We start from the raw sequence: 236,725 nt of genomic DNA, 5'->3' as shown, positions 1-236,725 counted from the left end.
CTGTGTCCTAGAACCTAGAACCTGAGACAAGAGAGGGTGGGGTAGAGGAAAAGTACTGACTTTAGAGTCAAGGGCCCAGTGGGTCTCACCCAGAACATTCTCATTCTTTGGCCCAGTCACTACCTTCCTTCTGGCTGCATATCCTGTGATCATTTGGGAGTTCAAAAGTGTGGGCCAGCTAGAAGAAACAAAGCTTCTCCTGGGGGGACTGGTCCTGCCTGTGAAGGTCCTTCCAGAGAGTTTTCAGCAAAAGCAGCGCAACAGGGCATCACTTGCTTAGGTCCTAGGCCATTCGCTTTCCTTGCTAGGCCTTGACTCCCTCATCAATTGAGGAAGAAAGGATTGAAATGGATGATCTCTAAGGCCCCTTCCAGGTTAAAGGATCCCTCAGCCTGAGAATCCATGATGGAAAATTGAGACTGTAGAGTTTTAGTTTTTGCAAACCCAACAAAGAATTCAGTATTGGGTCTGGTCACAGCATGAAGGAACTGTAGGAGAAGCACAGATTCTCCATACCAGAAACAAGACTCATCTGAGATGTGAGAAGTGATCAGTGGGAGTCCTAGACTAGATCCAGGGAGTTTATGCTATTCCAATCCCTGGGATTCAGCCTAAATACCAATAACAGGCCTGGACTCCAAGAAAGGGACTGGGAAGAACATGAGCTCCCTGAAAGCCAGCATTCCTTAGGCCTCATCAGGTGCCCTTTGAGCTGAGCTGAAGGCTCCCATGGAAGCCATAGTGTTGCGCCAGGGTGGGAAGAGCTAGGGAAGAGCATGGTGCTCCCCCATGTAGGCTCCAACAAAGACTATGGAACAGGTAAAGTAATGCCAAGGAAGCAATTCCCCAGTGCCCCCACTCTTGGTAAGGGATTCCTTGACTGAGAAGAGGGATGACAAGCGGTGTTGGTCCTCTCACTCCAGGAAATATGGTGGAAATTGTGGAGCATCCAAGCCCTGCACTCAAGGCAGTGGTCAGCAGGGTGCCAAAGTTCTAGGGGAGAATCAAGTGGCAGGTGGGCCAAGGATAAGGTTCAGTGACTGACCTTTATTTAGAGAGTCATGGCAAGGTCAGCACCCCCAACAAAGCGGGACTGTACACAGGTCACCTGGGGCAGCTGGGCTTGGAAGCGCTCCACAGCCGCCATGCTGATGCCCTGGCACATGGACACATCCAGGACCTTCAGCTGCTGGCATGCCTTTTTGATGGTGACCAGAGTCCTGGGGAAGATGGGAAGGAGTCAATGCTGCTCCCTTTCCCTCCCTGCTAAGTCTGGGGCCAAGCCCCTGCATGCCTTCCACCCTCAAGAGGGGAACTCACTGCTCTGAGAGCTGATTGCAGCTGGAGAGGTTCAGGTGTTGGAGCCTCCTCCAGAAGTTGGCTGCCCGAGTCCAGCCCATGTCGCTCAAATGGCCACAGTGACTCAAGGACAGGTGCTCCAAGCAGGGACATCCCTTGGCCACAGCTACCAGCCCTGCATCTGTGAGCTCCAGGATCAGGCTCAGGGAAAGCTGCTTCAGATGAGGAAATTTCAGGACCTGCAGGGAGGGTCACTGGGTTCATCTATGGGGTCCTGGACCAGTGTAGCTTAGGCTTGTGTTCCTCCAAGCCAAGGGAGCCCAGAATCAGGCCCCTTCCAGTCTGAAAGCTTAGGCCTTTCTCTCTCCACTGGGTTCCAGACAGGGAGAGTTGGGTCAGAGACCCTGTAGTGGATCCTGCTTCTGTTCTTTATAGAACCTCAAGACTTAGCCAGTTCATCTTGAATGATATCTAAGCATCCAAGAGATCATCTCGTCTGACCCATATTACAGAAGAGAAGAGGGAGGCCAGTCATTGGTAGAATCCAGTTCTTTTGTGTGACCTTGGGAAAGCCAATTCCTTTTTTTCTGGTTCTATTTTCTGTGTACAATTGGGGTTTAGCCAATCCTTAAGGCTCTTTGCAGCCTTATAAACCTATGATCTGTGCCCATGCTTCAGACCTTAGACCCATGCCCCCATCTCCCCACCGCTCCCCCATTCCACTCCGGGGCTCCTTGCACCTTGGCCAGGCTGGCATCTGTCAGCTTGCTGCAGGCAGTGAGGTCGAGCTCCTGTAGGGCCCTCAGCATGAGCAATGAGGGTGGGAGCTGCTTGGTGGGAGTCTCTTGGGTGTGGGACTCGAGGGAGGCCAAGGGCTCTGGAGGCAGCTGTGGGAGGAAGAAGCCCATGTCTCCAAAGTTCCTGTTTAACTTCTGCCCTTTGTCCTTCTGGTGAGAGGGATGGGAAGATGGTTAGAGGATTGCTGAGGCCTCAAGACCTACCTCCTCCCACATGAAGGAGATCCAGCTTGGGGTCTCCAGCAGGTTGAGGCCACTGCTCAGAAGTCTCAGCAGGCAAGACCAGGCCACAGGAAGAACAATAGCACTCACATTTCTTGAGCATTTTAGAGCTGACAAAATACTTTCCTTAGAGCTGCCCTGGGAGGCAAGGAATACGTTCGAGTCCCCATTATACAGATGAGAAAGTGGAGGCTCTAAGATGGGCCACAGTCTCCTGAGTGCTACCTGCTACACCACACTGCTCTCAGACACGGGGCTCAAGCCAGACCAGGACAAAATAGGGGGCTGAGGACACTCCCCCCTAGCTCCACTGCTCACTCACCTCCTCGCCTGAATTCGCCAGCCCCAGGAGCCCCGAGTCAGTGATTTCCTTACACCAAGCGAGGCGTAGGACAGTGAGCTGGGACAGCTTGGCAGAGATGACCAGCAGGCTGTTGTTGGTGAGGGACACACAGGAAGACAGGTCTAGAACCTTCAGGCTGGAGCCTAGCCCCTGGGCTAGGGAGATCACCGAAGAGTCCTGGGGTGGGAGGGGGAGGGGAGAGGAGGAAGCTGTCATGAGCAACTCATCATTTCTTAGGCCAGGAATTGCCCTCATCAGAAATTCTAATCAAAGGTCTTATATGTGTCTTACATTGCAGATAAAGAGGGATATAGATCCATGCCCCTCTGACTCACCCATTCCATTCTTCTGTTTGTCAGCTTTCATTGCTAAGAAGTTCTCACTGTAGTCTAACTTTGGATGAGGCTGGATGAAGTGTGGCTCTAGCACTTTGTGATGCTGGCTCCTAAATCATCTTCCTGCTCTAGTCTCTTTTTCTGTTTACTTCATCCAACCTGCCACCCCTAAACTGAACCCTCCCTGAGACAGCTTTCCTATGGCATTGTCCTGGTCATGCCACCATTCTGCTCCAAAGCCTTCAATGGCTGCCCATAGTCCCCCACATCAAGCTCAAATGGCTTTGTTTGATATCCAAGGGTCTGGGTGATTTGTCTAACCAATTTCTCCCCTCTGCTAGCTGGAAGCCTTTGTTTCCTCCAGTCAAACAGCACTATTTTTCATTTTCAGATGTTTCCTGATTCTTCCTGGTAGGGAGCAAGGGGAGGTGGATCCTGTGCTCCCTCTTTCTGACCTTTCCTTCAAAGCCCACTTCATCCAGGTAGCTTCTTGCCCCTTAAGTCACTAAGACCTTCCTATGATGTGGACCACTTGTGGGCACTTGGCTGATCCAAGTGGTCTTCTACCAAAGCCTCCTCTGCTGATGTTGGATGACTTGGACAGAGGAGACCCCAGGGAGCTTCTCACAGACGGAATAGCAGACTATGGTCCCAGCAGTGGTCTGTATGCCTGTCTCCTAAGGACTACTTTAAGAATGTCTAGAAAGGCTCCTCATTAGAGGGGAGGAAGCAGTTATTTTGGTCACAGCAACTCCTTAAACAGCCTGTCCTGACTTCCTAAGCTGAAGTTGATTCTTTCATAGCTGAGAGCTGGTCTCATAAATCTAGCTGGCATTTATGGAAGGGTTTAAGATCTGCAAAGTCCTCATTCGCCTTTCATCTAGTTGCATGACCATGGGTGAGTTTCATCTCACCTTTCTGAGGCACAATTTTCTGATCTGTAATATGAGGGTAGCATTTGTACCTACCTCATATATATTTTGGAAGAAGGTGCTTTGCAAATTTTAAAGAGATTCAAGCATGCGTGCTGTCATTGTGGCCATTGTGGTTGGGGTCAAGTGATGGTGGCTGACCCTCAAGCTGAGCTTGCAATCCACCTGCACTCTCTGGTAGGGCTCAGTGTTATGGCTGCATCCCAACAGGCATCAGAGGAGGAGTCAGCTCTTACTGTATCTGGTGTTCATCTAAACTCAATTTTAACTTTTACAGAAAATAATGGGATTTTGCTTGTGGTCCTGGATCCAGAAGCTCCAGGAGGATGGCCCTGTCTGAACTCATGCTTGGCCTCTTTCCTCCTTGAGCTTTAGGGAAGAAGGGAAGGCCCAGGAGAGCCTCACTCACCTTCAGTAAGGAGCAGTAGGCCAACCTAAGAGATGTGAGTTGGGCTGGGTGACCTCTGAGGAATTCCAGCTCCTTGGCCAGCTCCCTTCCATTCACAAGGCAGCACTCTGCTATGTCCAGGCTTCTCAGTTGCTGGAGCCTGTGCAGGTCTGAGAAGCCAGAGTCTGTCAATCGTTGCAGCTTCTTCATACGCAGATGCTGCAGGCCCTGCAGACCCCTGCACACAGCCAGGAGCGCCCTATCCCCTAGCTCGGAGCAGCCACTCAGGTCTAGGCTGGTCAGGCCTTGCTGCTGATGGCACAGGGCCACCACAGCCTCAGTGGAGACATCTCGGCAACCTTGCAAGGTCAGTTCCTGCAGATGAAGCCCCACCACCTGTACCAGGGCCTGCAGAGCCTGGGGGGATAGATTTGTGCCACTTAGGTCCAGGGCCACAAGCTGCCTGGCTCGTTCTTTCAGGAAGTGAAGTATGTTGTGGAAGGAGAGCATGGAAGAGTCTTGATGGGCAGATAATCTGTGGGGGGGATCAAAGGTGATATGGCAGCGGGCCAGGGAGAGGCGCTCCAGTTTGGGGGCACAACTGCTCAGGTGGTTAAAGCTGGTGTCTGCCAAAGAGCGCAGGTTAGACAGATTGAGCTCCCGGAGGTTAGCCAGGGCCTCCTGCATCTGCTTAACTGTTTCTGGCCGGTCCAGGAGTGTCCCTGATCTGAAGAGGCTATTGCAACCACTGAGGTCCAAGACCTGGAGCCCAGGGCAGCTTGTGATGAGTTCTATGAAAGAAGCTTCTAACAGGGTGCCCCCACTTAGGGAGAGGCTGTGCAGGTGTGGGCCCAGGTAGTAGGAGACCGACTGCAGCACATTATTGGCATCAAAAGAGCCATCCAAGTTGGTGAGACTGACACAAGATACACGCCTTCGACTCAAGCTCTTGATCGAGGTGATGGAGGCAGATGCCACAGGGATGTTATATCGAATGTCTATCTGGGGGGAACAGACAGAAAAGGCTATTGGGACATAGACTAAGGAGATGCTTAGCCTTTGCATTATACTGGTTTGGGGAGAAACTGAGAACCTGGATCTGTCCAGGTACGGAAAATGGGCCTGGAGGAGATGGGTGAGAGTGAGGTCCCAGGGTGATATGGATATCAGAAGAGCAGGTATTGGATGGAAAGAAAGATGGAGGACACCAGAGATATCAGTAAATGGGAAAAGCTGATACTGTGGAGAGGTATCAGCTTAGTCCCTAAAAAAAGGACATATGTGGCTAAACGGATTAAGTACTATGCAACAGGGAGAATGGTCTTGAGAGAAAGAATGCTTAGGTAGGATAACCAGGCAGAAAGCATAAGAGGAACCTCAAATCCCCAGTGGCAGCCCCCAAACCTAAGGGCAGCCAAGTGTCTCCAGCATTAGGAATAGATGAGTGAGCACATCAACTGCTAATGATTCCATCTGTTTCACATTGAGACCCTTGGATCTAAATCTACCTCCCCAAACCCGGAAGACTTGGAGCCACTGAGTATTCAGCAATATATTTATTATACATAAGTGAAAAATTCCAAGAATGCCCTTGGGCAAGAGTTACTAAGAAAAGGCTCAAGGCAATCTTCTTTGTCTGGGCACCTTGAAGCTGGTACAAGATGATCCTGGTTTATCAGCCCCAGAGAATGCTCATTTCAGTAGCCAATGAAGTCCTGAAAAAATGATCAGAACATCTACAGACATTCTTGGCTTCTCAGCCTATTGTTCAGGAGCACAGAGATCACTCCAGTGGGGAAAGAGGAAGGCAGATACTTGTAAAGGAAGCAATGGGTGAAAAAAAAACCTTGTCAGCAGACATGATGGTGTGGGAAGGCTACCTAAAAGAGAACAGAGCTGGGAGAGACTGGGTTCAGGGCATTGGAAACTCATCATTTAAGAAGGAATTGAGATGAGAATGGAAGAGAGGAGCATTTCTTGTACTATTTCCCTCATAGGCTTGTTATGCATAAAGTTATAGAAATGTAAATTATTAGTATTATTAGTCTAGTCCAGTTTCTACACAGTCAGTACTTAATGTTTATTCAATGACTCAAATGTGAAAAATTCAGAAGAATGGTGATCTTGTTTCTGTTAGATAAATTTGTTGTGATAGTCAATTAACTAAGAAATAAAGATGGAAATAAATAATTGGAGAAACAGTCATTGGTTATTAGTCAAGCCAATAAAATTTAAATGACAATACTACTTAATTAATTTGCTTATTCTGTTTTGCCAAATTCCAAAAAGATATTTTAAAGACCTAGAAAAAATAATAAAAATTTCAAGGGTAATAATGAAAACAAAGGTAAGAAAAAGGAGTCTGTCTGTTAATATTAAATCTCAAATTATACTCCAAAGCAGTAAATTTGGAACTGGCTTTAAAAATGAGAGGTCAATCAATGGAACTGATTAGGTATATATCATCAAGAAGCAAACAAAGGCAGGAGAATAGCATTTGATAAATCCAAAGGCCCTGGTACTGGGAGGAAAGAATACCAAAACTCATGGGAAAACTGGTCATAGTTTAGCAGTAATTAGGGGTAGACCAGTGTCTTTCAGCATATTCCAAGATAAACTCAAAATGGACACAGGCACTAAATGTAAAGGTCATATCATAAACAAATTAGAGGAGCAAGAAAGAAATTACCTTTTGGAACTATGACTAGGGAAAGAGCAAATGAAAGTATTATACAGAGAAAAATTAGTATATCCAATTATATAAATTTTAATTTTATCTGATTATATAAAATTTAAGAAATTTTGTGCAAATGAATCTAAAGTAGTAAAAATTAGAAGGGGAAAAAGTAATCAGAAAAAAAGAATCTTTGCCACAAGGTTCTTTGATAAGGAGGACATCAGTATACATGTCCAAGATATATAGGAAGCTGATTTAAGGTTGTAAGACTATGAACAATTCCCAGGTAGACAAATGGTCAAAGAATATAAATAGAATGTTCTCAAAGGAAGAAATTGAAGCTATCAACAATCACAGAAAAAAAATGCTTTATCACTAAATCTCTATAAATGAAAGAAATGCAAATTAATGCAAATTTGAGGTTCTACTTCATCCTTATCAGTCTGGCAAAGATGACAAAGAAAGAAAATAACAAATATTGGAGGGGCTGTAGAAAAGTAAATAGACTTAGTGTATTGTTGTTAGAGCTACGAATTGCCCAGTCACTCTGGAAAGCAATTTGGAAAGATGCCTAGAAAGTTACCAAACTGTGCATTACCTTTGACCCAGTTATACCACTATTAGGCTTATACCTAGTCAAAAAAAAAAAGAGGAAAAGGATTAAACACCCCCCACCCCCCCACACACAAAAAAAACTTATAGCAGCTCTTTGTAACAAAAATGAGAAATTAAGATGTTGTCCTTTTGGGGAATGATGGAACAATTTGTGGCATATAAATGTGATTAAATGGTAGTATACTATAAAAAAAATAATAAAATGGACAGTTTCAGAGAAAACAGGGAAGACCTACAAGGACTGATACAGAACAAAGTGAAGAGAACCAGGAGAGCAATTTCTATAAAGATAACTTTATGGGGGAAAAAAACCTTCTGAAAGAAGACTTTAAAACTATTAGGATAATGACAAATCAAGAAGAATGAAGGTGAAACACACCATTGTCCTCTTGACAGAAAAGTAATGGAACTTAAAATGCAAAATGATGCAGTTATATATTGAGGGCTTTAATTTTTTCATTAAAAAATTCTTTTTTTGTCAATAGTAAAGAAAGATGAATAAAATTAAGAAAAATTAATAGAAAAGATTTTTAAATCTTTTAAAAAAGCCTATTCTTTCCAGTTTCCACACATGAATTACCAAGTTTTAATCCCTGAATGGTTTTTCCATCCCTGAGCAGTGGTCAGGGAGGGAAACTCCTTTGAAATCAGAGAAGTAAACAGACAACAAAAATAATAATAGAACTAATTACAAAAGCCATATATTATATATGGTAAACCACTTTATAGGAATCCAACAAAAGAGAATCGAAAACTAGAATTATATAATTTAGGATTGTAAGTAAAAGGTTAAAGGTAAAGTCAACAATATGTTCCTTTGTGCTGGACTTAATAGAAACAAGAAGAAGAAGTCAACTTTACCCTATCCATTTCCATGAGGGATGGGGGAGTAGCCAATACAAATGGGGATAAGGTACTGAATGTGCCTCTCTGGTCATAGATGGGCTTATCATCCTTGGTCTGAATGAAGATGTAGAATAATTCCAGAAAAATAACAAAGCCTAAGAAGAATAAGAACTGCCCCAGAGGGGAATGAAATGGCTGTTCTCTATCTTAGTCCTGGTACTTACTATTTGGGAAGGTAGAATGGTGACTTCCAACTGCAGTGGGGAAAAGGAACAAGTGAAGAGGGGAGGGGAGGAGAAGGAATAAAAAGTACCCTAGAAAGTAGAATTTTAAAACTGGGATGGACTTTTAGTTACTCTAGTCCAAGTCACTTATTTACAAAGGGACCAACTAAGGCACAGAGAAGCTAAAAAAAATCCAGAAATAAAATCTCTTAGAGATGTTAAAACTGCTCATTTTGAAGAGGACAGACTAAATACCATATAGACAAGTTGCATAAATGTGCTGTACCTTGATGGAAACTATAGTATTAGATAAATATGTATATGTGTAGAATTATGACTCTAGAATAAGTGTTCTTGAGGAGCATCTGCCAACTCAGCCAGCAGCCCCTCTTGGTCTCTAGGAAGGTCTGAGCTCTTAACTTGTTCACTCTTCTTTCGTTCCCTCATTTAGCAGCAAGATTGGTCAGCACTATACTTACCTCTTCCCAGCTCTCAGAGAAAACAATTGAGTAAAAATACAAATGATAACAACATTAGATATCCCATAGGTTGGCATATCTGAAACCAGCAAACAGCCTGTGGCTATAAAACCTAATCATCAAAGGGTAGTACAATATAGCAAAGCTACCATCCAGGTGCCTAGACAGAACCTCCATTCTGCCTCTTTCTGGGTAGAGAGAGGACTCCTGGGTGCCATGGTAAGCCAAGTACCCAGGTGACCTGAGCTCACTCCCTAAGTAACAGCTGTGGACTAACTGACAGCCCACAGGTTTCTGCTCGGGGATTTTGGTTAGGGTATTTATAGACTGGGGCCCCAAGCAACAGGTGGGGAGACAGAATCCAGGAGTTCTATTTTCAGGTCTCCCATGGGCAAGTCTTTAAATATGAGCTCATGAGCAGAGAAGCCAATGAAGACCAAAAGGGTAGCCTCTAGAAGAAGCCTCTTCTTCCTGGTGAGGACTCCAAACCAAATCTAGTCAGGATGCTTAGCCTGGAGAAGATATGTCTTAGGGAAAAACACAACTATGTTGTCCACATAGCTGAAGGATTATCATTTAGAAGTAAACTTACAAGTGGCTTTAACAAGGATGAATGATTTCAGCTCAGTATAATGAGGAATTTCTTAATAATTAGAACTATTCTAAAAAAGAAAGGTCAGTGAAGCAAAAGGGCATAATGGGTAGAGCTCTAGATTTGAAACCAGATGACATGGCTCAACTACTATCTGTGTTATCTTGAGAACAAGTAATTTATCTTCTTGAGGTCTCAGTTTTTTAAATCAGTAAAATAAGGAAGTTGGTCTGCATCTGTAAATTTCCTTCTTCCTGGCTATGAAATGGCATAGACATTCTGGAAAGCAATGTGGAAATGTGTCCAAAAGGTTATTGAAATAACAAAGGTTATCACACTATGCATACTCGTTGACCTGATAATACCACCAGTATTTATACTTCAAATAACAAAGAAAAAAGAAAAGAACCCATATGTACAAAAATATTTATTGAAACTCTTTTTGTAAAGCTCTTTAGAAACAATACCATCAACTGGGGAATGGCTAAATATAGTATGGTATATTAATGTAATGAAATACTATTGTGCCACATGAAAAGGTTAAAAAAATGGTTTCAGAGAAACCTGGGAAGATGTATATGAAGTGATGCAGAGTAGTGAGCAGAACCAGGAGTAACAACATTGTAAAGACTAACTAGTTTGAAATACTCAAGAATTCTGATCAATGCAATGATTCCTAGAGGAGTAGTGATGAAGCATGTTTCTGTCAAAGTGATGAAAGGCTGAGGATGCCAAATGTGGCATTTTTTTGGGGGGGGGATCATTTCCAATGAGGAAATTTGTTTAGCTTGATTATGCATATCAGTTACAAGAGGTTTGTTTTTCTTTTTCAACAGGAGACTTATGAGGAAGAGAAAACATTTTTATTAGATGAAAAAAATTATAACATATTTTCTTCTATCATTCTATGCCACCTTGGGAATGGTGAGTTCCTTATCATTAGAGATGGATAACAACTTGGTAAGGATATTAATGAGGGGAGTTCTGCTTCAGACAAAGTTGGACTAAGTGATTTGTGAGATCCCTTTGAACTCTTAAGATTCCTTACCTCCCGAAGAGCACTCTGGGCTGCATAATACCAAGCTCGATTCACCAGGGAAGCCTCTTTCTGATCTGACAGAGGGAGGAAGCTCAATATATAAGAAAGCATCTAGGGGGAGAAAACAGTGGAAAGGAGTAGGTGTTTAAATTTTTGGACCTTTGGTAACAAATGATATACAAACCAATCAAACACAAATAACTACAACACTCATTATATGAGAAGTCCATTAGAGAATTATAAAACAAAGGGCTATGTGTTTTTTTGCATCACCCAGACAACCAGGTCAATTCCCACGATGTGTAGGCACAAGTCAGAGAGAGAGGGAGCAATGGTTCCAGCATCCCACATGATAAGAATTGTACTGTGACTACATACTGGTGGATATGAACATATGAACACATTGCAATAACTCTTTTTAAAATTTTTTTATTTTATTTGAGTTTAACAATTTTTCCCCTAATCTTCCCCCCCCCCCCCCACAGAAGGCAGTTTGTTAGTCTTCACAATGTTTCCATGGTATACACTGATCTGAGAGAGAAATCGTATCCTTATGGTGGAAAAATAAAGTATAAGAGATAGAAGAACTACATAGTAAGATAATGGGTCCCCCCCCCCAAATTAAAGGTAAGTCTTTGGTCTTTTCTCAAATTCCGTAATTTTTTCTCTGGATCCAGATGGTATTCTCCATCGCAGATACCCAAAAATTGTCCCTGATTGTTCCACTGATGGAATGAGGAAGTCCATCAAGGTTGGTCATCACCCCATGTTGCTGTTAGGGTATACAATGTTGTTCTGGTTCTGGTCATCTCACTCAGCATCAGTTCATGCAAATCCCTCCAGGCTGCCCTGAATTCCCATCTTTCCTGGTTTCTAATAGAACAATAGTGTTCCATGACATACATATACCACAGTTTGTCAAGCCATTCCTCAACTGAAGGACATTTACTTAATTTCCAATTCTTTGCCACCACAAACAGGGCTGCTATGAACATTTTTGTACAAGTGATGTTTTTATGATTTTTCATAATCTTTTCAGGGTAGAGACTCAGTTGTGGTATTGCTGGATCAAAGGGTATGCACATTTTTGTTGCCCTTTGGGCATAATTCCAAATTTCTATCCAGAAAGGTTGGACGAGTTCACAGCTCCACCAATGTATTAGTGTCCCAGATTTCCCACATCCCTTCCAACATTGATCATTGTCCTTTCTGGTCATATTGGCCAGTCTGAGAGGTGTGAGGTGGTATCTCAGAGATGCTTTAATTTACATTTCTCTAATAAGTAATGATTTAGAACATTGCAATAACTCTTGACCCATAGACTGGGAACCACTATTCTCTATCTCTACTCACAATCTTACCCCAGGAAAAAATCTGACCACTGAGAAATCATTGAATATGATCTTGGAACTTCTTCCAGGGTATGAACTAGTTGTGAACTTTATGTCAGTCTGGACACACCCACACTACCTAAAATATGGCCATTTCTCCCCAATCCTAGATAAAAAAAACCTCATTCCATCTGTTCATCCTCATTACCTTCCCATATCTCTTCCCCCTTTTGTGGCTAAACTCCTTGAGAAGGTTGTCTATAATCAATACCTCCACTTCTTTCCCCCTCCCTCTCCTTTTTTCTACAGTCTGACTCCTGATCTCATCATTTAATTGAAAGTGCTCTCTTCAAAGTTACTAATGGTGGTGCGGCTAGGTGGTGCCATGGATAAAGCACCAGGGCACAGGAGTCACCGGGTTCAAAAATCGGGTCTCAGACAATAATTACCTAGCTGTGTGGCCTTGGGCAAGCCACTTAACCCCATTTGCCTTGCAAAAACCTAAAAAAAAAGTTACTAATGACCTTTTAGTAGTCAAACTTATGGCATTTTCTCAGTCATCCTCCTTGATCTCTCTGCAACCTTTAACATTGTCAATCACCCTCTTCTCTCTAGGCTTCCATGTCACTACTCTTCTCAGTCTCCCTTGCTGGAGCTTCACCCATTAACTGCAGGTGTTCTCAGGGGCCCCTCTTTTCTTTTCCCCTCTATAGTATTTCACTTGCTGATCTCATCAGCTCCCATGGCTTCCAGTGTTATCTCTAGGCAGCCCTAACCTCCAGTCTCACATCTCCAAAAACCTATTACCACATCATAGACCAGATGTCTTATAGACATTTCATATATAGTCCAAAAACAGAATTCATTTTCTTTTCCTCTTCTGATCTTTCTTTCCTATTATTATCTTTACCATCCTCATCACCCAGGCTGTCAACCTAGGGGTCATTCTCCAACCTCACTCACTCTCATCACCCCCCTCCCCATATCCAATCTCTTGCCAACACCTGCTATTCTCACCCTTGTAATGTATCTCAAATTTGCCCCCTTCTCTCCTCTGACACTGCCACCACCCTGGTACAGACCCTTATCACCTCACACCTGGATTATTACAATAGCTTTGTTTTCCCTGTCTCAAGTTTCTATCTACTTCAGTCCATCTACTTAAGTGTCAAGTTAATTTTCTTAAAGTGAAGATTTGATTATGTTCTCCCCCCACCCCTGACCCTAAATAAATTTCTATGGCTATTACTTTTGGAATCAAATATAAAAACCTTCTGTCTGGCATTCAAAGACTTTCACAACCCGGTAGCCTCCTCTCAGGCTTCTTACACTTTACTCCCCTCCACACATACCTCCAATTAATCTGTGATCCAATGACACTGGCATGTTTGGACAAGACACTCCATCCTCAGTTCTGGACATTATTTCAGGCTGTCCTCCATGCTCGATACTCTTCCCCCTCATTTTGGCCTCTTGACTTCCCTAGATTCCTTCAAGTCCCAGCTAAAATTCCATTTTCTATAAGAAGCTTTTCCTGAACTCTGTTAAGGCTAGAATCTTCCCTGCCATTTTTCCTGACTATAGAGACTGTATGTATGTAATTGTTTACATGCTATCTCCCTTTTTGGACTCTGAGTTCCTTAAGGACAGGGACCATCTTTTGCATCTCAGCACTGAACCAAGTCAATATGTAATAAAGCTGGATGTCATAGGTTATTTAAAATTCAACATGTTCAAAATGGAGCCCATACGATCCCTAATACCAATTTTTCCTTCCCCGCTGTCTGTTGAGAGTACTAACTTTCTAATCACCTGGGTTCCTAATCTTGAAGTCAACTTTGACTCTTTCTTTTCCCATTCTCATATGCAACAGATTATCAAGTCCTGTTGATTCTCTCTGCTTCTATGGCTATCAACTTAGTTTAGGTCTTCATTACATATCTGGCTTAATACACAGCTTAGTTTCTCCAATTTCCTATTCTCCCCTCTCCAAACCATCTTCTGAGTAGTTACCAAATTGATATTTTTCTTTTTCTTTTTTTTTAAAGGTTTTTGCCAGGAAAATGGGGTTAAGTGGCTTTCCCAAGACCACACAGCCAGGTAATGATTAAGTGTCTGAGACCGGATTTGAACTCAGGTACTCCTGACTCCAGGGCTGGTACTTTATCCACTACACCACCTAGCCACCCCTAAATTGATATTTCTAATATGCTAATCTGAACATGCCAATCTCCAATAAAAAACAAATAACTTCAATGACTGTTGCTTCTAACATAAAATGTAAAATTTATAGTCTGACATTTAAGATACTTTGCAATCTAACTACTGCTCATTTCCTATTACCCTCCTTCACATAGTCTTCATTCCAGTCAAATTGGCCTGCTTTTTTCCATATGCAATATTTCATTTCTGGCTTCCATGTGGGACACACAGATCTCCTCAGCCATTAACACTCTTTCCAAATGGAAATGACTTTATGTTGACTTGCCTGTTTTCATCTTCTGTTCCCCTCCTAGTAGAAAGAAATTCTCTTGAAACCTATTTCTTTTTTGTGTGTTTTTGTATCCTCAGTTGACACAGCTCCTTACATAAGGCAAGCCCTTAATATTTGATAAATGGCAGAGAGGAGAGTTGATCATAAAATCACAAGCTGAGTCTGAGTCAGCAAAAAAACAGAATAGCATATTTAAGAGAGAAAAGGAAGAAGTGATGAATAAATTAGTTGAGGGGTCAAGGTCTATAAATTTTTCTTCCCATTCAAAGTCAATCAACAGGAAAGTCCTATAAAATACCCCAATGAAGTTAACTTCTGATGGCCTTGATGTTTGTCCTTCATTCTCAAAGGCAGAAGATGCCATGACAAACATATGAATTGGATTCTGAGTGGAAGGGGGAGGCTGTGCTAAGTCACCAACCTTACTTTCTCCTCCAGAGTCATCTGGGTTCAGTGGCCAGATATATATATATTTTTAGATTTTTCAAGGCAATAGGGTTAAGTGGCTTGCCCAAGGCCACAAGGCAGGTAATTATTAAGTGTCTGAGGTCGGATTTGAACCCAGGTACTCCTGACTCCAAGGCTGGTCCTCTATCCACTGCAAAGCCTAGCAGCCCCCCAGTGGCCAGATATTAATCAGGATGACTGGAGATGTCACTGGCTGTGAGGCAATCAGGCTCAAGTGACTTGCTCAAGATCACAGAGCCAGTAAGTGGCAAGTGTCTGAGCTTGAATTTGAACTCCTGTTCTCCTGGCTCCAAGGTCAGCACTCTACTGCATCTAAGAATCTTCCCAAATTTAAATCTAATCCTTTTACTTAGATATGGTCTTTCCCTCCTCAAAACTTTCTTTAACCCTTTTCTAAATCACTTACCATGTTACAGAACATGTTCTAGAATCTGTTTATGTTGTTTTATCTCTTTTACTGAGAGATTCCTTGAGGGTAGAGGTCTTGTCTTATTTAAATCCCTATTTCCAAAGTTTCGTAAAACCCTTTTTAGGTGGGAGGCATTATATTATGTTCATTTTTTTAAAAGCTGGAGAGAAGCTTTATTATTACTATTACTTTACTATTCCCTTCCTTGCAGAGGTGGGACACCACAATGTGGAACACTGAGGGCACTCTCATTTTTTCAGCATGCTACTAAGTTTTACTGATTTTTTTCCCCCTCTTTTTTTACTATACAGAATGACTTTCTGGAAGAAGATAGGTTACAGTGGGAAATGTGAATGATGTAAAAACAAGATATCAATAAAATTATATTGTATAAAACAAAACAAAAAAGTTAGAGCTACTACTGTAGCCTGGGAAAGAGAAGTATTCAGGGTACTGGAAAGGGTTGGGGAGATGACCAATTAATTAAGTTCTCAAGTCTCTGAAAGGTTATTATAAGAAACCTGATATGCAGTTCTTTTCTAATTCCTCTAAAGAAAAAAGAAAGAGGGATGATATTTACATACTGTTACACAAATATTAGGGTTAGTCATAAAAAGATACTTCCTAAAATAGAGCTCCTGTGGGAAATCACAGTACTGAAGGATATAGCTGGTATTGTCAGGAGTGTTGTTATAGAAGATATTTTTTTTTGGCAAGGCAATGGGGTTCAGTGACTTACCCAAGGTCACACAGCTAGGTAATTATTATATGTCTGAGATCAAATTTGAACTCAGGTCCTCCTGACCCCAGGGCCAGTGTTCTATCCACCACACCACCTAGCTGCCTCAGAAGCTATCTTTTCTCAAGCAAGGGCTCAGACTACCTGACTACTGAAATCTCTGCCAACTCTTGAGATTCTAGGATTCTAGAAATATAGGTCTTGCATGGAGTGACCTGGAAATGGAGTAGAAGGGAGAACAGGCTGTGTGCTAAGAGTAAGAATGCTGAGGGCCTGGCACTGCTCTGACACTTGATTAATTTAACAATGAAGATGGAACTCCTCTCTCTCCTGCTCTCTAGAGGAGGTCTTCTATTTTATCAGCAAATATCTCTTAAATAGTTGGCTGGTTCTTGTCTGCTGTTATCAAAGAAGACCAAAATGACATCACTATGTTAGATACAAGGTACAGTGAGTCCGACTGTAACTTGCTCAGGCCAATATGAGCTCAGAAGGTCCTACCACAGGTCAGGCACAAAGAGTTCATGTGAGCCCCTGGGGGAGGGTGGGGGGAGATTTTCCAAACTTATTGAATAATGTTTGTTTTTAATCCTGTATTTTCAAAGAGGACCATGATATCAGGGAGGTGCTGCCATGATAAGCACATGAATTGAATTTGAGTGAAGGGGGTGGTGCTAAGTCACCAACCTCACTTTTTCCTCCAAAGCTATCTAAGTCCAGTGACCAGAAAATCAGGATGACTGGAGATGGCCCTGGATGTGAGGCAATCAGGGTTAAGTGACTTTGTTCAAGGTCACATAGCTAGTAAGAGTTAAATGCCTGAGGCCAAATTTAAACTTCCATCCTTCTGACTTCAAAGACAGTGTTCTATCCACTGCACCACCTAGCTGCTTCACTTATTGAATAATAATGATGATTGTCCTTCATTTTCGAAGATCACAACATCAGATGTGACCTGAGTTCAAATCCAGCCTCAGACACTTAATAATTGTGTCCTAGTTGTGTGACTTTAGGCAAGTCACTTGATCCCATCACTTATTGAATAAAAGGTCTTTTGAATGCCTACCCTCATTGGTTTAAGATATGATCCACAGCTTTGGGGTTTGCAGCCTAGTTGGGGAAGCAAGACATACATAAAAAATAAGTAACACAAAGTAGAAGTAATACAAAGTAGCAGATATGAAATTTCTAAGTCCTAATTCTTTCCATATCCAAACACTGATACAATCTCTATATATATCCTATTCTGTAACTTTATTTCTTGTAACATTGTTGAGAATTCTCTTTTACCATATCAATTCTATTTTGTATCATACTTGTGTCCATCTTATTCCATTCACTTGTAAGCTTGAGGACAGAATTTTTTATTTTTGTAGTCCCAGTACTTAGTATAGTGCCTTACAAATAATAATGAAAATAAATTGTTTAGTCACTTCAGTTGTGTCCAACTTTTTGTGACCCAATTTGGGTTTTTCCTTGGCAAAGATACTGGAGTGGTTTGCCATTTCCTTCATCAGCTCATTTTACAGATAAGAAAACTTAGGCAAACTGAGTAAAGTGATTTGCTCTGAGTCACAATTGGTAAGTGTCTTGAGGCCTGATCTGAATTCAGTTGAGCCTTCCTGACTGGTGCCCTAGAACTCTTTCCTGCCACCTAGCTGCCCAACAACTAGATACAAACAAAATTTAGACAAAACAAACTGGTAATAATCTCAGAAGGAAGGCATTAACATTAAAGGTTATGGGAAAGGTTTCTTGGAGAATGTGTAGTTTTACTTGGGTCTTAAAGGAAGCCAGAGAGCAGAGACAAGGAGAGAAAGCATTCTGGGCATGGGGAAAACCAATGAAAATACCCAAGACTTGAAAATGGATTGTCTTGTGCAAAGAACAGCAAAAACACCAGTATCACTGGATTGTAGAATATATGGAGCTGAGATAGTCATAAGGAGAATGGAAAGGAAGGAGGGGTTTAAAAATAATAATAAAAAAAAGATTTTAAATTTGATACTTTAGGTAAAAAGAGAGTCAATTGAGTTTACTGAATGGGGGTAGAGTGACAGATTTTAGGAAATGACTGGCAACTGAGTGAAGAACAGATTGTAGAGGAGGAAAGACTTCAGGCAATAGCCCAGGAGTGAGGTGATGAGGGCCTTGGCCATGTAATCTCTTATTTGTAATGCATTAGTCACATCCTGCTCACATTCATCTTCTGCTCCTCCATTAACTCTGACACTCATATTTAGTTTTTGAAGAATAGTGTTCTATGATACATAACTATACAAAGATGGCAAGATATTGGTATTTGAAAGAGGGGGCCTTTGTTTAGGAGAGTTTAGGGTCTTTGAGGAATTTTACCTTTCCTAAAGGCAATCCTGAATATAATAAGTAATAAATTAATTTAGTGGAATGATTCCTAAGGTTTTCTCTAGCTACTCTCAACTACTCAAAATTTAAAAAGGTCTAAATATTCTAGGGTCCAATTTTTTTACATTCCTTCCAGCTCTAACATTCTTTGTGCTTGGGTCCCTTCCGATTCTAGTATGATCTATCATTTACTCCTAGGGATCTATCCCTTTTCTGAATTTCAGCACATAGTAGGTATTCTTCAAATACTTGTTCTCTTTTACTATCAAGTCAAACCTAGACCATTTAGGCCATAGTAGAAAGAGTGCTAGGACTGGAGTCAGTAAGACTCATCTTCACAAGTTCAAATCTGGCCTTAGACATTTAGCTTTGGGACCCTAGGCAAGTCACTTTACCCTGTTTGCCTCAATTTCCTCATCTGTAAAATGAACTGGATACTTTAGTATCATTGCCAAGAAAAACCCAAATGGCGTCATGAAGAGTTGGATATAACAACACTTTAGATTTTAGAGGAAGGTGGGAAAACAGGATGGGGATAGTGGAATCCTCTTCAAGCTATTTTAAAGCTAAATTATCACTTTTATGCAGATAACTCCCAAACTATTTATCTAGTTCTAAAGTCTCATCTGAATTCCAATCTGGCATTTCCAATTACTAGGTGAAAATTTCCATCTGGATGCCCAATAGCACTTCAAACTCAACATCTGTGTATTCCTAATGGCTCTACTGGACCAGCTAGTTGGGGAGGTTAACAGAGGAAGTAAGGGTAAGTTGGAAGCAGACACAAAGGGATCACTAAATGTCCGTTTTCTTTTTCTTTTCCCATGAAGGGATGACTGGTCCAACAATGTTTTCTTTTCCTTTCATATGGCTGGAAGTGGGGAGGTTTCTGAGACTGGGAACTCTTGGTGAGGAGCATTCAGTAGTCCAAGCTAGACACAACAACTGAAGAGCAAGGATAAGGCCTGGAAAACTGTGATGATTTTGGCAGAAATCTGGAGCAGTGCAGAATGGGATGAGATTTTGAAGTGGAAACTGGACTGGATCAAAACTGGATCAAAACTGAACTTGACAGAGAGCTGTTTCAGTAAGACTTCAGTAAGAAGAGGAGGCAGTTGTCTCTGCTTATCAAGCAACCTACACCAAATATACAATCCCTTGCCTTCCATCTTACTCTCCTTCTGAGAAGTGGAAAACAAAGGAAATTTCTAGGGCAAAGCAGCTGGATTTTTAAAAAGTTTTGCTAATGAAACACTTTTTTATCATTGTTTTCCTGTACTAGTATAAAGTTTTTATAGTCACTTTCCTCTGCTTTAATCATGTGGTCAATTAAGAGTCAATCCTTTAAGTGTTATGAAGTTGGTAGATTGAAAGATTTCCTAAAGGCAGGATGAGGGCCCTAGTGCAGAGATATTTCTCTTTTTAGAAATACTGGAGCAGTCTACATCAGATCTCCACTGAATCCAGGTTTAAGTGCCTCAGTGCCATGAGCTGTGTGAGCTATGCTGACTGGGCATGGGAGGAGTGGGTGGAAAGTGAAAAGGGCTGGGGAGAGGAAAGCAGATTGGATGAAATTGTGTAGACTGAGCACCCCCTAGTGAGCTGCAGATTGTTGCAGCCTTTGAGAAAGCTAGCCAACCTTGGCTCCTTGTTTGGTGACTGAAAGGCAGCACTGCCTAGTGTATAATATAGGTACTACACTCTCTCAAGTTCAATGAAAGCCTACCTTTTTGCAGAGACTGAGAGTAAGAACAAGGAGCCAGGTGTTCTTACACCATCAGTTTGTGGGCATGGTCCATATAATAGATTAAAATGTAATTGGGGGGCAGCTAGGTGGCACAGTGAATAGAGCATGGGCCCTGGAGTCAGGAGGACCTGAGTTCAAAGGCGATCTCAGACACTTAATAATTACCTAGCTGTGTAGCCTTCGGCAAGCCACTTAACCCCATTTGCCTTGCAAAAACCTAAAAAAAAAAATTAAGGATTCTTACATATAGATTTGTTGCCCCCTATTTCTGAGTATGACACCCCTGATTCTAGCCCACATTAACTCTCAGAGATGAAAAACTAAAATAATATTTTTTCCTCTTCCTCTAAGCCCATCCTTCTGACTTGCCAACTCTCCTGGCACAATGACACTCTCAGGCCTCAGGCTCAAAATTTCAACCATCTTTGACTCTTCTCTTTCTCTTACTCCAAACTGTGGAGGCTTAACAATTGTTTTTTCCACAATTTTCCTGTACCTGACCTCTAGTCTCTGCTCATACTACCAACACTTCTGTTCAGGCCCTCATCACCATTCACCTATACTATACTTCTACCCTGTGTCCTTCCTTTGGTTCCTGGTCCCCCAAGGCAATCCTTCTGATGACACCCAAAACAATCTTCCTAAGGCAATCCTGTTTGAGTCTCTCACACATACATATACATGCACACATACCTGGAAATACTGAAAAAAAACCCCCAGACATTTAGTGGCTCTGTTTTCTGGATAAATTGATCTGCTAATTTTAATTTGCTCTTGTCTTGGCCTCTCTCAGGATATTCATGAAGGGCTTTCCTTTGGCTTGAAATAGATTTCCTTCCTGTATGTGCCTCTTTGTTTTCCTGCCAGCTGAAATCCTTCTCTTCTTTCAAGACTCAGCTCAGATATCTTCTTTATAAAACACTCCTTGTATTCTCTGGTTGAAAGTATTTTTCTTTACTCAAGATTTTTTTTGCAATTCTTTGTCTAGCTCTCTCCTTTGCCCTTTTTTTTTAGGTTTTTTTGCAAGGCAAATGGGGTTAAGTGGCTTGCCCAAGGCCACACAGCTAGGTAATTATTAAGTGTCTGAGACTGGATTTGAACCCAGGTACTCCTGATTCCAAGGTCGGTGCTTTATCCACTATGCCACCTAGCCGCCCCTAACCCCATCACTTTTTTAGAAGGCATTTATTATGTGCCTACTGCATGCCAGACACTCTGTCCTTAGGGACATAAATACAGAACAAAGGCAGTCTCTGCTCTCAAGGAACTTATGGTCTCATGGGGGATGCCCAAACACAAAAGGAAGCAGAAGAGGGGGTAGGGGAAGAGGAAAGGAGAAGAGGAAGTGGGGGGGGGGAGCAGGATGGAGAAGTCCAAAAGCAGTGGAACTGCTACTTTACTTTTTGTACTATAATCCATCTAGTAACCAACCAAGGTGTTCACATGGACTCAATGCCCACCATTCTGAGGTCATATTGGTCTGATCAGCCACAGTTGGACACACTATAACTCATCTCTAACATAGTGATATCACTTTGGTCTTTTTTTTTCCTTTTTTTTCTTTTAAAGGTTTTTGCAAGGCAAATGGGGTTAAGTGGCTTGCCCAAGGCCACACAGCTAGGTTTTGGTCTTCTTTGGTAACAAAAGACAAGAACCAATCCACTTGTTATATTTTCCCAGTTGACTGTAAGCTCCTTGAGGGGAAGGTCAATGCCCTTTTTTCATCTTTGGATTCCAGTGCCTAGTGTAGGTAAGGTCTTGGTCATTGTAGATGCCTCATAAATGTGTTCTAGGTCTGCTTCCCGCCTCAGCACCTTTTTCACAGGCCTAGAAGATGTCCTTTTTCTTTTGACCCCTCAGGAAATCTGGCAGTGGTCAAGGTTCAGCTATGGGAAAGTCTTCCCTGCTCCTGCTCCTAAATGACCTAAATGACCTGTTGTAGAGAGGCACAGTAGATAGGAAAAGGTGGGTCTAGGGGACTTGGATTCAAGTCACCACTTTGACACATACTGTGTGACTCTAGGCAAATCCTCCTAAATCCTCATGGCTCTAATGACCAAGAGCAACATGGCAGCGAAAGTGCCCTTGTGCATTGGCAGAGCTTTCTCACCTGAGAGCTTCCTACAAGAATCAAAGGTCGGGTCCATTTCCTATCCCTTCATGAAGAGTGTTTCTCCTTAGTAGAAAGCAAATTTCCTGAGGGCAAGGGTTGTTTTTTATTATTTCAACAATAATTTCCATTTCCATTTGCTCTCTGAAAATGGAATTAAAGTGACAAGGCCTTCCGAGGTCCCCGCGCCCTGACTTTAAAGCAGGGTTCAGCGACCTGCTCAAGCCTCCATGGGCTGACAGCAGAGCAGGGCATCCAATCTGGCTTTGACTTCGAATCCGGCGCTCTTGCCAAGCAGTCTGGCATCCTTCATGAATCCAACAAAAAGCGCCGGGCTGTGCGGAGCCGCGCGAAGGCCCCCTGCATCTCACCAGCCTGCTCCGAGGCGGCGGAGTTCAGATCCAAGTTCAGATCCTGCTTCTGACGCTGACCTAGTCGGGCCGCCGCCTGCCTCCGTTTCCTTACCTGTGGAGCCAGGTCCATCCGGAGGGCCTTCCCCAGGCCCGGGGCCTCCTGCCCAGCGCCCTCTCTGGGCCTCCGAGCAGCCCTGGCTGAGTGGGTGGGGGGTGAGTTCTGGGGGGCTGCGACCCCTGGGGCCGGGCCCAGGCCAGCCGCCTTCACCCTCCGCCAGGACCACGCCGGGAGCGGGGTGGGCCCGGGGCGTGACTCTGCCTCACCTCGGGGGGAAGCGACGCGCCCATGGCCACTAGTCTCTCCCGGCTGCGGCCTCCGCCCGCCGCGCACGGCCTGCTGGGGGTCGTAGTCCAGCCGCGGCTCCGGGCGGAGACGTTAGGAGGAAGCGCTGAGGCCACTTCCGGCGCCCGCCCGTGACGTCATCGCTCTCCGACCCTTCCCCTCCCCCTCTCCCCCAGCCGGAGAGCTCTCCCCGCTGAGCCGGTGCCGCCTCGCTCTTCGCCGCCGGTCGTTCTCCTCTCCGCCCCGGAGTCGGTGGCTCGGGAGCAACATGGCGGTGAGAATGGGACGGGATGCGGGGAGGAGGACCAGGCCTGACGTCCGGGGAGGCTTGTCGAAAGCAATGCCCGGGAAGGAAGTGAAGGCGATCGGGACCGACCAAGGCAGGGGGCGGGGGTGGCAGACTGTACCAAGGGGGTCCCCCGGGGAGCCAGAGGCAGAGTGGAACGTACCAAGACGGGGGCCCGAAGGGAGCAGAGCGGAGTGTACCAAGGGGGGCCCACGGGGAGCGAGGGGCAGAGTGGAACGTACCAAGACGGGGGCCCGAAGGGAGCAGAGCGGAGTGTACCAAGGGGGGCCCACGGGGAGCCAAGGGCAGAGTGGAACGTGTCAAGATGCGGGGGGAGGGGCGCGAAGGGGAGCAAGAGGCATAGAGGAATGTACCAAAATAGAGGTCCAAGGGGAGCACAGTGGAGTGTACCAAGGTGGGAGCCCCAGGTAAGCAAGGGGCATCAAGGAACGTACCAAGGTAGAGGTCCAAGGGGAGCACAGTGGAGTGTACCAAGGTGGGAGCCCCAGGTAAGCAAGGGGCATCAAGGAACGTACCAAGGTAGAGGTCCAAGGGGAGCACAGTGGAGTGTACCAAGGTGGGAGCCCCAGGTAAGCAAGGGGCATCAAGGAACGTACCAAGGTAGAGGTCCAAGGGGAGCACAGTGGAGTGTACCAAGGTGGGAGCCCCAGGTAAGCAAGGGGCATCAAGGAACATACCAAGGTAGAGGTCCAAGAGGAGCACAGTGGAGTGTACCAAGGTGGGGGCCTAAGGGAACAGAGGCAAGATAAACTTTACCAAAGTGGGGGGGGCTCAAAGGGAGTGAATGTTCAAAGGTGGGGGCCCAAAGGGATGTAACATAGTAAGCAGCGGGTTAGATCTTACCAAGCTGGGGAGTGGAGCCAGCACGTTCTTGTTCAGTCCCTGCTCTCTCAAAGAAAGCAGTCAGGGAGCATTCTTAGGGACTGTGCTATGATCTACTTATCCAGCTACTGCTTGTCTACTGCTCTGGGATGCAAGGAGGCAGAATCAATAGCTCTGAAGGGCCTCTTATGGACCTGACCCAGTGCTAGGTGCAGGGTAAACAAAAAGAAGTAAAAGACAGTCCCTGCCCTCAAGAAGCCTGTAGTCTGAAGGGGGAGACAGTGTGCAAAAACTAATGTGCAAATGAGCCATCAGAGGATGATTGGAAATGAGCCCTTGCAGAAAAAGTGAGATTTTAGCAGGGACTTGAAGTATACAAGAGAGGGCCAGCCAGATCTTTTTCCTGGGGACAGAAAGGTGACCGGTGACACTGATCCATCGAGTCTGTGAAGTATAAGACTGGAATGGTTGGAGGAGGCTAGGTTTTTGAAGGACTTTGAACATCAAGCAGGGGATTTTATATTAGATCCCCACTGCAGTTTCTTTGATAGGGAAATGACATAGATGATCAGTTTGGGAGCTGAGTGGACAGAGATCTGAGGCAGAGGGGCCAACCCCCAACAAAAGATTTGAGATAAGAAAAGGGCTAATTTAGGAAAGTAAAATTGTCAGAGCCTGGAAACAGATTGAATGGGGGGGGCAGTAATAGAGAAAGAGGAAATGGATATATCATCTAGGTTTTGAGCTAAGAGGATGGTAGTGACCACAACCATAATAGGAAGGGGAGATGGTTTCAGTTTTGGACACATGGATTCCCCTAGACTGTCTACAGGACATCATGTTTGAGATGTCCAATAGCCAGTGGAGGTATGAGACTGATGCTCAGAAGACATCAGCATTCATAAAATAAGGAGACATGCCCCTTCCAGCCTCTAAACTGTGATCTTATGAACCTTGAAGAGTTGAGAGACCCACACATCCCATCCCATCCCATATGGGTGGGAATGGTCAGAACACACATCTAAGGGCAATTGGAGTTGGTGACTATGGATGGATTTCTTTAAATGAACAAGGCCACATGTTTTAAGGAGCAGGCGAGGGTGAAGAGAAGCTTCATGAAAAAGCTGGGGAGGCATGAAAGGTGCCTGGAGCTTGTTGGGGCAGGCACAGCCTGCTGAAGTGTCTCCTCTGAGTCTTCCGCTCTTGTTTTCTTGCCTGTAGCCCAAAGGGAAGGTGGGCACAAAGGGGAAGAAGCAGATCTTTGAAGAGAACAAGGAAACCCTGAAATTCTATTTTCGGATCATCCTGGGTGCCACTGTGAGTGCTTCCTATCATAACTGTGTTCTGTTTGAGGGCTATAGAAAGATCTCCTGTGCTTGGGGAATGGGGATGGGATTGGGTGGGAGGCAGGTATGTGTTGGGCCCTGAGTCCTGGGTGGGGATGAAGCCAGTTCTATAGCTGTTGGAGGCAGGAGCACTATGGGGTTCGTTGGAAGTTGGCAGACACTAGTAGAATGAAGGATTTCACAAGTGAAGGGTCAAACCTGTGAGCCATTGACATCCATTGAGTAATCTTTCTTTGTCCTTTGAAGTTTATCCTGGGCTTCTTTAGAAGCAAACAGAAAACCAGGTTAATCTCCAGCTAGAGTAGGCTGGGCCTTCCTCCTCCAGTCTTTCCACTACGATAGACTCTCAGGGACATCTAGCTGCTCAGTCTTCTACTGCTGGAGCTTTGTGTCCACAGAGCTTTGTAATCCCTTCTCTACTCCCATCTCCATCCCCAGCAGTTGGTTTCTGCCAGGAATGTCTGAAGCATGTGCATGTTAGCCCAACAAAGAACAGGGCCCATGATAGGGAATCCTATCCATTGTCTTGACTTGCTGCCCATGTCTCTGGTTCTAGGCAATTTACAGCATCGTGACCCTTGTGATCTTCTACTCTTCTGCATCTTTCTGGGCCTGGGTATGTTTTATGAAACCCCCTGGGAAGAGACAGCTTGGCAAGACCTCTGATTCCTCCCCCAGCTTCCTCATGTGGTGCTAACCTTCTCTCTTCTCTACAGACGGCCCTAGTGTTCAGCCTGGTTGTGTATGGGGCTAGCTACCGTTCCATGAGCTCCATGGCCAAGGCAGCCTTTTCAGAGGACGGGGCTCTGGCAGACAGTGGCATCGACCTCAATATGGAGCAGGGAATGGCAGAGTGAGTGTCCCCCGCCAGCCCAGGTGAGCGGGACCTGCTGCCAGCTCACTCCTTCCCCCCAGGGGCAAGCCAAGTGTGGGCACCCGTCTACCTCTGGCCTATGGAGAGCTGGGGGCAGACTCTCTGGCCTTTTGTGATCCATCATCCCCCATGGGCACCCTAAATTCCACTTACCTTCTGACTGTGTTCCTTCTCTCCCTCTACCTCCCTACAAGGCACCTGAAGGATGTGATCCTATTGACAGCCATTGTCCAAGTGCTCAGCTGTTTCTCCCTCTATGTGTGGTACTTCTGGCTCTTGGTAAGTAGGATTGAAGGGCTGGGGCGGGGGGGGGGGGGCCTCTGACACATCCACAGATTTTTTACTTGGTAGCTGAGTGGACAGAGATCTGAGGCAGAGGGACCAACCCAACAAAAGATTTGAGATAAGAAAAGGGCTGATTGTCAGGGCCTGGAAACAGGATGAATGGGGGGGGCAGTAATAGAGAAAGAGGAAATGGATATATTATCTAGGTTTTGAGCTAGAATGGTAGTGACTACAACTGTAAGAGGAAGGGGAGATGGTTTCAGTTTAGGACACATGGATTCCCCTAGACTGTCTACAGGACATCATGGGATACCCTTGGGAGGTTCTCCTCTGCCCCATTTCTGCACCTTCCCCTGGTGGCTGCTCTGTTATGAAGCTCTTAACTGAACTGAAATCTGGCTCTCTGCCCTAATTGCCCCTCAACACTTAGTTTGGCCTTCATGGGCTACATTCCTCTGAATCCTGAAGACCCAACTTTGACTTGTGTGTACGAGGCTGCCTGAGTCCTTCCCTGCTGTTTTCATGCAGGCTCCAGGGCGGGCACTCTACCTCCTGTGGGTAAACATCCTGAGCCCCTGGCTTACAGCTGAGTCAGCCAACTCCATTGTTGAGCCCAACGAGAAGCGCCAGAGGCGGCAGGAACGCCGGCAGATGAAACGATTGTAGCTAGGATGGTGGTGGAGGACTGGCCACTGCTACAGAACTGAGCAAGACTCTCCCCAGTCTGGGCAGGCCTTACCTGTCCAGTGCCTGAGTCTTGCACCTTGACCACCCAGGAGAAGAGACTGGCCACTAGAAGCTGGCCATCTAGATGAACTGGGTTGGGGTGGGTAGGGGAAGGAGGCTAGCTTGTTCTAATAAAGAGCCAAAGCTGGGAGCCCATGTGTCTGTGGGGGATTGCTGTTGGAGCTAACATGCCTAGAGGCCATGCTCTGGAGGCTTGGAGGAGGAGGTAGTGGGGGATGCCCCTCTCACACCTCTCAGGTGCCTCCCAAGGACCCTCTGCCAGGAAAGAGTACAGCTGGTTGGTTAAGGGCTATCTTTATTCCCCTGGTTACAAAAGGCTCTCCCACACATATACACACACACACACATATACACACAGACACACACACATCACATAGGCTCACACATAAGTAATACTGTTCAGGCCCCTGGGCTGCCAGGGCTCATGGAGTGATGAAAGGCTGGGCAGAGAGACTCACTCAGATTCTCCACCTCTTCTCCCCCACTGCCCTCGTCACCTCCATGGAGCCTAGAGGCCATGCTCTGGGAGGGAGTGTGGGATGCCCCCTCACACTTCCAAGCCTGACCCTTTGCTCAGTCCCAATGCCTGCACCAGGTCATCGCCAAGGCCACCCTTCAAGGTCCTTCTCACTGTAGGGAGGAAACAACATTGTTTGGCATGGGGGTAAGGGCTCCAGGCCCTGTGAGAATGGAGAGTAAAGGAGGTGGCAATAGATTGGCCCCTTGGTGAAGAGTATGAACCTAAGAATGGTATCCCTTCCCTCTGAGGGTCTCAGTTGGCTTTTTTGGTAAGGGTGCACATTGGGCTAATGAGCACTAACATTTCTTCCAGGGTTCGTATCTTTTCAGGGCTATTACTTACAGGACTTCCTGTTGCCCCGAGATCGCTTTCGTTCCCTGGTGGCCAGGGCCCTAGGGCTGCTCCGGGTCACGGACTGCACCAGTCTGTCCATGATCTCATCTGAAGGGTCAACAGGAGAGCCCGAGACCGGAGCCTCCTCTGGGGGTGTTGCTGGGGTTGCTGGGGTTGCTGGCGCCACTACTGCAGGGTTGTTCGGGGCCATACCTGGGGAGATTGGGGTTCAGGAGACAGAAGAGGAGGAAGCAGGGTCTGAAAGCCCCAACTCCCACCCTCTTACCTCGGCTCCTTCGTTTGTGGGTTGGGGCTTCAGACCCACTGATCAACAGGCTGCGCATGGTGACATCAGTGTCCTTGTCCCCCTGACCCGGGCCACTCCCTACAGCCACTGGTATGGGCAGAAGACTTGAGGCCTCCTCAGCAACTGATGAGAACTTCTCCGTCTGGGCAGGAGTGGGAAGGGTCAGCTTGGCCTCCCTGCCCAGTTCAGATGGATTGGGGGGGCATCAGAAAGGAGGTTACCTCTGTGATCATGCGCCCCCTGGTCTTGTTGCGCTCACGGTACGTAGCCCGCTTCTGCTGCTGCTGAAGAACACGCTCCCGGCATGTCCTATACTCCAGGGCAAATTCCCGAAGTGTTTGGCAGAACTGCATCACCCGTACCTCGCGGGCGGCTTCTGCTGGGTAGCCTAAGTATAGCAGAAAGGCGTGGAACCTAGAGGAGCATGGATGGCGGTCAGAAACCAGAGCCTTCTCCACCCACAAGTCACCGCCTCCCTGCCCCAGCAACCTTCCCACCTGTTACACACACGTCGATGGACCACTTTGAGCATGGTGATGCGCCTGGCACAGTGGCTTAGAAAGTGGGTAAGGCGGGCACGAAGGGCAGGCGTCAGGTCATGTTTAGTCAAGCTCCTCAGATTCTCCTCAGCTACCCGACTCCGCCGCTCCAGCTGTTCCAAGTTCTCCGCCAGCACTTCGAAGTCCACCTGGAAGCAGTGATGTAGTCCTTAGCCCAGCAGGTGGCTTCCCCTATCCCTGGCTGTCCCCCACAGCCCCTTCCCTCTCCCATGGAGGCACAGTAGGGCCTCAATTTCCCCCAGCTGACCTTGGCACACCGAGTGAGGGCTGGGATCTCTGAGTAGAGGTCAGAGGACTCTGGCTGACTCTGGAGCACTAGTGTGCAGAGATGGTACAGCAGAGACTGCCTGCGCACTGTGTCTTTCACCTCAGATACCTTCTCCAGGTAACTCAGCTCGAATCCACAGCTCTGAAATAGCCCCAGGCTCAGCCTTCAATGGCCAACTCCCTCCTCTCTCCCACCCTTCATCCTTCAGGATGTGTGCCCCTTTAGCAAGGGTAGCTAAGCTTCTCTCCCTTCTGAGTCCACTTACTTGGGTGTTATTGAGGAAGTTGCCCACAGCCAGCAGGGTGGCCAGGATGCAGCGGAAAGTAGGGTTCTGGGCCAACTGTTCCATTCCCAGTTTCAGGTCAAATAGTGGCTCTGCAATCTCCTAGGTGGTGGGGAGAGAATTCCTCAGTTACTATTCTTATATTCTCTGGTCCTGAGGCATATGAAAAAATTTGTCCCACCATTTGAAAAAAAGATTCTATTTTCATAAAATATTTTTATTGATAAACATTCTACAAAAATGAACCCTTCTATCATTTCTTTGCTATTGAACCTCAAAACACCACTCCCAACATTCCCTCTGATCCCTATTCCCAACCCAACTCGGTTTTATTTTAATAGGTCTAGTCATACCCGTTCCATGGTCTCATAATCTAGCTTAAAGGCCCATAGCTGTAGTCGGGCAGTCAACCCGCCAATGGAGGCGAGGGTCAACAGGAAGCTCTCAGCTGGACCCAGTGGGATGTCCGGGTTGGCCAACTGGGCCTCTTGAATCTTCTGTTTTTCCTCCTCTGTAGGCATCATTGTCAGCAACTTCTGTGGATACACCATGATCCCCCCAGCTTGTATGTTCCCTGATTTGTCACAGGACCAGACTTTGAATCATGGACCCCAGGCTTGAGAAGCCTCTAAGGTCACCTGAGTCAGAATTTGGGCCTTTGAGGCATGTATCACTTTATTTCTCTCAGGTAGGTTTCTCACAACTCTACCCCCCCACCCCCCATCTCTGCAGAGCTAACTCTTGTCCTTAACAAGGGGATGGCAAAATCTCTCTTGAGGCAGTGGCATCACTCCTAAGGATGCCCTTAAATAGCCCCTTTTGATTGGCAGGTAGGAGCTATAAGCATCTTCTATAGTATATGGCTACTTTAACCCTTAGTTGTATACATTATGTAGTGAGAGAGGTGTGTAATGACCACCTACTTATCCCTCTGGCAGACTATGTGGAATGGTAGGAACCTGGAAAACCCCAAGTGGAGGCCAGTTAATGTGTCAGCTTCATGGACCTTAACCTTCTGTTAGTGGGAAAACTAAGAGACAGTCTAGACAGCTAGACAACAGTCATAGATCACTGGAGCAAAAAAGACTTTAGAACACCCACCTCCCCCAATTTTGCAGAGAGGAGAGGTGACATCCTGAAACCAAAGGTACCCAATTAATGGGTAGTCTGGGAAGATGAGTCAGGTTTGGCCAGGAATGTGTATTGGTCATGCAGGAGTTGATTAAAGGGTCTTGGAATGGTATCCTTGGATTTTGTCAATCCTCCAAGCCTCAAGTCCTATGCTTTTACCTCTGTCCTAAATACAAACCAGAAAGTCGAAACCAGAGAGGTCTGAGTGAATCCTGAGCTCAGAAGCCCTTTCTCTGGGTCTCCTCAGTTTCCCTGCTTATAAAAGGAAAGATGTGGACCAAATGACCTCTATCCTTGGGAAAATCCACTTCTGGCTTTGGGGTAGCTGTGAGCAAATCTGGGTTGAGTTGTGTTGCTAGAAAGAGATGGGTGGGAACTGCCATCCAAAAACCTGGGAAATGGGGTGGGAAAAGGGGCAGCTGGCAATATCCAGATTATGGAGAAACTCCAAATGGCAGGTTCTGGGAAGAATACCAGCAGATATGCCTCAGCACTGATTTTCACTGGCTAGGTGACGTGGAGCAAGCCTCTTCCTAAAACAGTACTCCTATTGCATTACCTATCTCACAGGGTTTCTAACCTTTAAAGTGTAGTGTCAATGTGTAGTCAGACTGAACTCTACCCCCAAAAAGCCAAGTAGATGAAAAGTGTCTGTTGGCCAGATCATGATAGAAAGGTGGATGGATATCCCCTAGAGCTGGTCCTTGGCAGACAATGGGATGGCCAAGGAACTAAGTTTGGAGTAGAAGAAGAAGAAGAAGAAGAAGAAGAAGAAGAAAAGACTGGGCTGTATTTCATTTGGAAGTGTGTGGTTCTCTCAATAACCCCACAAGCTTCATGGTTTGTGTGAGTAGACACCAATATATGATCAATGTGGAATCCCAGAGAAGAGGCAGACAGAAAACCAGAGAGGAGTAGGAGGCTTGCTAGTCTTTGTAGTGAATCCCCAGGATAACTGATGGATAGCTTATTTGCATCATAGATTTCTTGATGTTTCTAAAAGAAAGTCCCAAATGAACCTTTTGTCAAGAGTCACATAGGATGAGAAGCCATAAGTGAGGTGCAATCTACCACAGTGGGTGTCCATATTGATGGGACAAAGGTTTGTAAAACACTGATAAATGCCTCAATTTATTCTCATATCAGCCCTATGAGGTAGGTTGTAAGGTATATTACAGATGGGGTAAACTGAGGTATTGTGAGGTAAAGCTACTTAATCTCAGACTGGATTTGAACTCAGGTCTTCCTGATTCTAGGTTCAGCTTTCTGACCTCCTGGCACCTGCTTCTCAAGATAACAGACTATTAGTTGGGCAATGAGTGAATTCTATTTGATTCCACTGACCCTTTGGTAAACCAAAGGCACATAATAGATCATATGATTCACTGAAATATCTAAGAGTAATGGTTTCCTTCTCAAACTCATCCATCCATTAGCCAGTCAATAAGCTCATTGTTCTACCTGGCTAAAGAGGCTTAGTCTCTTCCTTGAAGGGTATGACTCAGTAAGCAGATATGGAGGGAGGAATTTAGAGCTGAAAGAAATATCAGGGTCCAACAAATCCAGTTTCCTCATTTGGCAAAAGAGGAAACTGAATCTCTTGAGGGGAAGTGAGTATGTGGGAGCCTCAAATGGGATGATGTGAAGTGGGATACCCTGGGGTTGAAAGCAAGAGCTTTGTCTCCATTCTGAGCAGGAGGCCTCCTCCCTGGTTTCCCCAGGGAAGGTGGAGTCCCTTAACCAGTGCCTCTCAGATCCACTGGGGACAAGGCTTTCCCTGGCCCCATTTCTTTATCACTTCAAGGTTAAGAAAACATTTTCCTCCCAACTGGAAGTCCTGTGATGTAGGTTCATAAACCTTAAAACTGAAAGGGCCTAGATCATTTAAGTATCCTCATTGTATAAGTAAGACAACATGAAATGACTGATGGTCATCTATACATAGGAAGGAATTGAAGATAAGACCAACAAGGCCATGCTGGACTGAAAAAGAGAGGCAGGACACATGGAGAGTCTGGAGGAGAGCAGTGTAGCTAAATGGGAATGCTGGAAGAGGAGAGTCTCCATCCTACTGACAGAATCCTCTAGCTGGGGTGAACTACTACATGATACGAAATTGGTCTGGGAAGGTTTACAGTGTTTTTCTCAGCTCTGTGAAGTAGATCGTCTAAGAAGAAGCCTAGAGAGGTGTGTAGTGACCTGCCTAGGGTTCCGTAGGGGACAAGTGACAGGCCTAAGACTTGGCCTCAGGGGGCTCCTGACTTCACTGTTCCCTCCTCCCAGGCCCCTGCAATTTCATTTGGCAAACATCAATTAGGGTTACAATACAACTCTGAATTTGAAGATTCTACTCTGCAAACCTATATTATGTTGAAGGGTTTGTATGAACTTTTCCCACTTAGTTTCCCAGGAAAAGTTCCTAGTAAACTGATTTCAAAGAAAAAGAGACTTTGTTGATACCTGAGGCAAGAACTAGGATTGGTGTACCCCCAAGTGGCCGTTGGAGCTTGGGAAGGGATAGCATCAGTGCTGGGGCAGATAAGGGGGTGCTTCCATCCCTCTAGACTGGGCATCATCCTTTCTTCACAGCCTCTCTCGCTAACTCCCAACACTACCCCAACACACCTCAATGCCTTCTTTGCTGACAGCAAACTCATCAAAACCAAGCAGGGCCGCTTTGATGACATGGACGGGGGGCAGAGCTGTGAGACCGATGTTGATGGCATTGCTTCGTTTGGGGTCCAGCACTGTCGTCATTGTCCTTCGGCCTTCAGCAGCTTTCTGTAAAGGTCATTCAAGGCTGGGGAGGAAGCCGGCTTGGGAGCAGGGACGGGTGGGCAGGGTATAGCTCTAGAGCTAGGCCCAGGAGGAAGGCAGAGGTAGGAAAGCGTGGCCCATTACTTTTTCCCCTAGAGTTGAAGTTTCCAAGGATCAGGGAAGGGGCATGCTTTGCCCTGGTGAAACAGTGAGGTACAATCTTGGATCTAAAGAACTGGATTTTAGTCTCAGCTCTGCCACTGGACTCCGTGCCACTTGGGTTCTGTGACTGTCAGTAATGCCTACATTGTGGGGTTAAGGGAAGTACCTTGGTAGACATCACATCCTTGGCTCTTGTCTCAAACAGGTGCTCCAACCTCGCAGTGTCCAGGGTCACAGGCTCCAGTGAAGCCCATAAGGTTGGGCTTGGGCCAAACCGACCCATCCCTTTGACTCCCTTTCCAGGCTTCAGCTCCCTCCAAAACAGCTTCACAGTCTTCTTCTTAGGAGGGATGATGGGACCATCAGTGGCAGAAGGCCCTGGTGGAGGGGGAGGGAACCCAGGGAGTGGAGGAGGTGGGGGTGCCCCTCCAAGGGGGAGTGGGGGTGGAGGGGGTGGAGGGCATCCTGGGGGTAAAGGGGGTGGGGGTGGAGGATTCCCAGGGAGGGGTGGTGGTGCTGGGATATCTCCCCCAAGCACAGGTGACTCAGTAGCCAACAAGTCCTGGTCTTCATCTTCCCCTAGGTCGGAGAAGTCCAAGTCTCCAATTCGGAGAGAAGGTCGGGGTATGAGTGGTTCTGAGGTGACCTTAGCCTCTGGGGATAGGACTTCAGGCTCCAAGCTTAGCTGGGTTAGGATCAGGGGTCGGGGAAGGGGACTTCTTGGGGTGGTAGGGGGGTGGAGGGTGGGCTCTGGCTCTGGGGTACTCCACAGCTCTCGGGGGTCTGTGAAAATAGGCGAGAAAAGCATTACCATGGTGACCCTAAAGGGAAAGCTCCCCTCGTGGGCTTGTAAGGATACTACTACTACTACTACTACTACTACTACTACTACTGCCTCCTCCTTCTAGGGGAAAGGTGATTCAGAGAATCTCTAGTTTGGGGGAGAGGAATACCTTCAGAATGTGCCTCTTCAGCCTCCTCACCTGGGTGTCCATCAGACTCATCTGGCACGGCCCCAGCTAGGGCCTCGGCTCGTCCCTGGGCCAAGGCAGCCTGCTTCTCAGTTTCAGCTGCTGCCACATTCTCCAGGAAACGGGCTCTGTAGGAGAGCTCCCATTGGTACCCAATCCTTGGGTCCCCCTCCAACCTGCCTCCTTAGGGTTCTTGGGTCCACCCTTGCTGGCCAGCAACAAGCCTACTTTGCTCTAAAAACTGAGACTTGCTTCCCATGGGCCAGGACTGACAAATACCCTCCTCCCACTTACATCCATACACGGGCACACACAGCCCATGCAAATAGCAGCCCACACACTGAGCAGAGAGCATGGATTTGGGGCAGCTAGGTGGCACAGTGGATAGAGTACCAGCCCTGGAGTCAGGAGTACCTGAGTTCAAATCCGGCCTCAGACACTTAATTACCTAGCTGTGTGGCCTTGGGCAAGCCACTTAACCCCATTGCCTTGCAAAAACTAAAAAAAAAAAAAAAAAAAAAAAAGCATAGATTTGACCTGGGGGCCTGGGATCAAATCTTCTGCCTCTTGGTCACTTTGGATAAGTCACTTAGTTTGAGGTTTCCATTTCCTTATATTTTTGTAAAATGAGGGAATTAGGAAATCTTCATATTGGCTTTCTAAATAGAAAGCCCCCCCCCCCTTCTCATTTGCCAAGGACTCACAAGCCATCCTGTTCAACCCCTTGCTTCTGTCTGCAATAGCTCCCACACCTGCAATCCACTGACTCCTCTGGTCAGTGAAACAGTTTGACCAGATGGATAAACCCAGCCAGGATTTTTGGGATACTGTATTTAAAACATTTTAGTTTTTTTCTTTCAAAATGGTTCTGTATGATTAGTTTTGAGGTCTATAGTCTCTTGTTGGGTTTTAGAGAGCTAGAGGGCTAGCCCCTTCCTCAACACTTCAAATATATGTTTGCCACTCCCCTTCTGGGATAGCCCATCCTTAGCTCTTTTTCAGGCACTGCCTCCAAGCCATGAAGGCCTATTTTATGGTTCTTTCCAGTGTCCTCTTAAATTCTGGCCTTCCCTTTATCCCTAGGTCTCTTCTCTATCTGTAGCCCAGGCTATCCCAAATCTCTATTGGCCATTCAGCCAGAGAGCTGAGTAAGCCTTGAGGCCTGAACTAGTCTGAAGCTCTTCCCCACCATTCAGATTCTTCATCTCAGTATCAGTCTAGATCTCAATTGGAATATCACTGCTTCAGATTCAAAGGGTCTACTCTGATCCCAAGATCTTTTTCACCTGGGCTAGGGGGTATAGTTATGTTTTTGGGTCTTTTGAAGAGTGAGGAAAGGACCCAGATGTGGAATTGAGGGAGGAGGAATGACTTAGAGGAAAGGAGGGCTTCTACTTTCAGGGGGTAGGTACCCTGAGAATCCCTGTTGCACATGGAGAAGCAGTTCTGAAGCAGTGAGCACAAAGTCCTGAGCAGAGCCAGGCGAGGCCAGCCCTGCTCTGTACTTACTCAAACCTACTCAGCACAGGTGGGACCCCAGGGACAGGAGGGCTCTCAGGGGCCCTAGGGGAAGAGAAGTGTTCATCCTGCAGCACTCCTGGGGCCTCCCCTGATCATTCCCATCCCAAAATAGCTTAATGACTCATATACACACTGACCCAGGGAAGGACTCATCCCCATGAACCTCTCCTAAGCATCATCACTTCCACCTCCCCACACCTGGATCCCTGGTCCCCAGGAGACAAGGATGGGAGAGGGACAGACATGGGGAGGATGGGGAACAGATGGGTGAAGATGCTAGAACATGGAGAAAAGGGGGAACAGTAGAAATAGAGGTGAAAAGGAGAGGGGAGAGAGAAGGGAGAAGGGAGGGAAGGAAGCTAGAAGAGGAGAGTACAAGATGGATAGTTCAAGAGAGGCCAAAGGTTCTGGTCACTTACCAAAGAGGAACAGTTTGATGAAGTCTGGAAAAAGAGAGAAAAGTTGGGCAGGGGATGGCTTGAGGTGCCCAGGGAAGGGGGTGGGGTGTTCCAGAGAGGGCACAAAGCTGGGCTAGCAGAGGAAGAGAGCAAAAAGGAAAGGTAGAGAAGGGGGTCCAGGTCTGGGCAGCAGACCTTTAGGGACCAGCTTATACATTCCCAGAGGTTGAGAGGCTGGCAGTGCCAGTGGGCCAGGAGAAGGGGGAACCAAGGGAACAGGGGGTGCTGTCCCATCCCCAAGCACTTGACTTACTTATAGATGCTTCTTTCACCTGGTACATCTGGAGGGGGAACCACAGCGGGGCTGGGAAACAGAACCATTGATGAACTGAGGCAGGGGGCTGGGCCTATGGGGCTAGAATCAGGACTGTTGGTTATTATGGGTCCTGGTTTTTCTTCCTTCCTTCCCTTCTACCCTGTATCTGACCATTATTTACTGACTTTTCATCTCTCTTCACCTTCCCATCCCAAACTCCTCTTTGTCTACCTAATACTCCCTGTCTCTTGACTCTTCAGTTCTCTCTCAGGCTATTACCCTGGCACTAGCCACTCCCTCTTTTTTATTCCATCCCAACCCTTTGGTGAACAAGTTCAAATCTACACTGCTCTTTTCTTGAATCCCTGGGTCTCTCATCATTTCACCTGCCACAGTGACTCAACCTTGGATCCTGCCCAGCATCAGCTGCCTTCCCTTTTACACACATGCTGACTAGCATCCTATGCTCTTTTGTGGCCAAACTCCTGAAGATCATCTGATCTCATCCTTCCATTGAAATTATCAACAATCTCCTAATTTCCAAATCCAATCATTTTTTTTTCTTAACTTTCATTCTTCCTGACCTCTCTGAAGCTCTGACATTATTGATCATTCTCTTCTCCTTTATACCCTTTTCCCTCTTGGTTTTCAGAACACCAATCTGGTTCTCTTCCTATCAGTCTAACCTCTCCTTGGACTCTTCTCCATCCATATTCCATCACTTGATGATCTCATCAGCTCCCATGGAGTTTATTATCACCTTTAGGAGGATGATGTTCAGATCCACTTCTCTACTGACCTCCAGTCTCACATCTCCAACTGCCTTTCAGCTTGCTTGAAGCAGCTGTCTACTGGATATCTTAAACTCATATCCAAGATTGAATATATTCTCTTTCCCTCTAAAGGCTCTGCCTTTTCCCAATGAGGGCACTCACTATACATCCTCCCAGTCCTTCAGGCTCACAAGTTTTCAGTCATCCTGAGCTCTTCACTATCCTCTCCCCCAATCCAAGCTGTGGTCAAGGCCTGACAATTTCATCTTCACACCGTCTCTCAAATGTCCCCTCCCCCAGTTAAGGCCCTCACCCCTTTATGTCTGAACTATTTGTACTAGCCTGTTGGGGTGGAGAGGAGTCTACCTGCCTCAAGTCTCTTCCCTACTTCTGTCCAGTCTCTAACATTATTGTTTTCAAGCAACAGTCCAACCATGTCACCCTCATACTCAATAAACTCCAGTGGCTCCTCAGTGAGTCCAGAATCAAATACAAAATCCTCTGACATTCAAAACTCTTCATAGACTACTGCTCCATCCCTTCCAGTCTCCTTATACCCCCCCGCCACACACACACACACACACAAACATCTCTCTCAGCTCTGGGCATTTTTTGACTAGAATGCTCCCCCTTCTCTTCTGTACCTACTGACTTCCTTTAAGTATCAACTAAAATTCCATCTTCTCTAGGAAGCCTTTCCCAACCCCTCCTAATTCTAGTGTCTTCCCTCTCTTAATTATTTTCGGTTTTTCTTGTTTGAACAGATTTATTTGCTCATTGTTTTCCCCATTAGATTGTGAACTCCTTGAAGGCAGGGACTCTCTTTTGCCCCTTTGATCCATGCAATCAAGACTAAAAGAAGCAAAAGGCATCTCTGTCCTCTGAAGAGCTCATAATAAGCAAACAAAATATGCACAAACAAGTTAAATACAAGGTAAAGAGAAAATATAGAGAGGGAAGGCTGTAGAATAAGGCTTCTTGTAGAAGATGAGGTTTGTGTTAGAAGCCAGGAGATGGAGATGAGTAGGGAAGAGTATTCCAGGCACACTGAGAGATGGAGTGTTTGACACATGGTAGGCTCTCAATAGATCATATTCATATTTACTGGCTGACAATGATGCTCACTTACTGAGGGGGAGCTTCTACAGGAGGTGTGGAGGGAGGCAGGACCGGGCAGCTTGTCCTGGCAGGAGAACTGATTCCAGGCCCTGTCCCCTCCAGGGAACGTCGGCTCCTCTTTCCCTCCTCTGATGCTGGTTTCCTGCGCTCCCGCCGCCCGCCTGGTACCCCTTCCTCAGGGTCATCATCCTCTAGCCTCAGAGCACTCTGGAGAAAAAGAACAGCAGAAGTGAGGAAGGAATCCTGGGAGTTTTGTTGCCCTTGATCCCGATTCCCCAGTTTGGGATCCTTACCTCATAGAGGACAAGCTGTGTTCTGAGATCAGCATCTGTACCCGGGCTACCCAGGTGCTTTTGCACAATGCCTTCCATGCCCTGCTGTTCCAACGCATCCGTCATATCATAGAATGAGTCTTGGTCAGGAAGGGCTGCCAGTGTCTGTGAACACCACACGGAAGGTGAGGTTGGGCTCTCAGGTACCATAGAATTCTAGAACTTGATAATGTGAGCACTAGAGGTGGGTACTGGCACAGGGATGTATAAAGAAAATGTGTGGGGGGTCCTAAGGGCCATGAGAAACTTCATCAACCAACCCTACAAGCTTCTGCTCTTCCCCCCACCCCAGGTACCTTGTTAATCAATGTCATGATGAACACCAGAAGCTCTGGGTCAGCTCCATTCTTCTCTTCCAGGATGGACATAAAGATGGCCCATGGGTAGGCACCTGTGGAGTAGGTGAGAAGAGAGATCTATGGGAAGGCAGAGAAGGCCCAAAGCAAGAGCATGGGGACAGCAGCAAGGAGAGGGAAGGGTATCTGACCAGTGGCGTTGGCAACAGCGTTGACAGCATGGATGAAGAGCCGGGCATTAGTCTCTGCATATTCCACAAACACCAGAAGGAGCTTCAGGGATGTCTTTACCACCAGGCGAGACTGGGGAGAAGGAGGTGTCCAGTAAGTAGGGTCATGTTATTTACTGGTAGCTTCTCTTAGGCAGGGAATTATGGAACAGGAGAGCTCAGGGGAGACTGGGCAGGTGTCTAGTGAGTAGGATCATGTTATTTACTGGTAGCATCCTTTAGGCGGGGTACTATATAACATGCTTTGGGGATTAAAGGGGCTTCTCATAGAAGCAGAGGATGGAGACAGGGAATGTTTTATAAGGCGTCTGAGAAGGGAGATGCTCTTCTCTGGGATGAGGTTTTTCTCTCCAGAGGGATCTTTCTTGAGGGATGTCTCTAGGTGGTGAAATGAGGAGAAATTCTTCTGTTCTTCACCCAAGGACAGGAAAGAGAATATCAGTGTTATGACATCACTGAGATAATAGTTATCAGAGCTCCATGTTTTCTTTTTCAGAATCTAAACCAGTCAGAGCCAAAAGGGAACAACTCTTAGAACAACTCCTGTTATCTATCTCTATCTCATCTCTGCCATTCACTGGAGGAATCATACCAATCAATCAACAAAGATTTATTAAGCTAAATGCCGGACCCTTTGTTAGGTACTAAGGCTATAAATGCAACAAATGAAATAGTCCCTACTCATAAGTTAAATTAACAAGCATTTTTTTGACTATTAGAATTTTTTTAACAAGAAAAATTTTAAGTTTAATTTTATTTTGTTTTCAGTTCCATATTTTCTCCCTGCTCCCACCCCCATCCCCAACTGAGAAAGCAACAAAAACAAAAACCCCTGTTAACAAACACTTATAGTCAAGCAAAACATATTTTTGTACTGGCCAACTCCATAAAAATATATTTCAGTCAGCATTCCACCAAAAGGTAGGCAGCCTGTTTCAACATTAGCATAGTTAGTATATATTTTTTTAGGTTTTTGCAAGGCAAATGGGGTTAAGTGGCTTGCCCAAGGCCACACAGCTAGGATTTGAACCCAGGTACTCCTGACTCCAAAGCTGGTGCTTTATCCACTGCGCCACCTAGCTGCCCCGTTGGTATTGTATTTAAAGCATTTGTGAAACCACTGGGCCAAGTTGGGAATAAAAAGGGTTCTAGCACAGGAGAATAAATGGAACATCAAGAGAATAGGTACAACAAAAATTGATGGGATCAAAAAAGCTGCTGGTAGAGGGGCACATCAGGCAGAGGGCAAAGTTAAGACAAGGGCTAGAAGCCAAGAAATAGAATGTCCCATGAGAGGGAAATGCAAAAAATTCTTTTGGTTGAACTGAAGAATGCAATAGGAAAACTAAACAATGGAGCTAGAGAGTTTAGGAACCGGTTGTGGAAGTCCCTAAGTGCAAAGCAGAGACTTTTTTTATATCTGATTATAGAAGCAATGAAAAGCCATGGAAGCTTTGGGAGTAGGGGTCAGATTTGCCCTTAATGAAAATCCTTTTGGCATCAGTGTGGAGAGACTTAAGACAAGGACCATATAGGTGAGAGGTGAGGAGGACATGAACTAAGATGAGGGTCATATGAGTGGAGAGAAGGATCAGATGAAAGATGTTATGGAAGATCAGATTTGTCCGTGATTGGATATGAGGAAAGGGAGAATGAAGACTATAGGATCAAGGCAGGGTTAAAAAGCTCAAAGACTAGAAAAACAATGGTGCCTTCAACAGAAATAGGGAAGTATGGAAGAGGGATAGGTATAGTTTAGGATTTTGGACATATTGGGTTTAGAATGTTTTGAGGACATCCATTTTTTTAAATTTTTTTTTATGTTTTTGCAAGGCAAATGGGGTTAAGTGGCTTGCCCAAGGCCACACAGCTAGGCAATTATCAAGTGTCTGGGACCAGATTTGAACCCAAGTACTCCTGAGTCCAGGGCCGGTGTTTTATCCACTATGCCACCTAGCCACCCCTGAGGATATCCATTTTGAAATGTTTAAGAGGCAGTTGGTTTTATTGGACTAATGCTTAGGAGAAAGACTGGGGCTGGTTAAGTAGATCCAGGAACCATGGGCATAAAGATGATAACCAGAATCCATGGGAAGTGCTGAGGTCACCAGGTCAAAAGACTAGAGGATTTAGGACTGAATTTCTATTGTGTGTGATCTGGACAATGAACTAATGAAGGAGACTGAGAGATAGAAAAGAAAGAACCAGGAGGAACCATGTAAGGAAAGTCAAGGGAAGAGTATTCAGAGTGGTCAACAGGGTCAAATGTAGCAGAATTAAGCATCTGAAACTATTATACCTCCCCAAATTTTGAATCCTGAAATTTCCCTCTGACCTATCATCTCTGCCTCACTCCTCCTGGTTTCATACAATCCCCTACATCCTTCAGTCCCACTTTCTCTGTATTCCCAAGCTACTGTTATGGATTCATTTTTCCTCCCTTTATACTTTTTGCTTTTAATAACTAGCTCAATAAAGTTCATGGTCCTCTCCTCTTGAACTCTCTAATGCTAGGTCCCACCACCACCATCTATCATCTACCTTTTCTATTTTTATTCCTAAACTATGTTTTTGATCTTGGGCAGGTAGGTGGCACAGTGGAATATTCTAATCTGGTCTCAGATACTTCCTAGTTATTTGACCCTGGATAACCTATTTAACCTGTTTGCCTCAATTTTTTCATCTTTAAAATGAGCTGGAAAAGAAAATGGAAAATCACTCCAATATATTTGACAAGAAAATCCCAAAGGCGGTCATGAAGATCATACAAAATTGAAATGACTAAACATTTTAAAATTTTAAACACTGGGGTGGCTAGGTGGTGTAGTGGATACAGCATCGGCCCTGGAGTCAGGAGTACCTGAGTTCAAATCCGGTCTCAGACACTTAATAATTACCTAGCTGTGTGGCCTTGGGCAAGCCACTTAAGCCCATTGCCTTGCAAAAAACTAAAAAAAAAAATTTAAATACTTAAAATGTTTATTAAAATGGATCACTTTTAGCATTTATACTTCATGCTGAGGGGAATTTTAAAAACTCACATACAAAAGTTACAATCAATTTGTGTCTGCTGCTGGTATCAGCCAGGAAGGACCTACTTAAATATTCCTGGAGGATACTGGAAGACAGTGCTGACAAGGTCTGCTACAAATTCCAGTTATTCGTCCTTAACTGTTCTTGGGGATGTAGGTATTCCTCAGTGACTGATTTTCTCTAATAGTTTTAGAGTTGGCAGAGAAGTGGAGAGAAGGAAACATTTGAGGGTTATTGTGAGAGGTAAAGTCATTTAAGACTTGGCAAATGGGGGCGGCTAGGTGGCGCAGTGGATAAAGTACCAGCCCTGGATTCAGGAGTACTTGGGTTCAAAATCTGGTCTCAGACACTTAATAATTACCTAGCTGTGTGGCCTTGGGCAAGCCACTTAACCCCATTTGCCTTGCAAAAAAAAAAAACCCTAAAAAAAATAGTTGAAGACTTGGCAAATGATTGGATGGAAGGAGAGGAAAGAATCAAGAATTATGTCAAGACCTTGAGGATGGGTGAATGAGAAGTGATGGTATCCTCAGTCTACATAGGGAAGTTGGAAGGAAAGGCAGGAAAATGTGATGAATTCCATTGTGGTCATGTTTGAGGTGCCATTGAGACCTGCAGCTAGAAATGTCTAATATATCATTGGGACAGTGCAACTTGGACTCAGTTATTTATTTCATACTATTCCCATTCTCATACTCCTTGAACCAATCATATTGGACCACTAGCTGTGCTTTGATCTTGTCTGGTCCTCAGTCATCTTTGTACCTCTACATATGGCTCTCCTCTTGCCAGAAAATTTTTTCTCCCCATCTCTGCCTGCTGAAATCCATTCCTTGCTCTGAGGCTCAGTCAGAAACCATTTCTTCCAACTTCCAGCTAAAAGTACTTTCCCTTTAGAGCACTTTGTTTAGATTTCTGCTTTTCTTCTACATTCCAACTTTTACACACAGGATTGGATTACACAACATGTTTCCCATGATAAGTTCCTTGAGGGCAGAGAACCTAATTTCACAGGATCTTCATTGCCTTGAATTGAAAAGCGATTTTGGGAAAGTCTTTGGAACTCCATTGAACACTGGTTGTTATAACTGGAAGGACCTGAGTTGGAGATGGGCCTTGTGAAGGGATGCAGGTTCTGCCTTGTGAGGATCCTTCTCTTCTTTGGAGTTTATTGAAGAGGAAGGAATGGCTCTCTGTTCTCCTGGCCACTTAGACCCTTCCACCTTCTAAGTCAGTGATGTTCATAGATGTGATTGTGGACTTCTTGGAGGAATGGCACATATTAGCTATTCTCAGAGAGAGCTGCAACATTGGAATGGATGCTTCCAAACCAGATAGTATCTATTACCTGACGTGAGGGCAAGTACCTTGGATGAAAGTAGGGGAGGTTCAAAGAAAAAACTGCTTTCTTCAGTACCATGTTCCTTTTTGCTACTTCCTCCTTCCCTTCACCTAGTTTCCTTCCCCCATCAGATTGTAAGCTCCTTGAGGGCAGGGACCTTCTTTTTTACTTGTGTTTGTATGCTTAAAACTTAGCAAAGTGCTTGGGATACAGTGAGTATTTAAGAGGAAACTGAGGCAAGGGTGGGAGGGGAGAGTGAGTTATTCAAAGTGGTTAGTCCTGAAAGCCGAATCAGAACCTGGATCTCCTGACAGCCCCCCACCGCAATTTTTCTTTTTTCTACACTGTAGTCACTTACACTGTTCAGTGTTGGCGGCCTTCAAAAGCAGAAAAGTGAGAGGGGGCACTTTACTCACCATGCTGGCGCAGAGGGTGTAGAGCCACTGTACAGTTTCACTGTGCTCCACCACACCCAGCATCCCATCCACAAACAGCATCACTTGGCCCAGGGCTGGAGGAGAGAGGGGGTCAGAAGTCAGTATGATAAGGGCCAGAGTCCTGGCAGTCAGCCGATCAGTCATCAACAAGGATTTATTAAATGTTTACTGTGCACTAAGCACAAAGGAAGGTTAAAATAGGGTTTCTGTCCTCCAGGAATCTAATGGGAGAAATAACATGCAAACAGCTATGTCCAAATATGATATATATATATATATATATATATATATATATATATATATATATATATACACATACATACAAGGTAAAGGAAGGAGGGGTGGGATGTGCAGGAAGGAATTAGGAAAGACCTCTTTCAGAAAGTGGGGTTTGAACTGAGTCTTAAAAGGAAGCCAGGAAGCAGAGAGTAGGAAGGACAGAATTACAGATGTGGGATACAGCCTGTGCAAAAGCCTGGAGGTGGGAGAGTGGAAGAATGTGTGTGAAGAACAGTCAGGAGGTCAGTGTCACTGGATCACAAGACTATGAGGGAAGAGTAAAGTGTAAGAAGACTAGAAAGGAGAAGAGACTAGGTTATTAAGGGCTTTAAAGACCAACCAGAGTGTGGCCAGGTGGGAGACAACAGCAGCCCTGGAATGAGGGCAGTGATGGGGCAGGCCAAACAAGAAAGGGCCAACTCGGGCCTTGACCAACCTCGGAGAATATAGCTCTGATAGTTGTGGTCTGCAGCAGCCCCTACTCGGATCAGACAGCTCAGGCCCTCTAAGTGCACAAACTCGGGTACCAGGTCCTTGTCCTCCTAGAGAGGCAATAGAGGAGGGGCTCAGGGGAGGGTACCCCAAGGTGCCCCCTCCCAGGCAGGCCTCCTAGTGACCCCCCTCACCTGGAAGATCTGCTTTAGGGAGAAGAGTGAGCGTCGCAGCTCAGGGCCACTGGATCTATAGAGCTTCTCTGCAGAAGACAGACATATAGTAAATTCCACTAGGTAGCCTTGGGCCCCTGCCCCACTCCACCCCCATAACCAGAACAGGATGTCAGATATAGACCTTCCCTTGCCCTCTTTGAGTACCCAGTGAACCTGGAATAGTCACTCAGACTTAGAACCTCCCACCCCGATCCTAGCTACACAGTAAGCTGACTGCAAATTCATCCTTACAGCCTTCAGAGGAAGGTCCCCCAGTCCTGCAATCATCCTCCCCACCTCCCCAAGACCTGCTGTCTTCATTCTCTTTGAGCAATTCCTGGGGTGACTCCCTTTTCCCAACTTGTAAGTTAGCCTTGCCCCAGGAAAGTCAGAGCCATATTTGGAGATCCGGATTCATACATCCTGCTTCTTATCTGCCTGGCCCAGGCTCCCTGTTACCCCCTTCCCCCTTCCAAGGAAATGGAGAAGACTCCTGGAGAATTGTGATGAGGGTAGGGACTCACCTAGGATGGCATGGACTCGAATGGAGAGTTGGGTGCGCAGGATGAGGGTGGGTTTCCTCCCTTTGCTAGGTGGAGAGCATAGATTTAGAGCAGAAAGGGCCCCTTAGTGATTACTTGGGCCAACCTCATTCTATAGATGGGGAAGCTGAGGTCCAGAGAGGTTATGTGACTTCCCTGGGATCACACAGCTAGTAAGTAATGACCAGAGGGATGTGAGCTAGGACCTCTGAATAAATCCAGTACTCTTCACTGTACCACAGATATTACCATTTTTCCTGGCCCTGCCTAACTAATCTCAGTCCTAAAAGTCCACCTCCCTCCAGACATCCTTAAATAAGGATTTCCACATTCCAGCCAAAAACTCCAAGGAGGAAAAAGTCCAATTCTTCTCTCTCTCTCTCTCTCCCTTTTCCCCTCCCTCTTTCTCTCTCTCCCTTTTTTTCTCTTTCTTTCTCTCTTTCCAGTTCTCCCCATCTCTCTTGCTCCTTCTCCCTCTCCCATTATGTTTTTCTGATCTTGGGGGAGAGGTGGGGCTGACAGACAAGGGCCCCTTAAGGGCAGAGAAAGTTTGAGGATTTGGGTAAACACAGGTATACCAAGCATTCCATTACCTATTTTCTCCCCAACAGGGGTCCCAGCTCATTAACTCTCCTCCACAGACTGGACCCTTCCTAAGGCACTGCAGGGTTGGTTCAAGGGGTACTTTGGGGGGAGAGCAATGGGGACACCCCAGTTCCCTGTGTCTAATTTCTTTCCTTCTGTCTAGTTTCTTTTCTTCCCTTCCCCCTCCACCCATCCATATGTCCAGAATGTCAGGAAGGGGGAGTGGGCAAAGAGAAGTGTTGGCCAGTTGAGAAATATCTAGGACTCAGGTGAGGGAGGAAGTATGAAGAGGATCCCTGCAGGAATGAATGAGGCTGCTCCACCTTGCCCAAGTCTCTCTGGGAAGGAATCTTAGGCCCTAGCGTATAATAAGAAAACAGGGGTGTCAGCAGCCCAGAATTGTACCTCTACATCTACCATTAACCAATCTGCTGAATGATCCATGGGCCTACTTTTCTTTGGGCCTATTTCTTCTTCTGTTAAAAGGAGGGATTTGGACTAGGTAACCTAATAGGCTCTTCCAATTCTAATCCTTGTTTTTATTTACTAGTTTTGTGACCCTGAGAAAGTCATTTAATCACTGAGTCTTTATTTCTTCATCTGTAAGATGGAATTGGAAATAATTCCACTGCTTCCTTGCTCTTTGAACCTCAAAGTACTAATGAGATATAAAGTTATTATTCTTTATCTATGTACTTGTGTTTTTGTCTAACCACTGTAGGAGGAGGGAGGAGATGAGGAAAGGAATGAGCCCCTCCCTGGCCAGTTCCCTGCCCTCCCTGGGCCTCAGGGGGGAGCAAGGGAGCAGGCATAGATGCCAGTAGAGATCACATGGCTAGCCTTCTGCTTTAGGGGTGTGTGTGTGTGTGTCTGTGTGTATGTGTGTGTGTCTGTGTGTGTAAATCAATGTAGGGAGGGAGGGAGTTTGGTAGTGCAGTAGATAGATAGAGCACCAGCCCTGGAGTCAGGAGACCTGAGTTCAAGTCTGGCTCAGGCACTTCATTGCCTAGTTGTGTGACCTTGGGCAAGTCACTTAATCCCATTGCCTTAAATACATTTTTTAAAAAAAGAAAGGATAGGGCATCTTGGAGGTAGCAAGTAGCAGAGATGGCATTGATATTCTCCCATAGCTTCTCATTCTCCGCCCCCCCAACCCAAAGGTGGAGATAAATACCAACCCAATCTCTTCATAGAAGTCATCCAACATCTCACGCTGCTCTTCAAGGGACAAATCCGGGTCCAGATAATATCCAGATGGGGACACTTGCAGGGCACAGTCTTCCAGCTGGAAGAGAAAAGGCTGTTCTTGGTGACTATTTCCTTTTTTACTGTCAAGGTTTCACATGGGAACTCCCTGAAGACTTTGGCTCTCTTCCTGTACTGATAGCCCACAGGCAGGAGCTCAGTAAATAGTGACAAAACATTTATATGGATTTTATAGCTTACAAAATACTATCTTCACCCTTCTTCTTCCTGCAGAGCTCAGCTCAAGGTTGCTTCTATCTGACACTTGGCCTGATTCCTCAATGGTTGGTATCTCCCACCCCACTGAACAACTTTATTGTATATGTGTTTTTGCATAATTTTGTATCAATGTATGTTGTTTCCCCTGATACAATATAAACTCTTTGAGGACGGAGAGGGCTACTGGAGATTGTGTCATTTTTGTCTCTGAACCCTCACTGACCAGGGTCTGATTCTGAGTACTGCTTAACAAATCTTTGTTGCTTGATAATTGTATGCATTTGATAGATTAGGAGGCTGAGGCCCAGAGAGCAACTTGCCCAGGACCCAAGAGCAAGCACCAGAATTGGATCCCAGTTGTGGCACCAGTGCTTTCTGCTATAGATACACTTCCTCTTTTTGATAAAAATAAAAACAGGATGAATCTTGCTTGCTTCAATAGCTACCATTAGCAACATGACAAATCATTTCTTTTCTCTAGGTCTCAGTTTACTCACCTGTAAAATTGGGAAGGGGGGCACTTGGGTTCCATGACTTTTTAGGTGTCTTTTAAATCTTGTGATTTTGAATCACTTAATTTTCTAACCTCAATTTCCCCATCTGTTTAGTGGGAATGACTTTCATCCTACCTAAACTGTGACAAAAGAGTTTTATAAAGATGAGTTATTATTGATACTATTATTGTGGTGGTGGTTATTATTAAGAAGAACCCAACTTCTCTAATTTGCCACCATTCTATAGGTTGAAGTTGGGCTTATTATAGGTTGAAGTTACTCTGCCAATTTAGTTCAGGAGGGGAATGGGAAACAAACTAAACTCGAGGGGATCTGAGTTAAAAGGGACTTCTGAGCTCACCTCCAAACCCCTCGGAACAGCCCAACCCACAGGACACTTAGCTGTTGATGGACTCGAGCCAGACTGTCTCATCTAGTCAGGATTCCTTCTCCTCTTCTGTAGTTATGTCCCTCCCCTTTCTGGCTCCTCATTTCTTCAGTTTCCATGCCTAAGCTCTGACAAGGTGGGGGGAGGGGGCAGGGATGACTGGCAAAAGGGAAGAAAGATGGGGCTGAGTGTTCCTTTTTCCTGACTCTCAAGAGGACCCATTGGGAGGTGCCCTAAGACCCCAGCTACATCACTCTAAGAGTGGTAACACCCTCCTTAAGAAGGAAACATAGCTCGTAGAGGGAGCTGGAGAAGGGCAGCCAAGTGAGTGAGTTTCTAGTTCTCAGTGCACGCTAAAACAAGGTAAGCCCAGTGGTATGCTGGATAGAGAACAACAGAGTCAGGAAGACCTTGAGTTCAAATCCCATAACAGAATAATACCAACTGTGTGTGACCTTATGGAAATCAACTAGCCTCAGTTTTCTTATCTATAAAATGGAGATAATCATAATGCCAGACTCCCAAAATAGTGAGGATAAGAAAGATAATATTTTGCAAATCCCTTGCAAACCTTAAAGTGCTATGTAAATAGCACTATTATAATTAAAAACAGAGCCACACAAGCAAGATGTTCTCAACAGAGCAGTGGCTATGGGGCAACAGAATGATGATGGGGAAGAGATAGAGTATAGTAGGGAATCCTGGACCTTAGGAAAGGAGATGCTGTAAAGGATAATTAAAGCCCTTCACTGGTATCTGGGTGAGGTGCATCTAGGTAAGGTGGATCAACTGTCTATTGATTCTAACTTTGTCCCCCTCTTTTGAAAAGTTTTTACTTCCAAGATGGTGTTATAAGTCTGGAATTATACTATAGGGGAATCACACTGGGGAAGGCAGATTCACCAAAAGAACCAGCTATTTGACTTCCTCACAACTTTAAATTATTTTCCTGTAGGAAGAAGTCTCAACCCCAGGATTGTACTCAGAGTGACTATGTAAGCCCTTGGAGGATGTGGGCCTCAAAAGAAGGAAACATTTTCTAGACTATCTAAAGACTAGAGTAGGCTTCCTTTCTGTGTGATAAACTTATTCTGTTTCATGGCTTGGGAGAACAATGCTTGCCTGGGAGCTGAGGGCCAGGGTAAATCTGAAAGTTTCCAATTCTGAGACATGGGTTATTAGAATAGTAAGATCCCACCAAATCCTAGGGTATAGATTTAGAACTAAAGAGGGCCTTAAAGGTTTTCTAATCTAATCTCATGTTTCATATGGGGAAAGTGAGACCCAGGAGTGTTGTTACTTGTCCAAAGTCATACAGGATTTGAAAGTAAGTCTTCTGGACTCCGGAAAATAGAAGTGACTTAGTCAAAGTCTCTTTTTCTGACCTCAGTTTTTTCATCGATAAAGAGAGGGGATTAGATTAATTAATCTCTGAGGTTCTTTCCAGCTCTGATAGTTTATGTGTTAAGGGGCACGGACGGATGGGGACACCCCCCCATATAGATGTTTATGTGTGACTCTTAACACATATATAATATACATACATATAAATATATATTCTATAATATGTGTAAGCATATATATATATATATATACACACACGTATTATATAAATATGTATGTAGGAAAAAGGGGTTATATTATTTCAATTGGAGCAATAAACTAGAGAGGGCTCTTTTGGAGGAGGCAGCCATGTCCATTCCCCCCAGAGGGTGGGGCTATGGGGTTATATGAGGTTAATGCACCTCCCCCCCTTGGGACAAACACTCAAAGCCCTGGTCCCACTTCCTGCCTGGCTTCTAGCCCTTAGCCCTCCCTTTTTAGGGGAAGGGAAGGGAAGGGAAGGGAATAGGAGCAGTCATCCTCTCGCTTGGGCTATTTTAGGAACAAACTCAAGAGAATGGCAGAGACCCTTCCTTACCCCCCATCCCCAAAGGAAAGCTGGTGGGAGGGGGAGAGGAGGAAGAGGGACAGAGTCAGAAGGGAAGGGAAGTAGAGAATTATGCTGTTTCCTGCCTAGGGACAGTTTGGACAGACCGCTATCTCCTTGGTGAAGCACTGGATTAGAATAAGAAACCCAGAGGAATTCCAGGCCCAGCTCTGCTACCTAAGAGATTTTAGGCAAGTCACTTAGCCTTTCAGGGTCTCAGTTCCCTTATCTGCAAAATGAAGAGATTGGATTAGATGATTTTGTAAGGTTTTGGCAGCTAGAAATCTTCTGATCCTTTGATAAAAGGCCTCCAGAGAATCCAGATTCATCTTTGGTAAACAGCAGAGTAGCCATAATATGGGTTGTCCCAAAAAGGTGGGATTAGCTTTGGTCTTCCTGATGCCTGAGGACAGAAGTTGGGGGAAGGGTAGCCTCCTTCCAAGAAGAGGTTAATTGGATGACCCACCTTTAAGAGTCTGGTTCTACTGGAGCCCTAGCCCTGCTATGAACCAGAATTATAAATAATAGTTGACATCTCTTTGTTACTTAAATTTGCAAAGTGAGTTCTTCAACATGCTTTGACATGAGGCATGGGTGCCTCAGTTTCCTTCTCTGTAAAATGAAAGAACTGGCCTCTATCTTTTATGGTTCTAGGATCACTTTCATGTTACAGATGAAAACACTGAGGCTCACAGATTGGCCCAGGGGTCAAAGCCAAGAATCTAATTCAGGTTTCTGAATTTCAGGCCTAATTCTCTTTCGACCACCCCAAAAGGAGAGTGGGCAAGTCACATTCCTCTGCAAAAGGAGGTTCTGCAGAATCTCTGAGGTTCTTTAGAGTTTTAACATCTGTAGATGACAGCAAGGGCATTGAGTAATTCCTACCAGGGCAAATCCATCCTCCTCCCTCATCCCTCCCCCTAAAAAGAGCAACCCTCGGGTGATCATTGTCATCTTATATCAGACAAAGCAGGTGCCCAGCATCTTAGACATTTGCCCCATCCCTTCTCTTGAGTTCCCCAGTAACTGATTTATAATAGGTTGTATCCTACCCCGGGTAGGTAGGTGGCATAGTGGTATGGTGAAGTTAGGAAGAGCTGAGTTCAAATTCAGCCAAAGATACTTCCTATCTGACACTTCACCCTCTGTCAAAAGAGCTGGAAAAGGAAATGACAAACCACTCTGTTATCTTTGCCAAGAAAATGAGGTCCTAAAAAGTCAGATGTGACTGAAAACAACTGAAGGAGAACCTCACCCGTCCTGATGCTGATCAATCCTGAGATTTTCCCTTCCCCCCTCCCACAATGACTCAGCCTGGTACACCAAACTCCCCTCCTCTCAACCAGAGCTGTACATTAAGAATGTCACAATATCTCACTTCCTAGACCTTCAAAGAACCATTTAGAGACACCAAAAATATCTCTCAGATTCAAAAATCTGAGTTCAGATCCTGATTCTTCTTAACAACCTTTGTGATTGAGCCACACTCCAGGTCACAAGTTTATCTACAAAATTTGATTAGATGATATAAATGCTAATCCTTTCTAATTTTAAATCCTAATTTCTATCCACAAATGCAAAATAAAGTGGGAAATTCTCTAATTACTCTTAATGGTGTCATCAGGCCTATTTTCAAATGACTGACATTTGGAGGGGTTAAAGTGATTTCACTGATAAGAATTGCTCACAGAGCTAACAACTATCTATCTTCCTGATAGAATATTGTATCTAGTACACCATGTTACTTCTTTCCAGTTTGACCCATCCTCCCAAGGACTAATCTCTGTCTGGGCCACATTGAGTTCTTAAAACTGGGAGAGAGAGAGAAACTAAAGAGTAGTGACTTAGTCTGATGAACCTCAAAATATCCATTTATACACTTAAAAAAAAGCATTTATTGGCCTCAGGCCCTTAATTATACAATTTAGAATTGGAAAAGACCAAAGGGGTTAAGCACTGGGGTCAGGAAAAATTAAGTTCAAATCCTTCCTCAGATACTTAGTAGCTGTATGACCCTGGGCAAGTCACTTAACCCCAGTTTCCTCATCTGTAAAGCAGAAAAATAACATCCACCTCCTGATGTTTTTGTAAGGATGAAATATCTATAAAGTGATCTATAAACTTTTATATAGTATAAAATTATAAATGTTAATTATTATCATGGTTACTATAACTATTAGCATATTGCTACCCCTTACCAGTTCCTCTTGTAGCTCCCACACAAATTCCCACTCCTTAATGGTTCCCCCTCAGATAGCCACCCCTGTGGTCTACTTGGCTGATGTGGGTGCTGACAGGGCCAGGAAAACAGCTGGATGGTGTGTTTTCCAGGACAGCAGGATGGTGCCTGTTCCCCACACTCTGGCCCCAACAAGCCTGAGATATTTCCGCTCTAGTCCCAGGGCCCCTTCCTGGGGTCACCTGCTCCCCATTCTGGGTCACTTGGTCATGAGCCAAAGCTCTGGGTTGCATTCCTTGTACCCTGGGGCCATGCCAGACTCCCCATTTCTCTCCCTGATGCTGCTGTCTCCTGTTGTTTTATGTACTGAAAGACCTCATCATCATAGGTTCCTGACTAGCAGAATTCAAGACCAGTGGGGGGGGGGGGTTCAGTTGGAGTTTAGGGGTCGGTTCCAACAATACCCTGCCCCTTCACCAGAGCTGACCCTCTATCTTCCTTCTTTTCCTAGGTTTTCCAACTCAACCTTTGACTCTCCTCCATCTACGAAGCTCTCATTGAGCTTCCAGCTTACTAATCACCTTCCCTTCTAAGATCTAACACTAAACTTTGGCATCTTTGATACATTCATCACATATACTGTTATATTACAATTACTGAGGAAGATCATGGCTCCCTATTAAACTGTAGGCTCTGTCATGGAGGGAACTGTGTTACATTTAATCTTTCCATCTTTTTCAGCATTTAACAATGGGCTCTGCACACAGGAGGGTCAGAGATAGGATCATAGACTTGGAAATGGAAAGGCATTCACAGGTCATTGAGTCCATGCCCCTTTTTTTCCTGATGAAGAATCTAAGACTCAGAAATTTGTCCAGAGTCCCATAACTAGTGATTGCCCAAAAAAGACTACCAAATCAGAGGTCTATCACCAAGGGGAAGCTGAGTTTGTTCACTTCTTTTCTTTTCATCATTTTCATACGCCATCACTAAGGCCCAACACCCACTTTCCTCCAGAGATTCCCTCCTCCCCCAGGGAAATAATCCACAGCTGGCTAATTATTGCCATATAACAAGAGCTCCAGAGACAATGTGATCTACCCTTTTCCCACCAGAGCTCCAACTCTCAAGATAGTACAACCTAAACTCTTCATAATGGACAGCCAATGAGATCCCAGAGGCCAAGGAGAACCCTCTTCTTTCCAGGATCTCTCACTCACTGGGTAGAATGGAAAAGCCCTGGATTTAGAGTCTAAGGATTCTGGATTCCAATCCTACTCTATCTTTTCACCTCATGGTAAAATGAGGATTGACAATAGACACATTTTTTTAAAGAATGGTCTTTGTAAAGCCTTTGTAAACACTAAAGTCCACAGAAATGAGAGCTGGTATTATCTTCCTCATAGGACTGTAGTGAAGTCTTTTTTTTTTTTTTGGTTTTTGCAAAGCAAAAGTGGGGGTTAAGTGACTTGCCTAAGGTCACACATCTAGGTAATTATTAAGATTCAAACTCAGGTCCTCCTCACTCCAGGGCTGGTGATCTATCCATTTTGCCACCTAGCTGCCCCTTACAGTGAAGCCTCAATGAAGTATTGCCTATAAACACTGAAGGACTGGATAAATTGTTTTGATAGGGAATGGGGGCCGGTCTAGCATGTTATAAGAGGTAGCAGCAGAACTCTGGTTGGGGTTTGGAGCTCTGAGACTTAAATAGTTCCTTGCACAAGGACCACAGGTTAGGGCTGTCCTTTTCCTACAGGAACAACTCCAACCTGGCCCTCCCCACCCCCTTGCAGATAAGCAGGCCCTCTGGTCTCTGTAAATAACCCCAAACTGGTCCTCCCAGTTTCAGAAGGCACACAGAAAGTGAGAGGTATGGGGGCATGGAGGAAGCCAGAAGGAGATGGGTAAAGACATAACTCTGATATAGGAGACAAAGATATGGCGGTGCTGTCCTTCGAATAGGGCATCAAATGAAATATTTGTAAAATGCTTTGTACTTTCCTAATCTTCAAGTAAGGGCCCCAGGGAGACTCAAGAGAAGGTAACATACTGTAGAACAAGGTCTAACACTTTACCCCCCCCCCCAAAAAAAAAGCATAGAACCCTATTAGTCTGGGTTTCTCCAAGGAACCAGACCCTTAGACTTAAGAGAGACTGTGGGAAGAGGAATGGAGAGGCCAGTAGAGGCCAGGAGGACTGATAGAATGGGCTACTCAACCCTCCCCCAAACCATTCTGTGGGAAAAAGCAGTTCAGAGCAGAGAAGAGGGAGTGAGTGAGTCATAGCTCGATAATATACCCTCACTCCCTGCTCTGGAGGCAGCTCCTGCTCTTCTGATTCACTACTAGCTTCACTGAAATGTGGCTTATGGAAATGAATTCTCATCCTTTTGTAGTCATCCCACCTCCCCAGCCTAGCTCATAGGACATAGAAAGTCAGAACTGCAAGGGACCTTAGTGAGATCCCCTCACCCAGTCTCACATTTTACAGATGGGAAAACTGAGACCCTTATTTCAAATAATTCTCTTTCTACCACACCCTGTTGCCTCCCCACTCCAGTTTCCTAACACAACTTTCATTTCCCCCTTAGGCTCATGAATAACTACTCCCTCCCCCCAATCCTCACACAGGTAAGTAAGAAGGTAGCAGAATTGAGACCTGACCCAGTTCTCTGATCCCAAATCTAAGACTTTTCATAATATTGGGCAGGCTCTTCATACCATTTCACACTAAGATCCTTGTCTCCCCTTCCTCCAAGACTGTTTTCCTGCTATGAGTAGGGAAACTGAGGCTTAGAGCAAGCAGGTCAGTCACAGAACTATTCTAGAAAGAAACATCCTACCTGCTCTGATCTCAGCTGTACAGCTCATAGTTTCCAATTATGACTTTGTTAAAGAATATAAAACTTCATGGCTGGTCTTGCTGGTGTGAGGGGAAAGGTCCTTGGGCCTGAGAGCTTTCTGGCCATCTCTTCTGTCAGCACAGAGTCCACACCCCAGCTGGGAGATGAGGAACCATTCAGTAGAAATTGGTACCACCTTCCAATATATACCAAGGCAACTCCTACCACTTTGGAGAGGACAAAGAAAACTGGGTCCTTCTGCAAGGAACTCTTTCTGGGTATCCAGGCTGCAATCCCCTGCCCCTCTGGCATTCTATAACCATCACTCTAATCCTTCTCCAGCTCTGGGGAATTGGTGGGTTCTGGATCATATCGGATCCCATGAGTCTGGTCCCTTATTCAGTCATTGCTAAATGGGATGAGGAACAGGGTGGGTCGGAAAGAGGAAAAATCCCAGCTCATGAGAAAATAATTGGTTGCAGAGTTTTGAGATGTAAAAATTAAGTTGGGAGGGAAGTGACTGACTCAGAATTCCATAGACAGTAATGCAACAGATTAGATTTGAACATAAAGTCTCCAATTCCAGATATGACAAATTCCCTAGGAAACTCACTTTGGATGCCCTCAGGTGGCATGCCTCCCCTCTATTGGCCCAAGGTCAGGGAGGCGATAGCCTCTGAGGAGATGAGTCAGAGGCTGTGGTCTTGCAGCTTCCTCCCAGACAGGGGAGGAAGTCAGTGAGGCCTCAGCAGGCTCTTGAGGAAGCTCAGTGCCCCCAAGGAAGAGGAGTGTTCAGTCCTCTACATGTACCTTCCCCCAGAGTAGGCTCTAGGAAGTTAGTTGCTGGCCATCAGCCCAAGGGTTGGGAGGGGGACCTGCCCAAGATAGGAGGGGTAAATGTTTTTGCCAGGTTTCTTTTAGGGTGGTCAAATTAAAGGTCATGTGGCTTAAATAGGTCCCAGGCTAAGCTGGGTCCCTTGGCAGCAGAGGGGAACAATTCCATCTGTTCAGTCTTGCCAATGACAAACAGCCCTAGGTTAGGGCACCAGGATTTGGGTTACTGCACAGCTGGATTATCCTAAACTATTCCCTGTGCCTCCACTTCTCTTCTAGTCATTCCTAGAAGAGGCCCTGTTGACTGGAGAGACAGCCCAGCTGTGGAAGAAACATTAAGTCAAGGGGTCTTTATAGCATTCTCCTTCCCTCCCTAGTCCCACTAACATCCCTCTGCAACCTAAGCCTTACCATGGGGGCCTGTTTTCAGTCTTATTTTCCTCTGAACTTCTATTCCGGGGCTGTGGTCATGGTTTATATTTGGGATGGGAATGTCTTGGTGCATCTGACCATTCCTGGCAGAGTTGCCCAGCCACAGGGAGTCACTATGGTAACCCAGTCACACTTAGCACTGGGCTTCCCAGGGGCATTACTAAAGGGAGGCTGGGGAACTGGAGTGAGGCGTAAGGATGGAGACCCTCAGGTCTCTGTGTTCCATCATAGAAAATTTAGGGATAGGCAGACTCAGGCTCAAAGTATGGGGGGAGGTATTTGAGAGGTTTTCTTTGGCTTTCACAAGGCTTTCACCCTCTGAGCCTCAGTTTTTCCCATCTATAAAATGACTGTATGGAGGCTGCATTGAACTAAATTTCTAAAGACCTTTTTCACCTCTAAAATCCCCCAAGACCTCAGTGTTCTTTAAGTGACCCTGAGGCCACGAATTGCCCAGCTCCCTAAACAGGTGGATGTCAGGACTGCCCACAACTACTTTGTCTAGATTACAAACCAAACCATGGCCCCGTGGTGGCCCCATCCTCCTGGAGAGTTTCATTCAAGTCCCATTCATGAGGGGTCCATCCTATTGAAGCCAACAGAATGTTCAGAACTGGCACTTGGACCAGGAAGGGACCTTAGACATCATCTGGTCTTTGACTTAGGTAGCAATTGAGGGCCAGAGAGAAGAAATGTCTTGTTCCAAGTCAAGCAGTTACCATCAGCTGAGATTTCAACTCAGGTCCTCTGACTCAGTTTCAGCCCTTTGTCTCTTTCTGCTTGCTTGGGGGGTGAGGAAGGGCAGGGAAGATTTATCTATCCCCTTAGCCCTCTTACAGGGGCACCAGTTGCATAGTGGGGTCAGAGAGGGAATTATACTCTCAACCACTGGGCCACAGAGAAGAGGGATGGGCAGGCCAACTAACCAGCAAAGCCCCCAGGGGGAAAAATGCCTCAGGAAGGAAAGGTGATAACAGAGATGGTTTATTCTTATATCCCAATGCCTAGGAGCCTCTTCCTCTATACTTTGGGTGTCTCTTCCACCAAGACTGACTCTTGGTAGAATAGAAATTCCTTGAAGGAAAAGGTGGTGTTGTCTCTGTATCTCTAGTATACAGTAATTGTTTGTTGGACTGAATGAGACAGACCCATTTGGGAGGGATAGACAGAAGGCTAATTTTACTTGCAGATGGAGTTGGTTTAGTTCAGGTTTTCTAGTAAAATGAAGAAAAGTCGCTTCCCCTCCCCGCTCCGATTTTCCAGATATTCCAACCTCACTTCAAGCTTTAAGGATTCTGGAAGGTCAGAAAGTGAGAGGCTGCTGTCTATCTTCCTAGCATACCAAGAGACCCCATGAAATATTTGGTTTTGTCCCTAGTGTATTTATAGTGTGATAATGTGTATCTTACCCTCTTTACTAGACTATTCTCCATAAGGGTTTTATTTATGCTGTGTATCTCTTTTAGCTGGGACAATATGGCTTTGCAACACCAATTAGAGGGGAGTGGGGAGGCAATCTGGAGACTGACTGTTGCTAGGAAAAGCTGAATAAATGTTGAATTCCAGAGAAAACTGCATGAGAAGGCAAAGCAGGAATCTTGCTCTTTCCATAGTTTCTAGGTAAAACAAAGAATCCTAAAACCATTGGTTCCATCCCTGCGTTTCACAGATGGGAAAACTGAAGCCTTAAAGATTATGTAGCTTGCCCCAGGTCAAGTAGAGGCAGCAAATGAAACAAATATTTTGATGCCAAACATTAAGTTCTTTCTTGGAAAGGTCAGGGTTCTATAGTACTATGGACAGATTAGGAAGTTGCCATGTTGACCAATTTCCTCGGCTGGATGTTGGGATCTCTCCTGGGAAGAGAGGTCTAGCCATGAATGGAGCACAGTCTCTGGGATCCCTTGCAGGGCTCTGCTCTGTGTTCTCCTCAGTTTCCCCATTTGAACCTGGCAGACCTGAGGCTCCCTTCCTCTTCGAGCTTCCAAAGGGCCATAGCCCTCCCTCTCCCCTCCCCCTCACTAGGGGCCCAGTAGGAATGCAGGCTAGCGCCCAGAGGCACATTCCAGGGGAGACCCCGGGGTCGGGGGCAAGTTTGTGCAATGCTGCTGTGCAGGAGGCCTTGGCCGCCCCAGCCTCCCCCACCCCCCGCCAAGGGGTGGAGGGGGAAATGCAGCCGCCTCCTCCTTTACTTCCCGGGGTGGGCCTGCGGGCAGGGAGCCCGGCAGGGAAGGAGGGGGGCTGGGGGCCTAGCCAGGCCACTGTCCAGGTCCTGATAAAAGCTGCCTGGGCTTGGCCTCCTGGCATTCCTGAGCCGTAAACAGAGAACCCTCGGCCCGGCTGGGGGCAGCTCGGCCGGGGCTCGACGGGAAGGGTAGGGGAAGCGGGGCCCGGACATCTGGAAAAGTCCCTTTCCCCCGCCTGCCTCGGCTCCCGTAGCGTGGCTCGCCAAACTCCATCACTCCAACTCCAAGCACTTAAAATTAGCCCGAGCACGCTCCTCCCCTCCCCCTCCTCCCCCCCCCCCGCAGACAGGGAGGGAATTTGGAGCTCCCAGCCAAAGGTTGGGGGGCGGGGGGCGGGGGCCGGGAGGAGGTGACTCATCAGGTCTTTTCCATCCTTCGCTCACTTCCACGCTCCCCAGCATGGCCATCCTGTCATCCTTCCTGGGGGAAGTCCCCCACTCTCAGCCCCGCTCGGCCTGGGACTCCGGGGCGGGCCCGCCCCCTCAGGAAAGCCCAGGGCCACTTTTCCCCTTCCCGCCACTCCACAGCCCCGGGCTCCAACCGGGCCCTCCCAGCCGGAGCAGCAGGGCAGGGAGGACTGGAAAGGACCTTCCCGAGAGCTGCAGCAAGCCCTGGCCAAATTCCTGGGGGCTGCGGGTAACAGCAACCAGAGCTGGCTCTGGAGTCAGAATAATAATGATCATAATCGCCTCCATTTACATAAAGCTTTGCAGGCTGGCAAGCTGCTTTACATAGAAGCTCAGCTGAACCCAAGGAGCAGGGCGGGGGGGGGGGGAGGCCCTCCAGGGTAAGAGTATTTTAGGACGTCCCAGGCACCGGGCTACGCGGAAAAATCCAAACAAGACAGTCCAGGGAGCCTTAGAGATCTGCCCCTGGTTATCCGGCCAAAAGTCAGAGGCGAGATTTGAACCTAAGTCTTCCGCCCTCCAGGGCCGGCTACTGGAGCCATTTCATCCTGGAACTACCTTTGCTAGCAGTCCCCGGGTGACCTTGGGCTCTGTCACCCTGTGAGACGGTTTTCTCAATTTAAAAACGAGTGGGCTGGCCCCGCTGCTGGGATCCATCCAGGTCTGGAATCTTACGGCCGTGAGGCTGGTGTGCAGCTTCCCGGGGTCTGCTCCCCACCACCCATCTAGTAGAGGAGAGCATTTTCACGAAAAGGAGCCCCTCCCCTCTTTGACCCCGCCCCCGACCTTTTCACCTGGAGCACAGGTGCAGCAGGTGCCCGTTTCTGGAGGGATTCTGGGGTCCCCAGGCGCAGGGGCGGTCTCCGAGCCCCCGGCCTCAGCCCCGACGTGCTCCAGGCTGGCAGGGCAGCCCCGGCCCGGGCTCACCTTGAGCGGCGCCGCCAGCAGCCGGTGCAGAGCGGGGATCTGGGAGCCCAGGGGCAGTGCCCCGTCCAGGGTGCAGGTGGGGGCTCGGCGGGGCTCCGGGAAGTTGGCGCAGGAGAAGGGGTCCGAGTCCTCCAGGTACTGCACGCGCACCGTGACCACCGCCGCCTCCCCGTCCTCGCGGCCGTTCCCACCCGCCATGGTCCCCGGCGCCAGCTCGAAGCTGGACCAGGCAGCTCCCTCCCTGCCGGACCCGAGGCGGCGGGGCGACTCTGCAGCCCGGGCCGGCAGGACCAGACCGAGGGCAGGGGGGCGGGGCCACGAGGGGCGGGGCCGCGGAGGGCGTGTCCTGGAGGCGAGATCCCGGAACGCCGGGGACACGCGCAGCCCGGGGGCGGGGCCACACGCCAGCCAATCAGAACCCGAAGTCTTACTACCGGGACGATCCGTTAGTTAGGGGACGGGGAGAGGGCGGGGACTACGGGAAAATGAGCTCTCCGGCGAGCTCTGGGATTGGTTGTTTCTCCTAAGTCGGAGATGGGGCGGGGCATTTTCTTCCCCTGTCTGGGGATGGGTGGGGGATGGTTCTCTTCAGTTTGGGGAGAGGGGGAAGGGGACAAACTCTCCCTCTGAATGTGTGTGTGAGAGAGAGATAGAGAGAATGTGTCTGTGTGTGTGTGTGTGTGTGTGTCCCCTCAAATTCTATTGGGGGAGAACATATACATAAATATAAGTATATATTTATAAGTATACGCATATACAAAGATGCATATGTCAATACATATGTTGCTGTTCAGTGGAGTTCCACTCTTCGTGGCCCCCATTTGAACTTTTCTTGACAAAGATGTCATTTCTTTCTCCAGCTCATTTTACAATTAAAGAAACTGAGGCAAACAGAGTGAAGTGACCTGTCCTAGGTCACATCATTAGTGACTGAAGTCAGATTTGAACCAACTCCAGGCCTGGTGATCTATCCACTATCCCTTCTAGCTGCCTGCTATATGCGTGTGTATATTTAACTATCTGTCTGTCTACCTGTCTGTTGCCTATATTTAAATAGAAGTGCTAGGGAGGTTCTAACAACTGAGGATCTTGAAGGATATAATTTGTAAAAAGGACTAAAAATTTTAAGACATGGAATGAAAAAAAGGAGAGCTTGGGTAGTTGTGTTGGGGGTGCAGCAAGAAAGCCAGTTTTTTAATTTTTTTATTTTTAGGTTTTTGCAAGGCAAATGGGGTTAAGTGGCTTGCCCAAGACCACACAACTTGGTAATTATCAAGTGTCTGAGGCTGATTTGAACTCAGGGACTCCTGACTCCAGGGCCGGTGCTCTATCTACCTAGCCGCCCCAAGAAAACTAGTTTGACCACCGTGTAGACATAATCGACCTGGAAAGATAGTCCTGGGCCAGATTATAATGGGGCTTTAAATGCTAAACATACGAATCAGTATTTTAACCTAAAGGCAATAGTTAAGCTTCTTCAGCATGGGAGTAACCTGTCAGAACTTCTCTTAAGACATATTTATTTGACAACTGATGGTAAAATGTATTGGAGAGGAAAGAGATCAATTAAGAGGCTATTGAAATGACCAGATGCAGAAGAGGTGATAAGAGCTTAGGCTAGGGTGATAAAATGAGTAGAAAGAAGATAGATGGAGAGATGTTTGGGACTTGGAATCTGCATATTTTGGAAACTGATTCAGTATTGGTGGTAAGAAAGAATGAAGAAGGGTTGATGATGATTCCTAGGTTGTGGATCTGGGTTACTGGGAAAATGTTGCTGTCTTTAACTATAATGAGGAAATTCGAAGAGAAGTGGGTTTGGGAGAAAAGATTATGACTTTTGCTTTAGACCAGTTTGAGCTTGAGAGTCCTGTGGGACATCCATAGAATGATGATGGAGAATTGCTATTTAAAAGAATGACTAGGTTTGGATACCTACATCCAAGGGTCAGATGATAATTGAGCTGGAAGAGGTCACCAAATGAGAGGGTATAGAGAAAAAGAAAAGAGGGTTGAGGATAGAGGCAAGAGAGGTGATGCCAGGACAAGTAACTGAATTGAATTTAAATGAAGGAGGTGAAATACTAAATCACCAGCCTCACTTTCTCTTTTTGGAGCCATCTCAATCTAGGGGCCAGATATGAATCAGGACTACTGGAGATGGCCCTGGATTTGAGCCAATCAAGGTTAAGTAACTTTCCCAAGGTCACAATTCTAGTAAAGTGTCTGAGACCAGATTTGAACTAGGTGCTAAAATGGATAGAGCACTGATTCTGGAGCCACAGCAAATAATTGAAGTGAATGATGAATTTACAAAGAAAAATGTGAAGGAAATAAGTGGTGAACAAGGATAAAGTAGGGTCATAAGAGAAATACAGCATGTAGGAAAAGAGGATAGTCAAGGATGTCAAAATCTGGAAGAGAGGCTAAGAAAGATGAGGATGGAGATAGCTAAGAGGAGATCATTGATAATTTTGGAAGGAATATTTTCAATTGAGTGATAAAATTAAGCCAGATTGCAGAAGATTTAGAAGAGAATGAAGGAGGAAGAAGTGGAGGCACCTAATTTAGACAGCTTTTTCAAGGAATTTGGTTGGAAAAGAGAAAAGAGATGTATAGTTAGCTCTCAATAGACATAGCTATTGAGAAGAGTGGGATCTGGGGAGGATTTGATGGGTGTAATAGATATATATTGGTCAGTGAGGTACCAATACTAAGAATATGCTCAGATCCTCTAAGCCAGCCCATCTGAACTAGGGAATGATTTATCCATCATGGAAACAATACAGACAGCGAATTTGGTGAGAACTCCCAGAAGGGAATTATTTTTTTTTATTTTTTTATTTTTTTAGATTTTTCAAGGCAATGGGTTTAAGTGGCTTGCCCAAGGCCACACAGCTAGGTAATTATTAAGTGTCTGAGGTCAGATTTGAACTCAGGTTCTCCTGACTCCAAGGCCAGTGCTCTACTATCCACTGTGCCACCTAGCTTCCCTCACTACTAAGTACTTTTAAAAAATATTTTATTTGATGTTCACAACAACCCTGGAAAGTGCTATTATTTTCAACATTTTATAGTTGGGGAAACCTAGGTCAAGTAACCCAGGGTCACATACCTAGTAAGTGTCTACGGTTAGATTTGAAGTCAAGTCTTCCTGACTCTAAGCCCAGGTCTCTGTCTCTGTCTCTGTGCCACTTAGCTGCCCTTAGTTACTTTTGTTACTTTAAGTTTTAGTCTACTCTCTCCAGGGACCTTATGCTTTTGCAAGAGTAGAGTGGACCCTGGGATTTGGGAGAGAATTGTTTTTACAACTTCTATGATTGCTATATCTTTTTCATAAATATTCCTTCTTAGAAACTAATTGATGTTAATTAGTTTGTTGATATTGGAGAGGGTTGCCAAGAATAGTATTAGAAGCCTCCAAATCTCAGAATTACCCCCCCACACACACACACACACACAGACACTTAGGGGGAACAGTAACTTTGTCCCCTGGAAAACCCAACCAGCCAGTGCAATTGATTGGATGAGTGGTCCCAAAATGGGATATTTCATAGACAATGGAGTGAGATGCATATTTGTAGGCAACAGGGAAGGAACTATTAGATTTGGAGAGATTGAAGAATAAAGAGAAAGCATGACAGAGATAGCATTTTACTGGAGAAGATAAGAGGGAATGGGATCAAGAATACAAATAAAGTTGCTGGCAGTGGAGAATAGGTGGCTGAGATAATGGGTGTTACTATCATGGGATTTTTGGATGAAGGGGAAGAAAGAAGGGAGAGTTCTAGGCAAATAACTAGGATTTTCTCTGTAAAATATGAGAAATCTAAGAAGGGAGGAGAAGGGAATTATGCTGGTTTGAGGAGTCTGAGGGGTGGGCAGATTCTTCAACTATTTAATCAAATCCCATTCAAATTTTTCTTTTTAATGAGATTGGGACAAATATCCCCAGGTTGCTTTGACTGAATGTGTAAGTGAGGCAAGCTGATAAGTAGAATACTTTGTAAGAACTCATTCAATATTTTGTGAATGAAATTTGGTTTATATTCTGGCTGTGCCATCCATGTATGCCACCCAGATCAAAGCACCTAACTTCTCTGGGCTTCAGTGTCCTCATCTTCAGATGAGAGCAGAAGTGGGTTGACCTGGAGATGCTTTCTAGCTCTAGCTCTAGAATCAGTGATCTAAGGTTAGAATTTATTCACAAAGTCCTCAAGTCCAACTCCCTCATTTTACTTACATGGAAACTGAGGACCTTGAAGGTTAAGTGACTATTCACAGAAGAAAAACTGAAGGAGAAGGGAGAAGAAGGTGCATTCAGGTCTCCTTTATATTACCAATTCAGTCCCAAATCACCCAGCACTAGATCTTGCCCAAAGGTGATACCTGTGGACTTGAACTGGATTGTCAACATAGCTGCCCTACTCCATAGAAGATTCAGTATGATATTGCTCCCTGCTGTCCAACTTTAGAATTGTCTCTCTTTGTGTCGCCTACTCTTCAAAGTAATCAAGAATGTATTTTAAGGGTCTAAGTTCTCCTAGGCTTACCCAGAGGGATATTCTATTCGAGGAAGGATTTCAAAATCATGCTCAAGAGGACTACTGGCATCTTCAAATCATAAACTTAGAGCCATTGTTCTCTTGGTCCATAGTGGACCCAGTGATCTGGAAAAGAACTCAAACCTGGGACTACTCTCTTATTTTACTTCTATTGCAGAGTATTGCCCTCCCCCCCCTCCAGGTTTGGTGCCTACCCTAGAGAGTAACAGGATCTTTCACTCTGATGCTAATAATTTCATCTCTACCAGCTCTTTGTGGAGTCTGTCTGTCTCTGTCTCTCTCTCTCTCTCTGTGTCTTTCTGTCTTCTCTATCTCTTCTCTTCTTTTCTCCTCTCTCTCTCTCTCCCTGTCTCTGTGTTTCTCTTTAATTTGTGTGTGTGTGTGTGTGTGTGTGTGTGTGTGTGTGTGTGTGTGAGAGAGAGAGAGAGAGAGAGAGAGAGAGAGAGCGAGAGAGAAACAGACAGAGAGAGAACGGTGGAGGGAGAGAGACAGAGACAGGCAGAGGGACAAAGAGACAGAGAGAGAGACAGAAAGAGAGACAGACATACAGACAGTCAGACAGATGGAGAGGGAGTAGGAGAGAGAAAGACAGAGACACACAGAGAGAGACAGAGACAGGCAGAGAGACAGACACAGAGAGAGAGAGTCTTCCTTGCCCGTCGTCCTCTGCCTTTCCAGACTCCTATTCCAATACGCCCTGTTCTAGGGGCAAAGCATTTTTAGAAGCTGGCTTCCCTGGGGATCTCTCTGGAGATGCCGAGGCCTCAGGGTCCAGGGGAGAAGAGTCTTTATGTCTTTATGAGGACGGGCGGGTTGTTGAAGTGGCATTGGAGGGTTGGAGAGGTTTGCCAAAGTGGTTGGGGGATACGCTCTGAAAATGAAGCCTTCGAGTCTGGGCATCTCGGGAACATTTCCCGGTCTCGGTTTGAAAGAGTCAGTCCAGGGCTTGGATGATGGGAAGAAAGGGGTGGGGGCGGGGGCGGGGGGAGCAGTTCGGAATAGGAGGTAGGAGGGCTGGGATTGTCGAAGCCTGGCAGGGCTAGGTTTGGGGGATGCGGGCTGAGGGTTGGGGGGAGCCAGCGCCACGTGCCTGTGACGCGGGGGCGCCCGGGAGGCGGCGGCGGCGCGGCGGCGGCAGCCGTGGCGGCGGCTGAAGCGGGCGCGGGGAGCGGGCCGGGCCGGGCCGGGCCGGAGGAAGATGCTGCCGGCCACCCTAGCCCTTCTGGGGGGTGCCCCTGCCCGGGGCAGGGGCGGGAGTGGCCGACGAGGCCGCGGGCGAATCCGTCCTGCCCCCCGCCGGCTTGGCTCTGCTGCGCTGGCAGTGGCACGAGGTGGAGGCGCCCTACCTGGTGGCCGTGTGGATCCTGGTGGCCAGCCTGGCCAAGATAGGTGAGTGCGCCAGAGCCTGCCGGGCTCCCGCCCGGGGCCCTGGGGCCGCACTCCTGCCGCTTCCCCCCCCCCCCCCACTGTTGTCCATCCTTCTCCTTCTGCCCCCCCCCCCCATCTTCTTTCCTCCTTGCCTGCGACACCTGGAGTTTACAAATCTGCGGGTTCCGCTTTTCACTCTTCTGTTTCCTTTCTGCTCTGCTGCCTTGGTTTCCACTCAGTGCTGCTCCCCCAGCCCCCGCCAATGCGGAGCCCTCCACACCTCTGCTTCCAGTCTCTCCATTCTGCCTCATTGCCCCTCCTCGGCGCTCTGGCTTTCAACCTCCCCCTGCTTCTGCTTCCACCGTGATGCCCCCTCCCCCGCACCCCTGCTCCTCCAGTTCTCAGTTCTTTTTCAGCGAAGCCTCTCAGTCAGACTGTTTCCCCTTCTGCAACAATAGGGAAAGTGAGGCACTAGTAATGAAGTTAGCCCGGTCACGTAGAGAATTCTCAGTGGAACTGACTAGCCTGGATCTGGGGTGGCATTGTGCTATCTGGCCTTCAATATTTCTGCCCAGCTGGATCCAGGGCAAGGTTTACCCATTAGGTGAGCCCCCATGTATCCTCTCCCACAGGACCTTTTAGCCTGCACTATAACTTATACATATGGGATTGACTAGACACAAATTAAACCCCTGTTGGCCAAGGGGAATGGAATTATTTTTATCTTAATGATATGTAAGTCTATAGAGGAAGGACTATTTAAAAGTGTTCCTGCTTGCAACCCTTCATCATGGCGTCCTAGGTGGCTGCCTACTTTGCCTACCCCCAGCTCTCCCCCTGCTGTCCTCTATTCTCTGGGTGCTTCCAAGCTGGCTGCCTGCCCAGCGATGTACTGCTCACTGTAACCTGTTCCTCTCCAAGGCAAGCTCCCAGATGTGTGGGGAACCCAGACATCTGCCTTTCAGGATCCTTAGTCCTTTAAAGTTTAGCTCTCAGTTTCTCCACAAAACCTTTCCTCCTCTTTGGAGCTGAAAAGTATTTTCTCTGATTAGATTTTTCCAGAACACTTGTTCTGGCTCTCTCCTTTACACTTCTCATACTCAACTTTGTATGTGAAAGGCAATTGCATGGTGAACCACCAAGTTCTGGGTTCAAAACCTCCTTCTCTAGGTAACTTTATAATACTAGCTGTAAGTTGCCAGGTATTGATTGAGGGAGTTTCCTTATAAGCAGTCCCCAACACTCATGAAATCGCAAACATATATGTATGTATGCATATGCATCTATATAATATATATACATATATGTCTATGTGTGGGCCTCACATCCAAGACCATCACCAGTCACTCTGATTCATATCTGGCCACTGGACGCAGATGGCACTGGAGGAGAAAGTGAGGTTGGTGACTTAGCACAACAACCCCTCACTCAAAATGCAATCCATGTGCTTGTCTTGGTATCACATCCCTGATGTCATGGTCTTCTTTAGGAATGAAGGACAAACATCATCATCATGATGTGCATACACACACACACACACACACACACACAACTCCCATCTCACTCCCCTAGAATGTAAGCTCCTGGAGGGCGGGTGACTGTTCTGTTGGCTTATTTTCCGTCTTTGTTTCCCTTGCATCTAGACCTGTACCTTATATGAAATTCACAACTAATATGTATATATATTGTTGGGATTGAATCCTTGGTCCCTTCTAATCCTATTGTTACTTCCTGACTCTAGGCTTTGATTCATCTGGATTACAGTTGCTCCCCTGAAATATCACTTTATTTATATATTTAGTTTATATATTTATTTATATATTTAGTAAAGCAGTCAGTCTCATTCACCACCACCCCCACACCAATTACATTTACACACACACACACAGACACACACAGACACACACAGACACACACACACACACACACACACACACACACACATTCCCATTCCTTCCCTTTGTGTTTATGGCTCCATAAGATGGGTTTATGTGGCTGATTACAGCTGCCAATGGCTGTTCTTTCCCCGTGGCTGCTGACTGGTACTGCCTGTACCCTACCTTCGCTGTGCAGCCTTCATGAATAAGTTCTGTAACCTAGAATCCTGGGGAAACCCAAGGAGACAGCTCAGGCTGATTGGAACTTTGCTAGAGGTGGAAAATGACTCTCCCCATCTGCTGCTGCAGACTAACCACAGACAATGGAGTTCAGAAAGGCCTTGGGGATCAGAGGGATTGCTCCCCCCACCCCCAGGTCCAAGCATGGCTCTCATCTTTGGGAAGGGGAGCTCTGAGCATCCAGTATCACTGAAGGCAGATAGAGGTGTGGGGGAGGGGAGATGCCTTGGTGCCTGGGAGGAATTGGGGAGAGGTAAAGAGGTAAAGAGAAGGATGATCTGTCAGTCTGAAAGGTTCAACGTAGGAAGAACTGTGACAGGGCCAGGAAGCAAGCAGAGGAAGGCAGTAGGAGATGCCCTTGGGATTTGATGGCCCAGAAACTGTATTGCTAATGAGTGACCATGGGGAGTTTCCGCCTAGCATTTGGAACACAATTAAGCTCTGAAATTACTGCAGTTTCTCCCATAAATCATGATGCTTCTAGCTTGGAAGAAATGATAGGAGATGGGAGAGAGAGAGGCCTTCCTTCTGAAGATAGATGAAGGCAGGCCGCACATACACACACACACACACACACACACACACACACACACACACACACACACACACACCCTTCAAACATCCACTGTTTATCCACTGGGGACACACAAGCTAAACAGAGACATACTATTTTTTCCTATTCCTTACTTTAGAGGTGGCTTTGTAAAAGAGAAAGCATGATGTTTTGGAGTTTGGGAATCAGAAGAACTGAATTTAAATCTTGGTCACTTAACATTTTCTGACCCTCAGAAAATAAGGGGCCTGAGAGATGATCTCTAATAATCTTCCAGAATACTCCTTATGATTCACTGTACTAATTTCCCCAGAAATTTGGGGAGAGGTGAGTACTCTAATAGTACCTGAAGAGCAAACAAATAGTCTTTTTAGTGCGGGGAGTGGTAGGAGAAACTAATTCTAACCTACCTCTTACTGAAGAAGGGGAATTTGTTCATTAACATTATTGATGATCTACTACAATACAGCATTTTACAGAAGGCTCCTTGGAAACCCAGGATGTGGGCAGAAAAAAGATGAATATCAGGCTAATTGCAGATGTTAATTTGGAGACAGGAAGAACACTAGCTGATGTCAGAGTATTGAATTCAAATCTTGTTTCTGATATCACCTTGTTTACCTGTGTCATTTAACTGTGTCCTTCAGTTTCCTCTTTAAAATGAAAGGGTTGGGATAGATGGTCTCTAAGGTCCTTTTCAGCTCTAATATTTGTGGTTTAGAATCTGTGTTTATCTCTCTCTGTCCAGATGTTCAGGGTGTTTGCCTTTGTCTAACTGCCTGTCAGGTTCACATTGTTTCATGGTGGCCTGGATTCCTGAACTCCTCAGCCTTGCTTTATGTGGTTGGGGCCCCAAATCAGAGAGGATCAAGAGGGGTAGCCCCAGGCCTGGCCGGAAGGAGCCTGGTCTGCTTTCCTTAAACATTCATTCTTGTTCTTCCCCACCCCCTTTCTCTCTCTCTCCATGATTTCTTTCACAGCAGGGTCAAGGTCTTCAGCCCACGCAGGAACTATGAGGGATACAAAAACAGTTTATAATCTGTCTGGGAAGACAGGACATGTATATACAAACTAACAATATAAGACTTAACAAGGCAGTAGGTTCTGCAGGGTATCAGAAAAAGGAATGATCATTGTAGGCTAGGGTAGACAGGGAAGATGGTAGATACGGAGATGGTGAGGTTGCTGGGCCTTGAGGAAGGGTACTTCAGAAAGTGGGACAGGTCAGGCAGGAGAAAGCAAAAATAGCCAAGCAGTTATAAGAGAAATGAGCACTAGATTCAAATTCCAGTTCTCATCAATTGTCCTTTAAAGTGAGAGATAATCTCTGAACTCATTAAGGGATCTAGGTAGTCTTCTAAGGTCCCTTTTGACAATAAAATAACTAACTAGTTTGCCTCTACTAAAGTGGTTATTTTTTTCCTTAAATTTACTTATTGAAGTCTGCTAGTCTTTACATTGTTTCCATGCTATACACTGATCTAAATTGAATGTGTTGAGAGAGAAATCTTATCCTTAAGAAAAAAATATAAGAGATAGCAAGATTATATAAGATAATTTTTTTTTTAAATTAAAGGTAATAGTCATTGGTCTTTGTTCAAACTCCACAATTTTTTCTCTGGATACAGATGGCATTCTCCATTGTAGATAACCAAAAATTGTCCCTGATTGTTGTACTTATGAAATGAGCAAGTCCATTAAGATTGGTCATCAACCCCATGTTGCTATTATGGTGTGCAATGTTCTTCTGGTTCTGATCATCTTGCTCAGCATCAGTTCATGCAGATCCCTCCAGGAACAATAGTGTTTCATAACATATACATACATATATATATATATATATATATATATATATATATATATACCACAGTTTGTTCAATTGTTCCCCAATTGAAGGACATTCACTTAATTTCCAATTCTTTGCCACCACAAACAGGACTACTATGAATATTTTTGTACAAGTGATGTTTTTTCATCATCTCTTCAGGGTATAGACCCAGTAGTGAAATTGCTCATTTTTTGTTGCTCATTGGGAATAATTTCAAATTGCTCTCCAGAAAGGTCAGATGAGTTCACAGCTCCACCAACAATCTATTAGTGTCCCAAATTTCCCACATCCTTTCCAACATTGATCACTGTCCCTTCTAGTCATATTGGCCGATCTGAGAGGTGTGAGGTGGTACCTCAGAGATACTTTAATTTGTATTTTTCTAATAAGAAATGATTTAGAGCAATTTTTCATATGACTATGGATAGCTTTGATTTCCTCATCTCTAAATTGTCTCCTCCGCATATTCTTTGACCATTTGTCAACTGGGGAATGGCTTTTTTTTAAAATACATTTGACTCTGTTCTCTATATATATTAGAAATGAGTCCTTTGTCAGAAATGCTAGTTGTAAAAATTGTTTCACAATTTACTACATTTCTTTTGATCTTGGTTACACTGGTTTTGTCTGTGCAAAAGCTTTTTAATTTAATGTAAACAAAATTATCTCTTCCTTGATCATAAACTGCTTCCCTTTCCATAGATCTGATGGGTAAACTCTTCCTTGATCTCCTAGTTTACTTATAATATTATCTTTTATATATAAATCCTGTATCCATTTTGATCTTATCTTGGTATAAGGTGTGAGGTGTTGGTCTAATCCAAGGTTCTGCCATAATAACTTCCAATTTTCCCAACAGTTTTTATCATCTTGTTTTTTTAGGGTTTTGCAAGGCAAATGGGGTTAAGTGGCTTGCCCAAGGCCACACAGCTAGGTAATTATTAAGTGTCTGAGACTAGATTTGAACCCAGGTACTCCTGACTCCAGGGCCCATGCTCTATCCACTGTGCCACCTAGCCTCCCCCTCAACAGTTTTTATCGAACAGAGAGTTTTTAATTGAAGAGAGAGTTTTTATTGAAGAGAAAGTTTTTATCCCAGTAGCTGGACTCTTTGGGTTTATCAAACAGCAGATGACTATAATCATTTCCTGCTATTGCACCTAGTCTATTCCACTGATCCACCACTCTGTTTCTTAGCCAATACCAGACAGTTTTGATGACTGATAATATAATTTTAGATCTAGGAGAGCTAGGCCATTTTCTTTTGTACTTTTTTTCATTAAATCCCTTGAAATTCTTGACTTTTTATTTCTCTATATGAATTTACTTAAAATTTTTTCCAACTCATTAAAGTAGTTTTTGGGGGATTTTGATTGGCAGGACACTAAATAAATAGTTTAATTTAGGTAGAATTGCCATTTTTATTATATTGGCTCAGCCTATCCATGAGCAGTTATTTGCTCAGTTTTTTAAAATCTGATTTTATTTGTGAGAGAAGTGTTTTGTAGTTGTTTTCATATAAAGTGATTATTTAGAAGAGAAGGGAGAGGTATAGACAGTAATTCCAGATGTTCACACATATCTTCTCATCATCCTCTACCCCAGGACCCTTCAGATATACCTATAGTTCTGAGCCCTTGATGTGCAAGAGAAGTTCCAAGTGGTTCAGTTACCATATTGCTCCCTGATCTGGACCTTTTTCCTTTCTACCTATCTAGATCCTGGCTGCCCTTCTAGGTCTGGTTCAGCTGTCATCCCCCCCCCCAAAAAAAAAAACCCAAGCAAACCTTCCCTGATCACCTGTAGCCTGAATGAATGAATTAATGAAGAAATACTTACTCATGGTTGCTAAGCACCAAGCATTGGACTGGGCCTGGGGCATACAAAACTAAAATAACTCTCATCTGGCAGGAGCTTGCATTTGGAAAGGTGTTTGGCTTGGGAAGTCATAACATTGGCCAGTAGAACCATAAAGGGGAGCTCATTAACCTCAGAGAGGTTATATGATGTAGCCTTTCCAATAAGAAAGGCAGTAATGGGACTTGATCATGATTCCGAAAGGAAGAGGCTGAAGGGTGGGTGATGGGGTAGGGAAAAGGATGTATACAGTAGTAGAGCAGATGAGAAGAATGAATAAAAAGTATTTATTAAATGTTTCCTATATGCAAAGCATTGGGCCAGGGAGACAAATAAAACAGAGGCAGTCACTCATTGCGAGGAGTTCACCTTCTAATGGAGGAGATAACAACTATGGGAGATTTCATCTATAAATCAAATGGAAAATCCCCCGGTCCTTAGGGTACGGTAGCAAAGCAAGCAGTAATACATCTGCTTTAATGCTATTTCCACTGATAAAACCCTAGCAATGTCTGATAAATTCTCCATTAATGCCTTCCTCCTGATGATCCTGGTTCTTTGAGGCAAGGAGAACATAAAGGCAGGCATGTCCCACTATGTGGAAACACATCAAGTATGATTTTGACGTTTAATAGATAGTTGCTTTCCTAAGGACCAGATTGACTAAGTACAGAAATGCTCATCACCAGAAAACCATGTCACTGGTTATTGTTGTTGTTTGTCCTTCGTTTCCAAGAGGATCAATGACATCATGGAGTGATGTCTTGACTTGTATGTGACTTGAGAGTTGGTAGAAGCAGTTCCCAAATGGATAAAATCAAGGCTCTTCTGAAGCACAGAGACACAATCCAGTACAACAGACATTTAAATAAGGGCCTTCTGGGTACAGAACATAGTGTTAAACTAGATACAAAGCCTATATAAGATAAAGCTCTCATTCTAGTGGAATGTATAGTTTAATAGAAAGCTAAAATACCTACATAAACTGCTGTTTCTCCAGATGGGGACTCCCCCTATGCAATGGTTGACAACTTAAAAGTTGGAGAGTTGCCTGTATCTCTGAGCAGTTAAATGTATGTCTGTGGTTCCACAGCTAATATATATCATAGGTAAAATTTGAACTCAAGTGTGACTGATTCTGAGGCTACCTTCTCTCCATTATTCTGCCTCTCACTAACAGGAACCATTGTAATACATACATATATATATATATAATCTTTTTATTTAAGGCAATAGGGTTAAGTGATTTGCCCAAGGTCACACAGCTAGGCAATTATTAAATGTCTGAAGCTGGATTTAAACTCAGGTACTCCTGCTTCCAGGACCAGTGCTCTATACACTGCACCACCTGGCTGCCCCTTCATTATAATATATTACATATCATAGATACCTGATTGATTCATTAGAAGGGGGACAACAAAGTGCTATGTGGAGTCAGAGGGGACAGGCCATTTTTTGTCCAGGAAGATTCAAGGAAGGCCGGTGATATTGTCCCACATCACATTTAGATGTCATGTCTTCCTTGACCATTAGATTGGAAGCCCCTAGAGGGAAGACATATGTCTTCTGTGTCTCTGTTTTCTACACCTGGACCTTGCCTAACAAATTGACTTATTTTTTCATTGTAGTCTTCCACCTCTCCCGGAAGGTGACTTCAATTGTCCCTGAGAGCTGCCTGCTGATCTTGCTGGGTCTGGTGCTGGGGGGCATTGTCCTGGCTGTGGCCAAGAAAGCCGAGTACCAGCTGGAGCCGGGTACCTTCTTCCTCTTCCTACTACCACCTATTGTACTTGACTCAGGCTACTTCATGCCCAGCCGGCTCTTCTTTGACAACCTGGGGGCCATTCTCACTTATGCTGTGGTGGGCACACTGTGGAACTCCTTCACTACAGGGGCTGCCCTTTGGGGCATCCAGCAGATTGGGCTTATGGGTAAGTCTGATTCCATTCCCTGGAAATCTACAGGCTCTGGGCTGGAGGAGGGGAAGCTTGGCTGCATGATCTTCTTGTTCTTCCCAGACCTATGGGTAGGACAAAAAGCTTATCCTTGCTACCTGAAAGACGTTCTTAGCTTATAAGGCAATGGAAACAGCATCATATCTTGGAGCTGGAGTTAGAAAACATAGGTCAAACTCCCACTTGCCTCTTTCTATCTGTGTGCCCTTGTCCAATAATTTAATTTATCTAAGCTTCTATTTCCTAATATGTATAATGAGGATAATGCTAATAATGATCCTTATTTCATACAGACCAGCCTGTAAGTTGGGCTTATATTAGTATTCCTTTTTTTTTTTTTATAAATAAGGAAACTGAGAGAAATTGAGTGATTTGGTCAAGATCAAGCACTAACAGATCTCAGGGCTGAGATGTGAACCCAGGTCTCTCTTGTATACAAAATCAGTGACAACATTCTGCCCTGACTTCAGATAGAATTAAGGAACAGGGTTGTTGTGCAGGAAGCTCTATAGAATGCTGGGATATTATTTTTAGAAGGGACTTTCCAGCTCTTCTGATCTATGATGGAATAGATCCTTTCATTTCATAGCTAAGGATATAGAGCCTCAGAGAGGTTATATGTTGTACCCAAGGTCACAAATCAAAGGCTTCAGTGGTCTCTGAGAGAGTCCTCAGTACCTGGACACTGCCCTTCACCAGCTGAGTCTGTTTGAGCCCACCCTCTGTTATGGCAGCTGAGCAGCAAGCACCCAGGAGTCTCCCAGAGCTGAGCAAGTCTTGGGCTCCAGCTGTGTGTGGGCTGGAGGTTTGGGGAACCCAGCACACCATGTGGCTCGCTTGCTTCCCCCCTTCAACATCCATGCCGCCACTTAGCTGCCAGATAGAGCTCTGCTCCCCCATCTTCAGATCTGAACCTCTTCTGCCCCAGCTTTCCTCCCCTGGAAGCTGGACAGACCAAGACCAGTTTAGAGAGAGCTGGGGCCAGTGGAAATAACAGAGGCTTTATATTTGTTAGCTCCTTTGATCCACACAACAACTTAGTGAGGTAGATGATTTATTTATTGACATTTTACAGATGAGGAAACTGAGGCAGGCAGTGGCTAAGTGACTTGCTCAGGATCACACAGCCACTACATGTCTGAGGCAAGATTCATACTCTCTTCTTCCTTCTTCCCATCACTAAGTCTTGTGGTGCAGGGGATAGAGTAGTGGAACTGGAGTCAGGAAGATTTGAATTCAAATTTGGTCTCTATGGCCTTAGGTGAATCTCTTAACCTCTGTTTGCCTCAGTTTCTTCATCTGTAAAATGGGAATGATAATAAGAACCTTCTGCTTTTGCCTCAGGAGTGGAGGAGTAAAGAGGTGAGATGTCCTCTGGTGGAGATGTGGGAAGCATCTCTCTCTCTCTCTCTCTCTCTCTCTCTCTCTCTCTCTTTTCTTTCTGTCTCTCTCTCTCCTTCCCTCCCCTCACAGCTCCCACTGTTCAAGCTGGCTTGTTGGACTTCCTACTCTTTGGAAGTCTGATCTCTGCTGTGGACCCTGTGGCTGTCTTGGCTGTCTTTGAGGAAGTGCATGTCAACGAGACCCTCTTCATCATAGTATTTGGCGAGTCGCTGCTCAACGATGCAGTCACAGTGGTGAGGGCACCAGAGAGAGCAAGCAGGGCTACATATCTGTACTGGCATCATGGCATTTATCCCTCTCCTAGCAGACCCAGGACTCAGAATTGACCAATTTGATGGGTTAACTTGTGTGTGTGTGTGTGTGTGTGTGTGTGTGTGTGTGTCTTTGTGTGTGTCCCGTAGTGCCAGACTTGGGGTCATAAGAGCAGGGGGTAAATTCTGACCCTGCCCTTTATTTATTATATAAATAATAATAATAGCTAATATTTACACAGCTCTTTCTATCTCTCTCTCTATATACATATATATGTATATATACATTATCTCATTCGATCTGCATGACAACCCTGTGAGATAGCTGCTTAATATTATCATTGTTTTCCAACTGAGGATCCTGAAGCAGAAAGATTAAGTAATTAACCCAGAATCACACAGCTGGAAATTATCTGAGGCAGGATTTGAACTTCCCACGTCTAGGGTTTCATCTAACATCCACTTCACAATGTGCTGCCTAGCTGCTTGTTTCTGGTTGGGTCTCCTTCTGCCTTATCTGAAAAATAGATATATTAAGACTTGTGCTATGAGGAAAGTATTTTTGTAAACATTAAAAGATTATGGCAACAGACAGGCAGCTAGGTGGTATATGTGGATAGAATTCTTGGCTTAGAGTTCAAAAGACCTGAAATTGAATCCTGTCTTAGAGGTTTACTAGCTAGGTGACCTTGGACAAGTTACTTAACCTCTGCTAACCTCAGTTTCCTCATCTGTAAAATGGGGCTAATTGTAGCACCTCAATATTATGAGAATCAAATGAGATAACATCTGTAAAGTGCTTTGTGAAACTCAATGTTAGCAATTATTATCTCTCTGAATCTTTGTTTTTTCATCTATAAAATGAGACTGATGATCCCTGCATGGGAATTATTATTATTATTATTATTATTATTATTATTATTATTATTATTATTATGTACATGGTCACAGGCATCAATTAACCTCTCAGTGTCCCCAAGCAACAGATCTACATAGGGAGTTCCCCACAATGGCATTTTTGGAGGTGTTTGTGGGTTAATAGGATGGAATCCCTTTATTATTACCTACCTCTCAAGCATGTAATGTTGTGAAGACAGTGTTTTGTAAACCTTAAAGCTCTGCAGAAATGTGACCTCTTATTTATTCTTCCTCTAACTCAGGTACTTTATAAGGTGTTCAACTCTTTCGTGGAGATGGGCTCAGTCAATGTTCAGGCTATTGACTATGTGAAAGGAGTCGGTCAGTATCTCCCTGCCCTTTACTGGCCTCTTGGGTCCTCTCCCCAATATTCCCCTGGGGTTCTAGGTCCTTTCTCAGAGCCAGGAAGGAGAGAGAAAGCCTCTATTTGTATCTCTCCCCCTTCCCCAATGAGAATTGATCTTGGGGGGTAACAGAAGGCTCAGTATCCAGTTCTTGGCCTGCCCAAAGCTCCTGAGACCCTATATCCCTAGTAGGATGAAGTACCACCCTTCTCCTCTTTGCCACTGGTTTGGGGTGGGAGGAGGGAGGAGGGAGGGGGGCCATGCTGACAGCCCGGCCTCCTTCCCAGCCTCCCTCTTTGTGGTCAGTCTGGGCGGGGCAGCCGTGGGCTTAGTTTTTGCCTTCTTCCTGGCCCTGACCACGCGTTTCACCAAGCGGGTCCGAATCATCGAGCCTCTGCTGGTCTTCCTCTTGGCCTATGCTGCTTACCTCACAGCGGAGATGGCCTCGCTCTCTGCCATCCTTGCGTGAGTCTCTGGGCCCAGAGGCCAAAGCCTGGATGGGGGTGGGCCATAAGGGGAGGATGAAGGGAGGACAGTGAACATCCCTGTTCCACTGCCTACTACCTCTAGAATGTTGGGCAACCTTCTTCACCTTTGTGAGTGGCTATGTCCTCTGTAAAATGGCAGATTTGGAAGAGTTGATTGTCACCCTGTAGGAATGGGATTGACAAGATGAGGAAAGCTAGAAGTGGGTGAACAGGATGGATGATGGCCCTGGAGATCATACTGTATGGGGATAAGTTGAAAGATCTGGAGATATGCTGAGTCTAGAGGAGAAAAGACAATGGCAACTTGATAGTTACCTTCTAGTACGTGGAAAAAGTATTAGCTTTCCAAATAATGGAAATAGTTAAAATGGGTAGAAGCTGCTGAAGAAAGGTTATTTTAGGCACCATTTAAGAAAAATCCCTTCCTAACTATTGGAAGTTCCCCCAAAGATAAATGGGGATAAAGTGCTAGCTCTGTAGTCAGGAGGACCTGATTTCAGATTTGGTCTCAGACACTTGAACTTACTAGCTGTGTGACCCTGGGCAAGTCACTTGACTTTGATTGCCTTGCAAAACAAACAAAAAAGCAAAAACAAATAAAAAGTAAAGTACCAAAAACTACACACACACACACACACACACACACACACACACACAAAGAAATGGGGCTACTTCAGGAAGGAGGCCTTCAGGTAAAGGGTGGATGATCATTTGATGAATGACCTGAGAATGGATTCCTGCTCAGTTACTAGTTGTATTAGATGGAATATGAGATCCCTAGTAATTCTCACATTGTCAGAAGTCTGTTAAGTGTCCAGACCTTCTGCTGTGAGATAGCATAATGTAGTGGCATTAGGAGGTAGTGGGCTTTAGGTCAGAAGAGGTGGGCCTGAGTTCCAGCAAATCAAATTTATCAACCCTGGAACTAAAGGTAAATTATCTTGTGGCTTTGGCTCTTAATTTTCTTATATGTAAATTAGAGATGATAGCGCTTGTACTTCCTCAAAAGTTTCCTTGGAAATAAATAAATAATAATAATAGCTAGGATTTATATGATGCTTTATGATAATCTGTAAAGTTAATATCTCATTTGATTTTCACAACAACTCTATAAGGTAGGTATTATTGTTACCCCTATTTTACAGATGAGGAAATTAAAGTGGACCAAGGCTAAGTCCTTGTCCAGGATGACACGGTTCATAAGTGTCTGTATATAGATCTGAACTCAGGTCTATCCTGACTCCAGGTCCATCCACTGCACCACCTAGCTGCCTCTAACTGCCTTTAAAAACCCTGGAGTTCTCTAAAGATAGCCATTATTGTTGTGATCATTATTATTTCAGTGGGCGATAATAATAATTATTATTATAAAATTTAGGAATAATAACTGAAGCCTAGTTGGTGTAGGAAGGTAATGCTTCCCTGTTGACTTGTCCAGTTCCAAAATGAACATTCTGGAAATCCCAGAGGAAAATCTGATATCCCTTCACCCTTCTTCTGGACACTAACAAACCTGTCAGTTCTCTGGGAGATTTGTGCTGATCCAGAGGATGAGGGTTCAGGGAATTCTGAGGCCTTCTGCTTTTTGCCCCAGTGTTCCCAGCAAATTTAAATTGTTTTTTTAGGGTATCCTCTAATTAGACCTCTTGGTTTGGTTGCTGTTTCCTCCTATGCAGTAGATAATAGTGATAAGGAAAAGACCTCTGGCCTAAAAGTCAGGACCTTGAGTTCTGGGTTGGGCTGGGTTATACACTGTGAGATATTAAGGGAAATCCCTTACCTTCTGTGGGCCTTACCTTCTACTATAAAAATGTTGGCCTAAATTGGAAGTTTTCAACATTCTTTTTTTTTTTATGAAATGTTGAATTCCACATTTTTCTCCCTTTCATCCTTCCCTTCTCCTCTCCTTGACAAGTAATCTGGTATAGGTTATACATATATAACTATGTTAAACATATTTCCATATAGATTAGTTCTTGAACTTTCTGTATCGTCATCAGCTTGATGAAGCCTATGGATTTCTTCTCAGAAGAAGTTTTTTAAATGCATAAAATAAAATACACAGGATTACAAAGGCAACCAATTCGATTGAAATGCAATTATCAAAATATTTTTGAAAACAACCAAACCAAGTTCATTGACCCCAGGAGAAGAACTTGGGACTAGAAGATCTGGGAGTTTCCCTCCAGCCCTGATATTGTGATCATATGATTCTCTCCTTAGTTCTGTCCAGCACCTTCCCCTGGAGGCCCAATTTCCTTCCTGCCTGCCTCCAGAGACTGGTCAGGAGAAGGATGGGTTAGCATTGTTCTCCTTGACCCCTAGGGCAGATGTAGGACAAATGTGAGGACTCAGTGCTGATTTAGGTTTCTAGTGGTTTGGCATGCGTGGATGCTCTCATTTTTGCTGCCCTTTCTAACATCCTTTTCCTCCATCTTTCTGTTTTTCCATTAGAGTAACAATGTGTGGAGTGGGCTGTAAGAAGTATGTGGAGGCTAACATCTCCCATAAGTCCCGTACGGCCGTCAAGTACACTATGAAGACACTAGCCAGTTGTGCTGAGACAGTCATCTTCATGTTGCTCGGCATCTCTGCCGTCGACTCCTCTAAGTGGGCCTGGGACACCGGGCTGGTGCTTGGTACCCTCTTCTTCATCCTGCTCTTCCGCGCCCTCGGTACTTCCCTGTCCCTGGCTGCCTTCCCATTTGCTTCTCCTCATCCTCTCTCTTTCCCATCCCTATCTCCTGCTGTCTCTTTCCCTAGGTCAAACCCCCTGTCGCTACCTTGACTTTAATCCTATGCTTGCTCCTCATCCTTCTAGCCCTTGTCAGACCTTAACCTGGACCCTTCCTTCCCCTGCCCTGACCTCTGACTCCACCTGGCTTCCCCACCCCTGTCCCTGCCCCTACTCCCACCTGGCCTCCCTCCCCTGCAGGCGTAGTCCTGCAGACATGGGTGCTGAACCAGTTCCGGCTGGTCCCTTTGGACAAGATTGACCAGGTGGTGATGTCCTATGGGGGCCTGCGAGGGGCTGTGGCCTTTGCACTCGTCATCCTTCTGGATAAGACCAAGGTCCCTGCCAAGGACTACTTTGTGGCAACGACCATTGTGGTGGTCTTCTTCACAGTCATCGTGCAGGTGAGAGGATCTGTAAGGAGGGGGAGAAAGGATAACCGTAGTGTCTGTCTCAGAATCCCAGATAGAGACATCAGAAGGATCTAAGGTCAAGACAAACAGGACCATTCTCTATGAAACCCTTCCCCAGCTCCCTCAGTGACTCCAGACTCCACTTGGAGCCTTTCAGAGAGGGGAATCCATTATCTCCTCAACTGACCTATTCCATTTTTGGACAACTCTAATGGTTAGGAAGGCTTCCTGACCGTCAGCCTAAAGCTGTTTCTCTGTAATGTCCATTCCCTCCCTGCTCCATTAAGCTTTATTGCTTCCAATTCCACTCTTCTGGGTTCAGGAACCCCTTCCCATGTGACAGTCATTCGTTGAACTCACGATATATAGCTGGAAGTCAAGAGATCTGGATTCCAGTCCTGGCCCTGTGTCCAGTTTGCTGTGGAATCTTGGACAAGGCTCTCCCCATTTCTGTACCTCAGTTTCCTTTTCTATAAAAAATGGAAACTGGACCCAAAGATCCATCTCCAGAACCTTAAAAGATCTGACTTTTTGACACATTGATTCTTTGTCCAGTTCTTTCTAACTCCTTCTATGGCTGTGAAAGGGGACTCTAGGGGGAAACTGAGCTATTGTGGGTCATTGTATGAGGTCAGAGAAGGGATGAGTTTCATCCCATGGGAGAAAATTAGGGGTATAGTTCAGATAGCAGTTTGCAATTGTTTCAATATTCACCTCTCCCCATCCCTCTCCCGTCCTGTTCCCCAGGGTCTAACCATAAAGCCTCTTGTTAAGTGGCTAAAAGTGAAACGAAGTGACCATCACAAGCCCACCTTGAACCAGGAACTACATGAACACGTGGGTATTAGAGACACTTGGCCCCAAAGGAATGCCTCTTCTTCATTCTTTTCTGACTTTCTGAAGACTTATTGGGTTGGAATGGACTAGGCCCAGGCTCTTTCAGATATGAAATTTTGATTTGATGCCTGAATTCTGGGCCTTCTTAGGGAGTAGGGACAATGCCATGACTGGGATTTCTTGTCCCTTCTATAGACCTTTGACCATATTTTGGCAGCTGTGGAAGATGTAGTTGGCCACCATGGCTACCACTATTGGAGGGACAGGTGAGCATGTACCCCCTCCCCATACCTCCTGAAAAGGCTACCTCAATAGCCCTTTCCCTCTTCCTGGGGGTAGAAATGGACTGAATGCTATTATATGGGTCTAGCAGTCTGGGGAGATCTTGTAAGATCTAGAGAAGGTTTACTTCAGTATTCCATGGTAAGGCAGATAGCACCAATGGCCTTGTTACCATTTTATAGATGAGGAAAATGAGGTTTGTCTAATTATTTATCTAGGGTCACACAATAAGTGTGGGAACCTGGACTTGAATTTAGCTCTTCTGACTAAAAATAATGCCTTTTCTACTAACCCCTACTGCCCAAAGACAGATCCTAGAAGGTCTTTCCAAAGTCCTTAGGGAATTCAAAGGAAGGGAGTATTCGGGCACCCAGATCTATCCATCTCTCTAGGTGGGAACAGTTTGACAAGAAATACCTGAGTCAACTTCTGATGCGCCGGTCTGCCTACCGTATCCGGGACCAGATCTGGGATGTGTACTATAAACTCAACATTCGAGATGCTATCAGTTTTGTGGACCAGGTAGGCCTTAATTCCTTAGGGTGGATGGGGCAAAGCTGGGCTTGCAGGGGCTCTTCACTGGAGGTCTGTGAACTGGGAAAACAAAGAAAAGCAAATGATAATCCCTGCCCTCAAGAAATTTACAATCTAATGGATTATAATAGGTTTTCTTAGTAATCTTGTGTGTATATTTTTTGTGTTTTTAAAAATATGATTCTGAGAAAGGGTCCAGAGGTTTTACCAAACTGTCAAACAACAAAAAAAGTTAAGAAACTTTAATGTGGTGCAATGGTTAGGACTAGAGTGGGTAATGAATCGCCTGGGACCCTGGATGAATATATTTTCCAATTATATGTAAAGACAATTTTTCACATTCATTTTTACAAAGTTTTACAAAGTTTTTACAAAGTTCCATAATTTTTCTTCCTTCCTCCTTCCTTTCCCCTCTTTTTAAAATGGTAAACAATCTGATAAAGATTAAATGTGCAGTCATGTAAAATGCATCTCCACATTGGTCATGTTGTGAAAGAAAAACAGAACAAAAGAACAAACAAAAAAAGAGAGTGAAAGTAGAATGCTTTCATCTACATTCAGAGTCCAGCAGTTTTTTCCTCTGGAAGGGAACAGCATTTTCCATCAGGAGTCTTTTGGAATTGCCTTAGATCATTGTATTGCTGAGAAGAGCTAATAAGTCTATCATAGTTGATCATCACACAATGTTGCTTAAACTGGTGATTGTGATTGGGAAAGGGTGGCAGACAGTCCTGGTCCTAGAGTTCAGAGTTGAAGTACCTACTCTAGGCCATAAGCATCCATCTGAGATCCATCTTCATACCCTTAGGGAGGCCACGTCTTATCCTCAGCAGGGCTCACACTACCCTCCATGCCTAGCCGTAATTCTGCAGCAGAGACCTCAGTCACCAACCTGCTGTAAGTACTGCAGTGGCTACCTCCCCAAGCTAGGTTTAGCCTCTTCTCTCCCTTCAGCCTCTCTACCTCTTTGTCAGGCTTCTCTTTATTTCACCCCAGGTTCCCTTCTCTTCATTCCCCCTGAGGAGTTGCACATTTGGCCTAAAGCTTCTGGCAGCCCCCTCTCCAATTTCCCCCCTTGGTTTACTTCCCATAGGCGGGAGAGTGGCAGTGGTGCCTGCCTGGACTTACAGGTGATCGACACAGTTCGCAGTGGTAAGGACCGGGAGGATGCCATCATGCACCATTTGCTCAGTGGAGGACTCTACAAACCCCGTCGGAGGGTGAGATGCACATAGGTGGGGAGAGAATCCTTCCTCAATGGCCTTTGGCCTAGAGGAAACCAAGATTCAGGGTTGGGGGGGGAGGGTCAAAGAACAAAAAAGCAAAAACTAAATCACTTGTCCAGAACCTGCTATATGAGAGACTATAGAGAGTAATGGAAAAAGTATTGGACTAGAGAAGACCTGGATTCAAGTCCTGGCTCTGGCAATGACTAGTCATGTGCCATTCCATAAGTTATTTTCCTTCTCTTAATATGTAAAGTGCATAGAAAGGCCTTTGGAATCTAGAACTGAAAGGGATCTTAGAAATCACCTCTCACCAATGTGAACTATTCAAAAACACATTTTGATACCAGATTTCAATATAATTGGCTTCCTGAGAAAGTCAGAGGGGTCTATAATACAGAAATGGTTCTTAATCTGGTCAAGGCCAAATGCTATATATTAAAGGTATAGGAAGTAAGCTCAGAGAGGAGAGACTGGACCAAGACTACACAGGGTGCAAGTAGCAAAGCTGATATTTGAACTCAGGTTCTTTGACTACTTTTTCCACTATGCATCATCATCATCATCACTATCATCATCATCATCTTAATAACATTTGTTTAGAGCTTTTAAATTTGAAAAACATTTTACCAATATTATCTCATATGATCCTCACAACAATCTGGGAGGTAGGTGCTGTTATTATTCCCATAACACAGATAAGGAAACTGAGGGCAGAGGGGAAGTGACTTACCTTTCCTAATAGGTAAGTATCTGTGGTGAAATTTGAACTAAGATCTTCCTGACTCCAGTTCTAGTGCCCTATTCATTGGGCCATCTGAGCTGCCTCTTAACCTTATAGAATTGCGTCAAAGAAAACAATTTGCAAATCTGTTATCGCCAAGGTGAATTATTATGATTATAAATATTATATATATATATATATATATATATATATATATACACATAGCATTGCACTATGAGAGGCAAAGGAGAAGGAGACAGCATGGTCCCTGCCTTGAGGAGTTCAGAATTTAGCTGAGGAGATGCCCTACATGGGTAGAAAATGACAGAACTGGGTTGGACAATATGTGAGAAGAGCCAGTTGGGTGGCAAGTCAGGACTGTGAATGAGAGAAAGGGGAGCTCATTGCAGCTGGAGGACAAAAGGAAGAACAGAGGTGAGAAAAGAGCATCTGACTAGGGAACCAAGAATTGTGATTTGGGGCTCTTGTAACAAGAGGAAAAGAAATTCCATATTTTATATGAGGACCAAGGAAACAGAGATCATTTTCAACTTGGGAAACGACAGAAGACTTCTGGGAGGAGGTCTTGAAGGTTGGTCAGGATTTAACCTGGGGAGAGGGCGTGTGTGTGTGTGTGTGTGTGTGTGTGTGTGTGTGTGTGAACTAGAAATAGAAAATTTTAATTTTTGAAATGTGAAAAAGCATAAGATAGGTTTGATCCCCGTAATAAACACTATGTAGGCATGATCAGACACAATCGTGGTCATGTTTAAATAGTGAGAAATAGAAGAGCCTGAATTCAAACCCAGATCTCCTCACTGAATCCAGGCCTCTTTCTATTACTCATCCATCTGACCCAGGTGAGCAGATTTATTTTTATAGTGTCCAGTTCTTATCATGCTCCTTCCAGGAAACGGCTTTGGAAAGAGGCTCTGGAATCAGAGAAATTGGTTTCAGATTCTGCCTCTGATAATAATCCCCATAGTGGTCCTCATTTGTATGGTATTTTAAGCTCTTTGCAAAAGTCTCATTTTATATCCTGGGAGGAGTTGCTTTACTATCCCCATTTTACAGATAAAGGAATAGAATTAGATAGGTTAACTGACTTTCCCAGGGTCACCTAGCTGATAAATGTGTGAGGTGGGAGTTGAACTCAGGTCTTCCTGATTCCTTATAGAGCATCCTAAGCACTGCACCATCAAGTTATGTGTGTATCATACTAGCTGTATGATCTCAGACAAAGTAATAGAATTTTATTTTTACAATCACATTTAGAGATGGTTTTCAACATTCATATTGGTAAAATTTTCTCCCTTCCTGCATAATCCTCCCCCCTCCCCACAAGAGCAAACAACCTGATATGGATTATACTGCATAATCATGTTAAAATATTTTCAGGCAAATTATTTAACCCTATGGGCCTCTGCTTTCCTAATTGTAAAATGGAACTCATTATACTTCCACTAAGTTCAACTCCTTTGGTTCATTATATTGTGCAGATGACCCTGTGTTCTCAAAGGCTTATGCCAACAGAATCTAAACCCTGGAAACTCTTATTGAGTTGAAATAGCTTTAAGGACAGAGCCAAAGACAAGATTTTATGTCTGTTAACCAGGAGCTGGCCTAGTTATATTTTTTTAAAATTCTACTTATTTGAGGCAATGGGGTTAAGTGACTTGCCCAAGGTCACACAGCTAGGCAATGTCTGAGGCCCCTAGCTGTGTGGCCTTGGGCATGTCACTTGACCCCATTGCCTTACAAAAACCTAAAAAAAAGTGTCTGAGGCCAGATTTGAACTCAGGTCCTCCCGACTCCAGGGCCAGTGCTCTCTGTACTGTGCCACCTAGCTGCCCCCCCCAGTTATGTTTTGAATAGCTCCTCACCTAGAGAGTTAGCCAAGAGTGATGATATTATGACCATGGCACTTTATGCAGATTATTCTCTAGAGCAGGGTGTCCAACTTCATAGTTCTTCTGGGCAACATCACCCAACAAAAGACTGAAAAGGGCTGCATAGAGAATTTAATACCCATTCATGACTACATTGCAAACCCATACCACCAATGAACACAACAACAAATGTTATGCAATCTGTAGGTTTGACACATTTGCTCTTCAGAAAATATCATAGATTTTTGAAGGACTAAATGACTCAGAAATTTAGAGCTTGACAAGACCTCAGAGGTCATCTCATCCAACCTCAATTCATGGCCGAGGAAACAGACATAGTGAACTGTATGCCTGGAGCTCTCCCTTATACAGGCCCCCAGAAAAGTACCCCAGATTTGAGGCATTATGGTGGTCAGCAAACATTCAAAGCCATAGTTAATGAGTCCCCATCAATGTTAGGCTCATCCAACTAGAGTGCCTATTAATGTGGAGCAAAAGATATTTGATCATACAACATAGCAAAATCATGGAATCACAGAATTTGAGAATTGTAAGGGACCTTAGAGGTTGTAAATTCCAACCAATCCATAAAAAGAATCTCTACTATACCATATATAACAAGGAGGAATGGCCTAGGAACTTTTTATTTTATAGCTGTAGGGCTAACTTTGGTATTTCTGGGCTATCAGCTGCATCCGATCAGTTAGCTAGAGAAATCCTTTGGCATTTTCAAGTTCAACACATTATTTTTCCTTTTGCTGGACTCATGATCCTTGATCCTAGTCTCCTATCTGACTGGGGATTAGAAAAGGACTTTCAATTTCTGTCATCTAGTTTGTGTTCTTTCAAAACACTCTAGGGACTCCACTTAGCAAAAGTGCAAAAAGAACCACTGGAGCTGGTTCTTTGCAATCCCCATCATGCCCCTGTTTGTCATGCAGGCACTTGGGGAAAGACTGAAAGGGCTAGGTGAAACCAGGATCTCTACCCCAGTTTCTGTATTCTGCATTCTAGACAGCAATGGAATCCCTAGGCTCACTCCCTAAGAATGTAACCAAAGATACACAAGGAGTTAGTGTGGGGGGTAGGATTGGAACCCAGGTCTGCAGTCTCCTGAGTCAGTTGTTTATATTGTGCCCTACTCTCTACCTTAAAGAGTTATGGTTAGTAAAGTGAAGGAGAAATGGAACTTACTATCAATAAGGAAAACACAGGAGATCAAAGGATTAGTGAAGAACCTATCATCATAGCAATGATGCTGAGAATTTATACCCACATGGTCAGGCATTGGAATAGAGAGCTGAAGACAAATGTAGTGGGGTATAGGAGAAAGAGTTTTGCATTTTCAATTAGAAGACCAAGATTTGAATCCCAGCTCTCCTGTTTAGTACCTGTAATATTTGAGGCAAGTCACTTGGGCCTCAATTCTGAGCTTCAACTTTATCACCTGTAAAAAGAAGGGATAAGGACTAGATCAGAGGCTCTTAACTTGGGAGTCCATGAACTTCAAAAAAAATATTTTGTTAGCTATTATATATATGCATATATTTCAATAGAATTGGTTTCCTTTATAATTCTGTGTATTTTATTTTGTGCATTTAAAAACATGATTCTCAAGAGGGATCCATCAGCTTCTTCAGGTTGCTGCCAAAGGGGTCCAACATATACAATGAAGGTTAAGAACCCCTGGACTAGACTAGATGATTTCTAAGATGCCTTTATATCTCTAGTTCTTGGCTCCTAGAGCTTGGAAGCTGGTGGGGAGAGGGGATGGCAAGAGAAGACTCAAAGATGACTAGAAGGGTCCTTGTGGAGGCCATGGGGTGGCACTGTCTGGGACCTCACTGAGGGCTGTTGTTTGTAGTACAAGGCCAGCTGTAGCCGCCACTTTATCTCAGAGGATGCCCAGGCCCGTCAGGACAAGGAAGTATTTCAGCAGAACATGAAGCGGAGATTGGAATCCTTCAAGTCCACCAAGCATAATGTGTGTCTCTCTAAGAACAAGCTGAGGCTTCGGAAGGCCGGCCGGAAGGTGAGTCCCTCCCCAATTGTCTGTCTCCCCCGACCTCCCTTCCCCTTCACAGTTCTAGACATCATCTTTTCCCTTTGTGACTCCTGGCTGAGGCTGATGCTTGTGGGTAGTTCTGGGCACTGTGCCCATCCCTGCCTGGAGCCAGCCCTGGGGAGTAGGAGAGCTATGGAAAACAGGCAACCCAAGATGGGCCATTGTGAGGAAATGACAAATCCTAAAGGGCTATATAAGTGTGAGAGGTGATTGTGTGGATGATTGCTTAGGTCCAGCTGGCTGGATAGTCCTACTATTTTTCAAAGCTTCAGGGATTATAGTTTACCTATGTAACCCCTTAATCCTTCCAAATTCACCCTGTAGTCTATTTGCTAGGAGATAGACAGTCAGAAAGACAGATGGATAGAGAGATAGATAGATAGACAGATGGACAGATAGATAGACAGATGGATAGATGAGATAGATATAAAATAATAGCTTTAAATAGATATATTTAATAGATGACAGAAAGATCGATATATGGATATATGGATGGATGTGGTAGATATAAATAGATGTGGTAGATAAAAATAGATGACAGAGAGATAGACATGGATAGAAGGATGGATAGTTGAATAGATGATAAGATAGATGACTGATGATAGATTTAGATATAACTTGATAGATACAAATAGATAGGTGGTATGATAGATAATAGATAGAAGTCAGATAGATAGATAGATAGATAGATAGATAGATAGATAGATAGATAGATAGATGGATAGATGGGACAATTATTAAATGCTTACAATGTACCAAGAGATGTGCTAGGTGCTAGGAATACAAACACAAGTGCAGAGAAGACAGTCCCTATCCTAAAGGAAGTACACATTCTAATAAACAAAGACAATACATAAAAGAGAGCTGGAAATTTAAGGGTGTGTATTGAAGAGGTCAGAGTGGGATTTCCCTATCCAAGCAGGAAAAAGGTGAAGTCCTGGAAATTATGAATTGGAGTGGGATTGAGGTCAATATGACTATCACAGGTGTTTTCCTAAAGAGAGATTCTGAAAAAAAAAATAAAGAGAGATTCTGGGGAGGAGTTTTTCAATTGAAAAAGGAAGTCCACATAGCTCAGGGATAGAGGTGGAGAATTCATCTGGAGGTTATAGGCTGAGATGGGTTTAAAAAGCTTTGGATTTGGGGCAGAGAGTCTGGGGTTGAATGCCAACCTGCTACTAGCTTAACTTTGTATACCACTCCTTTACTCTTTTGACTTCAGGTTCTTTAAGTCCAAATCCCATCACTTTGTCTATGATTGAGAATAAATTAGGGAAGCTGGGGAGTGGCGGACAACATCTTTGTAATCAGCTATGGAGGCAACATGCTTAGGTCCTAGAGACTGGGATTTGGGAAAAGAAAACCTGAGACCCCGATTATCTGCTCTAAGCACCATATTTGTATCTCAGCCTACTTTGGTAGCATCCAGAATCCCAAGTAGGAATTTCTTTCAGAACTGAGGAAGTTGTCTGGGCTAAGGATCTGGATTACCACCTTCCACTAGACCTCTGACTGGGCTAACCTGCAACTTTGGTGCCCTAAAAGGGTAGGGGAATGGAATTTGGGTTCTAGGCTCCAGGGGTGACTTGGGCTTTTTTCCTTTATCTCCAGAAGGATGGTCCTGCAGACAAAGAGACTCCCAATGGGAAACCTCATCGAGCCTCAAATTTACCGGACACAGGCAAGCTGAGGGAGAAGGAACCGGGTGGAAGAGAGATGTGGTACTAGCTAGGGAGGCAACTAATCAGACAGTCTCCCCAGTCCTGGATCAAGTATTGTAGGAAATATAAGTGGAGCCTGGGATTTGTGGGAAGAGAGGAGTGAATGAAAAGTCACTTGTGAGGAGATTGGAAATTAGGAAGGGGCCAGGTTGAGAAGTCTTTTAAAGTTAAAGAGGTAATCCTGGAGGTACTAGGGAGCCACTGACATGAAGTTGAGGGGAGTGACATGATACAGACCTGCTCTTTTTTTTTTAAGGTTTTTGCAAGGCAAACGGGGTTAAGTGGCTTGCCCAAAGCTACACAGCTAGGGAATTATTAAGTGTCTGAGACCGGATTTGAACCCAGGTACTCCTGACTCCAGGGCCAGGGCTCTATCCACTACGCCACCTAGCTGCCCCCAGACCTACTCTTGAGGAAGATCACTATGATAGTGGAATAGAGGATGGATCGTAGTGGGGAGGGACTTGAGGCAGGAGGATGTAATCTTTTACAAATAGTCCAGATGTGAAGCAATGCAAGCTAGTACCTGGGAGGTGGCTTTATGAGGTGAAGGAAGGAGGAATGTACATAAGAGATGCCATAAAAGTAGAAAAGATGACAACATATTGGCTATATAGAGTGAGGATAACACTAAAGTTACAAGTCTGGGTAATTGGGTGGATGCTGGAGCCCTCTAAGGAATAGGGACATTTGGAAGAAAAGAGGGTTGGGGGGGTGAGGAGAAACAGTAAGTTTTGTTTTGGACACGTTGAGTTTGAGATATTTATCCTAGGGTGGCAGTGCCATACCAGAGAAAGAGGGTATAGGCATGAGATGTGAAAGGAAAAGTGACAAGACGATAACAGGTTGGACAAGTGAGGTGTGAGTGAATAAATGATTGCCTAGCTGGTTAGGTGCAGAGAAGAGATTTGAACCCAGGTCTCTTGACTCCAAATCTATTGCCCTCTCCATTTGATGGACTCCATCACCCTAATTTGTTGCCTTACTGCCTCTTGTAAGAACAAAATTCTTTCCATGGTTTGTTCTCTTGTATCATATCTCCATATGAGACCCAGGGGTAGGGACCAGGCTGAACCAGATTTAGGAGAGCTAATCTGGGGCTGAGCAATAGAGAGACCTAGAGGTTTTCATGATTATTAGCTCAGTTTAAGATAAAGGTGACATGGCACCCAGATCAGCTAATACAATTCCAGGGTGGGGATTAATGGGAAGACTATCTCTAGAAGGGAGATGTTTGCTTCACTGTTGTCAGCTCTGGGTAATCCACATCTGGAATGTTGTATTTCTCTTTGAGTAGCCTACTCACGGTGGAGAGCAAATGAAATTTGAAGTCAGATATGAAAATCATGATTTTGTTCCTTTACTTCTCTTTATGACCTTAGACACATCAAATCTGGGCTTCACCAGTGAAACTGAAGGGATGGACGGGATTAAATGATGTTGAAGGACTTTCTAATTTTAAACCCTATACTCTGTTGATAGCTAGATCACCTCCAGAAGAAGATTAACAAAATAGGGAAGGTAGGACAGCTAGGTGGTTCAGTGGGTAGAGCACCAGCCTTGGAATCAGGAGGACCTGAGTTCAAATCCAGCCTTAAACACTTACTATCCAGGCCAGTCACTTAACCCTAATTGCCTCCACAAAAGATGGTGAAAACCAACCCATTCTTGGGAATGAGTTCTTCAGCGTTATTGGATTACTAACAGAACCTGCTCAGCAGAAATGGTAGCTCATAAGAAGGCATTCCCACTTCAGGGAGGGTTTGGAATAGATGGCCCCTGGTGAGATTCTGTGATTCCTCAAGAAAGGAAGCAGCTGGCCTGAGTCTCCTGCCCTTGCTTCTGTTTCTGCTCAGCTGCAGTGATCTTATCAGTGGAGTCCGAAGAGGAGAGTGACAGCTCAGAGACAGAGAAGGAGGATGATGAGGGCATTGTCTTTGTGGCCCGGGCCACCAATGAGGTTTTCCAAGAACACAAGGTACCAGGTAATAACATCTGTTCAACCCCCCCCCCCCCCCCCATGACCCTAAAATGACTCTACCCAAAGGCCAAGAATGTCTGGGTCTGGACAGAGCAAGGGAGGCCAGCTTGACCAAGTAGAACCTAAATTCAACTGGGCCCAAATAATTTAATTTTTCTGTCTGAGTAACTAAACCACACTGCATGGGAATCTGATATTTCTGAAACAGCACTGGACAAAAGGTTGGTATGTAGAGTAATGGAGAGATGCTTGGACTTGGAGTCATGAAGACCTGAGTTCAAATCCTATTCCAGATGCTTTTTAGTCCTATGGTCTTAAACAGTTCACCTAACCTTTCTTTCAGTTTCCTCACCTCTAAAATAAGGGGTTTGCACTCCATGACTTCTAATGTACCTGCCAGTTCCAAGTCCATGATTCTATGGATTGAGAGTCAAGTGATCTGGGCTTCCATTCCCCTCTCTGGGCCTCAATTTTTTCATTTGTGAAATGAAATAGTTCAACAAGCTAATTCTTGATGTCCCATCTAAGTAACAAAGATTCTATGACTGCCTATAGCTGTTTGTCCCAGGTGCCATCTATATTGTTATAATACTCTGCTGGGCCTTTCGGCAGATGTAGCATCATTTTTTTATTTTGATTATTTTTTAAATGACTCCAAACTTTTTTTACCCAATTACATACAAAAATAATTTTCAACTTTCATCTTTATGCACACTTTTGGAATCTATATTTTTCTACCTCTCTCCTTTCCCAATCTCTCTCCATGACAGCAGGTATAAACATCACTTTTAATCATGGGAGCAAACCTGCTGGCAATGGCTGTGGTTTTTCCTTCTTCCTTGTTTAAGGGGCTGCATATGGGTCAGTCAGTCAACAAGGATGCCCTGAACCTTTGCTATGCTCCAAGCCCATAGGCTGGACTTGGAACAACTTTCTGAGTGGGTTGGTTCTTCTTCCAAGGGACTAAGTCTTTCCAAATCCAAGGCTCATTCCATTGGTCATTTCCCCTATTCTCAACTCATTTCAATTAATATGTGATTTGTCTCTTTTACAGCCTGCCCTAAAATAAAGAACATTTCTGGGTTTCCCTACTTGGGTCCCAGATACTCCTTAATCTCCCTTCTTGGCCCAGATAACTTTAACAAAGAAAGAGAGACAGAGAGACATATAGACAGAGACACAGAGAGAGATGGAAAGAAAGAAAACTATTCTAAAGTGTTTATTAAGTGCCAAAAGCAAATAAGCCTTCTCCTTAAGGGTATTTACAGATAAGGAGAGTAAGGCTCAGAGGTAAAGTGACTTCTCTATGGTAACCCAGCCAGGCAAGCAAGCATCAGTGAAGATACTGAACCTAGGTCTTCTTCCAGGCTTTTCTCCTTACTTCTGGGGTGACAATAGCTCCCTGGACTCCAGAATAGTCCCTCCTACATCGAGCTGCAGACCTGGAGAGCAGAGCCATGGGGCCAGGGCTGAGCCCTTGGTCAGCCTGACTGGGAGTGGGTCTCCTCCTTCCTCACTGGCTTTGGCTGGGGTGGGGTGGGGGTCTGGGTTAGTAGGCAGACTGGTTCAAGGGCAGGAACTATGCATACAAGGGACAACTTGCCTTCTTCCCTGAATTCTCATTCTCTGGCTCTTCCTTACTGGAGAGAAGTCCCACTAATGGCACACTCAGACCTGCCCTTGACTCAGTTTACCCCATAGAACCAGTTTCCTTAGAGATCATTTGACTCAACGTCTTTATTTTAGAGAGGAGGAAGCTGAGACTCAAAGATGGCAAGTCTCATAGGTGTTAATTGTGGAGCCAGGCAAAATCCAGCCTTTGAGCCCCAGATCCTGCATTCTTTCTGCTGTCCCACATAGCAATAATAATACTGGTCTGAGAATACAGACCCTATTGGAGGACACAAGGAGCAGAGAGGCCTTCCTTCCTTCCTTGCTTGCTTTTCCTAAGACCCCTCAGGCCCACATTCCAGTGGTCAGTGCATCTCTGAGCTGTCTGCTGTGTCCACAGGCAGCATGGAGGTGTGCCCAAGCCCACGAATCATCCCCCCCTCACCCACCTGTGCTGAGAAGGAGCTGCCCTGGAAGAGTGGACAGGGGGACCTGGCAGTGTACGTGTCCTCAGAGACCACCAAGATTGTGCCTGTGGACATGCAGACAGGATGGAATCAGAGCATGTCTTCCCTGGAGAGCCTGGCATCTCCACCCTGTGCCCAGGCTGCCCTGAGAGCAGCCCATCCTCTGGCCTGTGCCCCACCCCATGGAGATGAGCTCCGGGACCCACTGGCTGTTCTCAGCACTCCGTCAACTGAACCCCTTGCTGGTTTCACCTTCACCCCAAGTCTTGCCAAGGCAGGCCGCTCTCGAAGCGAGAGCAGTGCCGATGCCCCTGAGCAGCAGGAACTGCAGCCGCTGATGGCCCCGGAGGACCGGGGGTGCCTCAGTCCAAGCACCGCCAATGCCCGGTGGATTATCCAGTTCAACAGAGCTGGTCGGCTGTAGCCTTGAGACCTGAGGGGTCTGAGGTGGGGATTGGGGAAGGGAGGGAAAGGAAAGAAGGAAGATAAGGAGAGGGTCCAGAGACCCTTGGATAGCAAGGTTAAAGTTACTAGCTGAACTTGGGCTGCGTACCAGCACCCCAGAAGTGGGACCAGATCAGAGGGGACCCTCCTCTACCACACCACCCTGACCTTCTTCATCACCCTCTAGATGAAGAGAAAAGAGCTGAAAACTGGGCATGCCTGGGGCCCTGGGAGATTGGATCTTTCCTTCCATGTTTTTCTTGGGTGGCCCCACCCCAGTCGCCTTTCCTCTTGAGGTTGCCAGCCTCAATCCCCTTCAACTGAGGAGACGCATGAAGAGTCCTTCCCAACTCTGGGCCAACTTGGGAGGGATCAGAGGTTGGACCGGGAGTCCTCGAGCCCCCTGCCGGTGGGGGTGTCTCAGCATTTGGAAATCTGAGGGTTTATCCAACCACCCTCATTCCCTTCAACTGCTTTGGACTTTGGGAGTGTGTGTGTGTGTGTGTGTGTGTGTGTGTGTGCGCGCGCGTGTGTGTGTGTGTGTGTCTCAGGGGTGTATGTAAGTATGAGGTATATGATGTGTCTATGTGTGTGGGGTGTGTATGTATGGTTTGTGTGAGTGTGTGGGAGGTGTGTATGGTATATATGTATGAGTGTGTCTGTGGTGTGTGTGAAGTGTGTGTAGTGTATGTGATGTGTGTCTGGTTGCATGTGTGTGAGGTATGATGTGTCTATGGTGTTTGTGATGTGCATGTGTGTGTGTGTATGGTATGTGTGTGAGTTGTATGTGAGGTATGTGAGTGAGTGATGTGTGATGTATGTGATTTGTATGTGTGTGTGTGTGTGTGTGGTATTTGTAGTGTATGTATATGAGGGGTGAGGGGGATTGGGTGTAGCAGGGAGGTAGGGAAAGGCAGAGATAGCTGACCCCCTCAGTTCCTTCCATGACCTAGTTGTAGCCAGGCCCCTAGAAGAAAGGGTCCTAGGGCTTCTTTAAGAAGTCTGATAGGTATTCTTCCTCAGGTGGGCAAATGTGAAAACCCAGATCAGGGAGGGACAGTGGTGATGACCCTCACAGTACAAACAGCTCTTCCTCTCCCTGCCTTTCAAGCCTGCCTCTCCCCTTCCTCCTTGTTTTTTTCTTTTTTCTACTTCTCTCCACTTGATTGCTGAATGTTGTAATCACAGACCCTCTTTTCCCCTAAGGCCTCCAGGCTGGGCCTAGGCCTTGGACTGGGGCTTTCCCAGACCCAGGATCACTCCAAAGTGGGAGAACAGGCCCAGGATGCAACTTTCTCTGTTCGAAGGGCCTTCTGTCACCTCTATATGTGTGAGTCTTCTCTGGGAGGAAGTAGTGGTCTTAGGTGTTCCTCTGCTATCCCTACCCATATGTATATCCATGAGAAAAGGAGCCTTCCCTTTTAAGGTTCTTGGGTGGGAAGCTCTGGTGATAAAAACAAAGAAGTTGGGCACGACAGGCTGGTAGAGTGAGTGATCCTTCTCTTGGGCTAGTCCTCTGCATCTCATCCCTCCCCCAATCAGTCTTTTGTATCTCGACCTGAGAAACATTAAATATCTCTCAGATGGATGCGTAGTCTTTCTCCATGTGTCTGATGGACATCGGGGGCTATTCAGGGGAGGAAGAAGAGGGACAGCCCCGAGGCTGCGAGATGCTCCTTCTCACCCAAGGAGAAGCAGAAGTGAAGAGACATGGGCTGAGGCTGCAGCCCACTTTGGGGAAAGGAAGTTACAAGGGGGCTTGGCAGCATCTTGTGGTCCCTCTACTCTCAAGCTTCAAGGTATTTCCAGAAAAGGGTCTCTCTATGTAGGCTTCTCGGTTCTGTGAGGGAGCTAAAGAGTTTGGGCTCTCACAGCTGCTGGGTACCAGTCCAAGAGTAGGACAGATGGGATATTCTCAAGATGATCTTCATGGAGATGCTCTCCTCTCCCTATCCAAGAAGGAAACATCTTCTGCCTGCCCCTGATGTATTCCCAGAAAGAATTCAAAAGATGAGAGTAGATAGGATTTTCCAAAGGTTGTGAGGGAAATGAATCCTAGCTAGAGCTTAAATCAAGGCCTAGAACACTCCAAGGGGACCCCTTGAAAACCGGTAGTGAATAGCTTTCAGAGAAACCAAATAGTCTTAAATATGCAAAGTCTGACTGGATCACTCCCCAAGTCAGAAACCTCCTGTGATGTCCTATTGGCTTGTTTTTATTGGGGGGGGGTCAGACTTGTGATATCATTGCTGTAAACTCCCAGGGTGGAAATTCCTTCCATTAACCTTGTACTTTTATAGTCAGAAGGTTCCTGGCGCACTCAGGTGTTGTGCTCTACCCATGACCACACTGCTAGTGTATGTCAGAGGCAAGATCTGAACCCGGCTCTTCCTGACCCCAAGATTGATCATCACAAAGGACTCTCATGGAGCCCTAGACTTAGAATCAGGAAGACCTTTATTTGGACCTTGCCTCAAACACTATAGCTATGTGATCCTGGACAAGTCATTGTCATCCTATGGCCTGGAGTCTGTGTAGGGAGAGAGAACCGGGACCCTGGTTTCTCCCCAGTCACTCTCAGCTTCATCTGTACAATGGAACTAATAATAGCACTTACCTCACAGGACTATTAAAAAAATAAAACCAATGGGGGCAGCTAGGTGGTGCAGTGGATAGAGCACCAGCCCTGGAGTCAGGAGTACCTGAGTTCAAATCCCTCCTCAGACACTTAATAATTACCTAGCTGTGTGGCCTTGGGCAAGCCACTTAACCCCATTTGCCTCACACACAAAAAAAACAAAACCTAAAAAAACCCCAAACAAAAAACCCCCAACAAAATAATATATTAAAATGCTTTGCAAACTTTAAAGTGATATATAAATGCTAGCTATTATTTTTATTTAAAAACTTAATCCTTAATCTGCATTTAGGGACTGGCTCCAATCTATTTTTCCAGCCTTATTCCACATCACTGTCCCTTCTACACACACACACACACACACACACACACACACACACACACCCCTTGCCCTCCCTCCAGCTAAGTTCAACGCAAAATCTTTTATCTCCACACATGTATTCTCTCAGACTGCTCTCCATACATGTATAAGTCTCATCTCTGCCTCTTGAAATCTTGCTTCCTATCCTGTTCTCCAACTACCCTCCCAGTATGACCTCTCAAACCTACCCCTGTGGCTGTGTTTTTCCATCAATTCCTATTTCCATCCCTCTCTTTTGCTCCTATCTCACAGTCCTTTGTATCTATCTACAAGTCATATTCCCCACTAAACTGGAAGCTCCTTGAGGGCAGGGAGACATCACCAGTCCATAACCTAAGCCCTTGCCCATAGTTAAATGCTTAATACATTTTGATTGAATTGAACAAATGAGAGGGTAGGGGAGCTGTTTTATATTCTAAAGAGTAAACTTTGGGCATCTGTTTTGTAATGCATAATAGAGATGAGACCAACAAAGGTCTCATCTTACCAACTACATTAGCCAATTAAGCAAAAAATATTAAGCATCTGCTGTGTGCTAGACCCTGTGTTAAGCACAGGTAAAGGTAAAAGATAATTTCTACTTTAAAAGGAGTTCAGCCTGATGGGGGAAGAAAAGATGCAAACAATGATGTGAAAGGAAGAAATTTCAGTTTTATCTAACTCTTTGTAGTCCCATTTGGGGTTTTGTTTTTGTAAGGCAGTGGAGTTAAGTGACTTGCCCAAGGTCACACAGCTAGGTAATTACTAAGTATCTGAGGTCAGATTTGAACTCAGGTCCTCCTGACTCTAGGGCCCATGCTCTATCCTCTGTGCCACCTGGGGTTTGCTTAACAGAGATAACTGAGTGCTTTTCTATTTCCTTCTCTAACTTATTTGACAGATGGGGAAACTGAGGCAAATAGGGTAAAGTGACTTGCCCAGGATCTCATAGCAAGTAAGTGTCTGAGGCAGAATTTGAACTCACGAAGATGAATTTTCCTGACTCCAGACCTACCTCTTTGTCCACAGGTAATGCCTCCTAGCAATGTACAAGCCTGAATATGCAGGATAAATGGGGAGATAATCTCAGAGGGACAGTACCAGCATTAGGTAGCATCAAGAAAGGTTTCTTGAAGGTGAGATTTGAAGGAAGCCTGGAGGTGATGAGGTAGAGCATTTCAGGCATGACAATGATGATGATGTATGTCTTTCATTCTCAAAGAAGACCATGCCATCAGGAAGGTGATGCCATGACAAGTGAATTGGATTTAAGTGAAGGGGGCTGTGCTAAGTCACCAGCCTCACTTTCTCCTCTGGAGCCATCTGGGTCCAGTGGTCAGATTTCCCATGTGAGGCAATCAGGATTAAGTGATTTGTCTGAAGTCAGACAGCTAGTAAGTATCTGAGACTGGATTTGAACTCAGGTCCTCCTGACTTCAGGGCTGATACTCTACCCACTATACCATCTAGCTGCTCCTATCTGGTAAGTAGTTTGGCACAACAGAATAATTGTGTTCTCTGCATCCCTTGTCCTCAAACTGTTCCTTAGAGTTCCTGGCAGGTACAGAGTCCAAGGCTGGAGGGATCAATGGTCTCATCATATCATGTGCATAGGATTTGGGTTCCAGGATTCATGAATGTTAGATTCTCACTCCCCTCCCATGAGAGAAAATATAATAAAATGGAAAAAGTTCCCTGGTTGGAGTCAGAACACATAAACTCTAGTCCAAGTTCTCCCGTGAACTACCTATGTGAACCAGGACAAATCCTTTCTCCTCTCTGGGACTTAGTTTTCCCATCTGCAAAATGAGGAAATGGGTTTAGATTGTCTCCTACATCTAATCTAATATTCCTGATATCTGGGTATCATATGCACATGTCTATTGCATTATTTGGACACATGATATGCCTAGGGGCAGAAAAACAGTAAGATCTGCAGTCCTGCCAGGACAGGGCTCTGTTAATTGTTTTGGGGTTTTTTAGAGGTTATATATAATTTTTTAAAAGCTAAAATGTGCCTTAGAATTATCTAGTCCAAACCTCTTCTTTTATACATGGGGAAACTGAGACCAAGGGCATCAGATGGTATTCAGAGGAAAGTCTGGCTGTGCCACTTGGCCGATATCCAAGATGGGCTGAGCAACTTGCTATTCTGTCCCAAATTTGATGCCACCTCTGAGCCCCTTCCTTCTAGGACTCCCTTCTATCTTCTGTCTCTGAAGGAGGAAAATTGGGGGAGCCTGTGCTATACCTAAGGGTAAACCCTTGCTCTGCAGCACCCTGAAGGGGGTGTGGGCATGGTGGGGCAGCAGGTTTCGGGGAGAAGAGAGACATTGTCCGGGAGGGGCTCAAATGATGGAAGGAGTCAGGCAGAAGAAGGGCTCCTGGGGGATAGGAGGGGGAGAGACAAGGAGCTGAAGAAATTAGGTTGGGGTGGGGATAGGGGGAAAGTGCTCTTGTTAGTTGGCTGGACTGTGGGCTGTGGTTGGAGCTCCCCAGCTCAGAGTTGGCGCTGGTAGGGTAGGGATGGAGAAAGAGGCCCGGGTCCCCCCTTCTGTGGTCTCAGTGGAACATACTGCCCCATGCTAACTCAGCTGCCAGCCTGGCCACAGAATTTGGCTCCCCTGAGTCACTACTTAACTCTATGTTCTTCGGAGCAGAACCCAACTCATTGAGCTCCCCCCTCCTTGTCCTTCCAGGGTAGGACCCCCCCAACTTTCAGCCCCCCAGGAAAAGAAGTGTTTGAGGCTGTGCCTCAGTTAGCCTCAATGTTCATCTTCCTTTCTGTCTCTGACTCTGCCTTTTGATCTCTGAGACTGTCTTTACCTCTCTGTCTGCCCCTATACCCCCGGAATGGAGCTCCATAAGGGCTGTTCACATTTATCACCCCCTTTTCCAACCCAGGTTCTCCTGTCCACCCACTTCCTCCTTTAGTCATTTTGGGAATTAAGGAGATTGTCTATGTATGCATTTGTATGTATGTGTTTGTGTATGTGTATGAGTATGTGAGTGTGTGTAATGTGTGTATGTGTATGCATGTGTGTGTGTATTAGTATGTGTGAGAGATTGTGCATGTATATAGGGCATGGACCCCTTTATACTTTTCCCCTCCTGATTCCACCCAGAGGAGGAAGGACAAAGCCTGGGGCTGGCACAGTCAGGGATGCCTCTGGGCCACTGAAGGAGCAGAAGGAGGAGGGAGAAGAGGGTGGTGACTCATCTGGCCGCCCTGGGACAGAGTCTGAGGGAAGCCTGGGTTGGAGGATGAAGAATGGGCAAGGCTTGGGGTCTGTGTAGGGAGAGAGAGCCGGGACCCTGGTTTCTCCCCAGTCCCAACCTGACGGGCTGGCAAGCAGGCAGGCAGCATTCAGCCGGGTGAGTGTCCTCAGCTTGGTTTCCTTAGGGTTCCTTGGGGTTGGATCCAGAGCCCAGGATTTGAGTAATCTATGTGGCAGCCACACCCTCGGGTACAGAGTGGAGTGTCCTGGCCAGGGGATGGGTAGGGTGGCTATGCCCAATCTTGGTGCCAACTACTAGGCTTTGCACTTCTTCCTGGTGTCCAAAGTCTCCATAATTTGAAGGAATGAGAGAGAGGATGAGGAAGAGGTCATCACTCTCATTTCTTAGGGGTTGGTACCCATTATACCTATCCCCTCCCCCATCTGGGTTCTTTAGGAGTGTGTGAATTTGTACATTTAGAGAGTTGCTCTGACTGACCCTCATCTTTGCCCCAATCATTTTCCATTCCTCTTCCCTGTCCCAACTGAACCTTAGACTTGAAAACAGGAGATCTGAGTTCCAAGCCCCATTACTGTCTGTGTGACCTTGAACAAATCACTCTGGGCCTCGATTTCTTTTTCATGAACAAAAGAGATTTGGACCAGCTATTCTAGGTGCCCTGTTCCTCTCTTCCTGTCTCCTCTGGGGATTGAAAATCCTCTTGGTGGTCCCACATTGGGAATCCCATTGTCTTATTGTGATATGAGCTTCACTGAAATCTACTGGGAAGGACCAAAGGGGAAAGGCTGAGGAGACAGATCCCAGACTAGAGGGTCCTTCCTGTCCTCTTCAGAACAGATTTAAGGTGGGAGTGAGAGTAGAGAAGGACCAGTTCATAGAGATCTTGACACACTCTAACCTCCAAAATTTTGAATTTTTTCAGTTAATAAGTTTTGTTTTCTCGCCTACTTTTCCCCCATTGGAAAAAGAAAAACATCTTATGAAAATATGCACAGTCAAGCAAAACAGATTCCCACATTGGCCATGTCCAAAACCATACGTTTCACTCTGGGTCCTTGGCCTCTCTGTCAGGAGGTGGGGAGAAGTCCTCATCCAGAGGCCTCTGGAATCTTGGTTGGTCATTTGCTTGATCAGAGTTCTGAAGTCTTTCAGTGTTTTTTGTCTTTATGATGTTATTTTTACTGTAACAATTGTTCTCCTTGTTCTGCTTCCTAATAGTTCCCATCTACCTTTTGTCTGAGTATCCTGGGCCTTTATTTGACCTGGGATTTGAGTAAGGGGATTTCTTTAGGACCCAAACTGCCAGGAAGCCTCCTGGTGGGAAAGGGGAAATAGGGGAAAGGACCTGCTGACAGCAGGGGAATGAGTCCTAAGAGCTTAGGATGGATGAGAGAACACAGGCTGTTAGAACTTGATACCCTTGTGGGATAGGCAATCCTCAACCCTCAATTCTTTTTTTTTTAAATTAGTTATTTTTATCCTTACATACTCCCTTCCCACCCCACTCCCCTCAGTAGCGAACAGTCAAGTTAGCATTATACATAAATATTTTTGAACCCAGGTACTCCTGACTCCAAGGCCAGTGCTTTATCCACTACGCCACCTAGCCGCCTCATACATAAATATTTTTGATAAACATGCTTACATTTTTCGCATGAAGAATTAGGATTAAGGGAAAGAGATACATAAGAGATAATTTTTATAAAGTGCTTGTTGATTCATTGGTTTTTTGTTTTTGTTTTGTTTTGTTTTTCTTCCTCTGGATGGGGATCACATTATCCATAGACAATCTAATACAGTTGTCCTAGCTCTCTGAACTGCTGAGAGAAGCTTCTTCCATCAAGGTTGATCAACTAACAGTGTTGTTGATGTGTACATTGTTTTCTTGCTTCTACTCCCTTCTCTCAGCATGGGATCCCTTAAGTCATTCCATGCTTCTCTAGAGTCCAACGCTTTATGATTTCTTATAAACAATATTATTCCACACTATTCATGTACCATACCTTGTTTCAACATTCCCCAATTGATGAGCATCCCCTTAATTTCCAGTTCTTTACCACTACAAAAAGAGCTGCTATGAATATTTTGGAACATGTAAGACTTTTCCTTTTATAATTTCTTCTGGATATAGACCTAGAATTGGAATTGCTGGGTCAAAGGGTATAACAGTTTTATTGTTCTTTGGGCATAGTTCCATATTGCTCTCCGGAAAGGTTGGATCCGTTCACAACTCCACCAGTAATGCGTCAATGTCCCAATCCTCCCACAACCTCTCCAACATTGATCATCTTCCCTTTTTCTCATCTTGGCCAATCTGATAGGTGTGAGGTGATACCTCATTGTTGTTTTAATTTGCATTTCTTTAATCAATAATTATTTGGAGCATTTTTTCATATGAATATATATAGTTTTAATTTCTTCATTTGAAAACTGCTCATAGCCTTTGACTATCATTTGGAATGATTTGTACCCTTATAAATCTGATGCAATTCTCTATATATTTTTAAAATGAGACCTTTAAAAAAAAATCTAAAATGAGACCTTTAAAAAACTCCTAGTTGTGAAGATTGTTCCCCAGCTTTCTCCTTTCCTTCTAATTTTGGCAGCATTGATTTTATTAGTGCAGAAACTTTTTAATTTAATATAGTCAGAATCATTCATTTTGCAGTTTTTGTGCTCTAATTCTGTTTGGTCATAAATTTATTCCATTTCCATAGATATGATACAGTATTTTTGGTCTATTAATTTATCTGTGGTGTTGCCCTTTATGTTTACATCTTGTACCCATTTTGACCTTCTTTTGTTATATAGGGTGTGAGATGTGGATCTATGCCTAGTTTTTGCCATACTATTTTTCAGTTTTTCCAATAATTTTTGTCAAATAGTGAGTTCTTATCCTAGAAGCTGATATCTTTGGGTTTGTCAAATGGTAGACTGTAGTCATTTTGGTGTGCGTTCTTTTCAACCCATCCTAATCCACTGCTCCATTACTCTATTTCTTAACCAGGACCAAGCAGTTTTGATGACTGTCTCTTTATAGCATAGTTTTAGATCTTCAACCCTCAATTCTTCTTATGGAAAGGAATATAGGATTGTAGCTCCAGGGTCCAGAGAGGCCTCAGAAATGAGGAAACATCGTAGTTAAGTGTCATACAAGCTGAGATCAAACCCAGGATCTATGAATCTGACTTCAACATCTTTCCCACTACGCCAGCTTCACCAAGCTCTGGACCAGGAACTCATACACAGATAAACATACAACAATTCCTGGCCTCAAGAAGTTTCTCCTCCAAAGACAATGGCTTTTCTCTATGTCCTGGATTAAGAGCCCGGGGTCTGTATTTTCTTAGTCCTGGGATAGATTTCAAGGAGAGAGGAGCTTGCCCTAGGAGGTGAGCAAACATCCCTCTAGGTGAAAGCCCCTCTCCAATGTCTGGGCTCTCCTTCAGAGTAGGACCCAGGCCCCTTCCCCACAAAGATCCAGGGGTAAGAAAGGACCTCATCTACTCCAACTCAAGCTCTGTCCACAAGCAGACAGGCAACCTCAGCTTGACCAGGATTGTAGGAGCAGAGAGAGGTTTGTTTCCCTCCCACACCACCCCTATTTCCTTGGAACCTGCCTGGTCAGGATCCTTACCTGCCCCTTGTCTGCTTCCAGGTGGGAGATCCCTCCCCTCTCTCCAAGCACCCCACTGTGGTTGCTTTGTGGGAAGGGGTTCTTCTCTGTCTTCTTCATCTTTTCTTCTATCTTCCCCTTTTTCCCCTTCCTGTCTCCTACTGCCCATTTTCTCTCTTCTCCATCTTTCTTGTTTCTTCATTCCTTATATACTCTCTTTTTTCCTAGCTTTTTCCTCTTGTGGTGGAGTGGAAGGAGTCCTGGATTTGGAGTGTGAAGATCTGGATTTGAATCTTGTCTTCTGCTACTTATACCTGGGCTACTGTACTCTCTCTCTGGGTAGGCAAGGGGCAGGGGCAACAGCATGGGAAAGGTTGGAGTTTTTTCATTTAAATCTATCCCACAGCGATGACTTTCTCTCCTTCCTCCTCCCCACTGTCTCCCCTTTCCCTGCCTTTCTCTCCCCTCCCTCCCTTCCTTTCTTTTATTCCCCACCCCTCTCTCCCACCCACATTGCCCGTCAGCTGAGCCTAGTGGGCAGTGCCCAGAACTTCTGAAGTTGGAGCTGGAGTAGGCTGGCCAGGCTGGGATCTGGATTGAGTTGGGGAAAGGGCAAAAAAGAGTTTCTTTTGGGAGATCTGGGGAGAGTTGGGTGTTATGTTGGTGGTGGTGGGGTGCAAGGCATGAGAAGGTGAGTGTGCTGAACGGGTTAGGGGCATCGAGGCCAGGAGAAGAGGGATCCAGAGTCCAAAAGCAGTATGGTGAGTGATGCCTCAAGTGGGGGTGGCTGGCTGATGGTCATTGGTCCATGTGCCCCTCCCACAGGCCAAGGCAGGCCCCAGATGCAGTCACCAAAACTGCCCAGCTAGTGACAGGACCAGCCTAGTGCCAGCTTGGGGGGATGGGATGAGATGGGCAGAAGATGTTTCTCCCTCAACTTCCAGTGGCCTTACTTCTTGTTGGGTGGGGTGGGGGCAGAGCCAGGCCTCTTGACCAGCCCTCGGAAGGAAGGGGGGGTATTTAACTCTTGCCCCTTGTCTGTTTCCAGGTGGGAGGGGATCCCTGCCCTCTCTCCAAGCACCCACTGTGGTTGCTTTGTGGGAAGGGGGTCTTCTCTGTCTTATCTCTGAGCCCACACAGCCCCCCACTTCTTAAGTCTGATCAGGGAAGGGGAGAGGTACCCAAGAGGGCAGACACTGGTTAGAGATCCTGACACAGACTTGAGCCCTAGGAAGTAGCCACAGAGAAAGGGAGCACTTTTCTGGGGAAAGACTGACTTGAGAAGGAGGGGGGGGTTCCTCCTTCCCCTTTCTCCTCCCTTGTAGGGTTGAGGCTGGACCTCTATGTGCCCTCCTCCCTCTTCCTCTCTCCCCACCCCCTGGACACTGGCACACAATGCCCCTTTCACAGCTGCCAGGGCCCTGCCTATTTTAGGGCCTCTGGCATGTAGGAAATAATATGGTGGGGGCACTGCTTCCTGGGGGGCCTTGGAGCAGGCTGGGGGGACTGTGTCCCTAACTAGGTTTGGGTGAGGCTTGGGTGGGGCTAGGCAGTTAGGGAACCAGGAGGGATGGGAACTAAGACAATTTTGAAGAGATTACGAGATCTAAGGGACCCTGGAGCCTCCTCTAAGAAATGTGCTTCTCCATCAATGGGGACAAGCTAAGACACCCCTACTTTAGGATGAAGAGGGGCTCAGAGGGGTAGCAGGTCATGGCAACAGGAGGAGAAATAGTCTGATGGAAAGAAGATGAAATCTGTAGTCAAGGGGCCCTTGGGTTCAAAAACTACTTTATTAGTTACTGCATCTGTGACCCTGGGCAAAGTCACCTATCTGGAAAATGATAACATTGGACTAGATGATCCCTAAAATCAGCTCCAGTTAGAATTCTGTCCCTCACTAGTTGTGGGACCTCGGGGGAGATGATTAACCTTTCTGGGTCTAACACCCCCATCCCCTTACCCTCCCCAGCTCTGAGATAAAATGAGACTATGTAGAAGAAAACTAGAGAACTATAAAAGGATTTGAATAATGCAGTGTGAAGAGTGCCGGACTAATTAGGAAGATCTGAGTTAAAAACCCATCATTACCTTGTGGTGCCATACCCTAAGGGCAGAACACAAAGGCCTCCAATACTTTAGGACTAAATCTATAATCCTTTGTCACCTAACCTCCATCTGACTTGCCGTACTGGGTAGAGAGGTGCAATCTACCCTTCTTCCCTGTGCCTCTGTTTCCCTGTCTATAAAACAAATGATTTGGATTAAACACTCTCAAATGGCTTTCAGCTATGACACTGTGAAAAGACAAAATAATAATAGCTAGCTAGCGCTCACGTCAGGGTTCTGGAAAGCTCTTCGTGGGTCACTGCACTTGATACACTTGAAGTAAACACAACAGTACGTGGTGATCAGAGCTCTAAGGGGCCGCACTCGAAGCTTTAGATGACTCGCTCAGTGGCCTCCCCCTGAAGACAGGATCCCTTCCTCAAAAGCCGGCACCTGCTCTCAGGCCCCTTGCAGCCCAGGTGACCCTTAAGGGTCCCCCCATAGAGGAAGAAACTGAGGCCGGGCAAGGGGAAGTGACTTCCTGAAGAAAGGGGGGGAAGAATGGAGGAAGGAGGGGAGGGAGAAGGAAGGAAGGAGGGAGGGAGGGAGGAAGGGAGGGAGGGAGGGAAGGGAGGGAGGAAGGAAGGAAGGGAGGAAGGAAGGAAGGAAGGAAGGAAGGAAGGAAGGAGGGAAGGAGGGAAGGAGGGAAGGAGGGAGGGAGGGAGGAGGGAAGGAAGGAAGGAGGGAAGGAAGGAGGGAGGAGGGAGGGAGGGAGGGAGGGAGGAGGGAGGCTGCCTCTGGGCTTCAGGCTCCCCCAGGCCCCTGCCCCCTCCCCGCAGGGCTCTTCCCGGGGGGCGGGCCCAGGCCTTCCAGAGGCTCCTGGGGCCCCAGGGGGCGTCGGGCCAGGCAGGCAGGTGGGTTAGGCCCAGGCCTGGAGGCTGAGCCGGGCTCCCTCCGGCAGGACTGGGGCTCCCTGGACGCCCGCCTGCAGGCCACGCTGTCCTCCTTGTACCCGCCCTTCGGGGCCTCGGCCGGGGTGCTGCTGGGCCAGGTCCTGGCTGTGGTTGAGCGGGCCTACGGGGGCGACGGGCTGCGCTACCTGCTGGACTTCCTGCTGCCCGCCCGCCACATCCTGCACTGTGTGCAGCTGCACGCCTGCGTGAGTGACCCCTGAGGTCCGTCATGGGGGGAGGCTAGGCAGGAGACCCCCCAGGCTCGTTTCTATTCTTCCCTCCCCCGGCTTGAGCCACCCGGGCCGCTGCTGACCTCCCAGGGGGTCATCTGTAAGGTGAGGGCTTAGATGCCCTCCAGGCCCCTTCCTGCTCCCCTCCCCCAGCCTGAGTGGCCTGGGCAACCACAGACTCCCTGGGAGTCAGTTGGGGGGGGCTGGGCCAAGAGACCCCTGGCTCCTTTCTCCTCTCCCCTCCCCCAGCCTGAGTGGCCTGGGCACTTCTGGGGGGTGGTCATCCAAAAAGTGAGGAGTTCAATGAGATGACCTACAGGCTCCTTTTTACTCTCCCCCCCCAGCCTGAGTGACCCCCTGGGGGTCAGTTGTAAGGTGAGGAGTTAGTCTTCCTGTTCCCCTCCCCAACCTGGGTGACCCCAGGCAGCCCCTAACCTCCTGAGGGTCATCAAAAAGGTGAGGGGTAAGATGGGGGTGGCCTAAGCTCCTTTCTGCTCCTCCCCTCCCCCAGCCTGAGTGGCCTGGGAAGCCACTGACCTCCTGGGCCGTCTCTAAGGTGAGGGGTTAGACCAGATGCCCTCCAGGCCCCTTCCTGCTCCCCTCCTCCAGCCACTGACCTCCTGGGCGTCTGTAAGGTGAGGGGTTAGACCAGATGCCCTCCAGGTCCCTTCCTGCTCCCCTCCTCCAGCCACTGACCTCCCGGGCCACTCTGTAAGGTGAGGGGTTTAGACCAGATGCCCTCCAGGCCCCTTCCTGCTCCTCTCCTCCAGCCACTGACCTCCTGGGCGTCTGTAAGGTGAGGGGTTAGACCAGATGCCCTCCAGGCCCCTTCCTGCTCCCCTCCTCCAGCCACTGACCTCCTGGGCATCTGTAAGGTGAGGGGTTAGACCAGATGCCCTCCAGGCCCCTTCCTGCTCCCCTCCTCCAGCCACTGACCTCCTGGGCATCTGTAAGGTGAGGGGTTAGACCAGATGCCCTCCAGGTCCCTTCCTGCTAGAACTTTGTATCATGGCCAAAGGTCCCTCCAGCTTCATCTCCTGCAATGACCGCAGGCAGGCCCTGACCCCTCTGAGCTTCAGCTCTAAGATGGGGGCAGATTAGTGGATCCTGGTGTCTAAGGGTCTCTTTGATGCTCGATTTCCTGAGGTCCCTTCCAGCTCTGGGCCCCCTCCTGCACTCATGGCTGACATGTTGCCCTCTTCCCCTCCACAGGGTCAGTATCCAGGACGCCTCTTTGTCCACGCTGGGTGGCCCCTGTGCTTGGGGGAGCACGTGGTGGTGCATTTGGCTTCCCTGGACTGGCGTCTGCTGGAACCAGGGGACTTCTACCTGCAGCTGGTGCCCTTCCTGAAGCGCCAGCCCCGCCTTGTACTCACCTGCCTGGCCCCCGGAGGCCACAGTGCCCAGCAGCTGCCCTTGCCTGAGGCCAGCTATTCGGCCATCTTCACTGCCCACTGGTTGGACACCCTCAACACTGGTCGAGTACGTGGCCCTCGGGCCCTCCGCTCCTGCCTATTGGTGGCACCTGGGGGGCGTGTCCTGAGGGTCCCCTGGGAGCAGGTCCTGAAGCCTCGCTTCTTGGATGAGCCAGGGGTTGAGAGCCCCTCCAGAGCCACTATGACTTCTCTAGGTCTTTCTGACCTTGCCCCCTCACATAGCGATTCTGGCAAAGACCTGCCTGAGAGTCCAAGCCTGCCTGGCATCAGTCAGTGCCAGGCTGGGTGTGAAGAGGATTCTGGAGCACAGGGTCCTCAGCCAGCACCAGATCCCCACAGCAGCTCAGAGGAGCCAGGAGGAGAGGGGGTCTGTCTGGACCCCATAGTCCCCCCAACCCATGCCACTGACTGGAGGTATGCTGTGTGCAGTTATGAGGATGCTTGGGCTGAGGAAGGCGCTGTGCCCACTCCAGAGGAGCTGGCTGAGACTTTCTGGGTCACGCCTCCCAAAAGCCAAGGGGACTCCTCTCCTCCAGAGCCCACAGAAGTTACTGGCATTCCGCAGCTGCCCTTGGGGCCACCTGCACCAACCCTGGAGGCCGGGCAGAGCTCAAAGGAGGGTACTGAACTCAGAGGCGAGGAGAGTCTGTTGTCTCCTGGGCTGGCACAGGCTGAAGGTCAAGGCTGTGACCCAGAGCAGGGAGGAGACGGATCCCCAAGGACAGGACCTGGGAACCCAGCTCCCTCTGATCCTGAGGATGCCCAGGGAAGGAGGGAAGCCAGGAACACTGAGAAGGATCCAGGCCTGGAATTAGCTGGTGGAGGTAAGGGAAGTTGGGGTTCTAATTAAGGACCTGGAGATCTTATGGGCACCCTGAGCTCCAGTAGGAGGGTTCAGAGCTCATCTGTCCCACATAGTAGACCCAACCTCTTGGTCTCCATCTTACAAAAAGATGGAGTTAGACCAGGCGACTGCTAAGGTAGCTTCTCATTCTGATCTTCCAATGCTTTGAATTAGGCGTCTCCTGTATCTCCCAGGATCCTTCTTAGAATTCCCCTAGGTTAGGCCTGGGACTGAGTTGAGATTTCTTCTTCCAGAAAATCTTTTGGAAATGAAAGCAGAGAAGCCCTTCTCCTCAGGTGAGCTTGAACAATGTCCAGCCTCCAAAGACTGTTCTCCCGCACTACCTGTGCCTGTGAGGCGCCTCCTGATCCAGGACTTGTCCCCCGAGCTGCTGGCCAGTGGCTTGGCCACCTTGCCTGGTAAGGGAGGCAGGGGTGATGGAGGGGGAGAGGAGGAGAGGAAAGGACTGGGGAGCAAGGGGGAGAAAAGGAGGGGTATAGAGGCTAGGAAGCCAGGCTATGGGGAAGGGCAGTGGAAGAGGCCTGTGGAGGGGAGGGATAGATGGAAGCCAAGCAGCGTGGACAGTGAGGCTCTGCCTTCCTGCAGGAACCAGGGATTCTGAGGGCCGGGCGGTGCTGGTGGTCTGTACCCGGAATCCGGCCTGGCTCAGTCTCCACTGCAGCATCCAGGAGCTTGTCGACCTCTTTCTTTACCTGTGGAGCATCCCCAGGTGGGAGCAAGACCTGCTTTTAGATCGGGAGGAGCAGGGCTTGGGCTGTGAGGAAGGGCTGGATTCCAGGAGGCGAGTGGTGGGAGGCAGGTGGCTGCTGGGGAGTCACCCCTCTTTGCTCCAACCTTTGGCAGACCCGAGGATCAGGCCCGGGGGTTGACTGTGTTGGTGGATGCCCGATACTGCCCGCCCAGGCCCAACCTCTTCCTGGGGCTTAGCCAGATGCAGGTGAGCCTGGGCTCGATCCCATCCCCTGCCCCGGGCTGGCTCCCATTTTTCAGGTGTGGGGGGAGGACCAAGGGCTTGTCAGGACTGAGGCCTGTGCTCCTGGCTGTTTCAGAAGACCGTCCCAGGCTGCGTGTACCGTATCCTCCTGCTGGGGAAAACATCGGGGGCTTCTCCTCCAGAACTGAAGGTACGGCTGGGCTTCCCCTGGACCCCCTGCCTACGTGGCCCTGCCCAGAGGGCCACCCTCCCCTTCCCTTTCAGCCCCAATCCTCCCACTGGTTGGACTGGCCCTCTGAGCTCCTGGACAGCTCTGAGTGATGCCCGCATCCTCCTCCCTCCCTCCCAGGTAGAGCCGCTGCCCTCCAGGCAGGTGCTTCACTACTTCATCTCCAACTCCCAGCTGCCCCAGGCGCTGGAAGGCTGCCTCCCCTACAGCCACAGTGCCTGGCTGGGCTTCCGAAAGGTCAGTGATGGGGACTGGGCTGGAGGGTGGAGAGAGGATGCCTCCTAGGTTTCCCAGACCCCCGAGGGGAGCCCTGAGGCCTGGCCCTAGTCTGTGGATGACCGCCTTCCCTGTCCTTCAGCGGCTGGAAGTCTTGCAGCAGAATTGCCAGGAGGTCTGTGCCCTGCTCCGGGAGACCATCGAGAGAGTAGAAGCTACTCCTGAGCCACAGGCTTCTGGGGTGAGTGTGCATGCAGGGCTCTCTGGAGGGTGGGTACTGTTGCCCTCGTAGCCTTCTTGCCTTGCCCCTGTGGTCCCATCTTCTTGCCCTGCTCATTTCCCTGGTACCTGTGCCCATCCTCAGGGAGCCGGGCAGCTGCTGCAGGAACCACAGGAACTGATGCAGCAGGTATTGGACCACCCTCTGCTGGCCCGGCTTCAGAGGGAGGGTGGCACAACATTGGCACAGCTGCAGCGGGAAGATCTAAGCGTGATTCAGAGCCCAGACTACAGGTGGGCATCGTGGAGAGGGCTCTGAGGCAGGGCTTCCCCACCATAGTACTCAGCTCAGGAGGGACAAGTGTTTCTTATATGCCAGGCTGGCAGTGGATGAGGTGGGAAAGCTGTATGCCCAAGTGGATGAGCTACTGCACCAGCTGGTCACTCTTTGCAACCAACGGATGCGGGCACTAGAGCTGGGAAAGATGGTGGAGGCTCATGCAGAAACACTTGCTGAGGTGATACCCCCTGCCTCTTTTCTTCTAGGGCCAGCTACCCCACAGACATACCTGTAGGGCATCCTAGTGTGCCATCTTTATGCCAGGGCCCATGTGGGGAGGGGAAAAAGATGCCCTATGGCCTGAGGCTTGGGGCTCATGGTAAGCTTGGGCTGATCCCACCTCCCAGATCCCCTTCCCCTGGGACCCTGCGCTCCCACATCCCTTTGCTGGTACTGCCCCTTCATCCCTCTCCAGATTGAGGCCTGGCTGAAGAATGTGGGCTGGCCAGGGCTGAAGGGGCCAGAGGGACCTTCGCTGGACATGCTGCTTCAGGCCTGGGATGCCTTCCAGGAGCTTGACCGAGCTGGTCAGGTGGGTAGGGTCCGAGGAGCATATGATGGAAGCTTCCTCTTTGTAGGAGGGAAGTGTAAGAAGGTCTGTATCAATGTTCAAAGGATGGAGAGTCAGATGGGACTTTAGGAAGCTTGGGATCCACTCTTCCATGTCACGGATGAGGGAACTAAGACCCAGAAGCAACTCTGGATGCTGGGGTTGTAGCAGGGGAGAGGGCATTGAACATCCCCAGGGTCAAGGGCCGTGCTTGACCAGGGTCCTACCCCTTCTCCCAGGAGCACATACATCGTAGTGAGGAGAGTCTAGCTGGCTGGGAAGCGACTGAGCTGGGTCAGCTGGGGGCTCCTGGGGCCCGCCTCCTGGCGCTGCAGGCACAGGTGGCAGAGTTCTCAAGGGCACTCACTCGGCGCCGCCGGCAGCTCCGGGATGCCCAGCAGCTTTCTCAGCTGCTGGATCAGGTGCGTGAGGGGAGCCTGGGCCCCCTCCCCGGGTGGATTGTCTCTGTGATTGTGGAGGTCCCTGAGCAGCCCAGAGGCAACAGGGCAGGGTGCCTACTGTGGTCAGGGGAGAGCTATGAGGTTCCTACCTCAATGTTCCTCTAAAAATGGGCTCCTGCTCTTGACATGACCTGGTAAGTCCTAGTCTGGATCTTTGTCCTCCATTGCAGGCTCTGGTGTGGGCCCAAGATGGGCAGAAAGCCCTGGCCAAGCTCACAGAAGAGGAGTGTGCATCTCCAGAGGTGGTCCTGTGCTCTGTGGAAGGCCACCGAGCCTCGCACCCAGACCTGGCCCCATCACACTTTCAGGAGATGCGGGTGCTGGCGGCGGGCTTGGGCTCTGACCTCATCATCCAACAATGTCACCTCTTGTGGGCTCGGTACCAAGACACCCAGCTGGCATTAGATGACAGGAAGCTGACAGCCATGCTCAAGGCCCATGCTAAAAGTCAACAGTGCCCTCCAGGGGGGAGCTCCTCCGACCAGGCCCCCCCAGCCTCTGGCAAGAAAGTGGAGGAGAGATCTAAAAGCAGCATTTCCTTATGGTCCGTCCCCTCTCACATCCTGGGGCGTATGCTCACCTTAGACATGGGGACAAGGCAGAGGCGGTGGGCTTCCACAAGTCAGCTCAGCCCGGATGAGTCCTCTGCCGCCCCCCCTAGTGCCTTGGGGGCTATGGCGGGGGCTGTTGGCAACCAGCAAGCAGGGCCTTCTGGCCAAAGACCCCTGGAGGCCCTGAAGATATCGTCCAGCATTCCTGCTCTGGAGGCTGGCACCCCAAACAGGTAATAGGGAGTTGAGAGGTGGGCACAAATCTTGGGTTGGGCAGTCCCAGAGAGCAGGGCAGGCACTGTGAGGGCTGGTGGGAGCTTGGAGGCAGAGGAGGCCATATTCCAGTCCAACCTGAAGGACTTGAAAGCTGTGGGACCCCCATGAGTCTTGGTTTTCTTGATCTGGTGCCCCCTAAGCTGCAGGAATGGTTGTGAGCTCAAATGACTCTGAGGCACTGTGGACAATGCAGGCGCTACCTGGCAGGGGGAGCTGGGGCTGACCCTGTGGGCCAGGGTCCTGAGCCCCGCCTCCTGGGCAGGCTGCACCTGATACTAGGAGAGATGGTGGCTACAGAACGGGAGTATGTTCGTGCCCTGGATTATGTAGTGGAAAGCTACTTCCCCGAGCTGGAGAGGGCAGACGTGCCCCAGGGCCTGCGGGGACAGCGAGCCCGCATCTTTGGCAACCTGGAGAAACTCCGAGACTTCCACCGTCACTTTTTCCTGCGGGAGCTGGAGAGCTGTAGCCAGCACCCCCTCCGAGTTGCCCACGCCTTCCTCCGCCATGTAAGAACTTGGCAAGGCTCTCTGGCCTCGTGTGCCCCTCTCTCATCCTCCCTGCTTCCCCTGTCTTAGTGTCTCCCTCTCCACTGCTCCAGGGAATGCAAATGCCCAATTTAGACCCAATCACCAAAACTCTGACTCAAACTGGGCTGAAGAGACACAGTCAGGGACCAAGTGGGAGAGAGGACCCTTCCTCCCTAGTGTCAGCTCTGACCCAGCATCCTGCTGTGGGATCCCTGGCAGGCTGGCTCTGGCTGGGGTCCTGGGTGAAGTGGTTTGCCCATTCCTTGTTTAACTGAGTGTGGAGCCTGGGCCTCCTGCTTGATGGGGGTCTCACTGCTTCCCTGTACACACGACCCCTTGAAGGGCCTTAAAAGCAGATGGTATGTGGGCCTAACCAGAGAAGGGATGCCTGTGGGAAGTTGGCATAGAGGATTGGTCACTGCCAACCCAAAGTTGAGCCTTGTGTCTCCACAGAGGGAACAGTTTGGGATGTATGCTCTCTACAGCAAGAACAAGCCCAGATCGGATGCATTATTGGCCAGTTATGGAAATGCCTTCTTTAAGGTTGGTGCCTGCTGCTGCCAAAGGCCAGTGGAGGTACTTGGACAAGAAACCCTGGGTTGGAGTACTGACCTTGCTTCTCATCATACTGGCCGGGCCTCTGTGTACAAACCTTTAGCTCTACTGAACCACATCCCCCCAGCAAAAACTTGTCATGGGCTGCATGTAGAATTTGATATTTGTTGATGACTACAGAGTAACCCATATTACCAATGAGTATAATGAAATGGAATAATGTTTGAAGGGGCTTTGAGGGTCATTGCCTGTCTCCAGCCTAAATCCCCTCCCAAACTCCAAAGTGAGGAGCAAAGCTGAGCCCTGGGGCAGGGGCAGAATGGGACTGGGTGTGGGAGCCCAGGAAGGCCTGTGGTATGGCAGAAAGAGCTTTGGATGTGCACGCTGCAACCTGGGCACCTGGCACCTCCTCCCTGGGCCTTGGTCACCTTATATGTTAATGAGGGGATTAGGCAAGATCTGGGGGTGAATTGGAGGTTTCTATGAAATAACTGAGGCCTTAGGCCAAGAAGGCCTCCCATCTCTTCTCCTCTCTGCCTCTGGGCCCTAGGACAAACAGTGTCAGCTGGGGGACCACCTGGATGTGGCCTCCTACCTGCTGAAGCCCATTCAGCGGATGAGCAAGTATGCACTGCTGCTGCAAGAATTGTCCCGGACCTGTGAGGAAGGCCCCGAGCCAGGCTGGGCCTGCAAGCCTGAGCTGGATGCCCTGCAGGCCGCCTGGGACCTTGTTCGATTCCAGCTGCGCCACGGCAATGATCTGTTGGCTATGGATGCCATCCGTGGTTGTGATGTGAGTATGAACCAGCCGTGAGAAGGGTGACCCTGGTCTGGAATACAATGCCTGGCAGTGCAGCATGGCATCATGTGGCATGGGAGGCACCTGGCAGGGGGAAGCTAAGGTGGTGCCAGTGGGGCACAGGCAGGCTCCTGGTGAAGGGCCAGGGAGTCCAAGAGTGCTGGGATGGTGCCTGCCAGGTACTTCCCATTAAACCACTGAAATCCATGCCAGGTGAACCTCAAGGAGCAGGGCCAGCTGATTCGTCAGGATGAGTTTATGGTATGGTCTAGACGTAAAAAGTGCCAGCGCCACATTTTCCTGTTTGAGGAGCTCATCCTCTTCAGCAAAGCTCGCCATGGGCCCAGGGGGATTGATTTCTTCATCTACAAGCACTCCTTAAAGGTAGGACTCCTCCCACTCCTCTTGCCTCTCAGTCCAGCCTAGGTTCTGGCTGTGGGGTCAGCCCAGGCCTGAGGCCCGGCCCTAGTTTGACCTCTGACCCATCCCTGAACGCAGTCTTGCCTCCTGGATCTCAACTCTTCACCTTGTCCCCCACTGTACACTTTTATTTATCTCTGGCTCTGCGTCTACCCTTTTCTCCTGGGCAGACAGCGGATATTGGCCTCACAGAGAATTCTGGAGAGAGTGGACTACGCTTTGAGATCTGGTTCCGACGCCGCAAGGCTGGCGACACATTTGTGCTGCAGGCCCTCACTCCTGAAAAAAAGCAGGCGTGGACGGCTGATATCGCCAGCCTGCTTTGGAGACAAGCTGCCCGCAATAAGGGTATCTGCCCCCAGCAATGTGTGCTGAGCATCTGGGAGCCCAGACCTAGAGGGCTCTAGGGGTCTGTTTCCACAACTGTAAAAATCAGGGGGTGTGCTGATCTCTCAAGTGGCTCCTAGTTCTAAATCTATGACTCTTTCTAGACTTGATGTTCTTTGATAGGATAGCAGTTAGGAGAAGCCCAGCTGTCCAAATGCAAGATGAAGAATTTCTTGAGTATCCACAGGGACCATGTTCTGAAATTTGGGGAGGGCAGTTGGAAGAGGTGGTGTGGATGTGTGAGAAGGTATGGGCATGGATGGCTACATGAGTAATTAAGGGTATGGATACATGAGTTGGTTTGGGTATAATTATATGAGTAGGTATGGGCATGGGTATCTTTGATTAGTCTAGGCCCTCTCCCCCCCAGAGCTCCGAATGGCTGAGATGGTATCCATGGGTGTGGGGAACAAACCCTTCCTGGACATCACCCCCAGTGAAGCAGCCATCAATGACCGTGCCATCAACTATATCATGAAGGGTCGAGGTGCTGGAGGGGGTAGGGGGGCCCTGAGAGACTACAGAGAGGTCCTCATTGGGGAGGAGAGGGGGAGATGGATGGGGGGAAGCAATTGCAAGTGAAGATGAGAAATCACAGTATTTGTGGGCAAGTGGGATGGGGTGGCTGTTATGTCAGACCCCTATCCCCTACAAGGGCTGATCTCAACTTCTCTGTCTGGGTCAGGAGCTCGGACTAGGGCCTCCATTGCTGTGTTTGACCACGCCAAATCCTCTCCTGGGTCTCCAGGATCACTTCCCACTGGCCCTTCTTCCTGTTCCTTGTTGGGCCCCCTTAACCTGCACCTGTGTGGAGATCCAGCTCAACTGGGCCTCTCTTGGCCCTTGCGTTCCACTGCTTACCTGGAGGAGGAACTAGATCCAGAGACTGAAACAGGAAGCCAGCCTTCACTGAGTATGTCTGCCCTAGGGGTAGTGGGGGTAGCCTGGATGCTGAGGCATGCTGAGGGAGAGGGGACTGGGATTTCGGGTGGGCATTCACTACCTCCTTACTCTGGCTCCCTCAGCTCCAGAGAGCTCAGAGGCCTCATCCCAGTGTTTCTCAGCTAGTTCAAGCGGGTCAGATAGTGGCTGTGTGACTGGTCTGACCCTGCCCAGTGCTTGTGAAGACCTGCCCATACCGCCCCTGGAAGTCAAACCCCTCTGTGGCCAGAGTCAATATATATCCTCAGTAAGTACCCCAGGAGGCTCAGGGCCTTCACCTCTCCCCAGAGGGTGGGTTGGGCCAGGGCCGGTTGCTTGAAAACCAGTCCTCTGGTTTGGGAAACCTTGGCCTGGTATCTCCTGGACCTCCACAGGTTTGAGCTCTACTTTGACCAGTGGGATGGTACATGCTGGCTGCTGGTGGCCAAGAGTGAAGCCTCTTCTCAGCAACTATTCTTCCCAGCAAGTGGGAGGCCCCACCCAAGGCAAGGCCCAGGCCACAAGTTTGTTGATGCCACACGTTCTGATAAGACTCCCTCCCCCTCTCCTACCTACCCATCTGTGTGGTGACTCCGGGAGGCAATTGGACAGAGCCAATCAGGCACAACTTTTAAGTTATTAGAGGGGAAGGTGTTGTGTTTCACGTTTTATTTTAGTCAGGCTGACAGAGAACTTGGAGATACCTGGAAATGACTGGCATGGTTTCTGAGTATAGGAGTAGGTGGTGATGAGGTGGAGTGGTGGAATTGGGCATACAGTGACAGAGTCCCCTGGGACTTTTCTTCTCCAATCTCAGGGACAAAGACTCATAAGGCATTGCTATGGCAGACCTGCCATTTTTTTTCTATCCTAGAATTCCCCTTTGGGATCTCATAGCATTTTCCACTAGGGAACAAATAAGATGGGTGACCCTGTGAATTTGGGTATTGGTGGATCCAGTACAAAGCTAAATGTCTTCCCACATACCAACCCAAGCCTGCTGAGATTTCCCCATATACAGCAGGTCTCTCCCCTCTAGTCCTGAGCTCACCAGGATCCCATTCTAGCATTTTTTCCCCTCCATGTTATAGTGTTGACTGGTGATTTTTTGAACTGTTTCTAATAAAAAGTTATCTATTTGGATATAATTTATAGCCTTTTGCTTTCTTGGAGAGGGAAACCTACCACCTTGTTCTTCTGGTTTAGAACTTTATTTGTTCTATAAAGAAAGGACAGGCTCTGGTTCATCATACACATGCACATACAGTTAACATGAACTTCAGCTGTGAGAAGACACTCCCCTAACACTCCTGCAGGTACTTCCCCAGGACTGAATAGGAGACAGACCTGGACAAACCTTTCTTGATGAGCAAGTCCATGCAGAGGCTGTATTTCCTGGCAAATGGCAGAGTGAGCTGAAAGGAAAGCCAGGAAGTCTGCCCTCAGTGTAGGGCCCCCAGAGTCATGGTCTCTATAGTCTCCAGGAGGCTCACAACTAGTGATGGGCTGGGCTGGTCCCTTCTCACCTCGGACAAGATCATGGCTGCTGCCCTTCACTTAGCACTTCTCCGAGGACTAGAGGAGCTAGACTGATTACTATACCCTAGCTTTGGTGGAGCACTCACAGATCATCTTGGGATACTACTTGAAGAGGAATGACCTCTTTTGAATTGACTAGGTTCTCTCAGCTTTGCTTGAAGTCCTCCTGTGGTAGGGAACCCACTCCATTCTAAGGTCACTCATAGGGCCACAGGGACAATGATTGTCAGCAAATACCTTCTCCTAATGGGTCCATAATCTTACAAAGGAGGTCCTCCCTCTTCTGATGCCAATCACAACCATCTTTTGAGACTTTTGTCCACTCTTCTTGGAAATTAACCGTAAGATGACAATCCCCCCTTCTGATTGGAGGGGCCTTCCTGGTTGTCTGCTGATCTGCCTGGCCCATCTTTTTTCTGATCAAACACTTCTAGGCTGACTTCCTTCATATTACTACTTTGTAATTCCTTATTTGTAATGTGCTGCAAAGTGCTTCCACCAACCCTCAAACCCATTTTTCTGTCCCTTTCTCTGTCAAGGCCACTGAACTCTTCTCCACTATTACATCTCTCCTCCAGGCTAACCTTCCCTACTTTCTTTAGCCAGCACTAACATGACTCGGCCTACTGAGGCCACTCACCATCCTGTTTGCCATGAGGCAGCTTCTAACAACATACCTCCTAAGATAGTGTCCGGAAGGTGACCCACTATACTGACTCATTGGTATGGTGAGATCCAGGCAGCAGACAGGGCAACAATAGGCTGTTCTCACTCTTTATTCTCCTTAATTAAACTCTTCTTTCTAGCTTTGCCTTCTTTCTCTCCTAGTTGTTCTGTCTGCTCCTTCTCTGTCTCCTCTGTTAGATCCTCCTCTAGAACCTTTAGGGCTCTGTCCTGAGCTCCATATATAGTGCTTCATTTGATGATCTCATCAGCTATCATGGAATTTACTGTCACTATGATGATGATTCTCAAATCTACCTAGACCACCCTAACCTCTCTTCTGACCTCCAATTTTCCATCTCCAAGTGACTTTCAAACTTTCAAACACCTCAAACTCGATGTCCAGTAGACATGTTAGACCAAAGATGTTTAAAACAGATCTCTTTATCTTTCCACCTAAATTCTGCCCCTCTTACCTGCTATGGTATTGTAAAAGGCATCATCATCCCCCAGTAGCTCATATCTCCTTATAACCAAGGAGCCATCCTAGATTCTTCACTATCTTTTACTCCCTCTATCCACTGCTTCCCACCCTGGCACAGATCCTCATCACCTTAGATCTGTATTATGACAATAACGAGCTGGTGAATCTGCTTACTTTAAGTCTCTCCCCATGCCAACCCATGCCATCAAAGTGCAGGTCTGACCAGATCATCCCTTTACTCAATAAACTCCAGTGGTTCCTTGTTGTTTCCAGGATCAAATACAAAATACTCTTGACATTTAAAATCCTTCAAAGCCTAACCTCAAAAAAGTGTCCTATGTACTACATAATATTGCTATCTCTAATATTTAATTTTCTCCTCAAAGATATGATTTCTCTCTCAACACATTCAATTTTGATCAATGTATAGCATGGAAACAATGTAAAGATTATCAGACTGCCTTCTGTGGGGGGGGAGGGGAGGGAGGGTGGGGGAAAGTATAAAATTCAAAATCTTACAAAAATGATAGAAACTACTATTGTATATAATTGGAAAACAAAATATTTTTTTAAAAAAACCTAACCTCGTCTCCTTTCCTAGTTTTCTTATTTTTTACTTCCCCACAATATAACCTTCCAACTAAAAACACTGGCCTCCTGGCTACTCCACAAACAAAAGACTCCATCCTTCTGCCCCAGGAATTTTCTCTAGCTGTTCCCCAGGCCTTGAAAACTCACTTTCCTCAAGTTTTACTTGCTGCATTCCTTGGCTTCCTTTACTTACCAGCCTAAAAACCCCATCTTCCCAATCTCTTAATTCCAGTGCTTTCTCTCTATTAATTATTTCCTATTTATTCTATCTGTAGCTTGTTTGTGTGTTGTTTCCCTCAGTAGATTGTAAGCTCCTGGAGGGCAGAGTGTCTTTTGTCTCTGAGTATCTCCAGGGCTTCACCCAGGGTCTGACATATTGAAGATGCTTAATAATTGTTGACTGACAGACTATCATCTCTTACCAGACACTTTTTCTCTATTAATTCAAAGATCACATTGGTTTTCTGGGTCACCATGCCACATTGTCAATTCATCTTGAGTTTCCATGTCCCTCATCTCCCACATTTTTTCACCAGTTAGTCTAATGACATTTCACTTATCCAATTATCTTATGTTTATCTTATGCATATCTAATATTTATGCAGCTATCTTCTTCTGAACCCAAGTACAGGACTTAACTTCATCTTCTTAGGTCTGGTCCATCTAATTTTATTTCACTAAGCTCTTCTGTTCAATGCGTTGGCTGTCCCAGCTTATTGCTCTCTTTTTCTGATGTGACTACATGAATCAATTTTGAGAGCTTTTCTGTCAGGTGAGGAGAAGCAACTCTAATCACTTTCATCCCTAACAGTCCCCCTCAAAGAACTTTGGGCACTTTTAACGGAAAGAGTGCTCTCTCCTGGGCTAGGTTGTTCCAAGCCCAGCTAACTCTCATGGCTGCACTGAAATGAAAATCTAATTAATTCCAGTCCTTCCCTCCTCCAGTCTCCTTGGTCTTCTCCATATAAACCTCCCAATCCTTGTGGAGTCTGGTATTAGTCTTGCTAACTGTAAACTCAACCTAGCAATGAACAAGAACCCACTGGGCCCTAAGGCAGAGAGAAATGTATTTGCCAAGACAAGCTGTTCTACAAGATTAAAAACTCCTGAGACCAAGGACCCTATATTGTATGGATACTGCCTTCTGTACAGCAAGTTCTCCATGAGCCGTTATTAGAGAGGACATAGAGGACTGAATTTGGCCTAGGGAGTCTGGAGGCTGAATCTTGGCCCAGAACTATTCAAATTCAGGATCTAGTGCCAAGTATTCATCTGTAAAGTAGAGGGAATCATGCTTGACCTAGAGAAGGTGCTATATCCATGGGCCCCATTGTGACTTCGGAAGGATCAAGCCCTTGGTCCAGGGCTTCTGACTTTGCCCCAGGATGGGGTTTTGCATAGAGACTGCTGGAGGTGAAAGGGAACAATTTTCTTCAACCACAATAGTTTACCTAGGAGGAAGGTGAAGATCAATGACTTCCTACCTATAGTGGCCCAATTAATACGTCAGGTCCTCCCAGTCCACATCTAGCCATCTCCCTATTGCAATGTTGTCTGTACCTAGAGCCTTGTCACCTTGAAATGGCCAGGCAGGAAACAGATCAAGGAATTGAGAGCATGGGAAAGAAGGTCCAGGAGGAGTAGGATTCGTGTCTCTAACTGGCTCTCTCTCTCTCTCTCTCTCTCTCTCTCTCTCTCTCTCTCTCTCTCAGGTCTCTATTCTGTATTCAGCTCCACTAGCTCTTTCACCTCACATGTAGAAATGGCAAAGTATCAATTCCTGCCTGTGTGGGTATTTCCACTGAGGAGATTATGGACAGGAGTTATAGGAGTTCTTGAGCCCTCTGAGAACTTTACTTTCACACAGATGACAATGAGCCACCATTGCCTACCTGCTTTTTCAGTGGCTTTTCAAGTGGGGAGTTTCTAGTCTGACTGGTCCAGCTTTGGGAGAACTCTTACCTCTACCCAGCTGTGCAGTCGTTCCTGGGTATGTCTGTCATCCTTAAAGCCTGTGATGGTCAACAAATCGGCCACAAACTGTTTCGGAGTGATGTGAAGGGTCTGCCAGGAAAACCAGAGGTCAACATCTATCCCCCACTGCCCTATATCACCAGGGAGTCATTCAGAGTCTGCCCCCCTTATCATGTTACATGTTCTAAGGTGTGCTAGTCCCTACTCTCAGACCCTCTGCTCCTTTGCTTTTTCTCCTTGACAAGCTATCTCCTCCCTAATAAACTCTTTATACTCAGCTTATTCCTTCACTCCCCTAGTCTAGGTCATATTTTTTCCCAGGTCCATATGTGATACCCACTCTGGGCTTGGATCCTCCTCTTGTTGCTGGGTAAGGAGTTAGGAAAAAATTGGTATTTCTCCAACCAAGGAAGATCTCCTATAGGCTTCTCACAGATCCTGAGACTGAAACTAGGAGAGAACTCAGACTTACTTCTAGCCCTAGCCCAAGGTCCAAGGACAGGAGGAGGTCACACATACCCATAGTCTATTGGCCAGGGATACCACCTTGGCCGTCACTGCTTTGGGGTCCTTCTGTCTAATGGAATCCAAGATGATGTCAGTTAGGAAACAGTGACATTTTCGAGCATAAAACATCTCCTCCCGAGACAGAGAGAAACTCAGGAAAGTCACCTCTGCAAAAAAGGGTAAAGCCAGTGTCATATCATATGGTAACTGAAAAATTATTATGGAGTCCCAGTCTTCATATAGAGGCCTTGAAAATGAGATTCTTTTAAGGAGGACCACTTGGAAAAGACTATCTTCATGTATTCCGACCTGATTTTTCCACCTGCCCTGTCTGCCTAGCATATTCCACCAAGGTTACCAAATATGCCTTCCCAAAGGGCTATACATAAGTCCTTCATCTATCGATCCTCATCTCTGAAGGCCATCCTTTGCTCTGAAAGTTCTTGATTTCCAGGAAGAAATTTGGTATGGGATTCAAGAGGGAGTATTGGACTTGCGAGTTGAATGGATGTGAATACTGGTTCTGTTCATTACTATCTCTATACAACCTTGGACAGGCCATTTAACTTCTATAGCCCTCAGTTTCCTCATCAACAAAATGGGGAGATTGAATTTAATGATTTCTTCTTTCTAGTTCTTATCTTCTTATGTGGCAGTCTAGAAGAAGGTTGGTCTCCTAAAAGCAACACATGTTGGAGAAGCTTCAGAAAGTAAGACCCCTTTCCTCACCTCTGGGTAGAGTGCCAGTCTTAGATGGGGCCAGTCTGATGTCATCAAACTGGGTGGTGTACACTACGCTGTCCTCAAAACATGCACAGGAGCCATCACTCCCAACAACTGGGGGATGGGTCACTTTGAGAATGATCCCCACATCATCCAGCTCATCAGCTTCCAGTGTAGGCTGCTCAGTAATGGAGGTTTCTGTGGAGGAAACATAAAAATGCCTTAGTTCCCATAAGACAGCAAGGTATTACTTCTTTGGTGTAACTTAACCTAGTTTCCAAGGAAGAATAAATGAACTGAGACCCTAGGAAGTAAAGGTTCACCTAGGGAACTAGGGCTCTAGTCCTGGCCAGTCATTTTTTTTTTATGTGGAGTCTCAGTTCCTTCATGTGTAAAATGAGGGTGATGCACTAGAAGATTTTTAAGGTCCCTTCCACCAATATATTAATGTATTTTAATGTTCTACGGGCACAGGTCCCTCTTAATTTTAATATTTAATACATGTCTATGACTCTCACCCAGAGAGGGAGCAGTCTCATAGTTACAGACACTGTCAACAGACTCTCAGCTCTGTTGCTGGCACCAGTTTCCCTGCCCTGGATTCCAGGCCAAACATTTCTTCATAGATGCCAAAACATGGGAGTCAAATGTGCTCCATTGCTTTCACAAATGACCAGACTGCTATGTGGATGTCTGGTTGAAATTCTGGTTGTCCTGGAGACATGAGTTTAAAGTTTGAGTAAAGTGGACCAGAATTATTTGGAGAATTATTTGGAAACAATATGAGGAATTGCAATGTGGGGACAGCAAATCTCACTAAAAATTAGGGAGCTAAAGGTTGGAGAACTTTTCATTATAGAGATATCGGAGTTGTAATGAACTTATTAACCTCTCTTTAGGCGAGTTCTGGCTACTTTGTATCTATCCTGCAGGGTCCATCTGACATCTCCTGACAAGATCCAGGCTTTATAGATGGAGGGGTTCTCACCCTGCAACTCAGAGCAGTGTCAGGGACCCATCATCAGCCAGGATGAGGAAGGCAGTTGAAGAATAACATGGGGAAATATAAAGTGCTGGAAAGAAAGAGGACTGAATTGGGCATCAAGAGACTTGAGATCTAATCTTGGTTTTGCCATTAACTTATGTCACTTCCTATCCCTGGAAAGGATAAGTCACTTCTTATCCCTGGAAGGAGGAGGAGGGTCTAGGATTATCAGTGCTTTGACAGACTGAAGTACAATATCAACATTTGTGAAATTTCTGTATAGAAAGGGGTCCCTGACATCCTTCTGGGCCCTGAGAAATTCCTTAGAAATATAACTTTGGCTAGGTGCCTTTGGGTCTGAAAATAGTCTGAATAGGACCTAAGGGGTCACAGATATACCATAAATTTAGCTAAGATTTAGAAGGCACCCTTGGTTAGCCTAATTATCTTGCTTTATCTCTGTAAGATTCCTGCTTCCTCCCAGGACTGCCTCCCCTTCCCCAGATGTGACTGGAACCATAAGATAGTAAATTTTACTCCCTTAAACTTGTGGGAAGCCCATGAATACATGACTCCCTCTGTCTCATGAAACAAGTTCAAACATAACACAAAGACCTTGACCCTTTTCCTACTCTGTCTAGCCCCCATCTATACTGAGTCATATGTTTACATATGTTTATATTAGTATAACAAGACAATATATCTAACTGCTGTCTTTGCTTCTGTGCCCCCTCCCCTCAAAACACTGTAAAAACCCTATCCCTGAACACTCAGGTACTGTCTGATTTGGGTATTCTTTATCCCCAGACAGTCCCCGGGACTGTCCAAACTTATCAAATTCTGATCTCCATCTCGTTCTTTGGGTACAACAAAACTAACTTGGCCATGGAACTCTTTTGAGTTTGGAATATATGGACAGGAACCATAAATATTGGTCCAAGGAGACACATTGTGAGTATGGAGGGAGTTGGGGCTACTTGGAACAAGAAACAAGTAAATCTATTTTCATACTGAAAATTTCTGCATGGGCTGGTCGTGTGATATAGCACTTCACATTTAATTCTTTGGGGATGATAATAATGCTGATGTTACATTCCTCAAGGAATATTTCCCTATCTCCCATCTCTGAGTACACTAGAGATACACACAATGAATTTTGGCTAATGCCTGAACAAAATGATTCTTAAAGTCCCTTTTGACTCTAGGTGTCTGAAAATTCTTACTAAGATAATTACTTGATTGTCCTCATTCTATTTCCTAGGTTTTACAAGAAAAGTATGCCTAATGATACTACTAAATTGAAGGTTGCCTCCTCCAATGCTCCCCTAGTGTTCTGTCTATGCTTTGTTTGTACTTGCCTTTCTCCTTTGCTCCCTGCCTTGCCCAGTCTTTCAAGGCAACTGCTCTTTTTATTGGGAGATATGGCCTGAATATTTGCTCTGGGACCTTTTCTTTGGCAACAGTCACTGCCTGGGGACTTGGAGACTTCTCTGAAGCAGCTGGTCGAGTTTTCCAAGGAGCAATGGCTGGACTGAGTTGAGCTGCTGCCTCATTCCCAGAGATGGACCGTGGAGTGGGCTCTTCTAGGCTTGTGTTTCTGGATGATGCCACCGGGGGGAATTCCCACTGTTTGCAGTTGACCATGTCCCATTCTCGAACCAGGGAGATGAGTTTCTGCATGGGGGTGACAGGAGGGTCCGTATTTTCTGGTTTGGGGATGATATTGACTATGGAGCACTTCTTTTTTGGAGGACTCTCAGGATGATTCCAATGCCTGGAGTTAGCAAACAGGCCGGGGCACTGAGGATACACCCCAGGATTACTACTTCTCTTGACACCTCTGCACAGGGACAAGTGGATTGTTCTAGTGTATTGGTCATTCTCTTCTGTTAGGCCTGGTCTGGTGGACACACCCTTCATCTTGCTCCATGGAGTCCCACAGCAGTCTCTAAACTCCACAGGCACACAGGGGACTGTCTTGGAGAGGGAGAAAAATAAAGTAGTCTTGATCAGAGGCTGTTCAATACAAGGAAGTGAAAACCTGGGTTCTGTGAAAATTAAGTTTGTAAATCTTATATTTCTGATAAAAAAACTAGACTCTAAGGTTTAGAAATCTGAATGTTGTCCCTGTGTGTGTGTGAAAATGTCAGTCTGCTGGTGTGTCCAGGCCTGCTCTTCTCCATTTCAATGTTGGCTTGATATCTTTCACCTATAGGTACATCTTAGAGAATAAAACTTCATGTATAACCTACTTTTTGTCATTTCATTTTTAGCCCAAAATAATTAAGGTCGGCAACTTGGATCCTGACTAGGACATTTACATGCTTTACAATCCTCAGCAAGTGACTTTCTCACCTTCATTTTCCTCATCCATAATATAATGGTGATGACTCTTGTACTATTTGCTTCAGTTTTAAACTTGGAAAGGAGCAAAGAGCTTGACTATTCCAAAAAATCTCTCATTTTACAGAGAAGAAAGCTGAATGTCAAGAGAATTTGTATGACTCATGCAGAATAAGATGGGAGGAAGTGACCAAGTGAGGATTTAAACCTGAATCTCAAATTGAAATCTTTATTATTCCATGTTATCTCTCTGTCCAAAGACTAATCAGTTGGTACAGTCTCTCAAGGACTTCTACCTAATATAAATTTCCCTATTTCAGGCTCTGATCAGTCATTTGGGGAGCCAAGGATAGTTGACACAAGGGCAGGTTTTCTCCAACAGTAGCAGTGACATGAATGGGTATTATTTACAAGTGCTGAGAAAATCCAAAAGGGCTTCACACAGTAGTGGTCAATGGTCTTTCTCTATAAAAGGAAAGTTTTCTGACATTGCCAGTTAATCACCGGCAATTAACCAGTGCTGGAAGAACCTGACAAAAAAGGAAAAGGCATCTAGGTGGACGGAGCTTGGGACCTAGAGTCAAAAAGACCTTAGTATAAATCTAGCCTTAGATACTTTCTGTGTGACCCCTGGGCAAGTCACCCTCTTTTCTTGTTTCCTTATGTAAAATGGGGATAATAATAGTACCCCCCCCCAGAGCTGTTGGAACAAAGGAGGTATAAAAATTGTGCCATTCTTGGAACATAGTAAGGGCTATATAAATGTGAGCACTTATGGTGGTTGTTGTAGTACTATTGTGCTTTGCTTCCCAACCCTGTGAGCTAAGCAGGGCACACATTATCTTTATTTCAGAAATTAAGGGACTGGTGCAGTCCCAAGGCTGTGGGGGTGGGGGCTGGGGATCTCTGGTTCCCCCTGGTCAGGCCGGATTCTCAGTGGTTTCCAGGACTTACTTTTTTTTATTTTAGGATTTTGTAAGGCAAATGGAGTTAAGTGGCTTGCCCAAGGCCACACAGCTAGGTAATTATTAAGTGTGACTCCAGAGCTGGTGCTCTATTCACTGCGCCATCTAGCCACCACCTAGCCACCCCCCAGGACTTACTTCTTTAGGACCCCGGTTGAGTTCAACAGGAGGACCTTCAGTCACCACATGCAGTCTTCGAATGGGAAAAGAAGCTTCACTTTCAGATTCCTTCTCCTGGGTCCAGGATCTGTAAAACCCAACTGGGGCTTAGTCAGTGAGTAGACATTCCCCCATCACCTCCCTATGCAGGGCATGAGCCCAGGGCTGACTAGAGACTTAGCAAACTTCACCACCATCACTCTGATGACACCACCATTTATCTCCTCCTAGCTGGGACTCCCGCCCCCAAATTTTCCCTAAGTGGCTCCTCTCCAGGTTGTCTGCTTATTCACAGGCATGTATTGAGCCTGGCTATATGTAGGACCTTAATGTATGAAACAGCCCAAAGAGCATTGGACTAGGAATATGAAGACAAAGGCTCTGGTCCTAGTTTCGCCTAAAGTCTCATTATATGACTTTGGCACAGGATTTCCTCTAACTAGGATTCAGTTTCCAGATCTGTGAAATGAAGCATATTATCTCTAAGTCCCTTTCAATAGTAATAATCTACTACCTACTTTTGCAGGGTTTTTTTGAGGAAAGTGCTTTGTAAACCAATAATACTATAGGAATGGGAGTTATTTTTTTCAATGTGTTCTGAAAGAGTTCATTAATATTTCAGCAGTCCTGTCCCCCACCTTAGTTATTTCTCTGCATTGGCTCCATATCTGTGCTATATAGAGCAACTGTATTTTGGAGATTAGTAACAGAAATCCTTCACCTCTTTTTCCTGGGGAGATTTTTTCCTTACCTGTAAGCCTCACACTGAGAAAGGGCTTCTGATAGAGAGGGAATTCGGTACTCCTCAACCTCCTGACAGAAGAGAGGCCATTCTCTGCAAATAACACAAGACTTCTCAGTAAGGCAAAGACTGACTAGGCTAGACAGGGAGCGTGCTCCAAGTTCTGAAGCTCATTTGGACCACTTGGGACACCAGGATTCCTGATGTGACAATCAAAGCAGTGTTAAGGGCCCACAAGACAAAGGGGAGGTCCAGACACCAACATTAAACAAATCTGAGAAGAGAGAATATAATTTCAACTACCTCTACTCTCCTAGGTCTTTGATCTAACTTTGCTCTTGGAGTTCCATATTCCTCTACAATGTGAGAGCTGTAGTATCAATAACATCTTATTGTAAATCAAATAGAGATGAAATGCCAGAAAATCTGGTTTCCAATTCTAGTATATGACCTTAGGCAAGAAAATAGGCAATTTACTCTCTGTTAGGTTCAGGATCCTTCAACTCTAACACAAAGATTTTATTACCTTTTTAAATTCCTTTCTGGGATTTAAGTTTTTAAAACTTCTTTCTGTAATGAAACCAGAATGCTTGTTTATCTTTTTTGGAGATGAAAAACCTCACTTCCTGAATATCTCAGTTCACATATCAGAAATCATTTACCCTTACCACTGGTAACAAAGAGATCTCCTTTGGATAGAGCTGATATCAAGCTAGGCAACCTTTTTCAGGTACCTTTCCTTTTTTTTTTTCACTTACTTAAATTCAGTTGGTAAAAACAGTTTGCCAAGTCTAAAGAAGTTGAGAATGTGTCTGAACATTTGTCCATCTCCATGGATTAGCAGAGTCTGTCCATATGTGATCCAATACACTCTTTGGGTATTACACAGCAGTTCTGGATACTGGGGAAGGAAATCAGTTTCAAGTATTAGTCTCCTAAGTAAAAGAGTCAGGTCTTCTCTGAGTTCCCTAATTTCTATCTCATTTCCCTGAATCATCCTCTAAAAGAAGATATTTTGGGGTCTCCTAATTTCCCTGTCAGCCAGACTGCATTAGCAGGAAGCCAAAGCATCAGGAGATCTTTCCTGCTAATGACCTGACATGTAGTCATGTAGTCTATCATGGTCCTCTAGCCTTCTCCCTGTTCTCTAGGGCAGTGTGCTTAATCTTAAACCACATATGGAGAAATCCAACACCTTAGCCTACCAGCTACACCTCAGTGCCAACATATTTTGATAGAAAAAACTTGTGGGTAGATTCTTGTTGCAAATGTATTATAGTTGTCCATAAATTCACATCATGAGTGAACATATATTTAGGGTCAGAAAATATCCATATTGCAATTACTACCTTTAGAAAAGTGGGAAGTTATTTCTTAGCCTCTAAGCCTCACTTTTCTCATCTAGAAAATGGGAATAATAATATTTACAATGCTCACTTCACAGTGTCATAAGAATAAAATAAAATAATATAAAGCACTTTATGAAATGTAAAGCCCTATATAAAATTTAAACTATTATTATCATAGAATATGGTGACTGACTTTATTGAAGTACAGTAAACAAATGAGATAATGATAATGAAGATAATAATAATAAAATAATGGTTGTCCTTCATTCTCAAAGAAGATCATGACATCAGGGAGGTGATGCCATGACAAGCATACAAATTGTTTCTGAGTGAGAGGATGCTGTGCTAAATCACCAGCCTCACTTTCTCCTCCAGAGTCATCTAGGTCCAGTGGTCAGATATGGATCAAGATGACTGGAAATGACTCTGGATACGAAGCAATCAGGGTAAGTGACTTGCCCAAACTCACATAGCTAGTAAATATCTGAGGATGGATTTGCACTCACAAATCCTGATTTCAAGACCAATGCTCTATCCACTGCACCAAACAAATGAGAAATAAAGAAGAGAAAGATAAAACCCCAGAGAACAGTTACCTTCAGTAGGGTCTGGAGGGAAGTTGCATACCAGTGGCTTCCTACATAAACTTTCACAATCTGATGAGGTGAATAGACTGTGATCTCCGCTGTCCAAGCTTCATCTATGAAAAATAATAAAAATGGAGATATCACAGAATCAGAAGAGAGAAAGAGGTTGGAAATTTCTCTTTTTTTCCCCAATTGATATTTTATTTTTCTAATTACATGTTATGAAAGTTTTTCAACATTCACCCACATGCATATGTATACTTTTAAGTTATATGATTTCCTTCCACCCTCCTTTCCCCCTCCCCTCCCCTCAGCAGTGAACAGTCAGGTGAATATGCATGTTTAGCATGTTTACAGATTAGTCATATTAGTATGAGGAATTAGGATTAAGGACTAAGAAAGAAATCTATGAGATAGGAAAGAAACACATAGGAGAAATTTTTTAAAAGTGAATATAGCATTCATTTTTTTTGTTTGTTTTTCTTTCTCTGGTTGGGGGGAATAGCATTGTAGCTGGTCTCCTAGGGTTGTCTGAGCTCTCTGAACTGCTGAGAGAACCTGCACCCATAAAAGTTGATCAACTCACAATATTGTTAATGTGTATAATGTTCAGCCCTTCCCCAATTGATGGGCATCCTCTCAATTTCCAACTCTTTGCCACTACAAAAAAGAGCTACCATGAATATTTTGGAGCATGTGGAACCTTTCCCAATTTTTTATAATTTCTTCTGGATATGGGCCTGGATTTCTGGGTCAAAGGGTCAGAGCAGTTTTATTACTTTTTGGGCATAGTTCCATATTGCTCTCCAGAATGGTTGGATCAGTTCACAACTTCACTAATCCTCCCACAACTTCTCCAACATTGATCATTTTCCCTTTTTTGTCATCTTAGTCAATCTTTTTTCTTTTTGGTTTATTCAAGGCAATGAAATTAAGTGACTTGTCCAAAGTCACACAATTAGGTAATTATTAAGTTTCTGAGGTCAAAATTGAACTCAGGTCCTCCTGACTCCAGGGTTGGTGCTCTAGCCATTGCACTACCTAACTACCCTCTATTTTAGCTAATCTGATAGGTGTGAAGTGGAACGTCTTTGTTTTCCCTGGAAGCTGTCTGTTCATATCCTTTGAGAGGTTGAGAATTTCTAGGACTTCTGCAGTAAGGGAGATTCATCCTCACTATGAGGCCCTGGACTCAGTCTCAGCGTCTCTGCTTTCTAAGATTGTCAGGGGCCATGGACAGGGCAATGACTTTAGAGTTGGAGAGCTCATATCCAAGCCCAGCCCACTTACTACCTATGTGATCTAAGTCTATAGTCTTTCTGTGCCTGAGTTTCCTTATCCATTAAAAATAGCAACTAGATGATGTCCCCAAAGGATTTCTAAATTCTCTTCTAGCTCTAAATCTATGATCAAAAGGATTGTGTTACTTAGTTAAGAGGAGTCAAAGTGACCTCTGATGCTCTTCACAGACCATGCTCTTGACACTTTTCTCTCTAGTGATTTTTCAGTCAATCAGATTTGAATATGGCAATATAGTGGACATTTGGTAATTTTTAATATGTAAAATAGGGATAATAATATTTATGCTTTGTATTTCATAGGGTTTCATGGTAAAAATGCTTTGGTAAATGGTAAATACCCAAGAAATGTGAGTTGTTATTGTTTGGCGAAAGAGTGGAAGGGAACTAAGAAACCTGGTTCTCTTAGGAGCTATAATCTCTAAAAGCAATCTACTCTATTCAAAAATGAACATTTGAGGAAAATGAAGGAAGGTCCTGATTCTGGTTCTTAAGGGACTCTTTCTAGTGTTTGGGACATTTCATAGAAATTGGTAAGAATGAATCTAAGATGTAATGGCAATATTTGATCAGCTGTGAATAATTTAGCTATTCTCAGCCATATAATGATCCAAGACAATTCTATAGAACTTATCATAAAAATGTTAGCCACCTAAGAAAAAAGAACTAATGGAATCTGAATGCATATCAAAGCATCCTTTTTCCTTTTTTTCCCTTGGTCTATATTTTCTTTCACAACATGACTAATAGTGGAGTATGTTTTGTTATGACTGTACTTGTAAAACCTCTATCAAATTGCTTGCTTTCTCAATGACAGGACAGGGGAGTGAGGGAGGAAAAGAATTTGTAACTCAAAATTTTTTTAATGAATATAAAAATATTTTAACATGAAATTGAGAAAAATCAAAGTAGTAACATTTTTAGAAATGAATCTAAGCATGAGAATTTGTGGTGGTAGCGATGGTTATACATATGTTTGTAGAGCTGTGACTCTATAGAGTCACTAGAATTTTTTTCTAAGAAGGTCCAAGGAGAATAGTATATTCCTTTTTAAAAATTTGAATTTTTTAAAAAATTTAAGGCAATGGGGTTAAATGACTTGCCTACGGTCAGACAAGTAGGCAATTATTAAGTGTCTGAGGGCAGATTTGAACTCAGGTCCTCCTGACTCCAGGACCAGTGTTCTACCCATTACACCTTCTAGTGCCCATATTAAATTATTTATGGGAGTTGGAGGCACATTAGATAGGGCAGTCAAGAGGTCCTGAGTTCAAATCTGTTTCAGACATATGCTAGCTGTGTGAAATGACCTTGGCCAAGTCATTTTTCCCTATTGGTTTCAGTTTCCTCACCTATAAATTGAGGGGAATAAAATGCCAAACCACTCCAGTACCTTTGCCAAGAAAACCCTAAATAGGGTCATAAAGAATCTTACATGTCTAGTCAACTAAACAACTGCCAAAAGCTCTTTATCCCATAAAAATGAACATATGACACCTAGTTCTTGGGTTAAGAATATTATGGTTCCACAGCAACATGGGGGTGATGATCAACCTTGATGTACTTCCTCATTCCATCAGTGCAACAATCAGGGACAATTTGGAACTATTTACAATGAAGAATAACATCTGTATCCAAAGAAAGAATTGAGCAGTTTGAGCAAATACCAAGGACTATTACCTTTATTTTGGAAAAAAAAAACTGATATCTTATTATGTAATCTTGCTATCTCTTATACTTTATTTTTCTTCCTTAAGGATATGATTTATTTCTCATCACATTCAATTTTGATCAATGTATACCATGGAAACAATGTAAAGACTGGCAAATTGCCTTCTGTGGGGGGGTGGGGACAGGGAAGCAAGATTAGGGGAAAAATTGTAAAACTCAAAACAAATAAAATCTTTAAAAGGAAAAAAAAAGAATATTATGGTTCTATTCCAGTGTTTAAAAAATAGTTCCAGTAGAATCTCTTGCTTTAATTGGGGGATAGATTACACTAGATGTAAAAAATTTATTTGTACAATTAATGCGGTTGTGCCCAAACTAAATTATTTATTTTTCACATGAAGTCAGTTAATTGCTCAGTAGCATAAGCATAGAACAAAATCTCACTATGGGCTTTTTTTCTAACTACCAAATTGTAGTTAGAAGGTCTACAGAGCCATTGTGCTGACCTCATTGCTATATGCCTATGAAACCTGGACAGTCTACCAGCACCATGTCAGTAAACTGAATTGCTTCCATTTAAATTGTCTTAGGAAGACTTTGATAAATACCTGGCAGAAGATACCAGACACTGAGGTCCTTTCCTCTAAACTGACTAGCACTCCAATATTACTACCAAAAGTGCAACTATGATGGGATAGACACGATGTTACAATGGCAGACATTAGAATGCCCAAAAAACTATTTTATGAAGTATTCACACAGGGCAAGTCACACAAAGGGGTCAGAAGAAGCAATACCGAGACACCCTGAAGGTCTCATCGAAGAACTTTAGAATTGATTGTACAGCATGGGAGACACTGGCACAGGACTGCCCAGAATGGTGTGCCTTCATCAGTGAGAGTACTACTTTCTATAAGGCAGGCAGAATTGAAACGCAGCTCAAAGGAAACATGGCATATGTATGTTTAGAGTACCCACCACAGGTGTCACATGAACCATTTGTACCCAACCTGTGGTAGAGCATTCCAAGCTCATATATCTAATCAGCCATATTTGAACACACTGTAATTTGTCTCAAACATAGTGATGTCATTTTGGTCTTCTTCAATAATGAAGGATAAGAACCTACCAGGACCTTATGGTTGCTTGATAGTTATGATAATAATGATCAAGCATTTGCTACCTATAGTTGTTTAAGTTATATAGGGAACTCTGACACTCATACTCTTATCCTAAGAGGACTTAGTATAAATTTGTCCTCTACATGGTGACTTCAATTTTTGACCTTAGGTTTTTGTTTCTTTCATATACTGTTTACCCCATCTCCAATTTTATGTTACTTACCCTATCTTCATAATCTTTGACACCCCTACCTTTGATGTGAAACTGCAGATCTGTAATATACTCATTTACCAAGCAACTTGTGAGTTTTGGGTTCCAGATGAGTTTTCAGAGCAACTTTCATAGGTTCATAGGTGATGTCCCTCTTGTCTAAGAAGGCACAGAGCTCATATACCTCTGAAATGGTCTCTGTTAAGGGCAATCTGCAGGTTCCCAGCCAATTCCTATCCAAAAGAAAAACATTGTCATAGAGAACTTGAGCCTTTACCTTCCACTTCCAAACCCTTTCCCTTCAATCTTGAGCATATTTATTTTTAAAACCCATAGTACTAATAACATATCACTAGTTCTAATCATTCCCAACAAATAGTTCCCTGATTAAAATTTTTTTAGGTTTTTTTTCATAAGGCAAATGGGGGTTATCTTTCTTTCTTCCTTTCTTTCTTTCTTTCTTTCTTTCTTTCTTTGTTTCTTTGTTTCTTTCTTTTTTTTTTTTGCAAGGCAATGGGGTTAAGTGGCTTTCACAAGGCCACACAACTAGGTAATTATTAAGTGTCTGAGGCCGGATTTGAACTCAGGTACTCCTGACCAGGGCTGGTACTCTATCCACTGCACCACCTAGCCACCCCCCCGATTAAAATTTAAAAAGTTCTGATCATATTTTTATAAAAATTTTCTAGGAAATTCAGGATATCCGAAGGATTAGATAGCAAGTTAACATTTCATTAATCATCCACATTGAATCATCAATGCCTAATAGTTCAAGTGATTCTTCTTTGGGATGAAGCACAATTAAGAAAAATATACAAGCTGAGTAACTAATGTTTTTTATGGATTATGAAGGTCTCAGGTATGGAGTGAAGTAATTGCCTTCCAATTCCTGGCTCTCTGGAATACTATTCTGGATCTTGTCCCTACAAGAATTTAGGGAGATAATTTATTCCTAGAAAGCAACATTAGAACCCATATAGAATCAAAGTTCCTTTCCATGATTCTTTGTGCCAAAGCAGCAAGAAAATGGTAGTAATCTCATCTTTCTGCAGTTTAGGGACTTTTTCTGAGTAATTTGGGATCTTATTTGTGGTTCAACTAAAAACTAAAACTAAAATCAGAATTCCAATGGGATCCTTCTCCCAGAGGGAAATCTACAGGTATTTACCTGACATGCTGAAAGAGAACACCATTCCCAGTAATATACAGTTTGCTTCCATCTAAAGTGCTTTCAATGTGGAGCTGTCCCAGTGCTGAATCAGGGTATTTGACCAGCAGACCAAGGGCCATCATATATAAGGGTTTCACAGATTCCAGGTTGGCTGCTCTTCCCCCCTTTCCAGGACTTGGAAGGTGACAGGAAGTTCGGGAACAGTTTCCTGCAGGGAAGAAAAAATGTAAAGGAAAAATCCCTAAGAAACCAATAGCCACTCACTAAAACTTCCATGAATTGGGTTTAGTTCTGCCATTAATACCTGTCAGAGGACTTTAAACAAATATTACTTGTTGATGACAAAATGTTATTAGAAAGATGCTGTTTCCTATTATGAACCCCAACTGTTAAGTCACCCCAATTTTTAGTCACTCAACATTTACTGAATGTTTACCATGTACAATAAGAACAACACATTTCCCTTACAATTAACCTGTAAAGTCATATAGGTCACACAAGAATTGTTGTCACCATCTTACAAGTGAAGAACCAGGCTAACAGAAATGATGTCATTTGTCAATGGTTCCACAACTACTAAGTACAATTCATTGTGTTTGAAGCTAGAGGAAATATAGTCCCTATCCTCATGAAAGTTACAATCTAATGAAAATTAAAAAGGCATTTATATGAACATGAATCAGAATATAAGTTCATTAAAGGAAGATCTGTTCTGAGATCAGAAAAAGAAATCACCTCCAGTTAAAGGGCTGAGATAAGGATTCACTGAGGGTCATGATTTAGCTATACTATCATCTATGGGTAAGATATTGAGATTAGAGACTTAAGACTTTTTTGCAACTTATTTTATCAATTGTGTCTTTCACTTAGAAATGATGGCCATCAAGGAAACCATTCCATCCCATCACTGCATTGTACCCTGTGTCTGATACTTCCAGATTCAACTCAGAGCCTAGACTTAACAGTTTCCTAATCAGGGCTGTATACCAATATACCAGTTGACCCCATAGTCACAGCTAGAAAGTTCCTATGGGTCATGATGCTTTACTGTGTTAAAGATCAATATGGTTATTTGGGTTGATCATTCTTTAAAACATAGATGTCCCTTGCTGATTGCTATTTAATAATTATGTGATATGGACAAATGACTTAATCTTTTGGGGCTATTTTTTCATCTCTTTATACTTTGATGTTGGATCTGTCTTCTATGATATGGAGAATCTCTTCAGTGGTATTAAAATAGTGGTTAAAAATCTATGCACCCCACATATGATTAAACTGTTTTCCATATCCTTTCATAAAAGTTCCATAATAGAGTCACTCAATAGGTCTTTTTATATTTCTTATGAATCTCAATAAAGCATGAGGAATGTCCTTTAGTTATCCCTCAAGCTTGATCCATGACCAACCCACCTGTTTTCAGTCCATCTCTTTTTATACCATTTTTCTTGTGTAATTTTTTGTTAGTAACACATTGTAATCTATTCATGCCCACCTTGTACTTTTCCATTTCTCTTTGTGTGACCTAAAGATTTTTTTAATGTGGTATTTCATGACTAGAATATTGATTTTTAAAATGATGGGCTTTTGTTTCAAGAAAGAGTTTGGGGGGTTAAATGCTACATAATTTCCCATTTGCAACTCACTCTCATTTCCTCCTATTCAATTCTTTGTCCAGTTCATTATCTGCAATGTTTGTACAAGTTGTATTACTGGTGGATCAACTCCAAGGGCTATCTATTCAATTATACTTCGCACTCTGAACACAGGCATTCTTTATCCGCTTGTTTTTTCCTGGGTGAATAGTTAGACTGTGCCATCAGCACATTCATATGGAAACAGAAGTATATGTGGAATATCACCATCTATTTTCAATTTCTTTTCCATTTGGACTCTATTGGAATCACTCATGACCAAGACAAACACTTTTGTCAGACATATATTTTAAGCCTTCCTTAATGTTAATCATCACTGTTACTGAACAAAGTTATTTGGTTGTCACATGTTTCAAGGAATCTTCTATAACTTAACACATGGGAGATATCTCCTTGGAGGAGAGCATTTAAGCGGACGTTTTGCCTTATTGAATCAAAAATTTTTATAGTATAAAACTAAGCACATGGGAATCTTGCCATTTGCTACTTCTTTTAGTAATGCTTTATAGACAAAGTTTGTTCTAGAATATTTGTAAAAGCCTATAACCTTCTTAAATCATTTCAATGATGGCTTCTATACATGTGTAGATTATTTTCACAAAGATTTCGTAGATGGGAAAGTGGGTTATGTGGCATAGTGAATAGAGTGATGCCCTTGAAGTCAGAAAAATCTGAGTATAAGTTCTGTCTACAGCACTTGGTAGTGTAAATCATTTAACCTTTCTGGCCCTCAATTTCCTCATTTGTAAAATGGGAAGAATAATGCTTGTAATTTACCAAAGGATTATTGTAAAATTCAATTTAAATTTGAAGTATTTAGCCAGTCTTTAAAAGCAATATATAAATGTCAATTCTATGGGTCAAAAGTTATTGAATTTTCTTATTCACTTTTTTTTGAGTCATTATTTTTTTCCCAAATACCTACAATCACCCTTTTGATATATATTTAGAATTTATCCCTCAAAGCCCACAAAAATTGGTCGTTTCTACCATAAGAATCATTTGTGTATACTTGACCAGTCCAGCTATTCTTCACTTTTTTTTTAAAGTAAAATTTCTAATTTCTCATGCAGCATACCAGGGATTATGTTAAGAGTTCAAATAGGACAAACAGTTACATTGTTCATTAATGGAGATTATAGAGATCATGACAGATCATTTTCATTTTTCATGTTTTCCTCCTTCCAGTTTTATCCTTCAATGCTCTTGGGGGTGATCTGGCTTAAGTGGGCCTCTTGCCAAGCTTTCTGTAAACCTGGTTTTTCTTCTACTGGGTTTACTTTACGAGGTGATACACAACTTATAATTTTTTACTATCTTCTTCAATAAGATTTTACAAATGAGTTGTTTTAAACCGTTGTTTTCTTTAGCTGCCAGTGGTCTCTATTTGCCAAGCAAATCAAATATTTGCTGCCAGAGACAACTCTAGGTTTATAAAAATATCCTCATTGTGGTAATTGATTTGCATTGGTTAAACTTTCTAAGAAAATGGTAATAGACTGAGTTACATCTGTTTTTTTAGCCATTTTTCAAAGTCAGCAGCTTTAAAAAGTCTATCAAGTTGGAATTTCCCCAATTTCATTTCTCATTTTTACTGTTTTAATTATCTTTACCCTAAGAAGTTGATGCTCTGATTATCCATTGAAAATGGATACTCTGCTGGTAACCAGTTGTTTATTGTCTGATAGATTGAATCGCTTTCCTTTTTTGTGATGCTATTCAGTTATTCAGTGCTTGCTATGTCCAGTGGTGCCCCCTGACCTCATATATATATATATATATATATATATATATATATAGGTATATTATATATGCATACACACATATACACATGCATATGTACAGGTCTGCAAATCTTTGGCTTGTCTCATTTTTTTAAACTTCTGAATCAGGTTTTTCTCTCTACCAACCTTTTCAGCAAAGATATAAAATATTAAAGTATATACAGATTTAATTTGAAAAATCATGTTGAATTCTTCAAGAAGTTTTTCTACCTTTTTATACTCTGCAAAGGATGTTGGTACATGGGCTGCAATGACCTTTTTGTAGGTACTTACCATGAGTACTGGGATAAAAGTTGACCAAGAGTAGCATGAAATGATGTTTCTTCCTGTCTTTGGAAACATGACAAAATCATTTTCTTTATTTGCCTACCCAAGAAGAAGTTGTGTGAGGACCATCCTTCTAATGGATCTGGATCTTTTTTTTTCTAGTTTCATTTATAGTGAGAATATCAAGGTCAACATGACTCATTTCCTCTAGGTTCATTTGTCCATTTGTTGGCCACTGGACAAAGATGTCACATATAGCATTTTAAGAGTTAAGTTGGTGGGTATAGACAGTCCAAAAACTCTGTGATTCAAAGCATCCCCTTCTCCACTATTCTGCCATCATCACCACTTTGCCATCATTACTACTTTGCCATCAACACTGCATAAGTAAAAGAGGACTGACTGGATAGAATTGAAGGCTATTAAATTTTTTTCTTTGTTTCTAATATTGCCATGGTCAAAGAATTCATTACCAACCAGCAAGCCTACTAGTGATGAACTTTCCCCTATTTAGTTAAGGTATTAGCTAGAGGATAAAGTCGATTGCTTAGACAATATGCAAAGTATTTCTACTGGCATGGCCTGTGAGAACCCAGGGATACCTCCAAACAATGATTAGTAATTGGAGTAGAATTTTGTTGAGCCTTGTTGATCCATTGTTAGAGTTAATGTTCTAATTAAGGTATTAGATAATATTTGTAGGATTTCTACTCAGTATTTAGACATGAACTTTATGAAATATTTATGAATAGTAGCAATCTATTATATAATGTGTACTGGAAATGATCTGAGAAAAATGTAATGGCAAAGATTAAATAAGATTCAGTACCTGCTGTTGTGGAGCTCATGACATGGGGAGGGCACAAGAAATAAACAAAGAGCTGTAACAGGAATTATATCTATGTTCTAACTGATAAGTCCTTGATTTCATGTTTTTTAACCATTCTTTGTAAAGTTTCCAAAAGTGGGCATGCTCACTCAGCATTGGCTATTTTGGAAAGAACCAAAAGGCTAGAGAAGACATGATGGATAGTGTAGTCCAGGCACAACCTTGGAGAGGAGAGAGAGAAAAGGAAGAATGACAATACTGCCACAAAGAATAGCTGCATCTGGCCCTGGAGAGCCTTATCTGTCATGAGACTGTGATGCCAAAGTTATGCCTCCAGGCAAAGGGAGGATTATGAGTTGAGTAGTGAGGTGGGAAAAACTGAAGTAAAGTACCAGAGGAAGAAAAGTATTCAGATACAGATGGCCAGTGGCTTCCCTTGAGACAGACCTCAACTAAGGAACCCTGGTTTTCAATTCCACAAGTGGACTTTGATATTTTGGTAGACTCTGAGTGGAAAATCAGTGCAAGACCCTAGTAGATCCTGGTCCAGAATCTAGAACTAGGCATTCCTGGGTTGGGAACATACCTATAAATTGTGAGTTTCTTAATTCTCAGGAAAAAAAAATAGAAATATTGTGGTAGTGTTGTTCTTATTTTATATTGTTTTTATTTCTTTTGACTCTATGGTACTGGGAAAAACATTATATATTATATATTTAAGTAAACATATTATATATACACATACATAAAATGTGTGTTTATGAACACATAGACATCTGTACATACATGTATGTATGTGTGGATATGCATATGTGTATGTACAGTCAAACTGATAATATGGTTACCTCTTTTATATCATATTAACCCTCTTAGAAATCCTTTAAAATATAGCACAAAGGAAGAAGAACTAGACAATAAGCATTTATTAAGCACTTCCTCTGGGGATACAAAAACACATGGTACCTGCCTTCATAGAGTTCTCATTCTAATGAGGATCAACATGCTAACAACTGAACATGTACAAGACCTATACAGAGAAGATAGCAGATAACCTTGGAAAGTAGGCACTGGAGAGGTAGGATAGAAGGTTAGAAAAGAATTTGTTTGACCTGACTCTTGATGGAAGTCAAGGAAGACAAGGGGCAGAGAGAGGGAGGGCTTGCTAGTCAAAAGAAAAAAGTTAAGAGGAGTGCGTGTGAGAGAAATAGGAAGACTGTTGATGTAGAGTATATAGAGGGGAGCAAAGTGAGAGAAAACTAGAATTTAGGGGCATGTTGAGAGAATTTTATATTTGATCCTGAAAGCGATAGAAAGGCACTGGAAGGGAGGGGAGTGATCACAGAGTCAGACCTGTGCTATAGGAAGAGTCATTTCACAGTTAAGTGAAGGATGGGCTGGAATGGGAGGGACCAATGGCAGGGGACCCACCAGTAGGTTATTATAATACTTCAAATTTAAAGTCATGAGGCTTGTATCAGGATGGTGAACACTGCAAGAGGAAGGAAGGGGGCATATGTGAGATACTCCAATAGCCTTGGCAGCAGATTGGATTTGGGGTGGGGGTGGGGGGGAGCTAAAAGAGAGTGAGAGCTGAGGATGATGCCTAGCTAAAGGACTGGGAGAATGGTAGCACCCTTGATGATAATGAGGGAGTTAGGAAGAGAAGTTTTTGGGAGAAAGAGTTTTGTTGTGAATATGCAGGGTCTAAGATATCTAGCTCAAGATGTCTGAGAAGCAGTTGGAGATGTGAAACTGGAATTCAGAATAGAGTTTAGGATTGGATAAATAGATCTGAGAATCATCTCCATAACAAAGCCCTTCCATGGGAGCTGAGGAGATCTGTAGTTGAAAAGGTCTATCAAGATAACGATGGCAGGTGATCTAAAGTAGCAAAGGTTATAGAGGTGTCAAGAAGGATAAGGCAAGAGAAAGGACTTTTCAACTGGATGATGAGATCAGAAATCAGTTTGCAGAACTGAATGAGAAAAGAAGTTGAATGTTTTCTTAAGAGTTTAGTCAAGGAGAGAATTGATATAAGATGATATAAGATGATATCTAGCAGTTCAAAACTGGGGGGGGTGTTTATTTTGCTTTTTAGTTTTGTTTTGTTTAAGGATTAGGGAGGCAAGGGTATATTTGCAGGCAACAAGGATAAAGTCTGTAAATAAGAGAGATATATGACTGAATTGGTGGAGGATACAGTCAGATGTTTAATTGGATAAATCCACAAAGATCATTCCCCTACACCAGGAGTTCTTGAATTGTAGTTTACAGACCCTTTTCAAGGGGTCCAAAAAGTTTTTGTTTTTGTTTTTTAGATTTTTGCAAGGCAAATGGGGTTAAGTGGCTTGCCCAAGGCCACACAGCTAGGCAATTGCCCAAGGCCACACAGTTAGGTAATTATTAAGTGTCTAGACTGGATTTGAACCCAGGTACTCCTGACTCCAAGGCTGGTGCTTTATCCACTATGCCACCTAGCTGCCCCACTACACCACCTAGCGACCCCCAAAAAGTTTTTTAAAAAAATTTAATAACACTACAATATTATTTACCTGTTAAAATACAACTCACTCTCTCAACTATTTATCTATTTGAGACTAGATTTTTTCATGTACTTAAACCAAAGCAATTAAAACAAGATTAAATACAAAGATATGAAAACATAGCTATCTTCTATTAAGTCAGATATTAAAGATATTTACAAAAATATGTAAAATAATGCCAATCTTCCCATTAATTTTTTTGTTTTAGAAAACATTGCTTTTTCCTAAAATTAAGCCATTTATGTTAACATAATGATTTTATTATTTTAAAATGAATTAATTAAGTTATCCTTTTAAATTTCCAATAAGATAAAAGGTCAACAGCTATAAGCTACCTATAAAACATAAGCTCTTTGGGATCCTCAATAATTTTATACTTGGTAAAGGTGTTCTGAGACCAAAAAGTTAAAGAACCACTGTCCTATACTAAGGAAGATGCCCTTCCACTTACAAATAGGGTGGAAAAAGGGATAGAGGTTATCTTCTTTTTGAGAAGATAACTGTAAAGCTTTGCATTTCCTGGTGTTGCGAGGAGTACCTAATAAAGGGTGAGCCTGCCTTCGTAAGAGAAGGGGTCATGTGTGCTGGGATATACTATCCTCTGGTGGTTAAATGGCTACACTACATTACACATGTAGTAAGTGTTTAAGCAATACATTCTCAAGGTCTGTGCTGGGGAGGATGGGGGTGGGGGGAGCCAGAGAGAATAGAAAGACTGGAATGGGTAAGACATCAATTGGTGAAACGCTGGACAGACATGAGTTAATGTATAGGGGGAATGAAGGCCGTGTGTTGTTCACTGAGCCGGTGACATGACTGGGTTAGAGGAATGAGACAATTAAGTGGAATTTTCAGTTGTACATTTATGGACTCAGGATTGCCACTACAGTTATCTGAAGGAGACTGTGGATCAGCTTTCCCCAACATCTTCAGGAAGGAGACAAAACCAACAGAACACAAATGTATTTGCTCAGTTTAGACTTGGCTTTGTGGGGTGGTAGAAAGGAGCTAGATTTGGGATTGGGGTTAGAATCTCAGGTCTGTAACTTTGGGCATATTACTTCCCCCTCTGTGCTTTAATGTACTTATCTATGAAATAAAAGAGGAAGAACTAGATGATTTATAAAGCTCTAAAACTAGAATCTCACACAGAAATGCCTACTAGGGAAGGGATAAGAGGGCTTCCCTAAATCATTTTTCTACTAAGTGTACATATATAATCTATATCAGATTACTTACTATCTATCTTGGAGAAGGGGGAGAAGGAGGAGGGGAGAAAATTTGGAATTCAAAATTTTATTTTAAAAAAGAATGTTAAAAATTGTGTTTTATTATTGGGAAAAATACTATTTAAAGGGGGGAAATGTATATGTTTGCTTAAAGACACGGGCTATTTACACCATTTATAGAAATTCCAACTAAGGTGGCTTTTTATATAATACATTCCTTGGAATAATGATAGTAAAGTAGTTCCTGTAGACTCACAGAACCTGGGGAATGGCATACTAAAGGTCAAAAACTTCAGAGTAGCAGCAAACTGGAACGGCACAGGTCTGGAGGGCAAGAGTGGGGCTGGAACCACAAAGAATTGGGACCAAAAGGGGCAAATAGGTGAGGGCAAGAGTAGAATCAGAGCCCAGGAGAGTGGGCAGCAGGGCAGAGAGAGAGAGGAAGCACAAATGGGAGGATCTGCCTCCCCCCCCCCCTCCCCGCCCCCAACCAAGTTCCTTCTACCCTTGGGGAGAGGCATATGTGTACTTATCCAACTGGCTTCCCTCCAAGCCACAGAGAAGGAAGGGGTCAAGATTCCTTCCACAATTCTCTTTTTCTGGCCAGCTTTTTCTTCATTCATCACTTGTTTCCTAAAGTTCTGTTCTTGCTAGATTTTGTCAGATCTCTAGACCTTCTTTTTTCTTCATTTAATCACCCATTTAAAAATTTTTTAAAATTAATTTTATTTAATTTTATTAAGCACACTCTATGCTCATAGTATAAACTTATCCATCCACCACAAACTTTCCCCAGGGAGAGTCTCAAAGGAAGTGCTTACCTTTTCTGTATAGACCTGTGGGCATTTCTGGTGCCCAATACATGGACAGCACATTACATTCAGTGAGGTGGGAAGTAGGGAAGAGAAGAATTCCAAATAAGATTTTGGTTGTTTAAATTTGACTTCTCCGTTTGAGTGAGTCCCAAGTATATTAGAATCCAGTTTCCATGATCAATTTTCTTCGTTTTCTCATTCTCACATAAACCAAATGCCAGATGGTTGGTTATCTGGCATGTGAGAGTAAGGTGAACTTTTTAATTCCCCCCCCCTTCTAATTAATAACAAAACAATTCATTTTTAATGCTTTAAGGTTTATGAAAAAAATTTTCTTACAATGTGCAAAGTAAGAAATGAAAATGATTTTATCCCTATTTTACAGATGGAAAAAATCTGAGACTTAGAGAAGCCATTTGGTTTGTTTATAGATATGCAACTTGTAGAGTGAAGTTTGATCTTCTGGTTTTTAAAGTCTAGCACTTTCCAAACACATGGTTTCTCTGATGTAATATTTCATAGTTCCCAGCTTATATTAACACTTGAAGGTTTACAAAATGCTTTAGCCATAGTTATCCTAGAATGGGAGTTGGGGAGGATGTTGGAATTTCCCTTGGGGGACATACCCATGTTCATCCTGTGCACCCTAACTGCTTCTGTAAGCTCTGGAATTTCCAGAATGTCCACTTCTGCTTCCAATATATCAATGTTGGCAAAATTATCTGGTAACAAAATCTTCTGTGAGCGGAGAAAATTCACTTGAAAAGCAAAAAAGAAAACACAGTGAGTTAATGAACTTTTTTTTAGTCTTATGTTTATTCAAACCTTAAATCATTTTTCATCTTCTATGCTTTCCCCCCATTTTCCAGTGCTGTTGATTCTCCTAGATAGTTCTTGGTCTGAAACAATTTGTGATCACTTTCAATTAAATTTGATTGGACTTTTGATTTGTTTTAAATGTGTTATATGTATAAAACTATGATGGCCTAGGTCTGGTTGGTTAGGTTTGGAGCTCTCAAGCCTATGCCTACAGGGCAGGACATACCTTGCCCTGGCATTTATCATTTTAATCCCTTGGCAAGAGTTTGGGTCATTCCAGAAAGAGGCAGTTCTCTTGACAGAGAAAAGTTGGCTGGACAAGAAGCCATGGTTGGCAGGTTGTACATCCAGGTTGTCCCTGCCTGGACTGGAATATGTTTGGCAGAAATGGAGTGAACTCTAAAATCCTGTGTGATTAACTAGGAGGTTCAGAAGCATATGACTGATTGCTTTGTAATTGCTATATTGAGAAATATTTAATATTTAATCACACCTTATCCTCAAAGCCCAGCTCAGGTATTACTTCATCCAGCTATTTTTACATAATCAGAAAGTCAGACAAGTCTTCAACTTGTTGATATTCTCTAAGAATGCTGAGCAGGATTTGGAAGAGTGAAAGAGAGAAGTTTCCTGTCAGATAGGAGGGGATAGTCTTTTTTAAAACTCTGGAGAAGGCAATTCCAATTCTGCCAGTTAATTTCAAGATCCTTCTCTTTTCTGTGAAATGTAAGATTTGGAGATGATTTTGAAGGCAACTTCCAGCTCTAACATTCTCTGTTCTGAGTGGTGGGGTAGGGGTGGGTGATCATCAGTCACTGATTATTTGGTGAGCTCTTTGAATCAATTCTTATTTCATAAGGTTCCTCTGACCCAATATGTTCTATGATTCCATTTAATGTGTGATCATTTAAAGCCTTTTTTCTTACTCAATGATCAGTTAAGGTAGAGAACAGTTTTCTTATCATTACCTGGGACTCATTTAATAGTGAGAAAAATTGAGACTTTGTAAATAAGGATAAGCAGCAGGAGCTTATTCAAGTTCAAGATGATGGTAAGACCATCACAGAAGTTTATTTCTTGAAGTTCAGGGTAGACTGTTTCCTACTAAACTATGCTGCCTCTCCAGAAACACTTGACACCAAAACTGCTGCTACCTTTTCTCTCACACAATCATGAAATAAAGATGTAAAAATTTTCCTTAGAAGGATAATCAGGGAGCCTAATTTGAATCATTTCCATGTCCCTGGGCTCTGCCAGTAACTCACATGCTTGCTCGCTTCTATTGATGCAGGCTATAGTGTGAGACAGGCCTGCCATTGGGCATTAAGTGGGATCTGAATTAAAGAACCTGAGGAGTTGGGACTTCAGAAGTCTAAGTATGCTTGAATAGGAATTCTCTTTGTGTAATCCCAGACACTTGGTCATCCTTTTGCCTATCTCAAATACTGGAGAATGCCTTCCCTTTATTTTACTTTTAGATAGCTCTCACTATCAGGAAGCTATTCCTTTTATCCTACCTGAATTTTCCTTTCTACAACTTAAGACTAACTGTACCCAATTCTGCTTTCCAGGGCTAAGAAGAACAAATCATTATTTGAAAAGGACTCTCTGTAAGAGGCAACTGGGTTTAGGGGCCTAAAGGGTGGGGGTGGGGGGGTGGAGAATTTCCAAACAAAATACAAGAGACAGATGTGAGAAAATATGCAAATGTGTTTGTAAGTCTTCAGAAATGCAGAAAATCATTACAATCACCTATGAAACGGAATTCGCTACACTCGCACTCTATCAGAGCCACGTTTTCTGCCAGCCACAGCAGATTGTCTTCGGTCACCAGGGTAGGGTACTTGGAGATCAAGTCCAGGGGTAGAAAACAGTAGTGTACTTCCTCTTCAGTGTCCAGAAGTGGGGTATCCATGAGGCCCAGGGGTGCTTTATCATGCAGCCCTAGAGTAAAAAAAGCAAAAGGGGTCCAAACAGAGGTCAAGAAAAGCTAAAAAAAACTAAAAAAAACCCCAAACAAACAAAAAAAAAAAGGGCAGCTAGGTGGCACAGTGGATAGAGCACTGGCCCTGGAGTCAGGAGTACCTGAGTTCAAATCCGACCTCAGACACTTAATAATTACCTAGCTGTGTGGCCTTGGGCAAGCCACTTAACCCCATTGTCTTGAAAAAAAAAGAAAAAAAAAGAAAAGGGCTCCCAGAGTTGCACCTGCTCCTGTCCTAGAAATTCCTGCAAAATTTGGAAACTCAAGGGGCACAGTACCTGCAAGGGTTACTCTCTCCAGATAAAATGGGGCCTAAGCAGCCCTCCTAATGGGGCAAAGCTCAGGGGTAGAATTGTCCTTACTTGGGTCTCTTTTATGAAGTTTTTGCTTAGGGAACCCAATTTCTAACTCTGTTATGAATTTTCAGTTAAGTTTTGAGCTTAGCATTTTTTAAAGAAAGTTGTCAAAACAACTATTGTTTTCTAGAAACCCTGCCTTTAGTGTAGCTGTAATATTAATAACAGCTGATAACTACTCAGATTTCTATAGTTTTATGTACTTTTAGGTTTATGGAACAATTTTATATGAGCATCTATGAGAAGGGAATAAAAGCATTTTTGTATGGTTTTTATAAATGAAGAATTCTTATTGGAAACTGAGGCTCAGAAGGATAAGGAGAAATGCAAAAAGGACACAGATACAAGAAATGTTAATTGAGGTGGAATTAAGACTCTAAAAGATGGCAGCCTAGAAAACAGAGCTCTGAAGCAAAAAAATCCTATAGGATTAATAGAGAAATTTTGATCAAGCGAGTAGTTGGGGAGAAAATGGTTGAACTCCAGGTCAGTTGCTTCCCAGGTTATACCAGTGAAAGCTGGACTTTTCATTGGAAACTCTGAAGGTTTGCTGATGCACTTCCAAGTCCTCCAGTAATTCAGAGAGGCTCTCTCAGCAACAGGGATATCTGCAGGCCTCACACGTAAATGATGTTTCCCTTCCTTCAAATTATCTAGAGTCTGTGGGATAGAAAAAGTTATAGATTTGGTTAATCATCTGAGTTTCCCTAATGTGAAATTATAATAAAGGGGTAAATAAAATCCAATTTACCTAAGGAAAGTGTTTTGATATATCATCAAAAAAGTAGTAATATAAGATAACAGGCTGAGAGCCATTCTAAAATACTGGTTCACCCCTTTATTTTTTATTTTTAAAATAATTTTATGCTATTATATCCTACTAAATAATACAAGACTTAAGAATGTCAGTAATAGGGGACGCTAGGTGGCGCAGTGGATAGAGCATCGGCTCTTGAGTCAGGAGTACATGAGTTCAAATCCAGTCTCAGACACTAAATAATTACCTAGCTGTGTGGCCTTGGGCAAGCCACATAACCCCATTGTCTTGCAAAAACTTTAAAAAAAAGTCAGTAATATTGACATTCACATTGGCATGTTTAACTAACTAGAACTTGATTTACAGCTATACTAAAAAGGTTTGGCTAGTATATATATATATATATATATATATATATATATATATATATACACACATATATATATTTAAATATATACATATGCATATACATATACATATGCATATACATATACATATGCATGTGCATGTGCATATGCATATACATATTATATATGTACATGTATACCATGTTTCCCCCAAAACAAACCCTAGCATGAGTTTTCAGATGCTCATAATATAAACCCTACCCCCAAAATAAGCCCCAATTAAGATCTTCAGCAGATTGGAGGTATTTATTATATCCATTATAATATGAGGATGAACTTATTGAATTATAAAAAATGTAAAACAAATAAATATTATTGACTTTAATACTTAAAATAAGTTATAATATAAATTATATTTAACATAACACCCAAGCAAGCACCTTTGGATGAGAGGGAAACACTTATGTAAATTGATGAATTTGAAACTTATTGCCAAATAAACAATTGTAGTATAGACACAATTCATGAATAACGTCTGTATGGAAAGAAAGCCTCAAGAATGAATTTGTTCCAGCCATTTATGTTCTTGAAACTGAAAAAGTCTGCTACACGCAAACAGTTATAAGGAAGTAGGTTGATTTAATGTTGTCACTTGTTTTGTGAGATGGCCAAAGAGGTCTACTAGTCTGGTATTCAGCTAGTGCTCACTGCACTAAAGACATGAAGAACTTCCTTGCAGAGAGTATAACTCAAATAATAATTTCTGCAGGAATGACTGCCAGTCTCCAGATAGCCCCTGAAAATAAGCCCAAATGCATCTTCTGAAGCAAAAAAAAAAAAAAGGGGGAGGGAAATATGTACATATTTGTTTCTGATGGTAGCATTCTCTAGGGTGGAGGAAGTTAGAAGAAACAAAGGAAGGAAATGATTACTATTATACATTTCAAATTAAAAGCAAGGTGTACATAATAGATTTACAATTTTATGTGTAATCCTTTTCTCTCTCTTTTTTTTAAAAAAGTTAAAAATTCCTTAATTTTTTATTCCTGGTACCACTGCTACAATTTACAGGGCAAGATACCTGAGTTAATGAAAAGAAAAAGACAAAGCAACAACAGATAAGAAAAGACCTCAGGAATGTACATCTAATTGGCACTACATTGCATTAAGCAAAAGCTGCACTTTTTTGCAAACTGTGCCTATGACAGTCTTGAACAAGAAGGGTTTTTTCCTGAGTATGGATCATCATTATTTGGGACAACTGTCTCAAAGTAACCTACAGCTTTCCTGACAACTCCTCACTCTCTCCTGCTAAGAACTATAGCCCTTTTCTGTCGAGTTTTTGGAACCTTCTGCTACCATATCCACCACATGGTCTGCCTGAGCAACTTCCACCAAAACTGCCTCCTTTCATGGGTCCAAAATTTGATTGCTGCTACTCACTATAATTTCCAAAATCATTATGATTCCCACTGCCATCAAAATTACCACCAAAATTTCCTCCATCGTAACCATCATATCCTCCTCCACCACCACCATATCCACCACTTTGGTTTCTGTAACCTTCTCCATCACCAACAGCATAACAACCTCCTCTACCACCCTAGCCAGGACCACCTCCATAGTTGCCAACATCTCCATCAAATCCATTATATCCACCACCTCCACCATCATAACTGCCTCTATTTTGCCATCACCATCTCCTCCATAGCCATCTCTTCCACCAAGTTTCTGCCAAGGCCAAAGTTTCCTCCAATATCTCCCAAATTTCCTCCTTGACCCATAAAATTGCCTGAGCAACCTCCACAACCTCTTTGTGAGTCAGCAGACTGCACCTCTTGCTTCCAAAGGCCCTTTTTCACTTCATAGTTATGCCCATTAATAGAATATTTCTGAACAATTTTTTTCAATTGTATCATGACCATCAAAAGCAAATCTTCTTTCTGCTCTGTCAATCTTCTATAACTTCTATTGTTTCCATACTTTTTAAAAAATTATTTTTCAAATTTTATTTAAGGCAATGCCCAAGGTCACATAGCTATGCAATTATTAAGTGTCTGAGGCGGCATTTGAACTCAGGTCCTCATGACTCCAGGGCCACTGCCCTATCCATTGTGCCATCTAGCTGCCCTAAATTATATATTTTATTTTTTCCAATTATATATAATAGTAGTTTCTACCAATCATTTTTGCAAAGTTTCGAATTTTACAATTTTTCTCCCTCCTTCCCTTCCCCTCCCCAACAGAAGGCAGTCTGATATAGTCTTTATATTTGTTTCCATGAAATGCATAGAACAAAATTGTATGTATTGAGAGAAAAAAATATCCACAAGGAAGAAAGGAAATATTAGAGGTAGAAAAATTATGTAATACATAAGACAATTTTTAAAAATTGAAGATAATAATCTTTGGTCTTTACATTCAAACTCCACAGTTCTTTCTCTGGATATAGAAGATATTTCCTATCACAAATCCCCTAAAATTGTCCCTGATTATTGCACCGGATGGAGTGAGCAAGTCCATCAAGGTTGATCATCATCCCATGTAGTTGTTAAGGTGTATAATATTCTTCTGGTTCTGCTCATCTCACTCAACATCAGTTCGTGCAAGTCTTTCCAGTCTTTTCTGAAATCCCATGCCTCTTGGTTTCTAATAGAACAATAGTGTCCCATCACAAACATATATCACAATTTGTTCAGCCATTCCCCAATTGATGGACATCCCTTCGATTTCCAATCTTTTGCCACCACAGAGCTGTTATGAATTGTACATGTGGGGTTTTTACCCTTTTTCATAATCTCTTCAGGAAATAGATCCAGTAATGATGTTGCTGGATCAAAGGGTATGCAGAGTTTTATTGCCCTTTGGGCATAATTCCAAATTTGCCATACTTTTCAAAGAAGTCTCTTAAATTATATTCTTCTATATCTTCTTTAACATCACCAACAAAAATTTTATTCAGTTAGATGTGCACCAGGATTTAATAGAATCCTCTCTAGACACAGCTTTGGTTCCACTACATGCCCATCAACCTTATGTGGTCGAGTACACATTGCTACATTTACCTCTACACAAGAATAAGTCACAAAGCCAAAGCCTCTGGAATGTTTTGTTTGGGGATCTCTCCTTACCACACAATCTGTGAGAGTGCCCCATTTTTCAACGTATTCTCTTAAACTATCATCTGTGGTTTCAAAGTTCAAGCCACTAATAAACAGTTTTCTCAACTGCTCTGGTTCCTTTGGATCATGACCCTCAATTTTGAGACCTAAGGTGTATTGAGACCTAATTTGGATTCTAATCATCTTCTTTTTATTCTATTTTGTTATGGAAAGGCTTATGTTCAGAATAAAAGTAAGAAAAAGAGGAAAAGGTTTGGCATTTTCTCATTTTTTTTCTTTTCTTTTTAAAAAAACATTTATATGTCTTTCTAACAACATGTAATGGTAGATTTTCACCAGTCTTTTTTTTTTTTTTTTGGCAAGGCAATGGGATTGTGACTTGCCCAAGGCCACACAGCTAGGTAATTATTAAGTGCCTGAGGTTGGATTTGAACTCAGTTACTCCTGACTCCAGGGCCAGTGCTCTATCCACTGCACCACCTAGCCACCCCCCACCAATCATTTTTTTAAACAAAGTTTTGAATTTTACATTTTCTCCCTCCCTCCTTTTCCTCTCCCTGATAGAAAGCAATCTAATAAAGGCTCTTCATGTGTAATTATTCTAATCATAGATCCATATTAATCATGTTGTGAAAGAAGAATCAAATCTAAATGGAAGAAGAAATCATTAGAGAGAAAATTAAAGACATAATACACGAGACAACTTCCTCTAAATTTCCAGTTGTTTGCCACCACAAAAAGAACTGCTATGAAAATTTTTTACATATAGGTTTTTTTATCCTTTTTTGTGATCTCTTTGGAAAACAGACCTATTAGTAGTATTCCTGGATCAAAGAATATACACATTTTTATTGCCTTTTGGGCATGGTTTCATATTGCTCTCCAGAAAGGTTGGATCAATTCACAGCCCCCTAACAATGTATTAATACCCTAGTTTTCCCACATCCCCTCCAACATTGCTCGTGTTCCTTTTTAGTCATATTGATCAATCTGATAGGTGTGAAGTGATACCTTGTTGTTTTGTTTTAATTTGCATTTCCCTAATCAATAATGATTTAGAACAATTTTTCATAGAATTGTAGATAGCTTTAATTTCTTCATCTGAGAAGTGCCTTTCCAAATCCTTTGACCATTTAACAATTGGGGAATGACTTCTTCTAAATTTGAATCAGTTCTCTACATATTTTAGACATGAGTTCTTTGTCAGAAACACTACTGATAAATATTTTTCCCAATTTAATGCATTCCTTTTAATCTTGGTTGCAGTGGTTTTGTTTGTGCAAAGTTTTTCAATTTAACTAATCAAAATTATTCATCTTGTCGTTTATAATATTTTCTCTCCCTTCTTTGGTCATAAACTACTCATCTTTCCATATATCTTACAAATAAACTCTTCCTTCTCCTTCTTGGCTTACTATATCACTATCACCTTTTATTTCTAAACCCTGTATCCATTTCTATCTTATCTTGGTACAGGGTATGATATGTTGGCCTATGTTTAGTTTCTGTCATACTATCTTCCATTCCCCCCAGCAGTTTTTATCAGAATGAATCCTTATCCTAGAAGTTGAAATCATTGGCTTATTAAACAGCAGATTACTATAGTCATTTACTATTATTTCTTTTGCCACCATTCTTTTTCTTAGCCAGTACAAAACAGCTTTGATGACTGAAACTTTATAATTTTAGATCTGGTATGGCTAAGCTTCCTTTCTTTGCATTTTCCCCCATTAATTCCCTTGATATTCTTGACCTTTTGTTCCTCCATATGAATTTAGTTACTATTTGTTTTGGAAGTTTGCTTGGTATGGTACTGAATAAGCAATTTAATTTAGGTAGAATTGTCATTTTTATTATATTAGCTTGGCTTGCCCATGAGCAATTGACATTTGCCCAGTTGTTTAGATCTGATTTTATTTGTGTGAATATGTTTTATAGTTGTTTTCATAGAGTTTCTGAGTCTGCCTTGGCAGGTAGACTGCTAAGTATTTTATGTTGTCTACTGTTACTTTGAATGAAATTTCTCTTGCTGTTGTGTTTTATTAGTAATATATAGAAATGCTGATAATTTTTGTGGATTTATTTTTATATCCTGAAACTTTGCTGAAGTTGCTAATTGTTTTAAGTAGTTTTTTTTTATCTGATTTTGTTCTTTTTTTTCCAAGGCAATGGGGTTAAGTGACTTGCCCAAGGTCACACAGCTAGGTAATTATTAAATGTCTGAAATTGAATTTGAACTCAGATCCTCCTGATTCCAGGGCCAATGCTCTATCACTGCACCACTTATCTGCCCTTCTAAATGACTTTCTATGGTTCTCTAAAGGATAAAATCATGTCATCTAAAAAAGAATGAGAGTCTTGTTTCTTCATTACCTATTCTAATAAGCTATTATTTCTAACACAATATTGAATAGTAGTGGTGATAATGGACATCCTTGTTTCATCCCTGATTTATTGAGAATGCTTCTAGTTTCTCCCCAGTTACATATAATGCTTATTGATCATTTTAGATAGATACAACTTAATGTTTTAAGGAACATTCCATTTATTCCTATACTCACTAGCATTTTTAATAGGAATGGGTGCTATATTTTGTTTTTGGGTTTTTTTTTTTTAGGGTTTTGCAAGGCAGTGGGGTTAAGTGGCTTGCCCAAGGCCACACAGCTAGGTAATTATTAAGTGTCTGAGGCTGTATTTGAACTCAGGTACTCCTGACTCTAGGGCCGGTGCTCTATCTACTGCGCCACCTAGCCGCTCTTTGGGTACTATATTTTGGCAAAAGCTTTTTCAACATTTGTTGACCTAGCTGTGTGGCCTTGGGCAAGCTACTTAACCCCATTTGCCTTCCAAAAACCTAAAAAAAAACCCCAAAACCCCATTTGTTGAAATAATCATATGATTTCTGCTAGGATTGTTACTGATTTGGTCAATTATGCTGATAGTTTTCCTAATATTGAACCAACCCTGCATTTCTGGTATAAATCTTACTTGATTGTCGTGTATTATCCAAGATAAATTGTTAATATCATTTTGCTAATATTTAAAATTTTTATATCCATATCATTAGGAAAATTGGTCTATAATTTTCCTCTCATTTTTTCTTAAAGAGTACATTTCAGTCCTAAGATACAGTCCACAAATCCAAACTAAAATATGAAACATATCTTTTTAGTGATTTATACCTTTTATTTAAAAGTTCTTTCATATACAGTTATATCATTTGAGCTTTATGATAATTCTGAGATATTGATGCTGTCATTCCTGTTTTACAGATATAGAAACAGAGGTCTCACAAGATTAAATGTCTTAACAAGGTCAACTCTTTGGATATCAATTTCCTCTTCTACAAAATGAAGGTTTTGGATTAGATAACTTCTCAGATCCCTTCTACCTCTAAATCCATGACAAAATACTTGAGAATTGACCATTTGATTTAGCAATTAAGAAATCATGGACAATTTTAGTAAAATTATATACTCTTGGGGCGGCTAGGTGGCGGAGTGGATAAATCACTGGCCTTGGAGTCAGGAGTACCTGGGTTCAAATCTGGTCTCAGACACTTAATAATTACCTAGCTGTGTGGCCTTGGGCAAGCCACCTAACCCCATTTGCCTTGCAAAAACCTAAAAAAAAAAATTATATACCTCTTCAGCTCTAGAAAGAAACATTCCTTTAAGCTCCTAATAATAATTTAAGATTTATAAAGTTCTTTCATCACAGCAAATCTGGAAGGTAGATAGAACTGGTATCATTCCTATTTGACATGTAACCTATGTGTCCACTGAGGCTCTTCAAACCTCCTTCCTCTGACAAGGCAGGCATGGAGGCTTTCTTGTGGGTTATTTTCGTATCATCTTTCTGGGTTTTGTTCCACCACCCCGCCCCCCCCCCCCCCCCCCAGGAATAGTCATTTTCTGACAACACTTAAATCTGGCTTGTTTTTAACACTCTCACAAATAACAATCTTCCTTTTAAAATCTGGACATAAAAATTTGAATCTAGATTTTCTGACTCCAGATCCAATGCTCTTCCCTCATTCTGCTGTTCTGCCTGTCATGGATTGTATCCTCTAAGAAAAGGATGCTTGGTTACCATGCCACATTTAAAATAAAATAAAAAAACCACATTTCAGTCCTTGCTTGTTGGGAGGTGCCAATCAAAAGCATGGATTTTAATCATGCTCAGGACTAACAAGTTGGCTTCCTGTGTTTGTTCAGGAATATAAAAAGTCCATCAGAGGCTATATACATATAAATATATACTTGTACACATGTGTGTATGTATATATGTATATATACATTCAAAAAATATATATATTTATATATTCACATATACATGTATTCTTCTGGTCCAAAAATATTCATATTCTTCTACATTCCTACATGGGGTTTGTTGTCTGCCTGTCTTATATGAAGAAATCCAGGTTGATACTGTGGAGCAGAAAAATCCACTGATGTAACATTTGGAGAAATACATTTCCCTGACAAGAAATACATTTCCCTGTGTGACCTTGGACCAAGTTAACAACTTCCTTAGGCTTCCTAAATGAGGAAGTTGGACTAGATAAGGTCCTTCTCTAAGTAAATTGGGGTGGGGGGGGATTCCTTTGGGAAATGCAAATTTGGGTTAGGTGACTGAATGTTAGCTAGAAGACATCCTAGGTAGTTCAGAGAGGAATTCTCTTTTATGATTGCAGTTATCTTAAATGGCTATGAATTTATCAACCATTCATTAACAGGTTATGGCACAGGGGGAAAGACATACTATGGCTTTATTCATCAGATGTCATTGTATTTAGAGCTAGAAGGGAACTTGAAATCATCTCATTTTACAGATGAGGAAATTGTGGCATAGAGAGGGAAGGGACATTTGAAATCAGTTTATTTTACAGATGAATCAAAATCTAGAGAATGAAAAATGACCAATCCAAAATCCCAGTGAATAGTAAATCACAATAGTGCTCAAAGGTGGATCAAGGTAGGTGTTTCAAGGGACCTTTGAAGTTTCTTAATCCCATCCCTTCATTTTTCAGAGAAACTGAAGTGCCTGAGTCCAATCTTTAGATTTTTAATTCATTGTTCTTGGAAGTATATTTCTGAGAATAAGGGTAGTAGTACTCTGTTCCAGCATCATGAAAGATGGGAGACTACTGCTCATCTTTTCCCCATACTGGCATCATTTGTGATAAACACAAGACCTGGCTTCAGTGAGTACATGGAAAATGTTTTTGAGCCGCTGGTCAATTGTGGATTGCTCGCTTACAAGTAGAGCAACGACAGATTCCAAGTTTGGCACTCCTCAGGAGGTAGTGAGAGAAGAAATATAAGCTCTATGTTCTATAAACCCACATCTCCTGTGGACATGATGGCACATAAACGAGTCCCTCTGCTAGGAAAGCCAGGGCTGTTTTACAGTCAGGTTTAGTAATCATTGTTCAGGCCCAAAGAAAAGAAACATGCCCAGTCACATGGGTAACAAAGTAGCAAAATCAGGATTCAAACCCAAGTCCTCATCAGTGCTATTTTCATTATGTCCCATTGACTGTCCCAAATGTCTTGAGAGGAGTGAAGCTGAAAAGTACAACTGCAGATAGAAAAGAAATAACTATGGGATTTTTCCATGAATACATCCAATTTTAGGGATTATAACATTGAGTACTTGAGTATCTAAATTGTAGTTTACACGAGATATGCAAAACCAAAGCATTAGGCAGCATCTTCTCTTATTTTTTAGCTTGATGAACTCAGAGAATATGGATACTAAATGGCCAATAGCAATAGTGTATATACACACACTCACATACACAACCTACACACTTTTTAGAGTTTTTAGAACTGTGGCTGTGATTTCCTTTACTCTGTTTGTTTTGCAAGGCAATGGGGTTAAATGGCTTGCCCAAGGCCACACAGCCAGGTAATTAAGTATCTGAGGTCACATTTGAACTCAGGTACTCCTGACTCCAGGGCTGGTGCTCCATCCACTGTGCCACCTAGCCACCCCGTTTTCCTTTACTCTGGAATCATGCACTCCTAGAGTGAACTCTTTTTATAATGGAGTGGGCATTCACTCTGCAGTTTCTGACTTTGGAGATTTGTCTGGGGCCCTGAAAGTTAGGTGCCTTTCCCAAGGTCATAATTCAAGCTTGTTTTCCTAACTCCAAGGCTGGTTCTCTATTCATTAAGACTTGTTGCCTCCCTGCTTACAAAGTGCATTTTCTTCTTCTTCCCATGCCCTCCCTTCTCAGCAGATTGCCTCATAATTCTCCCCCCCCCCCCCTTGTCTCTCTGATCTTTGTCTCCTAATCTACTGGTTTCTTCTGTCTACAAACATACCTGTCTCCCCCATTCTTAAAAAAAAACATTATCTCCCAACATTATAATTCTACATTTTCTCCTGAAGAAGTCACCTACTCTTGATGTCTCCACTCCTCTCCTCTCACTTGCTTATATACTCTCTGCAACCTCAATTGAAATAGATCATTCAGAAATTACAAATGAATTCTTAATTGGCCAATCTTATGGTCCCTTTATACGTCCTTTTCCTTTTCAACAATTTGAAATTATTGGTTGGTCACCTTCTCCTCCTGGATATTCTCTCTTCTCTAAGCTTTTTCTCCCCAAGAGTCCATCAGTTCTTTTTCTGAATATGGAAAGCATTTTCCTTCATGAGTCCTTGTCTTGAATCATTGTATTGCTAAGAATAACTGGGTCATTCACAATTGATCGTCACACAATGTCATTGATACTGTGTACATGATTTTCCTGGTTCTGCTTTTTCACTTTGCATCAGTTCATACAAGTCTTTTCAGGTTTTTCTGAAATCTGCCTATCCATTATTTCTTATTGCACAATTGTATTCCATTACAATCATATACCATAGCTTGTTCAGTCATTCCCCAATTATTGAACATTGCCTCAATTTTCAATTCTTTGTCACTAGAAAAAGAGTTGTTATATTTTTGTATATATGGATCCTTTTCTCTTTTATGATCTCTTTGGCATACAGACCTAGTAGAGGTATTGCTGGTTAGGTTTGCCCTCTGGGCATAATTCCAAATTGCTCTATAGAATGGTTGGATTAGTTTACAACTCCACCAACAGTGCATTAGTGTCCCAATTTTCCCATATGCTCTCCAAAATTTTTCATTTTCCTTTTTTTGTTACATCAGTCAATGTGATAGGTGTGAGATATTATCTCAGTGTTGTTTTAATTTGCATTTCTCTAATCAAAAATATTTTAGAGCATTTCCTCATATGTTGATTTTTTTCCCCCTTCTTCCCATGCCCTCCCTCTCAGAGCTTTAATTTCTGTATCTGAAAACCACCTGTTCATATCCTCTGACCTTTTTTCACCTGGGAAATAGTTTGTATTCTTATAAATTTGACTCAGTTTTCTATATATTTAAGAAATGAGGTCTTGATCAGAGACACTTGTTATAAAAATTGTTTCCCAGCTTTCTGTTTTCCTTCTAATCTTGATTACATTGATTTTATTTGTACAAAAGTTTTTAATATAGTAAAAAATCTATCTTATATTTCATAATGCTCTCCATGAATTCTCATAGATCTGAGAGCTAGACTATTCTTTTCTAATTTGCTTGAGGAGTCTAAATCACGCACCCATTTTGACCTTATTTTGGTACATAGTTTTTGTGTATACCTAGTTTGTATCCTATTGCTTTTCAGTTTTCCCAGGAGTCTTTATCAAATAGTGAGTTCTTATCCCAAAAGCTGGGGCCTTGTACCTCCTGACTCCAGGGCCAGTGCTCTATCCACAGCATCACTTAGTTGCTTCCTATTGTCTTATGTACCTAATCTGTTTCACTGATCCACCCCTCTGTTTCTTGGCTATTTCTTTGGTGATTACTATTTTATAATATAGTTTGAGAACAGGTATTGCTTAGACCACCTTCCTTTTTATTTATTTTTTATTAATTTCCCTGATATTTTTGGTCCTTTGTTTTTTCAGATCATTTTGTCATAGTTTCTAGTCTTTTGGAACACTGCTGAGCATTCCTTCTCATTTCCCTTTGCTAGTCCTTAATCCAGGTCATTTCTATTAACTGTGGGAATCCCCCAGAGCTCTGTTCTGGAGTCTCCATTTTAAAGCTATAGTCTCTGGATTCAATTATCATCTCTATGCTATTGATTCACAAATTTATATATCCACTTTCTAGTCTCTCTCCTGAGCTCCATAGTCTTCCATCACTATCATCTTGAATTGGATGTTTCATAGGCATTTTCAATTTAAAATATTTGAAACTGAACTCTTATCTTCCCCATCCCCTAAAATCCTTCTCTCTTTTTAAAGTTATCCTGGCTCACAATCTCCGTGTCATTCTCAACTCCTCCATCTTGCTCCCCCCAGATCCAATCTAATCTAAACCCTGTCATTTGCTCCTTCACAAAATATTTCTGATACATCTCCCATTTCTCTCCCCATACAGCTATCACAAGTTCTGAGCACAATGCCTGGCAAATAGCAGCTAATAAATGCTATTGCAGGACTGCCTTCTAGAAAGCTAAAACTAGGTGTGGAAGTGAGGTTTAAACTAAATGAGTCTCTAATGGAAGGATGAGAAGTTAAGGAAAGGTGTGTGGATTTTGTGGGATTCAAAATAAAAATTAAATCATGCCCTTACTGGGGTCAGTGTCCTCAAAGGTTTAGAATCCAGCTCCTCCTGTCCCTTCATTCTGCATACCTTTCTGAAAGATTTTTCTACATTACAGATACTCTTGATGTGATATGTTTACAATGTATCTTGATAAACTATGATCTTTTTTGGGGGGGGGTAAAGAATGAGATGAGCCTGAGAGATGAAAGATTTTTGCCTGCTTTAGTCAATGAGGGGAGAGGAATGTCTGTAAGTAGGGGCAAGTAAAACCAAATCTTCATTGCTATCTGCTGAATTTGAGGGAAATCTCTCCCCCCCTTTTAGGGACAAAAAAAGTTTATTTAGATATTACTTTAGTTAGCAGAAGTTAAAGGAAAGAAAGATTAGCAACATCAAGCAGTGCAACAGCAGCTGCTGCCATGAGGAAATAAGCAGTAAGGAAAGGTATAGAGGCATGAGACTATAGTTGGGGGGGGGGGGATCCACTCCCGAAGAGTGGACTGGCCTCTCAAAGGAAGATGGGACAATTAACTGTTGATCATGAGTTACAGGTGGTCCAATGATTCTTAAAAATATCTCATCTCAGGGCAGCTAGGTGGTGTAATGGATAGAGCACCAGCCCTGAAGGCAGAAGTACCTGAGCTCAAATCTGACCTCATATACTTAATAATTACCTAGCTGTGTGGCCTTGGGCAAGCCACTTAACCCCATTTGCCTTGCAAAAACCTTAAAAAAAAAATCTCATCTTGATCTATTTTCCAGGCCAGCTGTTTTCCCTATATTTCACATTTTCTTTATTTTTCAGTCTTTCAAAACTGTTTTATTATTTTTTGTTATATTTGGAATCATTAGCTTTCACTTGGCCAATTCTAATTTTCTTTTTTTTAAATTTATTTTTAATAAAGATATTATTTGAGTTTTACAATTTCCCCACCCCAATCTTGCTTCCCTCCCCCTGCCCCATACTTTGTTTCCATGTTGTACCTTGATCCAAATTGGGTGTGATGAGAGAGAAATCATATCCTTAAAGAAGAGAAGAGAAGTCTAAGAGGTAACAAGATCAGACAATAAGATATCTGTTTTTTTTCCTAAATTAAAGGGAATAGTCCTTGTACTTTGTTCAAACTCCACAGCTCCTTATCTGGATACAGATGGCACTCTCCTTTGCAGACAGCCCAATATTGTTCCCAATTGTTGCACTGATGGAATGAGCAAGTCCTTCAAGGTTGAACATCACTCCCATGTTGCTGTTAGGGTGTACAGTGTTTTTCTGGTTCTGCTCATCTCCCTCAGCATCAGTTCATGCAAATCCCTCCAGGCTTCCCTGAAATCCCATCCCTCCTGGTTTCTAATAGAACAGTAGCGTTCCACGACATACATATACCACAGTTTGCTAAGCCATTCCCCAATTGAAGGACATTTACTTGATTTCCAATTCTTTGCCACCACAAACAGGGCTGCTATAAATATTTTTGTACAAGTAATGTTTTTACCCTTTTTCATCATCTCTTCAGGGTATGGACCTAGTAGTGGTATTGCTGGGTCAAAGGGTATGCACATTTTTGTTGCCCTTTGGGCATAGTTCCAAATAGCTCTCCAGAAGGGTTGGATGAGTTCACAGCTCCACCAACAGTGTAGTAGTGTCCCAGATTTCCCACAACCCTTCCAACAATGATAATTATCCTTCCTGGTCATATTGGCCAATCTGAGAGGTGTGAGGTGGTACCTCAGAGCAATTCTAATTTTCAAAGAGTTATCTTTAGTCATATTTCTATCTCTTTTACTATGTTTTTCATTCTCTTTTCATGTTTTCCTTCCATAACTTTCAGCTGATTTTTGAAATTATTTTTTTAAGCTCCTTTAACTCTTCTGGTTATCCTTGTAGAACTTTTGTCTAATCAGCGTTTTTCTTTGGGGCTTTGCTTATAGATGTTTTCAAGTCATTTTCTTCTTTTGTATTTAAGTCTTGAACTTTCCAGTCACAGCTTTTTATGGTTGGGTTTTTTTTTTTAATTTGCTCATTACTCCAACCTACTTCTTGACTTTGGATGTTAGTGTGGGATCTTTTCATTCCTGGGAGAGAAGGGGATATTTGGTCTGATCTTACTGTCCTTTCATGTCCTTCTGCTTCTCTCATAGATAAAGATGCAAGTTCCTGGTGCTTCTAAAATGGTATCATCTGTGGAGAGATCTGTTTACTGCCTTCCTGGTCTTATTTGCAAGTGGGGTCTGTTGGCCAGTGTATAGTTGAATTCAGTAGACTGATACTAGACTTAGTCACTATTAGCTGCTGAAAAACTTTAGAAGTTCAGAATGAATTAACTGCTAATTTTCCTTTGGTCTTTCTGCTTATGGTAGGATGCAATTCACTGCTTGGCTAAAGGTTACAAATGAGTTGCCTCTCTGCTCTTGGGCTCAGGCACAGCACAGCTAAATTTCTGAAACATGTTTCTTGCTATAGTATTCAGCTGGGCCCTGTGTTCTTTTAGGACCTCTCTTCTCCACCCCGGATCTATGACCTGGAATTAGATAATGGGCAAAAGATGGCAACTATTCCTGAACAGTGCTAGTTCAGGGATTCCCGGAGATCTCTTTTGTCCTGATGCTTCCTACCCTAGTGACTCCACTTCCTGATGCTGGAACACTCACCAACCATTGTTGCTAACTCAGTGCTCCTGCCCAGCTTCCACCCAGAATCCACAGACCTGTCTTCCTAAGCTGCCCTGGGCTGGAAAAATAACCATGACTTTTGATTGACTTTTCTGATCAGCGTTGGTTCTGGCACATTTTTTATATTGTTGTGGAGGAGGTAAACTGGGATAATGATCAGCTGTTATTTCTCATCTGTCATCCTGACTCTGTACCCTAGATTTAGAATTGGAAGAAATTTTAGGAAACTGAGGCCTAAGTGGGTTGAGACTTGAACAGAACTACACAAGTAATAAGCAGAGGCAAACCTTGAATTCAGATTTCTAAAATTACAAATTTAGCTCTCTTTCTGTTATGTACTATGCATGCTGCCCTCTTCTTATTTTAAAGGGTATTATATATGCTGTGGAAGGAACTCAATGTTTTTTAATTTTCAATAAAAAAGAGAAGGCAGCATTCTGCTAGATCAGTGAATTGCATCTGACCATAAGTAGAATATCCAGACTCATAGATTATCTAAACCAAAAGATTTTAGAGTCCATGATCTGTTTTTTTTAATATGTTATCTGTATTTCAGTATGATGTGCTCCTTTTGCAATTCCATGCATTTTGTATTTTGTTTTACACATTTAAAAATAATTTTCTGAAGTCCATGGAAGGCAAATGACTTATTTGAGGTCACATGTGGGTCTTCTGCCTTGGCGTCTTTTAAAAAAATATTATCTTTTGGTTTTTTATCACTTTCATTTCCCAAGTAGACAGTCTTTTTGTGATGCTGTAGCAAAAAATAAAGCCCCACTTTTCTGTGATCAGTCTGATAGCTTTACCAACCTAGTTAGGCTGGTTCTTAGATGACTAAAGGTTGGTGCACAGTTGAGAACTTTCTAGCTTGGTAAAATATACTAGCATTTTCACTTTGCTGCATAGCCTTTGAAAATTCTTGATCCCCTCTAGAGCCTAATAAAATCCTGGAGTAGGACTATAGGGGTGGAGAGAACTTGTTGAGAAAAATAGGTTTATTCTCAGCTCCATTATCAAGGGGGGAAAAAAATACCAGATATGTACATGGTCCAATTACTTCAATAAAAATTAAGTTTCTACTATGTTTAAAGCCCCTAATTTAACATTACAGAAGTATGTTATTAAATTTTATTAACTCCAAACTTTTCATTTATTTTTAAAACATCCAATATCAGCTTCAGGATAAAGCCTACTAGAGAATTTGAAGAAGCAATCAATGACTTTCTGAGATAATAGAATGGATGACGGATAATGCCTGCTCAGGAGCCTTTATTGAACGTAGGCATGGAACAAGGTCAGTTGTTCTACAATCTTGTACATTAGTTTTATGTAACGAATCATTCGTTACAGTTTCTCATCAAGACATGTCAAATCATTGATCTATGTTCTATGTAAAAACTACACATAAACTTATCTAGATGGTAACTCACATGTCAATTGAATGCTGATATCTTACCTGTAATAAAGGTGTCAGCTGCAAACCTAATGCTTGCTCATATAGCAAATTTAATTCTGCGCAGCTGGAAAAGGAGAGTTTGGAGGTATGGAGGTAATAATGCACATGCCGAAATGTGAATCCATCTCTGTCGATGAATAGCCGTTGGCTTTCTGAGGGTGTCAAGGCAGATGCCTCTTTCCACAGAAGGGAGTCTGGGAACTGAGCAAGCTTGCTTCTAGGAACGGAAAAGTGCCAACCTCCTACATTAAAATGAAACAAATCCTCTGCTGATTCATGAGACATCCCAGGTTCCTCCTAAATGGAAAATGAAGAGATTTATGACCTGGAGCACTGGGATATATTAAATGAATGCAAGGCTCTTTGGAGATTCTATCTACAAAGAAATGAGTTCATTGTTTGTTCTGGGCTTTTTCATTCCTCTTGGTGGTTATTGTCGACCAAAGAAAATTAAAGATTGTAGTGATGAGCCCACTATGTCAATAAACTTCACCATTAGAAATATAAGCTCATCTATTCATAGATGGGTTTTCTATCTCACCCACTTTTTGCTTTTTAAAGCCTTAAACTGAAATAAGATAGAAAAACCAGGATGTCTATAAATGCAAATGTGTTCAACTAAAATGGACCCCACTTGTAAAAACAAGGTGATGAACTAGTGGGGGCAAAAACTTGAAAAAGCAATTTCTTTAAGTCTTTGCTTTGACTAATGATTCAGACTTGTCACTTTTGTTGTCACTGACTTGAAGTGGTCAGTCTGGGTCTGAACTCTGAGATCACAGGCAAGTCTCTAAATCCTTTTTTTTTTTAAATGTATAAAATGGGAATTGGTTAGTCTATATTTGTGTTATTTACTTCACAGTAATTTTTTAAAGTGAGCAATTTAACTATTGTTCTGATTTTCATGATTAATGCACTGGTGAAATCTTGGACAGATTGTATCCTAAAAAAAAATTCTAATCCCCCCCCCAATCTCTGTGACAGTAAGTCCACAAGATGAATAGCATGGTTAAAAGTAAGATTTGATTATTAAAAGGGGGGGGGTCTCCAAAGCTAGTCCTTGGGTGATCTCGGCCAGCCCTCGGCTCCGTCAGCCCAGGCAAGGCCAAGGCTCGAGGACCGGCCACCCGACACTTCGGGCTGGCTGCCAGGGGGTGCCCGGCCCCCGGGGCCTGCCTTCTGGGGGCCCGAGCATCCGGAAGGTCGCCCCCCACGCTTGGCCTCAAGTGCCAGGCCAAGGGATGCGGGAAACTGAGGCCCGGGCCTACTAGGGCGCCCCTTCCTCATCAAGTCCCCTCCCCGAGGGTGGGCCCGAGGGTGGGCCCGAGGCCCCGGCCTGGGCTGGCTCCATACCATGGTCCCTGCGGCCTCGGGCAGAGGGCTGCTGCCAGTAACGGCCGTGGGGCGGGGGCGGGGCGGGGAGCGCGCGCGTGCGCGCTGAGGGGGCGGCAGTGGCGCGTGCCAGCCGGGAGGGCGCACGAGGCGCGGGGCGAGGCGCCGCCCGAGGGGCGCGAGGCAAGGCCGCGGGCCGTTACGGAAGGAGGGCGGGGCTAGCTGGGGGCGGAAGTGCGAGGCGGGGGTCAGCCGAGGGGGAGGCGCGCCGTGGGTGCGGGCCCCGGCTGTCCCGGCGTGCCCCGCGGCTGACCCGGCGTGCCCCGCGGCTGCCCCGGCGTCCCACGCGGCTGCCCCGGCGACCAGCCCGGAGAGACGGGGCCAGAATGGCGGCGCAGTGGGACCTGGACGTGGAGGTGCTCCGCCGCTTGGGGGCCCTGACCCAGGAGGAGCCGGGTGCGGCCCGAGGGGCGCCGGCAGGGCGGGGGCGCTGGGGCGGCGGACTGGGGGGCGTCTCTGACCCGGCTGCAGCCTCGAGCCTCCTTCTGGGATGCAGGGGCCTGGGGCGGGGGCCCAGCGCCTCCCTCCACTGAAGAAGGGCTGGGGCTGCGGCTGACCCGGCCGGCCCCGGCCCCTGCTCACCACAGTTTGTCCCTTCTCAAAAGCGAATGCGAGGGCGGCTAGGTGGCACCGGCCCCGGAGTCAGGAGGGCCCGGGTTCAAATCCGACCTCAGACGCTTCATAATGACCTAGCTGTGTGGCCTCGGGCAAGCCACTGAACCCCATTGCCTTGCAAAAAAACCCCAAAACCCTAAAAAAAAAGTTATCAGTGGCCAGTCACGTTTTTCCTTGTTCTTCCTTGGGTTTCCACTGCTCCACTGAAGGATGTTGGCTTTAGAAATGCATTTGTCTTAGGATCATAGAATTTAGAGCCAGAAGGGACCAGTCCACCCTTCATTGTGTAGAGGAGAGAGCTGAGCCTCAACAAAGGGAAGGCACCTGCCCAGATTAGCATCAGCAGCACAGCAGAGCACTGAAATCCAGGTCTCCTTAATGTCTGACACTGTAATTTAGACATCCTGAAGCACTTTATCAACCCTCTGGCCCCTCCATTATAAACTAGAAATAAGCATCTTGTCTTTTTTTCCCCTTAAAGATGTTATTATTGTTTTGGTTTTGTAATACAGACATTCCTAAAGTGTGTGTGCATTTAAAAAAAATTAGTTAAGATTTTGTTGTTTCAAGAATGTTTAAAAAAATTGACACGATCTCTTGATGTTTTCAAATAGCCATTGGTTTTGGTGGGCCTATCTCTATTGCTTCTTAGAGAGTGGAAGGGACCTCAGAGATAATTTAGTCTAATTCCTCCATTTTTCAGATGGCAAATTGAAACCCCAAAGAGGAAATTATTTACTGAAAGTTACATAGTAAGCAAAAAAACCCTGAAATTTGAACCCTCTAACTCAAAATCATTACAACAGCATTTCTAGGACCTCCTCTCTACTCTTAAAAATTATTGGAGATTTCAAAAATTTTTATTAAGTGGTTATATCTCTCAATAATTACCGTATTAGAAATTTAAGCTGTTGGATTAAAAAATTTTTAAACAACAATAATGCATTATGTGAAATACTTTTTTTGAAAATAACTCACAGAGTGGCTAGGTGGCGCAGTGGATAAAGCACCAGCCCTGGAGTCAGGAGTACCTGGGTTCCTAAAACGACCTCAGACGCTTCATAATGACCTAGCTGTGTGGCCTTGGGCAAGCCACTTAACCTCATTTGCCTTGGAAAAAAAACAAAAAAAAAAATAAAGAAAATAACTTACAAAACAAAAAATGAAAAGATTGGTTTTGTTTTGCACATCTTTGCTAGTGTCTAATGTCTGGCTTAATAGAAGACAGCTAGATTCTCATCTGCTTCTGCATTCAGTGTGTTGATTTATGTTTTGAAGTATATGAAGAAAATCCAATTTCCTGCAGATATATAGTTGTAAAGGGGAGAAATATTTTAATAATCAAATAATGTCTTAGTATTGTTATGAAAATAGATTTGACCTCCCAGACACCTTGCTATTGTCTTGTCTCTGGGACTCCTAGTGGTCCTCCTATAACATTTTGACCACTGCTGCTTTACCTTGAGCTTCATTCCCTGAGGCTTTCTGGGAATGAATGCTCCAGACTATCACCAAGGGATGGGAGGGGTTGAAAGGAAGGTCCTTTATCTCTAACTCAGCTATTTATCTCCTGAGGAAGAACATAATACATTTGCTAATGATCTCTTTTCAGAATTGGTGGAGTCTCTTTCATTGCAGGGATCCTATGTAGGAAAAATACTTTCCATTGGTGAGACCTTCAAAGATTTTAAAAATCTTCGATACTTAGATCTATCAAGAAATTTAATCTCTAGTCTACAGGTAAGTCACCTATGATGAGAGGACTGTAGATCATGTATAGAAGAACTGGTTGTAAGAACTGGGAATATTTAACCTTGAGAAAAGAAGGAAGGGAATAAACAATATTAAAACACCTATTATGTACCATAGGTACTGTGCTATGACTTTACCTTACCCTGTAAGGTAGATACTATTATCCATATTTTACACTTGAGGAAACTGAGGCAAACAGGTTAAATGACTTGCCCAGGGTCACATAGCTAGTCTATCATCAGAAAGCAGAAAAGACTTAGGGGGGTGGCTAGGTGGCATAGTGGTTAAAGCAGCGGCCCTGGAGTCAGGAGTACCTGGGTTTAAATGCGGTCTCAGACACTTAATAATTACCTAGCTGTGTGGCCTTGGGCAAGCCACTTAACCCCATTTGCCTTGCCAAAAAAAAAAAACCTAAAAAAAAAAGACTTGGGGAGAGACCTTATTGTTGTCTTCAGATATTTAAAGGTCTGGCATATGGAAGAAGGTTTATCAGTGTTTTTTATGGCATCAGAGAACAGAAATAAGAGCATTTGTGAGAAGTTGGAAGTTGCAGAGGTAGATTTAATTCATTATAGGGAAGAGTATCCTAATAATTAGATGTCCAAAAGTAGAATGAGCTACTTCAAGAGGCTGTGGATTCCTCATCATTGGAAGTATTCAAATGGAGAATGGATAATCACTAAAATTTTGAAGAAAAAGATTCTTCATGGGTTTTGAAATCAGACCTCTAAGGTCCTATGCAATTCTGCACATCTGATTCTGTGATATTCTGCAACCAGTAAGGTAAACATAGCAAATATTGTGCATCAACCGTACTTTTAGAAATTTTTTTTTGCAAGGCAATGGGGTTAAGTGGCTTGACCAAGGCCACACAGCTAGGCAATTATTAAGTATCTGAAACTGGATTTGAACTCAGTTCCTCCTGACTACAGGGCCAGTGCTCTATCCACTGCGCCACCTAGCCACCGTAGAAAATTTTTTTTGAGAGGAAATAAGGGATAGAGAATGCCTACTCAAAGAAAATTATAACCTTCCCATTTTTGCTTTCTAGACCAAATTAGATAGCTGAGATCTATTCAAACTTAGATTTACTGGCATTTTATTTTTATTAATTTCTCTTCCTAATTAAGGGAAAATTTATATTGATACTGAAAGTTCCCCCTCAAAAGATGATTTTTTTTTTTAGGAGCATTTGAAAGAGGAAGAGAAGATGGACTGGAAGGCAAGGAAACTTTTCCAGCCCTAACAGTATAGAAAAAAAGTCTGGCATGAAAGAAGATAGGAGCAGGCCTGGGCAGAGCAAAGGGAGTCAGGATTAGCTAACATAACACAAAGGTTCTCTAAACACACTCACACACAAAATTTGTGGTTTTTTCCCTGTGTCCTAAATGCTATACAAAAGGAGGCATTCTTCTTACATACCCATTGCATAAATCTTTTCTCTTTACTTTTCCAGCTACTCTTCAAATGAACTAAAACTTTCAGATTGTCTTCTTAGACTGATATTTAATGGGACCTGCTTACCTTATGAACAAAACATAATCTAGAGCAAAAGTCTAAATGACTTTCAAGCTATGGCCTTAGTACATCTCCCTGTTAATCCTAGGCAGAATCCAGTCAGTCTGAAGCTTACTTAATTTTTCTGTTCGTTCTTGTCCAAGGAGATCTTCCCTGGATGTCTTCTGAAAAAGACTTAAGTTGTTTTTTTTTTAGCAGTAATCTTCTTGCTTCATTGACTTCAGAACACTGTAGGGTTAGGTTTCCCCTTCTACATTTTATCATGGAGTTGGCTGACTCCTTTCTTAGGTAAAATAACTGGAAAAAATAAACGTTGCTCATGATTGCGTTGCAGTCGACGATATTTGCTTAATATGATTGTTCTGTATAGATTCATTGCTCCAGTACCAAGAAGCACTTTTCTTAATTGCCTTAGGGAAAACAAAATGACTGTAATAATTGCTAATGCACTTATCAAAAGGATCTTAAGTTCTATCTGAGATTGAGCATCAACCTTACTTAGCAATTGATCATAGAAGCAAAATTATAATTTCTGACTCATGCAGTGATAGACAATGGAAAATCATTTTACTAAAAAACTCTTTAGAGTAAATGAACTATGAGAAGTCAGAGGAGAAAGGACATTACTTATCAGGAGATTCAGGCAAAGTTTGAAGTGAGCTTTGAAGGCAGGATAGAAATAAAATAGATGAACAGGAGAAAGACAGTTCTAGCTGCAGGGAAAATGCGAGCAAAGGAAGGGAGGCAGAGAAGTACTGTATTTGGGGGTACAAGAGTGAAGAGTAGTAGTCACCACAAGGATGAAGAGCAGTATTCTAGTTTCCTTGAAAAGAAAGAAGAATGTGAAACAAACTTAGAAAAATATACTGGTGTCCAGTTGTGGAGGGCTTTATATAGGTTTTGAAAAATTTTTCAGAAATGTCTAATTTATTCAACAAAACTATATTAAGTACCCACTAACCCAGATACTCAAATATGACAGCTATAAAAAAATTGAAAACAGTTGAAAATTGAAGAAATTGGAAAACAATTTCAGTTGTCTGCAGAGGAGGGAACTGTAGCAGTCAGAGGATCTGAGTTCAAATTCCAATACTGCAAAGTACTATCTGTTTAAACTTGTTTTCTTATTTGTAAAATGAGAGGGATGGTATTGAACCCTAAATTGAAATCCTATGGTTTCTAATGATTCTTTGATCTCTTATTGTGTATAGATAGATGTTAAAACTACTAGTTTTGGATCTACTTTACCCTAGATGCATGACTGAGGCAAATTGTTTTATCTCTCTGTACCTCACTTTCCGCCATCTGTAAAATGAGTGAGTTTAAACTGGTTGATCCAGTTTGGTTCTCACTGTTTATTGAAGGGTGAGTTTGTCATCAGAAATAATAGTACTACAAAAGTGATAGTCAGGCATATCTAAGGAATAATGACCTCAAGAATGATCTAATAAAAGGTAGTAACAATTCTAAAAGGTAAAGGAACAACAGGAAGAATTTATGTCCTGACTTAGGAAGTTTGTATCTTTTCATTTTAGTGAATTATTAAATTTATAGTTAATAACCCTATAGCTATTAGCCCTCTAGTGGTAATGATTGCTCAGGGACTATTCATATTAGATGCAGTGGAGGTTGGAAGATTGAAGGCTTAAGATAGGAACTAAAGTGACCTTATTAGAGATGAAGTCTATTTCATGTTATATGCTTTATAACTATGCAGTTATAATGTAGTAATAATTTTATACCATTTTATGAGCATCTCAGTCACAAAAAAATTAAAATAATAGTGGGGATCAGTTCTGCTACTTTCTTTTCTTCCTTTTCGGTTTCTTTTAAAAATATTCATTGTTATATGGACTAGAGAAAGGATAGTAGGAGAAATTTGAGCCATATAAATACAAAAGATATGCATAAAATTTTATTTTAAAAAGCAGGAGGATTGTGTGTATGTGGTATGTGTTTGTATGTGCATGAACTCTCCCAGAATCCTGAGATATATAGCCATATATTCCCTAGTTTTTAAAATATGCCCTTCTCTCAAAGAATCTACTTTTTTTTTTTTTTTTTCTTTGACTTCTTTTCCACTAAAAATAGAGCAGTACTTAGAATCCAGTAGTGTGACTGGGGTTAAACCTAGGTATGTTGAAGGTATTTTGTTTGCCTTCCCCTAGGCAGGATTGGGATGGGAAATAGAGATTGGGCTTTATTGAAAAAGAGAAATTGATAGTCACCACTGGCAAGAAGGCACTTCAATTTAAATGTCAGATTTTATAAATTGCTCTCAGTTTCTTGGAAGAAACATACTTTGTAGATGAATTATTAATACTTAAAACCTCATAAGATTATTCTTAAACCTTTCCAAGGAGAAAATAGTGTAGAAGAAAGAAAAGGAGAAAGACTTGACACTCAATAAGAAGTATTCATAAAGGTGATTTGGAGAGCTTTAGGATTGTGGAGAAGGCCAGAGATTGAATTTAGGGGAAAGGTTGAGTAGATTTGAGAAGTTGAAAGCTAAAGGAGAATCTAATTTAAAAGAAGGAAAGGGTTCACTTTGGAAGAGAAGAAGGAAGAGCAAAGGAAGGGGCAGGAGAAAAAGTGGATTGAAGAAAAAATAAGAAGAGAAAGGAGAAAGTAGCCCCCCCCCCCCCAAAATGCAAGTTAAAGAAAAAGCAGGAAAAGATAAGAGATTTGTGGGAGAAGAAAAAGTAGCTGTTAAGTTATTAAAATTTGTTAAAGAGATGAGACAACTTGATTTAATAATCATCCAAACCTGAGGCTCTCACTTTAAATAACTAAAGAGGGCATTGTTAATTTTGCAGTGATTTGAATTGTAATTTTTTCCACAGTCATACTATTTGTACTACTGGGTAGAGCTCCCTTCTTAAGAGAGAAAATGATGAGTTTTGAAGACTGCCTCTCCATATTCCAGATCATCAAGCATAGTAAAATGTTCCTTTAAAAGTAGAAGAATAAGCAGTGTGAAAACCAAGGAGGACCTGAAGAGGCAAAAGTGAAGCTTGAACTGTGCTGGGAGATTGGAGGGTAAAAGAAAGTTATAAGAAGTAAGGAAAGGAGATTTATTGAACAGCTAAGAGAAAAATGAGGCTGTTTTTGAAAAGGAGAAGATGAATATTCTGCAGAGAAATCATCTTCTGCATGAAACAGTAGATTCACAAGGGTTTTCTGGTGAGAATTATCTACTAAGGATCAGAAGACAAGAGTAGTGGTTGGTGATTTCTTCTCCTGTTTGCACTCCAGACTTTTTTCACCATGCCCCAGTTTTTCATTCTCAAACCTCAAAGTACCACTCCTTGCTAGATCCTCTCCTCTGGAGGGATAATTCCTCCAAGAACCTCTATTTATGGAGAGTACCCAGACCTGCCTAGTCTTTGTTTCCTCCCCAGACTGCACTCCAGATCTTCTGTGATCCCATGGGTAACTTTGACTAGTCCTCATCCCTTTTCACTCTCAGCTTCCTTTTTTTTTTTTTTTTAAATATGTTGTCTTCCCCCGTTGAAATGTTAAACTCTTGAGAATTGGAATTACCTTTCTATAAATAGTAGCATTGTGCCTGGCTCATATTTAATGAATACTTATTGCTTGACTGAAGCGATTTGTCAACCTGATAGAAGTAACAGAGTCATACTGTCTTCTTGCCTTGTATATCTAAGATATATGACAGAGAATCTTCAAAGATTTCTCTAAATGGATGATTATTACCAACTTCTGATGATTCACAAAGTACAAATGATACTGTCAGAAGGAATTTAGAAAGCAGTGCCAAAGATAATGAAGTCTTGGGCAAAATAATTGAAAACCTTAGGTGCACAAATAAAGATGTTTTAGACTGCTGTCCTTCAGAGGCAAGGACAAGAAGAGAAAAATAGATTTGGGAAATGAAGATGTTTAAGAAGATGTCAAAAATGAAATTTGGATTTTTGTACCACAGTGTACAAGACAGGAATGACAATCTTCTCTTCACAGATAGAGTGGAGCCTTGGGCAAGACATCTGCAGTGCCTGGTGTCTTTTTTATCTATTCAAAAAGCCTTTAACCTAAAAAAGGAAAATGGAGGCAAGAAACTGCCTAGGTAGATCCAATGAGCTACACCCCATTAAGTAGATATAAAGTAGAAAGTCAGATAATGGAGATTCCAGAAGTTCACAGAAAAAAATAATCTAAGAAAAGATCAAGTAATAAAAACCTATGGCTTCAGATATCAGTGCATAAATGTGCAAGGTACAGCTAATAAGGAAAAATTGGAAATCAGTCAACAAATACTAAAAGTAAAAATGAAATTCTGCCCTCAAGGAACTTCCATTTTTACTAGGGGAACAACATGTATACCTATACTTAGAGAAGCAAAATATATTCAAGCTAATTAGAAGAGAGTGGGGGAAAGAAAAGCACTCATAATGGGGGGGGGGGGGGAGATAAGAAAGACTTCAAGTAATACAAAAAAAATAGGAGAAAGTATTTGAGCTGAACTTCGAAGTCAGCTAGGGAATTAAAAAGATAAGGAGAGAGTGTTCCAGGTCTGGGAAAGTCACCTATTTAAAGGCTAATAATTGATGATAGATGTACCTGATGAATCAGATCACTTGGCTCAAATGAACTACATTGTTCAGGTAGAGATGATTGATTTGTTTTTGTAAGACAATGGGGTTAAATGACTTGCCCAAGGTCACACAGCAAAGTAATTAAAAAGTGTCTGAGGCCAGATTTGAGCTCCAGTCCTCCTGACTCCAGGGCCAGTGCTCTATCCACTGTGCCACTTAGCTGCCCCTAGGCATAGATGAGTTTGAAGGAACTGCCAATGACCCTTGAAAGATTTTAGAGGATGAGAGAGATATTGCAGTTTTAAAGAAGGGCACATATGTCATATTTATCAAAAAAAGGAAAGAGAATGAAATCTGTAAACCATAGGTCAGGGAGTTTGACTTTGATACCTGGCAAGATTGTGAAGCATTATTAAAGGATTGTTGGTGAGCATCAAGAAAATGACTGGCATTGGCTTTATCAAGAATAGGTCAGGTCAGATTAATTTTATTTTCTTTTTTGATAGGATAACCATATCTGACTTTAAACAAAATAGAAATTAAAACCTTGCACATGACTTTAAAAAACCAATTTCGGGGTGGCTAGGTGGTGTAGTGGATAAAGCACTGGCCCTGGAGTCAGGAGTACCTGGGTTCAAATCCCGTCTCAGACACTTAATAATTACCTAGCTGTGTGGCCTTGGGCAAGCCACTTAATCCCATTTGCCTTGCAAAAACAAAAAAAAAAAAACAAACCAATTTCACAAGTTTATGGCTAGACAGATTTATTTGGAAAAAAGATGTGAGGGTTTGAATGGATGCCTTAATGTGTACAGCAGACTCTGATATAACAGATGAGAAAACCATGGTCTGCCCTCTGCCCTGGTCAAGGTATATTGGGGGTGTTGTGTGCAATTCTGGAAGAATGAAAAGCAACCATCTAGAAGATGCCTCAGAAAGTAAACTGTTTCAAGTTTATGCTATAGGAAGAAAATGAAGCTGAAAAACCTGGGAATGTTCAGCATGTTAATGACTTAGGGATTGCCTGGTAGCTAAATTTAATTATTGGAAGAGAAAGGGCATGAGACTTGTTCTGCTTGACTAAGACCAATGAATGGAAAGTTAGAAGAAAATTGAATTGTCATCTAGGGAAGAACTACCTAACAAAAGATAGCTGTGTAAAAATGGGAGGGGGCTCCTTCTTTAGAGGTCTTCAGGCTAAGGCTGAATGAAGTATCAGGAATTCTTGAGCCATTGTGAGTTGAATTAGATAGTCATGGACATCCATTCCATCCCTGAAATTCTGTGATCATGACTTAAAACTGGGAAGACTGTAGGAAATTCTTTGCCTGAGTTCCTTGTTTTATATAGGAGAAAACAGACCTAGAGAGAATTGATCTGATCAAGGGGACTGAAGGGGTGGAGAGGAGATTTGAAACCAGGCCCTTTGATTCCAAATCTAGTGCTCTTGCTACAGTCTAGCTCCTTCAGAAAGGAGCTCCATCATACAACTGAATGACATTCTAGCCATGCCTTATCCTGCATACGTCAGGTGGGTGCTAAATAGAAGTATATTCCTACTTTTAGCTGTGGGACTTTTAGTCTCTTCCAAAAAAGCATCTTTTAGTGGATAAAGCACCGGCCCTGGAGTCAGGAGTACCTGGGTTCAAATCCGGTCTCAGACACTTAATAATTACCTAGCTGTGTGGCCTTGGGCAAGCCACTTAACCCCATTTGCCTTGCAAAAAACCTACAAAAAAAAAAGCATCTTTTAACAGTTTTCTTTTCCCTTAATAGGGTATCGAATATTTATCTTCACTCCAAGATCTGAATTTATATTACAACAATATTCCTTCATTAGCAGAGGTGTCCCGCCTACAGGCTTTACCTTGCCTAAAAGACCTAGATTTGAGACTCAATCCTGTTGTCAGGAAAGATACAGACTATAGAATCTTTGTTGTACACATGCTACAAAATCTGGAGAAGCTGGGTGAGACCCTTCCCTTCCCATACCCCTACCTTTTCAAAGACCTTGGTAAACAGCAAGGTTTACTGTTAACTTGGTGCCTTCTACCATCTCAGAAATTGGCCCAGTGTATAAAACTGTTAGAGTGCATTATTAATGTTTATATAGATCTTTTATTTTGACAGTATATTTTGTGAACCTTTTTAGTGTTTTCAATGAAAATCTTTCATTTTTATCTATTACTCCATTTTAGTTCCCCCTACTTTGACCTTATGTGTTTACTTCAGAATTTAAATTGAAAACAATTTAAACAATGCTTCTAATTGACCCTTGTGCTAATAGACCTGAAACTTGGAGATCTTTTCCAATATTGTATATCCTTTTTCGTTTATTGATGAGTAGTTACCTTACCTTCTTGTGGGAAAGGAATTTTTGAATTATTAACATGGGCAAAACAGACTTGTTTGAGCCAGTTCTTTCCAAAAAAGGGTCTTTTAATTTCAACTCTCAAGGCTCAAACCATTTGATTCTTTGGACCTTTAGTCATTATAACATACCTCAACTGAGGACAAAATACTAGTTGTTTGTCCAAGTGTCATTGCTATGATATTTCTTAGTGTCTCTTAGGGTTTCTGCTGGTCCCAGAGACAACATAATAGCATTGCTCTGTCACCTCTCTGCTCACACTTTTCACACTTTGAGAATTTGTACCACAGGAAACAATTAGCTTGTTCAGACCATTTTTTTTTTTTAATCTTTAGATGACCGGGCAGTCCGGGACAGTGAGCGAATAGCTGCCAAGCTTCATTTTAGTAACCTGGGCAGCAATGAAAATTCCCTCTTTGATGTGGAAAATAAGAGGTAAGGATGAGCTTCCCAGCTGAAATCATAGGTTGTTAAAATCCTGAAACCATGTAGTTTATGTAGCTAAAGAATTATTTCACGTGAATGTCTAGCCCTCCCTGTCTTTTTGAATAGTTGTTTCCCACATGTAACATACTGTGGTGGAAAGAATGAGGGAAATCAGGGTTTGAATGTAGGTTCTGAAACTTACTTACTATGTTACCTTGGGGAAGTCATTTAACTTCTCATCCCCTTAGTTTCATCATCTATAAAATGTTGATAATACATTATTTAGTGGAGAGGTGATTAAATTTCTTTCCTCTCAATAGAGAAAGAGTAGATTTAGAAGATTGCAAATGCTGCTGTGAGGGGAAAAACAAGAATCATAATCATTTCATGACATCTTGATGGACTAGAAATATAGAAAAACTTCGACCAACTGGAGTCATATAGTGGAAAATAAGAAATAAAATAAAATTTTGTAAGGACAAAGTAAAAGGAATAGTCTCATTTCAATACTGTCATTTAGTAATGTTCACCATCATATTTAGTAGTATTGTTTAACTGATTTTTTATGAGAAAATGACTATAAAAACGAAAGGTAGCAATAAAGAAAGTTTGCACTTGCATAGAGTTATGAGTAAAAGCTCTTTGTAAAGTTTAAAAACGATACATAAAGTTAAACTATTGTCATTATTTTAGAATCAGTTTTAGTACATTCTCTCCATTGTCTTCCTTCACTTAGGGAGTGCTGTACAACTTGCTAAGGTCCCTGAAGACTGGTCAGAGTTCTCTTTCTTTTTGGCTATAAACTATATGCAACATTTTACTAAGTTGAGAGCTATTATTTAGTCAGGCAAGACTCTTAAGTAAACTTTTCTATTGGGTGTTTGATGTTAAGGAGAAAAAGAAAGTGATAATGAGCCAAAGTGGTGGTATGGTCCAGTCACACTTTTTCATTTTTAGTTAGTGATCAGGTAGGTCCTACGCATTTTGTACCCCAAAATGAAGCTAAGAACACAATCTTTAGAGCAGCTTTTAAAAATTTAGGAGGGGCAGCTAGGTGGTGCAGTGGAGCTAGGTGGTGCAGTGGAGCTAGGTGGTGCAGTGGATAGAGCACCAGCCCTGGAGTCAGGAGGGCTTGAGTTTAAATCCACCCTCAGACACTTAATTACCTAGCTGTGTGACCTTGGGCAAGTTACTTAACACCATTGCCTTTAATACTAAAGTGTTTTTTTTTGACCTAGTAAATTGAATGTTTTTTTAAAAAATATGCTTGAATAATACTTCAAATTATACTTCAAAACAATTTAGGAGACAGTTGATATTTGTAAGGTCAGGACTCAGAATATGATTTTCTTTCCTCTTGGGTGCTTTCTTGGCAATAGGATATGCTGCTGCCAGATAAACTAGGTTTTTTTGGTCATATCTAGATGTTTAAAAGTTAGCTTTTCCATAATGATGAATAATTGAAAGGAAGGGAATAGTTTGCATGGTAGATTCTCCTCAGTGGATTTATGAGATTGCACGGGATGAGAAGATATGAGGTAGGGTGCTGACCTACACTGGTTGAGAGATTCCCCAAACTAATGAGATGGTATCAGAAATAATCACATCTCCTAGATTTCTGTTGCCCAGTTTCTAGTGGTTTTGCCCAACAGACAGATCCATAGATAAAAAACATTCAGATTTAAAGTAGCAGAAAAAAATTCCAAGAGAACAACTCCTATCAGTTTTTCTTCTCTGGAAAAAAATTTGCACTGCCGGTTAAAAATTAGGAATCACTGAGCAAAGATGAATCAGTGAATAAAATTTATATTAAAAAATGCTGTCAGTTATATTTTTGGGAGGGGCCAACACATAAAACACATACATTTTAATCCTTTGCCATGGTTATAAAGTTTGATTCAGAAAGCTAAACTCTCATTCATCAGATTTCTACAGCCTAAGGACATGAAATTTAGGACTCTCCTTTTGCACATTCTTCTGTTTTGCCCTAGGGTCTGGAGCATTGCAATTAAAAAAAATTCTGAATAGGATATTAGCCTTTAAGAGCAGTTATGTGGTCATTGGATAGAGTACTGGCCCTGGGGTCAGGAGTGTCTGAGTTCAAATCCAGCCTCAGATTTTTACAGATAATTACCTGTGTGACCTTGGGCAAGTCACTTAACCCCATTACCTTGCAAAAACAAAACAAATCATCTTTTGTCTATTTCTGAAACTAAGAACTTTTTTTTATAATTTAGATGTCTTGCTTTACATAATAGGTTTGTGCCTGAAAAATTTTGTGCATTATCTCTTATCTTCCATTTTAAATGTACTAAGAGAATACATTTATAAAACCCTATAATGAAGCCTTTTGTGAAAGATTTGAAGTTTTATTATCTCTTGAATTTATCTCTTGTGGATCCAAATTTTTCTATCCAAAATTTATCTGAAGTAGGGATACCTGTGCATTATGAAAAAAACACTTTCATTACAATATTATAAGTTGATTACAAGACATTTATTATGAAGGAAAAATGTTATTCAGACATAGGATTATATCTAGAAATATTTTATTAATGGACTCAAGAAATATTCATGGTATACATAGAAATGCAACTGGTGGTAGGGAGACTTTCTTTGTAAGTCTTTTTTCTTTCTTTTTTTTGCAATGCAACAGGTTTAAGTGACTTGCCCAAGGTCATACAGTTAAGTAATTATTAAGTGTCTGAGGTCAGATTTGAACTTGGGTCCTCTGTACTCTAGAGCTGTGCTCTATCCACTGCTCTACCTAGCTGCCCCTCTAAGTCTTAATATCCACAAATGGATAATGCTCCCCAAATACTACAGCATGATTATATCCTTGGCCAAATGCTATTAATGCAAATACTAGTTTCATAACTTTGCCCATGCTCTTAAGTAAAGTATATTTGTTCATGAAGGAAAAAATCTTTTCTTTCTCTGTTTTTCTTTAAACTAATGACTATAAACTAGCTTTTCTTTGGGTAATATTTCAGTTCTTAGATAATAATTCTTTTTTCTTTCTATAACCTAAATGTATCCTAGTTATACACATTCTTTTAGAACCTTTGTCTTGTGATATTACTATCTTTCTAATGGAACCATGGTGAAGAGGAAAGAGGCCTAGAGACTTTGATGCTTTGAACCCTGATTATGCCACCCACTTGCACTACCCATACTACATAGGGTAACTGCCCCCTTCCCAACTTCCATATTTCTGTTGAGGGACCCCCATCCTTCCAGTCCCTCAGGTTTGCCATACCAGAGGCTTCCTCCACTCCTCCCACTCCCTCACTCTGTCAGTCAATCTGTAGTTCCAAGACTTATTATTCTGCTTCCACAGCATCTTTCCCATCCATCCATTCATCCATCCATCCATCCATCCATCCATCCATCCATCCATCCATCCATCCATCCATCCATCCATTTATCCATCCATCCATCCCCTCTCCTCCAGCTCTGAGGACATCATTCTAGTTCATATCCTCATCACCTCTTGGTTCTACCTCTACAATGAGGTTGTATGTGTATGTGTGTGTGTGTGTATGTGTATAAAATATATTCATCAAGGTGTATCTTGCACAGAAGATGACCCTTGAACTGAGTCTTGAAGGAAACCATATTTCTTTCAAGAGGTTGAGGTTTGGAAGAAGGACATTCCAGGCTTGGGAAATAATTCATGTCAAGACATAAAGACAAGCCAGGAAGTGTCAGATGAGAACAGCAAGCAGATGGGTTTGGCTGTTCTGCAGAATTTGTGGGAATAGTTGAGAGAAAGTACAGTTGTCCCTTCCATGTCATAACCAGTGGGGTGAAGCAAATGCACAATATATCGAAACCAAGATGAGGAAAGTTGTTATGTGGAAAGGAAAGTTGTAATGTGTCATAAATGTGGAGAGGCAGATTAGGCCAGGTTGAGAAGATTTTTAAAGACCAAAGAGAATTTATATTTGCTCTTAAATCAATAGGAGGGGTGGCTAGGTGGTGCAGTGGATAGAGCACCAGCCCTGGAGTCAGGAGGACCTGAGATCAAATTCAGACTCAGACACTTAATAATGACCTAGCTGCGTGGCCTTGGGCAAGCCACTTAACCCCATTGGCCTTGCAAAAACCTTTTAAAAAAAAAAAGTAAAGAAATCAATAGGAGTACCAAGTGGTACCACGGTGCATAGAGTGTTAGACCTGGAGACAGGAAGGTTTGTCTTCCTGAATTTAAATTGTTCTCAGACACTAGCTGTCCGACTCTGGGCAAGTCACTTCACCCTGATTGCCTTAGTTTCTCATCTGTAAAAATGAACTAGAGAAAGATATAGCAAATATTCCTCCAGTATCTTTGTCAAGAAAACTCCAAATGGAATCATAAGGAGTCATACGTGACTGAAAAATGACTCAATAACAAAGAGATCTAAATAACATATTAGAAGTAGTAGAAAGCCACTGGAGTTTATTGAGTAGGGAATATAAGTGGACCTGTGGCCCTGGAGTCAGGAGTACCTGAGTTCAAATCCAGCCTCAGACACTTAATAATTACCTAACTGTGTGACCTTGGGCAAGTCACTTAATCCCATTGCCTTAAATTTAAAAAAAAATTAAAACAAAACCACTGGCAACTAGATGGAGTATGGATTGAAAGGGGGAAGACTGAGGCAAGGAAACCAATTTTGGAGGTATTGATAGTCTAAAAATTCTGTTTGTATGGGGGGATAGAGAAAGGAATAAATGTAAAAGATGTTAGGGAGGTAGAAATAATATTTGATGACTAACTGAATTATATTTGATGAGTGAGAATGAGTTTTCTAAGGCTTGGTCATCATGAATTCATATTAGAATTTCTTTTTTACATTAGAAACCTCTTTTATGATTTTTTTATATATGGCAACTCTAGGGAGAAGATCTTGAAAAATTGTGTGATGGATGAAAGGTCACCATCAGAACTTGAAACAGATACTGATAACAGAATTGAAATAGGTACGTTCCTCTCTGAAGTCAAAAAGTAATAGACTTTATTTAGTTTAAATAGCCATTTGGATTTGAAATGCCTGAAATTCTTAGTCTTCTGGATATTTTTGATTTTCCTTATTGCTTATTTGTCCAGGGAAATGTCCATGAATTGAAGTCTGTGAACTAAAGAAGGGATCTTATTGTGTAATTTTGATTTCAAATTCACAATATTTTATTCAAAGATAAATCGTGCTCTGATATTACATCGCCCTTATGCTTTTAGGTTCCTGTGTGGAAAAATCTTAGTGCACATGAGCTCTGGAAAATAGATTTCTATATATATTAAGGCATAAGTGTAGCTGCTTTTACTGGGCTGAGCTAAACTTCTGCTCTCAGAAATTTCCTCTATGAGTTACTGAATCATTCTAAAGTGCTCAAGTGACTGGGAAGTAATTGCTTTACTGGACAAAGTGCCCTTTCTAGAGGCCCTGAGAGGCTTTTTATGTTTTTGAAACAAATTCACATTGCTGCTTTGAAAGGTTTTCTTTCCACTGAAAATCATATTTGTGTCAAATCCCTGGAGTAGGCTCACCGTAAGCACTATTGGTAATCAGATGTGACTAACAAAGTTATAAACTATTACTGCCATGTCATAGAGTAAACAGAGCATTATAAGGAGAATGGTTCCTGTTAATCCAGTTTTTTTCATAGTTTTATTTTATATACTGAATAAGGAAACTATGTGATCCTGGTTAACCTCCTGTTTTTTTTCCTAAAAGGCTCAGTTATTTTTATCTCCTTTACTGATTCTGTCCTTTCTCCCTGTCCCTCAATGTGAATGTCCCAAAAACTGATTTTCAAATCTCTTTTCTCTATATCCTCTTGAAACTTCAACTGTAATTCTATGTGGATGATTTCCAATCTCCCAAGTCCTGATATCTCTCCTGAGCTTTAGTACCACATTCCCAACTGGACATTTATAATTCAATATCCTATTAGCACTTTGGGGTTCAATGTACATAAAATTCAATTAATTTTTCTCAACCCGGGCGGCTAGGTGGCGCAGTAGATAAAGCACTGGCCCTGGAGTCAGGAGTACCTGGGTTCAAATCTGGTCTCAGACACTTAATAATTACCTAGCTGTGTGACCTTGGGCAAGCCACTTAACCCTATTTGCCTTGCAAAAACCTAAAAAAAAATTTTTTTTTCTCAACCCATACTAATCCCAATTTTTCCTGCTTTCCATGACTGGAGATGTTTTTATTCCTCCAAGTTCTTTACTTTTTTTTTTTTTAGGTTTTTGCAGGGCAAATGGGGTTAAGTGGCTTGCCCTTAATGGGGTTAAGTGGCTTGCCCCAACTTCTTTACTTTTATATCAACTTAGTTTTTACAACAAAGTTGGTTTTTTCTTTGCAGGATCTTGTATCAGTGCCCCTCTATTCATTCAGGTCCTTAGTGATTCTTACCTGGATTACTAGAAGTAGTTCCCTAACTGAATTCTGACATCAACAGGTGTGCCTATTGTGTGTTCTTAGATTGGCATTTAAAACATTTAGTTATTCCCCATTACCTACTGATTTCTCAACTTGTCAACTTAGGAAACCATAGAATCTCAGATTTTGAGAGCTGAAAGGTACCTCAGTCTAGTGATACAGCTTGACCAATGGTCATCTACCTTCTTGCAATGACCGTGCCCATACTTGAGGCAGCCTTTTCCACTCTGATCATCTTGAATTGTTGGGCAGCCTTGCCTATATCCAGACTAAAGTCTGCCATTTCTCCTGGTTTTTTGTTGTTCTGCCCTCCAGGGTCAGAGAGATCAAGTTTACCATTTATTCCACATGACAATCATTTAGATATTTGAAAAGGGCTGTCATGATCCCCTTCAATCTTTTCTTCAGGTTGATCAGTTACAGTTCCTCGAACAAAGCTTTACAGGACATGGGTTCCATCTTTATTGTGAAAAGTAGCCTGCGTAGTGGATAGGGCTCAGAAAGACCAAGGTTCAGATCCTATCCAATATGGGATTTTACTAGATTTGTAATCCTAAACAAGTCACTGATGGGAAAGCCTTCAAAGGTTCTTTCTAGTACTAAATCTCTGGTCCTCTTCCCTTTTCTGCTTGCTCTCAGGCTTATCAACATTTTTCCTAAATGAGACACCTACAGCTAAACACCATAATGTAGATGCAGTCTGACCAAAGCAATTATCAGCTAATTTCTTGAGGCTTTGCTCCATTTAATACAACTCAAAATCCTATTGCTTTTTTTTTGGGGGGGGGCTGCCACAGCACTCAGCTGACTTATATTGAGTTTGTAGTTCACTAAAACCCTGGATAGTTTTCAGATCAACTGTTCTCCCTATCCTTTATACATCAAGTTGATTTTTTTTAAAAGCCAAAATCGCTAAACTTTATATTTATCCTCCTGAATTCATTTTATTAGATTTGGTTCAGGTGGTGTAGTGGATAGAAAGCTGGACCCAAAAACAGAAAGACAAGTTCAAATCCAGCCTTATAAGCTTATTAATAACTTTGTGACCCTAGACAAGTCTCTTAAAGTCTGACTTCCTCAATTTCCTCATCTGTGAAATGGAAATAACATTTGTCACAGAGTTTTTGTAAGGACTGAATGAGACATTTGTAAAACACTTTGTAAACCTTAAAGCATTATATAAATGTTAGCTGTCATCATCATTATCACTATCATTATCTGTCAAAATTTTTTTGGATCCTGATTCTGTTAGTTTCCTTCCCAGCTTACAGTGATCTGTAAATTTAATTGAGTGTAGCATCTATCCCTTATCAAAGTTATTGATAAAAAATTCTAAACAATAGCACAAAATTAAGTATATATGTATATAAAATATATAATATATATATAACATATATATATATATATATATATAATATATTTATTCCTGGGGGACCCCATTGCTAAGTTGATTTCAAACAACTAATCATTGAGTTTTCTATTTGATAAGTTTGAATCTATCTAACTGTATCATTGTCTATTGTTTTGGTTCAGTTGTTCAAATATCCAACATTTTGTGACTCCAGGTACCATAGCATGCCAAGTCCTTCTTTCTTTCATTCTCTCTCAAAATCTGTTTAAGTTCATGTTGTTTCTATGGCACCATTTATCCATCTCATCCTCTTCCCCTCCCTTTCTTTTGCCTTCAGCTTTTCCCAACATCAGGTCTTTTCCAATGAATCCTGTCTTTTCTTTGTGTGGCCAAAGTATTTAAGTTTCAGATTCAGTATTTGACCTTCCAGTAAATCATCTAAATTAGTTGCTGTAAGTCTGACTTATTTGAACTCCTCTGTCCAAGGGACTCCTAAAAGTGTTCTTCAGGATCACAATTCAAAAACATCATTTCTGTAGTCCTCAGCTTTTCTTATAGTTCAGCTCTCACTGCCATATGAGAAAAACCATAGCTTTAACTATACAGACCTTTATCAGGAAGGTAAAGTCTCTGCTTTTTAGTGTACTAACCAGATTTGCAATAGCTTTCCTTTCAGTGAAAAAAAATCTTTTAATTTTAATTTCAAATTACTACTACTACTACTACTACTACTACTACTACTACTACTACTGCTAATCTTTGAGTAACAAAGAGGACACTAACCTACCAAATGATTGGAGGTGTGGGTTGCAAAAATTATGTTTATTATAATGAGGAGAATGCTGTACAAGGCATCCTTCTCACTTGCCTTTACCAGAATTGTTCCATCCCAGGGCCTGATTTATAGGAAACAGGATTATTGGAGATTGGTGCAAGAGTCTCTTAGCCTTAAATGGTTTCAATTCTTCCTATATCAGTCAGGCACTATGGCATATCATCAAGGCTAGGAAAGCACTAGCCTGTGCTTTGTGATAACAATGTGACAATCAAGTACATCCTAACCTGTTTCTTTTTTGGGTGAGTTATCGGTATGATCTCTCTTCTTAAACTTTCCAACTTTGAATTGTGAGCTACTCATCACTGTGACACAATTGGCAATAGCTTCAAGACGAGGACAATATCAGCTTGCCATTCATAGGGCTATGCTGCTCTACTGTTACTACATTTCCTAGAATTTGATCTCAATAGATACAGCTAGAACTTATACTTTCCAAGGCATGGGTCCCCCCCTCTAGGGGTGAACCTCTCTCTGGGTGACATTGCCCTTCACAATGAAAAGAGAATTCTCTCCAGGGCTCCTGCCAAATTCCCTGGCATATCAAGTTAACATGCTGAATGCCTCATGGTTCCCATCTCTGTCACACTGAATCTGGGGATCTGAACCCTACTTCTTTTTGATTGACTAAAGGCACAGTGGAGGCCATTGCCCATTCCTTCAGAAAAATGCTCTCCAATCACTCAGGACCAACTGCTACTAAATGACTGCAGTCACTGTCTGCAGGGATCTTTGAGCCCAAGAATATAATATCTGAGCCTGCTTCCATTTCTTCTCCAGTTTGCTAAGGTGTGATGGGACCAGTTGTCAAGGTCATAGGTTGTTGTTTTTTATTGTTAGGCTTTTAGCCAGCTTTTATATTCTCCTCTTTTATCTTCATCTAGATGCTTTCTTAAATTCTTCACTTTCTGCTGTCAGAGTAGTATTGTCTTCATATTTGAATTTTTGATACTTCTCCCAGCAACCTTAATTCTGGGTTTTGATTCATCCAGCCTGACATTTTGCTAGAAGTATTATGCATATAAGTTGCCATACTCCTTTTGCAGTCTTAAACCAATCAAGTTGTTCTATGTTCAGTTCTAACTGTTCTTCAGGAAATAAGTAAGAAGATCTAGTTTTCCCATCTCTTTGAGGACTTGATGCAATTTGATGTGATTCACATTAGGTAAAAGGTTTAGTATAGTCAGTGAAGCAAAAGTAGATTTTTTTTTGGAACTCCCATGTTTTCTCTATAAACCAGCAAATATTAGCAAATTAGTCTTTAGGTTTTTTTTACCTCTTTGAAAATTAGTCTGTTCTGATAATTCTCTAGTTCATATATTGTAGAAGCTTGGCTTGCAGAAAGCATAACCTTGATGGAATTTTAAATGATTACAGTTGTTTGGTTAATTTGAAAATTCTTTAGAATTGCCTATCTTTAGGGTTGAGACATAAAATCTAGTACCACTGTTGAGCTTTCCAAATTTGTTGGCATTTTGAATGCAGCACTTTGATAGAATCATTTTCTAGGGTTTTTAAATAGCTCAATATTATAGCTCTTCATTTTCATAATATTCTCCATGATGAGATTCTTTTAGCTTTGTCAAAATCTAAGTAAAGCATAACTATAACAAAACATTTCCTTTATCAGCCAGGTAAGTAATCTATCAAAAAAAAATAATGTTAACCTAGGCTGACCTATTCTTAAAGAAGTTTTGTTGCTTTTCATAATCATTGCTTCCCTTTCTATATTCTCATCAATCATTCCATTCATTATAGGAAAATAGATTAGAATTGGAAGGGACCTTATGTGCAGGAAAGAGCCATCAAGTAACTCCCACTTCCAAAGATGAGGGAGCAGAGGCTGAATTTAGTGATTTGCTTATAGTCATTTAGTCAAAAAGTGTTTAAACCTCATGATATGTTCTAAAATTTTCCCAGAAACCAGAGTTTTGTTCACTGACTGGTACTCTGTGCTACTCTCTTCCATATATATATATATTTTAAATCTGTACATCTGTCCTTCTCTGACCTTGTGGGACCTGTATCCAAGTTCTAGGATCTTTCAGATATTCTTGGCAGTGACTCAGCACCCAAAGATGCAGCTCAGCAGGTGACTGACTGGGAATCATTAAGGACCCTCAAGCATTCTTTTATCATCACTTTTATTTGTCTTGGATCTCAAGCCTCTAGTAACCATTTTTGTTGTTATTTCCAGTAAAAGGTCATTCTCCTTTACAGAGAAAATGGAAGAAGAAATGAGCAACTTAGCATCTCTCTTCCTGTTTTCACTGAGCAGAAGCCTCTCTTTGATCCTCCTTTTTCTTTTACTCCCTTTGCACTTCCTCCAGCTTCTATTTCCAATCCCCTTGCCCATTAACCTGCTCTCTACATCCTACTTTGTACTTCTGTTCACACCTCTTCTTCTGTCACCACTATCCAAAGGCCTTGCATAAATTCTGGCATTTGTTTCAAATTCTCTTTTTTCTTCCCAAACTGGTTCTAATCTTCTTCCATCATTTAATTTTTTGGGGGGTGGTGGTGCATTGGGTATATGATAATTCTGCCTGAAAATATCATCCTTAGTCAGCTAATAAATATTTGAGGTGAGATTCAGGTCCTCTTGCCTTAAATCCAACATTCTGTGCCATGCTGCCTGCCCAGTACTTTCAAAACCAACTAACTGAGTTAAATCAGTATACCTTATATGCACATCTTTGATAGTAATCCTGAGGGAGCTTTATATATCAGCTGAATAAAACACCCCCTTTTTTTTGAAAATTATTTCCCTTTCTTGTCTTTTACTTAAAATCATAGAGCTAGAAGACATCTTAGATATTGTCTAATCTAAACCCCCCATTATTTTACATATGAATAAATTATTAGAACTACTCAATTAGTCAATGTGTAGTTAGTTGAGTTTACTAAAAATCTGACCTCTCCAGGTAAGTGGGGCAAGACATAAAGAATGGGCTAAACTGGACCTCTGGAATTGTCTTTCCTCCAGGTGATAATGGACAGCAAACTTATTACCCCATCACTCACTTGATCCTTATATATGTAAATATAGGATTAATCTTTCATGAATATTTATATATATGTGTGTGTATATATACTATTTCCCTAACTAGATTGTAAGCTCTCTTAAGAGTAAGAGTTGTTTTATATTTCTTGTTTTCCCTCTCAATGTTAGCACAGCTCTAGTCACTGCTGAAGAAGTAAATAAATGAATGTAAAATAAATGAAATTTTTTGCTCAGAAAAATTGATTCCTTGAAATAGCTTAATAACTATTTATAGGACTTTCTTATTGTTTCTATGCCTTCTTCTCACCATCTGCATAATGAAAATATGTCTGCTTTCTCTCCCACACATCAATTTAATGGGACTGAAACCATTGGTGCTAATATGTTACATCAGCATTGTTATTGCAGGGAGGGTGTTGGTATTTGTGAGGGAGGTGAATGCTGAAGCTTGCGTTAGAGCCTTTGGGAACTTTCTCTCTATAAGGTCTCATTCTTGGTTTCTATCCCTAAGCATGTCTTTTTGATAAACTCCAAGGATTTAGCAGTTAGCTAATCTTTCTGAAATTTCAGGGGGATATAACATAAGCTCTAATTTGGAAGGACCAGAACAAATATGCTTGATTTCATTCAATTAAATTTTTAGACTTTGTATTTTTCATTGAGAGATATGATATCAGGGAAATCATATGAGATTGAGGAAGAAAGATGTAGATTCTATATATGGCTCTTCCACTTGAGTGGATAGTGTGATATGGAAAAAAAGAATAATAAATCCAGAATCCAGAGGACAAGGGTTTAAATCTTGCCTCTACTTCTTACCACCCATGATTGATATTAAGCAAGGCACTGGTCCTTTCTGGGCCCCAGTTTCTTCATTTGTAAAATGGTCAGATTAGATGACCTTTAAGACCCCTTCTGGCTTTAAATTAGATGAATTTACTATGTATCCTTGAAAGACTTGCTCAAGACTCTTCAGTGGCTCCTGTTGTTTTCTGATAAAGTATAAACTACTCAACTCATTTGCATAACCCTTTACAACCTGACACTAGCCTTCTTTCCCAGGCTCATTTCACAGTATTCCTTGGTTCCAGGCAGACTAAATCATTGGTTGTTCTCCAAACTTAGCATCATTACATCTTCTGTCTGCATGGATGGACAGATTGTCCACCATGCCAAAGTGCCGCTCAAACTTTACTAAATATAGGAAATCCTTTTTGATGTTCTAGTTGTCAGTGCTCTATTGCTGGTGGCCCAGTGAATAGAGCATTGGCCTTGATTTAGGAGTACGGAAGTTCGATTCCTGCCTCAGATACTTGCCACTTGCTAGCTGTGTGACCTTGGGCAAGTCACTTAACCCTGATTCCTCTCATCCAAAGCCATCTCCAGTCATCCTTATTCATATCTAGCCACTGCACCTAGATGTCTCTAGAGAACCAAATGAGGCTGGTGACTTAGCATAGCATCCCCTCACTCAAACCCAGTTTGCGTGCATGTCATGGCATCACCTCTTGGATGTCATGGTCTTCTTTGAAAATGAAGGACAAGGGGCCGCTAGGTGGCACAGTGGATAGAGCACCAGTCCTGGAGTCAGGAGGACCTGAGTTCAAATATGGCCTCCGACACTTAAGAATTACCTAGCTGTGTGGCCTTGGGCAAGCCACTTAACCCCATTGTCTTGCAAAAACCTAAAAAGAAAAAGAAACTGCAATAAATGACTACAGCAATCTACTATTTGACAAGCCCAAAGACATCAGCCTCAGGGCTAAGAAAATGAAGGACAAACATTATTGTATCTGTTTACTTGTGCTGTCTAGAAAGAATGCAAACCCTTTCAGGGCAAGGACTATTCTACAATTTTGTTGTTGAATCCTAACTTCACAGGTAGTGGACACTTAATGCTTTTGAATTGGGTTAGAATATTTGCAATTCTATCTCAGATCATTGAAGAAAGTTAAAGCATTATAAAAAAGTTATTATTCACTGAGCCACAACTCTATTATTATTATTATGTGTTAGGTATTTGAGGATTTATAAGGACTATAACATAAAATCCTTGTTCTCTAGGAATTCAGAGTCTCACAGAATTAAAGGTGACAACATAGTATTGATTCTTCTCATGAGTTTTTAGTTTTTGCAAGGCAATAGGGTTAATTGACTTGCCCATGGTCACACATTTAGGTAATTATTATGGGTCTGAGACTAGATTTGAACTCAGATCCTCCTGACTTCAGGGCTATTCCTCTATCCACCGTGCCACCTAACTGCCCCTCTTCTCATAAGTTTTGGGGGAGAATAGAGGTAAGGATTTAGGAGAAAAAGAACATTGGTACATCTACATTCTGCCCTCCCTAGTACTTTATCATCCTCTGCCTTTTGCTTCTGTATTCTCTGGGTCCCCTAGCCTACTCCAAACAAACTCTCCTTCATTGGCCATCACGTCATTCATATTCTAACATTCATAGAAAGCTGGCTGTTTCTGGAAAATACCTTATCCCTTGCCATTCTAGGTTGGCTGCTCTTCTTATGTCTCCTGACACAATGGGTCAGGAGGAAGAGCTGACATACAGCCTTTTCTCCTTACTGCCATTTTCAGAACCTTCTCCTACTGCCATCACTTAGCAACCTATTCTTTCCTTGAGGTTTATTTCATCTATCCATATATCACCTTGTCCAGATCCTTATTGCAGTCATCCAGCAGCCTCAAAGAAGTCTCTCCTCTCTCAAGTTCAGTCCCTAGCTCACAATTTTCTTCATCCTTGGTTATGGCAGTATTCATGTTGATAATCCTTTGAACACTCTGGTTTCCAGTTCACTATCATCTTCAACTTTTATATATTTACTTTCAGCCTCAGATACCATCCATTAAGGTTTGGTGGTCATACCTCAGAAATGCATTTGATTGATTGTACATAGATTTTTGTTCACTGAAAATAATAAAATTAAATCTCCCTCTTCTGTGAAATTTATATCATTTGCCCTCAGCTCTGCACAGAAGAAATTAGCCATCTCTCAGTTAATTCTGTTATGCTTCCTATAGTGGGTTTAATATCTAAACCTTCTCCAGATTCCTAAAGCTCACCAAGGCTCCATATCCCTTCTTAGCAGATAATCTCGCCTTCTGCTTTGAGAAAATCCACCTAAGTTCCTTTATCTTTCCTGAGGCATAGGGTACCTTTGGTGTGAGCATTGCTTTCTACCTCTGATATCCAGCTGAACTTCCTGTGGCTCCAAGAAGCTGTAGCATGCACAGCAGCCATACCTTGGTAAACTGATTTGACAGGGGTGCTAAACCAGGTTGAAGGTAAGCAAGAAGACTCAAGCTCACAGTAAATTGTAGGGGGTATCTACCCCAAGTATGTGAAGTCTTCCACTGGTAGAATGGTGGGAAGAGAACAATTTGTTCAGCTGACTGAAGCAGGTGCTGTAGAGTGCTTAGAGCTTGGTTAGACATTGAAGACACCAAGCTCATCCACTGCATCTAGAGCCATCACCAGTTGTTTTAACTCTGCCTTGCTGCTGGGTCATGATGACTTTGGAGGAGAGAGTGAGATGGATGACTTGGTGCAGCTCTACCTCATTTAAATCCAATTTACACATGCAACAAAAGACATCACTCATATCCATTTCTCAAAGACCTGTGGCGACAACCAAGTGATGAAGCAGCAGGTGCAGATACACTGGGAACTGTAAGGCCCATGCCAGGCCAAAGGGCCGTTTCTCCACCGAAAGCATCAGACTCCTGGGTGACTGAGCAGCCCTTTTAAGGATCATACTGCTCACCTTCTGATGTGAGGAAGGGGCTAGAAGAAGTGCCCTAAAAATTATCTGCTTAGCCAACCCTCGTCTGATTACTGTGGCAAGTGGGGATCACACAATACAATCAAGACACAAAAAACTTACCAAAAACTTATAACTCTGGGTGACTTTATTGCTTGAGTAGGCTGAGATTACCAGACATGGCAGGGAGTCCTTGGGAGGCATGGAGTGGGAAACAGCAACAGCAATGGTCACCTTCTACTGAAGACTTGCACATCTCATGACCTCATCACAAACAATGTCTTCCATTTACCCAAACACAATAAAATTTCCTGAACTTCCTGGATTCACCCTTGTGGCAAACAGTGGCATCTATTAGACTATGTGATTGTAAAGAGAAGAGACATAGATAAATGCAGTGTGTAGTATGGAGTGCTGGACTGATCACAGACTCATCCTCTCTAAGCTAAATATTCACATTTAACCAAACTGGCAAGCCCAAGGCAAAATGAATATTAGAAGAATTAATGCCAAGGGATTAGAGTGTGTCTATGAGCAGGAACAGTTTGCTACTAATTTGGAGGGAAAACTAAGTCAAAGCACAGTTGGCAACAGTGAAGCAGAAAAGTTGAGGGCAGCTTTCAGAGAACTGGTGTGCAGAACTACATTTTAAAAAATGCAGGTGCAGGACTCTTGACTAAGCAAGAAGGCAGATGAAATTCAGTTTTATGCAGACAGTAACAAACTGAAATGCTTTTATGATGCCCTGAAGGCTATATATGGGTCAAAAACATATGGTGCATCTCAACTACTTAGTGCTGATGGATCCACAATGATTAACGATAGGGACATGTTTTAGTGAGAAGAGTTGAACACTTCCATAACAGACCATCTTCAATTAATGCAGAAACCATTGATTGTTTATCTCAAGTTGAAGTCAGCCAGTCCCTAGCTGAAGTTCCAACTGAGGATAAGGTTTTGAATGCCATTAGGCTCCTTTCAAGTGGCAAAGCACCTGGGCTGATTTTATTTCATCTGAGATCTATAAGGTGGTGGGGGGGGTTCATTGCTTATCCAAAAACTGAATGAAATTTGCCAAGTGGTCAATGCTCGAGATTTCCCAGTCACCAATGGAGTGAAACAAGGCTGTGTCCTTGCTCGCATACTTTTAGCATGATATTTTCAGCCATATTATCAAACACCTTCACAGAGGATGAATATGGACAGCTGCTGCACTTCAAATTCTTCAATTTGAAAAGGTTACAACCAAGACCAAAGTGGAGGGAGTGTTGGTGCATGATCTAATGCTTACAGATATTATACCTCAATGCAACCTTTGAAGCTGAGATGCAACAAAGTATGGATTGATTCTCTAATGCTTGTGCTAATTTTGGTCAGCCAGCACCACACCATCCATATGTGGAATCATTGATTATAGCAAATGGAGAAATTTTGAGTACTCTGGAGAAGTTCACTTACCTTGGCAGTGTCCTTTTCAAGAAGTTATACATGGACAATGAGGTTGACACTCCCCTTGCCAGAGCTAGCTTAGTATTTGGGAGGCTCCAAAAGAAAGTGTGGGAGAAAAGAGGTATTAGACTGACTACCAAACTGAAGGTCTGCAGAGCTGTTGTGTTGACCTCATTGCTATAAGCCTGTGTAACCTGGACAGTCTACCAATGCCATGTCAGGAAACTAAATCATTTCTATTTGAATTGTCTTAGGGAGATTCTGAAGATCTCTTAGCAGGAGAAGATGCCAGACACTGAGGTCCTTTCTCAAGTTAAACTGCCTGGCATTCCAACATTACTGCAGAGAGAGCTCATACAGGGCAAGTGCTCACAAGGGGGTGGTCAGAAGAAGCTCTACTGGATACCTTGAAGGTCTCTCTTAAGAACTGTGGAATTGATTGTGCAGCATGGGAGACACTAGCACAGGGCTGTCCAGGATGGCGTGTCCTCATCAGTGAGGGTACCATGCTGTATGAGAAGGGCAGAACTGAAGCAGCTGAAGGAAATGTGACATAAGTAAGTTTAGAATACCACATGGGCTATTTGTGCCTGACCTGTGGTAGAGCATTCTGAGCTCTTATTGGGCTGATCAGCCACAGTCAGACACACGGTATTTGTCTCAAACTTAGTGATGTCATTTTGCTCATTTTTGATAATGAAAGACTAGAACCAACTACTCAACTTTATCTTTCCTACTTCATATCTCAGAATCTCTCTACAACACCATTTGACTCTTTCATTAGTGCAGCCTCATAGATGTCCTTGTGTTAGTGCCAGGTTCTCTCCTTGTGCCCTTGACTTCATTCTTCTCTTGTTACCTTTGAGAGTTTTTCCCATGGATTATTATTCTTTCATCTTCCATCTCTCCCTATCTTCTTCCCTCTGGTTTATGAAAATACTTCTACATCTTTTAAAACAGAGTACTCATTTGACCTTGCTATTCCTTCAAGTTATTGCTATTTCTCTGTCCTCACTATTTATTTTTAGAAGTAGGCTAGGCAGCTAGGTGGTACATTGTATAGAGCACTGGCCCTGGAGTCAGGAGGACCTGAGTTCAAATCCAGCCTCAGACACTTAATAATAATTGCCTAGCTGTGTGACTTTGAGCAAGTCACTTAACCCCATTGCCTTGCAACCCCTCCCAAAAGAAGTAGGCTACACTCTTTGCCTGCACTTAACTTCATAACCTATCTACTTCTCAACTCTTTGCAATCTGTTTTACCTCTCTTCTCCATTCTAAAGTCTGAAAAATAGACAGAGGTCTCTTCATTGCCAATACAAAAGTCTTATCTTGTTGGCTGCCTTCTCCTGTCTACTTTCTTGTCCCAGGGCTTCTATGGTTTTGTTACTGGTTGGATCAACAATGCACAGTGCCCTGAATATAGTAATGTTATTTAAATTGAACACCAAGCAATTTTTTAGAAGACAGCAGAACAATATGCATATATCAGGTGAACACAAGATGTTGTGTGGTTGAGAAAGTTAAATAGTTGGAAAAGATCTGGTCTCTAAGAGGAGGTGAGACTGGAGCTAGGTATTGGAGGACTGAAAGGCAGAACCTTGAGAGAAAGGAGGGCACCAGTAGGGGTTTAGGAGGAAAGAGTTAATTAAGGGCAAAAGTAGTACAGAAATGTCGATGTAACAAATAAAATCATTCTCATGAGGAATTAGATGAGAAATTGGTCTGGTCTCAGGGTCTTGGGGCATCCTGAACACCTGACTAAGAAGTGCAGACTGAGTTTGTAAAGATAATAAAAAGCTAATCATTGCTTTAGTGTAATCTGTGAGTTTAAAAGGAGTTTGAGTGATTCTTTAGCCTTAGTTCCCCATTTCCAGATATCACTACATGCCAATTATCTTAGAGAACAAAAAATGACACCCTACAACCTTACTCAGTAACTCATCCCCAAGTCTGACCTTTATTGTCAGAGAATTGTTCCTTTATTGCTACATCTAAATCTCTTTTGCTACAGTTCAAGTCTGTTTTCCCTGAAGGATATAAAGCACAATTTGTAAGCTTCTAAACATTTAATAATAACCAGTGATTGTTATACTGCTTTTCTCTTTTCTTTTTTTGGAAGAAGTGGGGTTCAGTGACTTGCTCAGGGTCACACAACTCGTGTGTGAGGCTTGAAGTCACATTTGAACTCAGGTCCCCCTGACTCCAGGGTCAGTCCAGGGCTCTATCCGTTGCACCACCTCGCTGCCCCATCTTGCTTTTTCTATGGTGCTTTTCCTAAAAAGGCAGAAGGTATTTGTTCTAGAAACTACTTAGTCATTGTGGAAAGCAGTATGAAAGTAAATGCACTCTTAGAAGGAAGTTCTCCTTTAAGTAGTGTCTTTCTGTCTCTGCAGCTGAGAAGCAATAAACCTTTCCAGTCCTTGAATGGAATAAGGGGCCCAAGTCTCCAGAGGTTTGGCCTGAGCCTCTTCTTGCATTCTCGGCTGCACTGCCTCACAGCAGTTCTGTTGCCCAGAGGTAAGCAGACTAGAACTGAATGAGAATGTTCTTAGTCAAAAACCCAAGTCTCCACCACCCTGTCTTTAGTGCCTTGCTAAGTCCTGCTGGAGTTTTCCAGAAACAAAATAAAGCTCATTTTCACCCTGGAGCTTCTTAGTAGACCAAGAAGTACTTAAGCAGTTCCATAAGATAAATAATACTTGAGGTCTTGGATCTTAAATTATAATAGAACTCTTCTGTCTTTCCAGTTTCCACTTACACTGATATGTAGGATACGGAAACAATTCATTTATTTCTTTGACTGGTTTTCAAATCTTGAGGCAGAATGTCAGGCACTTGAAAGGCTTAATTCTCTATATAAATAAGTATTGATTACTCTTACTATTTTATAGATGATGTAACTGAGGCACAAAAAGGCTAAGTGACCCAGCATTGTCAGGTAATTTGAGACCTGGAAATATATGTCATGGATTACTTTATGTTTCCCAACTAGCCACTGTTTTGTGACTGGAGGCCTCCTGTGTGGAGGTCAAAATTTATATTTTCTTGGGAAAGGTGCCTCTGAAGTCTGATCAGTGCTTCACTGGATGCCTTTCTTTTTAACACAGACTTAAGCAAAGGACTTTTCCATCCTCTCCCCAACCGAGAAATAAAGGATTCGCTAACAAGTGCTTCTGCAACCCAAGCCAGCAATCCAGCTGATCAGAAGCTAGACACTTCCCCCCTGGGGACTCAGGTAATGTGTACCTTCTTGCTGTTTCTAACACATCAATTAGTACCAATTAATAATGCTAATAATTCTCAAGTACCCATGAAGGAGCTGAAAGAACAATAAATCATTTTATCAGACATTTATTTCTGAAAGCAGTTCATATGAAACTAAAGTGATTGCAAGCCCAATATGAGTCAGTATTGTGATGTGGCTGCCAAAAGAGATAGTATGATCTTAAGCTTCCTTAATAGAACTCCAACATCCAAGATAAGGGAGGTGATTTCTCCCACTATATGCTACCCCAGTCAGATCGCCTGTAGAGTTCAGTTCTGAGCTCTACACTTCAAGAAGGATGTTAAGTTGTGCTGCATCCAGGACATAGGAAGACTCAAAACCAAGGCCTTTGAGGAATTGTGGGGAAAAACCTGGGATAATTTAACCTAGGAAAGTTCATAATAGCCTTAAGTTTGGAGCAGGATAACTTTATGTAATTATAGGATTATTGTGCATACAGTGATACCAGAAGATACAAGGGAACTGAGATTAATTCTTTTTAAAAAAAATTTTTTAAATTTTATTTAAGGCAATGGGGTTAAGTGACTTGCCCAAGGTCACCCAGCTAGGCAATTATTAAGTGTTTGAGGTCAAATTTGAACTCAGGTCCTCCTGACTCAGGGCTGTGCTGTATCCACTGCCACCTAGCTGTCCCTGGGTTGAGATTAATTCAGTATAAGAACTTACTAACATTTAGAGCTGTCACTAATTGGAATGAGTTTTCTCTTTAGAGAGTTATCTCCCTAGAGGTCTACAAGGCTGGCTGAAGAAGATAATATAAGAAGAGATTCTATTAGCCAGGATCATTCCCAACTCTTTAAGATTGATTCTATGATTCTAGCAGATGTGAAAGATAGCACCACATCCATTCATTTCAACCTTTCACCCTCCTAACCTTGCACCAGAGCCACAATCTTCATGTCTTTAACAAGTACTTTTATGTTCTATGCCCTACACCTCCACCCACTTGCTTTTTACCTCATCTCCACTTCTTTTCTTTTCAATTCCAGTCTTTTATGTCCCCATAATAAATACTATTCTTAGAGAAAGAAGAAAAGGGAAAGGGTAGATATGATGGGAGGTAAAAGGCAATGAACATATGAGATTGGGAGAAAAGAAAAGTTGCTGATTTTCTTTTGACCTTTAAAGTCTGATTGAGAGGGTGAAGAGGCAGTCATTGAATGATTTGCATTAATAAATATGTTGGAAGGAGCAGTGTTTGTGATTTAGGTTTGACATTCTTTTTTTATTCACACTCCCTCAGGTACAAGGTGTTGATGAACTGAATGGCCAACTCCTGATAAATCAAAAATTGACTGAAATAATATTTTTTTCCTCAGTTTGGAATTAGCATCTCATTGGATTTAGACCTAGAAAGGACCTTAAAAATCATCTAGTTCAACTTCCTTATTTTATAGATGAGGAAATAGAGGACCAAAGAAGTTAACTTGCCCAATTGATGTGTTAGAAACAGCCCTAATTAGTAGGTAGCTGAGTTTGAATTCAAACCCAAGACATCTGACTGGAAAACCAGTGGTCCTTTCTATAGTAACAAATGACTTCCTTATTTGTGATGGATAGAAAAGCACTTATTTGGTGTCATCTCTGAGGCAGTCTTTGAAGATTTTAAGTGGAGTCCTGGAAAATGTCTTTTAATTTTTATTTTACCTATAAATTGACTTTGAATTGAGAAATTGGCATAATGCAATTTACAATTTTCACTTGATTTCTATTCAACTTTTGAGGTTGGAGTTAGAACTTAAATTATAAGAGAGGAAACAGGCAAGAACTAAATAGTTTGTAGTATTATTTCAAATTGAGAAATAAATTAATATGTTGAGTTAATCTACCAAGCACCCCTGAAAGGAAGCCATGAAAGGATGACAATCCAAGCTTATACTGTTCTTGTCAGTCCCTCCAATCTACCTCAATATAACTTTAAACCATGTTGGCAGATGACACAATTGATATGTAACTCCTCCCCCCACATACACTTCTTGAGTCAAAGAAGCATTTCATACCTCACCTCTATGCTAATGAATTTTCAGAGCAAGGAATGTGCAGTATTTCACAGCTTTCTCTAAAACATCCTTGCCTTTTCTAAAATTATTTAACTTGTCAAAAGATCTTTTGTCTTCACTAAAACAGTTCTTTGAACTGCCTTGTAGGTTTGGAACAGGACTTTCACTTACATTTCTGTTTCTTTTCAAGTATTTTCTTCTTTAACTAGAGGGACATTTTTTGTAATTTAGCTAATCTATGTACTTTGCATTCTCTTGCGTTCAATGTCTTTCTATTTCCCATATTTACCTTCTCAAATATTTTTCAGCTACAAGAAGTGGCAAGAAGGGAGCTGTCAGGTGATGGTCACCAGGAAGATGGTAAATATTTTGTAATAAGAGTCCACATTTCCATGAAGTTTGGGAAGAATTGGATGATGGTACTCAATCCTAGATGCCTACATTGGCAACCCTTTTGTGGGGACTTCTCACTAGTACTTGGGGTAGTGACCTATGTGGTTTTCCCTTCTTTAAAATTGAATTTTTTTTTTTAGGTTTTTGCAAGGCAAATGGGGTTAAGTGGCTTGCCCAAGGCCACACAGTTAGGTAATTATTAAGTGTCTGAGACCGGATTTGAACCCAGGTACTCCTGACTCCAAGGCTGGTGTTTTATCCACTATGCCACCTAGCCACCCCCTGAAATTGAATATTTCTAACCTCTTTGGTTTTATACTTAGATTTTTGCTATTTATTTATTTATTCAAAAAACATTGCCTCTCTATATAAAGAACTCACCTTGTTTGGAACTCAAAGTACATAAGAAAAATTTCCTTTTTTATTGAAATATGTCATAGTTTTATGACTCACCTGTATTCTATACTGGGAATTTATGAATGAGTACAAATATAATGTTTACTGAATAATATTTGCCTCAAAAGAGTTTCAACATTTTCAGCATTTGCTAAAGAGACCTTTTGAAACCTGGGATTCCTGAAAACATCCAACTAGACAGAGGCTGCATTTTTTTGTGCTGCTCTGTCTTAAAAGTTGTTGCTGCTGTTGGTCCTAGCTTTGATTTCTAGGGGAGAGCCACAGCTCTCATCGAAGAGAATATTTCTAAGGCTGGGCAAACGGGATCATCCAAGCATGGTTTTCCACTTGAGATGACAGAGGGAATGTGATGATGGAGGAGGGAAACACATGATTTAGAATCAGGAGACCTGAGTTTGAATCCTGCCTCTAACACATTCTATGTGGAATTATGGGCAGATCACTCAATCTGTTCAAGCCACACTTGGCCTCACCCACAAGATGAGAACGATTACACTGGTACTGTCTGTTTTACAGGATTGTTCTGAGAGTAGATCTTTGTAAACCTTTCTCAGAGCTACTTTACCACCCCTGTAATTTCCTATCCCAAAGAGTCTAATTTAATCCAAGGAAATTCCTGATAAATCAAATTGAAATTGGTCCCTATCTGGCCTGTGATAGATTCTTTACTCAGGCATTCCACATAATTTGAAGGCACTGTAATATAGGGCCAAACACACTAAACTTGCAGTCAGGAGACCTGGATGTGAGTTCTAGTTCTGTCACTTAGTAATTAATAATTTTCTGTCTTTGAATGAGTACATTCCCTTCTCTCAGCCTCTGTTTTCTTATATAAAATTGAATAAGGGATGAGTGTTAGACAAGATCTTTAAACTCTCTTTTATCTCTTAATATTCTATAATTATAATTGCTTTTGTTAAAAACATCAGTTTTCTCTTCTTTAAAATGAGGGGTATCTTAGATGAACACTAAAGGCCATTTTAGTTCTAAATCTTATTATCCTATGATTTGTGAGTCCTTTTATTTTATGTTCCCTTGTATCTAATACTACCTTGACAGCCATCTCTGGTAAAGAGGAAATATACCCCTCTAGTACATGAGAAATTTCATTCTTGTCTTTATTTCCTTTGTCTTGGCTATATTCTGTTAGAATTCAGATGCTACCCATCTCTTCAGTCTTCAACTCGGTCTCCAGACAAGATGGCTAAAGAAGGATATCGGTTAACTTTTTCAGATGATAAATCTGTAGATTCTCCTCCAGAGAAAGAGCTGATAGCAAAGACAGATGTTTATCAGCTTAGCCATGAAACCTTATCAAGTAAACGCTTGGATGTCGGTGATTCAAGCCAAATCCATCCTTACCAATTACCTCAAGATATTAGTCTGGATAATTATAATAGTCACTATCCTCATTCTATAACCTTACATGGAAGTTTTAGCAAGAAATCCCAGACTCATCATAAAAGCAAGAATTACCAAGACTATAGTACAAAATCTTTGAATGACACAAAGACTCCTTCATCCCACTCCTATGGAGATAAAACAACTCCTTTAAGTGACTCAGAATCCAGCACTGGAAGATTGTTGAAGCTCAGTTCAGGTAACAAGTCATTTGATTTGCTATGGACCTTTTTTCAAAGGAGGGAGGGAAGGTGGAAGTCTACAGCAAGGAAATCTCTTGGCCTCTATATATCTTGAGTTGTGATTCAGGGATCGTTAGAGATCTGTGAAATCCCTGGTTTAAGATGAGTGTGAATTGATACATAATATAATAGAGTTTTCATTGTTGAAAGCTTGGTTCTACAATCATGTCATATCATAGTTCACCAAATCCTAGTAGAAGTAATGCCAGAAGCTTTCTGGGAATTCTGGATCTTTACAGATAATGACTGCAAGTGTAAGTAATCTCTAGTTGGGCCTGTATGTATGTAGAGTTGGGTATGTGTGCATACATATTTATACACATATCCATATATATCCATATATGTATTGTGTATATATGTATATAAATATCTGAGAACCCTGCTGGCTGATGAGGGTAAACTAGTTGTAGAATAAGTGATGGATCCTACTCCAGAGAGTTTTCATTTTCTAACACATTCCCTCCACAGATCTATATACCACAAGCCATTTTAGCAGTGATTCTACTCTGCTGGCCAACAATGAAGAACAGTTATCTGGGGGCCTTGCCGATTTAACACAAGCACATCATTCTTTCACAAGTAATGCTACTCTGGGAAACTCTCTGCGAACGTTCCTGTTGCCTTCAGGGACTCAAGAAGACAGAGGACATTTGGCAAAGAGGTCCATAAGCCCAACTAGAAGGGGATTTAAGAGGAAAGACAATCTTTTTTCAAACATGGTGCCAAATCATGGGCTCAAAGATGTTACCAACAACAAGGCAAGTGTTTATTTGTGCTCTTAATAAAAATTACATTAGAACTGTTTCTTTTTATGGGGATAAATTCCTAAATAGTTTAATCAGAAATACACAGATGACTTTGAAGAAAGAAGTTAAGGGGGAAAGGCCAAGGTTGGTGATTTTTTTCCTGTGGTCTTGCAACTTCATATGCATGTGCTTCATGCAACTCTTTCATTCCTAAAGTGGAATGAATTCTATTTCCACTACAAAAGTGTGAGAGAGAACCAGGAAACCAGTGGGGAAGCAGCTTTGGGGCTGGCCTTGGTAATGTATAAAGAAGAGAGCACTTGATTTGAAGTCAGAAGACCTGAGTGAATTCAAGCCCCAGCTTTGCTACTAACTACCATCATGTGAACTTGGGCAAATCTTTTCCTTACCTGTCAGGAAAATTTCCTTAGCTATAAAGCAAAGGAGTTAGACTGGAGCAATGGTGTCAAATTTATATAGAAATTGAAGATTGGGGGCAGCTAGGTGGTGCAGTGGATAGAGCACCAGCCCTGGAGTCAGGAGTACCTGAGTTCAAATCTGACCTCAGACACTTAATAATTACCTAGCTATGTGAACTTGGGCAAGCCACTTAACCCCACTGCCTTGCAAAAAAAAAAAACCCTAAAAAAAAATTGGAGATTGGGTGCATTTAATTAAACATAAGGATTTTTGCAGGTTTATATTGACTTAGAAAACCGCATGTCAGTGTTACTTATATGTAGTCTCTTACATCCTTGATAATCTGTGGGCCATAATAGAAGGGAATCCAGAAATAAAAGAAGCCTTCAGAGGTTTCTAACATTGAAATATATACTGATATCTACATGTGAATATACCTATACTTTTGTACCTGATACTAATGTATTATTTATGATTACTTTGATGATAATAATAAAAATAGCAACCCTCTTCCTAATAATACCACTAATGTATTTTAAGCACAGCCGAGCTGGAGTAGGTATTGTTCATGATTCTTAGGCGTTTGTCTTCATCAAATGTTTTAAGATGGAAAATTTGAAAATTCTCATATTATTATTATTGCTATAATCAATATCAACTTAAATTGTTTATCGGAATAATTGAATCTATATTTTGCTTTATTCAGCAAAACCTTATCTGTGTCTCAACTCAGAATTAATTGATCATTCTTTATCAATCAACATTTGTGACAATTGTTGAGTAAAATATCCTAAATTGATCTGACAGTAAATTCTTCTGTGTATTAGACAAATGTGTTCAATTTAATTCAGCATATGTATCAAGCCCCCCTTGAATTGAATCTTCTTGACTCCAGTCTTGCTTATCTTCAACTTAGTCTTCATGTGGTTGCCAACTTTCCCTTCTCTAGCACATGGATTCTCATGCCCATCCCCTTCTCAGAAATTTTTAGTGGGTAAAAATACAAGCTTTTGAACCAGGCATCTAGCCAAGCTTCAGTCCCAACCTCTCTTACTTCACATTACTACCTTTAAAACTGGAATTTGACATACCTGAATTTGATGGACCCTGTGCTTCAGTTTCTTCATTGATATAATGAGGGGTTTGACTGGATAGTTCCATTCTAGCTCTAAATCTATAATCCTTTGATTCTTGTGCATGCCAACCTCCCTACTTCTGCTGTTTAGAACACTATTCTTCCAGGCCTAGTTTGGATGCCACTATCCTTGTAAGTTATCTTTGATTCTTGCAAGCTACTTTAGCATTTGTTCCCTCCTCACATTTCCCTCAGAGCACTTTTCTGATCTCTTCTTTGCCTTCATCACTTTCTACCTGCTCTTGTACTTTGTTTACCAGTCATATTTTGCATGTAAACTGTGACTGGAAGTTCTATGGAACAGGCACTGGGTCATTTTTATCTTTTTTATTTTTTTAGTGCCAAGCACCTTTGATAAATTTATTAAATAAATGTTCAGGCCACTATACTAGGCATATAAGAGATAAAAAAAGGATAAGAGACAATCCTTATCCTCCTAGAACTCAGGATACATACCCGAGTCAATATATACAAAAACAGCTCCTGCTAAATGCAGAAGAGAAGTAGAGGTTGGAAGGAAGCAAAGGACCCAAGTGACTACCCAGAAGACTATTGGAAAAGGCTGTCCAAGAGAAAAGGGCAATAAGTGTGTCAGAAACTGGTGAGGTTAAGAAGGATGAGGATTGAGAAGAGGTCATTTGATTTGTCAAGCAAGAAATCATTGGTAACTTTGAAGAGAGCAGTTTCAGTGAATGATGAGGTCAGAAACCAGAGGGAAAGGAAAAGAAGTGGAGGCACTGGAATAGACCGCTTTATCAAGAAGCTTCTCCATGGAAGCAGGATGATAGAGCTTGGGACTCGACAGAACCAGGGTAGATTTTGCGAGGGTAGGAAAAACATGTCAGCAAATATTTTCAAACACGGTTCCAAGCTATAAATATTACTGGTCCTCTGGAGCTTACCCACTGGACTGCTTGGCTTTTGTTTTCCTCTTTTCTCAAGGCCTTACTCACTTTTACTTCATTGTCATTTTTAGTCCCATCTCTTTCAAATTTCTCTTATCAGAAATTATTTCTTTTTCTGAAGTCCTGTAGCACTTCTCATTGACACTTTTTTGAAACTCAATCACATGCTTCTCTATATCACCTCCAACTTTTTATATATGTTTTGCCCTGACTTCCTCTTTGATCTTGCACTCCTCAAGGAGAGGGACTATGATTTTTACTTCCTTGTTTTTCCTCACAGTTCCTAGAATGGCACACTTTCAATAGAAATGGTGCTCAAGGATTATTTTCTGAAATGAGAATAAAGTCAGCTTTTCTTGTACCTCTCACTAAAATATATGTTAATATGCAGTTTAGGTCACAGATGCAAAGTACTGTGAGGGCACAGAATATGAGCCCTGGAATTGGAGGGGGGCCTGACTCTGACACTTACTGAGTGAGACACTCTTTCCAAGTTAATAACTTCTCAGAATCTATTTTCTCATTGCCACGAGGATAATGAAACTAACATTAACCTCATAGGCAAGACTAGCATATTAAAAGTACTTTGTAAACTTTAGTTGTTATAAAATTTATATATGTATATAATTTATAATTTATATAATTTATATCTTATACAATCATTATTGGTGTTCTCAATGATTTTTTTAGATATATAACAGATTTAGATAGAGCTTATGCTCAATAGTTTCAAGATGATTTTTCTTAAAATATAAAAAAAGTTTCAAGAACAAAGGTATCATAAACTGATAAATTCATGGGGCTAATCAACAAAATATTGAACTAAAAAGGTAGATTCCCCCCCCAATATCCAAAGATATCAAGTGATAGTAGATATTGAATGGTATCTTTGCATCTTTTTCCTGGAAATATTGATTCTTATATTTACCTGAACTATTGATAATATACTGTAATATAATGAATCTTGATTTGAAAAATAAGGCCACAGATTCTGTGGTGGTACTGCTTTGATCTGTGAATTTCTACTGCTCTTCCTGAGTAAGAATGATGTTGGTTGGTATGCTTTCTTCCTTTCTTGAGCCTCTCTCTAGTGACATGGGTAGTTTACATGGTTTGCAAGGAAACCGTAGTCCCCCACCGGCTGCCAGGACTTACCATGTGACCAGAGTGCTCCAACAGCTCTTGGATCTAGTAGACAAGCACTGGAATGGCTCGGGGTCTCTGCTTCTCAACAAGAAGTTCCTGAGTGAGTGACTCTCTCTCTCTCTCTCTCTCTCTCTCTCTCTCTCTCCCTCCCCCACTCCAAAATCAGCTCTGCTCTGGCTTCTAAGATGTTCCCAATGGAACCAGTGTGCCTGGGCACCATAGGTTCTCTTCTTCTCACCCCACCTCAGCAGGGGGACAAATGAACTGCAAATCCAGTATGAGTCAACATTGGGATATGGCAGCCCCCAATGATAATGCAGTTAAGTAGCCCCAGTAGTAGGGAGCTGATGATGCTGCTTGACATGACCCAGATCAGACCGCCTTGGGAGCCTTGTGTATCATTCTGGGCATCATATATTAAGAAGGATATTCCTTTATGAAGGAAATTGGAGGAGCAGCCACAGTGGTGAAAGGCCTCAGAGGTCATACTGTGTAATGGAGAACTCATGTTCCAGAGAAGGGAAGACTTTGGAGGGAGGATATGATAACTGTCCTCAAGAAAAGGGATTGGATTGCCTTTATCTGTAAAGAACAAAGCTGGGCACAGTAGGGGGCAAATATAAGGGCATCTCAAAAGTCTTGGTACAGTTTTAAGCTTTAAGCTTTAACTCTCAGAAGCTTCCATGAGGAAAAACTCTCTAACAAGGAGAAAGAGTGTGCAGCTCTTGGAAGGAATGGACTCCTCTTCACTTTCTTCAAGAAAAGGTTGAATGACTTTTGGTGAACTTTATTGTAGCCCAACTTGACCTTCTGAAGAAAAAGGAAACTGCTAATTCCTGAGGATTCAATGAACTGATTCTGTAGGTTTCAGTCTAGAGAAAGTTGTTTTCCCAATGTTTTACTAGTCCTCATCTGGAACACAGTTATTAACAGATCTCTGAATTTCTCTTATTTTTTTTTCTATATGAATTTTACCAGCACATACTGGTATAGTAGAAAAAAATGAATTAAAAATCAGAAAAACCAAATGCAACACCAGGCCTGCTATTTAATATTAATATGATAGTGGATAAGTCACAGCAAGTATCTGGTGTAGAAAGAATGCTAAGGTATGAGTGAGAAAGACTCAAATTTCAAATCTTACCTTAGATACTTAATAGCTGTAAGACCCTGGGCAAATCAGTCCTCCATGTCTCAGTTTCTTCTTATATAAAATGGCAATGATAATATCTACTTTGCATGAGTGTTGTATTAAATAAGATAAATGCAAAATGCTTTACAAACTTTGAAGTTCTATATAAATGCTAACTAGTATTACTATTGTTGTTGCTGTTACCATCACTACTCCTCAGTTCCCTTTTATAAAGTGGAGATAATAATGTCTGTACCTCACATATGGTGCTTTGTAAACCATAAAAAGGCATTACATAAAATGAATTATTTATTTTACTTCATATCTTCAACTTTAATATGTTAACTACTCTTTCTACCTCACAGGGTGATTAAGAAAATCAAATGATATATATATTATATATATATATATATAATATATATATATATAATGTATTTTATGAAATTCAAAATGTTGTATAATTATTTGTTATTATCAGGGTTTTCCCCAAATATCTAGGTAATATATTCTTTCCTGCTGATTGCTTGTTATTCATAAAATATTATTTTTCATTCCTAATTCCTAGTTTTTATACAGAATCATCAGGTTTGCAAAATGGATTCAAATTTGCATAAATGTTAAAGCATTATACAGATGTGTTTAACTAGCATATTAGCCACTCTCAAAGGATGCTTTAGGACATTTTTCTAAAGTACAAAGGAGGATTATCCTGCCCTCAATAGGTCTATTTGCCATAAATCTGAAGTATCTTACAAAACACTAATGTTTATGAAAAACAGAATAGAGGGGTTCTCTAATACTCTTCAAAGAGTTGTTTTTATAAAGTGACTTTTTAAAAAGACTAGCTATATGAAAACTCAAATAAATCACTTAATCCTTCTAGGTCTTAGGTTCTTCATCCATGAAAATGAGGACATTGAAATGTCAATGTCTAAGGTTCTTTTGGTAAAATTCTCAGATCTCTTGTAGTACATTCTATTGTAAAAATAGGAAATATGATCATTGGATTTTTATTTTCTTTTTGATATGTAAAGAAAAGCACTCTTGCTTTAGCACTTTGTTCTGTTTCTACAGTAAGACCTCTATAATATGATAGAAGCCAATGTTGGCTTTGGAGTCAGAGAGGCCTCAGGTTTGAATCACAATGCTTCTATTTGCCACTTACTAATAAGACAACAGTCAGGATTCCATACTAGTCTGAGCCCCTAGAGTGAATCCTGTATCTATAAGAGGCTTTCATTTTTTGTTTTTCTTACTTGGAAAAACTTGTTTGAAAATCTCCCACCAAGGGGCAGCTAGGTGGCGCAGTGGATAAAGCACCGGCTCTGGAGTCAGGAGTACCTGGGTTCAAATCCGGTCTCAGACACTTAATAATTACCTAGCTGTGTGGCCTTGGGCAAGTCACTTAACCCTATTTGCCTTGCAAAAACCTAAAAAAAAAAATCTCCCACCAAGACTTTCTTGGAATCATAGGGCAAAGTCTTTAAAAAGGGAATATATATTTGATGACTTTATAAAAGAAACTGTAAATCAGTGCTGCTGCCTTTAGGCCTTATCTGTCTTCCCCACCCAATTTTCTATAGATTCTGCTCGAGACATGCTACTGACCTTGGTTGTTCCCAACCTTGTTCCACATTGGACCCGATCACTGCCCAAAGAAAGCCTGAAAGCCTCACGAAGAAGAGACCTTGAACTAAAGGATATAGGACAGTTTCCTGGCATCCCAAATGATCTGGTATATTTCCCAACTCACTTTAATGCCTTGGTAGCAAAGGGTAAAGTGTAGAACATGAAACAGCAATTTAACCAAAATTAATCATCACCAGGAAGTCCTATTAAAAATACATTGAAACTAGGCAAAACAGGGATGGCTAGGTGACTCAGTGGATAGAGCACCAGCCCTGGAGTCAGGAGTACCTGAGTTCAAATCAGACCTCAGACACTTAATAATTATCTAGCTGTGTGGCCTTGGGCAAGCCACTTAACCCCATTGCCTAGCAAAAAAACAAAACAAAACAAAACAAAAAACTTTTTAGAGCACTGGCCTGGGAGTCAGGAGTACCTGGGTTCAAATCCAACCTCAGACACTTAATAATTACCTAGTCGTGTGGCCTTGGGCAAGCCACTTAACCCCATTGCCTTGAAAAATCTAAAATCTAAAAAAAAAGAAACTAGGCGAAACAGTAGATAGAGCACCAGCCTTGGAGTCAGGAGGACCGAGTTCAAATGTGGCCTCAGACACCTGATACTTGCTAGCTGTGTGACCTTGGACAAGTCACTTAATCCCATTGCCTTGCAAAACCCCACCAAAATTACAATGAGAAAAGTCAGACCAAATCTCTGATATCAACCTTTCCCAAATCTACCATCAGGTATCAAGATTAGGCACATTTAACTTTGGAACTTATTTAAAATAATAACCCTGAAACAAGACAGAAAAGTCCTTCCATGGTCAAAGTGAGGTGTTGCTTAGGGCTGAGTTTGGTGTCTGATCTCTGAATTCTTTCTGGTGGATCCAGGAATCCTGATGGCAAGGGAAATTGTTGAGACTTCAAGCTTGTACCTCTGGGTTTGGTTAAGAACCATTTCTATATTTGGCTGTTGTCAGATTCAAATAGCTGCACTACTGGCCAAAATTGCTACCTAAATACAAGCAGGATGCTCAACTTCAACATAAAGGACCCTGAAGATCCAGAATAAATTTCAAAATTCCAGGAAGGGCCTAACCCCAGGAGGAAAAGATTATTTTAGAAACCTATATGACCCAAAGATAAACAAAGTCAAAATGACCATTCAGCCAAAGTTCAATAAAGAACAGATTCTGGTTTTGGCACAAATCCCCATTTCAGCAGTTATATTAGGAGAGACAAATAAACCTTTTCTTGCCTTCAATTATTTAAATAATAATTATACAATTATTTTAGTAGTAAAAATGTTGCAAATCTTGGAATTCCCCCCCCCCCAAAAAAAAATTAATTCCATTATAGCTAAAAACTGAGACTCAATGAAAGGGAAAAATATGGATTTTTTGTTAGGACTAAATGAATACTTAGAAAAAAATAAAGAAATTTTAAATAAATAAATAAAAGCTCTAGAAGAAGGAATTAAAGCAAAAAACCCCCCTATTTTTAACTCTTCCTAGGATTTTCTCCATTGCTTTCTCCTGATGCCAAGGAAACTTAAGTTATCATTGAATTTCTAATGGTTTTAACTGTAGAAACTTCAAAAGAAGTGCTGCAGATTGTCATGCTTAGAGATGGAGACTCATATATTCCATTGTAGCTCTTGCCTAAAACCAGAAGCATTTGAGCAAAAAACTTAACCCCTTGTCAGGGATATTATAAAGGACAGAAGTAAGCATTTATCTTTGTTTTGTTTTTTAACCTAAAGGAAGCATTGAAGCAAAAGATGGTTAGAGTACTGGAGGAAAATCTCTTTTTGTCTGAAAAGATACAGCTGTTGGAGGAGAGTGCTTCAAACTCTGGTGTGGTTGGGCACCAGTCTCACAGTTATGGTATGTTCATCTCTATGTTTTTGCAGATTCAAATGTATGTGTCTAGATTTCTTTCCCCTCCTTCCCCACTGCTTTAACTCAATAAGACTCCCTTTGGGAGACAAAGTACTGTCTTCCACTACCCCCACCCACATTTTATTTCTTAGAGAATTCATCAATCAGCTTTTCCCATAAGGTCTTTATCCAGTTTAATTCTGCAGCCCAGTACCCTCTCTGTGTAAGGTCCTTTGACTCTTTATTACAACTTGTTTTCAGAAGGAGACTGTTCCTTTTTCAGAGGTAATCTTAGAACTACTATATGATCTCTACAAAACCAATATAATGTGGGGCCTTAGGATCTTGCTAATTTGTCGTGAAAATGAGCAATTTCTATCCACCTAACAGATTCACATCTTTGTCATTAGTCTGCTATGGGACCAGAAAGTATATGTAAATGTTTAAATCTTTATCCTTTGTCTCTACTAAAATAAATACCCCTTCCATACTGATGTCCTGTAGTTTTTCATAACTGTACTGGTAAGCAGTAGAAATACAATAAGATGGGTTAACTATAAGGAATGTTGAACTAGGTGTGAATTCACTGAACAGTAGATCACCAAGGGCTTACTCACTCCTATGAATTAAAAGGAAGGGTATCACAGTAGATTTGAGACAGATGAGGGAGGACTAGTCCCTTCTGTCTTTAATTCCTAAGATCTATCAATTTAGAGACAGGAGGAACCCTTAGTTACTAATTTGTCAGATTTGTCAGAATGCTGCTAACCCAGAGGTATTACGTCCCTTGTAGATGAATTACTTCGTAAAAACCAACAACTGAATTTGCAGGTGGCTTCTCTGAATCAGGAACTTTACCAGTTGAAAAAACTCGAAGAGACAGTGGGCCTTCTCCAGGAAAGTCAGAGGTACAGTCACAGGTACCCCAAGTCTTCTGAAGGGAGAGAGAGAGGGGGAGGGAGGGCCTTCCACTGGCTTGTAGGGGGCAGCACACTCCCATACTAGACATACTAGTCTCCAAAGGGAGCAACTGTGTGTCTATTCATCTTTATATCTTCAGTACCTGGGAGCCCAGACCAAATGGTCTTATACAGAGATGGTAGATGCTTAATAAATAAATAAAGTCATTTGTTGAAAGAATGAATGAAAGGGCAGCTAGGTGGCACGATGGTTAGAGCACAACCCTGGAGTTAGGAGGACCTGAGTTTAAATCCAACCTCAGACCCTTAATAATTACCAGCTATGTGACCTTGGGCAAGTCACTTAATCCTATTATCTTTCAAAAAAACCCCAAAATATTAACAAATATTTAATATTTCATCTGTCTGAAGTTCTTTCCAGCCTTATCAGTACTTCATTAGCCTAGTAGGGAGAAAAATATCCTTTACCAAGGGGAAGAGAAAAATTATTAAGCATTCAATAATGTGCCAAGTTACTGACTTACTCCCATACTCAACTCCTTTATAAAATACTTTGCATATATTATCTCAAATAAAATGCAATTAAAAATTGCATTCAATAAAAGGCCTTGGAAGCATAGATTAAAAACCAATTGGAAACTAAATAATCTAATCTAAAGAATGAGTGAGTCAAAGAACAAATCATAGAAATGATCATTCCATTGAAGATAATGACATGAAATATATATATAACAAGAATTTGTGGGATGTAGCCAAAGTAATACTTAGGGGAAATTTTATATCTTTAAACATGTAAATCAATTTAAAAAAAAAGAGAAAGGGCAGATCATTGAATTAGGAATGGAATTTTAATAACTAGGAAAAGAACAAATTAAAAATCCCCAAATAAACACCAAAACAGAAATCCTTAAAAATCAAAGAAAAGATTTAAAAAATTGAAAGTTAAAAAAAATCTATTGAACTAATAAAACTAGGAGCTTGTTTTATGAAAAATAAAATAAAATAAATAATAAAATAAAAAATAATAAAAAGATAATAAAATAAAATACATAAACCATTGGTTAATTTGATTAAGAAAAAGAAAGAGAAAACCAAATACCTGTATCAGAAATGAATATATCATTAATGAAATTGAAAAAAAAGATAAAATCAAAGAAATTATTAGGAGCTATTTTACCCAATTGCTTGTCAATAAATTTGATAATCTAAGTGAAATGAGTGAATATTTACAAAAAATATAACTTGCCCATATTAAGAAGAGAAAAATGAAATTATTAAATAACCCAATCATAGAAAAAAGAAATTGAACAAACTATAAATGAACTTCCTAAAAAAAAATCTCTAGGACCAAATGGATTTATAAGTGAATTCTATTAAATATTAAAAAGCAATTAATTCTAATACTAAATAAACATTTGGAAAAATAGGTAAAGAGTCTGACCATATTCCTTCTTAGATACAAATAATAGATTTGAAACCTAAACCAGGAAAAAGAAAAAATGTAAAAATAAAACTATAAATCAATTTCCCTAATGAATCACTGTAAAATTTTTAAAATAAAATACCATCAAGAAGATTACAGCAATATATAGTACAAAGATCATATATGTGGATCAGGTAGGATTTGTGCTAAGAATGCAGGACTGGTTCAATATTGATCATATCAATAATAAAATCAACAAAAATCATATGATTATCTCAACAGATACAGAATAAAAGATTTTGGCAAAAACCAGTTGTTCCTATTAAAAACACTAGAAAGCATAAGAATAAATGGAGCTTTCCTTAAAATGATAGTGTCTACCTAAAACCAAGAGCAAGAATTATCTGTAAAAGAGAATTCAAATAAGAATAGGCATTGAGGAAGCAATACTAATATGCAAACTTAGGGCAGGAAACATCCAACATTGTCATGACAACCACAGATAGGACCTGAGATTCAATAAATCTAGGAGTTTTTTAGGGATATGTTAATTAAATGTTTTATCAAAGGGGGATGATGTTATAAATGACCCTTGATAGAAAAAAGGTTCTCCAGCCCTGACTTAATCAACTAAAAAACTATTTAGCATGGTTGCAGAAATAGAAAATAAATCTACATAAATCATCAGCATTTTTATATATTATCAATAAAGACCAATAGAAAAGAATAGAGAAATTCCATACTTGAATTTTATCTGCCAATAAATGATAAGGAATTATTTGCACATAATTACAAAACATCATACAAACCAAGACATATTTAAACAACTAGAGAAATCATGAGTAGGTTGAGCCAATAATAACAGAAATGACATTTCTTCCTAAATCAACTTTATTCAACGAATTGTTTTATGGAACTAGAAAAAGTAATAACAAAATTCATCCGAATTAATAAAAGTTTAGGAATATCAAGGGAATCAATGAAAAACATATGAAAGGAGTCTAATAGTGCCAGATTTCAAATTATATTACAAAGTGGTAATCAATAAAAAATCTGACACTAAGAAAGACTGTGGATCAATATAATAGATTAAGAACATTAATACACAGTAGTAAATGAACATAGTAATTTAGTATTTGATAAATTAAAAGATCCAGACTTTGAGGGCAAAAATTCACTATTTGACAAAAATTACTGGAAAAACTGGAGAGCAGTTTGACAGAAACTAGACATTTACCATATCACACATTATATACCAAGATAAGGTTAAAATAGATACATGATTTACACATAAAAGAGTGGTATACAGGGGAGCATGGAAAATTTTACCTGTCAGATCTAAGGATTAGGAAAGAATTTATGACTAAACAAGAGATAGAGAGAGACACATGAGGAGTAAAATGAGTAATTTTATTACATTAAAGTTAAAAAGGCCTGTACCAAAAATAAAACAAAAACAAAAACAATGCAATCAAGCCTAGAAGGAAACTAAGGGAAAAAATTTATAACAAGTTTCTCTGATAAAAGCCTTATTCTTGAGAAATTTATAAAGAGCCATTCTCCAATTGATAATCATCCATAATCTAATTGATAATAAAGGAAGTTGGGGGGGTCATCTACATATCAAACAGGCTAGAGAGCATAAGATCTTGGAGGAATAAAGGTCCCAGTGGGGTGTCCCCTCAAAAAACAGCCCCCAAAGCCTTGGAAGTGCTGTAAATTAGTCTTGGGTTGAGGAAATGAGTAAACAAGAAAAAAAGGACGAATCTGACCATAGTCAGATAGTCCCATAGTCCCATGGAAGATCAGAACACTCAGATGATGACAAAATCAAAGCTTCTGTATCCAAAAGCTCAAAGAGAAATAGAAAATGGGCTCCGACTATGGATGAGCTCAAAAAAGACTTTGAAAAGCAATTAAGGGAGGTAGAGGAAAAGTTGGTAGAAATGAGAGCAATGCAGAAAAATCATGAAAACCAAATCAAAAGCTTGGTGAAAGATATACAAAAAAAAACCCTGAAGAAAATAACATGTTAAAAACCAGTTTAGGCCTAATGGAAAAAGCAAAACCAAAGGCAAATGAGGAGAAGAATGCCTTAAAATGCAGAATTGGCCAGCTGGAAAAGGAGATAAAAAAGCTCTCTGAAAAAAATACCTCCTTCAAATGCAAAATGGAACTAAAGGAAGCTGATGACTTTGCAAGAAAGCAGGAAGAAATAAAACTCTGCCAAAAAAGCCAAAAATTAGAAGAAAATGTGAAATATCTCATTGGAAAAACAACCAACCTTGAAAACAGATCCAGAAGAAATAATTTAAAAATTATTGGGCTATCTGAAAACCATGACCAGGAGAACCTAGACTTCATTTTTCAAGAAATAATACAGCAAAATTTCCCTGAGATCCTAGAAGCTGAGGGTAAAATAGAAATCAAGAGAATTCATTAGTTACCCCCTGAAAGAGATCCCAAAAGAAAAACTTCCAGGGATATTATAGCCAAATTCCAAAACTCCCAAATCAAAAAGAAAATTCTAAAAGCTGCCAGAAATAAACAATTCAACTACCGAGGCTCCATAGTCAAGATTACATAGGATCTGGCAGCATCTACATTAAGGGCTCATAGGGATTGGAATATGATATTCCAGAAATCAAAAGATCTTGGTTTACAACTGAGAATCAACTACCCAGCAAAACTGAACATCCTCTTTCAGGGGAGAAGATGGACTTTCAATGAAACGGGGAACTTTCAGATTTTCCTATGGAGAGGACCAGAGCTGAACAGAAAGTTTGATCTCCAAGTACAGGATGCTGGTGAACCACAGAGGGAGTGGAAGAGGCACTAACTATGAGGAACTATGATGTTGAACTGTTTGTATTCCTATACAGGAAGAAGATACTGATAACTCATATAAACTTTCTCATTTATAAGAGCTGTTGGAAGGAGCATATATAGACAGGACATAGGAAGGAGCTGGAAAAGGAGATAAAAAAGCTCTCTGAAGAAAATAACTCCTTCAAATGCAAAATAGAACTAAACGAAACTGATGACTTTGCAAGAAAGCAGGAAGAAATAAAATTCTGCCAAAAAAAAGCCAAAAATTAGAAGAAAATGTGAAATATCTCATTGGAAAAACAACCAGCCTTGAAAATGGCATGATGGTATAATGGTATGATGTGGTAAAGGAATGGAGTCAATGGGTGATGGGGGAAAGTACTGGGAGGAAGAAAAAGGAGATGAAGAAGCTGAGAGATTTCACATAAGAGTCAAGAAAAAGCTTTTTTTCAATGGAGTGGAGGGGGGGGAAGGCAAGAGGGAATGAGTGAGCCTTCATTCTCATCAGAAATGGCTCAGGGAGGAAATGACATGCACACTTAATAAGGTGAGAAAATCTGTCTTGCCCTGGAGAAGGATGGGAGGAAAGGGACGGGATGAAGGGGAATGGGGGGAGTGAAGGGGGGAATAGGTGATAGAAGAGAGGGAAGATGGAGGGAGAGGGTACTCAGATGCAACACATTTTTGGACAGGGCCAGGATGAAAGGAGAGAGAGAAAATAGAGTAAATGAGAGTGGGGAGAAATAGAGTGGAGGTACAGCTAGTAATAGCAACTGAGGGAAAAATACTGAAGCAACTTCTCTGGTGGACTTATGATAAAAAAAAAAAAAGTAACTCACTCCAGAGACAGAGCCATTGAAATCGGAACACAGACTGAAGTACAATTTTTTTCTCTCTCTCTCTCTCTCTATTCTTGAGGTTTCTCATCTTCTTGGGGGGGGGAGGGAGGGGGTTTATGTTTATTCTTATGTTTACTCTTATAACATTCAATTTACATCAATGTATGGCATGGAAACAATGTAGAGACTGTCAGCCAGCCTTCTGTGGGGGGGGGGAAGGGAGGAGGGGGGAAAATGTAGAATTCAGAGCCTTGCAAAAAATGATGGGTACATATTACTACTATATATAATTGGAAAACAAATAAAATGCTACATTTAAAAAAAACAAAAAAATTATCTTATATAATTTTGCTATCTCTTATACTTTATATTTAAAGATATGATTTTTCTCTCATCACATCCAACTTAGATCAGTGTATACCATGGAAACAATGTAAAGACTAACAGACTGCCTTCTGTGGGGGATGGGGGGAGGGAAGTGAGACTGGGGGAAAAATTGTAAAATTCAAAATTAATAACTTTTTTAAAAAAAGCAAAAAAAAGAATATTATTCCCTAAGGTGTGTCAATTCTCTAATTATCTGTTGTTCTCTCTGATGAATAATTTGCTTGAAGTTTGTTACTTACTGAAGAATTGAATTTGTTACTTATCTTACTGAAGAATTTTGTCTGTTAATTGAGAATATTGTAAATTATAATTCAAAAGTGGATTGGTTAGAGTTTTTCAATGGCAAAATGGATTTCTGAAACTTTGGAGACTCTAAGCAGAGATGCATTAAAATAGAATAGTTGAATTATTAAATATGTCTGTCAGTCTTGGACCTTAAATGCAGAATACAGAATTTTCCTTTTACACTTGAAAACTGTATCCCCATGACTCCAAGTCTTAACAACCCCCTTATCTCCTATTATCCAGTAGGAAACCTGCAAACTTAGAGCTATATTCCAATTCAGGTTAGATTTTAATATGTATGGAGAGAGTACTCTAAAAGTCATCAGGACATTGCCATCATCACATTTCAGCAAAATGAATTCTAGGGGCAGGTTAGGCATTGGAATATAGTCCAGGGGATGGCAATATGATTTAGTGAAAGGGATATTTGATTTGTGTTAGAAGAGCCTACCCTCTCAGGGCTTCCTTTTCCACTCAAAAATGAAGGATATGAGCTTGATTACATTGAAGCAATGCTAGACCTAGCTCCAAATCTATCACAGACCTCATACTCAAAATTTTTCTAACTTGAGAGGATCTGAAAGCTTAAATTCTTGTGCATAGCCTTTAAGGCACAACCCTGGGGAACCTTCAGGAGACCCCAAAGCAGGAGAGGAGGACTTCAGCAAAAGCTAGCTTTGTTGGCATAATAATATAATAATGTCTTTCCCTTATAATTCAGGTCCCTGGTTACAACCAATGAGTATTTGTTACATCAGTTAAATAAAGAACAAAAAATTTATCCTGGAAAAGCAATCCTGCCTCCTGAGAAGAATCACCGTATAGGAAGAATATCACCCTTTGGAAAAACTCTACAGCATTCCTTATCACAGACAGCTCATGATGGAGGTCAGTATTGTAACCCTGAGTGATCTGGTAGATAGCCTCCCCAGGATGGACTACTCCATCTATGTTCACGTACTGCTATAAGTGACTGCTGTTATAATTGATTAAATAGGGTTGGGATATTTTATGGTGATTTGTTTAAAAAGAAAAGACTAATTTTTTTTTAGATACAGTTAGCATTTCTGCCTTCCACTTTCTCCCAACAAATCACATTCTTTTTCTACCCCTAGAAATTCAATTTAATTCAACCAACATTAATAAGTTTCTTTGTATAAGGTACTGTGCTATAAGGTACTATAGAAAATAAAAAAGAAATATTCCATTCCTTCAGTAAGCATACTCTGCTGAGGAGCTGCAGATGGGCACAGCTACAAATAAGATAGATTTCAAGTGAAAGACAGAGAGGCTTAGGAATATAGGAAATGGGGAGAGAATAGGGAGCTCTGGGAAACCAAATTAAACAAGTATTTACTAAGGACTCCTGATAATGTGATACCCTATGCAGAGTACAAAGACAAACAAAACAGCACTTGTGGTGTTTAAAAGTTAGAGAGGTATAATTTTGGGGTATTAGTAATTATTAGTTATTAGTAATGCTTGCATTTTAATGAAAGAGGTCAGTGGGGGCAGTTAGATAAAACAGGGCAGCTAGGTGGCACAGTGGATAGAGCACTGACCCTGGAGTCAGGAGGACTTAAGTTCAAATCCAGCCTCAGACACTTAAAAATTGCCCAGCTGTGTGACCTTGGGCAAATCACCTAACCCCATTGCCTTAAATAAATAATTTTTTTAAAGAAATTTAAAAAGAAAGAGGTTCCATATCACCTGTCTGACAAAAGGGAGAATCCACATTTTCCCAGACCTGTCTAAGTAAACACAGTGAGTAGGCATCCCATCTATTAGCCTAAATTTAAATTTTCTTTTCTTGGTTAAGTTTTTGAGAAAGATTTCTGGATAAGGAAGTGGAAAAAGTGAAAAACCTTGGCTGCAATACAATTATTACAATACATTAGTTATTAAATACAAGAGAGGAATAATCATTTTTCTCATTGTGTTCCAGCTCTTGTTCTGATGGAGACAAAATAGGTTTTAATGTACACATATGCCACTTATATGTAATACAGATCTATATCTCTCTATCTCTATATGTATGTATACATAGTCAAAAAACATACAAAATAGCTATAAGGTAACCTTGGATGGGAACTGAGAAGAGGAAAGGCCTCATGTAGAAAGTGACATTTGAACTGAATCTTAGAGAAAGGTGGGGATTGTAGGAGGCAGATGTGAAGAGGGGGAAGAGAGGGAAGCATTCCAGGCTTCTCAGAACCTTATCTGAACCTTGAAATAAGAGAAGAATTTTGAAAGGCAGAGATAAGGAGAAGGTATATTTGCACAAATCCATGGAAGTGGAAAATGGCATATCTTCACATTTGGGTAATTAGTTGTTAGTTCAGTTTGGTTGGACAGAAGTGTGCCTGAAGAGGAGTAATGTCATTATGGACACCTGGCCTTAAAAGCCAGATCAACAAGTTTGTATTTCCTCCTAGAAATAACAGAAGGTTTTTAAACAACCCAGTGACATGGGTCAGACCAGTGCGATAAATATTTTGGCTGTATTGTGGAGGAAAGATTAAAGATAATAAACACTAGAGCCTGGGGGACCATTAGGAAGCTATTAAAATAATCTAGATGAATAGTGGTGAAATACATGAAGAAGATGTTTGGAGGTAGAAGTGATAAGACATGGTAACTGATTGGATGTAGGAGGTGAAGGGTAATTCTACATGAATTTAAGAGGATGGTGAGGACGACCTGGACAGAAATACGAGATATGGAGCACGGCAGATTTGAGGCATGTGGAGGTGAGAGCTGATGGTTTGTCTAATATCCAGCAAGAATTGAAGATGTGGGACTAAAGTTTAGAAGAGAGATTAGATAGCCCCGAAAACATAAAGGTAACTGAAGGTAATTGAAGCCCATGGACAGGTGAAATTACCAAGGAAGAGTATAGAGAGGAAGGGGTTAAGAGCAGAACTTGTTAAGCACATCCATAGAGATTGAGAGAGAAGATGGAGGATGGGCCAGTAAATGAAACCTGGAAGGAAAGATCAAGTAGGAGATCCAGCATAATGGGGAATGCCCAGGTGGATGATGTGGTCAGCATGGCCAAAACCCACAGAGAGATCCAGGAGAATGAGATTGTCAGTTAGTAGCCAAGAAAGGCAGCTAGGTGGTGCAGTGGAATCAGGTATAAGGGAGTTTGAATACAGCTGCTGACACTTACTAGCTGTGTGACCTTGGGCAAGTCACTTAACCCTGCCCCACATCCAGGGCCATTTCCAGTTGTCCTGACCCATTGAACCTAGATGGCTCTGGAGAAGAAAATGAGGCTGGTGACTTAGCACAGTACCGCTTCACTCAAATCCAGTTCATGTGCTTGTCATGGCATCACCTCTCTGATGCCATAGTCTTCTTCAAAAATGTAGGACATGGGGTGGCTAGGTGGCACAAGGGGTGGCTAGGTGGTGCAGGGGGCGGCTAGGTGGCGCAGTGGATAGAGCACCAGCCCTGGAGTCAGGAGTACCTGAGTTCAAATCCGGCCTCAGACACTTAATAATTACCTAGCTGTGTGGCCTTGGGCAGCCACTTAACCCCATTGCCTTGCCAAAACAAAAAAAACTAAAAAAAAATGTAGGACGAACATTAGCAGCCAAGATCACTGGTAACCTTTGAAATCTGAAGGAAGGAAAAAGCACCTGCTGCAAAGCTGGTCTCCTTTCGAATCTGGGGTAATGAACTTTCAGGAGAAAATTATTTAGAGCAATTTAGAAAAGGATGGGATTTTTGAATTTTGCCCTAAGGATGCTAATTTTGGATTCTATGTGTTGTTTCTGGGCTGGATCCTCTATTGCAAGTACAGGAAGCATTCTCTCTCAGCTCCTGATTTAATTTGATACTTGACTAGCTTTGAATAATGAAGGAAAGATTAATGGGAAATGACAGAAATGAAAAAAACAAAGACCATCAATAAAGCATTCAGGAAAACAAAAGAAGAAGGGATAACAGATTCTGTGGCCTGGCAGCCCCATCCCTGCTGTTTTAGCCTCTAACTCTGTAGGACCTATTGTGCCTCTGCCAAGGAGGGGCAGGGACATGAGAGGGACCTGCTTCAAAGGCTCTGGGCCTGAAGAGTTCCATTAGCTTAACATGGTTTTCATTGTCATTCCCTTAATCTTTAGAGTTAAGTCAAAGAGAGCGGTACACAGAAGGATTAGAAACCTACATGCTTCGCTGACTCTGAGGCAGCCTGTGGAAGAGAAAGGAAAACTATTGCAGTAAAGAAGAAGACAATGTATATGAATTATAAATAAATCCCCATGGATCACTTTGGATGCTGAATTGGAATGTCACTTGGGTTTCCCTGAGTGATTAAGGACAGAAGTCAAAGCTTAAATGGCACTCACAAGCAGCTGAGACTCCAGTAAAGTCTTCCAGCCATAGAGGTTTGTACTATATCAGGAAAGCCTTCCCCTAATTAGAGGTGGCCTGAAGAATAGATGAGATGGGACATAGTGAGTTTACTGCTGGTAGAGGGCATCAGACAAAGACTAGATGTCCATTTATTGGGAATGTTGTAGAAGGAATTTGACCTTCAAATAAGGTTAGTACTTGATGGTTTCTGAAGTCCCATCCAGATTAGAAATGTTGTCCTTCTGTAGCTTATTGGAAACCTAAATCAAATTGGGAGAAGTAGTCATCTACTCCTCTCAGTGGTTTGCCATGTGGTTCAGAGGATGACAAAGCCCTGGCCATAAGGTTAACAGTGCTCTTGGAGTATATATAGGATACAAGGTATCTTAGAAGCTTCTGGTCCAACCCCCCACCATTTTATATAGGTCATGAGTTAGCAGAGCTGGGATCTGCCCCTAGCTCCTTTGATTCTTGATTCATCTATTTTTGCTGTGCTACAATGCTTCCCATACATACTGTCTCAAAGTCCTTGGTTCAGGCACTGGGCACGTTACTGTCTTGGAGCAATCTGGTCAAGCCTTAGCCTTGACCTTCCTGATGATAGATTCTTCCCTGCCCTGAGGTTTTATTAGTTCCTAAACACCACCTGAGAGGCAGCCCTGGGAGCAGCCTCAGGGGCTTTGCTCTCTCAGGACAGCTGCCTTTTTTGTTCCTGTCCACACTAAACAGGGTTTTTAGTCCTGCTGTGAGCTCCTGGCTTCCTGCCTTTAAGAAGAATATGTGTTGTTTCTAGTTTTTTTCTTTTAGTATTTCCAAGCAGGCTGACTAATTACCTCAGGAGGAACCATAAGAGCAATACCAGACGGTTTCCTCAGAGAAAAGCTCTCTTTCCTTCCAGGAATGCTCAGAAGGGGACAGATGGATTGATCATAAGAAGACATGTTCCCATCCAAATTCTGCTACTGCCTCCCAGCCACTCCCTCTCTGAGCTCCTCTGTCCTCTCTGGTCAAAGTCATCTGTCCTTTGGAGTAGTCAGATGATTATTAGATGATCTCTGAGGGTCCATCCAGCTTTTAAATCCTATTAACTCTTGTTGTGTTATGAATAGCACCCATAAAGAGATCAGCTGCTAAATGGGAAAGGAACCTTGTCCAGGATCTGATAATTCAGCATTGGTAGGAGGTTTGTGACAGAGAGAAAAAAGGGGGGGGGGGAATGACCTGCCAATGAGAATACTGGACAGATTGCTGGGTTTGAAGTCTGGAGTCTGAGTCCTGGCTTAGATTTAGACTTGCACTGGCTGACTGTCTCACATGAGAAAGTGCTTTAGGGACCTTCAAATACTATAGAAATGTATTTCTAGGAATTGGACCTAGAAGAAATGAAGCCCAAGGGGAAGGACAGCACCGGGGGGGGGGGAGGGGAATGTAGGGGGGCTTTGTCTCCATAAAGTTATATTTCTGAAGTTAGAAGCAGCCTCAACCCACGGACATCCCTGACTTCTCTCCCTCCTGGCTGAGGGGTGGGCTGGGGTAGAAACTGTCTACCACAAAGAACAAACTACCTTCACCTCTATCGCGGGGGAAAGGGAAGAGCAAAAGAGAACACAGTCAGAGGACCCTTTGCACAGCCGATAGACTGTGCTTGGCCAAGACAGCAGGTTCTCCTCCCCCAGTCTCTGCAGGAGAAGCCAGGCTCTCTCCTCTGGCTCAGGACCCCTTGCATGGCCAGCTCCTTTCATTAGCCAGCCCTTCTCTTCCATCACCCACAACGACCTCAGCAGAGCATTGAAGAAAGTAGCAGAACATCTGGGCCAGCATCCTCCCTCCTTGTCCTTAAAGACCAGGGGTCAGTCCTTTGGCTGATCCTAAGGTCCTGGGTCCAGTCTAGCTCCAGGCCACGTGGGGGTCAGGTTCCCAGGGTGCTCACAGTGCAGGCCCCCCCTCATACCCCAAAGTGTGCATTGAAGCACAACATTCTCCTGATGGGGAGGGAAGGAATAAGCATCTCCGGTCCCTACCCAGCCAGGAATGTTGGCAAGCAAGTTTGAGATGAGACAAAGGTGCTTATTAGACCCAGTTTTGCAACAACCCCTGCAGGGGGTCCCTGAGCCTCCGGGCACTGTCCAAGAGGGGCAGAGAATTAGAACTCAAGTACCGAGAGTGCAAAGGGGAAGCAGGGGCTGCTGGAGGGACCGCAAAGCAAATCGTTTCCAGAATATTCCCTTGGCTTCCCTAGGACGACTTCTAAGAAAAATTTCGAAAACTTTGCTCCGGGCCCTGCCGGCCACCCCGACGGGGCTCCGCGAAGACGCAGAGCCCCGCGGCCCCGTCCCAGCCCCAAAGGAAAGGCGGCTTCCTGGGGGCGCCAAATGCAAGGGGGGCGGCTGGAAGAGGGGCCGCCTGAAGCCCGAGATGGGCCAGCTGAGGGTCCCCCGGGGGGCGCGCGCGGATGGAGCCCGGGGGAGGCGGCCCTTGTTCTGAACCGGCCCCCTAAGCGGAGGAGGGGGAGAGGAGGAGGAGGGGAAGGGGGGCTGCGGAGGCCGGCTGGTCCCAAGTCAGCTAACTGGGCCCAGTGTCTCTAGGGCCGCCGAGAGAGAGAAGAGAGAAGGGGAAATGTCCCAACGAGGTGGCGGAGACTTTGGGCCAGCAGCTGTCATGGTTGTCCTTCACTCTTTTTGGGGGGCAAGTCAGTAGGGTTAAGTGACTTGCCCAAGGCCACACAGCTAGGGAATTATTGTCTGAGCTGATTTTGAACTCAGGTCCTCCTGACTCCAGGGCCGGTGCTCTATCCCCTGCGCCACCTAGTGATGAAGACTATGACAGCAGGGAGGCGAATTGGATTTGAGTGAGGGGGGCTGTGCTGTCAACCTTGCTTTCTCCTCCAGAATCATCTGGGTCCAGTGACCAGATATGGATCAGGATGACTGGAGATGGCCCTGGATGAGAGGCAATCAGGGTTAAGTGACTTGCCTAAAGTCACACAGCCTGATTTGAACTCAGATCCTCCAGATTTCTGGGTTCAATCCACAGCATCAGCCATCCTAGAAGTAGGAGCACAGACAAAAGGAGTTTTGCTATAAAGGACAAACTTTCTAACAGAGCTATCCCATAGTGAAAGAGGTTATGGGTTTTTCTCTCTGGCTGTCTTCAAGCCAAGCCTGGGTGACCACTTGTTAGCCTTGTGACTGGGCATGCTGGCTATGCCTAGGCATAGACTAGCTTTCCCCAAAAGTGGCTCAGTCTGATCCCCAATGGTCTTGGGCCTGCTGCATCTTCACCCTTAAGTTTTAGGGATAAATTTGAGGGATGGTGGTGGAGGTGGTATTCTACTGTGTGAGCTCAAACACTCCCCCAGTACCCACTGCAATATCATTTTCCAGGGATAAGCACCCCAATTGCATTTAAAGAATTAACACCAATTAGAAATGTTTCCTGAAAACAATTAGCAATTTTAGCAAAGTTACAGGTTATAAAATAAACTCTTATAAATCCTCGACTTTTCTATATATGACTAGCAAGATACAGCAGGAAGAGCTAGAGAGAGAAATCCCATTCAAAGTAACCTCAGGCAATATAAAATACCTGGGAGTCTATTTGCCAAGACAGACTCAGAAACTTTTTGAAAACAATTATAAAACACTTCTCACACAAATTAAATCAGAGTTAAATAACTGGGCAAATATCAAGTGCTCATGGATAGGTAGAGCTAATATAATAAAAATGACAATTCTACCAAAACTAAACTATCTGTTTAGTGCCCTACCAATCAAAATTCCAAAAAATTACTTTAATGAGTTAGAAAAAGTTGTAAGTAAATTCATATGGAGAAATAAAAAGTCAAGAATTTCCCAGAATTTAATGAAAAGAAGTGCAAAAGAAGGGGGCTTAGCACTATATGATCTAAAATTATATGATCTAAAATTATATTATAAAGCATTATATTATAAAGCATCAGTCATCAAAACTGTTTGGTATTGGCTAAGAAATAGAGTGGTGGACCAGTGGAACAGACTAGATAGGTGCATTAGCAGGAAATGATTATAGTAATCTGCTATTTGATAAACCCAAAGAGTCTAGCTATTGGGATAAAAACTCTTTGATAAAAACTGCTGGAAAATTGGAAGTTAGTATGGAAAAAACTTAGCTTAGATCAACACCTCACACCCTTTATCAAGATAAGATCCAAATGATTACAGGTCAAAGTTGAACTCAGGTCCTCCTGACTCCAGGGCCAGTGCTCTATCCACTGCACCACCTAGCTGCCCCTCACCAATGCTTGCTAAATGAAAAAAAATTAATTTAGAAAAGGAATGTAGGAGATAATGTTGCCACCAGCAATTACATTAGAAATACAACACAATGAGTAATGGGCAATAGAAACAGGTGTGGTTCTTAGTCATTAAGCATTCTATCTGATAGCCAGTCTGTGTTCCTCCAGAAGAGAGATGAGAGCATTAGCCTTAATCATCCAGAGGCCCTTGGATATGTTAACATTTATACTGATGTATTTAATGGAGCAGCAAGGTGGTGCATAGATAGAGCACCTGGCCTGGAGTTGGGATGACATCTTCCTAAATTCAAATCTATCCTCAGACACTGGCTGTGTGACCCTGGGCAAGTCACTTAATTGTACTTGCCTCAGTTTTCTAATCTGTAAAATTATCTTGAGAAGGAAATGGCAAACCACTCATTTCTTTGCCAAGAAAATGCCAAATAGGGTCAGATAGTTGGATATGAATGAACAGCAACAAAAGCATTTCTTGAAAAAGGGATTCAGGGTGGTCATTACCATAATGACCTCCACCTATAGTTAAATGGTAAATCACAGAGAATAAAACTTCATGTCTAATCTGCATATACTGTTTTTAACTGTATATATTTTAAGATTTTGTTTCTAAAGATTAATGGTTACCCAAAGAGTCAGGCCACTGGGATAAAAACTCCCTCTTTGATAAAAACTGCTGGGATAATTGGAAGTTAGTATGGAAGAAACTTAGATTAGACCAGCACCTCACACTCTTTACCAAGATAAGATCCAAATGGTTACAGGACATAGACATAAAAAAACAATACTATAAGCAAATTAGAAGACCAAAGACTAGTCTACCTGTCAGATCTATGGAAAGGGGAGCAGTTTATGACTAGGGAAGAGTTGGAGAACATCACTAAGAACCAATTAGATGATTTCGATTACATTAAATTAAAAAGCTTTTGCACAGATAAAACCAATGTAATCAAGATCAAAAGAAAAGTAGTAAATTGGGAAACAATCTTTACAACTAATGATTCTGACAAAGGACTCATTTCTAAAATATACAGAGAACTGAGTCATATTTTTAAAACAAAAAGCCATTCCCCAATTGACAAATGGTCAAAGGATATGCAAAGGCAATTTACAGATGAGGAGATCAAAGCAATCCATAGCCATATGAAAAAATGCTCTAAATCATTAATTATTAGAGAAATGCAAATTAAAGCTTCGTTGAGGTACCACCTCACACCTCTCAGATTGGCCAGTGTGACCAGGAAGGATAATGATCATTGTTGGAAGGGTTGTGGGAAATCTGGGACACTATTACACTGTTGGTGGAGCTGTGAACTCATCCAACCCTTCTGGAGAGCTATTTGGAACTATGCCCAAAGGGCAACAAAAATGTGCATACCCTTTGACCCAGCAATACCACTACTGGGTCTATACCCTGAAGAGATGAGGAAAAAGGGTAAAAACATTACTTGTACAAAAATATTTATAGCAGCCCTGTTTATGGTGGCAAAGAATTGGAAATCCAGTAAATGTCCTTCAATTGGGGAATGGTTTAGCAAACTGTGGTATATGTATGTCGTGGAACACTATTGTTCTATTAGAAACCAGGAGGGATGGGATTTCAGGGAAACCTGGAGGGATTTGCATGAACTGATGCTGCGTGAGATGAGCAGAACCAGAAAAACACTGTACACCCTAACAGCAACATGGGAGTGATGTTCAACCTTGAAGGATTTGCTCATTCCATCAGCGCAACAATTGGGAACAATTTTAGGCTGTCTGCAAAGGAGAGTACCATCTGTATCCAGATAAGGAGCTGTGGAGTTTGAACAAAGTACAAGGACTATTCCCTTTAATTTGGAAAAAAAAAAAAAAACCCAGATGTTTTATGGTTTGATCTGGTTACCTCTGAGAATTCTGTTCTCTTTAAGGATATGATTTCTCTCTCATCACACCCAATTTGGATCAAGGTACAACATGGAAACAAAGTAAAGACTGACAGAGTGCTATCTGTGGGGTGGGGGAGGGAAGCAAGATGGGGGAAAACTAAAACTCAAATAATATCTTTAATAAAAATTTAAAAAAAAGAATCATCTAAAAAAAAAGATTAATGGTTTTGGTATCCATGGACTCAGATTTGAGGAGGGCCAGACCTCTGTCTGGATTCAGATGTGCTCCTTGGAAGGAAAGAGACTGGGAGACCAAGCCTGAGTTCAAGGAGTGTATTTCAAAGCAGACAAGTGAAGATCAACCATTGCAAAGAGAAAGGATGATTCCTGTGACTCAAGATTAGCAAAAGATTAGGATTGTCATTTCCAATTAGAAAGAACAAGCCAACATCTCTGGGAAAAGATTACTCATTGTCAAACATGACCATGAGAACAATGAATTTGGGGGAAACTCAAGTGTAAGGGCGGGCCTTATTTCTAAACATAAAGTCCCTCCAGCAGAGACTTAGAATACATATGAGATACAAGGAGGAATACAAAAAGCAATTGCACACCTAACTAACACAAAAGATTCCACATAAGCAAAAAGCCCCATATGAGCAATGAGTGTGGGGAAAAATTCAGATTCCTCTCCATCCTTATTTGATGTCAGAGAATTCACTAGAGAGAAATCCTTTGAATGTAATAAACGGACAGAGCTTTCAGCAGGGCTGAAGCACCAGAGAGTTCACAATGGAAACACTAGGATTGCAATCAACCTAAGAAAAGTTTTGGTTATTCTTCATCCCTTCTTCAACCCTGGCAGATTCACACTAGAGAGAAGCCTGCATGAAAGCATTCACAGATCATTTCTCTTTCGTTAGGCACTAGAGAGAAACCCTTTGAATGAAATGAATATAGCAGAGCCTTCAGTCAGAATGTCAGCCTTACAAAATGTCACTGGACAGAGGCCCTAGGAATGTCAGAAATGTAGAAAAGCTATATATATATATATATATATATATATATATATATATATATATATATATATATACATACACACATAATATATATATATATATATATATATATATATATTTAAATCAGAATATATGCCTCCTTCTGCATCACAATTCAGACTGGGGAGAAGCCAGATGAATGTAATAATTGTGGAAAGGCCTTTGGTGACCATCCTTTATCCAACTCCAGGGAATTCACACTGGAGAAAAGTCCTGTGACTGCAAAGAATGGGGAAAGACGTCAGCCAGAGTGGTAACCTTATAAAATATCAAGATTCATACTAGAGAGAAACAATATAAAGTATAATGATTGTGAGAAAGCTTTCAGTGACTTTTCAATTGTGGTTAAACACAACAGGACTCAAACCCTTTGAATGCAATGAATGTGAGAAAACTTTGGGTGCAGCTAGGTGGTGCAGAGCACCAGCCCTGGAGTCAGGAAGATCTGAGTTCAAATACGGCCTCAGACACTTAATAATTACCTAGCTGTGTGACCTTGGGCAAGTCACTTAATCCCATTGCCTTGCAAGCCAAAAAAAATATCTTTACTAAAAGGATTCACCTTACTGGACATCAGAGAATTCATAATGAAGAGAAGCATATGTGGGAAAGTCTTCAGTAACTTCTCTTTTCTGAATATTAGGGAATCAGCAGTGAGGATATCGTGAGTGTGATGCATGAGGGACAGCATTTCAGACACCGTGCAGCCCTCATCGGACATGAGGCTTCCTACTAAAGTATGTCCCTGTGAAGGCACCAAAGATGGGGAATGTCCTGTTCCTGAATACCCATGATGAATTTTTCAAATTTTTTTTTTGTTTTTGCAAGGCAGTGGGGTTAAATGACTTGCCCAAGGTCACACAGCTAGGTAATTGTTAAGTATCTGAGGCCACATTTGAACTCAGATCCTCCTGACTCCAGGGCCGGTGCTCTATTTACTATGCTACCTAAGGGGCAAAAAAACCTAAAAAAAATGTCACTGTGCCACCTAGCTGACCCCCATGATGAGTTTTTAGGGTGATTTATGGCTTACAAAGGATATCTCTCACAGCAAGCCTGCAAGGTACATCATATGTGTCATTGTACAGCAGACCTGTCATTTTTGCAGATGATGCCACTAAGGCTTGAGATGGTTCAATGAGCTGCTCGAGATCATGGGACTTGTAAGAAGCAGAGTGTGGTTTCAAGTCCAGTATCTCTGACCCTAATTCAGTGCATTTTGACTTTTCCAGAGGCCAGCAGAAATGGTTTCATTCTTGTTACTTGTATCCCAAGCATCTAGCACAGTGTCCGTAATACCACAGGTTTAATAAGTGCTTGCTGATTGAAAAATAAAAGGACAACTTTTCTTCCCAGAGTAGGATAGATGGCCCCTGGCCTCCCTCCTGCCTCCCAACATAGGAAATCTGGAGAAAGTGGATACAGAGGGACAGTGATGATGAGAACCAGAGTTGGCTCATTCCCCTGCAAATAGCAAGATGGCACCTTCTTCAGCCTGAAAAGCTTTGCCCAAATGCTGCCAAGAGGGAAGGGGGGGGTGAGGGGGAGGAGAAGGCAAGGGATCTGGAGTAAGATTTCATTATGGGTTGGTCCAAGGCCTGTGCTTCCTGGTAAGTGGATAAGGTAAAGGTGAGTTTCTCTGAGGTAAATGGGAACCCAAGACAGAAAACAGAGGACTGAGCCCAGCAGAAAAACAAGCCAGCAAGTGCTGGAGGATCTCCCTCCAGAGCAGTATCTGGGTTGGCTCAAACAGACCCAGGAACCCAGGGGTCTCATATCAGGAGAAATGATGCTATTTAATTCTCATTTGATGATCGTGGTTGGAATATCACCTGATAGATACAAGGTCAAAGGGTTCATTTCTCATTTTCTGAATATAGTTTTTCCTAACAACTTTCTGATCCCTTGTAATCTAAACAGAAATAGAAGGCTGTGTTAACTAATATCCTATTTTCATACAAAGAAATGTTCAAAACTAACTCAATAAAATTCTGCTATGGGGAGCCAGTTTCCATGACAGCTATTAGAACCTTCTTTAAAAAAAAAAAGAAAAGAAAAAGAGATTCAGAAACTGACAGTAGGGTCAAGGAATATTTTAAAAAGTTTTACAAAGTTTTCCACTGCCAAAATTTTGGTTGATGCTTTATTTTTCATTGTCAAGTCTTAATAAAGGAAAACATATTGATATACTTTACTGTTAGCTTAGGTAAAGAGATTTTTCCAACTCTGCAAGAATGGTGTCATACTAGAGTGCAATGGAGTCACTAATTAACATTTTTCTGTGTTTGGTCAAAGGTGGAAGACATCCTCAGATTCATACTGAAAAAAAGGCTGACAATTTTGAGAAAGGTTTATATCTAAATATGATCAATATGCTCTAAAATCTGATTCTGTAATGGCAAAATGTGCAACAATTTCCTCCAAGTGCCAATCTGAATAATCCTGTCCCAAAATGACCATTACATGCTAGTCAATTGACACAAAACAATGTGCCTTCACTCAAGGGAAAAATTACTGCAATAATTGCCAGTGAACTACTGTGGAGACCAGGAAGGGAGTGACTATTGTAATGAGACATTTTCAATGAAAAAGGTTCTGTTAAACCTTTTGTCTATCTTCATAAACTATGAATAATTGATAGAATTGATTTTTGACCAATTTAGTATTCAAAAAAATAACCTATTTCCATAGCACATCTACCATGTTTGAATGAAATTCAAATGACACGTTTGAAACAATAGAGGAATATTCCAAATCAAAGATCTAGTGATCCTTCAAATCCTGTTCCATGTTGTATGCCCTTCAGAAATGTCTTTTTTTGTTATGCAGAATTCCTATGGCATCAGAAAAGGAAGGGGGTCCCACACACAACTAGGCAATTATTTAGTGTCTGAGGCCAGTTTTGAACTCAGGTCCACCTGACTCCAGGTCCAGTGCTCTATCCTCTGTGCCACCTAGCTGCCCCCCAAAATATCTTTTCTTTTTTTTAGGTTTTTGCCAGACAAATGGGGTTAAGTGGCTTGCCCAAGTCCACAAGGCTAGGTAATTATTGTAAGTGTCTGAGGTCAGATTTGAACCCAGGTACTCCTGACTCCAGGGCCAGTGCTTTATCCACTGCACCACCTAGCCTCCCCTCAAAATATTTTTTCAATAAGACCCTTTGTCTCCTCTGCCTCTCTCACCACCCAGGTGCAGGCACCCATTACATCCTCCCTAGACTTTTGCAAGACTGATTAATCTCACTGCCACAAGTTCCTCTGAATTCCAGTCCCTTATCCAGTCACCTGTCAAAGTGATCTTCCTAAAAAGCACAGGCTTTGACCTTGGGTTCTCCTCATCCCTCACTTGCTATCACCTCCAGCATCAAATATAAAACCCTTTTGGGCTTTTTAAGCCCTTCATAACCTAGTCCCCTCCTACCTTTCAAATCTTACACTTTGCTCCTCTCACCAAATACTCTTTGATCCAGTGACACTGACTTCCTTGCTATTCCTCCAGCTCTTGGTTCCTCCTCCTCCTCCTCCTCCTCCTCTTCCTCTCTGCCTCCCAGTTTCCTTAAGTCCCAGTTAGAATTACACCTTTGAGAAGGTTTTCCTTTTCTTCCTTAATGCTGGGGCACTAATTGACTAATGGATCAATCCTCCATTACTCTGGTAGTGCTCTCTCCCAGTAGGGTGGGGCTCCATAAATAGTCTCTCTTTCTTCCTTGGGTCCCTTTCTTTCTTCTCTCTCTTCTCTTCTTCTCTTCTCTCCTTTCTCCCTCTTTCTCTTCCTTTCTCTTTTTCCCTCACCCTTTCCTCACACTCTCTAAGAAATTATTAACTTACTGATGCTAAAATAAAACTAGGGGCCTTACCTATGAACTAAATTCATTCCAATTCATTTTTGCCCTATATGACATACCCTATTTTCCAGAGGGTGGTAAAAATGAGTCAGACTCTTCTCCCATCAGCTCTCAGCTTACTGCAATGACCCAGGGTGTAAGACCTTTTGAATGCTTTACCATAATGAGAAGTTGTCCAGAATATATTCAAATTATTTCAATGATAGTATAAAACATATAAAGATGAAATGATTTTCCCATTGAGATGAGAAAAATGTCCATAATATTGATGGCCTTTTTGATTTCAGCTTCATTTTGATACAAAACAGAGCAGGAAAGGATCATTTCCTTTTACCCACTCCTAAACTCAGAGATTGTATGATTTTCTTCAGTTTATTTTTAAATAATTGAGGGATGTAAGTCCATGACCCCCAGCAAAGGATATCTCCTCTAGGATAGGAAGACCATGCAGAAAACATTTTGGGTTAATTTGGGTTTATTCATTATATGGTTATGGGATGCTAGGTGGCACAGTGGATGGAATACCTGGAGATTTGGAGTTAGGAAGACTTGAGTTCAAATCTGACTTTAGATATTTTTTTAGTTGTGTGATTCCATTTTATAGATGAGAAAATTGAAGCTCAAGGAAATCAGTGCCTTGTTCAGGGTCTAAGCTAAGACTTGAACTCTGGTCTTCTGATACTAAAACCAATGCTTTTTCAATTCACTCTGAAAATTTGACTGTCAGTTCTGTATGGTGATTGGAATAGTTGACCCCTAAGGTCCCTAATTACTCTGACCTCCTATGGTTTTAAATTAATAATTAGGCAGCTAGGTGGTACAGTGGATAGAGTGCCAGAACTGGAGTCAGGAAGACCTAAGTCCAAATCCGACCTCAAAAGCTTACTAGTTTTGTTACCCTGGGCAAGTCATTTAAGCCCTGTTTGCCTCAGTTTCCTCATATATAAAATGAACTGGAAAAGAAAATGGCAAACCACTCCAGTATCTGTGCCAAGGAAACCCCAAATGGGGTTATAAAGAGTTGAACTGAAACAACCAAACAGCAATATTAATGGCTAAAAAGAAAAATCATGAGCATTGACTTTATCTTGTTAATAATCTGGTATTTTGCATCTCATTTTTAAAGTGTAGTTATTTTTTTTAAATTGGTTTTAATTTTTTTTTGATGATTAAAACTGCACTTTATGATTAAGAATACAACAAATGTTCACCCCCAAAAGAAATTTCCTGGGTGCCCACCTTTATGAAATATGCTGCTAAACCCTTTATTCTATCATCTCCAATGTCTCCCAGGATCATCCTTGAAATGAATTAGGGGATAGACTAGAAGGGTTCCCCCCCTTTCTTTTGATTCTTTGTTTCTTTCATTTTGGGGGGGGAGCAAATTAGGGTTAAGTGACTTGTCCAGGGTCATACAGCCAGTGTGTCAGATCCAATTTGAACTCAGGAAAAGAAGTCATCCTGACTCCAGCTGCACACTCTATCACTTAGCTGCCCCAGGACTGGAAGATTGCTAACAAATTCCATCCTTCCCCTTTTAGGATTTGAAGGGTGTGAGAGTTGGGAAGGAGCTGATTGACCTTGTTGCCTGTACTTGGCCCAGGGTGGAGCTGTTATAAAGCTTCCTTGAGAGCCGCTGTCCACCCTCTTGGTGCTAAGGCGTGCTGAGGAGAAAAGTGGCTTCAGAACACTGACCCAGATTCCCTGCACCCTGGGAATGGCTCCAGGCACTGGAAAAGCTTAATCAGCTACAAAGACCAACTGAATGAGAGGCAGAAGACCAAAGTAGGGGGCTGGGGGTCCCCTGGGAATGCCACCACTTCAAGAGGAAGCAATAGCCATCTGCCTGTATTTCAGGACTGAAAGAGCTGAGAAGGAAGGAAAGGAAAGGAGAGAGGGAACTAATGGAAAAGGCAGTGTGTTCTCTCCATTTCCTCA

The 236,725-nt window shown here is 42.5% G+C and overlaps 7 protein-coding genes, 1 long non-coding RNA gene and 1 pseudogene across 16 annotated transcripts; 5 read left to right on the top strand and 4 right to left on the bottom strand.

The window, feature by feature from the left end:
• Positions 1-752: 752 nt before the first annotated feature.
• LOC141499816 (uncharacterized) lies at positions 753-23,302 on the bottom strand. 3 transcript variants are annotated; one of them, XM_074202585.1, is made up of 7 exons: positions 23,128-23,302; positions 10,798-10,899; positions 4,338-5,318; positions 2,641-2,838; positions 2,040-2,186; positions 1,321-1,538; positions 753-1,220 (listed from the first exon to the last, which is right to left on the bottom strand). In XM_074202585.1, exons 1-7 carry the CDS (start codon positions 23,149-23,151, stop codon positions 1,052-1,054), a joined length of 1,839 nt encoding a protein of 612 aa, XP_074058686.1. In that variant the 5' UTR covers positions 23,152-23,302; the 3' UTR covers positions 753-1,051. The 3 variants fall into 3 exon arrangements, with proteins under 3 accessions (XP_074058686.1, XP_074058679.1, XP_074058676.1); XM_074202578.1 differs by lacking the exon at positions 23,128-23,302 and adding an exon at positions 22,916-23,107 and having other exon boundaries at positions 2,040-2,246; XM_074202575.1 differs by having other exon boundaries at positions 755-1,220; positions 2,040-2,246; positions 23,128-23,301.
• On the top strand, positions 11,348-19,866 carry LOC141499838 (uncharacterized). Its single transcript, XR_012471774.1, has 3 exons — positions 11,348-11,415; positions 14,168-14,219; positions 19,424-19,866. It is a non-coding gene; the product is annotated as an uncharacterized LOC141499838 (long non-coding RNA).
• Positions 23,246-34,246, top strand: TMEM208 (transmembrane protein 208). Its single transcript, XM_074202598.1, has 6 exons — positions 23,246-23,420; positions 25,497-25,592; positions 26,178-26,237; positions 26,338-26,474; positions 26,690-26,774; positions 27,309-34,246. The coding sequence occupies exons 1-6, from the start codon at positions 23,415-23,417 to the stop codon at positions 27,444-27,446; spliced, it is 522 nt and encodes a 173-aa protein (XP_074058699.1). The 5' UTR covers positions 23,246-23,414; the 3' UTR covers positions 27,447-34,246.
• Positions 26,848-61,133, bottom strand: FHOD1 (formin homology 2 domain containing 1). Of its 3 annotated transcripts, none has more exons than XM_074202536.1 (24): positions 60,816-61,133; positions 47,848-47,954; positions 46,067-46,131; positions 45,522-45,589; positions 45,332-45,437; positions 44,596-44,690; positions 39,766-39,877; positions 39,575-39,669; positions 39,240-39,383; positions 38,957-39,153; positions 37,052-37,153; positions 36,760-36,783; positions 36,329-36,382; positions 34,832-34,947; positions 34,015-34,631; positions 33,555-33,710; positions 30,152-30,334; positions 29,781-29,900; positions 29,495-29,656; positions 29,185-29,375; positions 28,909-29,101; positions 28,667-28,829; positions 28,390-28,593; positions 26,848-28,157 (listed from the first exon to the last, which is right to left on the bottom strand). In XM_074202536.1, exons 1-24 carry the CDS (start codon positions 61,011-61,013, stop codon positions 28,075-28,077), a joined length of 3,555 nt encoding a protein of 1,184 aa, XP_074058637.1. In that variant the 5' UTR covers positions 61,014-61,133; the 3' UTR covers positions 26,848-28,074. The 3 variants fall into 3 exon arrangements, with proteins under 3 accessions (XP_074058637.1, XP_074058650.1, XP_074058645.1); XM_074202549.1 differs by having other exon boundaries at positions 34,015-34,226; positions 60,816-61,132; XM_074202544.1 differs by lacking the exons at positions 36,329-36,382; positions 36,760-36,783.
• A 5,445-nt stretch (positions 61,134-66,578) lies between these two features.
• Positions 66,579-100,733, top strand: SLC9A5 (solute carrier family 9 member A5). The gene is given in 17 exon segments (XM_074202524.1): positions 66,579-66,605; positions 66,607-66,769; positions 74,732-75,034; positions 76,532-76,695; positions 77,874-77,952; positions 78,263-78,440; positions 80,918-81,138; positions 81,399-81,601; positions 82,358-82,447; positions 82,643-82,713; positions 83,122-83,251; positions 84,072-84,160; positions 84,357-84,483; positions 88,967-89,134; positions 90,779-90,848; positions 92,745-92,873; positions 94,881-100,733. Coding segments are annotated over 17 exon segments (2,703 nt in total). The 3' UTR covers positions 95,372-100,733.
• PLEKHG4 (pleckstrin homology and RhoGEF domain containing G4) lies at positions 97,005-119,281 on the top strand. Its single transcript, XM_074214456.1, has 23 exons — positions 97,005-97,190; positions 108,083-108,433; positions 109,670-110,717; positions 110,992-111,156; positions 111,344-111,467; positions 111,602-111,695; positions 111,808-111,882; positions 112,042-112,158; positions 112,280-112,378; positions 112,502-112,650; positions 112,736-112,874; positions 113,112-113,228; positions 113,486-113,668; positions 113,878-114,491; positions 114,797-115,043; positions 115,518-115,640; positions 116,170-116,412; positions 116,632-116,802; positions 117,009-117,186; positions 117,596-117,712; positions 117,911-118,138; positions 118,251-118,414; positions 118,542-119,281. Exons 1-23 carry the CDS (start codon positions 97,005-97,007, stop codon positions 118,545-118,547), a joined length of 4,938 nt encoding a protein of 1,645 aa, XP_074070557.1. The 3' UTR covers positions 118,548-119,281.
• Positions 118,850-167,919, bottom strand: KCTD19 (potassium channel tetramerization domain containing 19). The gene is made up of 16 exons (XM_074202513.1): positions 167,830-167,919; positions 166,477-166,773; positions 150,020-150,170; positions 148,923-149,114; positions 146,978-147,109; positions 137,227-137,437; positions 136,140-136,291; positions 131,767-131,870; positions 130,580-130,722; positions 129,831-129,914; positions 129,059-129,167; positions 126,971-127,589; positions 124,634-124,825; positions 123,917-124,071; positions 123,386-123,487; positions 118,850-119,561 (listed from the first exon to the last, which is right to left on the bottom strand). The coding sequence occupies exons 1-16, from the start codon at positions 167,830-167,832 to the stop codon at positions 119,448-119,450; spliced, it is 2,760 nt and encodes a 919-aa protein (XP_074058614.1). The 5' UTR covers positions 167,833-167,919; the 3' UTR covers positions 118,850-119,447.
• LOC141493072 (heterogeneous nuclear ribonucleoproteins A2/B1 pseudogene) lies at positions 151,933-153,919 on the bottom strand (annotated as a pseudogene).
• Positions 167,920-168,030: 111 nt separating the features above from the next.
• LRRC36 (leucine rich repeat containing 36) lies at positions 168,031-223,648 on the top strand. Of its 5 annotated transcripts, none has more exons than XM_074202498.1 (15): positions 168,031-168,224; positions 170,096-170,223; positions 178,086-178,278; positions 179,016-179,115; positions 183,989-184,071; positions 199,064-199,191; positions 201,551-201,602; positions 203,203-203,652; positions 204,164-204,453; positions 207,982-208,147; positions 210,763-210,914; positions 212,570-212,693; positions 213,481-213,607; positions 220,092-220,258; positions 223,498-223,648. In XM_074202498.1, the coding sequence occupies exons 3-15, from the start codon at positions 178,254-178,256 to the stop codon at positions 223,551-223,553; spliced, it is 1,920 nt and encodes a 639-aa protein (XP_074058599.1). In that variant the 5' UTR covers positions 168,031-168,224; positions 170,096-170,223; positions 178,086-178,253; the 3' UTR covers positions 223,554-223,648. The 5 variants fall into 5 exon arrangements, with proteins under 5 accessions (XP_074058599.1, XP_074058583.1, XP_074058562.1 ...); XM_074202461.1 differs by having other exon boundaries at positions 168,042-168,264; XM_074202472.1 differs by having other exon boundaries at positions 168,043-168,264; positions 213,481-213,595.
• The last annotated feature ends 13,077 nt before the right edge of the window (positions 223,649-236,725 follow it).

This window comes from Macrotis lagotis, chromosome 1 (assembly GCF_037893015.1).
Source record: "Macrotis lagotis isolate mMagLag1 chromosome 1, bilby.v1.9.chrom.fasta, whole genome shotgun sequence".
Taxonomy (NCBI): Eukaryota; Metazoa; Chordata; class Mammalia; order Peramelemorphia; family Peramelidae; genus Macrotis; species Macrotis lagotis.
The sequence above is the reverse complement of the archived record's forward strand: the minus strand, read 5'-3'. Positions and strand labels throughout refer to the sequence as shown.

Bases quoted from the DNA above. Each gene is read 5' to 3' on its own strand.
- LOC141499816 (XM_074202575.1), bottom strand. From the start codon at position 23,151: ATGGGCGCGTCGCTTCCCCCCGAG. The intron at 10,900-23,127 runs GTGAGGCAGAGT...TTCTCCCCCTAG, and splicing joins GCGCGTCGCTTCCCCCCGAG to ATGCTTTCTTATATATTGAG. The intron at 5,319-10,797 runs GTAAGGAATCTT...TGTTCCCCCCAG, and splicing joins CCCAGAGTGCTCTTCGGGAG to ATAGACATTCGATATAACAT.
- TMEM208 (XM_074202598.1), top strand. The intron at 26,238-26,337 runs GTATGTTTTATG...TCTTCTCTACAG, and splicing joins CTGCATCTTTCTGGGCCTGG to ACGGCCCTAGTGTTCAGCCT. The intron at 26,775-27,308 runs GTAAGTAGGATT...GTTTTCATGCAG, and splicing joins TGTGGTACTTCTGGCTCTTG to GCTCCAGGGCGGGCACTCTA.
- FHOD1 (XM_074202536.1), bottom strand. From the start codon at position 61,013: ATGGCGGGTGGGAACGGCCGCGAGGACGGGGAGGCGGCGGTGGTCACG. The intron at 45,438-45,521 runs GTGAGGGGGGTC...TTGCCTCTCTAG, and splicing joins CCCTAAAGCAGATCTTCCAG to GAGGACAAGGACCTGGTACC. The intron at 36,383-36,759 runs GTAAGTGACCAG...CTCTTCCCCTAG, and splicing joins CATCAAACTGTTCCTCTTTG to GGCCCCTGAGAGCCCTCCTG.
- PLEKHG4 (XM_074214456.1), top strand. From the start codon at position 97,005: ATGGACATCGGGGGCTATTCAGGGGAGGAAGAAGAGGGACAGCCCCGA. The intron at 116,413-116,631 runs GTGAGTATGAAC...AATCCATGCCAG, and splicing joins ATGCCATCCGTGGTTGTGAT to GTGAACCTCAAGGAGCAGGG. The intron at 118,139-118,250 runs GTATGTCTGCCC...TGGCTCCCTCAG, and splicing joins AGGAAGCCAGCCTTCACTGA to CTCCAGAGAGCTCAGAGGCC.
- KCTD19 (XM_074202513.1), bottom strand. The intron at 137,438-146,977 runs GTATGTCCCCCA...TCTTCCCTGCAG, and splicing joins GGTGCACAGGATGAACATGG to GAAACTGTTCCCGAACTTCC. The intron at 124,072-124,633 runs GTGAGGAAAGGG...CCTTTTTTGCAG, and splicing joins GACTGGCACTCTACCCAGAG to AGGTGACTTTCCTGAGTTTC.
- LRRC36 (XM_074202461.1), top strand. From the start codon at position 168,195: ATGGCGGCGCAGTGGGACCTGGACGTGGAGGTGCTCCGCCGCTTGGGG. The intron at 178,279-179,015 runs GTGAGACCCTTC...TTTAATCTTTAG, and splicing joins ACAAAATCTGGAGAAGCTGG to ATGACCGGGCAGTCCGGGAC. The intron at 220,259-223,497 runs GTCAGTATTGTA...CTTAATCTTTAG, and splicing joins ACAGACAGCTCATGATGGAG to AGTTAAGTCAAAGAGAGCGG.